Source organism: Sinohyriopsis cumingii, unplaced genomic scaffold (genome assembly GCF_028554795.1).
Source record: "Sinohyriopsis cumingii isolate HCF-2022 unplaced genomic scaffold, ASM2855479v2 utg001554l, whole genome shotgun sequence".
In the NCBI taxonomy this organism is placed as follows: domain Eukaryota; kingdom Metazoa; phylum Mollusca; class Bivalvia; order Unionida; family Unionidae; genus Sinohyriopsis; species Sinohyriopsis cumingii.
In genome coordinates this window covers 564,506-808,559 of record NW_028316017.1, presented here as the reverse complement: position 1 = coordinate 808,559, position 244,054 = coordinate 564,506, and the positions used below count along the sequence as shown (strand labels likewise).

The 244,054-nt window shown below is 36.0% G+C and overlaps 4 protein-coding genes across 6 annotated transcripts; 1 reads left to right on the top strand and 3 right to left on the bottom strand.

Moving 5' to 3' along the window:
- Positions 1-13,668: 13,668 nt before the first annotated feature.
- LOC149771958 (uncharacterized) lies at positions 13,669-64,669 on the bottom strand. Its single transcript, XM_089948047.1, has 24 exons — positions 64,541-64,669; positions 63,701-63,817; positions 62,769-63,023; positions 62,225-62,353; positions 57,914-58,039; positions 54,319-54,444; positions 52,404-52,535; positions 51,443-51,697; positions 50,696-50,815; positions 50,251-50,376; positions 46,597-46,728; positions 43,884-44,000; positions 41,240-41,497; positions 39,778-39,912; positions 37,565-39,199; positions 36,893-37,171; positions 36,284-36,319; positions 35,220-35,332; positions 33,935-33,999; positions 33,283-33,443; positions 32,237-32,348; positions 19,326-19,342; positions 17,470-17,602; positions 13,669-14,914 (listed from the first exon to the last, which is right to left on the bottom strand). The coding sequence occupies exons 1-24, from the start codon at positions 64,650-64,652 to the stop codon at positions 14,800-14,802; spliced, it is 4,806 nt and encodes a 1,601-aa protein (XP_089804173.1). The 5' UTR covers positions 64,653-64,669; the 3' UTR covers positions 13,669-14,799.
- An 806-nt stretch (positions 64,670-65,475) lies between these two features.
- Positions 65,476-117,894, bottom strand: LOC149771957 (mucin-like protein). Its single transcript, XM_089948054.1, has 22 exons — positions 117,795-117,894; positions 115,247-115,318; positions 113,958-114,068; positions 110,559-110,858; positions 110,107-110,225; positions 109,237-109,554; positions 108,523-108,721; positions 104,799-104,855; positions 104,152-104,276; positions 101,760-102,071; positions 100,712-100,907; positions 99,255-99,520; positions 95,360-95,576; positions 90,071-90,313; positions 89,185-89,340; positions 88,120-88,314; positions 86,403-86,651; positions 85,340-85,544; positions 84,031-84,203; positions 83,392-83,556; positions 82,616-82,735; positions 65,476-65,633 (listed from the first exon to the last, which is right to left on the bottom strand). The coding sequence occupies exons 6-22, from the start codon at positions 109,330-109,332 to the stop codon at positions 65,476-65,478; spliced, it is 3,132 nt and encodes a 1,043-aa protein (XP_089804180.1). The 5' UTR covers positions 109,333-109,554; positions 110,107-110,225; positions 110,559-110,858; positions 113,958-114,068; positions 115,247-115,318; positions 117,795-117,894.
- A 1,241-nt stretch (positions 117,895-119,135) lies between these two features.
- Positions 119,136-123,637, bottom strand: LOC149771956 (uncharacterized). The gene is made up of 4 exons (XM_089948053.1): positions 123,554-123,637; positions 123,114-123,185; positions 121,735-121,845; positions 119,136-119,245 (listed from the first exon to the last, which is right to left on the bottom strand). The coding sequence occupies exons 1-4, from the start codon at positions 123,609-123,611 to the stop codon at positions 119,136-119,138; spliced, it is 351 nt and encodes a 116-aa protein (XP_089804179.1). The 5' UTR covers positions 123,612-123,637.
- A 24,854-nt stretch (positions 123,638-148,491) lies between these two features.
- LOC149771955 (tRNA (uracil-5-)-methyltransferase homolog A-like) lies at positions 148,492-228,761 on the top strand. Of its 3 annotated transcripts, none has more exons than XM_089948040.1 (20): positions 148,492-148,609; positions 158,184-158,581; positions 159,228-159,313; positions 159,791-159,866; positions 167,411-167,462; positions 171,135-171,213; positions 173,089-173,143; positions 173,794-173,888; positions 179,865-179,913; positions 182,409-182,472; positions 185,452-185,558; positions 187,749-187,895; positions 194,003-194,091; positions 197,927-197,978; positions 199,607-199,667; positions 207,282-207,403; positions 210,436-210,511; positions 214,138-214,254; positions 223,371-223,467; positions 228,465-228,761. In XM_089948040.1, the coding sequence occupies exons 2-20, from the start codon at positions 158,210-158,212 to the stop codon at positions 228,622-228,624; spliced, it is 1,956 nt and encodes a 651-aa protein (XP_089804166.1). In that variant the 5' UTR covers positions 148,492-148,609; positions 158,184-158,209; the 3' UTR covers positions 228,625-228,761. The 3 variants fall into 3 exon arrangements, with proteins under 3 accessions (XP_089804166.1, XP_089804164.1, XP_089804167.1); XM_089948038.1 differs by having other exon boundaries at positions 194,003-194,106; XM_089948041.1 differs by lacking the exons at positions 173,089-173,143; positions 173,794-173,888 and having other exon boundaries at positions 194,003-194,106.
- The last annotated feature ends 15,293 nt before the right edge of the window (positions 228,762-244,054 follow it).

Below are 244,054 nucleotides of genomic sequence, written 5' to 3'. Positions count from 1 at the left end.
TAGCATCTCTGGTGACCCTTGGGGATGGTAGTGGCGGTGGTGGTAATGATGATGATGGTGCTGGACTTTTCATCAAGGTCTTAAAATCTTTCAGAGTGGGTAAAGCTGTTTCGTCTAAAGCTTTCTGGTGAAAGAGTTGCAGTCGTTGCAAGAGTTGACCGTACTTTTGCGATTTTTCTGTTTCGGACAAATAATGGCGATCCATCAAGGACTGCAATTCGTGTTGTAACTGGGACATCTCGCTCAAATGGGGATTGGGAGGTAAATGCGGGGTGTGTTGTTCTTGCCACCGATGGTATTCCATCCATCGTTTGTAAGGCACTAAAGCTAGTTTTCGTCCTTCCATGGGGTTGTCAGGGGTCGATTCTGAGATCTTGGGACTTCCGAAGGCCTTTTTATCTTGCTCCCACCAGTCCTCCCAACATGGTTCCCAAGACTCCTTTCAGTATGGGGCCTAACAAGAGAGGTAAAATGCCTCCACGTTGGACCAACATCTTCTTTTTTTGACGAATGGGAATTTTCTTTTGAACCATTTGGCGAAGAACGTGACGATGTTTGCTTAAGCATTGTTTCTGGTGTTTGGACAAAGGGATCGTGCCTTTCAAAACGTTCAAACAACATTCGCACACGGTATCGATGACCTCTTTGGAGGCCGTTTGAATGAGTTTTTTTCGTAGGGGTGGAGAAGCTTTGGACAGGACAGATAACAGGTCCCCATGTTTGGCTAAACGTGGTGGCAGTCCTTTCCTTTTCTTTCCTTGGGGTTTTCTGGAGGGTGACATCTTTGAGTCTTTAGGAGCACCTAAAAACACTGATACCCTACTCGGTCACAGGCCTTTTTTATACTGGAACGCGTCGCCACTGATTGTCTTTACGGCGTATCAATTTGAGGACAGGCATGACACGTCGTGCAGGGGTACGTAACGGACTAAATCGAGCCAGTTCTTGCTTGGACAAATCCAGTAAACTTTGTAACATGCCCGATCTTTCATGGACTTTGATTTTGGGAGAAGGTACTTTGTGAGCAGCAGCCACTGCCGCTAAATGGGAAGGTCCTGCCACTGGGGAAGTTCTTTTGGGGGTCATCAACGGAGAAGTTCTTGGTGTGATCAACGTCTCCAAGTACTCTTCAGTTCCTGGTGACATCAACGGAGAAGTGGACAAACGTGAGGCTGCCGGAGACGCAGTCACTGCCGTGGCAGGTCGTGGCTTGCGAGTGTAAGGTTGCGTCCTGGCCGAAGTGCCTCTCTTGCGACTAGCTTTCTTCTGTGGACTTTTCTTTTTCTGGGGACTTTTTCTCTGTTTCTTTTTCTGGGGGCTTCTTTTCTTTTTCCGGGGTGGTGTCTGGTAAGAGGAGGGTCCTGCCACTGGAGAAGTTATTCTTCTTGGGGACCTGGTCTTTTTCTTTTTCTTCTTGGGGCTTCGTTGGACTTTTGTCTTGGGGATAACTTTGGGGGCATTAGGATCCCATCTTAAGAGTGAGCGAATGATGACCCCTCCTAGAGTACCGCTCCCTCCAGGTTTCAAAATGATTTGTTTTTTGGTTTGAGTGTCGATGCGGGGATCGGCCAGTTGGACCAAAGCGACTTTGTTTCGATCGAAAAAGCGTTTGGTTTGATGAGGAATCTGAATGATTCCTTGGAGTAATTGACGTGCCGTCACCGTGAACCATCGTAAGACTTCTTTGAGACTAGCTTCTAAGACACGAGCTCGTGTTTGTGGATCTTTTTCTCGACTGATGCCATATAAGGCACGAATCAATTTGACGGGAAGATGGGACTGAAGGGACGTCATGTTCACACTGTGTGAGACAGACGAAAAAGGGTCTGAGGTTTTTATAGATTTTTTTTTATGGGGAGTGAAATGAAGTCGAGGACGGAGACGTGTACAGGACAGGCCCTCCGTCTTGGCACCAGTGGTGAAACAAGTGGGTACGAAATCGCAAATCCTCGGGGGTCGTAGGTTTCAAATCGACGAGTAAATAGGCGTGTGGCGTTTGAGTGGCATCGTCGTACGCCTGAGTCAGCCAAGGCGTTCCTAACTGTTTGGCTAAGACTTGCACTTGCGATTTATCTCAAGGGCTTTTAAACAAGACCACGTAATGCGCATTGAGACTGATGGTACGATGGGCTTTACTTTGTTGAAACAAATTTTGGGCGATGTAAACGACACTGGCATTACGGTGATGCCCTTTGCGCGTGAACCACAATTTAATTTCTTCATCGTCTTCTCCTAACATGTCGTCGAAAATGACCAAATGGGTTTGACGGGAGTCAGAGACGATGCCGTCGTCTTCTTTAGGAATGCCTTCCACAAACACGATGGAATCGCCTTGACTTTCTCGCAAGAGGCTGTACGCCGATTGCCACTCTTTGTAACACCACACGATCCGTTGAGGGGGCCGATCGATCAAATGATGTTTATGTTCGATCAAACGTTTGACGAATTCGGTTTTGCCTGAACCGCTAGGTCCAGCAATGAGCATGTTAAAGGGATGGCGAAGATACAAAGCCTCCCAACTGGCACGATCTAAGTGTTCGTCGATGACTTTGACAGTGGAGGAAGAGGGAGCAGAGACAGTAGAGGTAGCCATGGTGTGAAAAATGTCACTTGTGACACGAAAACAAACAAGACAAGAGTTTATATACTTTTTCAGAACACGTTTATTGAATGTTTTTTTTCAAACATGAATACGAAAGACAAAAATACATAAAAGCCAAAGGCTTAAGTACAAGGATAAAAGGCACATGATAACGATGAACGTGGAATAAACACAAGTGTCTGTACAACAACCACATGTTTTGGGTAATGTTCTAACCAGTTCTATAGTAGGGGGTAAGGTCACACAAGTGTCCTCCCGAAAGGGTCTTTCAGGTCTGTCCACGACAGTCCTGTCCTGGGTGACGGGTTCTTCTGGCACCGTCACTAACACGGGTTGAAAAGTAACTTTTTTCCTTGAACAACTCTCATGCATACTGAGCCACTTCTTGGGTCCAAGCCTCAAAACCCCATTCTTTCCAGGCACGGACATCTGTCCAATGGGGATGTAAGTCACAAGCTACACACACATCGTCATACACGTCTTGGGTAGCTAAAAGTTGACGAATCTTTTTTTCCTGTTGAGGTCGAGAAGTATCCAGATGAAAACGCAAGGCTTTGAGTAAAAGGAGTTTTTCGTGACCATTTAAGGCCATGGAGGTGGTAAGTACTGATCGTAAAGAGTCCACAAAGAATCGGCTGGTAAACGAAATCCCAGAAAACAAGTCACTAAGACACACACCACTTGTCGTCCCAAATTGAATGGATACAGTTCTTGTAATAATCGATGGTAATGATCCACGGTTTGAATATGGTCATTGAGTTCCTTAAACGGAATCTGTTGAATGACATGTGACATAAACCGTGGCATGGCAGCCTGTTTTTATATTCTCTTTTTTTCGGATGCAATACACGTACTTTCTAGCCAGAGATCTTCGTTCTCCAGTAGGGAATCTAAATCTTGCATACTGTAACCGAAACGTCAGAGTTCGTTTAGAAGTTTCCTCTTCCGCTAAGTAGATTCCACGTAACAAATGTTGGTAATCCTTTAACTTGTCTTCCTCAATGCGTTGCACTAGGTGAATCTCGAAGTAACCATAATCATGAACATGTCGATCATTAGCGACCTCAAAGTTTTGAACAATGTCTGACCATTGAAAGAATTTCTGACGAATCAGTTCTCTTATACCATTCAGGTACCAGTGGTTAAAGATCTGGTGACGTAACGGATGCAATTGTTCTTTACGTTTCACTTGTATTTTCACCAGCTCTCGGTAAATCCTTTCTCTCAACTCCACAGGCAAGCCCAAAATGTTCTCTTGTAAAGTATCCATAAGTATATACACTGTTTTTGGAATCGTTGGGTGGTGACCAATAGCCTCGTTTAACTTTGTGCCTAATGTAATATCCACTCATAATCAGTCTTCTTGTACTTTGGAACAGAGCATAATTTAAAACCGGACGAATCACTTTGAGTTTGCGTTTCACTTGTATTTTGATCAGTTCTCGGTAAATGCGTTCTCTCAACTCCACAGGCAAAGCACGAATGTTCTCTAGCAAAGTATCCATAAATAGGTCATACTAAATCCTCTTTGGTCTGACACAAGAAATGTACTCTTTGCACAAACATGGTTTCACTTCAGTGTCGAATTTAAATCGTTGAGTCACTAATCTACACATTACAATTCGTTCAGAAGTTTCCTCTTTCACCAAGTTGACATTGTGTTCAAGATGTTGGTAATTCGTTAACTCTTCCTCTGGAATTCGATGCAGTACGTTTACAATGATGTAGGTAGAATCGTCCATACCAAACCAATCCTTTTTAAAACTAGACGATCGTTGATCAATGTCTGTCCGATGGAACACTTTCAATTGAATCAATCCTTGTATAGCCTTCAGGTACCAGTGGTTCAAACACCGGTGACGTAACGGATGCAATTGTTCTTTACGTTTCACTTGTATTTTGACCAGCTCTCGGTAAATGCGTTCTCTCAACTCCACAGGCAAAGCACGAATGTTCTCTTGTAAAGTATCCATGAACAGATTATTATGGTAAGAAGTTACTTCAATGTCTCGGTCCCACTAAGGGTAAGTAATGACAATTCGGTGACCATCGAGCATGTTCTACGTAGGCCGAATCTTGCGGTTCCCAGTGGTGAAGTGACACACCGCAACTGAAGCACTTGACTTTATCTCCTTCGCCCAAGTAGAAAAATCCGGCTCTGGCTAATTCTTCGGGGGTCGGTCCTCCCAGATACTTAGGCCATTTTCCTTTGAACGATTGAAGACGATTTTCAAAGTCGCAGTATTCCGACAAACGCACAGGAAACGAATATTCGTCTTTCACAGGTTCGTTTCGATGAGGGTTGGGTGACATGGGTAGGAGTTTGCTCAGGGCTGGATGACATCCGTAGGGGGGTAGACGTGAAGGTGAACATTCCCCTTTAAAACGAAACCCAGTAAAATGTCCAAGAGGACGAGCAGCATCGCTTTCGCATCCCACAGGTTTGACACGCACAGCATCACTTTCCATGATAGGGGTAAGGGCACTAAAGTTCCCATGATGCTTTACGGCATCGCTCAGGTCACAAGGTACAGCATCGTATCCATCGCAAGGCTCACAATCGCACTCGTCTGCAAACTCCGTTACGCAATTACAATGGTAACCACATGGACAATCGCAGTTTCCTTCCGGACATTTTCCGTCGCAATGTCTGGGTCTTATCCATCCAGTATTAGTCACACTAGAGGAAGATACAACTTTTTTACAATCCCCAAACTGGAACGATGTCTCTTTCAAAGTATTCATCTTGTTCGCTCGGTCTTGGTAGTCGCAATGAACTATCGATCTTGCCTAGGGTTCCTTTTTTATATACAGACCAATACCGACGTGACCGTACGGTAAGGTGAAATGATTAGGAAGTCGAACTCGCTTCTGGTACACAATTTGATAGATTTTTTCCAAGGGTCGACTGACGATGTGGTGAGTGGGTAAACGTACAATTTTGTTCGGTTGATAGGTGGTCACTTTAAAGTTTCCATCCTCTCCCGACTGCAAGGCTTCTTTCAATACCCCAAAGTTGACCACTCGACTGGTACGATAATTCAGAGTCAGTCCTTTCACTTTGCACGTCGTGTGCACTTCTCCTTGTTTGTCACGGTATTCGTAGCCGTAATTTTTGGGACCGTCACTGGCGAAACTTAGAATCTTGTCGTCGGGATGCTCGTCTGTCCAGGCTCCTAAACGGTCTCCTTCGATGTCAGGGTGATGTTGAATCGGGTGATGGATGTAAATGCAACTGTCCGTGTCAAAGTACAGGACGCGTTCCCCTAACAGTTCTAAAGCTTCGTACAATTTTAAGCGAGCATGGGCTGTCACGTAAGCCGCAATGATGACATTTCCAAAAGGGTCGTCTTGTACAAAGTCCAGATCTTCTTCGTAATTGACCAAGATCAAATTCTCTCGAACGACGTCCACGTGTTTCATGTATTTGGTTTTGTCGTGAATCATCTGGAAGTAGCGGGAAGGTTCTGTCAAATATTCCGTCTTGGGTAAACACGGTCGTTGTGCCATTTTACCCCACAAGCAATTTAACATCACTTTGGCAAACGATCGCCTGCCTTCGTTTTTCTCGATGTGGTCTAAAGTGATGCCTTCTTGTTCGTAGTATTTCTCTTTGAATTGTATTTGGTCTTCGGGAGTGTGACACCAGGAAGGATAGCCGCTGGCTTCTTGCTTCAGTTTCAAAAAGGCATCCACGTAATCGGCGAAAATGCCTTTCTGAGTAGGGTCACCCTTGTGGTATTGTTGTGTCTTGGGAAAGTGGCAAATTTCGTACACTTCTAACAGTTGGTATCCCATGTCCAAAGCTTTGAACAATTCTACGCTGACCCAGGTTCCCGTCAAGGCCCGTTCTTCCTGGCTGTGCTGACAAGGCTGATCTTGGTTGCACGTTTCGGCACAAGTACGGCACAAGGGAAACATCAGTTTGCCTTGACAATGGTGAGGTAAGACGGGATGGTATAGGTTCGTGGGAGGCAAAACTTTGCACTTGATCAAGCCTTCGTATTGTCGAATGTTTTTCAGGTCAATGTGTTCCGTCAGCAATTGCGGGTGCCCTACAGGAAAGCGACAATATTTGCACACGTAGGGATACAGCGAACACACGTCCAAGTATTTGATTTCTTCTCCTTTCTCTTCGTCGGCTTGGTACAGCAAACAGGCGGCATTGGTCCTTCCTCCGTACAAACTATCCCTAGGGTTCAGCGGGTCCATGAACTGGTAACTTTCCACGAGGCGTTTAAACTCGGGATCGGTTTTCATACGGTGATCGTACTCGTGTTCCCACATTTCCACCACTTGGTATCCTTGCTGTTCTAACTTTAGGCGCCGCTGACAAGTGTCCTGGTACAAGTCTTCCATGGTTCGTTGCAAAAACTGATTTTTAGTGCCACGGTCAGGGTAACAGACGGGACATCCGTGAAATAAGCAACCGTTAAACTCGTACACGATCTTGGGGTTTTCTAAGTCCCAGCCATCGACCGAATACGTTCCGATGGTCTTTTCGCCCCCTCCGTTGCGGGCATGCTGAATCCACTTGTCTTCCTTATCGCACAAGTAATGTAACCAACGTAGGGCTTTGACCGAGTATTGACGCTTGACAAAGTGGGTCGTTTGAGGACTGATGACAGCCACGGTGTTTTCAGGCATGAATCGTTGTCGATACACTAAGGAACACGCTTTGGCAATGGTGCAAGCTTCTTTCAAAGGATCGACCCCTCCGTGTTCCATGAACAGTTCTCGAAATTTTCCACAGCAACGTCGTAAAATGTCCACGTCGGAACGACAATACTTTAGCATTTCTTCCTGAAAGTCGAAAGGGTCCGAGGCGTGAGCCTGGTACCAAGCGTAGAAAGCTTCTCGTTGTTCGGTACGCATGTTGTCGGGGTCGTAATAGTGAGCCTCAGGCAAATGGGGTAGAACGGCGTGTTGATTGGCTTCCGTATTGAAAAAGTGTGGAAAGTACCCTTTAGCCATTTCTGTCATTCCAAACGTTTTAGGCATTCGACTCAAAGGCATGGCCAAATAGCTCATCGAATCTTTAAACTGCACTTGTCCCACTTGCATGAAAATGATTTTGGCTCCGTTCAAAGTCACTTTAGGACGTTCGGTGCCTTGTTCCGTATAGTACCTCAAAAGAAACTGTCCATCGTATCCGGAGAAATTGTGAGCCATCACCGTGGCATGACGATGACAATCTCCGTAAAGTTCGATGTCCTCTTGGCTCCACGTCTTGTCGATGGGGTCTAAGACCCATTGGGCAAAATCGGCTAACGTGTTCGGTCCCCGAAAGATTTTTTCACGCCCTCCAGGAATCTTGCTACAGTGAGGACAATGACTGAAGATAGGTTCTTGAATGCACTTCTCGCACGCTCGATGAGCCACGCAGAAATTAGGAATGTGAATGCCGGTCTCTTGCATGCATTCGAAATCGAAAAAGATGAAATTGCCTTTCTTCTTGTGACCATCCTCTTTCTCTGGTGGGGGCTGGTATTTTTGCACGTAGCATTGGTGTTCCAAGTCCACGATGTGGTGACAAATGTGACATTTTTTCTTTCCTGAACATACGTGTGCCTTGGTATTATTGGTACGTATGACTTGTTCACACGCGGGGCACAATCTCAGGAGTTGACAAGCGCATTTCTTCTGTGAACCTTGCGTCTTCAAATGTTGTTGGTAACAGGTAGGGCTGACAAACGTGCGCAAACAAGTTGAACAAGGCACTGGTTCTTCGCTCAGACAGGGTGAAGAGGCCAAACATCCTGAGCATTTCGATCCACAATGCTTGTGTTGCTCTCGATTATTATAACCATGGTCACACTTCTCACAGTAATAACCGTATCCCAGGAATCCGGTGATAGTGGTAATGGTATCGAAATGGTCATCGTGATAATAGACATGAATGTATTTTCCGTCCTGAAAGTCTTGCCCTCGAAACAACAAAGGCCCGCGCACTTCTTGAGGGTGCACTTTCAAGGTGTATCGTGGAGCTAGGGCATCTTGCAATTTTTGCATCTCAGGAATGCCACAGGGTGTGTCTTTGGACATGCCAGCTTGTCGTAACAGGAGTTCTGCTTCACTTCGTTGTTTGGCTCGGTCCGATTGTCGAATATTCTCCCAGTCTCTTTTCCATTCTACCGTGTCGTTCTTGTTGGCATAGGTTCGTCCCACCACGATGGCACGGGCTAAACACATCTGGTCATGAGGATTGTGAATTTGGACAAGGCTACGCTTAATGCTGCGAAGCTCGTTCACCAATAACATCTTTTTGCGTCCGGTCCCTTGAGGAGGAGAGACGTGGGTCATGTCCAATGTGGCTTTACCATCGGTGATGTCAAACTGGTCATTAGATTGTTGCACGTGTTGAATCTTGTCCATGACTTTGGAAGCGGTCAATTCTGCAGGGGTGCTAAACTCGATCCAAACAGGGGATTTCAAACCGTCGTGTTGTATGGAAAGTCTCAAGCGATCGTCTTCTTTGGGTTGACATTGTCGCTTGAGTGCAGTGAGCAGAGAATCCCACACTCCGGTGATGAACCCTTCTGCTTTCTCTAACGGTACTTCGGACTTGAAATCTTTAAACTTCACCGTGTATTTGTAAGCCGTGGTTCTAAATTTTCTAGAGGAGCGCTTTTCCGTCTCTCGAATGGAATAGTATTTTTCAGGATTGACTAAGGGTGGTGAACTTAGTTTAGAGGTTTCAAATTCTGGTTCACTCATGTCTTCTTCAAAATCACTGGCATGAATTTGTGCCAAGATTTCAGCCCTGGTACGAGGCGATAGATCACGTTTCTGCCTCTTACTTTCTTTTTCTTCTTCTTTCTTCTCGAATGAATTAGATCGTTTCATCTTGAAAGCAAAAAGTCAAATGACTCAAGTTCAAACACCATGAGCTACTTTATAGTCATAGCAGACCAGCGTATATAAAAGGGTGTGTGTCTTGTCCTTTCACTATTCATTTCACTCTCAAGCCGAGCACAACGATGGAAGAGACTAACCAGATGGAACGTTTCGTCAGAGCTTTGCGAGGGGTCATTAGAAAATTCTCTTCAGACCAGCCTACGGACTACTCTCCTTCCTTTAGAGATAAAAGTCAAGATACTTGCTATATCTGCCAGAAGAAAGGGCATTGGTCTTCAGAGTGTCCAGACCGTCAAAAAAGAACAAAAACAGGGGCTAAAAAAGACAAAAGTCAAGATACCTGTTATTATTGTAAAGAAAAAGGACATTGGTCTCCAGATTGCCCAAAAAAGAAACAAGAGGAGTCAGAAGAAAAGAAGGATTCTTCAGAAGAAGAGAGGGATTCTTCAGAAGAAGAGAGGGATTCTTCAGAGGAAGAAAGCAGACAGGTGAAGAAAAAGAAACAGGAGAAGAAAAGAAGAAGGGAAGAAAGTGAGGAGGAAGAAGAGGAAAAGAGTGTGACAGTGAAGAAATTCAAAAAACAGAGAGACTAAAAAAGGAGAAAGAAGAAGTCAATGAACTTTAAATTAAATTGTTGTGTTGTGAATTGGATTGTAAAAAATGGAGAAAAGAATAAATGAATGATATAAGGTAAGAGTCTTTGAGTTTTGATTTTAAAATAAGAAGCTACACTCACGCACTCATACAAAGACACGTACTATAGGGTAAAATGGGTGGGTTATTTTTTTTTATTTTTTTTTTGAGTTATTGGCAAATTGAAATTGTATTTCTTTTCGAGATATGTGGGTGGCCCTGAAAAGGGCCTTTTTTTTATGATGTAGGGGTGAGTTTAAGCAATCAACTTTAACTGCCTTATGCCTTTGCCACGGCCAAGGCCTACTTCTGGACTGCGTAATGTTGATGATGATGATAATGATTGGGTTGAAATCACTAAGGGTGGTACGGTAGGCTTAGTCACAGGGTTGACGTGTTTAGCTCGGGAAGGTCGTATTCTCTTCGGTCGTGATAAAGAAGTCTGATACATTTGTTTCAGACTTCTTAACTCCGCTAAAATGTCCAACAGTACCGTAACCGTTTGATTTTCACCCTCTTGTTTCTTTGCTGCTACTTCTTCTTGCTGTTGTTTTTTTCTTACCTCTTCTTCTTGTTGCTGTTGCTATAGGAGAAAAGCCTATTCCGCTTCCTTTTGTCGTTGTATAAATTTCTCCAATTCTTCTTTCTATCTCTGTCTAAAATTCTCCACTTGCGGTAATGAAGAAGGTAACGAAGGTTCCGGAACAAATTCTTGCGAGGAGAGAAAATCGACAAAATCCCAATTCACCTCTTCTGAAAGTAAGTCCGGGTTCCCTTGGGCGGTCTCCCCTGCTGGTGCACCCCATTGGATCGTTTTCTGAGTTTCCGTCATGTTGAATCACTGTCGCATAGATTGACTGCACACAAGCACTAGCGAATCTATATAGACTACGTGACGTCACAGACTGCTCTCTTCGGATTGGATGCGGGCTGACTGAATTCTGTAACGCGTGTTAGGATTGGTGAATGAACTCAATCCGTTTCAATCCTTTCTGTCCCTATAAATAAGCGCAGTTCACTGCATTGATTCACCTATTGTTGGAGCCTCAACATGTGGACAGACGTTGAATCTTCAACCCTTGTGTCAACAATGATGTTCAGGACGGACATGCTCATGTATGTCCGATCCAAGTGGACCGTTGTCCACAGGACCAGCAGCAGCCTGTGGATAAGAAGAGTCTATATAGAGAGACAAGGTTGCCTCAAGAGGACTCTGATGTATGGCCCTGCTGTAGGACGAAGTTTGAGGACAAGAAGATGTCGCAAATGCCCTTTATGTTAAGGGCATATTAACATAAACCAAAGGCCCTTTTCAGGGCCAGCCATATTTCTCGAAAAGAGATAGTCTTTGAATTGCCTACCCCTTTTTTTATTTTGTTTTTTATTTTTTTTTAAAAAAAATAGAGACCCTCCCTGTTTCAATTTTACATAGACCCTATACAGTCCCAAGGGTTTTTTTGGCCATGTTAAATATACATAGACCCTATATTGTCCCAGGGTTTTTGGCCATGTTAATTCCCATAGACCCTATATTGTCCCAGGGTTTTTGGCCATGTTAATTCCCATAGACCCTATATGTTCCCACGATTTTTCTCCATGTTAAATTTACATAGACCCTATATGTTCCCAAGGGTGTTTTTAATGATAAATCCCATAGACCCTATAATATCTCCCTTCACTACTCTTCTCACAAGATACCCAGACTGCGCCAGCATTTTTGGTATTACATGCCCCTGATCTTAACTTTCTCAAGTTTGTAGTTGATGGTACCTTATTCAGTCATATGCATTTTAAGTTATGAAGATTTAGTAGTCATTCAGCTTCAAACATCTTAAGCTGCATTGCATATTGTGGTATCCGTCATAAACATTATATCTAATTTGGCTGCCACTTTATTGGCAGCATCTAATCTGGCCCTCACATCAGTGACATGTATACTCTGTACAATCGATATTTGGACAGCGTCGGAATTGCTGTCGGTGAAGTTTTAATGTTGCTCAGGGTGTATACGATACAATGATGTGATGGTTAGTTAGGTATAACTCCTTGTGACATTTATTCCTGCTTGTGAGGACTTAAATGATCAACATTAGTCGCTGATGAAGACAGCATGATACTGCCTCAAATTTCGAACTCTGAAAATTACTTATGATCAGGACTTAATTTGTTATCAGATGTTGACATCTTTACTGCTTATTCCCTACGAAATCGTCATCTCCATTTACCGTGAATTAAATATATGTGGTCTCATCTAATTTCTTGTAATTTTAGTCAAGAGCAGTTACAGTGGATGCAAATCAAACATTATATATTAAAATAATATTGTTGTTTATCACTTTATTACATTTAAAAGAAGATAAAACAGAAGTAAATAATTTGGCGCAGTTGTCCCGACTAATAACATTGCCTTTGGAGACAGGGACTTGATTATTGTAAGAGAAGGTGTAGACCTGTGTAAAGTTTCATAAAAATATCCGTGGATGTTACCTAGTGACTGATAATCTGGCTGAAATATACATCTGTATTTCATGATCGTTGTTGCCAACTTAACCTTTATGGCAGGAGGTATGGGTGAATAAGAGAAACATACTCTCTCTCTCTCCCTCTCTCTCTCTCAATTAATCGGCTGAAGTTTCATTACAATACATTCAGTATTTAAAAATACACCGGACGAGGCTAAAAGCCACAGTTATATTGTCCCTTGACGTGATTCTGATCTTGAAACGGGTAGAGTAGGTACGTGGGTACACCATCTTTTCATTGTTAGTGCTGTATCATTTTGGGTCATGGACTCGCTCAAATGACATTTTTATTCAAAGTGCTGTGTGTATTTCCGAATTTGGAGTTTTGCTGCACTTTCCGTCTTGAATGTTTTTAAATAAAGGTATTTTCCATAGAATCAGAAGTGTGGTTGGAACGAGCTAGATATCATACAGCATATCATTACTGGATAAATCAACTTTTAATTTTGGAGGGGCCAATAATGGCCCTTTGTTGCTTAAACTGCACATATACAAGCCAAAAACCAGTTCATTAAAAAGTGTTGCACACAAATAAGCAATCCATCCCAACCGTTTTAAATGGCAATTATTGTATTGTGTTGAATCTTTAGATAAATCTTCATTAAAAAAAATTGCCAGTTGATTGCTGAGCTGTGTTTTTCAGTGAAAGTATCAAATTACATCTTTTCCAAAAATTTCAATTTAATTAATTACAGCTGCTATTTATGGGCCTTGTGTGTGACAAGATTTTATTGCCTTAGAAAATCATTGTAACCACAACAGACCAAAGCAAACGTGTACTAGAATATTTTAATAAGAATTTTACTGTTGCATTCATGAATGTATAAATTAACCCCAATGCTACAACACTCAGAATAAATGTTGTATCTAACCACCGTAACAGAGAGCTATATCTGTTGACTTTTTCAATCCATATAAATTTCTCTAATAATTTTCCGAGAGCTGAAACATCCACATTATTCCAAATATGCTATAAATGTTGCAGACGGATTGTGCATGTAGTTTCACTGTTTTAACCTTTACATGTGGTTTTGAAGCAATTAGAATCGTAAGTTGTCTTTAAACACTGTTTATTCAAGAAAACATTTCAAGTATGATTTATAACAATATAATCTATATGGCGATTCAGTAGAAAGCTGGAAGCTTGTTGAAAACTATTTCCCCTACTACAGAGAAATTTTAATAATCAATAATTGTCTGTGTACACATAGTAAAAAAATCATATACAAATATAAAAGTATACTTTGTCAGTTCTTGGATATCTATCTACCTATCTCTGTGTGTGTATGTGTGTATTTCAAAGATTATTAATGGTCAATACACTTGTGTGGCTGTGACATTCGTTTTGATTATTTTATGAATGTTTGAAGGGCCATAAATATTTACATAGCCATTTCGTCAGAATACATCGGGTCTTAATTTTAAGTCGGGTCGATAATGTGAGGAGAACACAATCCCTCAGTCTTATAATTTTGAAATTCAAACAAAAAGTGTTCAGATGTTTCCACTTGTCCGCATGCGCAGTACCTATTGTTAAAAGCATGGTTTAGGAATAAATAATTAAGGCACTGCATTTGGTTCCCAATCGCGTATACTGAACTTGAACACCAACAAAATAATACAAATGAATTTTATGTTTGTCCCGATTTAGCTAAGACTTTAAAATTTTGAATAGATAGGTTACAAATCACTTCAATCGGCAACGTGTTCCACAGCTGAATTGTGGAAGGCAAGTTTGATCTTTGATAAAGTGTCATTCGTTTATAAGGAGATATAACATTTATATCGAAGAGTTGATAGTTATCAGTAATATGAATAGATTCTTCCAGCAACTAAATGAAACAACTCCACAACTTTTACAAAACTCTGGATGATACGTACATTGAACATATTAGATACAATGATTGATAGAGTGATAAAGATCTAAACAGAGAATAAGAAATACAAATGCGATATATATATATATATATATATATATATATATATATATATATATATATATATATATATATATATATATATATATATATATGAGAGGCCTTAGGATACATTAGATACAATCAGTTTATCCAGTATATCATTTTTCTTTATATATACTGTTTGGTAATGCAAAACAAAATATAATGCAACTAGAATCCATTACTGGGAACTCTAGTAATACTCGGACCATGAAATCAGAGGTCTTCAGTATGTGGCCCAGCTTCCATGTGGGGATTCGGGATCTCTGCTGAGAGGACGACCTGTGTATCGACATGTCACTTGAGGACGAGGCAGGGAGAATCGGTCCGAACATTCGTATCTAAATCAAATATATATATATATATATATATATATATATATATATATATATATATATATATATATATATATATATATATATATATAAGCACATTATTTATAACTCTCAATGTTTTGACGTTTTAGCTTCCGATATATTGCGGAGGCATCATATGGCAATCACTGTTTGTGTGTGTGTGTGTGCGGAATAGCTTAAGACCCATTTCATCGAATTCAGTGACAAAGATTATTGATGATAAAACAACAAGGAGAAGAATACAATTTGGATCTTTTCTTTAAGCAACTTCAGGAGTTTTGCCGTTATGATGACAATAAGACATACATGGCCGTATACAATATGGATACTTACCCCAAAGAGATCATTTTGGCTACCGTTGTTGTACACGGTATTACATTTAGACATTCCAAACAAAGGACGGAAAATATATCTACATTAGCTACAATCATTTTTCACGAAAAATGAATTGAACTAATTGATCTTCTTCGTGAGACTCTCGGTGCTTTCTTTGTTAGTGCAGATGTGTTAGAAAAGTCTCGTGCTAGTAATTTTCAGTGTGCATCCCCTCAAAGTATTGTTCTTCTATAATTACATGTTATATAACAATAACAAATTATGCCCAGATTGACAATAATAAATAAATGGAGTCAAAATTAATGCATGCAATTACTTTGCCCCAGTCGTGGTAATTAAGATTATCTTAGCTTCTATTATGAAACTTATATATACATAAGATATACTTTTCTTGGTCAAGAAGAAAGAAAACAACACATAGAACAATCCGGTTATGTTTTGAATTAAATATTTGAACGATAGTTCGAAATCACGTGGTATTTGACACTCACTCGAGTTGAAAACTTGTTCTGGGTCGTAGGAAATGGTAGCTGTATATCATTAAAAGCAACCCTTACAACTTAACACACTGTTTATAGTCTATCTATCAATACTATCCATCAAATGTATCACGTTTTACTGTAAATGCCACATTTCTTCTGTGAAACGTAATTAAAATTAATAAAGGGAAGGTCACTGGTTGCAAGCGTAGTTGTAAGTTAGTGTATCATGTTTCCTACAAGTAAAGTGAACTAAAATTAATTGCACTTTATGTGGACGTACTTTTAAACTTACATCAGATTTTGCATGGTTAGGATTTAACCTTATTCAATCCAAGAATTATTATTATCCATATCTCATACCAACCGTCAGAATGACCCTTATATTAACATTCTTTCACGTATATTAATACGATTTATATATATACTGGATAGTTAAGTTTCCTTCCTCTCAAATATTAGACAATACAAAAGCTCTGTACCACCCAAGCTCAACACCTCAGGCCAAGCCGTGACACTAGTCCAACTCACCAAACCAAACCGTGACCATAGTCCAACACACCAGGCAAGCAGTGCTCTGCATATATTGCAGCTAAGTCCAAGTTTGACTTATATGATACATTATAAACAACAACAATTTATATAATAAATACTAAACTACATAGGACCAAAACGGGGTGTTAGACAAACCATAATTTCGTCATTGTTTAAGAATATATTCTCCAAACTTCTAAGACAGCGTATTAATTTCCAAAAGTATGTTTCCTATGTCTCAAACAATTTTAAACAAGAGATGTACTGTATATACACGCAAACAAGTCCAACTGCAAATAGCATACACGCTGATCTGCCGTCGCATAATGCACAGAGAGATTAGGATCTATATTGTTTGTTCTACTGATTACTCATAGAAAACTGCATTTACCCTACTCTGCCGGCGCATAATGCACAGCAGATCTGGCCCTGTCCAATTTACAGTTGGACTGGACTTATTATCGAGTATGTGAAGTATAAATAAATCTCATAATAAAAAGAGAAGAAAGTGCAAATTAAGAGAAAAAAAACATAAGCAGATTTGCATTTGTTCCATATTATAATGTAAATGAGAAATAATAATCAAAACGGCTTGCAAAGAATGAGACCATTTTCACCTAAACGGCTTGCAAAGAGTGAGATCATTTTTCACCTAAACGGCTTGCAAAGAGTGAGATAATTTATCATCGATACGGTTGTAAAAGAGTGAGATAATTTATGTACACATGTTCCAATTTAACATAAATTACACAATATGGCAGATGCAAATACCTATACGACATGTTGACACCTTTAATTGTCAAATACGAAGTCATTTCTTGAGCTAGTTAGTATCCCAAGAAACTTTATTTGAGAATGTCAATCAACGTTGATTGCAAGTTTATTTTACTACTCAAATATTTATTTTCTAAATTCATTAGTGTACAAATATTTGTTGTAAATTAGTACATTTGTTATTTCAATGTAGTTCAAGTCTTAAACTAGTTTTATTATAAATGCAAAGTTGGATTACAAGGAATAAGTGAACGTTAATTAAAAGTCTGCTGAATCGTCCGTTGGGTCTTGTTCCATCCAGCATGCAAATTCTTAATCTAAACACACTAATTTTACTATTTTCTTCAATAGTCTTTTGTCTTTCTTGCTTTATTATAAACGGATGCATGTAAATAAAATTATAGTGTTGTTTCAAACCTGTTTTCCAAAGCAAAAGAGTCCTTTTCCTTGTTTGGAATTCTTAGAAAACGTACTACCATGACGACGATAACTACAGCAATCAGACCCAGTGGGATACCAATGCCGAGACTGATCAACAAGATTGAAGTATCTGCAACATAAATGAGAATGTTTAAAATTGAGAAGTAAACTTAACTTAAACACTGATTTTTGTTTAGTTATTATCACCTAATTTATGAAAACTTGAAATCGTAAATGCATCAATCTCTGCCTCCATTTATAACTAATTTGTGCATTATCATATACAAAAATGTTGCTGTGACGCAGGCCATCATGGCAACTCTTCAAACTAAAGTTTCTTATGTTTCTTACTTCAGCTTGACTTTTTCCCTCTTACTTTTTGTTAAACAACGTGCCTTTATGATGATTTGATTTTAAACCGTTCGAAGGATGAATATTTTTAAAACCACTTATTAAAACTCGTTGGAATGCATAGTCTCTTCTAAAAAAATGGCTTCGGGATGTAAAGGTAGTCTAAGTGTATTTATTCACCTGCCTCTATATCTATCTCCTTTAAGTTACTTTTTTAATTTTTTTTTGCTTTTGAGATGCGCACTACAAACACCAGGTTTCTTGGAATGGTCTTACAAACTGAAGCCTAGACTTTTGGATCAGGTAATGACAGCAACAAGAATACTTGTTGAAATATACACATATATCCAGTGTAATTAGTTATAAAGCCTTGCTCGATTGCAGTACAGCGCATTTTTATGAGCCAAATGAAATAGAACATTGAAAGGTGAAAGGATTCTTCCATTCGCACAAGTTTAGTCCACTCTATGGGTAGTTAACGAAACCTCCTACGGTGTAGAAAAGTTATTTTGCACAAAAGAGTTTTGTCGCTAATTTGGGATATCAATCATGCTAGATATCCCATCATTATTGGAAATATATGCTGGGACTTTGGTCTTTTATTGAAAATATACACTGGGACTTTGATCTTTTGTTGAAGATGGTTCATGAACTGTATATGGCAAGTTTGTAAACCGTATCAAAGAAGCAATTCGTTTATAAAGTAGTCTGTTCCTGAGAAATATATATTTAATTGGGGGGGGGGGGTTAAGGCCATTTTTCAATACAGGATACGCTATACGTGTTCACCATTATTGGCCACAATTGTGTTTTGACAGACTTATAGTGGGCAACAGGATTGTGTCTGTATTTCAGAAAATAATCATCATCAAGACATAATATGTACATGACAAACTGGGAATACTCTTCTAAAACTAGATTTGTCTCTCATATCGGAATACAACCATTATTTTTGTTTTAAAAATGTTCCATAGATTCACGAGTCATAAAGATTAGTCTATTCTGAGTTGACGCTCATCCTGCGTCCAGACCTAAACTTAAACACGTAGCCATAAATGTAAACGTCTAAAGAAAATGATTTGTAAAAGTGCATTGCTCAAACTGAGAAACTATTACAACTTTGTTTCCTCGTTTTTTAACGGTAGGCACTATGACTGACGAACATGCATTACTTCATAACAAGATAGATTTTGTTATGGGCACAAAAATTAGCTTGATACCGTAAGTAAAAGAGCAACGTCCATGAACATGCACCATGACGTATATATTCATCGATTCATATATCTATTTATCAATCGGAAATCTCTCTGCAAACGTAATAAAATCATTCCAGCATGGAGGATCTCTGTTATTGGAGAAAGACAATGTTCTAGTCGAAATTTATTTCCTTAAATCAAATAAAGCCAGATAACAACTCTCTCAGTTTAATTAATTACATTAAGATTGAACTTATTAAATCATTAATTATGAAAAATGTTAATAAACGTTATTGAATAGGTTACCTGACACTCCATTAAATCTGAAATAAAATCAGAAGAACATAAATTATTTTATGATCATTAAATCAAACTAAGAAAAGGTTTGTTTATTGTGCCGCTGCACAACATGTTTATTGGATGACTTTCATCTATTACCGTAATTTCTTTAAGTATGCATACGATGGGATTACTCATCAAGTATTAAAGTTGCAACCTATTAAGATGGTTTTAATTATCTTTCTCGTCTTATCCTAATCTTGGCATATTAAAAATGTTTGTGTAAGACAATGCTTATATCTGGAAAGTCTATGTGTTATTTATCTGAGGAAATATAGAGAAAAAAAATTGATGTAATTTCATTGTCCATTAAAAACGTATTCAAATTTAGTCACTCATATAAAACTTAATAGTTTAAACGTAGTCGAAGGACGTCTTCTGATATATTGACATTATCGATATTTAACTCTGTCATCATGCTTGCCGGTGAATATCCTGTCTAAATTAATATACGAAAACAGACCTGAAAGCCGATGCCTGGCACATCTGGCGTTTGTACATGAGAAGAAGTGCCGTCAGAGTAAAGCACAAAAAGGAGAAAAGGTATGAGGGTGATCAACCAGTTGTAAGTAAACAGTGGCATGATTTGTCTGAATTCCTGTGATAATGTACTCATTTAATTACCAGCATTAAGTACATGTCTCGTCTTGGACGTTGTATAAAGAACATCAAGATTGGATTTAGAAGCAATGTCTGAGGAGTTCAAAATAATTGATAAATGTCATAAATATATGGATGAGCCATCAAATTTGTCGCTGCAGCAAACGTTTCGATTCCATTGTATCAATGGACGTTGCTGGATCAGTTATGTTTGGCTTTCGATGTTCCCGTATCACTACAGGATGGGAATAAAAATCACTAGACCTGAAATGCTTACGGTTATGTTGAAATATGAAAAATTGCTAGACAACTATGAAAACAATTAGCAAAGCACGGGATGCAGTAATTTGACTTTATATACAACATAGATAATGTCAGAATGCTACATTGTATTGAATTTAACAGTTTTTTTTCGAGGTGATACAAATATTTCATGAGTTTAACCGTGAAAGTAGAAATGTTGATATAAAGAGATAAAGTGTATTTCTTTGCAGATTTAGATGGAACAAATGTTGCAAAATAATATATACAAGAAAATAAATACTGATTTGTTAATTTCAGACCTCGGAAAGTGCAAGTTATAATACTATAGATAAACAATGGATATATGAGATTAAAGGAGAAATCTCTAAGATAGTTTGACCATTGAAATCATTTGCTTAGCATGAGTGTGTCAGAACCAGCAATAAGATTGTCAATGGTACTTTTATATTTACTAGTAATTTTTCCTTCTTGTTGCTTGTCGTCATCAATTCTATTATTTTCTATATACATAATGTTATTGTCAGATTTACTAAGTTCAAGCAGCTTTATACCCATAGTTGTTAATTATATAATCTCTAATGCACCTATGCCAACCATAATTCATTTATTAACATCATCAAGATCAAGAGGAAAATTACTATCAAAGGTATGCAAAATTTCATCTCTGTCATCTTCATAGAAATGATATAAAATAGTATTGTAAGATTAAATTTTCGCCTCCATTGCATTTTTGGGTCCTGACTAATATTCACGGCCTCTTTCCTTTATGACTTGGCAAGCAAGCTACGTACAATGTGCAGCCCGTGGAGCATTATCTTTAATGATCTACGAAAGTGAAAATTGTTTTATTCGACTTGTATTGTCTGTACATTCGCTACGCGGTTCTTTATCTCCTTGGAGTTGTCAGTGATTTTCCATTTCACTATCTCGAACTCGACTATGCTAATTATTTACTCTCGAAAATCACTGAATACAGTTTACTGATCGTGTTGAGAATTAATTTGTGCGGGTGCAAGCACTTCAGAACAAAACGCGTATTCGTGAGTGTAATCGTCTCGAAATTAATTTGCTAGCACCATCAGATACACCGGTTACTATCGACATAGTACTGATAATATTTCCAGTTAGCTCAACTACGATGGATGTTGTCGCCGTGAGTCCTGTCACACAAAGATGAACAGCTGCTGCAGCGGCAAGACCACAAAAAGAATCTACAACCAAACGCGCGTTTATGTTTTACGATTAACACGGTTATCTTGGTGATTTAATCTCTCTGCTGTTGTTCCATTTCTATTATTTGTTCACGTCGGTAACAATGAGGGTCCATCATACTTCTACTATTAGTAATGTAATCGTGTCGTACAATTCCACCACCGGCAGACCCAGTCCTGACACATCACGCACAGTTGGAATACGCACGTGTACTTCTACCTAATTACCCCATTTTGCTGGTTAAATTGTCATACAATCATAGAAAATCTCTTCCTTAGAAATATCTACATTTCCGGCATTACGCTTTCTGGGGATTTAGCACCTCTTTCGTTCCAAAACACACAGATTAAGCCTATATCTTCTACATCTAACGATCTGACGATCGACTTTACCCGATAACTGTTATCAGTCGACCAGGGTTTTCCTTTGCTAATGGCCGAGGCAATGATGGTTTAACACATTTAACGGGGAATGCGACTGGGGTGGATACATCAGTGAATACTACTTCGCCATTATAGAACCAATTTCGGAGTGTTTTCGCACCTGGAGGTGCTGTCAACGACTGGATATTTTCACGTATTAATGCGATTATTCCATGCTGGGCTCTGGTTGGTAGTGGTAGATCAAGGTGGTCCAAACAGTCAATTTCTATTTGACCCTTAAGAATATTATAATTTAGTGAGGGTCTGGTAACAACGATTTGATGAAGATATTCATTGACAAGTGGAACAAAATCACTATCGATATTGGCATCCTTTGTTACGACATCCAACCACCCGTCAGTAAATTGCGCAACCTCATCTACGCGGTCAGATTACATTACTTATTTATACTGATAAAATCTAATCTTAAATACAGCCAGTAAAGAGAGTTAAATATCCATCCAGATAAACTTTGAATGCTTCAAGTTGAATTTCATCTCCGAGACCCGGTTGGTCGATAAGCGAAATTTGAGACAAAAAGCCAAAATGTTGCTGATTATTTATCAACATTACCTTTCTACCCACTAACCTTTAGTTCTCAATTATGATAAACCGGTATGATCTACACTCGCGCACCTTTATGAAAGCCATTTCCATCAAGAGAACCTAAAAAAAGTAGACCATTTGCTAAGTATTTTTAAGTTAGTTTCTCCCTCTTCTTCTAAGATTAATATTCCTTTAATCTGGATCCATCAAGTTGTTACGCCTGATGTTAAGAATTCAACTGCGATCTGTTTATCCACGTATTGTTTCATCCTACCATCAGCTGGCTGTATCAACATATTCTTTAATAAATATAATCAACACACCAGTGTCTCTAATTCCACCGTGTTCAGTAACCTCAACCAGGTTATGTGCGACAGCCGTTGAACTTGACAAAAATATCTCGAATGTTAACGTTAGACGTTTTAAGTGTACCATTTTGATTATCAAAAATCACACCTAGATCAACGCCATCAAAATGACTAGTAAGCTCAGTGAAATCCGCTTTGGTGGCAAACTAGCTTAGATCCGCATCAGTACCATCTCGTCGGCCTTAGTGGCGTCCGTAAATGTTAATGGACATTTTGTCTAATAATACACGCACTTAAATGTGAAATTTGGGTTGGTGAACGCTCAAGTACATGCAACGTATCAATAACAAGATAACCGCATATGGGACCATCCAAGCGAGTCTGTACTGGTATAGTTGAATAAAACAATGGCTGTTTAGCGTACCAGGTTAGATAATCAACAACTTCAACTGGTGGTGCAAGTCCATACGAGTCAAAATAGAAACGTTGTTCAGGTGTCACCACTAATGCAAGCCAATGATTATCACGTCCTGTTATCACATCCAGAATGACAATACCGGTTTCACGTGACCGTGGCACCATCAATGCAAGTTCATTTCACATAAAGACACCACGAAAATGCTTCATTGATTTTGCTATTGCGAGTAAATCAAGAATGGTCAATGAACGCATCACCTTCAGCGTGTTGTAGAAATAATTGAAGACCTTCGACTAATGGTATTCTACAAAAGGTTCCTTCTAATCAAAAGTCTTTTCCTTTTGATAAACCTGCCATGTCTACGATGCGCTATGCGAACACTCACCGCCTTTTTCAGCGGCATCCTGAACGCAGTTCCTACAGCCCCTAACTCCGGAGCTTTTGCTAACAATGCTGGAATCACTGCAAGGAATGGAACTATTCCACCGGTCTTTTGCATTTGTATCACCTCAGATTTGGATAACTATAAAGTCACCGACGTATTATTATGTTTGTCCGCATTAAGCTGATCAAGTTGTGTTTGGGTCAACCACAAGGGGCATTTCCAGCTAATTTTGTAGAGAATATTTAAGCGTGAGCCCACAATTTATTGCGCTTTTTTATTTTTCCACAGCCGATTTACACTAAGGCCGACCTTCACTTCGTGATAGGGCATTATTATTTAAATACGTAACGAGTTCAATTATGAATTTTATGAATTTTCCACATGTGCATCAATGATCCTAATTCGGCCACAAGCACTCTCCAACAAAAGAGTCTTGTCAGAAATTATTACAGCAAAACAGCCAAAACCACCACCAGCACCATCGACACTTGCAAGAAAATACATGTCAACAACGGATTGCCTGAACAACTCAAGGTGTTCCAATGAAAAGTAATAAATCAGATAGTGTCATTAATTCATGTTGGGAAATAAGGGAACCAGTGTCAATGTTTTAATGACAGTCCATATACGAGTACATATTGTGATATACACATGCAATATGATTGGTTTTGAAGTCAAATTGAATCTTCTTCAGAAGGCTCCTGATGATCATTTAACCGCAACGTAACATCAGTCACTTCTAAGTGGTCAAATATCATCTTACTCTGTGCTTAGCCATTGTCTCAATTTCTAATTTGAAACACTACGAACCCGTGTCTTGGTGCAGTACGACCATGGTGATATTTTATTGCCATGTAAAGTGCCCCTTAACAGTAGTTGGTGTGTGCACATCTGTGGTATGTGCCAGAAACTGCCGCGTTGACGTGGGTCCCGACTGCATACATGATAACAAACGTGATACTTTAGTCAGTGAAGGAGATAACATAGGCATCCACAATGTCAATGTTTCTAATACAACTTTACCATCAGTGGTAAGTGCACCACGCCATACCAGCATCGTTGGAGATATTTTTACAGGTTAAATGTGACTGTGTTTAGCTCCAAAGATTACCATGCGAACATCTTTTCAAGACCCGAATATATGACTGATGGAAATTGCACACGAAATCGTAATGGGCCTCCACGAAGGTGTCCTTGGCTCTGACCAATCCACGGTTGGAAGTTTCGTTAGGGCCAACAACTACAGCTTGAAAATCTGCAGGGTTAGTGTGTAGTTTTGGTCGCCTAACTGAGTACGGTTGACAATGCTCATTATCAGATGTATCCTTGATAAACATCATAGTTTAGTCAGCTGTTCTAGTGTAATCACCATTATATTTAGCAAGTCCGATAATTGTCGTGGCCACGTCAACGTTGTCCAAAGGTTATTTGATTTCCTTTCCATCGATGGACTAACGTGCACTTTTGAACAACGCTATAATTCCGTTGTAAAGAAATTATACATAAGTTCAACTGTGATATTCGCAGGAAATTTTGTACATGTTTTCCATTAACTTCCAAGAATGCTTCACATGAAGGGAAAAATACAGACGTGTCCTACACTTGCAATTTTATTTTTATTTATTGGAGTACCTGGCTGTGTATGACCAATACCGAAAATCTATGTTGCTTTGATCCACCAACACATGCGCACCCATGTCAAATGCAGGATCATATATATCCTTGAAGTGAGCCATGGTGAAACTTTAGTTTCCACTTATATATTATTGAATTTGTCCGATATCTTTTTGGAAAACTCCTCTTTCCAAATCAACCTCCCATTGCTAGATTTACAATCACTGAATCTGACAATCACTGCTGATCGATTTCTTTAAACATTTTACCAACAGCAGGCGGCATTGTTTCTGTCGATGGTAGTGTAAACATTTTCAGTGGTGCTTGAATCACTAATCGGTGTAGTGGATCTCGAATCGATTGATCCGCCTGCAATCCCAGTTGTTTCATTCGAGTCACATCAGTACTTGTATACTGTCAATAACTCGCATTGAAACTTCTTTAGCGCTTGGTGAAGCGAGAGCCTCGAGCACAGTTTGTTCATCTGTGAACAATTCACGAACAACGTCACCGAGGCCAGTTTCACAATGTGTTGCGTAAACAACGCGCACGGGTCTTACATGTCCACGTAAGACTGTCATTATTATATTAAATGTCAGGTCTATCTCTAATGTACAGTTGGGAAGATACACAGGTTCCGTAGGCGTAATTATATCAAATAACCCGGTTTCACGGTTGACGAATACCTAGGCAGCAAATAACACTGAACTGCCACACTTGTAGTTTCAGACCTGCTTTTATAACTATCACTGACAGCTTCACTATTGGCTTCGGGTGCATTGCTGCCCGTGCGAACTGATCCCACAAGTATTCCCAATCGATCGGCAAGGTTGTTAGGGCCACATAACCCACCAAGGTCTTTTCCTTACTCTATTATCAACGGTTGTTTTTCTTGTTGTAACATAAAATACCTCTGATCTGTTTCTTCCGGTGTAAGTGCAGATGTTTGTAGCTGATGGTGTCTTTGTCATATCTTTTCTTCTTCTTTTCTGAGAAATCTAACTTCAAGAAGTGCGGGTGTGGATGGAGGTACAGGTGCTGCACGCCTTTGATTCATTTGTTGTTGCTGATACCACCTACTTTGTTGCTCTTAATCCGGTGAGAGAGTAGATTGTCTCTCTTCGAGTTGTTTTCTTTTATCAAGTTTAGTTAGACCGTTTTCCCCTTTGGGTCTTGCTCTAGTGTTGGTGCAGCAGGTCTTTGTTTTGGTTATTGTCTAAATTATTCTGTTTTGTAGGTGGTAATACACGTTTTGGTTGTGCAGCTGTGGATGTTTGGGGTACACTTGCTGCGTGTTGCTGTTGATAAAAACTTCATTTGGTTTTCCTGATACGCACGTTGTTTATATTGCATACGTGACAGATCTTCCTCTGAAATATATTTGGGGTCAGGGTCACTATAAAGTTGTTGTGGTCGCAATTGCATCACTGGTTTAGGTGTGTACAGTAAATTTTCACCTTCTTTAGTTCTTATGCCCATAAGTGCATTATATGTTTGTACAAAATACTTCCACTGATAAAAGGTACGTTGTTTCTTTCTCCCTGAATAATATTTTAGACCATTAAACGTCCATCTGTGTATTATGTTTATAATGTGTCTTTGATAGCATTTTTACAATGTACTTGTTCCAGGTGTCAGGTCTGCAAAGAGCGATTGCCTCGCGAGCTCTTTCATCAAAGTATTGAACCAGTGTTTCCGTATGCGACTTGTATTCGGATGGCACGTCTGGTATCCTGACACTTGTCTCTCTAACGTCTTCATCAAGGTCTTCTTTGACTTTCCCAATCTCCTGTGGCAAGTATCCAATAGTCGTTGCAGTTGGCTGAGCTGCTTTTTGATATCCATGGTGAGCTTAGCTATCTTACGGACAGGACCGGGTTATTCTTCTGTTCCAGACAGAGCTGCCACCTGCCTCAATGTTGCTCTTTTGTCCTTTTCAATATCCTCGACACGTTCGGCAATTTAATCGGACGGTTTAATCAGTGGTACAAGTGTTTTGTTCAAAGCCCTCTGCGAGATCTTCACGTGCAGTCTGTCGCGACTGTAACATATCTTTGACCTTTTCGCAGCCTTCTATAACGTTGTGAATCAATTCCTGGTGTTCACGAGCAACTTCACGGCGTCGCTTCTAATACTCTTCTATGATATCACTGGCAGACATTTTATATGATTGTTATGATTGTTAAATTGACGCGTGATACATCAATGCGCCGATGTCGATCCAATCCATGCCTTAAATGTCATTGCGGGACCAGATGCTTCAGAACGAATCGCATTCAGAGGCACTACCCCTTGCGGACAAAATCCACTCATTAAAAGTAAATTATACTGATATAAGGAACACACAATGGACACAAAAAGCCGGACATTACCAAACAAATTCTATAGTCAGAATAGGTGTTGGAGATGTGAAGCCGCCGTGGAAAAGATGGCAAGTACTGCAAAATGTCACTCATTGAATTGCTCTAACATGTTTGGCCAAACAATCATTGTGGCAAATTTACCTGCCAGTACCAAGGATGATTTCACGTGCTTGATGTGATGTCCAAACACCTAATTAGGTTCATCATGCTGATCTCTTATTTCTTCCACATGATTGTGTCAAGAGTCGCACATTCAAGTACTCGTAAATATTGTCGGTGTTTTTAGCAGATATAAAGGAGCTGATTTGTTGACGTCCAAAGACTATGCAAGTATCGCAGATGCACTTGAATGTGTTTATAAGCGTTCACCTCTAACATGGTCATGATTATTTCAAGTGGACCCTGGTAAAGAAATTCTCAGATCTATTGATGCATTGTTGTTCAAACACCGTGTCCAAGGTCATGTTGGACATGTCAACATTCATCGTGACCAAATTATTGTGCAACGATTTAATCGCACACTTGCAGAACGGTTATCCGATAATGACTACGCACAAAAATTATTGACGAGGTCTCGGAGTGCTGACATTCGCGGGGTTATCGCACCCCACTCCAACAGTCTTCTCACGAATGGGTAGCACGTCTTCCATTAGTCATAGCTAGCAGCACTAAACAATGAAGTCACACCCACGATCGGATCAAAACCAGCTATTTCGATTCGACAAAATACTCACATTTACTCAGAAAATGAGCTCACTGCTGGCACCATTATAGTCACTTAGATACAAGTTTGTTTGTTATCTATACGCACCAGGAGACTTTAAAGGTTGGCAACGTCGTGCTATTGACCCAGTATGTTCAGTCGATTTACTTACGATTTCGGAACTGATTGATATTACAAGACAACCAACAGATTACCGTATTGGGACTGTCACTGGGTCGAACAAAGCCGAGTGGACTTCGTTCACCGAGTCAAACATTTGTGAGAGAGGAGTTACAAGTTGTTCCTGCAAATACGGAACTGCACGAAGATTTGTTGTAAGACGTTAACATGTCAATGCGCTATTGCATTACATTGACCTGTGTCAGGTGTAAGCTGATTCAGAACAACATGATGGCCAAACGCGTAGGTGGTGATTCCGTCGGGGAGTATTCCTGGCACCGTATATATTTGCCGTGTGTGCAATTCACGTCGATGTTGAAGACATTCCAAGTACATTCGTGTTTGAGAACTTTCTGCACAACCACGCGTGGGACACATTTGGACTTTTTAATGCTCTTCGAGACATCAACTGCTATCGAGTACAATTTAAGCAACAAGTCACACATACTCTTCGACTAATTACCCAAGCATTAGTCTTTGAACTTAACAAGAATCTTTTTATTGATGTTACTAAACAACTTGTTTTTTCCGATAATCGCTGGTATCAGATTCATTTACCAAACAAGGTTATGTCATGTCCGCGTACACATCGTTTGTGGCAATATACAATCGGTGTTACATGTATTAGTTTTTTTATTACTGTGAAAGGCAAAAGCCCATAATCAAAGATCTTTCTGAATTTAAAGGCCAAATCAGCGACCAGCCTTTGATGTTTGTCTTGTCTACAATGACTGACAAGGTCGACTCGGATTCATCTGAGTAGATTCTCTTTGATTTTTCCGAACACTGCATTGTTCATGAGCTTGAAAACGTCCTTCTCAATTTCATTTGTGGCCTTTGTTCTCAGATCCGTATTCACCTGGAGATACGGTGCAATCCAAGCGTAATTGTGTTTGGTTCTAAGACTTGGTACTAGTTCGGTACATTCAGTACATTTATGTCAGGATTCATCGACGATAGCGCACTTATAAGGGAACAGTCACATAGCAGGCACCGACAACGCTTATGGTGCCAGCGGATAATCTATATGTACATCATGTAAATGTTCAGGTTATCTTGATTAGCTTCGAAGAAGTATCTATGGTCACAGCTGATTTTATAATCGAGCATGTGTTTTTGAACGCCAGTGTGTATGTGATCAATCCAGAGAAACCCACCAACTGGCGCGTAATCTAAAAAATCTTCAATAAATAAATCCATGAAAACATGGAAAATGTGTCTAAGTTCATTTCGGCCTAAATAACCTCAAATGATCCAACGCTGAGTAATGCAGCAACTCGCATACTACCGTTCGGAGTCTTAAACTCTATGATACTAATCTTGCTGGTGCATTTGTATATCACATATATAGTTTTAGTTTATCTGGACTTAAAAAGGGGTTCATAAAATCCTGTGCATTGGTGAATGGATGACATTGATTCTTCCAGTCGCAAACGTTGTATCCCATAATAAGCCTCCATTGATATTTTGTACAAAAAAAAGTGGAGTCTGCCAACAGTAACACAAATTTGAAAATGAACCCTTGTCAAATAATTTGGTTACCTATTTCAGGGTCCTCATTGGAAACTTCTTTTGCGGAGCTAAAAAAACTATTTATCGGAAAGGAGTCCGCGTAAATAACCCTAAATGACCCATCACTGAGTACAATGCCAGCATGAATTTTGTCAGAATGACGTATTTACTTAATAATGTCAAACGTATCACAAATCTGTCCAATACTTTCAGGTTGTTTATGTTCAACAGCAGCCCTTATTAAATTCCTCTTATGCTTGCACTTCTCCGCTTCTACATCAGGGTATATTATTTTGTAGAACTGGTCATTAGTGCGTTCGAATGCTATTCCTATACAATACCCCAAATATATCTGTTTAATTGATTTGGTCTTGCATATCTTCACCATCATTACAGCAAAACATTAGCTAAAATTATCACACGATTCAGACGCTGCTTCAGACGTTTCAGACATAGCAGGCTATTTAATCAGAGACTCTACTCTTTCTTGCACAATATTATATAAATTCTTTTTTATCTTCATAAGCCACATGTGCAGTCTTGGGCGCACCCGTTCGCATCCAGGAACACGATTCATCAGTCATTCTTACGGTCAGTTGTGAAGGTTGTTGCTTTGGTTTCTTACGTCAAATCAATAATGGTGTCGCTTAATCACTGCAATTACACAACTGACTTCGATCTAAGCCCCTAGTTAGAAACGACAAAATCAGAGCTCCAGAAGTAATTCAGCCTATCAATGCGGTGAAACTGTTCTCAATGACAGCTAAGGTGCACCGGAGCTTTATATACCCAGTTATCTGAAGTATAGTCATCTCATACCATATGCACCGATTTGATTTCATAATCCCGCGAATCATCCCAGTCAACTATTGTCATAATTAAGCAAGTTAATGAACTCGAGTGAGCACTTGTACTCTGTTATAAATGATACTAATTAATTTGCATATTTACTGTCCTTTGACCCGTTCATTTTTAAGTGGTATGTGTTACACACACACACACACACACACACACTATATATATATATATATATATATATATATATATATATATATATATATATATATATATATATATATATATATTTGCAACTTTAAAAGCGGCCAAACACTTTTTGAGATCCTTCAAATAAAAGAGATACAATAAAATACTTTATTTTAAGATTGGTTTTGTGATTTTCTGTATGGAGGGGCTATTTGTTATATTTTGTCATCAGTTGTTAACATTTCTTTTTCAAAGACGTAGAAATATATATCCAAAGGTCGACTGACTGTTACTCCAATATTCTAACTAACGGGGCTTTTTACACATCCATCTCAGCGAAACAATGTAATTATCTTATATCAAAACCATGATTTGCAGCATTAATTTTTTTAGTAAGATCAAAGGAAAAAGAAATTTTGTTTTCTTAAGTCCGTCCAGCACAAACACGTATTTCAAACGTGTGTAGAACTATCAATCTTTAGAAAGTGTAACGGTTCAGATCTACTGCAAAATATTTCACAAAATAAGTATTTAGTTCTTTATCTGCAAGTACATTGTAGGCTTAATCGTAGGCATTTTTTTTTACCTCCCCTCATCCATTGCTTATTGAATAGATCAGTGTCCAAAAACATATCTATTCAATAAAAAATGTCATGTTGCAACAATAATTAATATGTCACTCATCAGTGGTATTTATAAACATTATCCTCAGTTATCAGGGCGCCAAAACCTAAAAGGCATTTAAGGTAAATTCTAGCAGACGACACTGTATTTTACCTGTACTTTTGTTCCAGTGATTCTAGATTTGGTTGACGAAATACATCCAAGGCGGATTGGTCAGGTGATTTTTACTTTTGACTTTTAATTTTTCTGAGTAGTGACAAGAGAATTTAAAATATTTTTTTTTAAAAAGTATTGGTCGATCGACACCCATTGCTGACTATTAGTTGTGCAGATGTAACACTACGGGTTTTTTTCCAAACTTTTTGGTAATTTCCCCATGAAGAGCGAGTAAGAATCTGATACATACATACACACACACACACACACACATATATATATATATATATATATATATATATATATATATATATATATATATATATATATATATATATATATATATATATATATATAGTGTGTGTGTGTGTGTGTGTGTTCAACTGACAAAGTGTTTCTTTCACGTCCAGACCTATAAACGAATATTCCAGAACGCATGTTCTTTTTTCTCGAAGTGTAAACTCTAAATTTCATTAAACAAAATGCTGTCTAAAGGGAAAGAAATTAACATTCCCTCACACCATAGTTGGTAAAAAGAATGCATATAAATGACATATGTCTAAAAAAAATGATTACGTTTCACTTACTTGCATCTTGGCTTCCCATCCTCTACAACGCACACAAACGAGTCTTGGCAACCACCATTGATTGCAACGTATGCTATGCACATTTGCTGTTCCACGTTCACACCAATGGGAACTAAAGACACAAACAGCAAAAATAAATAAAATTAAGATCTGCAAGTATAATATGTTTTATTTGTTTATGTTTAATATTATTTTCGAACGGAATGGTCATGGTACCGTCGACTAATGCCTCGCATGAGTAATATAATGATGATGTAGAAGGTATTTAACTTACTATATATAGCTCCAGATTTTACAGCGTCGTATAATTTATACAGTGAAAGGAAAATTATCATTAAGGGGAAAATGAAATAAATTTAATAAACTATTGGATCGTTAGTGTGACTGCTGGTTTATATTTAGTATGTCTGCATAACTACAGATGCTAATGTATGTGTTTTTGTTTGTTGGTCTTCAACGCCATTTTTCAGCACGTGACAGGATATCCATGGCGGCCAGTATATTTGATGGAAGAAGAACCCTTCGAATCCCCAGGATGAACTACAGACCCATGGGAAGATACTGGCAAGCTATCTCACATGCCCACGTTGGCTCAGCCTGAGGTTCGAAATAACTCGGACAGACGTGATACATGTGAGTGATCTGCACAAGCGAGCGCCATAGATCACTCGACCACTAGGGGCCCCTGGTGTGTTTGTAAATCTTACACAAAACATCCTTAGGTACGAATTCATTATTACTAGTACTTAAAATATTTAAAACAAAAAATTATGTTGTTTTCTCAATCAATTTGAAGAGATGAAATTATACAGGTTATGAGTTGTATTTTAAACTGGCTTGTCTGGATATTACTAATGTAAGTCTCTCAGAAAGAGAAGAATCTTTGCTCTATGTTTGTACTGAAGATAGTTTTACATAAGGTTGAGATATTGCACATAATTGTCATCATTTATCAAAACCAAAATAAAAAAATTACCGCAACAATATAAAAATCTACTGCATTAATCATAAGACGATATAAGTCTTCTGTAATGACACAAACTTACTTTTTACATCCCCGACTGACACTTCCTTGGCTGTAGAGTTAATTCCACCGATGAGAACGGTCTGACCAGAAGCAAGGTCTGAGTTTGCTTTTGTCAAATCAGTTATGACTTCTTCAAGACGATTGAGTATAATGCTGTAATCCACTATTAGACTCCCCTTTCTAACAAAAGTAACGTTTAATATTTGTAGTTTCTGCAAAATCTCTCACAATCTATCTACCTATCATTCAACTTAGAAATGAGTCTTGCTGTTGAATATTAATCTACGCTACAGCATGGTAAAAATTTAAGTCACTTGAATTTCAATATACAATCTGCACACTTTACCTACAGAAAATACAATCGTCATCCAGTGCCAATTTCATAACGCATTTCATAATTATCCTTATTATAATTGCTTTTACACTTGTACAGTATTCCTAAAATGTGTTTTTCTTATTGCAGACAAAAACAAAACAAAATCATTTCAATATGAATACAATACTACTTTTAGCAATATCGTAGTAATTAAAAACACGAAAAAATGTAATGAAGCAGTTTACTAATATTCAAATTTGACCACGCCGTTTACTAAAGGTAAAGGACTAGCATGGACGTAATCCCGATAATTATGTATTATTATAATTAAATCATATAATTACTTTATACTTACTTTATAGATCTAATTATAATCGAAACATAAGTTGAGCGCAAATAAGACCTATAAAACTCCTCCAGCTGAAATTAAATCAATAATATGAAAATATAGTCATCAATTCGAAAATAAATCAGTGTTAATATTCATTTAATAAAACAAAATTTAAATAAACATCGCTTTTAATTGAGACGTCAGTTTTAAACCGCTCTTTAACAGTGGCAAGCGAATGGACTAAAACATGCGTTTCATTCACAGTTCATTCATTGAGGGTTCATTCCCTAAATTCACTCTTGTTACTGAAATGTCAATTTGCAGGAGCGTCTTTCTCCTCTTGTTAACATGTGAAGGACTAAACTATAGCACTTAAAATACAACCCTTTCATATACCGTTTGTCGATATAGATTTATGTAATAATAATAATAATAATAATAATAATGTACTGAGAAACAGCTGAGAGCAATGCGAAACTGCAAGCTACGGTTCATTTTTACATTATAACTGTTAGAGGCCATTTTGGAATATACTTCATAAATATTTTCCCAGAAACGACCCACAACGAAAGTTAGGGGGCTACTTAACTAAATATCGGTTTCGCTTTGTTCCAAGTATATTTTTATGTGATTTTTATCTACGATAAGACACAAAGAAGCACTGAAAGACAATCATAACTTGCCTTATGAAAGGTTTCTTAAAGTTCAGTTTAGGAACTAATCAGGTTTAACGTATAGAATTATTTATATTATTTATTGTCCCAGACTTGTATGCTTCTGACATCTTACTTATTTTAAAAATCCTTAATAAAGTCATCAAATCAGAATTGATTTTTAGTCTCTAGCAATGTCGTTGAAATTTGTGAATTTATTAAAGTATTAATACTATGTTTGGCCATCGTAAGTTCAGATCAAAAGAATTTAATGCAGTGGCGTAGCAACCACCCAAGCAACCCCTGCAACGGTGGGGGGGGGGTCAAGCCCAATGGGAACCCAAAAATTCCCATCATTCAACGTTTTGTTTTTAGTGTGGAGGGCAGAATTAAGTTTTGCTGGGGTGGGGGTGAGTGGGCAAATTGCTTGCTATGCCATTGATTCAATGTAAATGAAGCGCACAGCTTTGTATATATGATATACGGTTATTATAACATATATTTAAGGTGATAAATCATGTTAATACTAGACTACAATATATTTGAAAATTATTTTAAAATCCTGAATTTAACATCCAGCCTTTAAGCTTGATCTTAAAATCAGAATTAATATTCATCACGCATAAGTGCATAAATGCGGTTGCTCAAATTCTTACGGCTAGTTTCAGGTTTGATTCATAGGACTGATACGTTTCCTTGACATTCAGGTTCGTTGAGTTCGTTATCTGTATGTCGAAAGTAACAGAGCACCTTACTAACATCTGTCCTTCTGGAAGAACAATGAAAATATTGATAACTTATATATGAGATGTAAATACTTACATCACACTTAATTTTGATTACATGAAAAAATAAGTTTACTTGTCAAAATTATTGTCATAGTAAATTTTAATTTCACATCGTGGTGATAAGCTTACCGTCATTATCACACTAGTCAAGAGAACAAGTAGCAGAGAAAGAATATCATTCATTAGCAATGTATACAAGTATATTCACCTGAATATATTCCAGTTCATAATGTTCTTAACAGGTTGGTTGCTTGTAGGGAATAGTTTGTATATCTTACATATGTATTATGATTAGTCCAGTAGGTGAAACATAATGAGTTAACTGTATCAAACGAGGTACAATGAGAAACATGCATTGGCCGATCTCTTGGTGTACTGGTGTAATTGGTTTCCTTTTCTTTCCACTCAACATAGATATGTGGTCAATTAGATTCACGCGTCAATCACCATGTCAGCTAGTATTCTATGTTAAAAAGCCAACCCGATCGTGACAAGATGTTTTCTAGATGAAAGCAAAGTTCTGACTGAAGGAAACATGCAATCATATCTTGTTAACATTGCGGCCAAAGCCCTGAAGTGGTTTTTTTCCTCCGATAATTTGAACTATTTCCTAATGCTTTCCTTTCGTTTCTTATTTAATAGTTTTCCTGTACAAGGTAATTTACGTGATAATTGCTTCTGTTTGCTACAGCGATGGCACTTTTTATCATCTAAAAGTACAAAATACAATTTTACAAGAATAAGTTCATAAACCAGTCTTGCTTATACCTTGTACTGTCTTAAATATTTTTGTTCACATTTCACACTTTAATATACATGAAATGTAACAAGGTTTAGGATGCAACTGTCAGAAATAAATTGTGTGTGTGTGTGTTCGTTTGTTTGTGTGTGTAATATATTTATAATGTACACACAAGGAGCACTTGACTCACCGGATACACTTGGAACTGTGGTTATTTCTTCTTGAGCTGCAGAAGAAACAAGCCATATCGAATAAGAAAACTAACTTCAACAATTCTATTCATAGAAATTTATCATAGAAAAATGGTTTCGAAAATAGTATGTTCATACAGCTGTTCATATATTTTGCTTATTATTTTATGCAATTTGGACAAATGAATATAACTATTTTCCCTTCTTGTTCTCAAAATTCTACCTTAAAATAAATAGACTACTCGAATGTAACATAACGTTTAGAACACGTGACGAGATTATTGTTGTTTCAATTTGATTTTTGGTTTCTTTAAAAGAATTTTCATAAATAAAAGAACTTTCATAAATGTATTTCCCTCTGTCTTTATATTCTGGAATATTGCTAAAATGATCTTTAAATGTTTTTTTCTTTCTTTAAGCTTAAGGGTCATAAATAATTAGTTGATACAAGCAATATCTATTTATATAGAAGCTAATTTATTCAAATTTAGGAATCTTAGACGCTACTTTCTGAGTAAACTAGCGGATGAAAATATACACCATATCCCACAATAATACATGAAAAACAAGTTCAACCAACCACGTCTTCAAAATTATTTTTATATTACCGGGGATGCAGTCTTGACCTGCATTTAGTCCAAATCCAATCAGACAGGAACAATTGTAGCCACCCTCAGTATTATGGCATCCAGTGTTGTTTTTGCTTAAGCAGACACCTTGTATGGTAGCACATTCGTCTATGTCTCTGCTGCAATCATCTGACCAGCCACTTTTACATTTACACGTGCCATTCAATGGGTCACAAGTTTGTAGTGCATTTAGTGCATTTGTTCCATTGCACTGGCAAATGCTTTTACAAGAAGTGCCGTAAGTATTGTTCATGCAAGCTAGAAAAAGAGAAAGAGAGAGGTAACAAAATAGGACGATACGCACATAGTTCATTAAAATGTGATATTTAGACATCTAAAAATCAATATTGTATATGATGTTTGTCATTGAAAAATTTTGTCCTTCCCCGTAAAACACAATTTGGCGGAACGAAAATTAATTGCGCCACTCAAGCAATCGCCGTAGAAGCAAAATTACATGTTTCATTCTTAATTAATGCTATTTCAATAAATGAAATTTCTATTTCATGCAAAATTTCATTTGCATCTTAATACAATATTATCTTGTGATGCTGAATCTATAAATATAACAGTGACTTACGAACACACGCGTTCCCGTTTCGTCATAACGACATAACGGAAGAGCTCTGCGTATTTATTATTTATACTAACATTTAGATATTTCTGTGGTTGTTGAAAGTGTTGGACTTTCTGGCAATTCGTTCATCGTAGTGTGAGTAGTTGATGTCGATAATGTCTTCGTAGTTACTAAGTTTGCATATGTGAATTTAGTTGTTTGTTCAGCGGTTTTTCCTGCTTCTGAAGTTCCAGAAGATGTAGTGCTTGCTTGAGTAGTCGTCGTAGACTTTACTGATGTTGGGATCATTCCAGGAGTGATGGTCGTTGTTGTTGTTGTTGTCAGGCGTTCAAAAGGTGTCGAACTTGTTGATGCAGTTGTCAGTTCAGGCGTTGTAGTTGTTGTAGACGTAGTTGTGGTGTGTACAAACGTTGTGGATGGTGTTGATATCATTATCATATTAGAGGTTGCTCTGTTTGTCACTTTAGGCGTTGTGGGTTCATACTTGGTGGAATTTGTTGAAATAGTTATATCAGGAGTAGTGGTTGTTGTCGTTGCAGTTGGTGAGGGTAAAAACGTTGCAGACTTTATTGATGTAGTTGTCATTTCTGGGGTTGTTGTATTTATTGGGCGTACAAAAGGTGTAGACCTTGTTGTTGGAGTTATAACTTCAAGTGATGTAGCCGTTGTAGGTGCAAACGGTGTAGACGTTGTTGATGCAGTTGTCATTTTAGGGGTTGTAGTTGTTGTAGACGTAGTTGTGTGTACTAACGTTGAGGAGGGTGTTGATGTTATGGTCATAGTAGTGGTAGTGTTTGCTGTCGCTTTATTCGTTGTGGGTGCATACATAGTGGAATTTGTTGATATAGTTGTCGTTACAGTATTTGTGTTTGTTGTCGCCGTCATCGATGAGGGTAAAAACGTTGCAGACGTTGCTGATGTAGTTGATGTTTGAGGGGACGTGATTGTTGTTGTTGTTGCTTTAGTTGTTGGGGATACCAACGGTGTAGACCTTGTTGACACAGTCGTCACTTCAGGAGTTGTAGTTGTTGTCGTGGCAGCTATTGCGGATACAAACCTCGTGGACGTTTTGTGTGTTATTGTCATATTAGAGGTTGTATCAGTCGTCACTTTAGTTGTTGTGGGTACAGACTTGGTAGAAATTGTTGATATTGTTGTCACTTCAGGAGTCGTGGTTGTTGTCGTCGTAGTTGTTGTAGGTTCCAACGGTGTAGACGTTGCTGATACAGCTGTCATTTCACGTGTTGTGTTTGTTGTTGCAGTAGTTTTAGTGGGTATAAACGTTGTGGATATTGATACAGTTGTCACCTTAGGAGTTGTGGTTGTTGTCTCTGTAGTAGTTGTTGGTGCAAACATTGTGTAAGTTATTGATGTAGCTGTCATTGATGTGGCCGCATTTGTTGCCGTAGTAATTGTGGGTGCAAACGCTGATGTTATTTGAGGGATTGGGGTTGGCTTCGCTGTAACCATTGTAGAGACAGATGATGTTGTCGGTGTAGACGTTGTTATTGGTGAAAGTGACGTGGCTATTGTTAATAAAGCTGTTTGCTTGGGGCTTATACTTGAATAGGTTAACATTGTTGTTGGTGCTGAGCTTGAAGATGCAGTTGCTGAGTTGGTCTGTGTAAGCGTCGTTAATCCACCAACATCAGACGAAGATGATGAAGATGACGATGTTAAAGGGATTTCGGTTGAATTTGCCATAAAATCTGAAACAAAGCATTGTGTGGACTTATGAAGTATCTTTCAAACAGAGTGTAAAATCTTAATATTTTAAAACAGGTTATCTCACGGGTTTGATATCAATTAGCATATTAGTTATAATTTTTCTTGTTATCTCACGGGTTTCATATCACTGAACGTATTAGTCATATTTTGTCACGTTATCTCACGGATTTGAAACAGTGGGCATATTAGTTCTATTTTCTCACGTTATCCCACGAATTTCATATCAATTAGCATAATAGTTATAATTTGTCATATTATCTCACGGATTTGATATCATTGAGTATATTAGTTATATTTTGTCACGTTATCACATGGGTTTGATATCAAAGAGCATAACAGTTCTATTTTGTCACGCTATCTCACTGGTTTGATATCAGTGAGCATACTAGTCATACTTTGTCAAGTAATCTCATGGATTTGATATCAATGAGAGTATAAGTCATATTTTGTCACATATATTTACTATTTTTATCATCTACCAATTCTATTTTTAGAAGAGTTCTTTAACTCTGCAATATGATGAATGATTAGATTGTTTGAATGTGATGAATTTAAATACCTTTCTCGCATGATTGACCCGTCCATCCATTAAGGCATCTACACGTACCATTTTCCTTGTTGCATTGTTCGGTATTCCAGGTGATGCACGTGCAATCAGAACTACAGTCGATACCGTAATGCTTACTGTCACATTCTGAAAGTTATATATATATATATATATATATATATATATATATATATATATATAAAATCGTTTATCGTGTAATATCATCTGTATGGGCTTGTTCGCTCATGTAAGTTGTCATCAATTTTAAAATTATTTAATCTACCCAACCACTTAACTAATATGCAAAGAAGAACAAAAGACTCTTATCAACAACAGGCTTGTTTACACATATACTTATATACTTAAATATAGTCATACCTACACTGATGTTAAACATATAAAAACAGAAGTATTGATGGAAGGATACACTGGAAAACAAGTTAACAGAGACGACGAAAAGATTGTAGCATCTGGAGAATAACTTCTATCAAACTTTCTTTCCTAACGGTTTCAATTAGAAATCTTGTTTTAATGTCAACTCGATTGCCCCATTTTATGTAATGTTTTGCTTTTCATTTGACCCATTTTATGGAATGCTTGCTTTTAATTTGGTGATAATTTCCTAGCAAAATGTGTGATGTCTTCTCCAACAGTTTCTTAGGTTGTCTGAAATATGTTGAGGATGTTGTTGGAAACAGGAAAGGTACCATGGCGGCTGGTGCACCAGATGTGTTATTTTAGAAATAATATAATTTATAATTTTCTATAATTCTGAAGATTGAATTTTATTCCATCTCTCTTCCATGGAATAAATATTTTGAACAAAAACATTTAGTTGTTGTTAATTGTCTAATATCGGAGAGAGAGATAGAGAGAGAGAGAGAGAGAGAGAGAGAGAGAGTGTGTGTGTGTGTGTGGGTGGGCGATATATAGCATAACAGAGAGAAATCATATTTTTGTATATGTTTTGTATGTGATAAACCTGACACACCCACAAGAAACAATCCATGTTAACTAAATCTTACTTAAATCAATATTATACATATCGTGTTTGCTCAAAACCACATTGATAGTTGTTTATTTCATTATCACATGGACTGAATTTCCCAAGATAAAACTTCCTTAATAAGACCCTAAATATTGGACAGCACAAATACGACATTATTTTTCAGAAAATCAGGATGATGCAACAGTCACAGTAATATTTCAATACAAACACTGTTTGTTTCACCAAGGAGACCAGAGGAAGTCATAAATATTCTTCGTCAAAAATTATAACTACCCACAAAACAAATTTCTTGAAAGTGGAACAGAACAATAAGAACAACGAGTCAACAAATATAACAAACACAATTTTCAGCTAATCAAGATATTGCAGGATCTTTGAACAAATCGGTCAAATGTAAGCGATTAAAATCTGGTGCGCAATTACTTAAAATATGAGTGTTGTCTTTAGTTTCACTAAACAACTTACCTTGACAATATCCAGAAGACGTCATCATGAATCCAGCATTGCATGTGCAGACATATGATCCAATGTTGTTATGACACATGGAATTAGGTGGACAGAGCGAATTATTCAAGCACTCATTAATGTCAATATCACAGGCAGATCCTGACCAACCCAAATGGCAGAGACATTTACCTGTGTCTTTACTACAGGGATCCGAGTTTGATACATTGCAAGCACAAATGTTATTGCACCCCTCACCGTAAGTTCCATCGGGGCAATCTGAAATATACATCGATATTACATGTTAGAAATGGCACTCTAAAATACAAGATAACTAAATTTAGCCTTTAGCTGTAAACAAATTATCTGCTCGCAATGTTTGTGATCATGTTTCTCCAAAGTTCGTCTAAGTACAAAATCATTCCTCTTACTTAATAGCCCACCAGTACATCAGACATCTTGAGCCTCGCTGAATGAGGCTTCAAGCGGGAAAATTAAAATAGGATGGCATTCCTACCATAAGGTTCCTATGTCAATCTATTCGAATAAAACTATTAATTTTGAAATTTTTATAAGCTATTTATGTAAAAAAAAATTATGGCGCAATAATTCACTTTTTTAATTATTTTTTCAACTCATGACAGAGTCTGATTCACAATTTATTTTGATATTTATCAACAGTTTCCTTAGACATGTGATACAAAATATGCAGACATGGTGCTAAATCATTCATATTAATGCAGCGTGTTGAAAGTTTGTCGCTTTACATGTCAAAAAGACCCAAAAAGTACACGTGACAGTGATAGTATGAGCATATTCCAACTCTACATTGCGTGCTGGGAGGCATATATAGTAATGAGAATTGTCTTTAAGATCGTTCAAAGCTAAATAGCTATGTTTTTGATTGTTTTATATCACACTTACTGAAACAGACATGATGCTATATATTGATTACACGAAACCTACCTGTACACATCCATTTTATTAATTTTTACGCTTTGGGAAAATATTTTATACATCGCTGCTTCTTTTTGCATGTGCAAATACCGTATTTAGGTGTGTTTCATGTACACAAATCAAGTAAAAACAACAATCTATTTGCACAGAAAAGAGCAAAATGATAATTTGATGGAATTATTAAATAAAATAAAATGATAACATTTGATTAAAACATAAGGGAAGTATAAACTGTATCACTAGTAATTCAAAACAATAGAAATTCACAGCAGAAATATTTCGAAACGAAATATTCATGGTCTGTTGGTACAAATCAAAGGAGAGTATACAGTCAAACAATCCAACCCATCTACAAAAGAAATTAAAAAAATAAGTCATATTTACATCCTCGACTATGAAAATGGACTTTCCAGTTCGAATATGACAATCACATCATAAGTAATTTGGTTGACCGGCTGATCAGGCCAGTTTGTGCTCTGAACTGTCTATGGCGCACTTCACGGGAGGTGTCGCATGGGTTTGCTTGATCGATAGATGACGTGCTGTATTTATAAGATTTATGAAGCCCGCGCTTCTTACATTGAGTCTGCAATTCTCGACCGTTCTAAGTCTAACGCCCTAGCATGGATGAGACTGTGCCAGGTGGAGCGATCCAGGATAGATCTTGCCAAGACTCATGGTAATTGCTGAAGTGTTTCAATGATGACTGAAGAGAATGTTTGACGCGTTGCTTATTACCACCTTGAACCCTTGATGATTGGCGATTTAACTGTTTACAGGCGAGTTATGTTACGCATATTGAATGGAAGGAGATAGCCTGAAGGTTGTAGAAGGATTGTCTGCTGCCTTGCTTTTTGTACAAGTGTATAATGGATAAACTTGAGTAATACATTTACAATATTTGGTCACATAGTGTTATTCGTGCGGGTCGGAAATACATTCTCAATAAGTGGTTTGATTGGGCTGAAGTCGCTTTAAGTACCTTTGCCTTGTATGCTTTGTTTTATTTCTACTTCTCAAAGTTAATATGAACAACGCTTTTGTTTTTACTTCATAAAAGATACAAATACATTACCACAAGTATAAATAAAAACTGATAGAGTTAAGACCGCTTTAAAGTATTTTGCCTACAAGGCTTTTGGTCATTTCTATTTCTCAGCGGCACTTTCATTATGCATACAGCAGCTTAGTCCTTTTTTGGAACTGAAGTTTATAATTTTATGTCTTATTTGCAGACAATTGAAAATATATCGAAAATATATCAATATAAACGTATTCTGCAATTTAAAAAGAACCATCAATCTATGGTGCATCTTTTGAATTTTCATTTATCAAATTGAACAAAAAAATAATTTAAACTTTGATACTTCTAAAGTCTGTTACTATAAAATTTACAATCATTACAAAAGGTGTACAATAATTCTATAAAGATACGTAATTTAATATTAATTCTGAAATGGGAAAAAACGAAAGAAAAATTACGTCTGGATTCCTATTTGGATACTATCACACATGCCTAAAAAGTTGCAATTATCATTTTCATTGATAAATGCATAACAGTTAATCCATTCTACACAGTTAAAGGGAAATAAAACTATCTGCCTCTATTTCTTTTAATGTGTTCTACCAATAAGTAAGAACTTGTGTTTGCCTACACAATGACCGTTTGTGGGTATAGTTAAAGCAACAGAGAATACCGTCGTCTTACCAACACAAGTGGTATCGTCACTTGCCACAACCTTTCCAGTCGAGCATCTGCAGATGTAACTTCCAAGAGTGTTGACACATATGTCATCGCAAGGATCGTTTCCACACTCGTTGATATCTTTGAAATGAAATGTACATCTTGAAACTTCAAACAGTGATTGACTTGCTATAGATAACGTCTATTTGGCATATGTACACGAGGGGATTTGACAATTTCATTTCTGACTGAAGACTTACAAGTCATCAATCAAATAAAAAAATAATCGGACCTTTTGGAGCAAGTTTTTGTTCTGATTTTAAAATGATACATCAACTTACTTAATCAGATGACCGATATGCGCTTGATGAACTCGTACGTGATTCACAAAATGATTTCCTTAATTTTGGAAATGCTTAAAAATGCAGTAATAATCAATATCTTCTGTTAATATCATGAGAGAAACAGTAATGCTTGTAAAACAACAGGTCAATCGGTACATATGGCACGGACAAAAGAGTAAAATAAAAATAACAAATACATCAAGTAATTCTTACTAATCTACTTGCTCTGAAGTAGATATATTAGATTTATGTAACTCAAATTCTCATAACTACAATGTTGTTTCCGTCTCCAATGATGAAGCAAAACGCTTACCAAATTCGACCTATTGACAACAGTAAAATACTGCAATGCTTACCATTTGAAAAGAGGCAATTGTCACCAGAATATTCTGTTCAAAATAATATTAATTTTGGACACACGGGATACCACCTCCGTGTTTTCATGACTGGCGATATGTCGGCCTATTATGCGTACTGTTTTGAAAATGTTTATCCATCGTGCTATAGAAATGAAATACATTACTTCTGACTGTTTCTGTCAGCATTCAGTCGAGTAATTAGGACAGGTTTATAGCTAGTTTTACAAAATTAAGTGTAACAATGCCAATAAATGGCAAGAGATATTAAGTAAACTAACCCGATCATGTAAAAAGATTTCATATAGTTCAACAGTTTATAAAAAGAAGCTTTAATGTGGAAGAGAAACAACAATAAATAGGATAAATGTGTTTACAACGTCATGTTTATGGGAAAGAACTTAGAACTTTCAAGCAAAAGATTTGGACTCGTAACTGTATTCAAAAATTTGATGGAAAGGTTACGGAGTTTTAATAGAACTGCTTTCCACATTACCATTAGATCATTTCAGCCGGTGGGCATCATAATATTGTTAACATTTCAAAGTTTCAATTGCGAATATCATCGCATATATTGGATATTGTAAGAGTCTAGGACCGTATGAATCAACAACGGGAAGATTTTCATTTTACCTTTAACTTATAAAAAAAATTAAAGATTATTTGTATAGATAAGTGCTTTTGGAAAAGGCAACACATATTTCAATTTACTGAACAATGAAATAAAAAGTATAAGAATTATACATAATTTAGTTATTTATATAATTAAGGCTTTTGAACTAAAAGAAAGTATTCCGTATCTAAACATCTGATGTTTGACGATGATAATGATGATGAATGATGATAACGATAATATAATGCATGTTATTATTATTATTATTATTATTGATATTTACCTAAATAGGCGTGATACATATTGCGAAAAGCAATTAACCATGTTTGTGTAGTGCACCATCTGCTACTCGTGTAGCATTTGAATTCTTACCGCATCCAATTGGATTAATGGAAGTAACCAAAGTATTTTCTTGTCTTTCAATTATTACAACATTTATACAAGTTATAAATGCTCTGCAATACCCTTGCTTTTTATACAAGGAAGCTTCGATTTTCTTGTTAGTCATTTACCATTATCACGTTCGTGTCATTCATCACAATTGAATATCTACAGTATTGTGCAAGAAACTTTGGAATATTTCACTCGTTTTTGGAGTATCAATAATATGCAAACAAGGCTGGCAAGCAATCTGTATCAAACCCCAACGGCACATTAGCTCAACGGAAACAAAATCTTCGTTATCCTGAAACTTTTGCTCCATCTTGCCTTATAGATTTTCCTGCAGGCACAATAGTAAGACGCAATGTTTAAAATTTGTTTGACAAACGGTATGAAATTATATCAGTGTGTATAAAGCAAGTGAAATCGAAGACATTGAGAATGCTTTCCAGGAAGACCAATGGATAGATATACAAGCTCCTCTCTATTTTTTATTCAAGTACACATTCAAGTACACATTGTCCTCAAGACGTTTATGATTACAATGAAATACAAAATGAAAACTCTTCAACTATAAAATTGTTTTTAAAATCAGTCACATAAAAAGGGTAAACTCTAGAGAAAGAATGGATTTCTTCGTGACTTAATTTCTGAGAGAGTAAGTTTTAAAAAAGGTTTAAGAGCGAAGATTCATACATATATATATATATATATATATATATATATATATATATATATATATATATATATATATATATGAAGAAAAAATATTCTATCAAATTTGAGAGATAATTTTGAAAACGCAGCAACGGTAAACAAGTCTTACAGCATTATTGCCAAACTGGAAAGTGATACTGTAACAATTGCAAACAGACCAAGTACTTAAAGTGACATCGTTGAAATTATATTTAGAGAAACTAAGCAAAAGAGGTAATTCCAGTTTAATATGATATTAAAGTCAAGCACGTAGAAAAATTTAGTAATGTTGATTGGCTTATTCTTCCTTGCTACTCTTAAATTAATCATTAGAAATTTAAACTTACCTTCACAAGTATCATTGACGGTAAAAGCATATCCCTTGTCGCAGTAACACTCTGAGACTCCTGACATTTCGAAACATAGAGATCTTTTGTTGTGACATAAAGCTTCGCTATCAGCATTGCAGACCGAAGCAGCTGGAAATTTGATTTTTATACTGATATGCAGGAAAATGAATGCATGCTAGTTGGAGAAAATTAAAAACTATTTTAAAAAAGTCAGTCTGGTTAAAAATAAAAGTTTGTTTTTGATAAACCTAACCAAAACTTGCCATCATGCTGTATGCTACGCAAGCTAATTGACAAACCTACTGTTATCATACTCTTTCTGAGAACAAACCACTCTTTCTTTTTGCTGAAAATTACTAAGATCATAGCATATCTGTTTAGTATATCTAAGTTGCCAAAGATTTTCGATCTATTATCAGCGTTTTTACCCTGTGTTCAAAACATTAAAAGGCATCTTTGCATTGTCATCAAATATTGAATTTCTATCTGAATTCACTATTTGGTATAAAAATCTGTATGCATATGTATCATCAAGAGAACAACTTTAAGTGAAGCCTTTGTATTTGTCATAAATTTCACTCACCAGTTTCAAGGTATGTCTACTTAACAAATCCATTTAACGGGACAAAAGTACTTCTTGACCATCAGCTAACTGAGTGCGTAATTTTCATACTTCATATTAGACACTTGTTAACTAAATATCCAGTGTATATGAGTAACATTTTATAGAAATACTTATTTTTATTCCTAAATGTTTCAAATGCAATTCATTTATACCTTTAGAAACTTGTTTTGTGCCAACTTTTCATGAAACATCAAAATAACAGTACGGGGAAAGCAATTTTCCACATCTGCCCTCATTGACAAGTCAAGCGACTACATCTAGAACCTAACAAAATTTCTCGTGATAAAATTATATTCAGATTGATGATAGAATAACCACAATGCACTTTGATCTGGTTAATAGAGAACTTTTAATGTTTTACAGATTCGTTATTATATACATGTTTGGAAGTTAAAATGCATTGTCTGATAATCAGGTGCAATGTGCATGATTTTAAATACATTTTCTTCAGATGCTCTTGTTAACTTTCAAATTAAGACCTATATCAAAAATAAGTATATGACACGAACATTTCAGCTGAAATAACAGTTTTAACATATCACATTTTAAAGAAAACAATATAAAATAAATAAAATAAGTCAGTAAATCTTACAAAATGATCTCACAGAAATTTCACCAATGTTACATCGTTATCCAGCCATTCCAAAGAAACATTTCAATTCTGAGGATAGCAATCAGAAACTGGAATGCATCACGTGATGCATTGATGTCCATTCCACTACAACACATGAATACATCACGTAATGAATTGCAACTTATGCCGAGCTGCGTTCTTGGAAAGAATGTCCCGACCTGTTAATAGACCCTTTGGACAATCTTGAATCTAAGCATCCTTGGCATTATCTCCTGCGTTAGGAACATATCGAGAACGAAGTTAAAGGTAGACACCTTTTGCCTGACAGCAAAGACGGTTAACATTCCACGTTGGTCACATATATTTAAGTGTATTAAACATGAAATGATAACCTGCTTAACTCACTAAGTCAATTTTTGATACTTGTTTCAATAAATGTCATTGTTGACAAAGTTACTCTTTATATGCCAAGTTTTGCCACCTCAGCAGGCTTGTCACTGTTTCTGATAACATGCATTTTTATTCATTTATTTATTTAACCGAGTGAGATTTCATTTAAAATAAGGATATAGAGTTGCGGTATAGTTGACATCGTTTATTAATATGCATTTGTACAACTTTGTCAATCAATCAATCAATTAATCAATCAAATCAACAAAGACGATGGTCACCCTATTATTCGTATGTTTTCTTGAGACAATGTTTCCTTTCAAACAATTTTATTTCGTTATCCCCATGTTGATTTCACACTAGTATATATATATATATATATATATATATATATATATATATATATATATATATATATGTGTGTGTGTGTGTGTGTGTGTGTGTGTGTGTGTGTGTTTATCTTTAAACAATTAATTTTTTATAAAAAAGCATGTTTCTCACAAAAAGCTACACTGATTTTTCCTTAAGTGTTTTCTCATGTTCTCGCTACAAATACGTCGAACGGCCAATTAAAGTTACATTCAGGAAAAAAATTTAATTTTGTAAAAGACGGCCGACTTGCTCGTTTGTTTTGATGCAGTTCACACTCACTCGAGTGGCATCAGAGATGGGATCACGAGTACAATATATATATATCCTCATCGCCTGTGTATTAATTTAATTTTTCATCAGAGTGTAAGGATCATGTATGTCCAATAATCAGGATGTTCGGCTATAATAATCCACCGTCATTTTTAGTAAATATACATTACGCTTACGCCTTAAGCCATGTTTTCATCAGCAAGAAATATCCGCATTAACTCAGATTATCATCAACTGAGAAACTCTTCTATTCAATATTTTTATCGTCACTTGTCTTCGTATATATTTCGCATTTGGATGCTGCTGACACAAGATATAAATATTCTTAAATATTAGTAACGTTAGGAATGATACACGATCGCAATGTTTTCATCTTTTGATGGAAATCACAAAAGAACCATGCAGAACTACAATAGGGGCGTTCATCAGTTAATATGTACTTTTGAGAGAGTGGCGTATGTAAGGTGAAGTAGTTCGCATTTAAAACATGCACAATGGAGAGAATGTTGGCATACCTCTATGCTACATTAATGTAATGTGGATGATATTTCTTTGGATATTGTACTTTTGGAAATTTTACATGATTTAGGCACACTGCTAACTAAAATGACTGCTCCCTTGTGTTAAAAAATCAGCCTGAATTAGTCTAAAGTACACTATACATAGCAGCTATTAAAATAGGGAAAATGAATTTTGCCAGACTAGACAATACCAGCTTCTGGAAAGTGCAGTGAATGAATTACCAAATATATCAAATGTAAAAAAAGTTATCGGCTCTTTTTTATACAATTTACCTCTGAAGTTCAGGAAGTGAAAATGACCAAGTAGAGGTAGCACTTTTTTCAAAGGTGCACATCTGAAGTAAGGCAAGCTGTATACTCTATAACCCATAGTACACCCATCAATCATACACCAAAATAAATGGAAGCAAAGGTTCTTTGAATTATACCTAAGATATACAAGGTCTTTTTTAAATAGCCAGTATAACCAGTGAGGAAAGACGGGGAAATTCTTTTTCTTTAAAATCTCTATGCAAAATACGAAACTGTGGAGCGCCACCATAGTTGTTTTGCTCTTAGTGTGAATACGTTGCTTATAAATCGAGTCCAACTGCAAACTGCCATATCATGAAGTAGAGGCATAACTACGTCTATCCACTTTCCTAGGAATAATCAGTAAATCAAACAAACTAGACTTTAATTTAAAAGCACAGTATGACATGGCAGATCAGGTTCAATGTTATTTTCAGTCAGAATTGACCTATAAAGGGGTATTAATGTTATTCCAATTCTTTTCTTTAGTTTAATGGCAAAAATATAACAAACTTTCAGTAAATAATTTCGTAACATTTCTGTGACATCAACGTTGAATAGTTGTAACATTACTTTTGTATAAATCTACATCTAAAAATAATACTTACGTATGCATGTGCGCTTATCTGCGACACTTAACTTGAATCCCTCGTTGCATGTACATCTGTAGCCCCCTGGAGTATTTTGACAAGAATGTGTACAGTTGTTCTTCGGTCCGGAGCATTCATCGATATCTATGATGAAGATATATATATATATATATATATATATATATATATATATATATATATATATATATATATATATATATATATATATATTGCTTCTCACATGGTTGCTAACAACTCTTGGTAACAATTACTTTTCTTGTGCCTGTTTCTTAAAACAACCTTTGAAGGAAAATGATAGCTGTTATTTCTGAATTTTTCTGAAAGTATAATCTTGTTTCAGAGTACATCTTAAATGTAACGAATGCTTGTCTAATATTGGAGTGATAAAATTAAAATCTGGGTCTTAATAGATTTACAATCAAAACTTTCAAGAATTATTTACCTATACATTGGTATCCATCTTTAATGAAACCTGACTGGCAATCGCATGTATAAGATCCATCTGTATTGATACAGACTTGTGCACACTCATTGAATAGAGGGTCTTCGCATTCGTTGACATCTGGGAAAATGTAAGTAAAATATATCATACACGTGGTTGACATCTAGGGAAAATGTACATAAAATGTAAATAAAAAATAGCACATATGTGGTTGATATCTCTGGAAAATAAACATAAAATGTATATAAAATATAGCATATATGTGGTTGACATTTGGGAAAATGTAAATAAAAGATAGCATGGCTGTAACAGCAACTGGAGGAATCATTATACAAAAAATGTGCATCTAATAAGAAGAATAATAAAACAGGTAGAAAATACCTATAATATGGAACGTCTTTTATTGACCCAAATTGGAGACAGTAGCTCAGATCAAGGTGAACAATATACTTTTGCTGAGTGGGCCCAAAACTCGTTTGTATACGTTGCATTAAAAATACCCTGTAGATCGTTTACTTTTTATTGCAATCAAAGTAAATATAACATTCGACGAAGATATGTAGACACCACTGCAAGAGCATATATCTTACGGATGTAACGTTATGTACGCCTCATTCAAACCATAATATATTCCTTTGCACATTATCACAACTGTTTGGAGAAAATTCTATTTTTGTCAAATGCAAACGTTGAGAGAGAGAGAGAGAGAGAGAGAGAGAGAGAGAGAGAGAGAGGAGAACGAATTACCTTGGCAAGAACTGGTTGAATTTTTATATCCGGGTTTACAGGAACAAATATATGCGCCATTTGTGTTTATGCATACTGAATTTTGCACCAAGCACGGGCTTGGTATGACGCTGCATTCATTTTTATCAAAACTGCAAGTTTCACCTCCCCAACCCTCTGCACATATGCACCCTTTGACTGGGTTACAGCTCTCTGCACCAACACCACAGTTGCAAGGAATGGAGCAATTAAGGCCATAGTGATAACCGCCACACTCTGAAGAAAAATGAATAGTGAGATAGGAAACATGCGGTGGAATAATTTTACACGAGATATCTATTGATTTAAATTGTAAATCTAAAAACAAATGAATTTAAAAAGCAAATTCCGGTATCTTTGGTCATGTTCTTCATCAATTCATTGAGGTTTTGGGTCAAAGATGGATCATCGTGCCAGAATATTTTTCCTCTGATCTTTCTTGAGCGATGATTCACATAATATAAGCATGGGTAAAACTTTAATGATCCATTTTAACGAGAGTACAGGCAAATCATAATTATTGTGGGTACAGATGATATCCACTACGCTGGCTTAATACAATCACACCGTTTATTTGTATTCAAGTCACATGACAGATCGCATCCAATTCATCCAGTTCATACCTATTCTAAAGATCAAAACATATACATAGTAAGTTAATTTTTAGCTTTTATGAAAGGAAACAAGCGCCTATTTAATTTACACTTCGCTAAAGAATTTTAAGATAGCGTTCGAGATAGAGGAAGGTAGGTACATAGGCACAGAAGATAGGTGGGAGGGTTGGTGGATGGAATTAGTATGTTAATTGAGAGATAATTAGTTATGCAGGCGTGGAATTCTAGTCCATGTGCACATACATAGCTAGTACTTATGTACTTAAATCGGATGGCTTAAGAAAAATTTTATGCAGATAAAAACAATAATGATAGAGGGAAAAACTTACCAATACATGTTCGTCCATCATTGTCGAGTCTAAATCCCAAGCTACAAGAGCAGAGATATCCACCATTTGTATTCAGGCAGTTATTTTTCTGGGTACACTTATTTAAAGCAGCATTCGAACATTCATCTATATCTGTAAGAAAATGATATGGAAATATACTGGCTGATATATACGAATTTCATTTTTTGCTTGTTTGTCCGTTTCATAAGGAAATGAGAAGAAAATATTTACCACGATATTAGTTTTCTTAGCCATATAATCAAACATTTGCAATTATGTCTGCCAATTCAAAAGGAATTTTAATTGCATTATCCAAATTGTTCTATTTTGTGCACATAAAAAGGTCAGACATTGACAATTATACACGCAGTGTGAATACACTGCATTCGAAAACTTATATAGCTAATTATAATTTGGTTTTTACATTAATGTATATTCAATAGTAACTATTTTCACTAAGTGAACATGTGCAACACAACGAAACCAACGCCTTACTTCGTCTTAAGCACCATTATAATTCTTAAAGTGTTTCCAAGAAACACAGTTACGAAAGGTCTTCAAATTCATGTCAATCCCCATATTACTGGCAATATCTCAAAACGATTCAATAAAAGATGAAGTAGAATAACCAACTATGCGTCCATAAAACTCACAGCCCTCCTTACAGTAGATTTAATCCATCAATATCTAGTGAAATCAGCAGCCATCGAAAAACTAAAACGAGTTAACTTCAGTTTCTACACATGAAAAATTATAAACGTTTTACTCTAAATTAAACAAAGTATCAACAAGGACTTTCTGTAAAGCAAAACCAAGTCAGAAAAAGAAAACTCAAATGTCATAACCTGAAACTAAACCACTGTCCTGAAGAACGTTTAACTGATGAAAATTCTCCTAAAATAAGAGAAAAAGCCTCTTAAAAGGGAATATTGTTAACAATCCACAGAAAATATTCCTTCACAGTGGTTAATATGTCAACGGTACAACTTACAGAGACAGAAAGAGATTTTTTAAAAGAGTTTCTACCCCGTCCAAAGGCATACGACAGAGTTAAGCTGCAAAAGGACACTGGAGAGTTAAGCTGCCGACTGAGACTCTGGGACCATTTTGCCCTGCAGCCAAAAACTGAATCAGAGGAAAATAACAGCCGTGACTGACCCATGTTCTGAATAAAAAGTAGTTGGACCCCACTAAAAAGCTCAATTACGAATCTAGAAGCCTTTGAAAGATGAAAATAACACGCCCCAATACATCAGTTATACAAGCAGATCTTCCAACGTGAACAAAAATGAAAAAACTGCCTGACATTCATTGAAAAACAGAACAGACATTATAATCAAACCTGAAGATAAGGGCTCCGCTGTGGTTGTTATGAATAGGGAAGACTAGATAAATGAAGCAAATAGACAATTCACTGACTCCAAAATCTATTATAACTAGACCAAGATCCAACAATGGATTATGCAAAAACTACTGCAAATAGTATTGACGAGGCTCGCCAAATCGGACTCATAAAACAGCAAACGAAAGACTACTTAAGCTCAGAAAACCAGAGAGCATGAAGACTTTATCCTCTACATAAAGTCAACAAACAAGGAATCCCGGGCAGACCTATAATCTCCGGTAAAGGGAATTCCACATAAAGGATATCAGAATATTTGAATCATTTCATAAAACCACATGTCCACAAATGACCACTCCTATCTTCAAGACAGGACAGATTACCTCGCAAAATACAAAGCAAGCGAACCATTACTGCCAGATACAATGCTTGTTTCCTTAAACGTCACATCTCTATATACCATGCAAAGCAAGCTAACCATACGCGTAATAATAAAACTTATACAATATGAAGATTCCCAAAGTTACTCTGTCTCATAATAAGTCAATTTACATAGCTAGAAATAAAAATTACCTCTGCAAGTTTGTTGGTCTGCCATTAACTCAAATCCTTGATTACAAGAGCATAAAGTTGTATTTTCTATTAGTAAGCAAATATGGGAGCAATTCAGGTTGGAATATGTAGAACATGGATCCTCAACTGAAATATACAGAAAACTTGAAAATTATTGGTCGAATATAGACCAGAAATGTAAATAAAATTAACAACAAGGTTTGACTTTCTAATTCTGTAAACATATAATGATACCAGTTTTTAAATGAATGGGAAACACTTACAAGCAGAGAGTTGCAACGGTTATTGGAGATAAACAAGTGTGTCATTACTTACCATGTAAGAACACGGTGAAAGTACTGTTGCACCTAAACTGTCGGTTGATTCACATTCCGTTTCTAGTGAATAATGTTCAAATTGTACACATATTTAAAAAACAATTACTAACATTTGAATTTGGTAACAAGATTCCTGCTCCTACTAAAACATGGACTCTTCCAAGTGTGATTAAGTATATCCGTAATGAAACAGTGTTCGATATGATTTATGTGAGCAGTACAGGCATTATAAATAAAGAATGCACGCAGACATAGTCTAGTGATGTGTCACTTAGTTGAGACAAAGGATAATGTAGCAGAGACATATAGCTTATAGAGTGTGATAAGCACAGCGATGACATAAACAAAATAACTACCAAAGAACAAATGAGGACATGTTTTTTCTCGTTGCATAGCCCATGTGAATTCGCTCTATTTGCGGCCATCGGCTGCTGTAGTCTTCACTGCATCTTAAAGAGTCTCCTGGTGTACATTTGAAATCCACACAACCATTGAATGGATCATTCTAAAGATTAGAAGCACGCTTACGAGTATTGTATTGATGGCGAATGGGTCTGGCGAGGTTGAGTAAACCCACTCAATTTGTCTGATGGTGAAGGTGTGTAAACCTACAATGAGCCAGCTAGATGGTTAAGGGGAAATTGGCGATAACTTGGAAAACCTAATGTCTGATCCTTTCTGACATGTAAGGTCTAGAGGAAAAGGAGGAGACTGTGAGTCCCAGTTATCTCAGTGTTGGCTGTCGGTTTGTCTTTTAATAGATATTGAGCTGTAGGGTTTTATTAAGTTGGGACAAGATTATCCAATGGTTTACTGTTGCGTATTTATTTCTAAATTAGTACTGAAGTGGTTGCTTCAGGCATGTTATTAATAATAACTCATTAATTCGCAAGGCAAGTACAATTTAACATATAAACTAAACTTTGTCTCCGAGTATACGTTAGGTCAGCATATTCAAGAAAAGAAACATTCTAGTCAATAACAAGAAGAGTTTTTTTGTTGTTATGCTTATATGCAGAAACAGTTAAATTAAATGTATTCCTTGCAACTTTTCAAAGAGCACAAAAGTCATGGAAATTAAATATGTTTATGAGAATCTTCAAATTGTGTTTCTTTGTCATTTTAAATAGGCGGTCGTAGAACTTGATGATTTTGAATTACTTTAGAATGTACTTCAAACAAAAGGTGGTCCATAATATGAAAAGATATTTTCGTACCTTTCAAATGTGATGAAAAGTACCAAAAGCCAAAAACTTACAAGGGCTGTTTGAAAAGTTTTGAATATTTGGTTATAACTTTTCTGTTTCAATGAACCTGTCAATAAATTTAATCGCAGGTGAAAATAACGTTCCATAAAATTATATGGGGCTGCATGTACAGTATGCGGGACACCTGCAGAACTCTACGTGTGACGTAACACAGAGGAACAACAGAGACTTAAACAATACCGGAGATGAAGAACAATGATGTTACTCTGTTCAGTGGAAAGACTGTAAAATCCGAGCGCTCTTACGACACTCGCTGAATAATATCAAGGCAGACTTGAATACATTTTATGGATGTAATTCTCTGTCATGTACAATTTCTAAGTTGTTTCGTCGCTTTCAAGCTGGACCCGAATCCAAGGAAAAAGACCCACGATTTGGAAAACCGCTATATGCGATTGGCGAGGACGAATCGGCTGCTATGGAAAGGTCAACTGATCAAGATAATCGATACACAGTGGAAGATATTTTCATTATCATAGATATTAATATGTTAGCTGGGTTTTTATCATATGTATTAATATGTCAGCTGGTTTTAATATGTTGAAAAATCCTTTGAAGCTCAGATGTGTTTGTGTAAGATGAGACCCTCATTTGTTGACACTGATGAAAATCAGACTCGGGTAGAAATTACCAGAAAGCCACTCACCGAGAATGAAAAGAATGACCAATGACGTTTGAATGAGATTGTCGCTGGTGATTAAACAAGGATTTACCTTCTTAATAGAAATAATAAAGTTTCAATAGGAGAAAACAAGCAGAGACCAACACACACTGGCTGTCAATAGAGTTTTATACGTATTATTTTCGATCCAAATGGCTCGGTCGTCCACGTGCCTCATCCTAACTCTGCTAGTGTTAATGGACATTTTGTGCCTCCAAACTGTTGCCAAACGCCGTGTTATACTACCTGTCCGTGCACTGCTACCAGAGGTATCCATCTACTCCACGATAACGCACATACGCAAATATCGGCCGTCATGACAAAATTTCTGAAGGAGCACAACATCCAATCTTTGCCAAAACCTCCACACAGGCATGATTTAGCCAGAAGAGAGTTTTGCTTGAATCCTACTGTCAAAGGGGCAGACGATTTGAAAGCTTCTATGCAGTTGGAGTGCAGTTTTCAAGTGTACGAAGAACATACAAAAAGTCATTTATGTTAAAAACGGTAAAATTAAAATAAAAAACGTAAAAAAACGCATTTTTTTCTCAATAAATAAGAAAAAACGTTCCAGTAGTTTTTAGGCAACACAAAAATCAATATTTTACTTATTTACACGTTACATACCAGTTTTAAAGTTTCAGTGATACAAATATGAAAAAATGTCAAAAGTTTTAAATCGTAGTCCAGATAACATTGAAATTTTTTCACTCAATGTTGTTATCACCATCTAACTGATCTGACCACTCTATGGTTTCCTCCACATAATAACCTGTATGGCCGATAATAAAAAAAATGGAAGCACCAAATATAAAAACCGCAAAAAAATAAAAAACGTAAAAAAACGCGTTTTTCGAGGTAAAATAAAAAACGAAAAACAAAACGTTTTTCTCATCTATGCAAAAAGTGAATACAAAATTGGCACGTACAAAATTGAATAATCGGATCGAGAAAGTGTGTAGAGGCGCAAGGAGGGTACTTTAAAGGAATGCCTTGACGTACTTTTCATTAATCAAGAAATTCGTTGTACAGTTGTAAACAGAATGTTGTTTTGCATGTAAAGTCAACAAAACTTAAATTTATTTTGTTCTCTTTTGTTATTGTGACAAATAGTGTCAAGGTCACCAAAATCCTTTATGCTTGCTTAGGCAATGATGAAAACCTCCACATACGTGTTGGAAGATACCATACAAGAGTTTCATTCTTTACACAAATAAGTGTGAGATAAACAATTAAGTTTGACCTGTCACAACGACTTGTACGTCTCTTTCTCCCCTAGAATCGAGTATCAACACAGAGAAAAATACTCTTGAAAGCATGTCACATAAATGCCACATAATATAGCTTGCCTTGATCGCATGTTTTCCTGTCCGCAGCAAGAAAATAGCCATAATAACAATCACAAGAAAACTTTCCTGCTGTGTTCCTACATATATGCTGACATCCCGATTGACCATTAGAACATTCGTCAATATCTGAAAAATATTTGAAAATAATTAAACAAATGCTAATTATCTTTAAAATGTTATAAACTTGATAATATATTTAAACTCAAATGAAAACGCATTGTAAAACTAATTAAAACTATAATTAACGACACTCAGCAAAGAGAAATAGTTACACTGTCTGTATGAGTAAAGTATTTTGTAATTTGGATCAGTTACCCAAAATACAAACACATTGTATCAAGGTAAATGTTTCAATCGACACAACAGCACGAACGAATGGATACATGAATGTAAAACATTAAGTTTTCGTGGCAGTCGCATGATGATATAACCCATCGTTTTGCCTTTAATGTAAGCAGTAATTAATTTACTGATTTCAATCTTCAGACTCGTGAATCATCAATGGCATAATTGATCATAAGACTGTATTTTACTTTCGTCAAGCAAAGGACGACATAGTTGCCAATAAAGTTATTACCTTTCATGCATATTTTTTACAAAATTAACTTCGTAGATAATACAATAATATACTATTTTAAAAGCTATCATTTAAAAATATATAATAACGTTTGCTGAGTTGTATTTACCTTATGTCTGTCTAGCATAGACTTAAACAAAGACACCGAGTATTTCATCGTTTGACCCGATCTTTTCTGTCTGAAGTGGATAAAATACCTTGGTCCATGATTAATGCGTTTTAAGATTTTATGACTATATTTTGTCAGACAATATCCTAAAACTTCTGTTGCTAAATTTAGTAGCGATGACGTAACAGTATTTTCATCTATTAATTTAATTATGACGTCTCTCGGATACATGGTCACACTGGTATTAATGGTTTTGAAAGAGCAGATAAAGCTGCCCAAACTGCCGTGCAATCACATGTTTTCAGACGGAATATTCCATATGCTAACTTTAAATATGATATAAATCAACATGTTCGTCATACGTAACAAAATATGTGGAATGAAAATTCCACACATAAGCTTTAGAACGTCAAAAATAATGGGATCCCTCGTATAGAAACAATATATAGCAGAGATGAGGTGGTAAAGTGCCAGTCGCGTACCAGACACATACCTGATTCATTCTTAAGTCCTAAAGCGTGAACTTTAACCAGAGGGCCTACCCTGCTAGTGTCCACTAACATAGGAATATATTCTTGTCAAGTGTGTCAACATCCACCTTTCAGACAGACGTATTTGCTTGCGAACTCAGCGAAGAAAATGTATGATGATGTTCAGCCAGAGAAAGTCATGAACTTTTCGGGGGTTTTGCGGTTTATATAGCATATCTTTGATATTTATATGTTACATACCTTTTACAGAATTTTAACATCTTTACCATTTATATCTTATTCTGCTGCAATTCATGTGTACATTTACTTAGTTTATTTTCCTAAAGTCTGTGTGCAGTTTCTTCACTTTTACATTTTTAGAACTTTTTTTAAAATTTGCACCATATAGCCACTATTGTGCTGATCAGCCATTAAGCGCTAATAAATACATATCTCTCAAATACATCATGATTTATTCCAAACCATTTGTATAATGTTACCAGATATATTATTCCAAGGGTTTATTTTCCAGATCAGTTGCGTATTTAACAGTTTCTTTATGTTTTCAGGAATCAACAGAAGATCATTCTTTATTAAAAGGTAAACAAATATGATTGTTTCTTAAGTTTGTTTCATACGTTTGACCGGTGATAGTCAGTGATGGCGCGCCTAACCTTTGCCAAGGTTTGCACGAAACTGAAGTCCTTTTTAATATCAGAAAAAAAAGAGAGACACTGAGGGGTTTAATCCTAAAGTAAAATTGTATCCATAGTCGTTCTTGTGAGTTTAACGCCATTTTTCAGCACACGATAGGCTATGCATGGCGGCCAGTATAGAGAAGGAAGTACCCGGGCAAACCCCGGGAAGAACCACCGACTCACTGAAAACTACTGGCAAGTTTTCTAACGTACCCACAATGAACACACGCGGATAGAGGCGAGATCGGTAAAAGTAACTGATTTACACCACTTGGCCACCCGGTACCCTTGTTTGTATACAAATTGGTTAAAGAAATAATGAGACCTCTTTCGGCCTTTCTATACATGATTTATTTTTGTTGGAGTATAATATGTTTATTAAATATTTTTTTTATTTAAAAACGAACCCATATATATTAATTTCTATCAGTACTAATTGAAAATAACAAAGACATATTCCGTCTTATTAAACAGCATTCAGACCAATGCAAGTCTTTAATTGTTGGTTTTAATGCTGGAAGGAAACAACGATTCTGATACTGGTTCTTCAAAAGTAAAGTCTGTTGTTTTATCGTCGGCAATGGCCCGTACAAAGCAAACAACAAGAAAGTCCACCGAGAGTTTGTAAGTGCACTTCTTACAGCTCTCACACTTTTATTTTCCCTTTCTTTTTCATTATTCTTTTTTTATATATTTAATTAGCTAATTTTCCTTTTGTGCCTATAAGGGGATGCCTTTCTCTTCTTTTGGATTCTCGTTTTGACTTTATGTTTTTGATTTCTTACCTAGTCTTTGATTAGGGGAGAGTTAGATGTTCTTTGTAGCTGGATATTGATTTTGTTAACACAACACTTATATATATACATTGGTGTGAGACCTACTTACTGATAGTTTAGATAGAACAGAGTGACAATAATTTACCAATCACTACTGCAATGGCAACAAACGCCATAGAGCGTGAACAGTTGGAAGTGCGCCAAATAGGCACCAAATTGAGAACCTACTTCAATAATATGCCAGAGGGAGCCGAAGGGTGCCAAAGGCTGGTAGCATTTCACATGGAAGGCTGCCAAACACTTGATTTTGGAGATATTGAAAATTGCCCAAGACAGGCAGAAGTATTAACAGCACTGAAAGTGCAAGGTTATGAAATCCATGAAATAGAGGGGCTACAAAATGGGGGTAGGAATAAGCACATTTTATACCATAAGAATAACACCCCTCTAATCAAAACAAATGAAATAGAAGTAAAAGGGTTGAAAGTCAAGGTATCTGAAACAGAACCAATCATACGAGTGGTTGAGGCCAAAACGATTGATGTTTTCGTATCTGGACTCCCTCTTGAAATTAGTACTAGAGAAATAATTGACAAATTACAGGAGAAATTTAGAATACCTGTAAAAAAAACAACAAAAAAACCCCAAGCAAAATGACAACGGTATACGGTTTTCAAACAGTTAAAACCGGTGTAAGGATCGTATCAGTGTCAAGACAAGAAGCCAAAAGAGTCCACACATTCTTTTATGTCTTGGCTAACACTAGGCCACAGACGTACGCGGAAAAATTGGCCTATAACACTCAAAACTCAAAGGCTCGATCATTAGAAACAGCTTTGCAAGAAGATAGTATTAAGCTCATTCAACAAATAAGACAGGAAGGTGAAAATAACGCACCCGCAACCTACCTGATTTTAGTCAATCAGAAATAGGGGAGGAATTACCAAAGACCCCAGAATGGGCGCAGTTCTTAACCCCAAATAAAGTAGGGAGAATGACTACCCCACTAAGGGGACCAACTATAACCCAAAATAGATTTGAAGTGTTAAGGGAGGAAGATGGAGAGTTGGAAACTGAGCAGGGGGAAACTTCAAAATTAACTACTTGAATTAACATAAAGCTAAATTTTGATACAATTATCACATGGATCGTAAGACAGCTGGGGACGATCTTGCAATAACTGGCTATCCCTACACGAAAACTATATATAGCACACATACAATATAGCATATACACAAATAGCACACATGGGATATATGTGACCTCTAGCCAAGGTCTACTAAGAGTCAAGGGAAGGGATTTCGAGTTAGGTGACTGAAACCTACTCGGAAGAACAACCCTTTTGATAACACTAGAGATTTAAAAAATACCCCATCAGAAATTTAATCTAAATAAATTATTGACCTAAATTCTATTTATAAATAAAACAAACAACAAATCTGTGGGGGAAACACTTACACATAAAACACCTTTAATTTTTTTTTGGCTAAGTGGGGGGGGGGTCTGAAAAAGAAGAAAACAACGAGCAACCAGAATACATGGTTAATTTGTTAGATTTTATGATACAAACCTGACCGTACTTAACTGATAAGGTTTCCGGAAAACCGCTACAATCAGCCGTTGTTAATTACGAACGCAAATTCCTACCTATATTGTTTTTAATTATTGTTTCTCAAATTACCTATACAATTGGTTTTGTTTTCCGCATGGATCGTGAAGCCAGTATTGCAGCTACAGTAAAATGCGCCTGGAGTGTTTACGCAGATTTGTTGACACAAATTTAAAATTGGATCCAGGCATTCGTTAACGTCTGAAAAAATAAAGTAGGTAGTAGGCATGATGAATAGACGGCATCGTGTATGTGTGTATATCTTCGTTTTTCTTCATTACTCTGTAACTTTGTGTTTCCTTATTACTGTTTATCCAATTGCAAATAATATTAGGGCTTTACAGTGAGCAAACTATAAATGAACTGATCACACTTCATTTTCATTCGTATTCACTGTAGTTTGAAGATTCTAATAACAATTTGGAACACTTTTATCGAAGCAAATGGAGTTTTTTTATTTATCGAATCTGAGTTTATATTCATGTGATTGTATGCAAAAATTGATTCACCTTATAAAAATTGCGTCTTCCGAGTGGTTTATTCATATATTGTTACTGATAGGTGACTATGAAACTAATGCTAATTTTTCATTGAATAACAACATAACACTACTAACCTATGCAAGTTCCATTTTCATCTTCGATGTAACCATCCACACAATTGCATGCGTACGATCCATTGGTATTAACACAGACCTTGAAAACGTTTGCACACACGTTAGGCTCGTTGCATTCGTTAACATCCGCTTCACATGTTGATCCTGTCCAACCCGCCTTACAGACACAACCTTTAACCGGGTCGCATCTTTCGACTCCCTGTCCACATTGACACGTTTGGCTACAGCTTTCTCCAAACGTCAAAATGTCACATGCTGTAAAATTAAATTTAAGTGACTAAGTTGTAATACTTCTATTTATTGTATTACTACATTCGCTTATATTATTTGGTTCATGTGGGAATGCAATAGAAATGTTGCACTTCTGAAAATAAATAAGATTAATAAGTATAACTTGGTAACGTTCTGAATAAACAATGAAGACACAAAATTATGAACTCAGTAAAGATATTTGCATTAGAAAAATGACTATATTTCGTATTGATTAAGAAATTTCCAACATGTTGGATCTATAAATTATAAGGAAGACTTTTATTGGTGATAAGGGTCTATGTTCTCTCCGTGTTTCAATAACTTATATATGATGTGAAGAAAACGTGGAACATACCAACGATAATTTTAAAAATGCACATTATGACGTTTTAATCATAAGTAAATAATTTAAATCTTATATATCATTCTCTATGGTGCTGTTTAATTCTTCAATTTACGGATAAACAACAGGAATGGGAATGCCGTTTTCGTCCGTGATCCTGATAAATGAAACGTTAGTTATTTTCAATATTAAAATAGTGTTGTAAGTATATGCATTCATTATCAATTAGATTACAACTGAATATGGATATAACACGTCATATAGCTTTATGTTTCTATTAAGCAACACGATCTGTAGTATAAAAGATAACTTTACTCTTCCTTTTTCTTGGACTTACGCTTGCACGTTTTCTTGTCTGAATCCAGTTTATATCCGGCATAACAGGAACACTGATAACTACCGTTTGTATTATGGCATACTTGTTGACAGGCATTTTGAGTGCATTCGTCATCATCTGAAACAAATATTTAACTGATTGTTCTAATTAAAGACTATACACCTATTGATTTATATGTGGCACAACATATTTTATTTGTATTATATGCAATCTAGCGCTATTAATTATGTTATAACTTTTTTCGATTGTATTGGCCAGGTAAAATAAATATCAGCTAAACTTTTTAAAGATTCCATAGAAATGGCCATATAAAATACATATCAGCTATAACTTGCAAAGATTTTCTAGAAATGGCCTGGTAAAATACAAATCAGCTATACGTTTTAAAGATTATATAGAAATGGAAAGGTAGAATACATATCAGCTATACCTATTAAAGATCTATAGAAATGGCCAGGTAGAATACATATCAGCTATACGTTTTAAAGATTATATAGATATGGCCATATAAGATTAGCAATGTAATACGTTGAATCTATTCTATATCAGAATGATGTGTCAATTATTTAAACTCTCTCTCTCTCTCTCTCTCTCTCTCTCTCTCAGCGGGCTTCGAAATGTTCAACACTTTATGACTTTTAGGATCTCTTCGTCTTTGCGTGTATCAATACTATTCGTCGCATTATCCTTGTATTACAGTTATATGTGTCTACCTCAAACTTATATGTATTTCTATCTAATTATTGCCTTGATCGTACTCAACAATCTGAAAATGGCAAAGATTTCACTGAAAAATTAAAGGGAAAAGATTTAAACATTGAGATGTTTGGGTAATATTACCTGTACAATGGACACCATCTTCAGCTAGATGATATCCTATTTTACAGAAGCACGTTGCATTTCCGTCGTTATTAGTCGCACATCCAGTGGCAAGGGTACAATTCAGCTGCATACATGCACTTGATACTGTCACTGTAGATTTAAAATCAGGTTTAGACCGGTTAAAAGCAAAAAGAAAGGCAACACTTTAACAAACGAAATGGGGCAATAATTTCTCGAACATAGTTTGAAAGAATTCGATAACAGTACAATATATAACCCCAAAAATATAAAGATGTGACGTCAATAATGATTTGTATTCACTTCATAAACGGTAAAACAATCTTTCACAATGTTTCAAATGTGTAATCTTTTTTCTGTACGTATCACATGGTTGTATTTATTATCTAATGTATTTATATTTGAGAACACATAGACACAACGGTTCTTTACTGGTATACGGGTCAATATTCAAAACAAAACAATACAAATTTCTCACACAAATAATTTTGTTCCAAAAATGGTGCAAGAATGATAAGAGGTTTCAATATCTAGACAGCTCCATGTTCTCGACCCGGAAAATGGTCGCTTGATTGTAAATAAAAATAAATTTATAATAAAGGTTATGGATTTCGGAAACTAAGTATACCTTTACTATGACAGTGAGAGAAATATTATATCAGTTTTATTAGTAATTTAAACATTTATCTAACAGTATCAAACATACTTCTACAGTTATGATTTGTTGATATCAAGCTAAACATTGCTGCCTCATTCTATTCATATTCAGCCTTTGCGCTGTTGATTTCGTTTTATTTAAACAAATGCAATACATTTTGCTCACTGGTTTCTAAAGATCCTCTCCAAGATGACGTTTATAGGTGATTGCATGACTATAGTTCCCTTTTGTTCCATTGTTTATGATGAAAAGTTACAGACATATTTCATAAACAAGGCTATTTAAAAAATTTCTTGAAAATGTTCTTGCCTGACAAACATTGTTGTGACGTGGAATTGTACGTAAAACCCCCATAGCAACTGCAGTTATAGCCTCCAAATGTGTTTGTGCAAATCTGGTCGCAATTACTTGATGCTTCGCTGCATTCATCGATATCTGAAATGATCGAAGTGTTAAAGAAACCAAATGTATAGCAATTCGCTTTGCTAACATCGTTTAAGCATCTAAGGCAAATAGCAGCAGAGGGGGCGAACAGATCGACTTTGGGAGCGTCCAAAAACCGAAATAAGGCTTCTTTCGAGCTGAATATTTGCTTGAGAATTCCGGTTAATTAGAAAACTCGCGAGATTACAAAAAAAAAAAAATGAATCAACTTGAGGTCATGCGCCCCTCTGCTGCTATAATTAAATCATTTTGTTATAATAAAATGGTACATCCGGAATCTCATACTGCAAGGATAGCTCGAGAACAATTAGAAGCAATCAAAAAATTTCTTCCTGTTAAAGATTCGTTTAGAAAAAACTTGCAAGAACGTCAAAAAGCACGAGTTGAGTACGAAGAAGACATTGAAAAACTATTTAAACCCGTCACTGCGGTTACTGGAAAGGTTTTAACCGCAATCAAGGGAAAAACTAAGGAGGAGGTAGATAAGGAAGGTGGAAAGGAAGAGGAAGGTCTTCTTCAAGTAACTGAAAAAATAGCAAAAAGAACTAAACAAACAAAAAAACTTTTACGAGATCTTCCACCTGGCATAGCCATGGAAATAGCTGCAGCTCAACTTGCACACGAAGAAATACCTGAATATGCTGGTAAAATTCGTACTGAAGTCGAACTTGCATATGAACCAGTAAGAGAGAATATTAATCTCATTGAAAAATTTAATAAAGATTTTATCGAAGATATTATAAATTCTAAGGAAGATGATTTACCGGCAAAAGTACTCCTTGGTATGCAAAATAAATCTAAAATATTATAACCCGGCCATGAAAAAGTGAACGATAATAATTTTAAGAAATGGGTATATCGTATACATTACAACATAAAACGAGTACAACGCAATGATCTCAGATTCGATATACTTGATGAAAAAGTAGAAAGAGTTAATAAAGAACAACGTTCTCGACTGCGGCAACGAAAACAACCTTCTCCATCGCAGGAGTCTTCATATCAGCTTCCTCCACCCTTGGAACAAGCAGAAAGACAACAAAAAACTCGTAAAATAATTTCTGCGCCGGTGATGACATTTACACCGGTAGATTCACCACGTGGATTTCAAAGTGATTCATCTGGCACACCCCAGGTCATCACTGAATCATTTATTCCGGTAATGCAACCACCAGTATTTAAAACATCTCAAGATGGACCTAAAACAGGATCTGGTTTATGTCCTGATAATATCTTCAATGATGTGTCACGGTTAGAAGTTCTCATAGGGGGAAAACGTGCCGGAAATAACTCAACAGAAATTGTTAATGAAATATCTGATATTATTCGAAGATTATTTCAAGGTGGTATTATGGATCGCAGCATTTATCGTTTCCTTATTGATGAAATTGCTGATGATTATCACAGCCACTAAATAATTAATTAAACAGTATTTAAAAATGATTATGCATACTGCTCAACGTGGACCGATCATGGTCAGGGTAGTAAACTCATGACTGCCAAATTACAAAGTAATTTACGGAGATGGACTTGGTGATGTTGTTCAGGGTTTATTTAGAAGGATGGCTCCAAAAGCAATACCGATTGCAAAACAATTAGGGATGAAGGCTATTAAGGCTGTTCGTGATAAAATTCCTGGCGCTATTGGTAATCTTGCCAGTAAAGCGTTCTCGACAGTCAAAGGCGGACTAGCTCGATTAGTACGAAGAAAACAACAACCACCAGTGAAACTGGCAAGTACTGAGGTTATGCCAGCAAATGTCAGTAAAATAATAAATCAGGCTGCAAATCAAAAACTAGCGGAATTATCTGAAGAAGCAGAAAGAAATATAACAGCAAATTTAATAGCAGGAAGCGGTCTTCGTCGACGATGATAATTTTAGATCACCATTTGGAAAAATGATAATTACAATAAAATGTTTAAACGTATATCCGACCCAGCATTTGACATGGATACACCGGTCCTCAAAGATGAATCAGTACGTGATTATCAATTTTATTCCTATGACGCAAGACAACCAAATCAGCGGGGGAGAATCGAATTACAAGTTCATGATACAAGTAGATATTTTTTACCCGCTGAGGCGTTTATTGAAGTAGAAGGTAGACTTGTAACGAATGTTGTAGTTAATACGCCATATGGTGCCAATTTGCGTGTTGGTTTTGTCAACAACGGGATTATGGCACTGTTTGATAGCGCCACATACATGATTGATGGAAAAAATATTGAATCAATTCAGAAGGATGTCGATGTTGCTACAACAATAATTGGTCTAGCGAGATATTCTGATGATTACACAAGATCAGCCGGTCCAACAATGATGTTTGCTAAGGATATTACTAACAACGCTGATCATGTCAGGTATGCTAAAATACGAATAACACGAAATACTGCAGTTGATCCACAACCAGTTGCTGATGGTCCTGAATACGCAACCAGACCAATTGCTGATTTTGATATTGTACGAGGTGATAGCGCGACTTACAACCCAGGATTTGCAACACGACAAGCAGCGTTGTCAGGAGATAATAGAAATTTCTCATGTGCGATTCCATTGTCTCACATCTTTGGATTTTGCAGAAATGTTAGAAAGGTCATCTTTAGAGCTAAACATACAGTTGTGCTCGTAAGAAAAGGTGATGATAATGATGCAATCTGGCGAGGTGCTGGTGTTGCTGATGGTAAAGTAAATATATCAAAACTTTCATTGTGGATGCCAGTAATGATTCCATCTATTGTTGAAGAACAAAAATTACTTTCTTTTATGGATCAAGGCGGTAAATCATTGCTATCATGGTTAACAGTAACCACAGATGCTGTTCAAGTAATGTTAATGGTTTATTCACATGGAATATAGCATCACAGCAAGGTGTTTCTGCGCCGCGACATATTTTTATTGCGCTGCAAAATAATGCTCGGAATAATAGTCAGGAACATTCACATATGATATTTGATAACCTTGAAGTTAATGAAGTTTCCCTGCGGATAAATGGACATCAAGAACCAGCTGAGGATATATTGTTAAATTTTGATCAAAATCACGTAGCGCGTGCAAAGCATCGTTTGATGTCATTTAATGGGACGTGATCAAAACGTGGATACTGGGCTGCAAATATCACAGTTAGATTTTACAAAATTGTATCAGATTTATTACTTTTCGTTGGAACATCTTGATTTATCCAAACAATCTGTTGTTGATATACACTTTCGAGCTCGTGTTAATACCCTGCCAGAAATCGGGGCTGGTCCACCAGTTGTCTATGGTCCATACAGAGCAATCGCTGTTATACTCAGTGACAAAGCGATGTTACTTGAAGGTGGTAGTGGTCGAATGAGGGTCGTTGATGCACCAGTGGAAAATCTTTAATCATGTTATTTAAAAACACGAGTATAATCATAAAATGCCATATCATCACGTTAGTGTCAGTCTGACTCCTGGTCAGATTAAAAACCTTCAATCAAATTCAGCAAAAAACTGCGGAATGAAAATATCACTAAAGCGAGATCAGATCACGGGTGGTCAAAATAAACTATCATTATCAGAACGCCAGCTTAAACATTTCAACGACGCTAAACAATCAAAAACAGGCGTCAAACTCAATCTCTCTGCGGGTGCGGTTAAAGACTCAATTAAAACAGGCGGTATTTTTTCACTTCTCGCGGCTATTCCAGCGTTAACAGCTGCTGCCGCTCCAGCCGTAGCAAAAGCAGCCCCATTAAGTGATATTTTTGGAATAGCTCCTGGAATGGCTCTAAAGAAAGCAACAGGAAAGCGGCTTAAGATTGCCAGGATCTCGTTGGGGGAGAGGTCTAAGGCTTCCACGTTAGGTGCTCCAGCATCAAATTTTGATTTACTTGATGCTGCTAAACGATTAAAAATAAAAAAATTCAGAGGTGTTTTTATGCGAGATCAATTACCAAAACAACCAAACAAACTCGAAACAGGTATTATTAATCTCGACTCGAATTCAGGACCTGGTACTCATTGTGTATCATCCGCGGTTGATCCACGTGGAATCGTTTATTTTGATTCATACGGGTTAGCTCCACCTGTTGAATTTATCAAGTATGTTGCACCACTTCACGCAAGAACCTCTGGTTCCAGAATTTGGTATTCAACGCTACCCACACAAACAATGACAGATCCGCCAATATGCGGCCGTGAAGTAATTAATGTACTTGACGCTATATCAAAATCATCCAAACCGCCACATAAAGTCGTGCATGATTATACAAGCAACCGCTTCGTTACGCGTAAAGCGTTTTAAACAGATCTTTACATCTTTAGATCTTATATAATTGTTGATATTTATGGAAGATCTTCTTCACGCGTTAAGAAAAAGTCCGATGACGTTGATCTGTCGACGTACGCGACTAAGGATGACCTCGCTGATATTATGAACCTGGCTGGAGTTGACCCAGATGAGGTTGTTATTTTTCAGGATCGGCATGGTAAACTAAAAACGAGCAATATCAAATGGAATGATATAGTTCGACGAGTACTCGGTGCAGTTACGGATAATATACCCGTCTTTACTGACAGCGGCAAAATCAGGGATTCAAGAATATCGTTTAAAACCATCAGAAATCAAATTACGGCAAGTGTTGCTAATCGCGTGAAAAATACCGGTGACACAATGACAGGTGAACTCAGCATGAACGGAAATAAGATAGTAGGTTTAAGAGATCCAACATCCGACGAAGACGCAGCAACAAAAAAATACGTTGACGTCAACTACAACACCGTAGATGGTAAATTATCTACGTTGCGGGCCGAGTATGAGGTTCACACAAACGCGTTTACAAATCTCCGTAGAAATTTTAGAAAAATTAATGAAACCGCAGAGGAATTCTTCGGCACTCCGTTGGTCGTTGACATAAAACTCGTTGATATCAAGACGAACATCGACACGATCAAACAAACACAGCAAGACATCGTAGCGGGAATTCCTGAGATCGTTAATAAAACCAGTCTGATTAAAATCCCAGCCGGAATAACTCCCGGGCATATTACCAGCATCGTATACACGGTATCATCGGGATTTGCAACATGGTCGCAGCAAAATAAGACCATTAGATATACCGCAACAGTCACTGGCGTGTACAGGCTGTCTCTGTTTAGTGCTGCAAAATTTGAAATATTTACAAAGTATCCATGGCGTCATTCAACTGATAAGTTTTCCGGGTTTGTATCTATTACATTAAATAACGGAAACGAGGAAATATTTATTCTGGAAGCAGCTGATAAGAAATTAACCGCAACATCTTTCTGGTGGTGTTTGGAATTTGTAGCTGAAACACCTCAATTGGTTACTGCATAAAATATAATGAGTACCTCAATCGATGTTCAAAAATTTAGGTACAATCAAGCGCGTGAATGGCAGACAGCGTTGAAAGATCGAGTTGAACAATATACAATACAAATAAAAAGTATCAACGACGATTAGTTATCATCGACGTTGTTGTTTATTCGGTATCCGCTGTTGTTACTGGAGCTGGAATAATATTATCCGCGGTAACAATGATGGCACCAGTAGCTGTGACTATTTGTATTTCAGCAGCAACAACGATTGCAGGTGTGCTTAATATCATTGCAAAAAAAATATGTACTTGCACGAATGAAAAATTATCCGATTACAAGATAAAATTACACATAGCAACTGTCGCATACACGATGGTCTCGCTAAGCTCGATTAATCCTGAATTTAATATCAATTTTCCAACTGCAATTCGCGCAAATGAAATTGCACTAGCGCAATTACGAGTATACCATAGTTGGCCAAATATCAGATCGAGATCATTTAATGGTACACCAACAAATAATTCGCTTGTATTTGCTAATAAGAATAAACCCGATGGAACACCTGACTGGGTTGTTGTTGGAATACCAACTGGCAGTTATGAGATCGAACAAATCAATGATGAATTTGCTCGTAGAATAAAATCAATAACAGGAAAAGAAGCAAAAATATCAATTAATGTTCATGAGCCGACGCTATCTTCTGCAATCGATAAGATCCGTACTAGGTTGGCCTGATGTTCCCCCAGCGCATGAAGGACCAACAGAACCAAGGTTAAATGAATTTCTCACTGACAATGCCAGGTTTATAACAACTCCAGAATACCGAAATTTGTATCCATGGACTGGTAGGGATACTCATATTATTCATCGTGATGGTAAAAGATATCCTATGGTACCGTTTTCTATCATTGATGTTGATGTAAAAACTTTAACTAATATTGTTTATGAAAGAGAACTTAGATCAAAGGCTAACGAAATTAAAACCGAATACACAACTACATTAACGACATTAGCATATTTATTTAAAAACTATATCCTGGAGTATCCCAATATCAATCGAAAACATCAGATCATTGCAACGATACAACATTTAAATCAAATTGTATTAGATCTTAAATATTTTAATCAGGCAATTATTGAAGTAATAAATGCTAATAATTATGCAGATACAGGAAAAAAGTATCAAACAAGCATACATTGATCATTATAAAATGACTGAAGCAGATTTATTAAATTTTACACTACCAGGATTTGAAACCAGCGAATTGATAAGATCACTCAACGATATTATCAACAAAAACTTTCCTGACATACTTGCCGAGTGGAGAAAAATAGCCCCACCAGCAACTGTTCTTAGATATAATAATAATCCACTCGGAGGCGGCAGACACGTATCTCCGGGAATCGTTAATATAACATCGACAATCGCAGTTAATCTAGTTTGTGACGTAATCGAGGGCAGTTATCAAATAGATCTTGGAAAATCAAATCAGGCTCAACAAGGATACATCCAATACAAGTTCCTCCTGGCGATTTGATCGTGCAAGTACCAACCAATCCTGTTTATCTACGCACACATAATCAGTATTTGTCATGAATAAATTTCAAACTCACAGACCACATAGGACGATTAATTGACCTGCGTGGGGAGGAATTGATTGTCAATCTACATGTAAAGTCTTAGATTTCTGATCTGATCATAGAAAGACTTTTATCATAATAATAGATCTTTGATCAGAAATATTTTATTTTATTTTATTTTATCAGAAAAATTTATTTTATCAGAAATATTTCAACATTTTTAGTCAAATTTATTATTTTTTCAGCTATTTTAGTCGATTTGTGAAGGAAAATCTGTCAAATTACAGTTTTTCATCAGGTCAAACCTTGAGCGGTTTTCTAATTGATTTATCGATAAATCGTTAAAATCCTCATTTTTTCGAAAATTACCAGAAAAATTAACAAAAATCGCATGAAAAATCTCATTTTTTGAGCTAATTTTACTGATTTTTAACGATTTATCGATAAATCAATTAGAGAACCGCTCCAAGTTTGACCTGACGAAAAACTGTAATTTGACAAATTTTCCTTGACAAATCGACTAAAAATGTTAAAATATTTTATTTTTTCTGAAAATTTGATCATTTTACATAGTTCTGAGTACCAAGTAGCCCATCAAAATTACGAAATTGATCATTTTACATAGTTCTGAATACCAACTAGCCCATCAAAATTACGAAATTGATCATTTTACATAGTTCTGAGTACCAACTAGCCCATCAAAATTACGAAATTGATTGGTTTGCATGATTCTGAGTACCAACTAGCCCATCAATTTCAGAATAAATAAAATATTTCAGAAAAAAATAAAATATTTCAGAATAAATATAATCTCAGAATAAATATAATCTCAGAGTAATATTTCTGATGAAAGATCTACACGTGGTCAGGCCAGTCATTTTCATTTTCACCAGAATTATTACTCGCTAACATAATTTTTCTTAATAGTCTTATGCGAGTACTAATTGTTTTCTTTTCCTCGTACTCGTGGGATAACAGCGATCTAATTTTTTCTACTGCGGCAGAGAGAGGAACGAATTCATTCACCTGATTATCTTCTACAGTTGCTAGCGACTGAAACATCGCCGCCTGAATCCGTTTCATGAACTTGTATTCAGATGATAGTGTGTGTATTCCTTGGTTTTTACGTTCTTGTAAAATTTCAAAATCAGAAACTATTTTTTCAGCATTTAGTTCATCGGATATATTAATTTCGTCTTTTTCCAATTTTTTAATAGCAACAATTACATCATTAATATTTTCGTATTTCATTATTTAGTATATATATATTTAAAATAAAAAAAAAATATTTCTCCTGTGAACATCTATTCGAGTCTTTTAGCAAGTTCAGAGAGGGGAAAGGACAGTACAACCCAAGAACTCGTAGCTTACCACCGCATTCTACCAAGTTCAACGGGCACACGAAATACTACCCTCTACGACAGCCCCTAACCCGTCAAACAACGGTCTAGAGGCCCAAAAGGGAGGACGGCACAAACATATATTATGAATGAATTCGAATGTTTTAGCAAGTTCAGTAAGTATGCAATGAATGAATTAAGGACGGCACAGACATATATTATGAATGAACGTATATTCGAGTCTTTTAGCAGGTTCATTAAGTATGAAATGAAATATATGTAATGAAATGAAATATATGTAATGTAATGTAATGAAATGAAATGAAATGAGATGAGATGAAATGAAACGAAATGAAATGATATGAGGCCATTTTCTACGCTCAACAGAACCACCCACCCCCAATAATCAGCCCATGGGTGATACAAAACATGTATCAACCACCGGTGATATGTGGTTTGGAGGGTTCTGTTGAGCGTAGGGGGGCTGGCGGCGCCCCAATCAAATTATAAAATTCGCTAATATGCGTAACCACCGACGGTTGTCAGTCATGGGATTCGATCCTGTGGCCTCGAGCATCACGGCCAGATGCATTACCAATTGAGCTATCGAATTCATCTGACCATATATGTTTCAAAGGTTATTATATAGCTACAGCATTTCGGAATAGATTGTAAATTTCTGTATTTCTGAATAGATTGTAAATTTCTGTATTTCTGAATAGATTGTAAATTTCTGCATTATAAACAGTGGTTATAAATAGATTGTAAAATTCTGCATTATAAACAGTGGTCATAAATAGATTGTAAATTTCTGTATTATAAACAGTGGTTATGTGAATACGTGTGCTTTAAAAACAGCGGTTTCTGCCAAGATCTTGTACTAACAATTACCACGGCACCAACACCTACAGATCGGTTTAAATACTTGTGCAATTCTGAACAGATTGTAAATATCTGCATTAAAAACAGCGTGTTGTGCCTTGATTTTCTCATAACAGGTTTAAAAATAACTCGTAATGAAAAATATGTTTATTTTTAGTTAGAAACCATAAGTATCTTTCTTTGGTATTAATTAACCAATTACGACCATAAAAATCGGAAATTTACGAAGAAAACTATATATTACAGAAGTAATCTCCCTTTCGCATAATTAAAAATTCAGTAGTATACGATTATACAATACTGGGTCCCCTCAAAAATTATATATAATTCGAGGTAATGATGATAGTTTATCTCATTAACAATATTGGAAGGTGATTTTCTGCTTATATTTTTTTCAGACAGTGGATTTGTATATATTTTCCGCGACAAAACGTACAGAAGGCCTGCAGATATCAAAGTATTTCGAAGCCGCGTTCATTTATTGAAATACAATTTCTTTACTGTTTCTGTATTTGTAGACTTTACTGGCCTCCTTACATTTGTTTCACATCTTCCAGTGTTACCATGTGTTAAGTTCTCGCTCTGTGTAACAGCTCGAAGATTGGATAAACTATTATTTTGAGGGTTTGCGTCAATGTGATCGATCACAAGACCGTCTTTGATCAATCCGTTGAAACACTCGAAAATAAATGTATGACAGCAATAATGTTTCTTCCCAGCAGTAAATATGAGATAACCATGATTATTAATACAACCAACTGGTTTTTTCAACCTGCAATTTCTGATCATGTCATCAATATTTGATTCGTAGTTTGTTATTGTAGGATGTGGGACAAATTCATTTTGCTCCATATATACAATAATATTATTTGTTTAAATCATAATTTGTTTGAAAACTTAGATAATCCTCCACGGATTTTATAGCGTTACTATTGACGTTATTTTTTTTGGTCATAATATCTTTTAAGCTCTCTGTATCGTTTACCATCACAACACGCACACAACTGTGTTTTTCCTCGCACTCCAGCACCACATCGCAGACATGGTATTGGTCCTAAGCTTCCACGGTTAACGCACTGCATGTGTTGTCCGCAGAATTCCTTTTTACAGGATTTATTACAACAAGTCAATGAACCTACCATGAGCCATTTGCATTGAGACATTGTATACATAATATTTTAATTTAAATATTTGTTTGAAATATAATATGAACGAATTCGATAGATTATCCCGAATAAAGCCCTTAAGCGGAGATAGATTTAATCTCGACAGAATATCTCCAAATCTACCGATGCAAGATCTAGTGGATCCGAAAAACAAGGGTTTGATTAATAAAATTCACGACGCCAAGAAAGAATTTCACACAGATGGTGCATCTCATGTCTGGTCAACGTTCAAGATTATACGCAACAAAAATATCATTAACGCTATGATGAACGACAAACGAGCAGCAATTATCATTAACTATCTTGATAATCGCAAATATCTTTTCAGAATAAAATTTGTCGTGTTGACAGAAACAGATGATTCGATTATCCCTGATAAATATGATCCTGTCCACGGTGATAAAAAAAAAAACTGTCATACTAAGTAAGGATTCCAAACCAGGTCTATTGACAGGTATTGACAAACCGTATTATGAACTAGCATATCCTGTGACAGCGGTTATTTATGGAATGTATGTGATAAATGAAAAACCCAGCGTTGATAAACTAGCGCCGATGAAATTTTCAAAAATAAATTGTGTGGCTGAACGAGTAACAGAACATTTTACCGTTTCGATTCGTGGAAACGGTCTAACGGATAAAAGACGTAAAATAATAAACACGTGGGGAGAAATGGTTAAAGATACCGGTGCGTCTATCAAAGATGTCGCTGAGTTAGGAAAAAAAAAAAAAATTTCCAATAACCGTAGCGACTATAACAGGAGAGATTTTGTATGAATCAAAATATAAATCAAAAGGAGCTTCGATCGAAATTATTGATCATAACGCACACGCATGGACTAACGCAGTAACAATATTTCCACGAGATCGAACTGTTAAATGTTATCCCGGAGACATGTTTGATTTTATTAACGAAATAAGTAAAAACGATCCTGTGTCAGTATGGTTATTTCAATCTTGCGTGGAAGAAAAAAATCAATTTGATCAGTTTGTGAGACCAAATGGAGTTATTTATCGAACAAATCTTCTTCACGAGAAAATGAGAAATCTTGCACTGCAATATACTGATGACACTGACGAATTATTGAGCAACTGTTTTACTGTTCCGTCAGTTGCGGCTCATTTTGCTACAAAGAAAAATTCGTGGAAACCAAATAGATTTGATTTTCTTGATGACATAGTATCCAGTTGTGTAGAATATGGACACGGCGGACTATGGAATACTAAATACAATCACAGAGATGTTATTTCAGTTGATGTGGTTGCATGTTATCCCGGAAGTTTTCTTGGATACGGAGATTGTTCTGTGTATTTTGAGCGATTCGGTCATCCGACGCACGAAATGACGCGAGTATCGATAAATGGACCATTACCGGATTTTGACCTAACTGGATTCGCTCGTATCGAGTCATTCGAAATGTCTAAAGGACTTCATCCAATTTGTTATGTTTGGTTTGGAAAACATTTTTCAGAAAAAATGTGGACACTAATAGTACTATTATGGTATATGTTTGATTGTGCGATATTAATATCGCTGACGATCAGCGAAGCAATTATATCATATCGAAAACAAACCGAGGTTTGGTTACCACATTCAGATGAAACCGATTCAAAGGATCTTGGTAGAAAAATAATTGGCAAGTTTACACAAGGAGGAGCATATGATCACAGACGACATTGTACAAGATTGATTATGGATGATGCTGAGTTAGATTTTATAATCGCTGATACAACGAACAAGAACACGTTTATAAGTCTAGAAACACTTTTCTTGTCAAATGGAAATAAATTAGATACAATTGTGAGCTACATGGACGGTGAGTCACCTCAGTATACTCATTTAAGATCATCGATGCTCGCGTATGTTTCAATAAATCTATTATCGATGATAAATAAGGTTTCTACACTCGCTGTCAGAGTTGCTACTGATTCGTTTTATATAAGTAAAAAACATTCAATACTGTTAGAAAGATTAAACATAGGCACTTATGCATCGTGGGGTTCGTGGAAAATAAAAAAGGAATATATGCTCGATTATTCCGAATCCGCTGATGTTGCGGTCAAAGATATTTACTGTAAAAAATATCAATCGTCGACAACTTCGTTGTTACCATCGGTATACGATCCAATAACTAGACACAAAACGGTTTATCTAAACGGACCTGGAAGTTCTGGTAAAACCACTCGAGCTATCGAACAATTTTAGAATTCAGATATGATTGTGCTAACACCTACACACAGACTCGCGCGAGAAATGAAACAACGAGGAGTACAATCATGTACTTATCACAGCTTTTTCCGACGGAAGGGTGATACATGGACATATTTAAGGATGGGCGAGAAATACATTCCAAGGATTATAATATGGGATGAAATATGCCCTGTACCGCTAGAAACACTAAAAACATTTCTTGATTGGTTATTAACAAGAAATACTGCCGTGATAATGTGCGGCGATCACGGTCAACCACCACCTGTAGCTGGACCATCTCCACATGGATGGCTGAAAAATTTTGTCGATTATTACGAAGAAGTATCTAATGATCATAGAGCACTTGATGCAGCGTTGAAGGAATTAAAAAAATTATTCAGACTACAACCGAATAAAATTCAGTGTGAAGTAATGCGCGAGATAATTTCAGAAACACCCATGAAAGACTTTCTGCGCGCGTGGAGACCAAACGATTTGATAGTTGCAAGTAGAAAGATAGTTCGTGATACACTTCAGCAGGAGTTGTTTCAGTTACAACGAGAAAAGTTTCCAACGTTGCCAGTTCCGTTATGTTATCGACCAGCAGATACGCGACGGCAAAATATTGACGTTGATATACCAGGACAAGGGAAACAGAATCTTGTGTTGAATGATATTATCACAGTTGATGTTGATGTTGTTGAAGATGCTCTATGTGCTGATAAATCCCCTTGGACGCTTGGATACGCAATAACACTTCATTCATCTCAGGGATTAACTATTACTGATACAGTTGTTTGGATCGTTGATGATCGTATCGAATGGTCGAACTTGGTTTATCTTGCAGTGTCTCGAGTTAGAAAAATATCTCAATTAAGACGAATCGTCATGGACTCTTCAGTGATTAGTGATGACCTCGATCGTCCAGGCCTTGACAAATGTCAAAGCGATATAATAAGAAAAAAATTATCTGGTTATAAACAGTATGACAAAAAAACAAACGCGATTTTGATCTTGATGTTGATTTTATTAATGCGCTGAAACAACAACAGAATAATCACTGTGCAAGTTGTAATTGTATAATGTTATGGCGGTATCTGAAAAATAATCCAAGACAATTTACCGTAGATAGAAAAAATAACAATCTTGGTCATACACGAGAAAATATCGTGTTGACCTGTCTTGAATGTAACCGCCGTCAGGGTGCCGGCACCAGTGCTATTTAAGTGATTTGGGTGGTAATTGTGTGTTATCGGGAATTATCTGTAATTGTTCACGTACAAATCCACGTTGAGGAGCAGTTGAATCCAGTCTGTAGATTGCGGGTCTACCTGAGGATCTTGTCACGGTGGATATCTTGTGCGTCGTAACACTCCAAATAGGATCAGTCGCTCTTTTTTTACTGCCTTCAAGTTCACCGGGCTCGTATAAATACCTGACAGTGATATTACCTAATAATGGTTGTGCTGAAAGATCACGTTGTTGTGTAGGTATGTGCGCGCTTGCAGTTGCATTAATAGGTGTCATGTTGGTCTATCGAGTAATCTCATTATTTAACGCTGCTATCACATTTGGTAATCTTGCCACCCATTCACGAGATCTTTTATCCTGAATCAGTTCCTTCGCGTATTGATATCCAAATAACCGCTCAGCGAGTGTTCGATTAAATCGTTCAACAATTGCCTGATCACGATGAATTGCAGTATGTCCTCGTCGTATTTTAGTATTATGTTGTTTCATTAACGATGATACTGGACCAAGAAATTCCTTGCCAGGATCAACCTGTAGCAGCTGTGGCCATCGTAGACCACCTCGTTGATAAATTCGTTTAAAAGCAGAAGCATCTTCAGCAGCTGTTTTAGTCGTTAAGGGTTCTGCATCTTTATATCTACTTGCAACATCAACAACAGTTAGCGCGTATTTGTATGTTTTTTTACGCACAGTATCATGTGGTAAAAACAGAATATCAGCTTGATGAACCTCATTAGGAACACTGACACTGTAATGTGCAAATCGAATTTGCTTAGGACGCGGTAGATAAATTTGCCATATTGCCTGTTTGGATAACCACGCTTTAGCAGTAGAATGTTTAACCGCTGCTGCATCAGCGAGTTTACTAATTGCTGCTTTACCCTTCCAGTATCCAATTGGTGAATAATAAATCGATTCCATATTATTAATTACCAGCCCCTAGTGCTAATTTACCTTTCATCGCGGATCTTACTAACCAATTAGCTAATTTTTCTTTGATATTTTTATTTTTTATAGCATTTAACGCATGAATTAATTTCACATCTGCAATATGCCTATGTTGTAGATCATTGCTTTTATATGCAACATCATGCTCATGACATGCTTTATCAATAGCGTTTATTGGTTCCTCGCCTGGCTTTGGTTGATCCTGATTATCAAGTCTAATATCAAGTCGAGTACCAGGACCGCAATAGTTATATCCTGGTAGGTGTTTTTCTCCTGGGTATTTAGCCCACGGAGTCCCGGGTAATTTTGTTAATTTTGCTGCAATATCACCTCCGCGTTGCTTTATTTTTAACGCTGAATTATCACCGGGAATAAATTTAAATTTTCTTGTACCACACCGCGCACACTTACCCGTAACCGCTGATCTGTTATTTTTTGTGGTAATAGTTGTTAGCGTATCCGTCGGGGTACGCATCCTGCACTTCACACAATATAAATCCATGGATATTTTATACAGCATGGATATAATTGATTTCTCAGCGACAAGAAAACGAGAACCTGTCAAGCACCATCCTGCGTTACAAATTCAATTAGAATGATAATAATAGGACCATCTGAAGTGGAAAGACACAGTTGTTACTCAATCTTATAATGAGATGGTTAAAGTGGGATAAATTGTATTTGGTAGCCCTGTCAGTTGATGATCAACGATGTTATAATGTGCTTAAGGATTTTAATGAAAACGCGGATAATGATGTTATCGAGTTTATAACCGATATTGATGAAGCACCATCAGTTGATTCCACAGACGGATTTATTAATAATTTAGTTGTATACGATGATGTGATGCTGGACAAACAATCAAATCCAGCTAGGATTTTTTTCTCGAGATAGACATAAAAACACCGATGTTATTTATGTTACTCAACGATACACACAAATACCAAAAGTGATCAGAGATAACTGTAATATTTTAGTTGTGTTTAATGGAGTTGATACACACACGTTGCGAAATATTCATCAAACCTGGTGCTGCGGCGACATGGATATAATTAAATTCAGAAATTTCTTTTCACGAGCGCAAACTACTCCGCACGGGTTTATAACAATAAATTTGCACGATCCTAGAACAAGATATCGTACTGGACTTGATAAAATATTTGGATAAATTAATAGCAGCAGAGGGGCGCATGACCTCAAGTTGGTTCATTTTTTTTTTTTTTTTTTTTTTGTAATCTTGCGAGTTTTCTAATTAACCGAAGTTCTCAAGCAAATGTTCAGCTCGAAATATTTTTAGTTAGAAGCCTTATTTCCGTTTTTGGACGCTCCCAAAGTCGGTCTGTTCGCCCCCTCTGCTGCTCAAATAATTGTGGATCATTAGGTCTCTGCCTTTTGTTGTAATTGAAAGTGATAGTAAAGAGATATTAACATACCATTGTTTCATTTCAATTTTTTTCAATTTAGCATAAAGTCACTGAAACGACTATTTATTATATTTCATTCTTGGTTTCAGTCTAATTCATTGAAAACGGAATGAAAATTGCATGTCACTAATTTAATTCATTCATATCTGGCTATGAAACTGATATTGGGAAAAGTGAAAAATAGTGCAGGAATGATATGCGTAAAATGGATATATATCCAATTTACATAATATCGACTGTCATGTAGATTATGTTAAGTAAATACGTTATTTGTTTTGTTCTCAACTCGTGTGTAATCGTTCTTTGTCACTTTGTACCCTTGAGAAAGAACTCGGTATATTGCTAAAGCTCCTGGGTTAGGTTTGACAACAGTTTTGCAATGTTCTTTGTCAGAATTTCTTTCAGTAGATGGAAAGATGGTGGTTAAGTATATAGGCATGGACCATGGACCAACAGCACAGTAGCACACTAATGGTCACACACTAATATATATATATATATATATATATATATATATATATATATATATATATATATATATATATATATATATATATCTTTCTCTCTCTCTTTAAAATTGATTGTGTCAGTATTTCGGTGTATGACTTGCACACATCAATTTCTTTCCAGCTGGCGGATACAGTTTGACGCAAAAATGCATGGCAGGAAAATGTTTTAAAGTTATGAATTGACTGGCATGTTTGTCTGCCATTTTTAGAGTTTTAGATGTTCTTTAAGATATAATAAAATCATTAAAAGTCTTCATTTTATATAGAAATGTTATGCTTACGTTTATTAGGTAGAAGCCTAACAATTTTGCTGTCTTTAGGGGGAAATGCTATAAAATGAAATGATTATATCACATTAGGAGCGCTTCTTATGTTTACCTTGGCATGTTTTTCCATCTGAGTGTAGTCGGAATCCAGAAGAACAAGAGCAGACGTAGGTTCCTTCAGTATTATGACAACTTTGATTGCAATCGTGTTTTATTAAACATTCATTTATGTCTGAAATGAAGAAAATATTTAGGAAAGCGAGCTGGTAAAATATTAAAAACACGAGCTCCAAAAATATTATCCATATGTTTTAGTTTGTTCCCCCTTTCCCCGATCACATCATTGCCTGTACTGAATGCATACCTTGCAACTACAGCCTATGACTAAACAGAATAGAAATCCAAGTCAGTATTTGTATCATGTCAAATTGAATGCTGATGTAAACATGCAACACTAATTAGTCAGAAAAGTAATATATACGTTAATTAGATTACTAAACATGAAAATATATATTTTGCGTGTTCAGACACAATCCATACATTTAAATCCTTTGTCGTAAATTACCCAAACGAAGATTAAAAGAAAATCCGTAATAATTCATATGCGCAAGTAGTACTGATATTCTACAATAACATTGACCATGTTCTTCAAACCGCACTCTGATTTATAAATTCTGAATGTAGTCACTTTAATACCATTACTTAGCAATATCACACATATTACTGTTGTATGGTACTATTTAAACCAATGTTACCTATTCATGCGCCATCCCAAAGGAAATCTTTCAAATATGAATATGGATTAATGGTGTCAAAGATATTTTTCATAAAAAATATTTTTTATATAAAAATTCATATTTGTTATTCTAGATACAGAATGACTGGTACCTTGGCATTTTTCGCTTTCACTTAAATTATAGCCAGATGGACAATCTGAACAATTGTAACCTATTCCAGTCAGCTTGTGAATATCGGGAGGAAAGTCCGTACAGTTCCTCAACGAGGAACAAGGGAAACTCGCACAACTGTCATAATCGTCCTCACAATTTGGCCCTGAAATTTTGCATGATAAAGAACGCATATTTTAAATCTTTTTACGTGGTTTCAAAAATAGTCTTGACAGAAGCGTTATAAACAAAATTAATCACTTGCACATGTTTTGCTGTATTTTGGCTTACTTGTTTGATTGTTGCATACGCAGCTGAATTTATATTAACATTATTTCAAAGACTTAGTGCATCTTATTTACATACTAGCTCCAAAATAAAGACATTTTAGGAAAACGAATTGTTCTTCCACAACCAGTGTTTTGTAATTTTATCTGTGCTGATCTATGAGCGAAAATCACATCTTTCAGAAAGACTTGCAAATTGCAATAAGTTCCTTTAATATAATGTTATCTTTTTAAAGCTGTGATGTTAAAGTTGAAGATTTAGAGTGATGCAGTCCTTCAGTGAGATAATATATTATTTTATTATTTGTTATTTGATATATGGTTGAATTCTGATATAAATGTCTGTACTCTACCTGACCATGGACTGTCACACACACATTCTGAATACTTGAATTTCGCTGTAGCTCGGCTGTTATCACTGTAGATGCTAAAGTTACAAGTGCCATGACCATCACAGCCCGTGCAGAACACAATTACTGGTTCACTTGGTAGAGATTGGACACCTGCATCGTCTTCCGCAAAGACGCTGAAATATTAATAAAATATACTGAACGAAACTTGAGTGTGTCCGAAGGCGTATCGTAGCTAGCTCTTTCAAAACGTATATATAAACAAGGTATTTAAGCCTAGCTGGTTACAAACCATATCACTGAAAGTGTCTTTAGTCACCGCAATTATCTTCCTCTGTCTTGCGCATGCACCATTACGAAGAATAACGAAGAAAAACGAGTATGCGTCGTAAGGTTCATTACTAATTATTTTCCGGCTATGGGACTTATTCGCCGCAAATTTCTCCAACATTTCTAATCTTACTTTTGAATTCAACGACAGCACCAATAACTATTTCAAATCAGGAACATTTCTCCACACGGGCACCAAACGCGCACGAGACATAAATACGATGTCACATATTCATTAAGTTAAGCGACATCAATCATTATCCACACATACTCGTTCGCTCCTAGGTGTTACCTATTTCGTATTACTTCATGTATGTAAAACTCTTTTCTATTGGTTGCAAACCCGTGTATGAAAAGGCATAAAGTGTTTAACTCATGCACTATGTTACTGTCACTGGGTTATGGTGCCTAGCAATAAAATATAAAGCAATCAATTATATTTATCAATCGGCAGAATATAGTTAGGAGAGAATTATGGCGTCAGAGCACGCCAAATTAATGTCGCTGTCTGAATCTCTGTTTAGCTGTTTATATTTTATTGTTTTTATTGTCGCGTGCAAAACTGATATCAAATTAGTAGCTATTTAGTTACAGAGTGATAAATAATTGAAAATAGGGCCACTACAAGTTTAAATTACATTCAATTTCATGAGTATCCTTTTGAAACTAGCATAGAGTTTTAAGATATTTTTCTGCTGATAATCTCTCTTTCTAAGGTCCCTCTCTTACTTAGATATCATATGGCAGTAAAAACTTACACCTCACTGTACAAATAAAACAAATCATTTCATCATTGTCTGTAAATCGAAATGAAGCTTCTTAAACTAATAAACTGTCACGGATTTAACTTGGATTAGGATCAATTATTTCTAGGTATTTATATACTGTAAGACGTCTGAACCAAAGCTGATTTCATACATCTATTTTTACTACGATCTTACGCATCTTGTACACTATAAGACTCTATCCGAAGTGCTTCTACCTTATTAGCTTGGGCGATGCATCTGTAGCTGTAAAGGATACATTTGCTGAATGATCTTCATTCACTGTGAGCTTTGCTCCAACGTCATTGCTCAAAAATCTATACTGAAATGTTCCATCGTCAGTGGCATTTAGAGAATATGTCACTGTCTTGTTTAATACCACCTGCAAAATGTCTGGTCCTTCGATGCTTGGAATCTTATTATCTTTAATAAGAAGAAAGATATCCATAATGTAATAATCACTTCTTCACTGGCATTGGACCTATCGCAAGCCGCTATTTGTACGTGTTTGTTCATTTGAATAGGTTATCTACGTGGTTTGTATACATTAAGGTTCTTCATTTTCATAATGTCAGTTCTGTTTGAGAAAGAAATTAATTTTAGACGCTCGATAAAAACTGAAAGAACCAAATGCTTTCACATAATGGAATTATGGCTGAAGCTCATATATGAAAATCATACATGGTGAGTAGGGTAAATCAAAAGATAATAGACTGCGTAAATCTTAAAATCCTGATAAACTTGGCTTGTATTTTAAACTTTATAGAACTATGTCAGCTCCACAGCATATTCATTTATTCAGTATTGAATGAATGAACATATATATATATATATATATATATATATATATATATATATATATATATATATATGCGTATTGTCCGCAATGCATTCGTATGGTTTGATATCTTTTGGATTATTTATACAAATTTTGTGTGAATATTGACGAATAGATAACGCTGTGGGGCCCCGAGTGGCCGAGTGGTCTAAAGCGCTCACCGTTCTGGATCACTGCCATCTCACCTCTGTCTGCGTGGGTTCGAGTCCAAGGCTCAGCTAGCGTGGGTATGTGGGAAAGCCTGCCAGTAGCTTCTCGTGGGTCGGTGGTTCTTCCCTGGGTTTTCCAGGGTTCTTCCTCCACCAGTTATACTGGCCGCCATGTATAGCCTATCTTGTGCTGAAAAATGGCGTTAAACCCTAGAACAACAACAACAACAAAGATAACGCTGTCTAATATGTACAATCATGTAAGACAGACCACTTTAAACTATCACACCATACCTATTTTAATTTGGTCCTGTTTTGCTTTATTTTCAATTTGAAGAGTTTCCTGTGCAATTTCTTCATTGTCTGTGAACACGAGATCAAATATACATTCCTGGTTTTCTTCTCCACAAATCTCTTTGGCATTAGCAACATTTACTGGGTCAGCTTCGTCAAGGAATTTGGGTGTAAATGTAGGATCAGTAAAATCTGCATGTCCTTTTCCGGTAGGATAACGAAATACTGATTCCATTTCTGATGTTCTCCCTGTAAAGTAAATATTAGTATATGTTTGCGTGATATAAGCAGCACAATGTGAAAACCTTAGCCTAACTAAATAATATCCAAACATACATCGCTGAGAAAATTAATGTTCCATTCAAGTGTCAATGGTGTCCAGTTCAGAGTCATCGACATCTGCACAAACGCCATACCATACAGCATTGGCTAGTGAAAAATAAACTTGCAAGGTCAAAGAAAATATATCGCGTGGTAAAAACAGGAACAAAAATGTATACTTGAATATGTATGTTAGTGACTAATCCCCAACAAAAGCTTCAGTAACACAGCTAACATAAACGTATAACCGATAATAGGGACGAAGTGACAATATTGAAATGCAACTTATTCTTGAACTTTTTGATAGCAGAAACGTTGAATCTGAACCCTTAGTTTTACTCTGGACCTCTGTTGTATCTTCACAATTTTGTTTGCACCTGAGCTAGGATTGGCTAGTTATTTGTGTTGGAAATATCATCTCCTTGGTAACGTTCAAGAGAGATGAGTTAAGAAGTGAAATAGGTAGATACATTTCGCCGAACATTCCGGCCGAAAAGATGAAATAATATGAAATGAAAAGAGGTTAATGCTTTCGATGGTATGACTTTGAGCTGATTGGCTGACTGATTAACTGATTTAAATGAAGAAATGAAACCTTATTTGGAAATAACCAACACAAAGAGACGACAGACATTATTACGTTCTTTGGTGTTTAGGGATATCTTTCCGTATATAATGCTTACAATGTAATAAACAGTCGATTTGTAAAGTTTGTTACAGATTATATCTCTGATTATCACTGAAACTAAGTTATTAGCAGACTCATATATTTTACTATTGACGCAACATATGCAAACGAAGATAGCTAAGATAAACAGTGTGATATGTAACTGCATATTGGCCGCATTGTTATCACTGTTAGATTTATATATTCGTTCCAGGAAGAAAAAATACTTCTCAATTATTTTAGCTAGTACCTATGTACAATATAATGGACGAGTATTTCCTGTAGTCCCTTATATATTGTATACGGTATAATGTAACCTACTTTTGCTATTCAAATATTGAGGTCACTAATTCAACTTATTGTGTCTTTGTTCCCCGTTTATAAAGCAAGGTAATTAGGACTAAATTTCAAACTCTTAAAATACAACCTCCAAACGGTAATGTTCCATTTCAGTCGCCAATTTTCTTGAGGTTCTGTAGTAGTAGTAATAGTAGTAGTGGTAGTAGCAGAAACAGTAGTAGCAGAAGAAAAATAATACAGCTTAAATGTCAAAGGTACTTTCAAATTCTTATTTCAAGCAAACCAGTTTTTATTTGTTTTTGTTAATTTGTCAATATCAACGTAACTTAATTCTAAGAATATCGAATGTTTCCATCAAATGAATGTAGAATAACGAGAACGAAAAGAGTCCAACAATAACAGACTATAAGATATTAGAAAATGACTTACAACTTTGTCCAAACTGGAATATTTCTCTTTCTTGTATGGTGTTCTCAAGTAATGTTCCATTGGCGCATCTAAATTCATTAGTGTCATTACCATCGAAATTTCCCAAAAGACCTTTGGTTTTTCCACTGAAGGTTATTGGAATGACAACAGCAATACTTAGCATCCGCATGCCGAGTGTAACAGTCATTGATATGCCTGAAAAGGCAATCGGTAATTACATGAAACATCAATCTAATATATGTGCTATATGTATGCGAGTTGCTTCCAAGTTCTTCAGACCGGTATTTTAAATACTTCCCAGCATTTCACGCCGTATTTAGATTATGACAACCTTTTTCCCTTTATTATTAACTATTAAATCAACATGCTAAAACGTGACAATGCTGCTCTTCTCATTTTCCTTCCGCTTATTATTGCCAGAGCTAATAAGCAAATCAACAGACTATTCTTGATTCAAATGTATATTCTCTCCCATTTTCTTCGTTTTCTATTCATCGTCGGGTCTTTGTCATCTTTTCCTACCGACGCTTAATGATAACATATTGTTGGTTGAGTAAGTAAACATTCATCTCTGGTAATATTTGTGTATTTCACCTTCATACAGAAAGTCAAGCCTCTATGACTTGATGTCTGAAATTTATTCCGTCCTACTATGCATTAAGTAATAGAATCATCACAATTCCCACTACATTAGAAATTCCACATCTACAAACATTTAGTCACAATAAGTTGGGAATTCATAATTTATCTTAGTTTTATAAGATTATAAATTATAAAATATAAAAAATATAACTATGCCTACCTGCATTCATATCTGCGTATTTTATCGACGTATAGACATTACTCATTACATATCCCTGAGTGCCAGCATTCATATCTGCGTATTTTATCGACGTATAGACATTACTCGTTACATATCCCTGAGTGCCAGCATTCATATCTGCGTATTTTATCGACGTATAGACATTACTCGTTACATATCCCTGAATGTACTAGTATTGTTAGTAACGTGCAGCACATTACTTCAAGTGATAATCATTCGTGGAAAAATAGCTTTCATAATACCTGAAGAAAACACCGCCTGAAATGCCTTGGTTAGGTCAGTGCGCAGTAGAGATACGTTTTCGTTGTTGATAGTAAATGGAAAACTTTCATCAGCAAAAGGAATAGTGTAGTCATCGAAGTTGACACCAGAACCCATGTTTGCAAAGACAAGAAGTCCTAAAATATACACATTATTCCATGCAAATATAGATTACGGCAACTACACACAAATTTTTCTATCTATTTCTATTACATCATAATTTATTAAGTTCCAGTTAACTTACTACATGGAATTATGTTCGTACAGTACGCATTTCCCCTTTACTGAAGGGTACTAAAGCTGACTTGTCATTACTACTATACCTGCGGGCACTATTGCCACGCGCCTCTTTCATATGACGTCACATTGGGTCAAGCAAAATACTTAATCGATGAATGTCTGCTTCAGTGGTATCTGTTCTTATATAAATATCTTTTCTCTTGTACAAATCTCTTTTACAAATCTAAAAATTCACGTTTTAGAAGGATAGATTCATCGAGAGAAGGCAATAACAGTCCCCGAGAAAGGGCATTTCGACAACTAGAATGGTGTTATTACCCTCAACAAATATTAATGTGCCCTGTCAATTTGTAAAGAATGGATAACAAAGTAATGTTTTATTACTCAATATTTTATGCTCTTTGATTTCATGTTGTATTTAGTTAGATATGCACAAACGTCATACTCGATATCATTTGTGAATAAAATATATAGCTACTAACACTTTTCAGACATTTGCATTTCAATGTATTGTCAAACTTTCATAAGACCTCTTACAAGATAAGAAGATATATTCTAACCAAAATGCATAAATTTCATCACGTTATTGATAAAAATAACTTTCCATGTTTCATACTTTAACCTCACCATTTTTTGTCCTGTTGAGCTCCACATTAATACTGACATTCCTATCGTCTTTAGCAGCAAATGCAGAAAATATTGTTGCATCACTAAGGTTACCATCCTTTTTCTCCACTCTGGCTGTTCTTGCTTGCAAAACAAAGGTAGTATTTCCAGACTCCATGTTGATAAGTGTATATTCTCCGAGTCCATTAAATGTATACTTTCGTCCATCTAAAGTTTCGATGTGAGGATCGCCCCAAAAGATGGCTGAAATGGATTTAGATCGGTTCCGGATAGTTCATTTATGCACACGTGATGTTGTGTATCCAAACTTTGTTTTCGGACACAATCCATCCGCATGATTTGAACTTTAAATTATGTTTTGACAGATAAACAATGATGATTGAAGGAATTTTTTAGAAATAAACGGCTTTCAAAATTGTAGATAAATCAAATACTTTGTAAAATATATCTAAATAGTCAGAAAAAGGTTCATGTTGTCATTAACAACGACCTCTGTGCAAATATTTACTGTTGAAACTAGTTATTCTCTTGAAATAATATTAAGATGACCAGTAAAGATTTAATCTCCCTTTTTATATTTCCACATAAAATTTAAATTAAAAAGTTAAAGTTTTGTTAAGGCTGACTCGAGGAAATATTTTCTCAATGTCATAATCTCTCTCTCTCTTTCTTTCTCTCACTCCCTCTCTCTCTCTCTCTCTCTCTCTCTCTCTCTCTCTCTCTATATATATATATATATATATATATATATATATATATATATACAGTGTGTGTGATTTCACTTTGAAATTCTAAGTTTTATTTGTCGTCACTCAGAATTAATTAATTAATTATATTATATGAACTGTTAGACAGTTTTCATCGTGAATGATGAATCTTCCAGCGAGCTGACCATAATCATTTCAGCTCATTTCGGTATTATGATATACGAGAAGTAGTTGCCAAAGTTCTTAAGATTAGGGCAGTTTACAACAAAGTTCTTTTTTAGTGAGTAGTATATTACGGTATTCCTTTAACGCACTCCCCACCACCTATGTATACAGTCTTAGTCTGATTATCCAATTATCAAATGTAATGTCTTTTTGTCTCCACGTTTCGGTATGTTTTTCGTGCACTGAAAAAAGACTGTACTTCTAGCTACATGGCGGCTTTCAAATCGTCTTCTCCTCAGTGAAACTTTGATAACAGAATTTAGTCAAACATTGCTTGATGCTAACACAGGTTTGTATGGAGGATGTAGCAAATTTGGATGCTGTGTTATTTCATGAAGTCGCTCACGATAGATGATTTATGCGCCGGATATTTGTCATGGAGTAGATGGATACCTCGGGTACCGGTACAAAAACGGCTGCTTTGGGAGTGTTCCACAATTTTTGAAAACACTTTTGTGGCATCCAAATGCCCAGTGGCACTGGAAGGCTCACGCACAGGTACCTGGATGACCAGGATTTTTGTAATAAACTCTCATAACAATCCGACTACGTCAACTAATTTGGGTCTCTGCTCCTGTTCTCCGATCCAAAACGTTATTATTTTCTCTTGAGTCTGGTTTAAAAAAGCAAATCACTTGTGGCAATCACATTCAAGTGTCTCTATTTACTTTTTTCATATTTGGTGAGGAGTTTTTCAATCCCTGTCTGTTTTATCAACTGTCAACAAATGCGGAACCCATCTTGTATGAACAATCAAACCACCTAAATATTGTATGATATGACAGAGAATTACATCCATAAACTTTATCAAAGTCGGCCTGGATATTAGAGAATACCTTAAGAGATGCCTGGATTTATCGTATGCTGCTTGCTCATCAGCATCTTTCCTTCTCCAACACTTTTACATCGCTATCATTTACCTCCCTTACGTCACACACATATATTTTGGTGGTGTTCCATAATTTATCACAACACTTTGGAGTCTCCCTTTCTCCCATCGAGCCCGACCTCAAAAAACTGGATATTTTAAAAAATTTAATGGAATTAAATAGTTTATTTTAGTGCATATTGATTGCATGTTTCAAAGAATAGCGTTTTGACCTTTCAACTATTCCCCTAACGAACCCATACAATCATATAAACATACATCTTTGATACCACTATTTATTTCATGTAGTTTTAAGTAATAACATTTTTATCAATTGATATATCATAATCCAGACATATGTTAGTTGCAGATATTATATTTTTCAAATTAGAGGATTGCTATAAATAGAAATTGTCTTTTCTTCAAATGGTTGGTATAAACCACCCACTAAATAATAATCAAATGCCAAGTCCCGGAACTTTAACTGCTTGATGTGCACGTGCGCGTTGGAAAACTTTCTTTTGCTCATTTGCCATTCAGGTTTGTTATAATGACGATGTCATTTTGTATGTGTGAAAACTAGTCTTGTTTTCGTGTCTGTATTGCAGAACATGTAATGCGAGTTTATTTCGAACTCTGTGACAGCGATTATACACACCTTTGGCTCGACATGGTATTTCGATGCAAAAGCAAGTGTGATCGGCCTCAACTAGAAAAGTTGTGCGAATCAAATGCTTTGGTGAGAATTGTAGTATATATATGCCAGAGTTTAGAAGAGAACGTAGTGTGTATCCTTCTGAAAGTGTGGTACCGGAGTATTGACCGATTAGAAGATCTATGCGAGCGAATTGTGGTGGTAATCACGCGGCATGAGATATGAAGAGTGTAGAATCGAGAGTAAGGAAACAATTTAATAAAGTTATATGTGAACCACAAAAAAAAACCGAAAATCAGTTTGGAGAATTGTGATTATATATATAAAGCTTACTGTAGGTACAGCAAAATAAAATTCATTCAAAGAATTTAGGTGACATTGATAGAGGCTTAAAACTAAGCATTATGAATATTATCACCATTAATAGACAGTTTCTAGTTTATGAATAGCAATCTGAAAATGCTGGTAACTAAGTTGCCAGGATATTAATACAACATACACGGTATGAGCTCGTATGACCTTCTAAACGTCATAGGGTACCAACATCGATATGCTAACAGACATCAACATGCACCTATTATATGAGAATGAATCCGTGGCGGGAATTCGATGTCTGAACAAGCGTCACGCCAAAGCAAAGAACCCAATGAATACGACAGCGAAAAGAGAAACCTTTTAAACAACCCACCTTTATCCCAAAAACTTCTATGGTGGGTCATGATACTGAGCATATTAACTGGTGGCTTTAAGTGGGTCAGCCATCCCACACTCTAATCAATTGCTGTGGACGCCACCCATTGCTTACATCCTTGAAATCGACATTCAACCAGTTCTAAGCATACACAAAAAGAGCACGATGTACTCTATTTCCAAAACCTCCAGTTTTCCAACAGACTAAGAATGCACGTCATCAAGGTCCTCCACCAGGTAGGTTTTGATCAAAGCGCGTTGAATGCACATTACATACAGCTGAATACAGAATTACAAACCTAGGAGAAGTCGGAGTTCGAGAAAGACTCCTTTATGCTGATGAACAACTCTGTCTTTGGGAAAACCACAGTAGACCAAAGCAACAGATTCCGGTCGCTTTTGTGAATCCTGACGATGATGAAGACAACTGAGTAGTCTGATTGCTGGTCGAGCGATACAATTGTGGACAATCTTTTGCGGCAAACTTACTGTTGTTCATTTCACGAAGCCAGTCGGAAGTTCAACCACCCCATGCATACGGGACAGGCAATTCGGGATCTAAACAAACACCTTATGCACGTCTACAGCTAGAATCAGATTAAGGCGTCCTGAGGATGATAAGGTGCACCTGCTGCACAAGAAACTGATCGAAAGCTGCCGAGCATTGAAACTGCTGATTTCTACCTTCCTGAGCGCCGATCAAGAGCATCCACTCCACAGCACTGCATAAAAAGAGGTCGCAGACAAGTTGAAGGATGAATGATCAGTAAATCAGTTCACCGAATCTCCTAGCCTCCTTTCCAATATGTACTCCAAATACGTAAGGCCAAAGGCATCCTAATGACAGTCGTAAGGAAACGCATTAGTCCTCACCTCTACTTCGGTTGCTTCCGAAAGAAAAAATAGTTTTGATATTGTATGACTGCCATCCACTGTGACTACGACACAATCTGGGTTTACCGCATGAACAAGATAAATCTTTGTTAGCTGGCGACCAAAACGTGGATCACCCTGAAGGCAACAAGATGCGGGCATACGGATACTACCACACTGCACAAGATCAAAACGCCTTGGCGGAGGTATACCTCAACAACCGCATCGACCTGAGCCATGAATAAGAATACCTTTACGAACATGGAAAGCTACCACTGTTTACACCTCAAGACCAATGTGTTATTACTGGTGGACATATTTCAACAGATACTTGCTCCAGGGCAGCCTAATCGACTTTTAAAGGCCAGATGCCAGAGAAGTGGCCGACTTTTTTATGCTCGCGCTCTGTTGCAGCAGCGGAACGTGCACCGATAATGGACTTTTAACCCTGCATGCTGTGCAAGTTCTTGGAGCGTGTGTTTCCCATTGGCGAGTTGCACATCATAAACGGCTGCTTGTCTCAGTCTTTTGCTTACAACCCAAACACTATGCAAATATTTTAAAAGTATGCACGTTATTGACTTTTCAGCCACAAAGGATTCAAACATGATGCATCATTCCGGGCGCTGCTCATTGGACCCTTCGGCTGTGGAACGATATAGCAGCTGCTGAACCTCCTTACGTGGTGGATGAAGTGGGACTGGTCTTACGTGGTTGTACCAAGCTCGGACGACTAGAAATGTCATGACATCATGCACCAAATTAACAACGCCGTAATTTTCCGAGGAGGTCAAAATATTCACAATACATGGTGTGCCTTCGACATGGTCTGGAACGAGTTTCGTCGCTTCATGTACAAGGCAACGTCTATATCACACAGCTTTGTCACCATAGTACTTACCATCACATGTCCAGTAGAATTTAGGGCTGACGTTGATATGATGTACTTTAATAAAATTAGAGTCTTGCAATTATTTTTTTTTAAAAATACAAAATTTCAAATATTAAGCAGTTTACTCAAATGTCAAGCACGCAGAACTTGATAAAAGTACAGAAGGATTGTGTTGCCCATCGCGGCAAGCTACAAGATATACTAAACTCCTTTCAGCTCGCCTATGATGATGTCATATAGGAGGCTGAAAATGGATATTAACTTACAGCATAGATAAAAACTACATGTTCTTAGCTAACATTTTTAAATTATGGAGAAGTACATTCAGTTGCAAGAAATAATCCATTTAGTTAGGATGATGTAATTTAAATGCATTTACCAAATCTTAATGGAAAAGTTGTATAACAGGTTCCTATTGGACGCACCGCATGGTAAAGATCACACAGATCTTCTCTATCGCAGCAGTATTCCCTCATCTGTAAATCTTCTTGCACGTGCCAGTTGTAGAAAAGCCAGGGATGATAGCGGACAAAACCTCCAGCATATGGTCCAGATTGCATGAAGTGATGATCAGATGAGTTGCTATAGCAACACGTCTAAAATGAGTAAATATTAACATGATAAATGATAAGAATATTTAGGTATGTATCTGTGTGTGTGTGTGTGTGTGTGTGTGTGTGTGTGTGTGTCAAGGAATTGTATCTACAAAGTCGTAATTGTTATATTTATTGCAAATAGAGTATGGAGCCTGTCGCTAAGTACATCATTGCCCATGGTGTATGCTTAATTCTGTCTAACGGGTTTTACTCACTTCGACGATCAACTTACTGTGGCATGTTCAGAACAATGGCAGTATAAACTTACTTACCTCATGTATTCCGTTTTGTCGTACCCGCCATGTACCAATATACAGTGTTATAATTTTTCAGGTTAATCACTTTGCATAGATTCCTTGTCAGGATGCTTTTTTCTTTACAATATCAATCTTTCAACTGCAGAGGTACGTATAAATTGTATGTATTCTTCGTATCCTTGTATCATACTCGTTTGATAAACAAGGTAGATTTTTAGGTTAGATAATTCGGAATTTTTCGTAAATGTCATTAGGTTTGACAAATCTAGATAAAATGAATGAAAGTAGCATATCCAGTTTATTCATTTCTACTTGTTATTTCCATGGGAATATGATGAATGTTCTATAGCTTAAATATTTTGTACGAGATTTATTCGGACCGGAACATGTAGAACCTATTCAAGTTAACGAGCAGGCTACTTTTACATCGAAAACTTGCTTCACATGCCTTTCTTATTGTAGTATTTCATATATTTTTTCAACAAGCTGGGTCATATTTCTGTGAAGGATTTGGCATTGTACTACACAGAAGTTTTATTGTTTAAACATCAATCATCATTTTGATCACTTCAACCATAGTCCTCTCTTTTATGATTCTATTTCCAGATGTGTGGACAACAGCAATGCAAGTCATAGAGAGCAGGTTTTTGCCCAATTTACAGGGGTAATGACTACACTGGTCAACAGTGAAATCATTACTGACTTGAAAAGGCCCTAATCTGTAGTATTTTGGTGTGCCGAACACGAATATAACCGTGAAAAATTTGTATTGGCTCTCGTTTTGAAGATATTCATATACCTCATTTTCTATGTTTCACTGTGTAAATTTCTCCAGTAGGACTGCAGCAACATCCGGAATAATGATGTAACATTGCATAATACCATCATGCTCACATCATCCACAGTTGATTGCATCATTTTCTGATGCAATGCAATACTAATGCCATGCGGCTGCTGAAGTAAGTTGACGTCAGCAGTGTACTATACATGTGTAGGCCTATTATACTAATGCCAGGCGGCTGCTGAAGCTGACGTAAGCAGTGTACTATATAAAGCCCAATCAGATAGGTTCAGCATTTAAAATATTTTAGACGTTGTGCGAGACAGTTCAAGCTACTGTTACATAAAACTTATTATTTTATCCATTTACGTACAATAAAGAACAGTAATGCCTCGAAAGTGTGTTAATACCGCGGACAATTTTTGCTATATTTGTGGGGAAGTGACATTTGCCAACCAGAAGAAAAGTATCAATTCTCAAGTGAAGAAGGCATATCATCTTTACTTCGGATGCAAGGTTGGTGACCAAGACAAGCCTTGGGCTCCGCATATATGCTGTGCTACATGTACAACACAGCTTTCACAGTGGTTGAATTGCAAAAGGTCATCAATGCCGTTTGCAGTCCCAATGGTGTGGAGAGAGCCAAGCAACCACCTAAATGACTGTTACTTCTGCTTGGTTCCTCCTCTTTCCGGCGGAATAACGAAGCGAAAGAAGTCGAGAATAGTCTACCCAAACATTCCGTCTGCATTGAGACCAGTTCCACATGGTGAGGGACTTCCTATTCCAGAACCTCCAGCAGAATATTCTCTTGATTCATCTGACGAAGACAAAGGTGAGTCGACCTGTTCTTCTCCTGGTCCATCAGCATGCAGTGATCCAGATTTTCACTGTGGTGCATCATCAACCCCACACAGAATAACACAGGAAGAACTAAATGACCTGATTCGTGATTTGGACTTATCAAAGAACAAGGCAGAATTGCTAGGATCAAGACTCCAACAATGGAATCTTCTAGAAGAAGATGTCACAATTACTGCATATCGAAAGCGCCACCAGCAATTGGAGCCTTTCTTCAGAAAGGAAAGTAATCTGATATTCTGTTCCGATATTGAGGGCCTCATGAATGCTTTAAAAATCACTCATGACCCACAAGAATGGAGACTATTTGTGGACTCTTCGAAACTGAGTCTCAAGGCTGTGCTTTTGCACAATGGAAACATTCTTCCATCTATTCCAGTAGCGTATGCTGTCCACATGAAAGAGACATACGATAACTTAAGGCAGATACTGAATTCCATTGAGTATAACAAGTACAGCTGGCACCTCTGTGGTGATTTGAAGGTAGTTGCCCTTTTAATGGGACTGCAGCAAGGATATACAAAATACATGTGTTTCTTATGCGAGTGGGATAGCCGAGCAAGGGAAATGCACTACATGAGGAAGGAATGGACTCACAGGCAGAATGTAGCCATTGGAGAGAAGAATATCCAACACCCAGCTCTGGTTGAGGCTCAGAAAATCTTGCTACCACCCCTTCACATCAAACTAGGTTTGATGAAGAACTTCGTGAAAGCCATTGACCGGACTTTGCCAGCATTCCGATACCTGCATGAAAAATTCCCTCGACTCAGCGAAGCAAAGATTAAAGAGGGAGTTTTTGTGGGTCCTCAGATTCGAGAGCTTTTCAAAGATGACCGGTTCAACAACTTGCTGGAAGGTGACGCGAAACAAGCATGGAATGCTTTTCGCCTAGTTTCTACAAACTTCCTCGGAAATGTTAGGGCAGAAAACTATAAGGAACTAGTAGAAGACATGTTGATGAAGTATAAGAAACTTGGCTGCAATATGTCTCTAAAGATTCACTTCCTTCATTCCCATTTGGATTTCTTTCCTAGCAACTGTGGTATTGTTAGTGATGAACACGGCGAACGTTTTCATCAAGATATCGCAACAATGGAACAAAGATACCAGGGAAAATGGTCCACTACAATGCTGGCTGACTACTGCTGGACACTCCTCAGAGATGCTCCCGAACAGCTGTACAAGAGACAGGCGAAGAAATCTAAGATGTAGTCAATGACTTGATTTTTTATAGGTAGGCTATTACAGTTGACCTTTTACTATTGGAATGCATTTCGTTATGTAAACATTAATTTCTTGCAGATTACAAAAAAACTAGAGCCAATTTTGCAATTTGACTGTCATATTCGTGTTCAGCACATAAAAATTGATAAGAATTGACTAATTTTATTTCAGTAACATGACTTTTGTAAAAATTTGTTGTCCAGTGCTATCACAGGCAATAGGTATATACGGAAGGGCGTCTAGTATTACATTAAAAAAATAAATCTGCCATCCCTTCTTATTCTCGTTAATGTTATTACTTATGGAGGAAGTTTTGCAGATGTTTTAGCTCATACCATGTGTCTTGTTTTTGACACTCCTACCGATGACAGGGAACCGCAGAGAAGAACTTTATGTGCTAATTACAAATTATATTGTAATCAAGGTACGTTACTGTTGACAATATCTTTTTAAGCTCTCATAGTTTTGTTTTAGTTCTATTTCACACTTATTTAATCCCTGTCTTTTCCGCCGCAATCAATTTTTTACACAAAGCAAAGACTCAACAAATACCTTTCCCACACCACTAGGATTAAACCACCAGCTAAAACGAAGGTAGCTACACTCCGCTTCCCCCTGTCTCAAAGTTAGTCCTACGTATCTAGGATCGCTCCTGAGCCAGTCTAATGTACAAGGACATTCGGGTAACTGAGTCATGGCGTCGCTGTATATTTGTTTGCCCGGGTTGTTTCGTGCATACCATCTTATGCATTTGTGTCTGTAAATGTTTTCTTGGCATGGTGCCTCCGTTAGCTGGTAGAAAATAATCCCGGTTTTGCCTGCAAACAGGAATGCGAGGAATACATTCTTGTATATTCATCGTTTCTTTCTAGTTACTGCCCCTTGTCCTGTATCAAACAGTTTCATCTAGTACATTCTTATCTCGTTGTAAAGACAAATGTATTACGACAGAATCAACTCATCGTGCTTTTTTAGTATTGTTTATTGGTTACATTCCTTTAATGTGACAACAAGGTTTGTTTCTCAAAAGGTCTTGAATGAGCCAATCCTCAGTACTGTTTCAAACCGCAAATAGTCAAGAAGATACTAACGGTCAAGTTTAATGCTAATCATAAAATGACTGACCGTTGCAATACATTAAATTCATAAAACGACTGACCGTTTCAATTCATAAAAAGACTAACCGTTGCAATACATTAAATTCATAAAATGACTGACAGTTGCAAAATGACTGACAGTTGCAATACAATAAATTCATAAAACGACTGACAGTTGCAATACTTTAAATTCATAAAATGACTAACCGTTGCAATACAATAAATTCATAAAATGACTGACCGTTGCAATACGTTAAATTCATAAGAAGACTGAACGTTGCAATACATTAAATTGCTTACGAAATGCACACATGGTAATGCTTAATCTCAAAGACCTCAGGCCTAAACATGTCATGGATTTAACATATACAAAATAAAGCATTCCTATTGTTCATGCACAAGTGGGGCTAAATATTTTCGATCTTCCCACAAATATATACAAATTATGTGCAGAATCATCAAGATACATACAGACATTTAAAAGCTAAATAGGTTTATATTACTAATCTCAGATAATCCGCAATCTACACTCTGTATCTCAGGGCATAAGGTATAAGTTATATAAGAAAGTAGATCATTTTCTTCAAAACTCAAAGATATATAATTTAATTTTGAATCTAGTCGTCAGCTAGAAGTATTTGAAAGTGTGAAGGAAGATGAATACGACTGATCGCGCAAATCTTATAAAAAGAAAATATTTCCATGATTATGTATTTACATACTTACCTACATCGATACATATACACCCATACTCATGCTGACATAGAGAACGAAAACAAATAGACATGTTGACAAGCACACTTCAAAACAAGCATTCACTACGTTTGGAGGAAAACTATTTTATTTAAAGCAAATTCACTTTTGGAAATATTTTCAAGCAAAAGCAGTATATTTCTCGGTTGCTTAACTTACCATTTGATTTTACTTTTGTTGAAATATCCCAAGCCAAGGGAGTAGATGAGTACATATGTGGTACATATTCTCCAGTTTGTGTTACATACCCGATGAAAACATTGTTCGCACGAAGGTGCATTTCATCTTGGAAGTATATGTAAAAGCAATATGTTTCTAAGCCATCTGATACCAAGACAAGTTGAAATGACATAGTCTGAAAAGAAAGGAAAACAAACATCAGAGAAACTGAAGTAAGGAAAACTAAATAATACGCAAGAGAATACGAAATGCTGATATGAAATAAGATAACACAATATTTGATTTTCATGGTTATTGGTAATAGTGATAGAATCAAATGACAGTATTTCGAAAACCATCAGACTCATCTGAGTTTATTTGCCAATGAATCTTTCTATGCTTCTCTATTTGCCCCTATATTTATCCATTTATATATTACGATGACAATTTTCTTCTAAGGTCACTCTCATTTCTTCTAATCAATATTGTATTGTCATTTTCGTTTAGAAGTTCTGTAATACTTTGCATGTCATTAATAGCACAAATATACTTTTATTCAAGCCGAATATACTTTTTTTAAACTAAAATAATTGTTGAGTAAAAGTTTAAATAAGTTTTGTAAAATATCAGAATTGTTCTCTTGACATAAAGGATAATTTATTTCTCAAAATGTGGCATAACGCTAATACATTATAGAAGTGAATGAAAAATGAAATTTAAGTGACCAAACTTTGCCTGGAATCTCAGACTTTCGATATATGTCAACAATGCTTAGAAATTGACTGAGGTTATCAGCTGCTATATTTTTTAACTTTGACTTGCGCATTGATTTCAAAATTAATTTTTTCTCTGTTTATTTTGCAGGTTATGTGCATATTCAGGGAATTATATATGGAAACAATGGTGTGCTTAGTATTTTATTCTCCTCGCCTTTTGTTAAGGATAATTTCAATCATTAGTTTGACAGTGTGAATCTCACATATTAAATATGCGAATGAATATCGGAAAACAACGATTTACACATTGCAAACAACAATATATCCCATACTTCATTGTAACGCTCTTCTGCATCGTATGGTCTCGCTTTCAGCCAAGTAACCACAAGTAAGAATTGGGCCTCAAAATATCTAGTGCTAGTCTTCAGTTCTCTAACTATCGATTCCGCGTTGATGACGTTCGGTCGTGTTCTGAAATCACTGTCTTTAGTAACATCATATACTTGATAATATATCTGTCCATCGAAACCAATCTGGATGTCTGTCAAATACGCCATCAGTATGTCTGTTTTGGTCTGCTTAGACTTCGGCAGGGATGGCGCTGTAAACGGTTTATCGAACGTGACGATGCCATTACTGCAGACCTAGAAAACAAAATTAAGTACGTTTTTTAAAACTTCTATACACATGCATAACAATATTTATACGTAAATCTAGGTTGACTTCATGTGAGCATGTTGTTGTCTAGCTTCGTTCGGATCAGAATGACACTTAAAAAAGGTCGTTAAAGAAAACAGTTATCATTTTTCTTAAAATATTTAAAGACGAAATTCAAATAAGTTTTATATGATCGAAGAAACAATCGTGGTATTGTTTGTTGACCAGATACGTTAGAACTTCTGTTATGCTTTTCAGTTTTAGAATGAAAAATGCATGTAATTAGGAAAATCAAATTAAATGTAAGATCAGTTTCAATATGTTTTATTACATTTAGCCATGAGACAATTCGTGAAATTTTAACCAAAGGATTTATATATATATATGTATCGCACCCACTTGACAAAGTGTAATTAATTGCGCAGCTAGCAACATTAATTAGAAATCAATCACTGTTTGAAAAGTAACTGTGGTATTCGTATTTCCCGTGTAGGGTGGGATTAATTATTGTGTACGAAATATCCGCATATTATTTGTCCATCGGTTGATTAGGTTAAACATACTTGTGATAAACTGTTTCTTTAAGACCAATAACATTAACAGTTTGCGGTGTACAATACACAGACACGCACGCTCTTCTGCAACAGGTCTCACACATTCAATACATTCAGTACTCCATTGTAAAATATTGACACGACAGATTCCGATAAATGTTGAATTTGAAGATTGACGTAAGTTATGAAACTAATCGACAATACTAATCTCACATCGTGTGCTTCACAAGACATCTATATCTGCATACCATGTTACTCGTACTCTTACATTTGGATATATGAGTAAATATGAGATCGTTGTCTCTGCTTACCTGTTAGATTTGCAAAGACATATATGTTTTTCAAACACAAATAAATTGTCATATGTTAATGAGCTCTCTCTCTCTCTCTCTCTCTCTCAACCAAAATGTAATTTGTGTAAACACTGATTGGGCATACTTATATATTTATTGTCCTTTCATTTTCTGTGTTTCGTGACCATTTTCTTTATTTCACGCCTATCTAAAGCTAAGGTCAGTTAAACTTTTAATGGCTTTTATCAACATTCAACTGAAACAAAAATTCTTATGGACGATGCAAAGTATACATTATTACCAGAAACTAGTGTGATTTCTTATCAAGTTGCACAAAAAGTGACATTTATACAGGTCTTCGTGTAACATGTATGGGGAAGTTGATTAAGTTTAAAAAATGTATACACACTGTGGTATAGCCTCTGTTTTGTTCGATTTAAATGTAAAAATGTTCTGAGCACACAATTGTATGACAGTATTGATTAAATGATTTGAACAATATGTTTTATTTTGACGTTCTATCAGTAATATTAATTCAAATTTAAATTCATTTTTGAAATATAACATTGCCTTCCAGACTTACTGAAAAATATTTTCATGTTCCGTTTCAGCAAACCAAATATGTGCGCTGTCTACCTACATTTATCATATTTAATATATATTTTAACATAAAAAAGCTTTATTTTAAAAAGAATATAACTTTGGGGGGTCTTCAAAATTTTTATTGAACATAGTGACTATCCATTTGCTCTTCATTGTCAAAAAACGACGTGATCACTATTTAAATTGCACCAGTAAGAAATGAAACAGACACACATAACTCCACAATGGCTGCAAAAGATCAGCCACGACGAAAAAGTGTAGCATTAACAAAAGATAACCATCGCCAAGCAAACAGAAGCACTTTTAGTTACTTTTTCAAAATTTTAAGTAGTTGGAATATTAATAAAAAATCTCATGACATTGAATACTGCAAACCTAAGCGGCAGTTATCTTGTGAGATATTTCATAACATTGTGGAGTAATCATATGTATGTAGATTCAAAGCGAGATGTGCAAAAAGGTGATTAGTAAGCGAACGTTTTACAATACAGAATACAATTATTCTTGACAGGTAAGACAGGAATTATCACTATTCATCTCTTCGATGGGGAAAGAAATAAATCTTGTTTTAAACCTTTTCTATGGTTCATTTTCTAATTTGTACTGTATATACTCACATAAATTCTACTCCGAAGATTAGTAAACAAGGGAATTCTAAAAGAGTTCTGAATTTCTATACAATCATCATCAACGTTACTCAGAGACTGGTCCCCAATGTTCTGTCCGAATTCAAATCTTTGATCTGAATTGAAATGAAAATTAAAAGTAAAAATGTTTCACTAATAAAGATAATATATGCGAAGAACACTCTTAATATTTAATAAAGGACATATATTTCACTGAAACAGTCACACAAATACAATTCATATGTCTTGATCTTTGCTCTTTGTATGTCTGTACATTTACATGCATGCATGCACACATACATTCCAGAGCGATATCATGCAATGCACATACGTATGTGTGTGTGTGTGTTCTTGTCAGACGCATATATTTATCACCATGGACACATACTACATGAAATAAAGCACATCTAGGTTACATGAATTAAATTTCACTGCATATTACTACAGATTTTATTTCTCAAATGGCATGGTAATTGTGTGGTTACTGATTATACAGTATGTTTTAAAATACTTGTATTGGTTGAAATAGTAAATAACATTCTCTCTCTGTCTCTCTCTCTCTCTCTCTCTCTCTCTCTCTCTCTCTCTCTCACACACACACACACACAGAGCATAAAGATGCAGAAAACACGTTTTACCGTCAATTTTGTTAATTGCTTCATGAGTTAAGGGATAGAAAAGGATCCCTTTTACACCTGTAATGAAACAAGTATAAACTGGTCATATAACCAAGCAGAATACGATTTCATACATATACTTTTTACATTGTAATGAAAAGGTAAACTAGTCCTATAACCATGCAGAATACGATTTCACACATATAATTTTTACATTGTAATGAAAATGCAAACTGGTCCTATAACCATGCAGAATACGATTTCATACATATACTTTGTACACTTGTAATGAACAAGTAAACTTGTCCTATAACCACGCAGATTACAATTTCTTACATATACTTTATGACAACCTAGAGAAATAAACACAGAATATATCCATTTAAAAAATAATATATTTCAAGTTTCAAAAACTTCATTCAATTATTGCATTTCCCTGAATGAAGTAATACTGACTGTAAAGCAAACATAACATTATATAAATATATTCAGATTTGTAAACGTTTCCACACAAATAAATGTTGTTTGTGGACATTATAGCTTATCCTTTATACGTTTTTTGTAATTGTTACATATGCCTATGGTTCTACGTAAGTTAAAACATTATGGCATAAATCAGCCTATAGTTGTGTGTACACTGGTTGTTACATTACTGCATAAATAAGCCTATATGTATGTGTACATTGCTATATTACGGCATAAATAAGCTTATATGTGTGTGTACATTGTTACATTACGGTATAAAAAAGCTAATATGTATGTGTACATTACTACATTACGGTATAAATAAGCTTATAATGTATGTGTACATTGCTACATTACGGCATAAATAAGCTTATAGTATGAGTACATTACTACATTACTGCATAAATAAGCTTATAGTATGTGTAATTGCTACATTACGACATAAATAAGCTTAAATTGGAGACATATTTTGTCCAATACATTGAAGTTAACAGATGGATGGCAACTGCAAAATCTTTAAACTATTTTTCTTCGTAGTTTTGTGTTCATACTGATTTGCACCTATCTGTTTATTCACATAACTGGTTCACAAATATGTTAACCTAGTCATGGATGTATCTGCCAATGTTTAATGCTTGTTCGCAACAGTACCAACGATAAAATACAACGTAACTTTCAGCTTCCACAAAGTATTGACGATGGAATACAATGTACCTTTCAGCTTATACAAAAGTATTTACAATGTAATACAATGTACTTTTCAGCTTACACAAAAGTATTGACGATGAAATATAATGTACCTTTCAGTTTACACTAATTATTAACCATGATATACAAAATACCTTTCAGCTTACAGAAAGTACTGACGATGCAATACAATGTACCTTTCAGCTTACACAAAGTATTGACGATAAAATACAATGTACCTTTCAGCTTACACAAAGTATTGACGATGAAGTACAATGTAACTTTCAGCTTACACAAAGTATTGACGGTGAAATACAATGTACCTTTCAGCTTATGCAATTTGGTCAATTTATACCTACATTTATATGTGAATAAACTTTTATGTTTATGTTCCTCCCCACTGCCAATGTACTTTTCACTGCTTTTTCCTCGCCCATTGAAAGGCTATAAACAGCTGATCATCAACAATTCGACAATGCAGTACTTATCTTTTCATCAGGAAGACATTTGGCCTATATCCTGAACAGCATACATTTTTTTTATCTCGATATATAGTTACATCTTGACAAATTATTTCATTAACATGGGATACTGAGGGAGATTAATCGACGTCGGACTCGTAAGTTATTTCATATCTGTTATCTGCATTATTAGAAGAACTACGTTGCAGAGTCAGATGGGTAATGTAACCTATTTTCATCATTCGGTGATCTCGACATGATATTGCTCTCTTCAAATTTATGCGCTATACATTTTATCAAATTTGGTCTTTCTAATCGTATTTCGATGGTTATGGCGACAGTAGGTCACTTTTTGACCTACTATGACTGATCAAGCTACCTTTTTCATGAACGCTAGTCGTTCAGTTTCATATAGTCAATATTGAACGTCTTCCCGTCATAAAATTAGGAGAACAGTACGTACAAAATAGGATGTTGTCTAGCCCAATTTTCACGAAAGAATTAATTATTGAATTATTATTTGTGGTTTATATTAACAATCATTAAACTCGTTATGTATAATCTTTTAACCAATAGGCATAAAGAAATCTTCGGATGTGTATATGCCACAAATAGTTGCTGCCTGTTTGAGTGCTTATTTTCGATGGTGTGCATTTAAATCATAGTTTCTCAGCGTAACACATTGATACGGGGAAGTCGTCAGTGACTGTTCATTTACATTTGGTTTGTGAGTAACCTTGTCAATAAAATGTACTACAGCCCATATCTTCGAATCCATCAATCCAACATTGATATCGAAATACCGAAAACTCGCTTACAAGTGGAGTCCAACTGCAAACAACATATACCTTGATCTGCACTGTGCAACGGCATATCAAAAAAAAAAATCTATATTTTTGTTCAACTGATTACTCCTAACAAACTCCGAAGATTCAGCTCTGCAGAGGCATAATGCGCCGGCATATCTGGACCTGTGCATCTGGAAATTTGGCTGAAGTTACATGCAAGTATATACGGTATATCAAACTTCATACATCATTGGTATAATTGACTGGTAGATATGAATTAATTTTTGGTTCACCGCTCCAACTGTCTAAGCTTTTGATATTATCTTTGTTTTGTTGTTTACATGATTGATATTTTTTAAACTACAGCAACAACAACAACAAATTACCGCATTTCACAGAGAACTAACAAATATCGCAACTGCACCAAACCAAGTGTGTATATTACTAAATTACTGGCATTATCTCTACAATGGGAACCAAGATGATAATGAACCTTTATTTCACCTGACAATTTTCAATATGTCACCAATTCCATTAACTAAAGGAAGCGTTGTATAAACTTCAGTTTACTGTAAATTTACATATTACTCTGGGGCTTTAAATGTAAACTTCAGTGTTTTAAAATTCGATATTTTCTCACATTGTTTTCTTTCGTGAACTGTGTTAGACCATACATCAAGATTGTTCAAGTTATCCAAGTGAATTAATCACTGCCAGCCAGTGGGATAATAATCAGGGGTGTTCGGACATTTTGCTCTAAATTGGGCGTTTATTTTGGGAAAATATGTGTTGCATGAATATATTAACTTCTAAAGGCGCATCAGTGCAGTAATGGCTATATAGCCTCGATTTAAAGTTAACTTCTAACAAGGTCAAATTAAAGAATTGCATAAAATCGTTTAGGAAGATAAATCCTTCCAAATAAAGGTAAACAAGAAGTATTACGACACAAAATATTAAAGGAAAACATGAAAAAGCCTGTTACATATATATATATATATATATATATATATATATATATATATATATATAATAAAAGATAATTGTAAACAACGTAAAATATAGAACCATCATATGTTATATAAATCGCATTGACTAAAAGAGGTCACGAAATTCCTTTACTGGGTTCACATGAAGAAAATAAATTATCTCTCAGGATGGAACTCGATAAACGAGACACAAAACATTTAATTTCAAAAGTTTATTGTGCGCATGGTCATTCATTTCAAAAATATTTTATCATTGAAAATTAATATAAAACATTATGTTCTTTGCCACAACGTATTAGTTGTTATAGTAGTAGCAGCAGCTTTAATATTAGTATATCGCGAGTAGCATATTTACCTTTTGTTTCCACGTGCTGGTCAATCCGTAATGTTTGCGTAGTGAAAGACAAGGGATGTTGAAAATATTCACCAGTTGAAAACATGTAGCCGATAAAGACATCTATGCTTCTATTAAACTTCATTTCTCCAGGAAAGTATTTATACATGGTGTAGGTGTTTCGGCCATCTGAGACAAGCACTAACTGGTAACTGACTGTCTGAAGAGCAGTAAGTTTATTTCAATAACAATTGCGTTCCATTTTACGGAAAATATCCTTTTTGCATTTATCCTATTTCTTTTATTTCATACCTTTTTCTGTATTAAGTGTAAATAATTAAATTAATATTAGTTTGTACATTTTGTTAATTAGTTACGATCCTAGTTTCGCAAATCAACCTAATAAAGGTGCTCTCAGCTGTGAGTGAATTAATGCAAGTCGTGTGTTTCGATTCACATTTCACGTCTACTTCGAAGGAAATAAGATTTTTTGAGAATCAATAGATGCTTATAACAGGATGTATAAACAAAATGAATGCATAAGCGGCATAATTTTTGTAAATATTTTAAATATTTTTAAAGAAATGATACATAAGGTGGTATAATTCATTTTCTATAGTGGTAGCATCCCCCATAAATCCTAAATATGTATGTTGAAGTAATTGCAATCGCAAATCCTTATCTACTAAAATTTACCGCATTTATGTTCAGTTTGGACTTGATTAGTCATCTTACTTGGTTTGGATTTTGCTGGCCCCATGGATAGTACAGGATTTTATGCCATGTGACGACCAACAGAAACGTAGCGGTGAATGATGTCGCACCGGTCATCCTTTTCACCAAAGCTTCTGCTGTTCTCACATTATGTTCATTGGAAATTGCTTCATTTATTCCAGCGTCGTAAATATGGTAATACAAGACACTACACGGACCTCCTGGATCTGAATCAGAATGGTATGCAGCCAGAAGAGACAATCCGTGTGCATTCGTCAGAAGCGACGGGATGTAATTCGTGTACGAATAGTTGAATGATACTATTCCGTGATCGCATACCTAAGAGATAATTGGGGTTATCAACAAAAAATACTATGAAATAAATAACTAAAACAGTTTGGACATGAAAATGGCTGTGATATTTACTTACAAATTAAATAAATAAACCAAATGAGAAAATAAACCCGATTATTATCATGAATAAGTTATCATCTTTAAATTCATGTCCTCTTTCATCTTGTACATGTTCTAATATCCAACTTCCTTATTTTAAAGGTGGAATTATATTAGGTATTTATCTTATATTCTGGTCCTGTAGACTACATTTGTACAGTTACTTATGGTATTTGCGTTTATTTAGTCCTTATATTACGGTATTAAATATTCAAGCTAGTTCAATTACATTTATATATTCCGCTTGTATCTACTATTAATTTCCAAAAGACCCATACAGCATACTAATATGTCCATATCGGCTTTAAGCATAGACGTTAAATTTATTAAAATGTGTCTTCTAATTAACTCTTCCGTTTAAGATTGCATTATAAAACCAAATCAAGAATAATTTGAACAAAATAATATTCAGTTCAAAAACATATAAATTTTACTTACGTGCAACCGATCGTGGTAATTTCCGAAAATTGGTATAGGCGTGATTCGATTAAAATCACAGTAGTCAAGTCTTTTTAATTGTGTATCTCCGTGTTCGGGACCATAATAAAAGTTGAAGTCTACAAATAAAAGTGAATACTTAGGTAAGAAAGAGCGAGTTCAACATTGCTCGAATAAAAGAGATGAGGTACTAAAGAGAGAGAAACTGATTTCAAAAACTAGCTCAAAATAAGGCAACTAAGTTATAGTTTCAAAACATTTGAGTTTCAAATAGATACGACTGTATTTTCCTCGTATTCTAAAAGTTCATTGACATATTATTTTGCAATTTACTTAGTTGTATGCAGTATAATCTGAAAAAATTATTATCTGTATTACTTCTAATTTGCAAGAGAATCATTATGATCATATGACGTAGACACATTATTTTGATTAGTAGTTTATTAATTTACCTGAAGCATTGTCAAATGTGATATAGTTACAGGTGGAAGGAGTTGATAGTACTGTATTTCCAGCTGATGTTGTAGCGTTAGACTGAACGCCCGTGACACCCGTGACGCTGCTTGTTGTGGTGCTCTGTGGAGTAGATGTGTCTTCAACCACAGTATTTGGCACAAAAGTATCAGAAGTTGTGCCTTTCTTGGAGGATGACTGTATTATAGTTGTATTATGTGGTAAGGTTGTGTAAATGGTGGTAATATCTTGCGTCCAATTTGACGTGCTGTGATTGGTTAAACTGGTATCAGCTGGACCTGAAAAGACACAATCGTACAGAAAATGCAAATAATTGGTTATAATCCTCTGCACTGAGGTCACATTAATGACATATTTTACTCTTGCTAACAATAGCTAAAGTAGAATATAGTTATTTCTGAATCAAATGGTATTTTTGTAAAGTTAACTTTTGACATTGCACTCATATCCATCTTTCATGTTCAAAGTTCAATAGATACTACTACTAGACATTTTAAGTGCTAAATATCTTCATCGACCAATGAAAAGGATTTCTTCGTGAGAATAGTTGACTACGACTCCAAGTCTTATGCTGTGTAAATAGAAATATGCGAAACCAATAAGTTTAGTAAAATCAACAAATAATTTATTTCTCAAAGTTACAAAATGAAAATTTGACTCTTACAGTACTGTGAATTAAATCCAAAACAATCCTAAATGTCCTATCACAAGTCCAAAATTACAGAATCTTCTGAATGAATTCCAATAGTCTTGAATGTCATAATGTACACAATAATACAATCCAGAATGTCTTGAATAAGTTCTCAATAATACCGAAGTAGCATCTCAGTGCTAAAAGCCAATGAACACTTTGTAAGTACAACAAATAGTTTAAATAAATAATGTTTCTTGAATTATAGCTGAATACAACTTCAAACTCTGATCATACAAAACCGATATGAAACAGGAATGAAGACTGAATAATTGTTTACCATGCTCTCTCAAACTCTGTCCATTTTTATTTGTGTTTCCCTTTCTCTCTCTCTCTCTCTCTCTCTCTCTCTCTCTCTCTCTCTCTCTCTCTCTCTCATCTCATCTCATTTACATGATTTTGCTTCCGCATTTGAAGCTTTGTTAAATCTACTTCAATCTGGTCTGGTGTTTTAACTGTAATTGATTTAATTTCCTATCAATCCAGAGACAGACGTAAAAATCAAACAAATCAGTTGATGAACATTTAAGAGACGCTTACAGTATTGTGAATTAAATACCTAAGAATCCTAAATGTTCTATCACAAGTCCAAACTTATAGAATATTCTGAATGAATTCGAATAATTTATATGGCATAATGCAAAACAGTGATACAAATCCAGAATGTCTTTGAATGAGTTGTCAATAATCCCAAAGTAGTATTTGAATCAAAAACGTCGATAAGCACATTGTAATTCCAATGAATAATTTGAACAAAAAATTCTTCTATAATTACTTCGGAACAAAGCTGCAAACTGTGACCATATATTCCCAAAGACATATATTAAATAGGAATGAAAAATTGTTTACAGTTCCACATTATATACAAATGACTACTTGATCAAAGACGCAAAAGAGCGTGCTGGAAAAAGTAAGCATCATAATGGAAAATGTCTGATCCTAGTCTCATTGCAAAAAAGACTGACATTGAACTCTTACTACGTAAACATATTGTTTATTACTTAAAATTATTACAAAAGGCAGGTAGGCAAAACTTTATCCATAAATCTCGATCACAATCATGACAAACATCATGTAGGCAAAAGCTAAATCGACAACCCTCAAACACGATCATGTATGATCTATTTTATCCAGAATGCACTAATAAGCATGTGCAGAAATGCTCAAAACAGATAACACGAACCATTTCGGCTATCATTTTGTATCACCACGCTTTCAAAAATGTTGAGGAACAATGCTATTGAGTTATATTCTATTTATATAAATCAAATGTCATTGAAATTATTCTACATCATTAAAATTAGAACCTTGAATTCATGATAGTTCTATCAACGTATAGATTGTGTACACTTCGATATTTAAACACCACCCCACCACCATGTTGGTGCGATAGAGTTATTTTTGGGAAACAATAGATATCACACTCATAAGCATATTCAGTTCAGCGCATATTAAAGTTCACGAAAGGTTATTACATGTATAGGTGTAGCCAGCATTAGCTATGGAGTGTTTCCACAACCTGAAGACTTAAACCCTGGACCATATCCTTGAAATGTTTGCAGCAACATCCTATATATAGTTGCAGTTAATGAAATGGCGAATTCACGGGTATAACAAACATTCTCTTTCCTTCTTGTTCTTTCCATTTTCCCATACTCAACTGTTTTAGTATTTTCATATTTTATTTTCCTGTGTCTGGTATTGTTATCAATGGTGTCATTACAAGCTTAGTGCAGCCTAATATACTTAGATGGCTTGAATAATACTTGTAAGGGAGAGAACCATTAAAAAGTTGTGAAAATATGTTTTCTAATCCAATTACTATTCTATATTTTAATGCAATAACATTGTTGAAATGAAACAAAGGACAAAGTTTAATGAATCTGAAAATTTCATATGTATTGCTTTGATCTAGATAGATTAATGAGGTATTTCAATTCACTGTTGAACCTCTACGGTAGTGTGGTGGAAATATTCATCTCGATTAACCTTTATACGCTAGAATTAACTTATCGCATTTCCCTACTTTTTAACCATTTAACAGAGATTCAAGGCATACATATATTTTATTCCGATCTCACTTTGAAATAATTTAATTTGCTATGGATTCATCTCTGGTGATTGTTTCTTATCATCATTGCATTTATACCAATATTATACCTATAACTTATTGAGCGAACCGTCTGTGCGGTCGAGCTTTGTTTTCTATTTGACACTGGAATTGCATGCAATTTTAGATTTATTTTTTCAAAAATAATAATAGTATTAATATAAAAATCTAGCAACCTTGCACAAGTAAACGAATGTATTGGAGTAATTGTGTCATAAAGATTTCTTCAATAAAGAATGTACTCCAGTATTAACAGATTTTCTTTTGTTTGTTTTGAGCACTATGATTTGCTACCATTGTTAATGTCTTATTTTTGGTTTTCTCAGTTTGTGGTGTCCATCTTTCGAATATTTTTCTAATTCGCAATTCAGGCCGGGAGTATTTCCAATATAAGACATAAACGTTGCGTTATTTTCTACTGCTCCGATCATTAGACATACCTTTCTAACATTATATTTTACAACATCATCGGTTGGAATGATATCTTATGAATTGCATGTCTGTAACAGGTCTGCAGCCTTTTGGTTCAAAGATTGCAAAGACTTTGATTAAGCAATGTATGTATTCAAGACTTACCCCAAGTCGTAAATGGCTGTGTTTCACTTGTTCCTCCGTCATTTAATTGATGCGTGGTAATATCACCGGTGGAACTTGTCTTACCAGTTAATAGGGGCGTGGTAACATCATCTGTGGAATGATAAGTTAATAGATGCGTGTAAAATCACCTATGGAACTTGTTGTCTTATGAGATCTGATGGCATCTTCGTGATACAGAAGAAGCAGCTTAATTAATTGCGAAAGCCCCTTCGATTTTACTTGTCTTCTTTGCGATGAGATTATCAGAGGTTAAAAAGGTATTTAGGTTTTAATCACAACCCTTTCTATGCACACCGTCCTATGTATAATGACAATATTGTTACAAATTGGTATCAGTAAATCTTGAAATTGTGGAACGTAGCTTTAAGTAAAACATCACTCGGGTCCTTGTGTGTAACGCAGTTTTGGATACATTGTATCAACTTCATTTTCAACAGTGGATGAAATCTTATGTGTATCCCCTATTTCTGTGTTTATTCCTTGCTACTGTATTACACAGAAGGAGTACTTTGCCCAAACAAATTGTTTTCTACTCATGCAATTAACTCTGTGGATGAAATACTGAGTTCGAATATGATAGCCCAGCGTGTCCTCCACTTCGTTATGTTGTGCTATTCCGTTTGCTGATGCATAGGGAATAGATTGGCAGGCAAATTACTCCTTAACTTAAATATTACTTGTTTCTCCCGAGGATCTTGCTGGTCTGGACTTTTTCCGACATTTGAACATTTAGTTCGCTTAAACTGTACATTGAAACTTTTTGTGAACATAAATATTGTACTGATTTCAAAAAGAGACATTTTGCCATCAAATAAATAGTTGTTAATTCCGCATAAGTATTAATTATCAGATGTAATGTTGCAAAGATTACCTCCCGATCAGAGATTTACTACACTATACATTGTTTACTATATTAAGTACTTTGTTGTGTCATCCGGTTCAATCTAACAAAAGTCTCGATTTCTATTTTTGTTTCTGTCCTCACAAAATGTAAATAACTGTAGAAGTATGTGAGAATTTTAAAAGTGGAATGTTATAATCATCTACGACAGATTTGCCTTTAGGTATTCTGCAACAGCGCCACCTAATTGAATCAACTTTACTGCTAAAGCTTCTGGCTTTAGTGAAATTAAGACTTTAAGTATATCATGTCTGAACGTGACGTCAACATTTGATTCAATTGTTTAACGAAAATAGGTTAGTAATTGACGAAGTCCATGAAGTATGTACTCAGTCACAAACACTAGATTTATAATTGATGACTTTACCTTCAGTGGAAGGAGGTTCCTGGAAAGTTGTTACTACCGTTGAATGATGTTGTTTTGTTGTACTTTCACCATCTGCAACAACAACACGTGTAATATTAATGAACAGCATTATATATACAATTCAAAATAATTCTTAGTCTGAACTCTACTTCTTGATATATATCATGTAAATGTACCAACTTTCTGATGTTTGGTTTAAATAATAATAATAATAATAATAATATCCTTCAAATCTGGCAATTTATAACCAATCTCTCTCTCTCTCTCTCTCTCTCTCTCTCTCTCTCTCTCAGTGCCTTTACATGATTTCGTTCCGCAGCTGAAGTTTTGTTAATTGAACTTCCATCTGGTGTTTTAACTGTAATTCTTTTAATTTCCTATCAAACCAGAGACAGGCGTACGAATCAAACAAATAAGTTCAGTGAAAATTTAATATACGGTTACAGAATTGTAAATTAAATCATAAAGTATCCTAAATGGTCTATCACAAGTCCAAACGTACAGAATATTCTGAATGAATTCCAATACGTTTGAATGCCATAATGCACTACAGTGATACAAATCCAGAATGTCTTTGAATGAGTTGTCAATAATCCCAAAGTAGTATTTGAGTCCAAAACGTCGATAAGCACATTGTAATTCCAATGAATAAATTAAACAAAACATTCGTCTATAATTACATCGGAACACAGCTGCAAAACTCTGACCATATATTCCCAAAGACATATATTAAACAGGAATGAATAATTGTTTACCAGTTCCACATTATATACAAATAACTACTTGATCTAAGACGCAATAGAGTGTGTTGGAAAGAGGAAGCATCATAAAGGAAAATGTCTGATCCTAGTCTCATTGCAAATAAGACTGACCTTGAACTCTTGCTGCCTAAACATCTTGTTTATTATTTAAAATTATTACAAAAAGCAGGTAGGCAAAACTTTATCCACAAATCTCAATCACAATCATGACAAACAACAGGTAGGCAAAAGATATATCAACGATCCTCAATCACTATCATGTATGATCTATTTTATCCAGAATGCACTAATAAGCATGTACAGAAATGCTCAAAACAGATAATACGAACCATTTCGGCTAACATTTGTATCACCACGCTTTCAAAAATGTAGAGGAACAATGCTATTGGGTTATATTCTATTTATATAAATCAAATGTCACTGAAATTGTTCTACATCATTAAAATTAGAACCTTGAATTGATGATAGTTCTATCAACGTATAGATTGTGTACACTTCGATAATATTTAACCCACCCACCCCATGTTGGTGCGATAGAGTTATTTTTGGGAAACAATAGATATCACACTCCATAAGCATATTCAGTTCAGCGCATATTAAAGGTCACGAAAGGTTATTACATATATAGGTGTAGCCAGCATTATCTATGGAGTGTTTCCACAACCTGAAGACTTAAACCCTGGACCATATCCTTGAAATGGTTGACAGCAACATCCTATAGCTCTATAGATAGTTATAGTTAATGAAATTGCGAATTCACGGGTATAACAAACATTCTCTCTTCTTCTTATTCTTTCCAATTTTCCATAATCAACTGTTTTAGTATTTTCATATTTTATTTTCCTATGTCTGGTATTTTTATCAGTGGTGTCATTACAAGCTTAGTGCAGCCTAATATCTTCAATAATACTTGTAAGGGAGAGAACCATTGAAAAGTTGTGAAAATATGTTTTTTAATCTAATTGCTATTCTATATTTTAAAGCGATAAAACAGTTGAAATGAAACAAAGGACAAAGTTTAATGAGTCTGAAAATTCCATATGTATTGCTTTGATCTAAATATATTAATGTGGTGTTTCAATTCATTGTTGAACCCATACGGTAGTTGGGTGGGAATATTCATCTCGATTAACCTTTATACGCTAGAATTAACTGTTCGTATTTCCTTAGTTTTTAACCATTTGAAATAATTTAATTTGCTCTGGATTCATCTCTGGTCATTGTTTCTTATCATCATTGCATTTATACCAATATTATACCAATAACTTATTGAGCGAACCGTCTGTGCGGACGAGCTATGTTTTCTATTTGACACTGAAATTACATGCAATTTTAGAGTTATTTTTTCAATAATAATAATAATAATAATAATATAAAAATCTGGCAACCTTGCACAAGTAAACGAATGTATTGGAGTAATTGTGTAACAAAGATTTCTTCACTAAAGAATGTACTCCAGTATTAACAGATTTTCTTTTGTTTGTTTTGAGCACTATGATTTGCTACCATTGTTAATGCTTTAGTTTTGGTTTCCTCAGTTTGTGGTGTCCATCTTTCAAATACTTTTCTAATTCGCAATTCAGGCCGGGAGTTTTCCCAATATAAGACATAAACGTTGGTTATTTTCTACTGCTGCGATCATTAGACATACCTTTCTAACATTATAATTTACAACATCATCGGTTGGAATGATTTCTTATGGATTGCATGTCTGTAACAGGTCGGTAGCCTTTTGGTTCAAAGATTGCAAAGACTTTGATTAAGGAATGTATGTATTCAAGACTTACCCCAAGTCGTAAATGGCTGTGTTTCACTTGTTCCTCCGTCATTTAATTGATGCGTGGTAATATCACCGGTGGAACTTGTCTTACCAGTTAATAGGGGCGTGGTAACATCATCTGTGGAATTATCAGTTAATAGATGAGTGTAAAACTGCCTATATAACTTGTTGTCTTATGAGATCTGATGGCATCTTCGTGATACAGAAGAAGCAGCTTAATTAGTTGTGAAAGCCCCTTCGATTTTACTTGTCTTCTTTGCGATGAGATTATCAGAGGTTAAAAAGATATTTAGGTTTTAATCGCAACCCTTTCTATGCACACCGTCCTATGTATAATGACAGTATTGTTACAAATTGGTATCAGTAAATCTTAAAGTTGTGGATCGTTGCTTGAAGTAAAACATCACTCGGGTCCTTGTGTATAACGCAATTTTGGATACATTGTATCAACTTCATTTTCAACAGTGGATGAAATCTTATGTGTTTCCCCTATTTATGTGCTTTCTTCCGTGCTACTGTATTAAACAGAAGGAGTATTTTGCCCAAAACAAATTGTTTTCTACTCATGCAATTAACTCTGTGGATGAAATACTGAGTTCAAATATGATAGCCCAGCGTGTCCTCCAACTCGTTATGTTGTGCTATTCCGCTCTTTTGTGCATAGGGAATAGATTGGCAGGCAAATTACTTCTTAACTTAAATATTACTTGTTTCTCCCGAGGATCTTGCTGGTCTGGACTTTTTCCGACATTTGAACCTTTAGTTCGCTTAACTTAAACAGCAAGATTATAGTGTGGCATTGTGATGCTGACTTTTCTCATATATGAGATATTTATATGCATTTTTTTTCTTCTCATTTTACTGTACATTGAAACTTTTTGTGAACATAAATATTGTACTGATTTCAAAAAGAGACATTTTGCCATCAAATAAATAGTTGTTAATTCCGCATAAGTATTAATTATCAGATGTAATGTTGCAAAGATTACCTCCCGATCAGAGATTTACTACACTATACATTGTTTACTATATTAAGTACTTTGTTGTGTCATCCGGTTCAATCTAACAAAAGTCTCGATTTCTATTTTTGTTTCTGTCCTCACAAAATGTAAATAACTGTAGAAGTATGTGAGAATTTTAAAAGTGGAATGTTATAATCATCTACGACAGATTTGCCTTTAGGTATTCTGCAACAGCGCCACCTAATTGAATCAACTTTACTGCTAAAGCTTCTGGCTTTAGTGAAATTAAGACTTTAAGTATATCATGTCTGAACGTGACGTCAACATTTGATTCAATTGTTTAACGAAAATAGGTTAGTAATTGACGAAGTCCATGAAGTATGTACTCAGTCACAAACACTAGATTTATAATTGATGACTTTACCTTCAGTGGAAGGAGGTTCCTGGAAAGTTGTTACTACCGTTGAATGATGTTGTTTTGTTGTACTTTCACCATCTGCAACAACAACACGTGTAATATTAATGAACAGCATTATATATACAATTCAAAATAATTCTTAGTCTGAACTCTACTTCTTGATATATATCATGTAAATGTACCAACTTTCTGATGTTTGGTTTAAATAATAATAATAATAATAATAATATCCTTCAAATCTGGCAATTTATAACCAATCTCTCTCTCTCTCTCTCTCTCTCTCTCTCTCTCTCTCTCTCTCTCTCTCAGTGCCTTTACATGATTTCGTTCCGCAGCTGAAGTTTTGTTAATTGAACTTCCATCTGGTGTTTTAACTGTAATTCTTTTAATTTCCTATCAAACCAGAGACAGGCGTACGAATCAAACAAATAAGTTCAGTGAAAATTTAATATACGGTTACAGAATTGTAAATTAAATCATAAAGTATCCTAAATGGTCTATCACAAGTCCAAACGTACAGAATATTCTGAATGAATTCCAATACGTTTGAATGCCATAATGCACTACAGTGATACAAATCCAGAATGTCTTTGAATGAGTTGTCAATAATCCCAAAGTAGTATTTGAGTCCAAAACGTCGATAAGCACATTGTAATTCCAATGAATAAATTAAACAAAACATTCGTCTATAATTACATCGGAACACAGCTGCAAAACTCTGACCATATATTCCCAAAGACATATATTAAACAGGAATGAATAATTGTTTACCAGTTCCACATTATATACAAATAACTACTTGATCTAAGACGCAATAGAGTGTGTTGGAAAGAGGAAGCATCATAAAGGAAAATGTCTGATCCTAGTCTCATTGCAAATAAGACTGACCTTGAACTCTTGCTGCCTAAACATCTTGTTTATTATTTAAAATTATTACAAAAAGCAGGTAGGCAAAACTTTATCCACAAATCTCAATCACAATCATGACAAACAACAGGTAGGCAAAAGATATATCAACGATCCTCAATCACTATCATGTATGATCTATTTTATCCAGAATGCACTAATAAGCATGTACAGAAATGCTCAAAACAGATAATACGAACCATTTCGGCTAACATTTGTATCACCACGCTTTCAAAAATGTAGAGGAACAATGCTATTGGGTTATATTCTATTTATATAAATCAAATGTCACTGAAATTGTTCTACATCATTAAAATTAGAACCTTGAATTGATGATAGTTCTATCAACGTATAGATTGTGTACACTTCGATAATATTTAACCCACCCACCCCATGTTGGTGCGATAGAGTTATTTTTGGGAAACAATAGATATCACACTCCATAAGCATATTCAGTTCAGCGCATATTAAAGGTCACGAAAGGTTATTACATATATAGGTGTAGCCAGCATTATCTATGGAGTGTTTCCACAACCTGAAGACTTAAACCCTGGACCATATCCTTGAAATGGTTGACAGCAACATCCTATAGCTCTATAGATAGTTATAGTTAATGAAATTGCGAATTCACGGGTATAACAAACATTCTCTCTTCTTCTTATTCTTTCCAATTTTCCATAATCAACTGTTTTAGTATTTTCATATTTTATTTTCCTATGTCTGGTATTTTTATCAGTGGTGTCATTACAAGCTTAGTGCAGCCTAATATCTTCAATAATACTTGTAAGGGAGAGAACCATTGAAAAGTTGTGAAAATATGTTTTTTAATCTAATTGCTATTCTATATTTTAAAGCGATAAAACAGTTGAAATGAAACAAAGGACAAAGTTTAATGAGTCTGAAAATTCCATATGTATTGCTTTGATCTAAATATATTAATGTGGTGTTTCAATTCATTGTTGAACCCATACGGTAGTTGGGTGGGAATATTCATCTCGATTAACCTTTATACGCTAGAATTAACTGTTCGTATTTCCTTAGTTTTTAACCATTTGAAATAATTTAATTTGCTCTGGATTCATCTCTGGTCATTGTTTCTTATCATCATTGCATTTATACCAATATTATACCAATAACTTATTGAGCGAACCGTCTGTGCGGACGAGCTATGTTTTCTATTTGACACTGAAATTACATGCAATTTTAGAGTTATTTTTTCAATAATAATAATAATAATAATAATAATATAAAAATCTGGCAACCTTGCACAAGTAAACGAATGTATTGGAGTAATTGTGTAACAAAGATTTCTTCACTAAAGAATGTACTCCAGTATTAACAGATTTTCTTTTGTTTGTTTTGAGCACTATGATTTGCTACCATTGTTAATGCTTTAGTTTTGGTTTCCTCAGTTTGTGGTGTCCATCTTTCAAATACTTTTCTAATTCGCAATTCAGGCCGGGAGTTTTCCCAATATAAGACATAAACGTTGGTTATTTTCTACTGCTGCGATCATTAGACATACCTTTCTAACATTATAATTTACAACATCATCGGTTGGAATGATTTCTTATGGATTGCATGTCTGTAACAGGTCGGTAGCCTTTTGGTTCAAAGATTGCAAAGACTTTGATTAAGGAATGTATGTATTCAAGACTTACCCCAAGTCGTAAATGGCTGTGTTTCACTTGTTCCTCCGTCATTTAATTGATGCGTGGTAATATCACCGGTGGAACTTGTCTTACCAGTTAATAGGGGCGTGGTAACATCATCTGTGGAATTATCAGTTAATAGATGAGTGTAAAACTGCCTATATAACTTGTTGTCTTATGAGATCTGATGGCATCTTCGTGATACAGAAGAAGCAGCTTAATTAGTTGTGAAAGCCCCTTCGATTTTACTTGTCTTCTTTGCGATGAGATTATCAGAGGTTAAAAAGATATTTAGGTTTTAATCGCAACCCTTTCTATGCACACCGTCCTATGTATAATGACAGTATTGTTACAAATTGGTATCAGTAAATCTTAAAGTTGTGGATCGTTGCTTGAAGTAAAACATCACTCGGGTCCTTGTGTATAACGCAATTTTGGATACATTGTATCAACTTCATTTTCAACAGTGGATGAAATCTTATGTGTTTCCCCTATTTATGTGCTTTCTTCCGTGCTACTGTATTAAACAGAAGGAGTATTTTGCCCAAAACAAATTGTTTTCTACTCATGCAATTAACTCTGTGGATGAAATACTGAGTTCAAATATGATAGCCCAGCGTGTCCTCCAACTCGTTATGTTGTGCTATTCCGCTCTTTTGTGCATAGGGAATAGATTGGCAGGCAAATTACTTCTTAACTTAAATATTACTTGTTTCTCCCGAGGATCTTGCTGGTCTGGACTTTTTCCGACATTTGAACCTTTAGTTCGCTTAACTTAAACAGCAAGATTATAGTGTGGCATTGTGATGCTGACTTTTCTCATATATGAGATATTTATATGCATTTTTTTTCTTCTCATTTTACTGTACATTGAAACTTTTTGTGAACATAAATATTGTACTGATTTCAAAAAGAGACATTTTGCCATCAAATAAATAGTTGTTAATTCCGCATAAGTATTAATTATCAGATGTAATGTTGCAAAGATTACCTCCCGATCAGAGATTTACTACACTATACATTGTTTACTATATTAAGTACTTTGTTGTGTCATCCGGTTCAATCTAACAAAAGTCTCGATTTCTATTTTTGTTTCTGTCCTCATAAAATGTAAATAACTGTAGAAGTATGTGAGAATTTTAAAAGTGGAATGTTATAATCATCTACGACAGATTTGCCTTTAGGTATTCTGCAACAGCGCCACCTAATTGAATCAACTTTACTGCTAAAGCTTCTGGCTTTAGTGAAATTAAGACTTTAAGTATATCATCTCTGAACGTGACGTCAACATTTGATTCAATTGTTTAACGAAAATCGGTTAGTAATTGACGAATTCCATGAAGTATGTACTCAGTCACAAACACTAGATTTATAATTGATGACTTTACCTTCAGTGGAAGGAGGTTCCTGGAAAGTTGTTACTACCGTGGACTGATATTGTTTTGTTGTACTTTCACCATCTGCAACAACAACACGTGTAATAATAATGGACAGTATTGTATATACATTTCAAAATAATTCTTAGCTGATCTCTACTTCTTGATATATATCATGTAAGTATACCAACTTTCTGATGTCTGGCTGAATTAATAATAATAATGGTATCCTTCTCCTCTGGTAATTTATAAACGAATTTCTCTCTGAAATAAAATAAGACATAAGTACATACGATAATACTTTGCCCTGGAAAATTAGACACAAAATCTCATTATCTTAATATCATCAGATTAGTTACGATCGCGCTGGCAAATTAGCTGTGGCAGATCTATCTTTTCTGCACGTTGAGATGAAACATACTGAAAACGTATACGTATTATAGATGTGTTACCTGTTGAGACAAATAGCGATGATGTAGCTAACAAAATCCACGTAATCTTCCAAATCATTTCCCTCACTGGTTTTGCTGAAAGTAAAAAATGGATTGATGTTATCTTGCCTGTGCATAACTTAAGCTGGTTATATTTTAATGACTCCATCAAGATAGGAATTTCACAAAAACTGAAATACACTACACTTAGCTGTTACTTGACTCTCCAAAATGAACAGACCGCCTCAGGTAGGTGGTACAGATTGCCATACAGTTTTATATTTAATGCTACTGCAAGGTAACTTTTTGTTACGTCACATGATTCTCAGATTTAGACTTCCTAGTCTGTATTTTAAAAGGATACAGTAGATTCGTGACTTCTTGTTTTACAGCTGTTTTAGTTGCTTACCCGTCTTTTATTAATTGTTTGAAAGAATGTATTGAAATCAGATCTGCGGAAAAACATAATCCCAAAATCACTTCCTTTTTTCTGGTATATATATTTCAACTTATCTATGTCTTTCAGCTGTAATGTAAGCTTAATTATCCCACTTTAGCTACAGTTTTTAGATTATATGTATACAACAAAGGACATACACATAATGTATTGATCATCTAAAAATAATTGTGGGTGGAGGAGTAGTGATTTTCTTTCGAACTGACAGCTTTTGACAGACGGTTTTTTAAAATTTAATTACCAGGCGCCGACCCAGAACATTAAATTGCTGGTCTCTACTGTAATTGCGGTATACCTTGGTACGTGACATGGTATATTCAGAAATACCGAAATAAGATCTTTTTCGTGCTAACTAGCTCTCTCTATGTCTTTCTGTCTTTCTCTGTCTCTCTCTATCACACACACACACACACACACGCACACACATATATATATATATATATATATATATATATATATATATATATATATATATATATATATATATACATCTGTATGTAAAATTTCCAAATTTGACTCTAATTTATTCATTCATTCTGTCTCACTCCATTAACCATTATCAGATCTCAAAAATATACCTCCAGGCAAACTTACAAAAATGTCACAAGTGTGGTTCAGGTATTAGCTTATTTAAAAATATTTTCCACATGAATTGTGCAAATTGTCATTAAGTAAATTTATAAGATTATGTTTGTTATAAAACATTAACTTCAAGGCCCCAGTAGACTTCCTAGTATATGTCTACATATCAAAAATACCTATATTTTAGTTCTTATACCTATTTAGCTCTGTCAGTGTGAGACTCTTTGCTCATTCAGATCACTCATGACCAAAAGTACTTCCTTGTACGTGCCTGTGTAAATTAAAATATTATAGACAGATAGTAAAATTGCACATGACCAAATAAAACACAACAGGTTGTGTTAATGAGACACCAAGTTATATCTGTGTTCTTTACTGCGAACAGCATTCTTTAACTTAAGAAAACAATGGCGGTGAAAAATGCACGTGCTCTGCTATGAAGGGAGATTAACGCCATAATTCTATACGTGTATTTTGTAATCTTCTTTGATGCATTATTGTAAATGGCTGCTTGCTTACTTTAATAATTATATCCAGATATATTGTATTCTTCATTGATGCAAATTGTATAAGGCAGCTTGCAAGTGCTACTTTCCTTCAGCATTAGTGTCAATGGCTGCTTGCAAGTGCTCCATTCATAATTCTAGTCATGAATTTTCTATTCTTCATTGATGCAAGTTGTAAATGGCTGCTTGAAAGTGCTTATTAATTCAATCAAATCAAATTCTTACATTTAATCACTGCCAAGTGAAGTCATAATTAAAAATATAATATGCAAAGTAAATACGACGAGCTGCATCGATGTTGTATTGCTTCTACTACGGTAACAAATATTTAAAGAATCAATAATAATTGTCAGCATGTCGTAGCGTGTCAAGAAAATAGCATATTTTAAACTGATACAAAACAAGCCGTCATGATAATATAAATATATCGGAAACAGCCTGTTCAGAAACGAAATTTGACAACTTGCGAATAATATATCTGAATTGGTAAAAACCCTTGATATAAATGAATATTTTACAAAATATCAGTCGATACTTTACGAAATAAAACGTCAAAAACATAAATGTCTTACCATTGAAATTCATGATGTTCTTTTGAGTATTTTCTGTAATGGGCATATGTACTGACTGATGTTAGTTTTCAACGCATTTTATGATGTTGTGTGTGTGTGTGTGTGTGTTGTTATTGTCATAAAACATTATCTGTTTGAATTAGAGAACACTTGAATGTGAAGTTTTAAGTGTCCTTATACCAGATAGTGATATCTTCAAAGTACTGACTAAACCAGTAAGAGGTTCATTGTTATGCTACAACATAATCAAGGGTGTTGTATAACAACGAGCCGTTTAAAGTATTCATCCCAGCTAATTTAATGCGTCAATATGCGATTTTGTCCTGAAAACAGAGCAAAGGGACTGGACTAGTATCTTTGAAATAAAGTAACCATTAATCTGTAACGATCACAGTATGTTAAATGCGGAGTAAGAGATATCAGGACGTTGATTCACGGTTCTCTAGATAGATAGATAGATAGATAGATAGTTAAGTAGTGAAGGGGGGTGTTTACGGACAATGGGAAAATATATTACGGACACACACACACACACACCCAGGCACGATTACGGACAAGGTTTTAAAAATCACCCTGGGCACGATTACGGATAAGACAATGGAAATTTAACATGGACTCTATATTTTATGTATATTTGGCCTGTTTACGGACAAGAGAAAGATGGGTCTGTATAGCGCCTGACGTCACGGTACGGGAGATTGGTAACAATGTAGGAACAGGTGAGGTAACGTCACAGTACTGAAGATTGGTAACAATGTGAGGTGACGTCAATAGGGAGCAAAGAGTGGGTGTGCATGTTTACACCGAGTTGACCTCAATCGGGAATAAAGAGTGGGACTTATTTATATAACACATACAACATACAGTCACAAACACTTATACAACACACTAAAAAGAAAATATAGACAAAAAAGCAAATCTTTTCGGACATATGAGTGGCCTTGAAAAGGGCCTTTGGTATTTTGTTAGCACCATTCCGTTAACAGAGAGGGTATCTCACGAATCTTGGTCTCTTCCTCAAACTTCGTCTGACTTCTGGTCCGTATATAAGGACTCGCTTCAAACAGCCTTGTCTCTCCACATAAATTCTTCTTTTCCAAACGCTCGTATCGGTGATCCTGATAATTGTCCATGATGATTTCACATACATGGGTAAGTCCATACGGAATGCATGACGATACGAGAGTAGCCGATTCTACGTTTGTCCACATCGTGTGACGAGAACAGGTGAAGGGAATGCAGTAAATTGCGGTTATTTATAGAGGAGGGGCGGATCGAAACGGATTGAGTTCATTCACCAATCCAAACACGCGTTACAAAATTCAGTCACAACACGGAGTCAGTCTTCCAATCCGAAGAGAGCGGACTGTGACGTCACATTCCCTATATAGTTGTGCTAGCGTCTGCGCGCAGTCAATTCATGCGACACAGTTTTCAAACCGTCGGCAATTACACTCTTGGGATTACAAACTGAGTATTATTTAGACGTTTCTCAGATTACCTGATATCACCTCACGGATAGTGAATCTTTATTCTGTGTTTCCTTGTAAATTTCTTACAAGAACCTCAGGTATACCTTAATTTTCATTTATTTTTTCTACTATATTTTATATTGTATTCCTAGTGTACGGTTTTCTGCTTTTTACATTTGTGTAAAAATTTTCGTTTTGATTTTGGAAATTGTAGGGTTTTAATCCCTTCTAAAACATTGGGTAGTTTTTCCCTAAGCCCAACATGGCGGAGTCAGTACACGCAAAACAAACGAAGATAAAGGACTATTTTCCGACAAACCTTAGAAACACCGAAAACGGAAGGTTGCTACTGGCATACAGAACGCCAGGATGTCAGGTTTTGGACTGTACTAATTGTAGTGAACAAGAAAGGCCAAGGCCAGCCGAATTATTACAGTGCCTGGTGGCAAAGGGAACAAAAACGAGAGAAATAAAGGGACTGCAAAACGGAGGTAGAGGTATCTTCTTGTTCGCCAAGGGAGATGTATCGCTGTACAAGAATGACCAAACAATGGAATTTAGGGAAAAAGCCGTAAAGATATTCGCCTCTCCGCCCCTGATCAAAAATATCGGAGAGAAAGTAGTGGAAGTGCACTTCTCAGGTCTGCCACTGGAAATACCAACTATAGAGCTCCACACTAAAATACAGAAGAAAAATGGAGTTAAGTCGATAAGATCCTATATCGTTAACTACTGGGGATTACCATCAGTATACACGTAAGTCAGAGTAATAAGCCTTTCTCTAGAAGACGCAAAGAAGATGCCATCCTTCTTTTACCTCGTGGGTTTTTTAATCAAAACCTGGTACAGGGGATGCCAATACCATAGGCAATGTTATAAATGCGGAAACACCGACCACCTGGCCAGGGAATTGCCAACAAACACCACAACAAGCCACACAGGAGGCGCCCTCCAATACAACTCCAAAATATTATGCGGCAGCTGTGACAAATACAGCGCCGAAGATAAAACCAATGGAGACGGAGATCATGCTGGAAACTTTTTCCGAACCGGAACAGGAAATACAAACCATAAATGACAAAACTAAATGGGAATCAGCTAACCAAACCAGCTCAGCTGAGAAAAAGAGGGCAAAGGCAAGAGCAAGAAAAATCCAGAAGCAAGGAGGAGAAGCAAAACTGGTAGAGAAAAAAAACGCCCCATTCTTTGCATTAGAAGAGCCAAACTTTCCAGACAGCTCAAATAGCCTAGAGCAGAGATAGGAAAAATCCCAACCTAGACTGGAAATATCAAGGATATAGGAGACAATAGAAGAACAAGTAGAAGTGGAAACTAAAACAGCACCCAAAACAGCCGAAACACCAAAGGTAACTCAAAAAAGAAAAAGAGCGGCAAGTACACTCAGAACGCCGTCCGAAGCACAAAGCACCGATCTCATTACAGAACGTAAATCTCCACGAGAAAGAGAACCTAGGAAAGAAACAAGAGAAAAACAGTAAAGAAGGACAGTAAGTCTCAACAGAGAAGATAAAAGAAGAGTCTTAACCATAGAGGAATACAGGGCGAGAAAAACTAAAAATCAAGATTTAAATGACTATCTAAATATTTTATAGAACGTACACACATTTTGTTTTGAACAATAACGTAAGAATTAAATATATTACTGAAGTACCTTCTCATAGTCAAGATGGAGCTAAATCTGAAAATCCTGACTATGAATGTAAATAATATAACTGAAAATATTACAGCACAAGCCAAAATATATGATGTAATTTTAATACAAGAAACGCACGGAATGCCGATACATGTCATGAAAAAATGGGAGGAGGACTTAGACGCCTTAGTTTTCATTAGTAACCACACGACAGAGAGAAAAGCTGGGGTGGCGACAATTATCATGCACGCCGCCAAGGGACTTAACCCTGAAAATATAGGAATACCGAATGACTTACAAGGATGCTTAGTCTATCTAAAACTAAACAACTGGAATATATTCAACATATACATACCACCTGGTATCACAAGAAAAAAGACGACCTTTATACAAAATTTGAACAGATACATTCAAAAATTTGCCACGGATCCCTGCATTTTAGGCGAAGACTTTAACTGGGTAATTACCGATCTAGATAAAAGTGAAGGATTAACAGAAAATGACAGGAGCATTTTTAAATGGATAAGGACCTTTACAAAAACAAATAATAGTGTAGATACTTTTAGATTTATGAATAAAAATAAGAGATTAAACATATACATACGACAACAATAAGGAATGTAGAATTGTTATATTTTATATATCGGAAAGTGAAACCGATGCACTAATAAACTGTGAAATTCTACAAGAAAAGATTTCAGACCACAAATCAGTACTCCTAGAGACTAAAATTTCGAACACACTTAAATGGGGACACGGAGTGTAGAAGATGAACAGTGCTCTCGTGCTCGATGATGAGTACGTGAGCAATGTTTGCACGCACCTTAGCAGGAAGAAACAAGAACACGCAGAAGATATAATGATAGACTGGGACAAATTAAAAGTGAAATAAAACGGATAACTAATTACTATAGTAAGACACACCAAAAATACCAAAAAAAGTTAAAAGAAAAGCACGCAGAAATTATGACCCTGATAAGACCACTAACAGAGCTAGAAAAAAAATTAAACAACGGGACGATTTGGATAAAGAAAGTATACAAGGGATAAAATTAAGTTCGGTAAAATACGAAAACCTATACAAAGAAGGGAGGGAAATATACAGAAGACTGGAAATTAAAAGGGGAGAAAACAGAAAGATTGATCTAATACAAATTAATGATAACGTTTATAAAAATAAAAGTGACATATTAGAAGGTGTAAGACAATATTTTGCTGAGATATATAAATCTCAAAATATAGATGAAGAGGTAATAAACAAGTATATAAAGGAAACAATGTATAACCAAATATCATTATATGACAAGAATATGTGAAAATTGTATAACTAACAAAGAAATTTAAGAGGCAATTAATAGCTTACAAAAATGGAAATCACCAGGATCGGACGGTATAACCGCGGAATTTTGCAAAAAATTCAGTATGAACATTTAGGTTTTTTAGAATTACTATATACTTTTTAAAGGGGAAATGCCTAAAATTTTAAGGGAGGGAATTGTTACTCTAATATATAAAGGGAAGGGAGATATAAAATAAATCTGAAAGAACTGGAGACCAATAACTTTCCTAAATAATGATTACAAAATCCAAAGTAAAATTATAATTAACACAATAAAAAAATTGTATAAACAAAATTATTGATATAAATCAAAGCGGTGGAGGGAGGGGGAAAATATCATGAATAATAATATTTATAAGTGTTTGCTACATACTAATGGGGAAATGCGAGTCATGTTTCTATTTGATCAAGAAAAGGCTTTTGATAGAATAGAGCATGACTTCATTTTTAAAACATTAGGACAATGTGGTTTCGGACCCAACATTATAAACTAGGTAAGAGCCATGTACAAAAATATAAGTTCAAAAATAATTTAAAAAATGGAGATTTCTCCAAAGAGATAAATATACGAAGATCAGTTAGACAGGGCTGTCTAGGCTTCTATATGTAATGGCTATAGAATTCCTGAACATAAACATCAACCAAAATAACATTATTCAGGGAATAAAAATACCAAATATTAAAAGAGATTTCAAAACTACATTACATGTGGATGACTCTACTAACTTTAACAGAGATGGATTATCCTTCAAACATTTACAATACGAATTCATAAAATTTGGAAATTACGAAAAGACAGAGATTTTATTAATAGCCAACAGGCGGGTGAACCACCAAGGTTTACCCCAACCTGTTTAATAAACAAGTAAAAGCTTTAGGAATCACATATGGAACGAATTCTACTCACAAGAACTACAATGAACTATTAATCAAGATTGAAACACAAAAAGAAACTTGGCTAAAACCTACGTGTATAGCCAATTGAACTATAAAATGAGCTCGATACAACTAACAGAAGCAATGATTAATAAGATTGAAAAGAAAATACTGAGATTTATTTGGGATAACAAAATCGACCATTAAAAGAAACAACATATATGCAGACCTAGAGACAAAGGAGGATTATCCGTTCCAATTTAATTATAACACAAAAATCTATGATTTTGAATACATTTAAATATATATATTTAAAAAAAACTCCCTAATTACCATGGGAAGCTATTTACATATACTTATATGGATACCTATGTCGTTTTAATAATACAATATATCAAAATAACTTATTAACTAAACTATTAAAACCACCTGGGACTTGTAAAAGAATAAGCGATCTATTATATAAATCTAGAGATAATAAAGATATATGGAATAAAAACAAGAAGACATACAATATGCTAAATGAGAGAGCAAGCCAAGATAAACACACAATAGAATTAAAGTATCCGAACTTAAACTGGCCGATAATATGGAAAAATAATGCGAACATAAAATCACCAGCTGTCCAAGGTAGACTATTTTTATATCTACATGGAAGCTGAATGGCCGATGAGGAGGCTTTTAACAGACATATAATCAACACAATACCAAGATGTAGGTTATGTAAAAACCATATTGATTCAAAAGAACATTTAATGTTAAGATGCACAAAGAAATATATGGAGAGACAAATTATAAAAAACAGAATAATAAATAGATATGGAATTTTTAATGCCATGCAACTACTGTTTATAAACAATATCGAGGAAAAGAGTTTATACAATGACATAATATGGTATATCAACTCCATTATGAAAACAAGAAGGGAAGATTTTGAATAATAAATGCTAAATTCTAAAATATAATTCTAAATTAAATACACGGAAACTCCTAAAAGAATAACTTTTTTTATATAGATGCCGTAAGGTGACAGAAATTAGTCTGGGATAAAGAGGTCCTTGTAAGACTACACTATCTCTGGCAACAACTACACATACAATGCACACATAAACACAACATCTACACATACAGTGCACACATAAACACAACAACTACGCATACAGTGCACACATAAACACAACAACTACACATACAGTGCACACATAAACACAACAACTACACATACAGTGCACACATAAACACAACAACTACACATACAGTGCACACATAAATACAACAACTACACATACAGTGCACACATAAACACAACAACTACACATGCAGTGCACACATAAACACAACAACTACACATGCAGTGCACACATAAACCCACAAATGCTACATACACCGCTTCTTACACACTTTACTCCACACAAAAAATTAAAAAAATAAAGCAATAAGTACGACTCTTCCATAACCCACTATTTTCCCACACTAGAATGCTTCCATACACTATTAAATAAACAAAAAATAAGAACAACTTGAAAAGATTTGACTTAGTAAGCCAGTCCGAACACAAACACAAGAATAAAAGCATCTAAGCAATATAGCACTTTACATATAGCACACACTGGTGATGGATCACTCATGTAAACAACTCCGAAACCAGCCAGGACAATGGAGTTTTTTGAAACACTAGAATAAGCAGTGTTGCAAACCCTATCAAAATTTTATCCAAACGAAATTTTTAAAATAAAATATACAAGCAACACACCTATTTAAAATAAAAATAAAAAACAGACATAAAATCCTTTACTTTTTAGGAATTAGGGGGTACGCAAAATGATGTAATTCTGAGGCGGACCACACCAATAAAGAAACAAAGAAGACAATGAATTGGGGTGCACCGGCCGTGGAGACAAGAAGCGATGGTATAGCAGCGGCTACCAGAGTCAACACAGGCCTACTTACAGAAGAGGTCGATTTTAATTGGGATTTAGTCGATTTTCTTTCTTCTCAAGAATTTGTTCCGGTGCCAGTACCTTCCCCACCTTCTCCTTCTTTACCACACGTCGATGATTTTAAACAGAGACAGAAAGAAGAATTAGAGAAATTTTTACAACAGCAGAAGGAAGCAGAACATGCTTTTCTCCTTCAGCAGCAACTGTGAGAAGTAGAAGAAGAGGCAAGAAGGAAACACCAGGAAGAAGCAGCAGCAGCAGCAGATAAGAAACAAGATCTAAGAGAGAAGGAAGACAGTGAAAGTCAAACGGTAACGGTACTGTTAGACATTTTAGCAGAGTTAAGGACTCTGAAACAAATGTATCAGACTTCTTTATTACAACCCAAGAGAAAAAGACCTTCCCGAGCCAAACAACCCAGCCTGTTACTAAACTTGCGATACCACCCCTAGTGATTTCTACCAAATCATCATTGACAGGAGCCACTCCAGAAGTAGGCCTTGACCGTGGCAAAGGCTTAAGGCAGTTAAAACAGATTACGTCCCGTTCCTGAGGTTTTTTTAAAAAAAAAAAAAACAATACCCAACGGTCCTTTTCAGGGCCACCAACTTCTCTCGAAAAGAGATAGTATTTCAATTGCCAAAATCAATTAAAACTCAAAATCCCTTTTTTACCCCATGATGTACGTGTGTGAATGAGTGAGTGCGTGAGTGTAGGCCCTTATTCTAAAAACCAAACCAAGAGACACGTACGTTTTCTGTCTGGTCTATTCTGGTACAAATTTTACAATCCTATGCACAACACAACACAACACTTTAAAAAGTTCATTGACTTCTTCTGTGCCTGTGTTCACTCTCTCTGTTTTTTAAAATTTCTTCACTTTCACATGTTTTTCCTCCTCTTCTGCCTCACTTTCTCCTCCTCTTATTTTCTTCTCATTTTTCTCTTTCTGTATGTGTATGGGTTCTTCCTTCGAGGAGGGTACCTCTTCTTCTTCCTGTTTAGAATCACTCTCTTCTTCTTCATGCTCCTGTTGTTTCTTAGGGCATTCTGAAGACCAATGTCCTTTTTCTTGACAATGATAACAGGCATCTTGACTTTTGTCTCTTCTAGCACCTGTCTTGCTTTTTTGAAGGTCTGGACACTCTGAAGACCAATATCCTTTCTTCTTACAGATATAGCAAGTATCTTGACTTTTATCTTGAAAGGAGAGGGAATAGTCCGTCGGCTTATCTGAAGAAAACATTCTTATGAAGCTCTAATCAGACGTTCGACCTGTGTGGGCTCTTCCATCGTTGTGGTCACTTTGAGAGAGAAATGAATACTGGAAGGGAAGGGAAGACACACACCCTTTATATATATACGCTGCTCTGTCATGGATATAAAGGGAGCCATGGCGTTTAAAATGTAGGCATTTGACTTTTTGCAATCATGATGAAACGATCGCATCATATCGTGGAGAAGGGAAAAGAAAGTAAGAGGCAGAAACGTGATTTATTGCCTCGCACAGTAGCTGAAGTCTTGGCTCAAATTCGTGCCAGTGATTTTGAAGCTGACATGAGTGAGCTCGAATCCAGATACAGAGATTCTACACCCAACCAAAGTCCACCACCATTAACTCCTCAAAAATACTACCACATTCGAGAGACGGAAAAACGCTCCTCTAGAAAATTTAGAATTTCGGCTTACACGTACGCGGTGAAATTTAAAGATTTCAGGTCCAACGTACCGTTGGAGAAGGCAGAGGGATTCATCACCGAAGTGTGGAATTCTTTGTTAACCACACTGAAACTGCAATGTCAAGCCAAAGAAGACAATCGCTTGAGACTTTCCATTCATCACGATAGTTTGAAGTCCCCGGTTTGGATCGAGTTTAGCTGCCCAACAGAACTGACACCTTCCAAAGTCATCGACACGATTCAACACGTGCAAAACAATCCAACGACAAGTTTCACATCACCAATGGAAAATCCACACTGTTCATGACCCATGTGTCTCTTCTCCAAGGGACAGGACGCAAAAAGGTGTTTATGATGGACGAACTTCGCAGCACCAAAATGAGCCTCGTCCGAATTAACAACCCTCAAGACCAGGACAACACGGCGGAATGAAAAAGAGTTTGGCAAACAATTCAAAAATCGAACCGAGCCAAACAACGAAGTGAAGGAGAACTCCTGTTACAGCAAGCGGGCCTATCCAAAGACACACCCTGTGGCATTCCTGAAATGCGAAAATTGCATGACGTCTTCGCTCCACGCTACACCTTGAAAGTGCATCCCCAAGAAGTGCGCGGATCTCTGTTGTTTCGAGGCAAAGATTTCAAAGATGGAAAATACATTCATGTCTATCATCACGATGAACATTTCGATACCATCACCAGCATCGCTCCATTCCTGGGATACAGATATTATTGCGAGAAATTTGACTATGGCTATAACAATAGTGAGCAACACAAGCATTTTTTTTCGAAATGCTCAGGATTTTTGGCCTCTCAACCCTGTCTGGAAGAAGGACAAGAACGAGTGCATTGCCCTGCTTGTCAGCGCACATTTGTCAGCCCTATCTGTTACCAACAACATCTAAAGACGCAAGGCTCACAGCAGAAATATGTTTGTCAACTCTTAAGATTGTGCCCTACTTGTGGACAAGGCATACGTACCAATAATACCAAGGCGCACGTATGTCCAGGAAAGAAACGATGTCACATTTGCCACCAAATCGTGGACTTGGAAAACCAATGCTACATTCAAAAGTACCATTCCAGACAAGAGGAGGAGGACGATAACCAGTAGAAAGGCAATTTTATCTTTCTCGATTTCGAATGCATGCAAGAGACCGGCATTCACATTCCTAATTTCTGCGTAGCTCATCGTGCGTGCGAGAAGTGCATCCAATAGCCTAGCTTTAGTCATTGCTCTCACTGCAACAAGATTCCTGGAGGACGTGAAAAAATCTTTCGGGGACCGTACACGCTGCCGATTTCGCCCAATGGATCGTAGACCCCATCGACGATACATGGAGCTAAGAGGACATCGAACGTTACGGTGATTGTCATCGCCATGCCACGGCGATGGCTTACAATTTCTCGGGTAATGATGGGCAATTTCTTTTGAGATAATATACGGAACAAAGTGCCGAGCGTCCTGAAGTGACTTTGAACGGAGCCAAAATCATTTCCATGCAAGTGGGACAGGTACATTTTAAAGATTCGATGAGTAAGTTGACCATGCCAGTGAGTCGAATGCCTAAAACGTTTGGAATGACAGAAATGGCCAAAGTCTATTTTCCTCACTACAACATGCGCACCGAACAACGAGAAGCTTTCTATACATGATACCAGGTTCACATCTCAGCCACCTTCGACTTTCAGGAAGAAATGTTAAAGTATTGTCGTTCCGACGTAGACATTTTACGGCATTGCTGTGGAAAATTTCGAGAACTGTTCATGTAACACGGGGGAATGATCCTTTGAAAAAAGCCTGCACCATTGCCAAAGCTTGTTCATTAATGTACCGCCAACGATTCATGCCCGAAAACATCCTGGCTGTCATCGGCCCTCACACGACCAACTTTGTCAAACGTCAGTATTCGGTCAAAGCTCTACGCTGGCTACATTACTTGTGCGATAAGGAACACAAATGGATTCAGAACGCCTGCAAGAAGGAGGCGAAAAGACCATCGGAACGTATTCGGTGGATGGTTAAGACTTAGAAAACCCCAAGATCGTGTACGAGTTTAGCGGCTGCTTATTTCATGGATATCCAATCTGTTACCCTCAACGTAGCACTAAAAATCAGTTTTTACAACGGACCATGGAAGACTTGTACCAGGCCACTTGTCAGAGGCGCTTGAAGTCAGAACAGCAAGGATGCCAAATGGTGGAAATGTGGGAACACGAGTACGATCCCCGTTTGAAAATTGATACCGAGTTTAAACGCATCATGGAAAGTTACAAGCTGGTGGACCCCCTGAACCCAAGGGACAGTTTGTATGGAGGACGGGCGAATGCCACCTGTTTGCTGTACTACGCTTACGAATAGAAAGGAGAAGAAATCCAATACTTTCACGTGTGTTGACTGTATCCTTACGTGTGCAAATATTGTCACTTTTCTGCAGGGCACCCGCAATTGCTAACGAAACACATTGACCTGAACAATATTTAACAATACGAAGGATTGATCAAGTGCAAAGTCTTGCCTCCCACGGACTTGTACCATCCCGTATTACCTTACCATTGCCAAGGAAAATTGATGTTTCCCTTGTGCCTTACTTGTGCAGAAACGTGTAATCAAGATCGCCCTTGTCAGCACACCCAGGAAGAACGCGCCTTGGCGAGAACGTGGGTCAGCGTAGAATTGTTCAAAGCTTTGGACCTGAGACACCAGCAGTTAGAAGTGCATGAAATTTACCACTTTCCCAAGACACAAAAGTACTACAAGGGCGACGAGACTCAGAAAGGCATTTTCGCAGACTACTTGGATGCCTTTTTAAAACTGAGACAAGAAGTCAGCTTCTATCCTTCACGGTGCCACACTCCCGAAGACCAAATGAAATTCAAAGAGAAATACTGGGAGCAGGAAGGAATCACTTTAAACCACATCAAGAAAAACGAAGGCGATCGTCTGCCAAAGTGATGTCAAATTGCTTATGAGGTAATATGGCACAACGACCGTGTTTACCCAAGACAGAGTATTTGACGGAACCTTCCCGGTACTTTCAGATGATTCACGACAAAACCAAATACATGAAACACGTGGACGTCGTTCGTGAGGATTTGATCTTAGTTAATTACGAAGAAGATCTGGACTTTGTAGAAGCCGACGAATTAGGAAATGTCATCATTGCGGCTTACATGACAGCCCATGCTTCCTTAAAATTTTACGAAGCTTTAGAACTGTTAGGTGATCGCGTCCTGTTTTTTGACACGGACAGTTGCATGTACATCGATCGCCCGGGTAAACGTCACTATGGCATCGAAGAAGACCGTTTAGGAGCCCGGACAGACCAACACCCCGACGAGAAGATTTTAAGTTTCGCTAGTGGCGATCCTAAAAATTACGGCTACGAATACCGGAACCCACAAGTAGAAGTGCACACGGAGTGTAAAATGAAAGGATTGACTCTCGATTATAGCACCAGTCGAATGGTGAACTTTGGAGTATTGAAGGAAGCATTGCAGTCTAGAAAGGATGGAAACTTTAGAGTGACTATCAAGGAACCACATAAGATTGTACGTTTACCCACTCACCAAATCGTCGGTCGGCATTTGGAAAAAGTGTATCAAATCATGTACCACAAGCGAGTGCGGCTTCCCAGTCGCTTCACTTTACAGTATGGTCACGTCGATATTGGTCAGTATATAAAAAGGGGCAACGTCCAAGATCTATAGTTCATTGTCACTACCAAGACCAAGCGAGAAAGATGAATCCTTTTAAACATACATCATTCAAGTTCGGTGATTCTCAAGTGGAGTGCGATGTTGTGCCTTGCGATGACAGCGATGCAGAAAAGCATCATGGAAACTTTGTTATCACTACTACTACTACTATTACTACTACTACTACTGCTACTACTACCACTACACCCACCATGGAAAGTGATGTTATGCGTGTCAAATCTGGCGGATGCGAAAGCGATGCCACTCGTTATCGTGGACTCTTTACTGGTTTTCATTGTCAATGTCAACTTTTACGTGAGGTCATGCGTCTACCACCCTACGGATGTCATCCAAAACTGAGCAAACCCCTGTCGATTTCACCCTGTCCTCATCGAAACGAACCTGTGAAAGACGAACATTCTTTCCCTGTGCGTTTGCCAGAACACTGCAGCGTTGAAAATCGTCTTCAAACTTTCCAAGGAAAATGGCTTGAATATCTGGGAGGACCTACCCCCGAAGAATTAGCCAGAGCCGGATTTTTCTACTTGGGCGAAGGGGATAAAGTCAAGTGCTTCAGTTGTGGTGTGTCACTTCACCAATGGGAACAACAAGATTCAACTTACCTGGAACATGCTCGATGGTCTCCGAATTGTCACTACCTACCTTTAGTGGGACCGAGTTATTGAAGTGACATACCATGTGGTTTAAGAAACCAGATTGGATAGGAGTCAAACGTTGTACACCACTAGACAAGTATTTAAACCATATTTAAAAAATTGTATTTAATCATTACCAATCGAACTGCAAGAGAAGATCTACAAGGAAGTTTGGCAGGGACTTGCCAGAACAAACTCTCAATGGTGACTGTAGAACCTTTGTGTCGAGAAATTCATAAGAGGAAAGTGGAAAAAGTCAACAAACGCGTCAGATTTTTCTGGATGAAGTGTGAGTTCATCCTATTATACCGCTTTAGACCGTTTACATCAGAAGATATTATTCACATTCTTGACCGTTACCCTGAATGGCAGTGGTCAGAAATTGCTCACTATGTTCATTACTTTCGCTCTAGGAGAAGATTTTAAATAAAATAGTACTGACTGACATGATCATTGGTACTTTACAAGAGAACATTCATGGTTTGCATGTGGAGTTGAGAGAACGCATTTACCGAGAGCTGGTCAAAAAACAAGTGAAACACAAAGAACAATTGCATCCGTTACGTCATGAGGTGTTTAAACCACTGGTACCTGAATGATATAAAAGGACTGATTCAGAGGAAAGTGTTCAAGTGGTAAGACATTGACCCATTGGCACAAAGGATTGGATTGTTGTGTCTCGTTCTTTTTACTACAACGTAAACTCACTGCAACGAATTCCAGAGGAAGAATTAGAGAGGTAACAAAATCTTTTACACAGCGTAAACTTAGTGGAAGAGGAAACTTCTGAACGGTGTCTTATGATGTGCAAGTTAGTGACTAAACCTTTTAGATTCGCCACTAGAGTAAAATCATCTCTGTGCAGGAAGTACACTTATTGCCTCCGGCAAAAAGAGGTATAAAAACAGGCTACCAATGCCACGACCTTTATCACTCGTAATTCAACAGATTTCGTGGAAGGAAATCAATGACACTATTCAAACAGTGGAAGATTACCAACACTTATTACGAGAACTGTGTCCATTCAATTTGGATCGTCGTGTGGTGTGTGTCTTAGTGAGTTGTTTTCTGGGATTTCGATTATCAGCCGATTCCTTGTGGACTCTATACGAACAGTACGTACCACCAAATAAAACATGAAAGTGGCCCCGAGAGATTCATTTTGTTAAAGGCCTTGTGTTTTCATCTGGATATCTGTGCATGACGATATGTTTGTTGCTTGTGACTTACACCTTCATTGGATAGATGTTCGTGACTGGAAAAAATGGGGTTTTGAGGCATGGGCCCAAGAAGTGGCCCATTATGCTCAAGAGTTGTGATCCTCCATTCAAACGTCCAAGGAAAAATGTCACTTTTAAAGATGGGTTAGTGCTAGACAATCACTCCCTTCAGGACAGGACAGGACTGTTATGGACATTCCCGAAAGACCATTCCGGGAGGACACTTTTGTGACTGTACCCCATGTAGAGCCTGTAAGAACATTACACACTGTCCCTAGGATATCTTGGTTACCAAAAACATGTTGCACAGTAACTTGTTTATATTCCACTTTGATCGTTTTGATGTGTATTTTATCTTTGAACTTAACCATTTGGCTTTTATGCATTTTTGCCTTTCGTGTTGTTCCATTTTAACTTGCAATAAATTTGTCCTGATAAAAGTATAAAAATTCTTGTCTTGTCTGTCTTCGTGCCCAAGTGACATTCCTTGCACTATGGCTACCTCTTCTATCTCTGCTCCCTCTTCCTCCACTTTCAACGACATCGACAAAAACTTAGGTCGTACCAATTGGAAGGCCTTGTATCTTCGAGCTCCCTTTAACATGTTAATTGCCAGGCCTAGCGGTTCAGGCAAAACCAAATTTTCCAAATGTTTGATCGAACATAAACATCATTTGATCGATCGTCCACCTCAACGAAGCGAGTGGTATTGCAAAGAGTGGCAATCGGCGTACAGCCTCTTACGATAAAGTCAAGGCGATTCCATTGCGTTTGTGGAAAGCATTCCTAGCGAAGACGACGGAATCGTGTCTGACCCCAGTCAAACCCATCTGGTCATTTTCGACGACATGTTAGGAGAAGACGAAGAAGAAATTAAGTTGTGGTTTACGCGCAAAGGGCATCATCGTAATGCCAGTGTCATTTACATTAGTCAAAATTTGTTTCAACAAAGTAAAGCCAATCGCACCATCAGTCTCAATGCTCATTACGTGGTCTTGTTTAAAAGCCCTAGAGATAAATCGCAAGCGCAAATCTTAGGCAAACAGTTAGGAACACCTTGATGACCTCATGCATACGACGACACTCAAACCCCACACGCTTATTTACTCGTAGATTTGAAACCCACTACCCACGATTAGACGATAATAAATATAATAAAGATGTTCAAACGCATTCGACATGGACGCACCAGTTCGCAATGATGAACTGGTGCGTGATCATCAATATTATTCTTATGATGCACTACAACCAAATCAGCGTGTACGAACTGAGCTGCAAGTTCAGGATACAAGTAGATATTTCTTACCCGCTGAGGTATTTATCGAAGTAGGATGTAGACTTTTGCAAGAAGATGGTACAGCATACGGAATTGTAGATCGACCTGGTTTTGTTAACAATGGTATTATGATGTTATTTAAAAGCGCCACATATATGATTGACGGAAGAAATATTGAATAGATTCAGAACGACGTCAACATTGACACGACGATACTAGGTCTAGCAAAATACAGTGATCATTACTCGAGATCAGCTGGTCCGTCAATGATGTTTGCAAAGGATACAACTAATTTTCCTGATGGCAATAACGTAACAGTAGGTAATGTAAGAAATGCTGCAGGAGATGGAAATACCGAAGCAGTACTATCAATGATTGGAAATTTCAACTTGTCATTCACATCACAATGTTAAATAATGAAGAAGAATTTTCATGTGTTATTCCACTATCACATATATTTGGATTTTGCAGACAGGTCAGAAAGGTTATTTTCGGAGCCAAACATACTCATATACTTGTTAGAAAAGAAAACGACAATGATGTAATCTGGTGACCCAACTAAGCAGCAGCAGGTCAAGTAAGATTAACAAAACTTTGTTATGGATACCAGTAATGACTCCATGGATCCACGAAGAACAACGGTTACTTTTTTACGAGTCAGGGTGGTAAATCAACGTTATAATGGTTGACAATGACCACAGACAGTATTCAAAGTAATGTTACTGGTTCATTTACATGGAAATAATCATCATAGCAGGGTGTTTCTGCATCACGACATATATTCATCACATTTCAGGAAAATGCACGAGAAAACTCACAAACACGAAATTCAATGATATTTGACACATCTGGAGTTTCTGAGGTTTCACTGCGAATAAATGGGCATCAGAAACCATCCAAGGAAGTATTGCTGAGTTTTGATCGCAATCATGTGGCACGTGTTTATTATCGGTTGATGACATTTATGGGGCCTGATTAGAATGTTGATTCTGGTTTGCAAATACATCAGCGGGATTTCACAACGATGTATCCAATTTATTACTTTTCGTTGGAACATCTAGATTTATTCAGGATATCTGCCGTTGATATACACTTCCGAGTACGTGTAGGACAATGACTACCACAAATAACTGGTCCACCGGTTATTCCTGGTGATAACAGGGCAATCGCTGTTATACTCAGCGACAAACCAATGTTGCTTGAAGGTGTTGGTGGACGAATGAGAGTCATTGATGCCCCAGTAGAAAACACGTAATTGAATCGCTCATGATACTATAATGTCATCTCATCATGTTAGTGTTACTCTGACCCCTGGTCATATTAAAAAGCTACAACAAGTACAAAAAAAGAATTCAGGAATAAAACTATTTCTGCAATCAGCACAGATCGCCGGTGGCTCAAACAAATTATCATTCACAGAACGTCAACTCAAGCACTTCAATGACGCCAAACGATAAAAGACCGGCATTAGACTCGATCTTTCTGAGTGCCATTAAAGACGCAGTCAAGACGGGTGTTATATTTCCACTTATATCAGCTATACCAGCGTTGATAGCCGTTGCAGCCCCAACTGTAGCAAAAGCAGTGATTGCACTAAAGAAAGCAAAAGGTCACGGAATCAAGACTTCCAAAAAACGAAAAGGTCTAAGACTGCCAGGAATCCTTCATTCATGGTACGGTCGAAGTCTAACACTCCCCGAGATACATCGTTAGACGTAAATGCGTCTCCTTGCTATGTCCCATTTTTATTTACTTGATGCTGCTAACAAATTAAACGTAAACAACTTCAGAGGTGTTTTAGGCGTGATCAATTACCAAAACAACTAAACTGTGTTGAAACAGGTATCATTAATCTCGATGGAAGTTCAGGTCAAGGTACTCATTGGGTTGCATACGCGATTGATCCACGTGGAGTTGTTTATTTCGATTCGTATGGGCTGTCTCCACCAAAAGAATATTTTTGCGATAAGAGGCATAGTCAGTGACGTAACAATCTGGTATTCAACACAGACAATAATCGATCCGCCAATATGTGGCCGTGAAGTAATTGCTGTACTCGACGCTGTGTCAAGGTCGCTGACACCACCCCATAAAGTCGTGCACGAATGTACAACGTCGTCCAGCGTTTTAAACGGGTCTTAGTGAATAGTCAATGGTAGATGTTTACGGAAGATCTACTCTGGGTAAGACTCAAGGCAAGCTCCAGTGTGACTTATCTAAAGATGCAACCCTTGACCAGGTCACGAATGAACTCGTTGGTCTTTTGAGACTCGCAAATGTGGACCAAACTGAAGTCGTTGTTTTTCAGGACCAGCAAGGACGTTTAAAAACGAGTATATCCCGCTGACATATATTATTCTGCGAGTTCCAGATGCGACCGAAGATAACTTAGTGGTGTTTACTAAAAACGGTAAAATTAAAGACTCGGAGGAATCAATTTTAACACTCATGGAAGAGATTACTGGACACATCAGAAGAATTGGAGATATTATGTATGGTGATCTCAACATGAGCAGAAATACAATTATTAATGTGAGAGAATCAACATAAGACGATGATGTGGCAACAACAAGATGCGTAGACAGCAACAACGACACAATCAGAACTAAGATTAATGATCGTTTACTATCCGCCGGTGATACAATGATTGTTTCTGTCAATATGGTCAATCATAAAATTACTGGTCTTAGAGAACCAAAATCAAACGACGACGCTGAAACGAAGAAATATGTCGACTATAACAACATCCCGAGGATGACCTCTTTAATGACAATCAATGATGGGTTGACCACGTTTAGATCTGAATAATCTAATCATGTAACCTCGTGTACAAATTTTCGTAGAAACATAAATAGAACCATTCATGAATTTTGGGGAAATCCATCAGTCATCGACATTAAGCTCTCTGACTTTAAAAATACTACTGATGGTGTAACGTACGCAGTAGCGTCTGGATCAGCATTATGGACACCACTCGATAAATCCGTTAAACATCGAGCTAAGGTTGTTGGCATATACAGGTTCTCAGTATTCGGTGTTACAACAGTTACAATATCTACCACAAATATTCCACGGCGTTATCCACTAACTGGATCCTCTATATCTATGTTAGCAGTATTGGAGCAAAACGACAAGGAAACATTTGTGGTGGAACCCGAAGAAAACGACATCCCCGTGTTCTATTACTGGTTTCTTAAATTAGTCGCTAAACTACAACTTGCTTAGAGTTTTCCTTTTACATAGAATAATGAACTCCCGAATCGACTTTCAACATTTCATATACGAACACACTTGTTCGTTTTATACCCAAATTAAAAATATAATTGACGAGTAGACAGTAAAACAACAACTAAAAAAAATTACCGCTGGCGTGTTGTTGTCCCTGATATAATTGTATACTCTGCATCTGCGGTCATCGCTGGAACCGTAACAGTCATCGGCGCATTGTCATCCACGTACGTGATAGCACCAGTGATAGGAATTGGTGTTTCCGTTGCAACAGGAATTATTGGTATTCTTAATATCATCGCAAATAATATCAACGTGCGCGGTTCATAAATTACACGAATATACAATAAGGTTGCACGCGGCACACGCGCATACTCCAAATTATCTGCGTTGATATCATCATGTCTCAACGATGGAATAATATCAGATCAAGAGTTCACGGAAATTATTAAGATTTACTATGAGGCCCTGGCTGTGTCAGAATCTACAATAAACGATATGAAACCCTACTCCTCCCCACCCCGATTTTGAATCAGGGTTTAAATAATAATATTATCGTCAACAATAACAATGTCATCGCAAGAATTACTACAACAGATCGTCGCTAATACAACACCAGCAAGCTCAACCAATCCTGAGTTCAGCGTTAGCTTCCCAACTGCGATTCCAGCAAAGGAAATAGCACTAGCACAATTGCGAGTATATCATAGTTGGCCAAATATTAGATCAAAACCATTCGGTGGATTGCAAGTAAATAATTCACTGATATCTGAGTGCAAAACCTAGCCTGATTTATCACCAGACTGGTATGTTGAGAGTATACCTACGGGCAGTTATCAGATTGGACAGATCAACAATGAATTCCAACGCAGAAACAAATCTATCACAGTAAAAGAATCCAAATTGCTATCACTGTTCATAACCCAACATTATCAGCCGCGATTGAAATAAACTCGCTAGATTATGCCGGCGATATATATCAATCATCGATCCGAAGTGTGTTAGGATGGCCAGAAGTACAACCACCAGCACCTGTAGCACAACCGCAGCCTCATCGTGGCCATTACACATCAAACGTGAGTGATTATTTTGAAAATGTTCCACATACTGACACGTTAATGACAATAAAAGATGCGAGCAGATTTGCTCTTGGATCGTTAGATGTGGTAACAGAGGAAGGAGGAGTTATCGCTGACTTAATCGCGCAGAGAATATAATCTCAACAGATTATTCTATAATATTACTCGCGAGCATAAACGAATGAGAGACAAACTACGCCAGTCATTCATTGACCATACGAATAATCATCCCGCCGACACCGAGGAAATTATTGGGCAAATCAAACATCTTAACAGAGTCACTGTGGATTCAGAAGTTTTTTATCAAGTTATTATAAAAGCAGTGATCAAATCCAATAACGAAAATAAACTGTTCTTCCTCTAAAAATATAAAGTTACCGAGGCAGATCTACCAACATTTAAATTTCCTTGATTTAACTCCGACGAGCTAAAAATAATTCAGTCAATGATATCATAGATGAAAAATACCCAAAAAGTATTGCCTCAAAGAAAAAAAATAACCACAACGGTAAACATCTTAAGGCACAACAATGATCAATACGTCTGAGGTCGTCATATATTACTAGGTGTTGTCAATCTCACATCAATGGTCGCAGTCAATCTTATGTATGATGCAGCTGATGGCAGCTATCAAGTAGATCTTGAAAAATCCAATCAGGCCCAGCAGGAAAATATTCTGCTTCAGATTTTTTTAAAATACTTATAGTCAGAAATGAATTATTTCCCTTGTTTCACACTTTCACTTTGTTTAGCTGTTACCAGTGATGTTGTCACCGCTCTCACGCTTATTCGCTGTTTACACTTTTCTTTTTACTAAATTATTATCCCTGACAAAGTAATGGGGAGGCAAGAAACCAGATTTTTTAAAAACAAGGACAATGTTTCGTTAAAAAAAAAATAATGATAACATTTTATTTTATTCATTAGTAAATAAAAACTGTTTATAAGACATTCTCTACCTGTACCTGTCATAATTATATCCCTTGACTGAGTTAGTCACAATAACGAAGTTATTAACGTTGAATTTCTGTCTTACAATAGAGTTATACTTCAAAAGTGAGATAATTTCTTTGAAAATACCGATTCAGTTATATCATTTTCGACATGATGGGAAAAATTGACCAAAAAATATCATTTATAAGCGATTACTATTGTGAAATACAAGTAAGATAATTCTTTAATCGCTCTATCTTTTACCTGACAGAGTTATCTCCCTTCGTCGCAAAACGACTACAAGAAAACTAGTATTTTTTCTCAATATTCATGAGTGGTAGCGCACTTAAATATTTTTCGCTATTCGTATTCCTTTGAAAACGTCGATTTGGTTTTATTATTTGTGACAAAGTGTATTAAACGCTTACAAATATCCCAATATTTGCCAGCTGCATATTTTGATGAAAATTATTTTTCTTCTTCTTTCTTTACATTCACAGATTTAACTGCTTTTGCGCAATTATTACTACCGCCAGTAGTTCCAAATTTGCAATTCTGACTTCGTGTAACAGGTTGCGAATTACAGAAAGAGTTATTTTTCGGATTTGAATCAATATGATCGATCACAAGACCTTTGTCGATTAATCCGTGGAAACATTTATATATAAATTTATGACAGAAATACACTTATTCCTGCACGGAATGAAATAACCAGTATTAATGACAGCACCGACAGTTTTTTTTAATCGACAATGCCTGATTATACCATCACGAGATGCCGCATAATTCTCGATAATTGGATGTGCTACAAATTCATTTTTCTCCATTTATATAGTAGTATTATTTTTCTAAATAATTATTTTAATGTAAGCGTGAAAATTTGGCTAGGTAGTCTTCAGCGTATTTTTATCTCAGCGACACTGTTGCCGGCGTTGTTTTTTTAAAATCATAATATCGTTTCAGCTATCTGTGTTTTTTGCCACCACACGTTACACACAGCTGCGTTTCTTCTATAACCACAACGACACACTTTAAACACGGTTTTGGTCCTAGACCATCTCTGCGTACGTTTTATAGGTGGTATCCACAGAATTCATTTACACATGCTTTGTTGCAGGGAGTTGTTGAGCCAATCATCAACCACGTACAGTTATTCTTTGCTTGAATCTTTATATATTATAAACTAAACTTCAATTTAAATATAGGTTTGCCTTAATTATAACAATGGAATTATCTGCGTTTAAGCCATTCGATCTTGACCGAATAACCCCTGACTTTCCGGAGGATATCAATATTATAACTAAACATAAGCCATTCAGCTTTCTGATGCGAGCTTTGGTTTATCCGACGAATCAGACTCTGATCAATAGTATTCATGGCGCCAAGAGAGATTTTCGCGATGACCGCACGGCTCATGTGTGGTCAACATTCAGAATCATGCGCGACATCGAAGGTGTTATTGATGCTACAATGAATAATCAATGGGCAAAGACAATCATTGATTATCTCGACAAACAAAGATAATTTTTAGATGGATATTTATTGCTGTGCTAGACGACACATGAATTATCTGTCACAAACGTGACCCTGTTTGATTACATCACACTGGAGATATTGAAAAAATAAAAATAATGATAATAATAAACCAAACACAACAGAGAACACAAAAAGCTAGTTCATATCTATTTAATTTATAAAATCAGAATAAAAATTCAGTATTTTCCAGTACTCTCAGTTTGAAGCGTATCTATACCGTCTTTTGCATGTCTTTGCATATCATTGCCCGTGTCTTCGCGTTTATGCGCAGTTTAATTGATCTCGTTGACCCGGAAATAATAATTCTGACCCGTGTCCATCCAGCCGGGTGCATGTGTTTCTGTATTTGATCGCACTGACATCACAAAGATTGGGTACGTCATGTTAATTATTAAGTCTGTATTCGAGCATGTTAACATCACAAAGATCGCATATAAGAAGCACGTTTGTCGCACGGAAAGTTGATAATTCAGAATATTAGTACCGCTCCCTAGTCCTACAATGTAAACACCGACCCTGATATTTATGTTTTGCCGGGTCGATCCACAAAACGTAAGTATCGGGGTCGATATCTTACATCGTAGGACTATACTACTCTGCATGAAAATGTTTGTAAATAAACCTCATCCACTTTATAATGATGTGCAGTAATTATCTGCACTGGTTGCCACGATCAGTTCACCACAACTTGTGGCACAAGAACAAAACATTGAAATTAAGACTATCGGTCAGCGGATAAATGGCTGTATGTGTGTGTGTTGCTTGGGGAGGGGATATCCATAGTTATATTGTTACAGGTTTGAGCACCACCCAACCCTCTATCCATTGACCGTAAATCTACAATGTAAGACGTCGACCCTGGTAATTATGACTTTGGACGCCCCAAAACCATTGATATCTGGGTCGACGTCTTACATTGTATGATTACCATTGTTAATTTTATTTGTAATGAGTCCATTGACCATAATTTGTGTTACTCCAGTTCATTCTGCACAACATTGCGAATGATATTGGTGTCTGTTTGTCATTGAATTTTCGTATTGTCTCTGAACGTTGCTAATATTACTGAATTTGTTTTGTGCACGCAGGATTTAAACAAAATTCATATTGATATACAGCTCAACGCTATTTATTTGATAAATGCTGAAAAAGTCTGGTCTATGTACATGTAATCATCAGTGTCCATCTTGACTTATGGAAGAGTCCATATTTGATACTGAAAAGAAATCAAAGGGAGGCAACAAATTTTAGGCCAAATAAGAAAGCTGATCACTCCTTAAAAAAACAAATGGACACATCCCCAGGTCGTGGTGGCATTGAAAAATTTGATGTAAACAGAACATCCTGTTTTAACATGTATTTAATGAGAATAGTGTCAGTGTTGAAATACTTCATATATATATAGTGTGTGTGTGTGTGTGTGTTTTGTTATCATTCTCTTATTTGAATTATGCCCTTTATTTTGCAGTGTGCATATTTGCATTTAACATTGGTTTTAAGCAATATTTTATCTTAAAGCAGAAAATTTTCAGAGTTCTATCTATACTATAAACACAGTTGGTGCATGTTTAGAAACTATCATATTCATATGCAATGTATTTTGTCAATATGGCTTAAAAAGAAAACAGAAGCTATACATTGTAATGAATTTTAACTGAGTAACTAGTTTACAGTAGTGTAATTGCAAGATAGTATAAATGCTTAATCAACTACTATTAATCAAGAATTTTTCTTTTTACTTTCTAAAAGTTGACTATCAAATGGCTGTTGAAAAGATCTCTAAGCTTTTTTGAAACAACCCCTGTACCATGTGCATGAGAGCAAATGCACACATCTTTCAGATCATACTGTTCATCCTAATTTCTTTGTTGCCTAGAAAACTGTAATGTAACTGTTCACAGACAACACACTGAAGAATTAAAGTCAGTATATGAGTGAACTAAGCCCTTTCTTCAACCGAATCAACACAGCCAACATGCAAGTGAATCTATTGTTATAAAAATAAGTTTTCTTAATGTAACCACTCACATTATAGCTTTGTTACAACAGTCCATTAATAGGATTACAAATACAGTGGTCCCCCTCTTATATGGCCACCCCTTCTGCACCAGGAAAGTGGCCTTATAAGACAGGTGGCCTTTCCAGAGGGGGACTAAATTCTTTATGAGAAGTATATGTAATGTATGTAGTAAGAGTGCTACATACTTCAAATAATTTAATATCTTCATTTAAAAGTAACATTAATTGTTAAAAGGTACTTCTTGTTATAATAATAGACTTATTTCAACTGAACATTAATAGTTATTATTTTTGGCATAAGCATGATATGCGAGCGGGTATTATTGTCATGCACATTGCAAAACCATTCAAAAACATCATTTAAATCTTGGTACATACATAATTATCTTTCCATTTGCTCCATTTTCCCACTGCTGCTGAATAATCTCCTTATTGGTTATAATGTTTATTCAAGTCTTTTCAACATAAAATTGTTTTATTCGAGTCTTTTCTACATAAAATTGTTCAGCAAGTCCCCCTTCCAACCTCACCTGATGTCGTTGAGTAAAATAACCGACTTTCTTCTTAAATAATATGTCTCTGTTTATGTGATGACATGTTAATGTTTGGTAATGATTTATTTGGATGTTGCTAACTGTATGCGACTTAATTATGCAGACGAAACTTTTATCAAGTTGACGAAATGCCTTCTTCGTAAAGGAAGTGATAAATGTGTTGTCACATGATTTTTTTGTCTTTTTCTGGTACCCCAATTTGTTCATGGTTAATTTCTCTTTGTGTGTGTTAATGCACAAAATCTATTTTTAGGCTATACTGACACTGTTATGATCTTGACAATTACGTCCGGTTGTAGGCCTAATCTTCAAAGAGAAGAACTTGACAGATGTGCAAAGCCCCCAAACTCTATCATAACATTGTTGAGCCCATTTTCTATAAACGTCATCTTTTATAGACAATAATATAATATTAATCTTAGTGTTACATGTACTTTAGTCAACACGTCATTCAATAATGGAAACATGACATTGGGAGACTTATATCGACAATAGAGATAATTTGATTGCTTACCTTACATCATGATATGAATTAATTATTGTTTCTGGATACATATGAAAAAAAAGTGGCTGCTCGTGAAGGGAACATTTTCCATTTTTGTACTAATATACTGGCCACTGGTCATGTTAGAGGGGTGGCCATTCTTGAGGGGTACTTTTGAATATTAACTCGTCAGTGCCAAGGGATTCTGACCATAAGAAGCAGATGGCCGTTGGTCAGGGGACTGTTCAAGAGGGGAACTACTGTATTAGGTTTTGTTATTTGTCTGCATACTGAGTGTAACGTTAGGCATTGGTAAAAAAAATATTTGCTTTGCTGGTTTTTTCTTCGTATTTTCACAAAAATGAGTGAACTCAGAATACAACCTTGACATTATAGCATCACAAGAATTCCACAACATAGCATTGTCCTGTATGTTTCTGACCTGCATAAAACTAAATCTTCAACAGCGTAATACTTAGACTCTGCTTTCTGTGAATTGTATATTTTTCTAAATATATTTGCCCAATGGCTAATGAAAAGAGACAATCTAATAAAGCGATACTTCCCAGACTCAGCGATGTCCGCCATTATTTCCCCATGACATGTTCATTTACGGTTCCAAACTGATTCTAGGAAGAAACTAACGTACATGTGGCAGTTAAAATATTCATATTACTGATTCTATTCTTAAAACACAGATTGCTGTTTACATAAATTTAAGTTTCAAAACTCAGGTTTGTATGTTTTTATCATCAATGAAACTTATGGAAATCAGGCAGTAACAGTTGCTAACTTACTCGGGAAAGGGTTAATGGTCGATCGGATATCAAAACACATGCCTTTGAATGTGCAGTTGATATTAATACCAACTATTTGATGGCTTGAAGCCTACATTTCGAATTGAACTATAACACGACATTGTTGTTGTTGTTGTAGGTTTTAATGCCATTTTTCAGCACACGATAGGCTATACATGGCGGCCAGTATTAATAGTGGAGGAAGAACCCGAGAAAACCCCGGAAAGAACCACCGACCCACGAGAAGCTACTGGCAAGCTTTCTCACATACCCACATTGTCTGAATCCGAGACTCGAACCTACGCAGACAGAGGTGAGATGGCAGTGATCCATAACGGAGAGCGTGTTAGGCCACTCGGGGCCCTATAACACAACATAGGAACTGACCTGACCAAGGCGAGGGGGGGGGGCATTTTAAAAAAGGTCATTCAGCATTCCTCTATAATAAAAAAACCACAGGGCAAAGTCGTTTTCACTTTCCTAACAGAAGAAGGCGAAGTTTGCATTTTTTAGGCAACTTAGTCATCCACGTTGCCTGATAGCATCATCTCTGGTGAATTGAACTATTATAAATGAATTATACAGACTCACCTGACTATAATAATTCTGTTGTTGTTTTGTTCTTTTACAAATATTTCTAATTTGGCACAAATTTATTTGTGCTTTAAAAGATTTAAGTTCATTTCCACTCAGCAAAAGGTCAGGTCACAGACACCATTTTTAAAGGTAGGTTACCTTAATGTTGCAGTATTACATTTATCTCTTTGGTGGCTAAGAGGGTAATAATGTGAAGACAATTTAAGAACGGCTGGTAAATTGGCGAATTTCAACACTAATTACACTGGTCAACAGTGAAATCATTACTGACTTGAAAAGGCCCTAATCTGTAGTATTTTGGTGTGCCGAACACGAATATAACCGTGAAAAATTTGTATTGGCTCTCGTTTTGAAGATATTCATATACCTCATTTTCTATGTTTCACTGTGTAAATTTCTCCAGTAGGACTGCAGCAACATCCGGAATAATGATGTAACATTGCATAATACCATCATGCTCACATCATCCACAGTTGATTGCATCATTTTCTGATGCAATGCAATACTAATGCCATGCGGCTGCTGAAGTAAGTTGACGTCAGCAGTGTACTATACATGTGTAGGCCTATTATACTAATGCCAGGCGGCTGCTGAAGCTGACGTAAGCAGTGTACTATATAAAGCCCAATCAGATAGGTTCAGCATTTAAAATATTTTAGACGTTGTGCGAGACAGTTCAAGCTACTGTTACATAAAACTTATTATTTTATCCATTTACGTACAATAAAGAACAGTAATGCCTCGAAAGTGTGTTAATACCGCGGACAATTTTTGCTATATTTGTGGGGAAGTGACATTTGCCAACCAGAAGAAAAGTATCAATTCTCAAGTGAAGAAGGCATATCATCTTTACTTCGGATGCAAGGTTGGTGACCAAGACAAGCCTTGGGCTCCGCATATATGCTGTGCTACATGTACAACACAGCTTTCACAGTGGTTGAATTGCAAAAGGTCATCAATGCCGTTTGCAGTCCCAATGGTGTGGAGAGAGCCAAGCAACCACCTAAATGACTGTTACTTCTGCTTGGTTCCTCCTCTTTCCGGCGGAATAACGAAGCGAAAGAAGTCGAGAATAGTCTACCCAAACATTCCGTCTGCATTGAGACCAGTTCCACATGGTGAGGGACTTCCTATTCCAGAACCTCCAGCAGAATATTCTCTTGATTCATCTGACGAAGACAAAGGTGAGTCGACCTGTTCTTCTCCTGGTCCATCAGCATGCAGTGATCCAGATTTTCACTGTGGTGCATCATCAACCCCACACAGAATAACACAGGAAGAACTAAATGACCTGATTCGTGATTTGGACTTATCAAAGAACAAGGCAGAATTGCTAGGATCAAGACTCCAACAATGGAATCTTCTAGAAGAAGATGTCACAATTACTGCATATCGAAAGCGCCACCAGCAATTGGAGCCTTTCTTCAGAAAGGAAAGTAATCTGATATTCTGTTCCGATATTGAGGGCCTCATGAATGCTTTAAAAATCACTCATGACCCACAAGAATGGAGACTATTTGTGGACTCTTAGAAACTGAGTCTCAAGGCTGTGCTTTTGCACAATGGAAACATTCTTCCATCTATTCCAGTAGCGTATGCTGTCCACATGAAAGAGACATACGATAACTTAAGGCAGCTACTGAATTCCATTGAGTATAACAAGTACAGCTGGCACCTCTGTGGTGATTTGAAGGTAGTTGCCCTTTTAATGGGACTGCAGCAAGGATATACAAAATACATGTGTTTCTTATGCGAGTGGGATAGCCGAGCAAGGGAAATGCACTACATGAGGAAGGAATGGACTCACAGGCAGAATGTAGCCATTGGAGAGAAGAATATCCAACACCCAGCTCTGGTTGAGGCTCAGAAAATCTTGCTACCACCCCTTCACATCAAACTAGGTTTGATGAAGAACTTCGTGAAAGCCATTGACCAGACTTTGCCAGCATTCCGATACCTGCATGAAAAATTCCCTCGACTCAGCGAAGCAAAGATTAAAGAGGGAGTTTTTGTGGGTCCTCAGATTCGAGAGCTTTTCAAAGATGACCGGTTCAACAACTTGCTGGAAGGTGACGCGAAACAAGCATGGAATGCTTTTCGCCTAGTTTCTACAAACTTCCTCGGAAATGTTAGGGCAGAAAACTATAAGGAACTAGTAGAAGACATGTTGATGAAGTATAAGAAACTTGGCTGCAATATGTCTCTAAAGATTCACTTCCTTCATTCCCATTTGGATTTCTTTCCTAGCAACTGTGGTATTGTTAGTGATGAACACGGCAAACGTTTTCATCAAGATATCGCAACAATGGAACAAAGATACCAGGGAAAATGGTCCACTACAATGCTGGCTGACTACTGCTGGACACTCCTCAGAGATGCTCCCGAACAGCTGTACAAGAGACAGGCGAAGAAATCTAAGATGTAGTCAATGACTTGATTTTTTATAGGTAGGCTATTACAGTTGACCTTTTACTATTGGAATGCATTTCGTTATGTAAACATTAATTTCTTGCAGATTACAAAAAAACTAGAGCCAATTTTGCAATTTGACTGTCATATTCGTGTTCAGCACATAAAAATTGATAAGAATTGACTAATTTTATTTCAGTAACATGACTTTTGTAAACATTTGTTGTCCAGTGTTATACAAAACATGAGAATATATTACAGGACAAGACAGTTCTGTGAAGTATTCCTCCAGGAGACACTGTGGGTACCTAAATATGCTATTTTGTCTTAGATCTTGCACTTCTGAGCAATAAACCAATTGAGTTCACTGAGTAACAAAAATTACATATCCCCCACTTAACAAAATTTAGTTGATGGCAACCACAAAGTTCATCAGTGTGGAACATTTTGCGTGCACAATATTTGTCCTCAGCCATAGCTAGCATCAGTCACTTGTGACATCAGGTGTACAGAGATTTACTGGTTCACCTTTTCTGTTTGTCTCTGATCTGCTAAGGCTTATATCTCTATTGAGAGATAAAGAAACTACCATTTTATACTTTCTTCTTGTTCTTAGGTCCTGTTATTTTGTCTTAGTTGTTGTATTGAACTTTTGTTTCATTGCTTGTGTTGAACCTTCTTAACAAATTTCCTGTGATAGAAAATGGTGGAATGGATTTTTTTCTTTCATTTCTGAATTACTTTTGTTTCAAAAAGATCCGTGGATTTTCTTTCCTTCACATTATCAACTAATTCAGATGATCTAGAGTTTGGTTTCTCTTCAGGCTGGTTGAAAGCATGATATTTTACATCGTGTGTGGAATCAGCGAGGTATCAACATTGAGAGAAATGGGAGCCTCTGAGGATATTTCATCCTTTTGAACACTAGACTGTAGATAGTTCTTTCTCAATGCAGAAATTGTTTAGCTGTGAAATGGTTAGTTCTACTTATTTACTGCTAAATGGTTAGTTCTACTGATTTACTGCTAAATGTTTAGTTCTACTGATTTACTGAAAGCAGAGCATGGTTGTGCTTTAATGTTTTGCTCCTAGATGTACAACCTCAGTCTTGTTTTACTTATGCCTGGATTTTTTTGTATCTGTGATTAGCTTTCATTGTAGTTGCAACAAGTATAGGGGCCAAAGATGCCAACAGGTAACAATTGGGTGAGATGGCTTGTATGTGGAGGAAGCATGAAAAGAATTACATTCCTCATTCTCATGCATTCATTTAGTCTCAGGAACAAATGAGATTTATGCCCATCATATAGTATCAAAGTTGTGGGCCTGTATTTTTTTTCATTAATGAAGGCATGTCTAGAAATATGATCAATTTTGTAACTCACAAAAATAATTGAGTTTGACTACCCTATTTTTGACATGTTGCTAGCAGACCCAGCAGGAGCTTCCAAAATAGCTGATCACTGCATCTATTGTGGGGGAAAAATAAGGTATGTGATTTCCTATGGCATTAGATCCCACAATAGTGTGGTACAACTCTGGTCTTAAACTAAGGAAAAGAAAAGAAACAAAACCAACAAGTTTAGTAAAATTCACAAATTTATTCCTCTTTGTTACAAAATGAAGATTTAGGAGGAACTTACAGTACTGTGAATTAATCCCAAATAATCCGAAACGTTTAATCATTGTACAAGTCTAGAGGTATAGAGTGTTCCAAATGAATTCCAATAGTCTTGAATTTGTTGATATACTAATGATCTGAATAGGTTGATGTACAAGAAGTCTTAATATACCACAATGATAAAATTTTCAATGTATGAGTCTAAATAATCCCCAAAACTCAGTGAGCACTTTGTAATTCCAATGAATAATTTAAAAAAATAATTCTTCTCAAACTATATCTGACACAAGAGTAAGTGATTCCATGGATTTAGCATCAGATAGGACTGAATTATTTTGTTTACCACAATGTTATATAAAAACCAAAGACAGAATAAAATGACTAGAGTGTAGGTCACAAGCTTGTTTCAAGAACATTCTTAGTTTGTGCTCAAACTCAGATATCTGTGAACAACTTATTTATAACTTGCAAACATGACAAAAATCAAGTATATACAAAACTTTATCCTCATTCATGGGCAAAGGTCAAGCACACAATATAACTGAAATATAACAAATGGTTATATCAGCAGATTGGGCAGATGACATGACCTGTGAGTTGCTGTCATTGACAAATATTGTCATTTATATTCTTCAGTGCACTTTTTGCTCTAAATGCTTGTCACCATTTTTCAGAACATGATTATAAATGGCAGCCAGTATATTTGATGGAGTTAGAACCCAGGAACACCCTGGGAAGAACCACTGATCCATAGGAAGCTACTGGCTAACTTTCATTCCCTTGTTGGACAAGCTGAGACTCAAACCCATGTGGAAACAGGTGAGATGTGAGTGATCTGTCATGGTGAGCACCTTGAACCACTTGGACACACATGGCCCTGCGCTTGCAGAAAAGGAAGAAGCCTATTGATCTTGTCACTGACTGAAAGAAGAGCACAGTTTGTGCATAATAGATTTTTTTCTAGACCACATACTTTGACCAGAGTTTGTGGAGGACTTGTATCAAAGAGGCTTATTAGATTTTCAGACCCAAAGGTCAGGGTCGCTATGGCTCAAAGAAGAATTGGTTTCGCAGAACATGATTAGTTTTAAGATAATAGAGAAACCCTAATAGATTTTGGGGTCTAAGGGTTTGTAGTCAAGCTTATGCTAAGTCTATTAAGCAAATAATGATTTGTGCACATTTAGCTTTATCTGGTTCTCTAGTTTTTCCACTTCAATAGCCATCTTGTTCGGCTGCATCTGCTGTAAACAGTTTGGTGTTGTTTCTGGAGATGACCAGGTTTAAAGAATAATGCATGATTTATAGCCAGTCATCAAGAATTATGATTTCACAGTTTTTTTTGAGACGTTGTGGCCAATAATCTTTCAGTGTTCTTGTTGCATTGATCCCAATGACTGATTATAGTTCTTTGGACGTGGTATGATATCTCATTTTGTTAGATGCTGTTTTGTTTTCTTATTATAGCTCACAAGAAACAGAAAGAGTACAGTATGGAGTCTACACACATGACTGAACAAAATGAAAATAATCTTCATGAACCTTCCTGCATGAATGCCTCTAGTTTCAAGGTGATACCTGAAGGAGAGGAGGAAGTGGGAGAATCAGAAAACCAGAGTGTTGTAACAAGGGAGACAACCCAGATTGTGGGTGAGAAGGAAGCTATAGAGGAACGTGAAGATCAGACTACAGAAGAAACAGTTGGTAATGAAAAAGCAGATATAAATAATAAGGAGCAGCCAGGTAATACAGTTGCAGATGGAACTGATGTGGCCGACCCCTTTGAATATACAAAGAGAGCAGGCTTCACATCGGAGATTTTCAAAATCGAACTCCTGAATATGCCAAAAAGGTTTGGATTTGGGGTAATCACAATATTTATATAGTTTACTAGAGAGCTCTCTTGTAGCACTTCCATCATGGCCTGTACCTTGAAGTATATCAAATATATTGGCAATTTTCCACAGCTGTGCATTTTGCGAACCCTTGATAACTAGCCTAGACTCCTGTGCTTTTTGAAGATGAATCTTACAGATAATACTTTTTTTCTAATAGGCGTATGTAAACAAAGAATCGGTGCTTCATCAGCAAGAAATGTAATATATTGAACACAAGATCTCAGACTATCAAAATGCAATGAATGTATATGAAAATAGAAATTATATCAGAAGTAATAATTATAGTCAGTATGATTTGCTTAAAGAAACTTGTATTGTTTCTGCCTACTATTAGTAGATCCTCCACCAAACCCCATTTCTCACCACTTTCTCCTTTTGGTCCCCAAGTTTTGATTACTTAGGAGTCCAGGACTAAGTTGGAAAGTATCAGCTGAAGTATTTTGGTTTATATTTTTTACTTTGAAAAAAAATGATCATTTTAACAATTATTTTGTGCAAAATCTTAAACACGTGATCAGTAAAATTGCATATTAATTTGTTATGAAATTTATGAATCCTATTGAATACTTAAGATAATCTCCTGCATGTTGGACCATATACATGTGTATTTCAGGAACTGAAGAAAAAACTGTTTAATCTTGGACTGAAGCCTGTCAAATTAAAGGCCCAAGGGAAGAATTTTACCTTTGTAACATTCAGGTAATGAAATCTATTGATGATCTGTCCTATAGTCTGAAGATATAACTTTCAGTGTAGAAAAAAAATTGAATAGGAAATCAGAATTGTAAAGAAAATCTTTTGGAAGTCAGACTTCATTTAAATATGTCTTTTTTATGATAATATTGCAATTGTAAATTTGCTTGAATGCATGCAATATAGATGACTATATCTTGATGAACTATAACTAAAGTTAAGTCAATCCATAACCATGTACTGTATAGTATTAAAAAATTACATGCATCATCAACCATGGTTAGTATAGTGTTGAAAACATACAAAAACCAGGAGAGGTTATGCAATGGTCTGTGGTCCATCATCCACCAGTTTTATTTAGAACCAAGTAGACATCATTAGAAGTCTTGTGGTGACAACCTCATGTCTATATGATTGACAACTAATAGATGAACTTTGAAATGCTTGAATAAACAAACAGTTGAATCCTCAAGCTCTTTGCAGGTGTGAAGGGGACAGGGAATCAGCCTTGCAGATGTTGAATGGATTCAAATGGAAAGGATCCATTTTGAAAGCAAAGGTCAGTTTTAACATTAAAACAAAGACTATTCTATTCTGTTGTCAAGAGTGATTAAAATATTTTAATAAAGATGTTCGACTTTTGTTAAGCAGTTTATAAAGAATAAATAAAATTGTAGTGAAGGATCACTGTATATTTTAGAGATTATCATGGGGCATAGGAAAAGCTTTTAAAATGAAATGCCAGCATAACATGGCTTGAATGACTGAAAAATAGGAAAGAAAAATCAGTTCTTCTTAAAATACTCTACTCTTTTATAATATCTTGGCAAATCCAGCCCTCATTGATTAAAAACATTTAGCAAAAAAGCTACTGTTCATGTAGGTGGCAGATGGGCAGAGTCACTCTCTTTCTTACAGGGATTGTCACCAAATCCCAAGAACATCTAAGTTACTACTTCCGCTTGTGCTAAGAAGCATGCTGTCACCATACGAGACTTTGCAAACACCAGAATCAACTTTTTTTAAGTATACCATTACAAGTTGGAGGAGTCTTTTAACTTTTAACTCCATCTATGTTTCTAACTTTTCTCTCTTCCTATACTGACAGAGATGTAACTTTACAACTTTCTAACACTTTGTTGTCTTCTCACTTTTAATAGCACTTGCATGGGTAGTTTATGCAACTTCTTTGTAAGTTTGGGCTATAATTATTTTTTTACATGTATGAAAGTCTCTGTGCCAATAGAGAACTCTTTATATGTGTATAATTCCTTATGACTGGTTACATACAGGTGAGTTTTCTATACCAAGGCATTCTTAGCATCTGGGTGTCAAGCTTTCAGTGATTTTACTTGTACTTGGGCCCTCCTATATATAGTATTATTCAGGGTATGTAGTGGACCTTGAAAACCTTGGAAAGCCTTGAAAAATGAATTTGTCCCTCAAGGCCTTGAAAACACTTTGAAAATTCAAAATAAAGTCTGGGTATCTTCAAAAGCCTTGATTTTCTTGAAACCGAAATGAATTAATAAATTGTTTTTATTTTAAAGATTGAATTAAAATGGAAAAGAAACAATTTTTTTTATAAACCCCAAAACAAAACAATATTTTTCTAAATTTGTTCTGGAATGGAAATTTCCACATCTGGTCACTGTGCAATTGTACATTTTGAACTTCCAATTGTACAAAGCCCAGATGTAGCTGTGGTTTAAATTCAAATCATTTGTACACTTTGAAATGTCTGGCTGCCGATTCCAACTTTGGTGGCTAAACAAAGAATAATATAAAGTTTGGATTATGAGAGCTTTGCAAAATGCAAATTCTGCCAGAAGGATATCGATTTGCGTGCAGTGGGAGAGAATGCTTTTCGGGCACATGCAGCTGGAAAAAGAAACACCTATTACAGCTAATATGGCAAAACAGGAAGCATTCAGCATGAAATCATTTTTGATGAAAGAGATATCTGTGAACAGAGAGATTCAAGTTTTAAAATAGAAACTGTGCAAAATCTTAATTATGAAGTTAGTTCTATCTGGTTCTATTTTTGGATTGAGTGGAAAAGGACACAAAATAATTGCTTTTGAAAAAAAGATTGATGACAAGCTACAAAAACTGAAAAATACACTCTGAAACATTTTGGACTTTGTAAATAGTGTAGCATAGACAAAGTGAAATTAACTCTGTTCAGTGACTTACATTATTCTAATGTCCAGATGTAGGATGTGTTGTGATGGGAATGATATCAATGATCATACCCTTGACTTCATGTTGTTTTTTTATAATAAATTTGCAAGAAATTTTCCTCGGAAGAAGTAATAGTAAGTATTAAGTTGTGTTTACATACAGTTTCATTGATGTATCCTTTAAAATTATTGTAAGAATGAACCTTAAAAAACATGATTTTAAACCTTGAAAAAAAACTTGAATATTTGAAAGAAATATGCTACTAACCCTGCAAATTATATTATACCTGGACACTTCACTGCTTTATTAGCTCATCTGCTATCACTCATTTCCAGTAAAACATCATATAGTAAAGTTCTGCACTCATCCTGTTTTCAAAGACAGATGCACTTAACTTACCTGGACAGGCCATTATTAAACCCTTCCTGCAGGTAGCGTTGTGAATTTATATGATATATGGACATTTCATTGCCCTCGTTAGGTTATCTGCTAGCACTAAGTCATGCTCATATATGTGAAACTTTATTGATTTTACCTGTATAAAATGTCATTGGGCCCTTTCCTACCAGTAAAAATTGTCTCATACTGGATACTGTCACACCAAGTTTATAAGTATCTAAATAACATTTCCTTTTTTGTGCAGGTTTTTGTGTGTAAATATAGGAACTTGTTTATTTTACTGTATAGCTTCAGCACTGGTTGGACAAATACAGTTATGTTTTCTATACAGTCATGTCCTGCTCATGCTTGTTACTGTAGATGACACTTGAGTGATGTTTGTATAGGTAATTCATTGGCTGTCCTACAGGTAAGCTGTACCTAGAAGTGATTTTTTGTCTTCCTGTTCATACATGCAAGTACTATAAGCAATGCTACAGTGATTCTACCTGTACAGGGAGTCAAACTGACACATCTGTGTGTTATTTTGGCTAGAATTGATTATTTAGCATCCACTTTCTAAATATTCAAAGCTGTGCTCTAATCTACTTGTACAGGTCACATGCATCCCTTTATTGGTGGGTATCTTTGTGGTTAACTCTGCACAGATACTAACTTGCTCATAAATTTTGACACTTAGTAAACTATGTAACTATATAGAGGGTCTTCTCTATTTTGTCTTGCAGATTTAGACTATAGGCAAGACCAGTCAGACAACCACTCAATATGTGTAGTTTCCCGGGTTGTCACCCCTTGACTAAATGTCAGACTTGCATATTATGGACAGAAGTAAGTCATAACTTGGGGGATGAAGACATCTGATTCCTCGCAAGGGCAGCAAGATGGAGAGAAGCAACAAGCATCAGTTAGTCTTTCATGTCAGAATCATGGACTGTATCTGTGGATCAAACATCACATGGCTAACCCCAACTGCAAGAACTGGACAGCGTTTCCTAAAGACCCTGCAACTTCGGGACTCAACTCTATTTCTGTTGTTGTACATAAGTATGGTATATTCATAATGTGGTCATGATGGAGAAACAGCATCCTATAACCATAATATCAGGTATGAACTTACAGCATGTGGAAAAAAAGATGCAATACTCTCTACCCCCGACCTCACAGACCAATTATGGCAACCTTCATCATCTTTAATCATCAGGTTGATGGAATTCGCAACATGCCGCCATCCCTCTCAGTCTCATGTATGGCAGAGATTTCCAAAGCAACCAGCAAGGTTGCATGGATGTTCCCAAAGTGCATGCCACTGGGAAGCAATCTTGCAACTAAGTGGAAGAGTCAGAGGGAGTTCAATAGTTTTTGCCAGCATACCACAAGACCATACCTATCTCAGTGAAACACATACCAGGTCCCCCACCCCTTCACACCCTTATCACAGATCCTGGTGAGGAGAAGGCTCCAGCCTTTTATGGCTGAATGGGGAAGATTTACTATGTTATCTTGGGTACCAACTGTAGTTCCTGGGGACTCGATATCACAGACTAAACATTTGGCTACATCTACAATGCAGCAACTTATAAATTGATCCTCAGCCTAAGTGCATTCAGTCAGTGCTGTTAAGCTGTTGGGTTTGTGATGGATTACAACAATGGGTCCTAACACTGCCCATTGTGAAGACTGCGTAATCAATGTGTACTTGAAAATGATATGATTTCTTATCACACTCAGATGGCTTTTAGAAATTCTGTGATTTGCCTACAACAGTCTACATACAATAGTCTAGTCACATTTTGGAGCAGGACATGAGTTTACATGTTACTTTCCTTTCATTCTGAATCTCTTGTCAACAAATACATCTTAGACCTAGTATGTTTCCAAGATTCAGTCAACTAGGTCTGAACTCTATGTGTTTCCCAGAAAGAGATTTGAATTCATGCAATCCATGTACTGGAGTATTCATTCACTGGCTGAAATTTTACTGCAGCAGATGTCTTAGTCATTGGTTGCTTTTTGGACAGTCATAATAATGCTTACATGGTCCATGTGGAGACTGAACCTTGACAGTTTTACCAGCTCTCGCAATCGGCAACCATTCGAGGTTGCATCATAAAGTCTTTTTGGACTCACATTGGCAATACCTTTGCAAACACATATTCCAGCAATCACAATTGCTATGGATCTGAACACAGAGGGTTGGGAGGAAAAAGTCTCCTACCTTTTTGTATTGTTATGGGGGTGTGACCCTCTCAGGGGCATTATTTATATGTCCACAGCATCAAAATGGATGCCTTTTTTTAAAACCTGACATTGATGGCTGGCGAACCTAGATGGGAATAGAGTTCTCATTCTGTCCAATAACTTCACTGTGGTGGCTGATCTCAAACAGCAAAATGAACAGTTACCCTGACCTTTGTATTATTGTTTGGAATTTTCTAAATTGGTGTACTCATTGTCAATCCAGATATCAGTTCAACATATCCACATATCCTAGGCTGGCTAATGTATTGGCAGACTCATTTTTGCATGCAGGAACTTGTTCAAACAGAATGGCTTTTTTATCCCTCAGTTTCATACAATATTTGATGGGATCAACTTATTCTGGTCATTAGTGATAAGGTAGAATACCAACAGTCGCAAACTATGTCACACCTATCCTGGGCCCAAAAGCCTAGCTAATTGCTGCTTTCCTATACATTGGAATGGCTGAATATATATATATATATATATATATATATGTATATATATATATATATATATATATATATATATATATATATATATATATATATATATATATATATATATATATATATATATATAACATGTCATATACCTTGGATTCTGAACTCAATACAGGAACCAAAAGTATCTGTCTTTATTCTGATTACTAAAAGAGGGAATACAGGACCAACTGGGTCAATATAGGAAGGCAGTGTAATTTAATCTTGGTGGTTCACTCTTGAGTACTTTATTCCAGTGGAGACATCCATGCCACTTTTGCTAATTTTCCAGGCTTTTCGGTGAGAAGGAGTTAGTACTGATCACACAAACTTACCATTCCACCATCACTAGCACACTGAGCTATCATAGCCGAGAGGATATCACACAAATCAGAGACCTGTTTGATCTTCTGTTCATTTGGATTTCACCTGGCTAAAGGCACTGGACCCTTGACCAGTTGGACTTTTCATGGGTATTAACCTGGCTGAAACAAGACACTAATTGGACTGCTCTCAAAAGCTTAGTTAATTCGCCTATCATACAAGTCCTGCCTCCGCACTACTTTGGCTGTCAGCAGGAAAAATCAGCAATATATTTCTTGGGGACCCATCCACTTACAGTTCGAACATGATGGACCCATAACTCTTATGAAGTCCCCACATGCAAGTGCATGATTAACTTGCTGTTCATTTGCATTAGTTATGGCAGGCAGAATCAGCAAAATATATGCCTTATCAAGTGGGCCCACAAGATGAGTAGTTTATCAAGTGGGCCCACAAGATGAGTAGTTTATCAAGTGGGCCCACAAGATGAGTAGTTTATCAAGTGGGCCCACAAGATGAGTAGTTTATCAAGTGGGCCCACAAGATGAGTAGTTTATCAAGTGGGCCCACAAGATGAGTAGTTTATCAAATGGGCCCACAAGATGAGTAGTTTATCAAGTGGGCCCACAAGATGAGTAGTTTATCAAGTGGGCCCACAAGATGAGTAGTTTATCAAGTGGGCCCACAAGATGAGTAGTTTATCAAGTGGGCCCATAAGATGAGTAGTTTCACTCATGACAGTACTTCCTTTCATTGCCGTGAATAGGCTCCTGTCGATGAGTAACCAGATTTTTTAAAATGAAATCACTGTCTACTGTGGACACTTAAGCTTTAGATCCAGTACAAGCTTACAAGATCCAGTATAAGCTTTAATGTTTTATCTTAAAATGATGGAGCCATTGCATTGAGGGAGATCACACTTATTTTTACCTCTCAAACAGGAACAGGAAGATGTATCATCACAGACCTTTCATCCTGGATTAAGTGGGTTATTCGAACAGCGTATGAAGAAATATTCCAAGTGCAAATGGGTTTGTTATGCTTTTCAGGTCACAAAGTTAGAGCTGTTGCCACAAGCGAGGCTATTTGGCCAGAACTGTTCTCTAACCAATATTACCTAGGTCATGAGATGGAGTTAAGAGTTGACATTCTTCAGTTTTTATCTAAGAGACCTTTCATCCCAAATGGCTGAACTCAGTCTGGTAGGACCTATAGCTCAACTCAGTCTGGTAGGACCAATAGCTCAGCTCATTCTGGTACGACCTATAGCTCCACTCAGTCTGGTAGGACCAATAGCTCAGCTCAGTCTGGTAGGACCTATAGCTCCACTCAGTCTGGTAGGACCTATAGCTCCACTCAGTCTGGTAGGACCTATAGCTGTGGTGCAAGAGGTCACTTTCCAGGTTTGACAGCTTCATAAGATACAGCTTCAGGACTTCTGCTGGAGTGGTGGGAGGGAAAATTTTCCCTCTTTGAAGCTACTCCTTGACAGATGGCATCTTCTCCAGTGAGGTTATCTAGAAGCTTTATTACATACATTAGGGGACCAGAGATAGTATCTCTGGGCTAAAGGGATGTATCTCCCTTCACCTTTTATTTAGCCTCTAAGGTATTAGGATTGGGTAGTGTATTTGAAGAGTAACCAGTTTTTTCTAGTAAAATATGTTTCTTTGAGAATACTTGCCCAATTACTATACACATAAACCTTCCCAGCCTCTCTGCCGTTACATCCATATTGAGAAGGTGCCTGCTGCTCCATTAACTTCATATTCTTGGGATTTGACAAGGTAGTAGTAGTTCTCCTAAGGTATTATAATTGGATAAGTATTCTCAAGGAAATATATTTTACTAGGAAAAAAATTGAATTGTTTCCAAGGAAGTTCTGTGCTGTTCTCTCTTTTGTATTCATGTATTTCTGATGAACCTGCAGTGTCCATAATCAGCAAGTGTTTGGTTTGTAGTTTGTTGAACATGTATGAATCACAAGACAAATTTGAAGAAGTTGATGAAATTGAAGAGTTCTTGCACTCTTATTTTTCTTGGATACTTCAGTTTGATCAGTGTGAAAAATAAAAGTTTCTCGATTACACTTGTTTGAAAACTTCAAGATCTCAACATTTTTGCAAACCTCATGGAACCTATGCTGAGATTTCCTCATTTTTCATGAGTACACATAAGCAAAGATGCATCATCAGCAACACAATGTAACAGTCTCCACACCACAAAGAAAGCTTGTGTTTTACCTGTCGATAAGTGACTGGCTGATTTAAACGTTTATGTTGGGTCACAATTGCAAGTAAAATGTACTAATTCTCATGGTAATTGGTTAAGCAAGTTTTTGAATTTTCATGATTAACGAGGGAATCTCTACACAGGCAGCTATGGGTGATAAGTGAGTGGTGGATTTTTGCCCATGGTGTGTGCCAGTGAGATTTTAGCTGTCAAAGAACAACTATTTTTCTTGTCTGTTCTACAGAAGGCCAGCCCAGCAGCAGACCCTTTGCTCCAGAAAAGAAAGCAAAAAGAGGGTATGTAAATTTAGAGCAATACATTGATGATTATATGATTTACTATATAAAGCCATTAATACTGTTGGTAATGTGGATTAATTTAAGTTAATGGACTAATTAATACTGTCTTTAACAATGTCTTATTGATAGAAGTTAGAATGTAAATGACATGTATATAGATGTTGTCATTAGCATTGTGCTGCGGTCATTGGCAGTTTTTCAAAAGACCTTTTGACTTTATTGTTTCTCTCAACACATAAATAGACAAGGAGGAAAAACTCCTCCTCATTACTTCCCCTTACCACTGTTCAACTGAATGTTTGCCAATTTGTGCTTTCCCTCTGTAAGATCAATCTCTTACTATGCTTGCTCTCAGTATCCAAGCATATGCTTATTAATTTGTCTCATCCATCAAGAAAGTTGGCATAGTATTGTACATTAATGTATTTACATGTTGCAATAATCATTTCTTATTTATCACTGCTCTGGTGGCCTCATGGTTAGAGCATCCGTCTCGGATGCGGGATGTCGTGGGTTCCATCCCCGGCCGAGTCATACCAAAGACTTACAAAAATGGTACTAACAGCTGCCTTGCTTGGCGCACAGCATTAAGAGGTTAGTGTTAGGACTGGTTGGCCTGGATAATGTGACTGGGTGGGACATCATGCTACATGTCTGTGGCATGATGTCCCAGTGCTAGACATCACTATAAACTGCCACATTGCAGACATTGTAGGGATATGACTGAGAAAAAGTGTTAAAGCTACGTTAAAAATCCAAATCACATCACACATCACATCACATTTCTTATTTTGATCAGTGTTTCTGTGAATTTTTTGCAGTTGTGGACTTTGTTATTCTGACCTTGTGCTTCAGTACAGTATTATTGGTGATTGTTGTTTATTTTTACATGCTAACTGCATTGTTTGTGTTATTGTTGTGTCAACACTTGTTTATTTTCTGATATTTTTGTTGTTCTTATCATTTTAGTTGAACGATGCAAACAAAATGTATGAAGTGCACGAAGTTTAAAGCCAGTGGGGACACAAATGAAACGCGCCTCACTTCCACAAAGTGTTCGTCATCTTCTCCCATCAGTGTATGTATAATGTGGTCAGAAGGAGTTTGGTCCATGGGTTTTGCAGAAGAGTTTCAAGAGCAAAAAGAGAGGAATGCAGTCTTGGTTGATGGAACGTAATGTCTTGACACTTCACACAAAGACATCATCAACCAATTAGTATACTCCATCTGCACAGTGGAGTATACAAACTTTACTTTTAAAGCATCCATGGAGGAAATTTACTCGGTTTCGCCAATTTCTGACTGCCCACTGGTTCCATCTGCAGTCCCAGCCTGTAAGGTGTAGACTTTGAAGATAAAGACAACACCCATCTTTGTGGCTGCTTCCACAATCAGCATAGATAAACGATTTATCTGAAAGTCAACTACAGCGTTGTTCTTGTCCTGCTGTTATCTCATGCACTTAGAGGGCATATGGTACTAAGCTATTGACCCTGGATACAGTCATATCAGCTGTTAACATAACCCCTCTGTTTTATAAGGTGGATCTGAATGTTCTCCATGCCACCTGCAAGGTAGTGCAAAATATGTTGGCAGTTTCTTGTGTTCTAGAACAGGTATTGTCATCAATTTTTTTTTTCCCTACTGAAAATTTGGGGATGCGTGGCCTGTATTGCCAAGATGTTCAGTAGGCTGCATTCCATTCATTGACTATTGCCAAGATGTTCAGTAGGCTGCATTCCATTCATTGACTATTGCCAAGATATTCAGTAGGATACATTCCATTCATTGACTACTGCCAAGATGCTAAGTAGGCTGCATTCTATTCAGTGGCTATTGCCAAGATGCTCAGTAGGCTGCATTCCATTCAGTGGCTATTGCCAAGATGCTCAGTAGGCTGCATTCCATTCAGAGGCTATTGCCAAGATGCTCAATAAAGTTGCAATCCATTCAGTGGCTATTGCCCTGATGGCTTTGCTTTTTCGTTTATTTTTTTGCTGATCTAGTGGGAAGGAATATAAATCTTCAAAGTGGAGAGAATCTCACAAGCTGAAGGCCCAAGCATTTTCAAGACTTACAAGGGAAAGTGACAGATTTTCAGTCGGATGCAACATCAAGAGCATTGTTCTGTTGAGTACACTGATTCCACAGCTGGGTATTGTTTTCCTCAGACATTTTGAAGAGAAAAACATGGCTCTGATCACTATCAGATGCTGCTGCTCCAACCATTCTTGCATTATGGTAGATAGGACATTTGTCATGATAAGGATCTATCAGACCTGCTTGCCAATTTGGACTTGAGTAGGTCAAAATCTCTTGTCCTGTTTCATTAATGGAATTATTCATGGGTTTTTGACATGTTTCAACTCTTGTCTGTTTGACCATTAGGCAGAATCTTACTGAAGCAGAATTTATATCATTACTATTACTTAAGCATGCAGATAGACCAAGTGAAGCTCTTGAATTATCTCTCCATTGGACCCGAATTCTCTCCACTTCACATTAGATGGTGCTGTGGTTCCAATGATGTAACTGTGGTTCTTTGGTAAGAATAGGTTTATGTCACCAGGCAGTCATCAACTTCCTCTCTTTAATTCATACATAATTCAGATATTCATACAAGCGGTGATTCCAGCCTGCTGTCAAGTACTACTTGAAGCACACAAAGAAGAGTCATGAGTCCCAGTAATACCTCTTCTTTTTGTGGCTGGGAAAGAGGATATAACCCCTCAAGTCCAAGCATTGCATCTGAAGTGGGTAGTATGCTTTGCATAATCTTTGATCGCAAAAAATCAATCATGTCTCATGAAGATTTCAGCTCTGGAGATGAGAGCTATGTCTGCTGGCCTCATTTTCGAATGTAATGCATTGATCAGAGAAAACATAAGCTCTTGTCTGGCATGCACAATCAACCTTCTCAATCTTTTATGTTCACGATCTAGCTTTGCAGAAACATGAATTGAATCTGGTGGGTCCAGTGACTGCATCGCTTATGACTACCAGGCCAATGTTTGACAGCACAACCTCTTCACAGGTATGGGTTTGGCACTTTTGCTGGATTTGCCCAGAACTTGTTTCTCGGTAATGTAAAGTTGTTCTTTTATTTTTATCTGGGTATTTTTAAGGACTGCGTGACTGTCAGGAGTGTGGTCCTCGTGTAAGGAGAGTGGCTTTTCCGTCATACATGAAATCCAACATCTCGAAGAATGCATGTGGTAGTGTTATCATGCTCATACATTCGCTCCTCCTAATAACTAATGTCCTTATGTTTAATTACATTTCTCTGATAATACTTTACCAGTCACATTAAGCTCTCCCACAAATACTAGCATCCTCATTGATGTACTTAACTGGTAAACATGTGGATGACGGATAGGTACTTAGCAGTGCCAAGTACTCCATTAGCACATTCATTTCTGTTGTTGACAATGACGTGACAAAATCACCCATGTTAAGTCAGGCAAAATAACATGCAAAATCACCCATGTCAGATTGGCTAAAATGTTATAAAAATGTGAGAAAATGGTGACAGACAGAAAGAATTGTGCCTACTTAGAAAGAAATTGTTCACATTTATATGTCTGGTTCTTGTGCAGTGCATTTCTCTTTCCCACTGCCAGATGATTGTGTAGGACTTTACTAATATCTCTTTGAAAATTTACTTGACAGCTGGAGGTGATGGCAGTCATCAAGAGAAGAGGCAGAAAACAGACAGTATGGTGGAGGAAGATCTGTCCCCAGAGGACAGGTGATTCAGATGAAAACATTTTCGATTTCCTTTGTGCTTCATATTTTGCAGAAGACCTGGGATTCCTATCAGTGAAATAAACATCAAGCAAATAATAGGAATATTATTTATAAGTGTTTGAAAAAAATAATTTTCCTACCTGTGAAATTTCTATTTTAAGTTGTTATTCATATTTCTTAAAATAATTTTTTTTATTAGAGGTTCAGATATAACAGAGATTCCATATTGAACATGATTAAAATTCATTTCAAATCACCTTAAAAAATAAATTTTAAAAGAAAACCTTACCCAGACTTGTTTTCTTCTCAATTCTGTTAAATTGACAACAGACGTTTTGAACAGTTTTACAATAAAATTGGAATAGGAAAATGAACATTGGTGTGGGATAGGAAAAGGAACACTGGTGTGGGATAGGAAATTGAACACTGGTGTGGGATAGGACATTGAACATTGGTGTGGGATAGGAAAATGAACACTGATGTGGGGATAGGAAAATGAACACTGATGTGGGATAGGAGAATGAACAGTGGTGTGCGATAGGAAAATGAACACTGATGTGGAATAGGAGAATGAACACTGGTGTGGGATAGGAAAATGAACATTGGTGTGGGATAGGAAAATGATAACTGGTGTTGGATGGGAAATTGAAAACTGGTGTGGGATAGGAAAATGAACACTAGTGTGTGATAGAAAATTGAACACGGGTGTGGGATAGGTAACTGAACACTGGTGTGATAGGAAAATTTATCAAAAGCAGGAACAAGATCCTTGGTATGGAAACTTGGTATATGAATTTGACCTTTCATTGGTTTTTGCCTCAGTAAAATGAAACTGGAAATTGTTTATGGCTTCAGTCTTATTTTGGTTTCATATTGGCCATGCTCAATATCTTGTGTGACCACTCTGGTGGTTTAAGCGTTTAGAGCATCCACCTTAGATGTAGGAGGTCACTGGTTTTAACCCAGGCCGAGTCATACCAAAGACTTATAAAAATTGTATCAGCAGCTGCCTTTTTTTGACATTCAGCATTAAGAGGTTAGGACTGGTCAGATTGGTGTCAGGATAATGTGACTGGGTGGGACATGATGCTACATGTCATTGGCTTGGTGCCACAGTGCTAGACATTACTATAAACTGCCACACTGCAGACATTGTAGCAATATGACTAAAATTGCTATGTTAAAAATCTAAATCACACACATACACACACACACACACACACACACACACACAGATTCCCATTAGCATGATGAGTCATTCTGACTTTTGATGTTGACAATGCAGTTAATCAAAAACATCTTTTGAAAATAACTGTAGTTTTTATGGATTTTTGCCTGAAGTCATTAAATTCCTATAGTGTAGCATATTTTCCAGGCTGTATTAGCAATGATGTTGGATATCAGTTTAAATTTAAAGATTGATGATCAATTCATCATACCCATACAGCCATTGATTATTTGAGATCTTTTATATGTTTTGCTTTGAAAATGTTATTTTTTCATCTTGAAATGTTTATTACTGGTAACTGTTTGCCATTGAGGTTGCATGTTTGAAATGGCATGTCATTGATCAGATAAATATGTTGAGTATGCATGTAGTGATAACATAAATATTAATGGTGTTAAATCGAAACATTTATAATCAGAAAACTTGAAATGATTATTGAATGGAAGATTTCATAGTGACACCCTTTTCTGGTACACTGGATAATCTAATATGTAAGTATTTTTCAAGGCAAGGGTTGGCAGCCACTTATTGTAGTTCCAATAGTGTTTTATCAGTATCCACTTCAAAATGACTGCAGTAGTTTTCCTTTTTAATTGCTGAATTAATTGAACTTTGTCCATTAACATGGATTCTTTTTTAAAATTTCAGGTTAAAACATTCCGTTTGTCCCCTCTTTGACATTTCATATGAAGAGCAGCTGAAAGTAAATATCTCATTTCATCTATAAAATTCATGGGTTTTGTATGGTACTCTTGTTCCTTCTGAGCTCACTTCTGCAAAGTATGGAATAATTTTTGTACTATCCATAGCATTAGTGTTAGCATCTGTGTCTATTATAAATGCATGCATATGTGTACAGGCTTGTATTAATGAGCTAGGTGATTGCTAATTATACTCTAGTTTAGTATGGTCCTCATTATATAAGGAATATTGTGCCATTACACCAAAACTTAAGTAGTATTGACAACAAAACTCCTGTCATTTTGAAATTGCAACTAGATTTTCTGTTCATTATACTAAATTGTAAGTGTAACACATTTTCATGAATGAAAAGATTTTATGAAGTCGGGACAATTTAGGTTTTTGTCAGTTTTGAATACAGTGAATATTTTTTGTCCAAGATTCAGAATATATACTGATAACACTTTGACAAAGCTCATGAAAAGTTTTTAGGTACTAAGTATGTAACATATAGAAGTAGACAATGTGCCAGTACATATAACTTAAGCAGAGTATACTTAAGAATGTCAATCATTCTTTGCTGAGCATAGGAAATAGTTTTTTCTTCTTTCAAAAATATTCTTCATGGCATAAAAACAGCAACTTCAGATAAACTGTTGTTTCTTTTAACAGCAAAAAGTAGAGGACATTAAGGGTATTTTGAAGAAATTTGGTCGACTTATCGAAAAGGAATGTCCAGATCTGAAAGGATGGTTGAATGAGCAGAGGTATTTAATATTTCAGATTTAAAAAATTCCTTTACTTCCAAGTTAAGGACCATGTGATTCTGTCTATCCATATAAGTGTTGGGTTATATTTTACATTGATGTGCATTTATTCACTTTTTAAGAAAATAAATTTGAATTCTTGGGAAAGATTGGAATGTGGTTAACATTCTAAAAAATATTAATTTTATACATCACTAGGGAATGGGTGCAGGAGGGTTGCTATGAGGAAAGATAAAGTAGAGATAAGGCTTTGATTCATTTCTAGCATGATTTATTTCTGAGATTGACACTTTTTGAGTTGTTCAGTTAGATGCAACAAATAGAATCTATTATACATTTGTGTGGCATATCTTTATCATATGTATTGAAGTGGGATATCTTTATTATATGTATTGAGGTGGAATATCTTTTTTATCATATGAATTTAATTGGGATATCTTTATCATATGTATTGAAGTGGGATATCTTTATCATATGAATTTAATTGGGATATCTTTATCATATGTATTGAAGTGGGATATCTTTAACATATGTATTGAAGTGGGATATCTTTATCATATGTACTGACTTGGGACATCTCAGTCATATGTATTGACTTGGGACATCTCAGTCATATGTATTGACTTGGGACATCTCAGTCATATGGATTGAAGTGGGATATCTTTATCATATGTATTGAGGTGGGATATCTTTATCATATGTATTGAATTGGGATATCTTTATCATATGTATTGAGGTGGGATATCTTTATCATATGTATTGAATCGGGATATCTTTATCATATGAATTGAATTGGGATATCTTTACCATATATATTGAGGTGGGATATCTTTTTTATCATATGAATTTAATTGGGATAACTTTATCATATGTATTGAATTGTGATATCTTTATCATATGTACTGACTTGGGACATCTCAGTCATATGTATTGAAGTGGGATATCTTTATCATATGTATTGAAGTGGGATATCTGTATCAAGTATTGACTTGGGACATCTCAGTCAAATGTATTGAAGTGGGTTATCTGTATCAAGTATTGACTTGGGACATCTCAGTCATATGTATTGTAGTGGGATATTTTTATCATGTATATGACATGGGATATCTGTATCAAGTATTGACTTGGGACATCTCAGTCAAATGTATTGAAGTGGGTTATCTGTATCAAGTATTGACTTGGGACATCTCAGTCAAATGTATTGAAGTGGGATATCTGTATCAAGTATTGACTTGGGACATCTCAGTCATATGTATTGAAGTGGGATATCATTATAATATGTATTGAAGTGGGATATCTGTATCAAGTATTGACTTGACATCTCAGTCATATGTATTTTAGTGGGATATCTTTATCGTATATATGACATGGGATATCTGTATCAACTATTGACTTCGGACATCCCAGTCATATGTATTGTAGTGGGATATCTTTATTGTGTATATGACATGGGATATCTGTATCAGCTATTGACTTGGGACATCCCAGTCATATGTATTGTAGTGGGATATCTTTATCATGTATATGACATGGGATATCTGTATCAACTATTGACTTGGGACATCTCAGTCATATGTATTGTAGTGAGATATTTCTGTCATAAGTATTGAAGTGGCATATCCTTATCATATATATTTCTTCTGCTTAAATCAGCAAAGCAAATGATCACATGAATCATGACCACTCTATCAGGTTAAAAAGGTGATTATTGAAATCTTCTTATCGTCAAAATTCACTGACAAATGCAGCAAAGCAAAGAGGCTGTATTGACTTAATTGGGTCTGGAGGTCTTCTTGGCTGCAGCCATGGAAACCACCAAATTCAGATTTAAGCAAATCACCGAGATTAAAACTCGAGAAGGTTGATGCTGCATGGCTACTAACAGCTTCTGTGTTGTCTTGGATCAAGTTGTGGCATTTGAATGTAAGGCTCACAGAGATTGCTCTTATTTCAAGAGCTGGAATTCTCATGAGGTGACTCTGATCTTTTGAGACATGTAACTCACTTAGGCTGGCTTGGGATGTGATAACCTGCTTTCTTGCCTTCTTGGGATGTAATGACCTGCTTTCTCACGTTACATGAAGAAAAAGACCTCTACTTTTGTCTCATTTTACTTAAGGGCACAGACAGGATCCTGCATTTCTGCTGTTCATGGCTTATCTACAGGTGAGAGGATGCATATGATAACCCTCAGACTGCCCCTAATGGTAATAGTTCTTGGCTACTATGCCTGGTTGAGTCATGAGGATTGCCAAGCCATTTTATCTGAACTAAAATCATCTACAGATTTTTTAAACAGGGTGAAAGATTTTGGTCTGTTTAAATCAAAATTGGCTTGTAGGCCTGATAGGTCTTTATCATGCCTGAATATGTCAGATATTATGGAGTGGTGGTCTTTGATAGTAACTGGTGCCCACTTTATCACTTTGTAGAACCAGAGGAAAAAAAGTCCGCTAGTAGAGGGATTAGGGTACTCAAAGGGACTATGTTTTTGACTCTGTGCTAGTCCCTGAAAACATACCATGTTTCTTCATAAGCAAATAGTTGAGGGCCTTCTTGCCTGTAAGATTCTCTCCACAATCAAAGGTTTAAATTACAAGGCTGTCCTGACAAGAGCCATGAAAGAGATGACAGTCCAGACAGGGATGTTACACATGCAGTTGTGGTTGTTTGGAGATATTCTGTTTGAGTGTATTATTCCTGGGTAGGTCTATAGCTAGATCGAGTAGATTGTTGACACAGGACTATCAGAATTATCTTGTAATTTTGACCACCTATTTTCTGTATTATTTTTGGTACTAAAACGGTGTGTGATGGGGTAGGCAAATCCCTATTACCCCTCCCAACTGATTGACAGTGCATCTGCTGCCTGAGTTTTAGGTTCCAGAACCCACGATACAAAGGTGTCCATCTGTGGTTCCACCTTGTTGCAAAAGGTCAATCATCAAACACCCTCAATCCATGTGATGAAGGGACCATTCCAGATGGATAACCTGACTCTTCCATGGGAGAACATCAGCCAGGACACTGAGTTTACTGGGAATGAGTCTGATTGGTATGTTGATCTGAGGTTGGTGGCACTGATGAAGAAATTGTCAAACCAGCAATTACAGGTCTGGCAATCAGGACTGACTTCTCACAGACTTTATCTTTCTAGAACTGAAAGGCTTTTATGATAACTGCCATATAGAGGTTGGTGTGAAGAGGCAGTTTCCCCCAACCTCCATTTGCTGTTGACCATATTGGAAGTTCCGACAACAAGTGGGCTCCCCAACCGTCTGTACTGGCATGTGTGCAAACTGTCACTTCCGGTTGTGACTTATCCAGAGGAATTCTTGTCATGAGCCAACCATGGTTGTGCTACTGACAAAGGATTGATCATGATATTCATGTTTTGATTGAGTGGACTGGAAAAGGGCGCCTTGGTGCCTTTGAGCCAGCAAAGTCATTTGTAATGTGTTCATGTAAAGGTAGCTCAGTGGAATCAGTTCTGCTGAATCTGTGCATTGAATAACCCAAGGAGTTGCAAGAACTCTCCATGAAAATCCTGTCCTGTTGGAAACGTCTTTACAAGTTCATTTAGCAACATGATACAAAACATGATATGTGTTATTGTGGGATATTTCAAGTATTTATAATGAACATCACAAATCATTTGAGTTAGTATGGGATATTTCATGTATTTATATAGGATATCACAAATCATATATATTAGTGTTGGATATCTCTGTCATGTATTTTTGTGTGATATCTCTTCATATGTGTTGATGTGCAATATCTGTAATGTGTAATTGTGTTAAAAATCACATGTAATGGTGTGGGATATCTGTACCATGTATTGGTGTGGAATGTCTACATCATGTATTGAAGTGGGATATCTCTATCCCACATCTTGAATTTTTTAACATTCTGGAGTCAAAAGGCATGTGTCATAAACAAAAGGTGACCCATTCACTGAGAAGGTTTGGTTATTTAGAATGTATGTGTAAAATTTGGTTTGTCTCAGTTTAAGATTAAAATACAATTTACAACAGAAAATAATAGTAGCATTGTTAACATGATGCCGCCACACAAGAAAGTTGGAATAGTGACGAGTAAATCAACATCATTTTTTACATCATGTCATTGGAGGCAGGATGATGGTTCTTGCATCATTATCAGTCCCACCATCAATGAACAGACTATGAGGCCAATACCATTATGGTACAGTGGGGCCCCGAGTGGCTGAGTGGTCTAAAGCACTCTCTGTTACGGATCACTACCATGTCACCTCTATCTGTGTGGGTTCGAGTCTCGGATTCAGACAATGTGGGTATGTGAGAAAGTTTGCCAGTAGCTTCTCATGGGTCAGTGGTTCTTTCTGGTGTTTTCCCAGGTTCTTCCTCCACCATTAATACTGGCCGCCATGTATAGCCTATCGTGTGCTGAAAAATGGCGTTAAACCCTACAACAACATCGACAAAAACAACCATTATGGTACAGTAACCACTTTGGACCCATCCTGGATGACTCATCACTGCCTATACTGCCCAGTACTCATTTACTATATGATTCAAGCATTCCGAGTTGTAATGAGCAATACTTCTCTTTGTGGATTTTGTTGCAAGACTGGCCTTGTGGAGTTTGTCAAACAAGTTGATTTTTACCATAATATGCTTTTCCCAGCAAGATAAGACAGATAGACTCAATCATGCAGCAGCATTTTTCTGTGCTCCATTAATCCTGGGGCAGAGAGAAAGCTTGCCAGACACATGCTTTCTTAGTTGGACATGACTATGGGATTTCTCTTCCTGCACCAGTGTTCATGATTGGTTCACACTCCTCATTTAAAAACAGCTAGAACAAAATGGTTGCTTATATTTAGAGATGTTGCCTATAACCGACATTTTTAAAAAAAATATAGTCTAAAACTTTTTCTCTGTTGTTTATTGTGAATTCACTTTCTTTATGGTGTCAGCTAAATGGAGTAAATCCCATTTCTCTCAGAAAAAAATTCATAAATTCAAAATGTGTACAGCAATGTACTGAAAGTGAATGAATTCACAAAAATGGAGAATTGCTTTTGCAAACTTGTAATTTTTTTTAACTGCCCAAGGTGCAGCAACATTTATGATGTCATAGGCATGATTATGTTGATCAGTGTCAATAAGTTCATTCCTTCTGGATAGATGTATCTCATTTCTCACATGGGTAGACTTTTACCTAGCTGTAAGAATATTTATAAAACAGTTTCTTTTTCTATAAAGCCACTTTTCTTTTCCATGAATATAAAAAGAAATAATGTCAGTGGTGTGAGCATTTGTAGAGTTAGTTTCTTTGAAATAAGTGGTTCTTTCTCTTATTTGGACCGATCCTGTGGCCTGGTGGTTAGAGCGTCCGTCTCAGATGTGGGAGGTGGTGGGTTTGATCCCTGGCCAAGTTATACCAATGACTTACAAAAATGGTACTAACAGCTCCCTCGCTTGGCACTCAGCATTAAGAGGTTAGTGTTAGGACTGGTCGGCCTGGTGTCAGGATAATGTGACTGGGTGGGACATCATGCTACATGACTGCGGCATAATGCCCCAGTGCTAGACATCACTATAAACTGTCCCACTGCAGACAACATAGTGATATGACTGAAAAATTGTTAAAGCTACGTTAAAAATCCAAGTCACACACACTTTCTCTTATTTGAAAATATACATGCAGCAATCAAAATAAAGACCCATTTATGCTTAAAGGCAGGTTGTGTGTGTGTGTGTGATCTAAAAGATGTATTATTTTTGTTGTCAAGTCAGGTGACCTGTGGCCATCAGTGGCCTCACCTAAGAGAGGGCTTCTTGTGAAAAGGACAGCTGTTTATTTAGACCAGTAATTTGAGGGATTATCTTTGTTCAATCTTAAGGGTGTTTCACTTTATATAAATGTAAACACAACTGTATTTCAAAGTATTACTGAATGCTGTGTTAATAACATATATCTTTTCTCCAACAGGAATAAATTTGATTGGATGTGTTGTGATCTTCTTGATATCAAACCATCAGTAAGTATTTCTTATAGTTCCTGTCCAGTGGTATACCACAGTGGTCTTATAGGGCCTGTCTTGGTGGTATACCACAGTGGTCTTATAGAGCACATTGGTCTTGAGGGGCTGTCTGGTGCTATACCACATTGGTCTTATAGGGCCTGTCTGGTGGTATATTACATTGGTCTTATAGGGCCTGTCTGGTGGTATGCCACAGTAGCATTATAGAGCACATTGGTCTTATAGGGCCTGTCTGGTGGTATACCACATTGGTCTTATAGGGCCTGTCTGGTGGTATGTCACAGTGGTCTTATAGGACCTGTCTGTTGGTAAACCACAGTGGTCTTATAGAGCACATTGGTCTTGAGGGGCCTGTCTGATGGTATACCACATTGGTCTTATTGTGCCTGTCTGGTGGTATGCCACATTGGTCTTATAGGGCCTGTCTGATGGTATACCACAGTGGTCTTATAGGGCCTGTCTGGTGGTATGTCACAGTGGTCTTATAGGACCTGTCTGTTGGTAAACCACAGTGGTCTTATAGAGCACATTGGTCTTGAGGGGCCTGTCTGATGGTATACCACATTGGTCTTATTGTGCCTGTCTGGTGGTATGCCACATTGGTCTTATAGGGCCTGTCTGATGGTATACCACAGTGGTCTTATAGGGCCTGTCTGATGGTATACCACAGTGGTCTTATAGGGCCTGTCTGGTGGTATACCACATTGGTCTTATAGGGCCTGTCTGGTGGAATACCACATTGGTCTTAATCTGGCAACATTGGGTTATTTTGTAAGTCTTATCTGGTGGTATACTACATCATATATATACACACCCAGATTTGTCTATCTGTTTTTCTGTGTCCTACTTGTCAAACAAGAGTTTGCGAGTTCAGAACTTGCGGCAGCATCCCAATTTTTGTATATGTTTTTGTATTTTTATGATCAAACTTACTTTTAAACTCTTTCATCCCAATTTTTTAAAAAATATTTTGTTTTATTCCTTACCTAGGATGGGCAATTAAAGTATTTCATACACATATAGTCTGTAACAAATACATAGTATTTCATCTTATATATAAACACCCACATTTGTCTGTTTTGTCCTGGCTGGCAGACAAGAGGTTGCGACTTTGAAACTCACAGCAGCATGCCAAATGTTTTTTAACTTCCTTGCATATTTCTGTTCAAACTTTCTTTCGTTTATCCAAATTATTTTAATGTTTTTTTACTCCCATCCTAAAACAGGTAATTAACTTATTTGGTCTTATAAAGCCTGACTGGTTATGTACCACACTGGTCTTATAGGTCTCAACAGAGAAAATCCCTGCCAATCGTTGGTGTCAATCATCAGATGTTGGATGTAGTGATCAAACCTTTGCTAGATTCAATAAGAGTAATGTCATGCTTTGTTAGAGGTATTGATGGTCTGCTTTGTTGTGGTTTTTTCAAAATGATTGACAAAGGCACATATTGAGGTATTTTCAACATGATGACAGAGGCCCAGATTGAGGTATTTTCAGCATGATTGACAGAGGCACAGATTGAGGTATTTTCAAAATGATTGACAAAGGCACATATTGAGTGGGCATTGTGCTGAATTGTTTCTAAACCATGATCTGCATTGATTAACAAATAAGCATTACTTAACATTAAAAAATGTATATTGAGTTTATATAATCAAGTAGCAATTTTCAATACATGTAAGCATGAAATTCCAAGTAAAGTAAATCATAGATACTCAAGCCTCACTTTAATTGTCATTTCAATGAAGCTCTTCAATGATTGATATAAAGTTTTTATGATTTGTTCACTGTGAGGGACAGTGGTGGTCATTAATAAATCGTAATGAATTAAAGCCATGATATTCTGTATGCGTATAGCTCATTCCAAAGAGATATGTTATCTCCTTTTATTGGGAGCTCTTCAAAATCAAAGTGCAGGCATAGTACAAAAGACCCAACTTAAAGTACTACTGACTATAGCGGGATAAAATGATTTATAAACATTTAATCCCATGCTATTTCTAATGCTGTCAGGTCAGCAATACTGGTAATGTAATTCTGAAAATTGCGTACAGTTTATCCCAGTTATTGAACTGAGTTATAGATGCTTTTCTATCAAACTTCAGCAATACATTCTAATAAACTATCTGTATATTGAAAAAAATGTACTATAATTAATTTATTTTAATTGTATGGACTTTTGTGGAATTGTCAGAATGAACATATTGGGAAAGGAGATGTCTTTTCACAGTGTGAAAACTTCTATTTGCTGGATTTTAAAATCATGCTTTGAAGCAACTTTGAAATCCCTGAACATGGGTGCCTCGTGAAAGTTTTGATTCAGAGCAGTTGCCAAAATGTGCACTAGCTACTGGTATTATGTTGAACTGTTGCATTTCATTGGAATAATAGAGGCAAGAGGCAAATTGTTGGTGATTTGTGGCGATAGTATACAGTCAGCAAAAGAATGGCATTTTATTTTAGTACAAGTATAGTTATGATTTTTCAGCCTGTTGTCAGTGGATACAGGAACAAGTGTGAGTTCACCATTGGCCAAGATATCAACGGAAAAGGTAAATAATATAGTATAATCTTAAACATTATGTCCCTACCAAACTAAATGACTTTTTTGTGTATCCCTTATATTTTCTTTACTGTTGAATTATGTTTTTTGCCGTGTAAAGTTTTTGCTGTATTGGTGGTTGACCAAAAAAGCTTATGGGATAGCCTGTTATCTGTCAGCCATCGTCGGACATCTATTGCCTGTCCACATTTGTTATCACTACTCCTAAACTGCATTGAGGATTGCCATGAAACTTTACTCACACATGATCTATTTCTTCCTAAATGAAAAGGGTGCCACTCAAACATGTGATATGGCTGCCATAGTGGCCATCTTGAAAATCTTGTTATAGCACCTCCTGAATGGATAGTCATATCGATACGAGGTTTTCACTAAAAAATGATGTCTGGTTGGTCCAAAATGAATATGGTGCTTGTCTGATGTTCAGTATAGCAGCCGTCTTAAAAATCTTATTGTCACTACTCATCCTGAATGGAAAATCGTGATGACATGGTTTTTCACTTGAAGACTCCTTAGGATGACAAGTTGGCCTTAAATGAATATGTAGTCACTCATACATCCAACTTTAGTGCCGCCACAGAAGCTGTCTCGAATATTTTGTTAATACTAATCCTCCTGGATGGAAAATCATGTCAGCATGATAAAGATTTTTGTTTTAATGATGTCTGCTTGGTCCAGAATGAAATCAATGCTGATGTTACAACCAGTATTGGCACCACAACAGCCATCTTGAAAATCTTATTATCCCTACTCATCCTGAAGAGAAAATTCATTGACTTCTTATGATGTCTTTGATAGTCCCAAATGAAAATGGTACAGATCTAACATTGAAAATCTTGTCATTACTACTGCTGGTTGAATATTAATATTGACAAAGAGTTTTCAGCCAAAGACTTTTTGTGCTGTCTAGTTGGTTCTAAATGAAAATGGTACTGATCTGATATCCAGTATGGTTGCCATACCTGCTATTTTGAAAATTTTGCCATTGCTACTCCACAAAAACATCATATCACAAGTCATATCAACATGGGATTTTCTCAAGAAAGTGTCTTATGATATCTAGTTTGTCCTAAATGAAAATGGAGCTACAGCCATTATGGGCACTTAAGCAGTCATCTTGAAAATATAGTTATCACAACTAGTTCCAGATGGAACGCCTTATTGACATGGGGTTTTCACCAGAAAACCTCTTATATCTAGTTGGGCTGACATGAAAATGGCGTTGATTGGACAGTCAATATGGTGAGCGGCTTGAAAATCTTGTTATTGATACTCCTCCTGAATGGGGTTGTCACCAAAAGGCTTTAAATGATGTGTGGTTGGTAAATGTTACATCCAAAATGGCTTCCACAGTGGCTAAAATTTGAAATCTTGTTATTGAACAAAAATATCAGACGATGGTTCAGCACAGAAGAAGAAATGGTCCTGTCTTAAAACCTGGGAATCCTTCTTGTTCAGTAGAGCTTCAGTCCCTTTAAGGGACTTTAGATGTGTTTTAGCATGAAATGACATTTTCATTGGTCCTTAATATCAAGGAAAAGCCTCAGATGGAAGAGGTTCTGTTGTCTTGATCTTTCTTCATCAGATCTTTGAATTAATTACTGGTAGCAGGCATGAAAACATTAGGAGTGAAATCACAGTATTTGGCTGATAAATAATAATAGTGACTTTTGAAAACTTGTAAATAAATAACTATTTGGTACCCTTAATAGACCGTGTGTGTGTGTGTGTGTGTCAAGTTCAGTTTTCAGCAGTTTCAGTCAGTTTTTGAGAGTGTGCCAATGTATGACTAATTTTATTGGCAATCAGTATGTGTGTGTGTGTCCAGTTAAAATCATATTAACAGCCAGTATCTTTTAAGTGAATAAATTTATGTAGATCAAGGTTTCTTCTAACCAGTGTCAGGTTTGACTTTCCCTATTCAACTTGCACTGAGCTTGGCATGGGGCACTTGTAAATTCCAGTAATTACCTAAGATTTGTCAGTGTTTGAAATCAGTTCCAGTAAGTATCTACACTTTGTCTGTGCTTTAAATCAGTTCCAGTAATTACCTACAGGGGCCCCAAGTGGCAGAGTGGTCTAAAGCGCTCACCGTTACGGATCACTGCCATCACACCTCTGTCTGTGTGGGTTCAAGTCCAAGGCTCAGCTAGCGTGGGTACGTGGGAAAGCCTGCCAGTAGCTTCTCGTGGGTTGGTGGTTCTTTCCTGGGTATTCCAGTGTTCTTCCTCCACCAGTTATACTGGCCACCATGTATAGCCTATCTTGTGCTGAAAAATGGCGTTAAACCCTAGAACAACAACAACAATTACCTACATTTTGTCAATGTTTGAAATCAGTTCCTGATTGCTGGTCAGATGCCAATAATTTTATGGTTAGTTTGACAAAAAATTTAATTATCTATTCCGTATGGTCAGCTCTTAATTTTACAGATGCATGAAAAGCAGCTCTGGATGACCAGCAAATGTTCTGGAGATGTTTAAAAGTTGCTGGTCCTTCAGGCAAAACAGAAATGTTTCTGGCATGTGGTACAGTGTGTATCTCACTTGAAATTGTTTAAGACAGAAACATACAAACAATCATAGCATAATAAAAGAACAAGCTGGTAGTGAAACTGAACTCATTGAAACCTATCAACCATCCTATTCCTACAAAGCTTTCTTGTAGGCAAGCTTTACAATGAAGACTGCACCAAGAATATTTGGTGTTTTGAAGAGTGAAAGAAACAAAAGTACCACACTATATAGTGGGTCCATCTTTCAAGAAGAACTGGTGCTGTCACCAGTATTTGAAGCTAAATTCTATCTACTTTAAGAAAAAAGTTAATTATTGCTTTCATGGTGTATAAACAATCTTCATCGACAAGATGTGATGTTATATGAACGTATCATTAAATAATATGTGTCCTATTGTACTGTTGGATTTTTTTAGGGTTGTACCAATCATGTTGACTTCTTTTCTATTGTAGACAATACAGTCGGGTTTCGTTATGGTCAGTATTCATCTGGCAGTGTGGGAGTTGGAGAGCCAGATCAGATCCCAATCATCTCGAACAAGATGAAAACAGTCGTCAAGGTTAAAGTTCACTTTACTGTGTTTTTTTTTCTATCACAGAAAGCCTCAAGCTTATCAAGTTTTCACTCTCCAGTTGTTAAGGTGTTATTTCTTACAGAGGGTGATCCACAAGCTTAGTTCATAATGGTGTTTAAAATTGGCATTCTAGAAGTTTTAAAAGTATCATGCAAGAATGAGTAACTTGAAATTATATTTACATTTTAACACTGGAAAGTATGTATGATTTGCTTTTAACTTGTAATTAACATCTAGACATAACAGGAATATAGTTTGGGGGTAAACAGAAGTTAAATACCAAACAAGTTTGTTAGAGAGTCCACCTCGGAAGCAGGAGGTTGTGGGTTCAAACCCCAGCCAAATCATACAGCTACCTCACTTGGCACTCAGCATTAAGAGGTTAGTGTTAGGACTGGTCAGCCTGGTGTCAGGATAATGTGACTGGGTGTGACATCATGCTACATGTATGCTGTATGATGCCCCAGTGCTAGACATCACTATAAACTGCCACAATGCAGACATTGTAGCAATATGACTGAAAAATTGTTAAAGCTACATAAGAAATCCTAATCACACACACACACACACCAAACAAATTTTAAGTCTATACTGTGATATGACAATCAGCATTTAAATGTTAGAAGTTTTTTCTTTAACCTGGGTAAGCATCTGGAGATAAAGCAGATACTTATAAATATATATATATATATATATACACACACACACACACACAGAAGGAGACCCCCCTAGTTCCCACTAGTTGGCCACCCATATCTTGGATATTTACCATCTTAAACTTGTACACGCAAGCATGGACTTAGAAATGTTAAAGCCAACTTAGTGTGCTGGACTGATCCACAAGTTACACATTTACTATTTACACTCCCAGCAGCTGACTGGCTTGTCCAGCCATCAGGACAATCAGTTAACGGTTTGTGCAGTCATGAGTCTGACTTCTTGGACTGGTGAACAACACGTCACTTAACAGTTCCTACAGCAGTGGTGTACAGTAGCCAGCCACTCGACCAGCTGGATAGACATATTGATGACAACAGCACATGGTGAACTGACATCCCAGTTATAGCTATCAGGCCATTGAGACTAGCATCCCCAAGCCAGAACATATTCCAGGCTGGACATGACTAGCCTTGCCCTCTACAGAGGATATCTATTTATGCATAGTGGCCATTCATCATCGTTATTGCCATATGGAATGTTATAATCCTAAATACAGAGCATACTGGAAAAGGACAACCCTCCAGTTGACAATGGGAGCAATGTAGACTTGCCTGAACATTCCGATCCATTTATGGAAAGGACAGAATTCAGTTTTGATGTGCAATTAAAGAGAAGTACAGAATTTTAAATCTGTCAGTATCAGAATACGCTCCTCCACTTGTAGTCAATACATGGTTATAGCCATGGTGGACATTGATTGATGTCCTTCAGAATTTTAAGCACAGTTGTCAAAAATTACAGAAATAACAGCATCTCTCAGATACAGTTGTTGACCCCAGTAATTCAAGGACCTTGTTCTTGGTGAGTCATTTGCCTGCAACTGTCTTACTACGCATGAATTATAATAATGATAATATGATAATATGAATGAGTGTGTATAGTTTGTCTCAATACTTAATATTGAATGATGACAATTCTCCTATTAAACTACCGCTTTGGTGGCCTAGTGTTTAGAGTGTCTGTCTCAGATGCAGGAGGTCGTGGGTTTGATCACTGGCCAAGTCATACCAAAGACTTACAAAAATTGTACTAACAGCTGCCTCGCTTGCACTCAGCATTAAGAGGTTAGTGTTAGGACTGGTCTGCCTGGTGTCAGGATAATGTGACTGGGTGGGACTTCATGCTACACGTCGGCAGCATGATGCCCCAGTGCTAGACATCACTTTAAACTGCCACACTGCATACATCATAGCGATATGACTGATAAATTGTTAAAACTAAGTTAAAAATCCAAAACACACAAACACACACTTACTACCAAATCACATACCAATGTTTACCATTTAGATGTGTCCAGCCAAGACAATGTTTTTGCAAGTGTCAGCATGTCTGTTCCACTTTTCTTATAAAGTGGACAACATGTATTTAACACCAGATCTGAATTTGTCTTAAACATCATGCCAACTTCCTCCCTGCCCAGCCTGCTAATTATGTCTAAATTTTTATTTCTTCCAGAGGTTTCAGGAGTACATACGGTCCACTGGTTATTCTTCATATAGTCCCCAGAATCATACAGGCCACTGGAAACAGCTGACTGTCCGGACCAGTCGTCTGGACCATCTGATGATAATGGTGGATTTCCATCCTCAGCAACTGCCACAGGTTAGGAACCTCACTTGAAAAACAAAGTTTTTTTTCCTCAGTATTATTTGATAGCAAGACATCATTATCTTTTTTCTTGCACATTGGTGATTGCAGATAGATGTCAGTGTCAAGATATTTGTATTGATGTTTTGAGTCATATTCTGGTATGATTTACATGATCTGCGTAGATACAATGATCTGTGGAACCTTTGTTGTACTTGCAGAGGAGAGAAAAGGTTATAAGCTGTTTGAGTTCAGTATTGGTTCACAATGCCAGACATGATATTGTCAAAACTTGAGAGAGAAGAATGAAATCAGTTAGGTTTCTAAATTAGATCTGATATTTGGAGTTGATCTGTATCAATGAAATTAAGATTTAAAAAGAAAGTTGTAAAAGTTCCATTATTCTAATTTTATTTGTTCACCTGGCCATAAGGCCAAGGGAGCTTATAGTATGGTACTGTATCCGTTATGCATCATCAGTTGTGCATTTTACATTGTGTGTCCAACAGTTAATAATTGCATGCTACCACTCAGGAATTCATATTTCTGATTGTATGTAAATCAAACTTGGAATATGGTTTATATAATAACATTCTTGGAAGAGTTCACTAATGAGTAAGATTGATGAATATTTATAAGGTGATCTTCCATCTAATTTATTAACTTTGTTGCAACTCTTAAGGCTGTATTCAGATACGATTTTGATAAAACTCTACAATATATACATAATATCGTTAAGATATTGGATGAATTCATTAATAACAGAGATCCACACATACATATGAGGGGCTTTTGTGTCTGAACTCTAGAGGTTGTATTTTTGGTCTTTTTTATTTTTAAAAAATTAGAATAAACACTTTATATCATTGAGAGCTTTAACAAATTCAGTAATGAGCAGGAACCATGCATACTTATTAGGTGTTCTTGTATCTAATTGGCTGAACTTGCTGCTCTTCTGGACATAATATTTCTGATCCTGTTTTGATCCGACTTGAAATGTATGCTTATATCATTAAGGTCTCTGATGAATTTGTTAATGAGTTAAATGCATGCATACAAGTTAGGTGATCTTGTATCTAAATGGCTGAGCTTGCTACACCCCTGGAAGTCACATTTTTGATACAGTTTTAATCAATCTTGAGAAATAGGCTGGCTAATAGCATCAAGATCTTGGATAGATTCAGTAATGACCCATACATATTAATGATGTAATCTTGCATCTGATCTTGAGCTTGTGACTATTCTAGAGGTCATTGATCTGATCCTATTTTAATCCGACTTGGTGTATATTTATCTTGGATAATTTTGGTTATGAGCAAGATCCATGCATATTAATGAGGTGATCTTGCATCTGACTGGCTTGACTTGTTACCTCTTCAGAAGTCATATTCTAATCCCATTTGTATTCCATGGACTAAGGGATGTATTCAAGATCATAGACAATGTCAAAGTGAACAGGTAATCATGCATCTGTCTGATTGACCTTGTTAGCACTCCTGGAGCCATTTCTTTGATCTGATTTTGATCAAATTTCAGATATAGGCCAGATTAATGAGATACCAGATTGGATGACATTGTTGCATCTCTAGATCTAGTGATTATCTCTCATTCATTTTCTATAAAATTCGGTAAATGGGTTTATACATACATACACATTGGTATAATCATTACACTTTTTTTCACCCAATTGTATCTTAGGTCCACATGTATAAGTATTACGCTTTCTTGGTATATTAAAACAATAAAAATGAAACAATAAAAAGTGTTCATCATTTTTAGATTCATTTCTTTAATTACACTTATCTAAATTATGAGAATATTATTCAAAAAAAACAAAGACGACTGCATAAGAATAGCAAAAGAGTACATTTGTCCATCCTAGACCTATTGGTTTTTCCTATTTTCTACTTATAGCAATGTGTATGCACATTTCCAATGAAACAGATGGGTTTCTTCAATATGAAACTAAGACTAAATGATTGATTTTATTAAAAATTTATTTAGGCAGTGGACCAGTCTAAACTTTTAAAAACCATGGCACCAGATGTGAAGCAAAGTAGGATGTGAAGCAAAGTAGGCTGTGACTAATGGATGTTATGTGACTGATTTTATCTTTAAGCAGAGAGACCCTTTTAAGCTTCAAAGCATTTCAGATCAGAGGAAGGACAAATGAGTAGTGCTTTATAAATTTGAAAATAAGAATATGAGATTGACTTTATACAGAACTCAGACTGAGTACATCACCGTGCTTGTTGCGGAATTTGTACACTTGACTTTATGATTATTCAGCAAAAGATATACATGTAGACTTTGCAATTCTTCTGCAAAAGTTAGACATGTAGTCTAGTTAATGTGAGTGTTTTATATATGTAATTTGTCAGTATGTTTTGTGTTTGTATTCTGGTACTAATTAATCCACATGGATTTTGCCCATTTTACAGTGTATCCCCCAGGGGAGTAAAACTGAGGGTAAATAAAAACCCTTGGTGTCTGAACTAGGGGGTCAAATAAAAAATGTGGGGGTCAAAAGTGTACTGACAAATTTTCATCTGAGCACAACATACTCTCTCTCTCTCTCTCTCTCTCTCTCTAAACATACAAATAAACTAACAAACAAATGCATTGTCCATTCAAAGAATAATTTTATTAGTTTATTTTTCTTTTAAAGTCATACTCTCCTTATAATCTTTTTGAAGCAATATTATAGACCAACTCATTATATACAAGCCAATACAAAAAGCCTAATAAATCTTTTTAACCAAATGGCAGTTAATTTACTCCTGTAATAAAATGTGTACTATCATCGATTTCATTGTACTTCGTCCTAGAACAAATTTAACCAAAAATCAAGGAGGATTCATCTTGTTTCTAATAAGTTACACTTGAACTTTATGATCTTTTATTGCAGCAAAGTTAAAAACCAAAAAATCTGCAATGACCCCCTGACTGTGTAATCCAATAAACGCATTTGTCTCGGCAAGTTTACTGATTTCTTTGTTGTGAAAGAATGTATTGGGTTATAATGTTTTCTCCAGATATCTTGTGGCAAATGAGGGCAGATTTTTTAAAATTCTTAAACCCTGCCACGAAAGGATTATTCACGATCATGCGAACATGAGTGACACTGGGAATCCTAATAGATGTGCCGTATTCCAGTTAAGGGAATTATTTTCTCCATTTTTCATTAAAGTTAGATCCACAGTTACTCTTTTGTGTTCTGCTTCTTTTACTTTCTTCGCTAATGATTCTTAGTGCTCAAGGTTTTAATCTTGTTTTTAATGAAACAAGCATTGAGGTTAAACATCAAGATAACATCTTGCTGAGCTCGATGGAAATCGCGTTAGGCCTCGCGAGATTAGGGGAAGCTACTCCATTATACATTGCCTATGCTAGTCTGGTTCCTTATTTCTTATGTTCCTTGCATTGCACTCTGCTATACAAATAGAGGAGCGCAACAGAGGGAGTAAACAAAGTGGGGAACCAGTTAATGCCTATGCTCGAAGTATACACGATGCCACCTCTCATCCAATGCATTGAATATTAAATAAATTCTGATTGCATTATGCAAATCCTTTGTGTAAAAAAACCCCATGGCAACAAAATGAGTGTGTCAATTTTCTCTAGCATGCATCCCTGATGCACAAATGTGCGTAAAGGGAAACACTGCATTTTAACCAATTTGTCCGTATGTTTTGTGTTTGTATTCTGGTACTAATTAATCCACATGGATTTTGCCTATTTTAACCAATTTGTCAGCATGTTTATGTTTGTATTCTGGTACTAATTAATCCACATGGATTTTGTCCATTTTAACCAATTTGTCAGCATGTTTTGTGTTTGTATTCTGGTATTAATTAATCCACATGGATTTTGCCCATTTTAACCAATTTGTCAACATGTTTTGTGTTTGTATTCTGGTATTAATTAATCCACATGGATTTTGTCCATTTTAACTAATTTGTCAGCATGTTTTGTGTTTGTATTCTGGTATTACTTAATCCACATGGATTTTGTCCATTTTAACCAATTTGTCAGCATGTTTTGTGTTTGTATTCTGGTATTAATTAATCCACATGGATTTTGTCCATTTTAACTAATTTGTCAACATGTTTTGTGTTTGTATTCTGGTATTAATTAATCCACATGGATTTTGTCCATTTTAACTAATTTGTCAGCATGTTTTGTGTTTGTATTCTGGTATTAATTAATCCATGGATTTTGCCCATTTTAACCAATTTGTCAGCATGTTTTGTGTTTGTATTCTGGTATTAATTAATCCACATGGATTTTGCCCATTTTAACCAATTTGTCAGCATGTTTTGTGTTTGTATTCTGGTATTAATTAATCCACATGGATTTTGCCCATTTTAACCAATTTGTCAGTTTGTTTTGTGTTTGTATTCTGGTACTAATTAATCCACATGGATTTTGCTGATTTTAACCAATTTGTCAGTATGTTTTGTGTTTGTATTCTGGTACTAATTAATCCACATGGATTTTGCCCATTTTAACCAATTTGTCAGCATGTTTTATGTTTGTATTCTCTTATTAATTAATCCACATGGATTTTGCTGATTTTAACCAACTTGTCAGTATGTTTTGTGTTTGTATTCTGGTACTAATTAATCCACATGAATTTTGCCCATTTGTGACCAGAATTTGGACAGGCTGCAGATCCATTTTAGTAACATAAATAATTGAACACTTTTCTTACAGTGTTGTTTAATTATGGTATGTAATATATAGATCACACACTTTATGCTAAGATTATGCATTGTTGCCACTTATATTACCATTAATTATGCTTATACCTCTATTACCATTAATTATGCTTATACCTCTCTCTGGGTTGGCATGTATGGGTTATATCATTATGACTTTGGATGACCTTGAGCATGAGCAAGAGAATGTACATATTAAATATGATTTCATCATTTGTATCAGAATTTAGTATAATATTTAATATCAACATGATTTATTGTCTAGGAGATAGTTGTTACTTAAGACGTGTTCCTGGTGTACTACATGTGCCTGTTTAGTGAAATGGTCAACTGTTATGTAAGCCAGGCTGGACTTTTTGTTATGTAAGCCACTTGGACTTTTTGTTCACTGTATTATATCAACGTAAACAATTTTAAAACCATGGACTTTGACCTCTAGGTTCCAACAGCTGTGATTATGATTAGATTCAAGCATGCCACTATTGAGTCTTCAATCCAGGTGTCGACCTGTATACTTTGTTGCCTTTCCTCTGAGAAAAATACTTTATCAGTTTATCCAATTATGACAGGGAAAGATTGCACAATGCATAGTTCCTTGTGAAAACAAGATGTTTGAGTATCATAGGAAGACTTTTCTTTAGCTCTCTGTCAAGAATGTTGCGAGAAAATAGTGTTCTCTTTAGACCATGTAAGTTACCGTATATACGTGCTTATAAGTTGAGTCCAACAATGAATTGGAAGTGCCACATCTGCTGTTGCATAATAGACAGGCAGATCTGGGTCTGTGCAGATTGTTAGGAGTAATCAGTGGAACAAACATCTTAGGCCCTGATATGCAAGCACATTATAATATGACAGATCAGAGTCTATGTTGTTTGCATTTGGACTCTACTTATAAGCAAGTTGTATGGTACCATATAATATATTACAGTGGAAACATTCAATTGTACTGTGGAAACATTCATTTGTACTGTGGAGACATTCAATTGTAGTGTGGAAACATTTGATTGTAATGTGGAAACATTCAATTGTACTGTGGAGACATTCGATTGTACTGTGGAGATATTCATTTGTATTGTGGAAATATTAGATTGTGCCGTGGAGACATTCAGTTGTATTGTGGAAACATTAGATTGTACTGTGGAGACATTCAATTGTACTGTAGAGACTTTTGATAGCTTCTTGCCTACATTCATTTATTTGTTTTGTTTGTACTCTTATCTGGAATAAGGGCAAATTTCTTGAATAAGAATTAAATATAAAAACTAATCAGAATCTATTGTTTACAGGAAATTTATGTATATTGTGCTGTCATTGAATGTTTTAAAAAAAAACATATCTTAGATTTTGTTTCAAATGAAAACTCATAAGTGTTCTTATATCATTCAATTTTTTATGAAGGATAAAGTAGAATCTGAGAAAAATCGTCTGCGTGAATACTTCACAGCTGGAGATGGTCAGGACTTGGGCATCACAAGCTGCTTCTTCAGGTCACATTCAGAGAAGTATAAACATGATTAAACAAGAATTGGTATTTAGAGATGACATCAACATCAGAGATAGACAGTTTGGCTGAAACAGATGTGTCATACTCTTGTTCAAAAAGATTATCACCACTATTTTTCAACATTCTACCTTTTACCAGCATACTATAGAAAGTGTTCTAGCCTTTACTATCATACTATAAAAAGCATTCTTGTCTTTACCAGCGTACTATAGAAAGCGTTCTAGCCCTTACCACCATACTATAGAAAGCATTCTAACCTTTACCACCATACTATAGAAAGCAGTCTAACCTTTACCACCATACTATACAAAGCATTATAACCTTTGCCACCATACTATAGAAAGTGTTCTAGCCTTTACCAGCATACTATAGAAAGCATTATAACCTTTACCACCATACTATAGAAAGCAGTCTAACCTTTACCTGCATACTATAGAAAGCAGTCTAACCTTTGCCACCATACTATAGAAAGTGTTCTAGCCTTTACCAGCATACTATAGAAAGCATTATAACCTTTACCACCATACTATAGAAAGCATTATAACCTCTACCACCATACTATAGAAAGCACTCTAACCTTTGCCACCATACTATAAAAAGTGTTCTAGCCTTTACCAGCATACTATAGAAAGCATTATAACCTTTACCACCATACTATAGAAAGCAGTCTAACCTTTACCAGCTTACTATAGAAAGCATTCTAGCCTTGACCAGCATACTATAGAAAGCATCTAGCCTTTACCATCATACTATAGAAAGCATTCTAGCCTTTACCAGCATACTATAGAAAGCGTTCTAGCCTTGACCAGCATACTATAGAAAGCATTCTAGCCTTTACCAACATACTATAGAAAGCATTCTAACCTTTACCACCATGCTATAGAAAGCGTTCTAACCTTACCACCATACTATGGGGCCCCGAGTGGCCGAGTGGTCTAAAGCGCTCTCCGTTATGGATCACTGCCATCTCACCTCTATCTGCGTAGGTTTGAGTCTCGGATTCAGCCAGTGTGGGTATGTGAGAAAGCTTGCCAGTAGCTTCTTGTGGGTCGGTGGTTCTTTCTGGGGATTTCCCGGGTTCTTCCTCCACCATTATTACTGGCCGCCATGTATAGCCTATCGTGTGCTGAAAAATGGCGTTAAACCCTACAACAACCACAACCACCATACTATAGAAAGTGTTCTAGCCTTTACCAGCATACTGTAGACAGTGTTCTGTCCTTTACCAGCATACTATAGAAAGCATTCTAGCCTTTACCAGCATACTGTAGAAAGCTTTCTCAGATCAGTCAACTTCATTTTGCTTTGAATACATTAATGTATCAGTGACATGCCTAATGTATCAGTGACATGCCTAAATGTATCAGTGACATGCCTAAATGTATCAGTGACATGCCTGAATGTATCAGTGACATGCCTAATGTATCAGTGACATGCCTAATGTATCAGTGACATGCCTAAATGTATCAGTGACATGCCTACAATGTTTATGAAAAAATTGGAGGCTGGTATCTGTATTTTTAAAAAAGTCTTGAACAGTCAATCTCTCACATTGGGTATTTCATACAGCATCCTGTGAAATGATAAACATGTGCAACATATTGATGCAATTCATGATAAACAATACACAGCCTATAGTATGATACATTATAGATGCACATATAAACTTGATGGTGTTTCCATCTTCAGAAGGTATGTTAATGGTTGATGTGCCCATTTATGTGTGCTGACATATTGGTTGTATTTTTAGTATGCAGATTAGAGAGAGACATAGACATGGCATCTATTTATATGTCATTCTCATCCATGACAAGATAACAAGAATAGTTTCAGACAGACTACCTGTTAGTTGTCAGTGATTTCAATTCAACCTCTTGGGTCCTTTCATACTGCCCCATTTGATCAGATGCATGACTCATCATGGCCACCATGCCCTTTGTTTTTCACTGCATGAATGCTTTTAAAACATTTTATTACAAATTTCAAGTCTTCACTTAAACTTGGAAGCTTTACAGTATTGTCTTCAAAACAGAAGAAATAGTGGAATTTCCTCATCTGGCACAAGTTTGGGTGTGGGAGTGGGGATGAATTCCAACAAAATCTATCACATTGTATTTCCTGCAGATGCAAGACAAGTGTCACAGCCACAGTCACTTGTTTTTGTTAGTGTTAGAGAAGAAGGGAAACTTTAGAAAACCTTTTTTAAAAAAACATTAAAAATTTATGCAAAGTGACAAATTCTTGCTGTTTGAAATCTGCCCCCTCACCAAGTTTTGCTAATTTTATTTATCCCATTGGCATGTTCAGTCACACCACTCTGGTGGCCTAGTGGTTTGAGCATCCACCTCAGATGCGGGAGGTCGTGGGTTCGATCCCTAGGCAGAGTCATACCAAAGACTTACAAAAACGGTGCAGACAACTGCCTCACTTGGCGCTCAACATTAAGAGGTTAGTGTTAGGATTGGTCGGTCTGGTGTCAGGATAATGACTGGGTGGGACATCATGCTACATGTCTGCGGCATGATGCCTCAGTGCTAGACATCACTATAAACGGTCACACTGCAGACATTGTAGCAACTTGACTGAAAAATTATTAAAGCTATGTTAAAAGTCCAAATCACACATGTTCAGTCACTAATTAAATATCTCAACATAGAGAGATTTATATATATAATATATATATATTCCAAATTTGCTTCCCATGTATGATTTAAGTTTTATGGATCATTTAAATACCTGTAGCCTGACATTTCTCTGTTGCTTTGCCAGTGCTTCTTGTAAGTCACAAAAGGAATAAGCTACATTAAATTCTGATTGGTGGTTGTTTACCCTGAACTGGAACAAACAATCACCACCAATAAGAATTCAATGTAACATATTTCACTGTGTGTTGCACTGGAAGTGTAGCCATCAAATTAGACCCAGGTAGACAAGATACGAATCAACAGAGAAACTTAATGAAAAAGTGGTTTTTAAATGATGAGTTGTTGTTATTGTTGTTGTTGTAGGGTTTAACACCATTTTTCAGCACACGATAGGCTGTACATGGCAGCCAGTATTAATGGTGGAGGAAGAACCCGGGAAAACCCCGGAAAGATCCACCAACCCACAAGAAGCTACTGGCAAGCTTTCTCACGTATCCACATTTGCTGAAAAATGATGAGTAAAGTACTACATTATAAATGGGGAAGACATTTGGAATGTCTCCTTTATGCTGAACATGCATTTGGGATAAGATAATTAGCTTGGAATCGGCAAGATGGTGGTTGGGGACATTATGAACCACATCAAATTGAAGGGATAAGTTATTTTTCTAAGTGACAAAAATGAATGCCTGTGCCTGCAACATCTGTCTCAGATGAATTCACAGTTTAAAGAGAAAGAAAGGGGTCAAGGACTGATAATTATTTATGACTGCTGCATATTAAAGCAACTTGTATAGGGTAAGTATTTGTTTTGTACCAATTCTTCACCGCTTGTCTTGATATTTGTATCGGTATGCTGAAAGTATTAATGCATCGATATATCATTGAATCATTCCGTCTGTGAATTCTCATTAATTTGTGAGGTACCAAAATCAGAAATGTTATGTTTGTTATACTTAGAGACGTAATGCAGAAATAATAGGAAAGTATCCAGAAATAAAACCTATGCATAGAGATCATATAACTGTGCTATAATATTGTGGATGGACATTGGAGTATACCCATTCACATGTAGCATCACACCTTATTCACATACTTGTCCCTATTTCAAACATATTTAAGTAGGTATCGTCAATTATGTGGCTCATAACAGACTGTCATTCTAATTTTCAGGTGTTGTGGGTCATCTACAGATGTATCACATGAGCATTTATTTGGAGACAAGGTTTGGAGCTTTCCATTTTGTGTATATCTTTGCAAACGCTGAAGTACTTTAAATGTGTAGCTTAAAAGCTTAAAACATTTTGAATTTAGCTTTCCTGTGGGAGAGTTATTATTCTACCCCAGTCATCAGTCAGCATCCACACATATTAAAGCATATACGTATGTATACCCCATTGCACCTCATCCAGTTTTTATTCCAAGAAGGTCACTCTCATCAATATTTCATGCTTCATTGACTTTGGTTAAATTTTGTGTTGTATCTCGAGCGCTGTTCATGCTAGAATCAACTGGACACTTGTATGCATCTTCTATTAGTAATGCAATCTTACAACAAAAGAAATTTACTGCAACCTAATTTTATTTTCTACTGGCATAGTGTTAGTTTTTCCGTTTAGCTCACAACCACAGAGGTCTGTCAAAAGGTGGAGCATTATTAAATTATGATGTCCACTGGTCAGTCTGTTCCCTCTCTTGTTTCTACATAATAACTCAAGTTCTTCACCATATACCATTACCAAACTTTGCAGCTACTTTCCAAGAGAAAAACCTTCTAATTTGGGGGTCGAAGTTCAAGGTCTAGGAATTTGATCAATTAAAACTGTTTCTACACAATAACTTATGTAACATATACCATAATCAAGCTTTGTAAATAGCTTGTATTGGAGACAAAATAACACCTTTTGAATTTTAGGTCAAAAAGTCAAAGATCAAGATCACAGTGACTCTAGAAAGAAAATAAGTTCTTTATCACCTATTTTGACTGGACTTTATGGAGAGCTTGCATTTGAGACAAGGAAGACACCTATTCCTATTTTAACTGGACTTTACGTAGGGCTTGCATTTGAGACAAGGAAGACACCTATTCATATTTTGACTGGACTTTATGGAGGGCTTGCATTTGAGACAAGGAAGACACCTATTCATTTAAGGGTTAATATCTCAAGTTCTTTATCACCTAACCACGCTTGGTCAGTGGTTAAAGGCCAAGGACATAGGGACTGAAAAAAGGAAAATTGATTTCCTCAAATCTGTTTAAGTTCTGTACCACATGCTTGGACTTAACTTTTGAAAGTGACTTCCATTTGAAACAATGTAGACACCTGTTGATCTGGGAGTTTACAGTAAAAGGTCAAGGTCAGGACTTTAAGAAAGATGTTTTCTACAAAATAACTCATGTGCTTTGCTACAAACCATGTCTGTACTTTGTGGATATCTTGCATTTGAGATGAGAAAGAATCTCTCGATTTTGGAGTCAGTAGATCAAGTCAGAGTCACTAAGACTGAAAGATAGAAAAATATTTTTTACAAATGATCTTACATTGGGGTGTAATATGTTTTTGATACTCTTCTTTGCATCTTGTATACATAGTGTTATATATGAAACTTGGTGAAGACATGCAGCTTGATGAGTACTTCACTCACAGCACAAAAATAGGTCAACGTGACCGATGGTTTATGTTTACAAATTTGATGACAGGTGTGTACATTTTCAGGTATTACTCATGTCAAACCATAATAATTCTAACGATATAAATCTACACACAACATCCATTACTTTTCCTTTTAATTGATTCACAGAAGCACCTTAGGTTGCTATTTGAATAATGGCACTTTTCCCATCAATTTCAGCATATAACAGAGAAGTTGCTGGATCTACAATTCAGAATATCTCCAGATGCTTTCTTTCAAGGTATGTGACTTTGTATTCCACAAGGAAGGAATGCTTCCATGGTAGATGACTTGCATATTGAGCCAAGCACAGCATATCACTTTGATCAGATTTGCAGAGTGTATAATTTTGTTTGTATGCTTTGTTCTTGTAATTGTTATGTACTTCCCAGGGCTATAGATACATTCAGAGCAGCTATCATTACTTTCCTTGATTTTTTTGGACTGGGGAAACAGCCAGAAGGATGGAGACTTCATTGAGTATATCGAACAACACTTTGACTTTATAATCATGAATAGTGGAAGTAGGCGGAGGCATTCCAAAACCTGGCAATATCTGGTATATCTCCTTGATGGTAGTCTTAAACCTAAATTCCATACCTAAATTCCATACCCAAAACCTAAATTCCATACCCAAAACCTAAATTCCACCATGATCAGATCAAAGTAGTGCTGTGCGTCAGGATATCTTGACAATCACCATATTCCCCTTCATGCCTGGCTCTTATCAGAACAGCCTTTTGAGATAATGAAATTAGACCTTTGATTGTGAAGAGGATCTTTGGAGCAAATAGGCCCTCCACTCTGAAGGCTTATGAGGGAAATTTGTGTGTTGAATCAGTAACATCATCCCTTTGAGTGTCTCAATCCCTCAACTAACCAACATTTTTCTCTTTGGCTGCAAGGAGAAAAGTGGGCTCCATTTACCATTATAGGCTACCGCTCCATGATATCTGAAGCCTTCAGACATCACGGCAGAAGAGATATTGGTCACAATAAAAGTCAGTTAGACCTGCTAGCCAGTTTGATTGGAATAGACCCAGATCTATCACACTGTTTCCAAAATGGATTCTGTCATGGGTATTAACATGGCTCAAATCAGATAAATTCAAGCCACAAGCATGGACCTTGCTGAAGCTTGTATCATACAAAACCCATTTCCTGATAGATATAGCTTTGGTGAGTGCCCTTTCAGTACCCAAACTATTGTTAGTTCAGTTCAAATGGTTCAGTGATCTTCATGACACAATGTTGTCAAAAGCCAGTTACCATCAGTGATCAGTCATTAAGAGAAGAAAGCACATTTTATAGTAAATTATGTTTCTCTGAGAATATTTACCCAATCACATCACTTGAAGACGATGCCAACTACCCCCTATGTGATCATCCTCATTTGTAGTTCTCTCTGCTTAAAACTCCAGTAGTGGCAAAGGGGGATAACAGGGAAGAGTTATATAGTTGATATAGGCAGAAAAGACAAAGTTTTGACTTTTACTTGGGCTGGATTCAGGAGGTAGCAGGCTCATATTACTTGTGTTTCTCAGAAAAATATAATTTAGTAGAAAAATTAGCTTTCTTGGTAAATAGTAATCCCTGTTCTCTGTGCATGTTCCTTTTAATAAGTGGAATAAGATATTTTGTACTTTAGAGTTCCAGAAAATTCCTTGACTGTTGTTGGGCATTTGTTGGGAGCATTTTGGGTAATTTCCACATGCATGTAAAAACAAAATCCTCCTCCTCTTCATGTTTTCTCTGAAAGATAACTCCATAAATATATTCTCACATTATGTCTTTCATGTAAGTTTTTAAGTCATCATATGGCAGTACCAATGTGCTTAAAGTAATTCAATCCTTTTTGTCTCTGCAGTATACACAGGCCACATTTGATTGTAATGCTAATGTTATATATATAGTTATATGTAAGGTAGTTGGTCAGAAATGCAAACATTAGCTTCAGATCACTTGATATGGACAGGACTTCTGTCAAAGTAATGCTAATGTCACATGACATTGCAAAAAACCATTTAAATTTTAGGGATGGAAGGATCTGTTTAAACTAACCATACTACTACATGTATTTGTTGTGCAGTAGTGCAAACTTAAAGCTTTCAACATTTGTATCAGTCAGCACAGGGGTTATTTCATTTGGTCTTTCTTTTATCTTTTTGAGAATTGCTCAGCTGTTTTGGGGATTGCTCTTTACCCATAAATTGAATGATTTACTCCCAAACTTGGCTGAGGCAGTTTTAACCCAGTTGCTATGTTCATCTGAAGTACATTATGAAGTTAATACTAATGTAAGGATTTTAGTTAGGTGTATATTTCAAGCCTAATTACAAGATATCTTTTAATAAGAAACTTCCAGTGTCCAGTTGGGGGCATTTTATTTTCAGTAAAATTTCCACCACATATGAATAATTCAGAAAGTCATATTGTTTCATGCATTTATGTGAGCTTATTAGCAAGAAATTAAGTATCTGGATTTGAAGGGAATGTAGGAGAGAAAATGCTAGCAGGACACATGGTACTAATGATATGGAAAAATGGGAACCAGCCTGGAAATGGGTGAACATAAAATCGAGTATATATGGGTTTGGCTGACCAGGATGGGTTAATAATGTAAGTTATGTTGTAGGAAAAGAATCTTTTGAGAGCTTATCCTAGTTGTAAGTGGGGAAAAAATAGAGACATTGTTTTGTTGATGGAATTTCAGTCTTTTAACAGTCTTGAGTTTGTAACATTCATTACTAAAGTTAGCACCTGACTCTTTGGTGCGGAATTGAAAGCACATGTTTCACACACATGCAGGTCCAGAAAATGCCACAGCTCATATCCTTTCCTCTACACAGAAGCTGACATCCAGGTTTCATCTATACTGATAAATATAGGTTTGATTATGAGCATACAGAAATTTTACGCTATTGAATTTTTGATATCATGGTGTTTGCATAGATTTACTATGGGAACTGAATTAGTACCGGGAGTCCAGCTGGTAGCCTTCTTTGTGCATATTTTCAATGGAATTACTATTTCAGATACAGTAAGACCAGTTGCCGAGTACACAAGTACTCTATTTACACTATTGCACTGAAGCCCATAGTTTTACACCCTCCACCTATACCTATATTGTATAGTCAAGTGAATTCATGTGCAATATTTTTATTGTACTGATTTATCTTAGTATTGCAAAATGTTATATACCATGATAGCTCTTGGTGGACCCCTGCTATTCTGTCATTGTAGGATTTTATCAGTCACATATTAAGGAGCATGTAACTATATCAATGTTTTGCCGTCTTTCATAGGGTTTTGTTGGGCGTATCACAATATCTTAGTACACACATTATTTCATCAGTATTGACAAAGATACTGATTTTCTTAAAATTTGCTTACTTTATATACTCGCTTATAAGTTGACTATTTTTACTAAAAAGTCTATTAATGCAGTGTAGGGGTCATATTATAAATGAGATATAACATAAAAGTTTAAAATCTGACATTACAGTAATGACTGTATATCTTGGGACATTATAAATATTGGGACACCCATAAATATTCTCCACAGTAATTTTTTATGACTTATAAATGTTGGGACATGAAAATATAGCAATTTTCATGTTTTATGTATTATAAGTCATGGGACACCAACATTATTTTTTACTAATCAATCCATTTAATACAAATGCAGTACAGATACAGAAATAAAATGCTTTTTAAAATAATTGTAATACTATCAAAACCAGTTCTAGTTTGTTTTGATGTTAGTGACTTTGACCATATACACAGGTATGGTAATCATGCTAATGTTATGGAGTACAATGTAATTAAATATCGAAGTATTTTGACACAAGACAGAATTCCCTCTAACCCAAACCAGTTTCAGGCTTATGGTAGCTGGCTTGGATTGCTGTCAGAAAACAAAAGAAATATCTGCCAATTATAAACGAAGAAGACAGAAAAATAACCAGCTTGCCAATTTATGTATTTTTAGGTTCAAACTTTCTTTTAATCTTGCTCATCCCAATACTTTTTTTTAAATTATTTTTTATAATTCCCATCCTAGGGTGGGTAAGTAACCTAATGTTTTGATAGATTTGCTAATTTAATCCTTTAGCATGAAAAGTAACATTGGTTTGTTTTCCCCTGGTGGACAATTTGATGCACTGTTGTTGTTTGTTTTCCTCTGTAAAGTCTATCAATAATATGCCATGAATTTGATACTTGTTCAGTGTCATGTTGAGTACCTTTGATCATACCACGCAACTTACATCTGTTCTTTTGTGGCAATCCTTTGATGTGAATTCAAAGACTATGATCAAAGCAAAGTGTCTCTTACAGACCCCAAGCTCAACCTCTACGTAAATAATGTTCAGAGTTTATGAATAGTCAGTGTTATGTCAATTACAGTGTACTTTGTCAGTTAGATATCATACATCATGAATTACTAACTTAGTACTTTCACCAGTGTGATGCATATAATGGAGCATAAAGTTTATAGACTTTGCAGAGAAAAACAACACTAGTGCAGAACCTGAATTTGATGTGTCAGAGGAACAGATACATGACTGGTGCAAGAAAAAGTCATTTCTAGTTGATAGTGTCAGACATTTTAAGAAGATTCAAGTAATGGAAAGCCCTTGCAAATTGGGAGTATGGTTTGAGCAAGTTGGTTATAGAACAGTGTGTTTGGGTGAATTTGATGCAGTCTGAGAAACAAGCTGTGACGACATCAAACCTACCAAGCTATGATCCCTGGTAGCATCACGTCGGTGTTACAACCAATGGATGTTTGCCTAAACAAGCCATTCAAGGCAATTATGCATTAACAGTGCCACAAGCAGACTGTAGGTGGGCACAAAGAATTTACAAAGGCAGGAAATGTGATGTGTCCAGGGATTGAGTTCATATCTCAGTGGGTATTGTAATGAGTGAGAGGAAATTCCAAATGAGATGATGGTCAAATCATTTAAGAATTGTGGGTATTTCCAATGCTTGGATGGAATAGACAAGAACAACTCTGAAGTACCAACAGATGACAGTATAGACACAAAATCAGGAATGGACAATGAATGAAATGAGGAGTCCGAGTCGGATGATGTTTACAATGGCTGGAGGATAGTGGAGGAATTAGAATTGTATTTGGCAACTCACAATGAAGATGAATTCTTGTGCTTTGAACCAGATGATATCAGACAGTGACATTTACAGGATACTATGAATCACAAAAATGTGGACTTTGTTTACTATAATACTTTTTAAATTAATGTACAGTAGTCCACCTCTTGAACGGCCCCCCTGACCAGCGGCCACCCACTCCTTATGGCCAGAATCCATTGGCACCGACGAGTTTGTGTTCAAAAGTACCCCTTGCAAAAGGCCACCCGGCTAACGCGACCAGCGGCCAGCATATTAGTGCAATAATATAAAATTTACCCCTCACAAGTGGCCACATTTTATTTGAATATGTATCCAGAACCAGTATTTTATTCATAACTTGTGTTAAGTAATCTGATTTCTGTTTCCCCAATGTCAGGATTTCGTTACTGAAAGAAGTGTTGAGTAAAGTACATTTACCACTAAGGTTAATATTATATCATTTACGCCTCACGAGAAGCCAAATTTATTCCATAAGAACCAAGAAAGACTCAACTTTTAATTCATACAAAAGGGTATGTACATGTAATCCAATTAGCCTTACTGCTGTGTTATCATAAGATGTCCGGTTTAGTCACTGATAATTGTTAAAATTACAATTATTGAACAGTAGTAACAGCTGAGAAGTGGCAGTATCGATGTACAATACCCAAGTCAGCAGGAAAATGGCTTGGTAGCCTTTATGGCTTCCCTTCGTAAGATGTTATGCCTGTTCACTTTGATAATCAGTGGCTATTACTACTGACAATAATTGTCAAAATTACGAACCCTAACGGCCGCGAGGTCAAATCTGCGTGATGTTAATGGTACATATCGAAGCCGTCTTGGCTTCTCTCACTTAGTGTAAGAAATGTATAAAAACAATAGGGTACCAGACTGCGACTAACGAATCACGTGACAAGATCACTTCTTTAAAAACACATGGCAATTTGTTTAGATGCATACAAAATTGTTTTATCAGTAGTGTAGTTGGCAACATGAATAACTTTCTGCATAAAGATCAACATGTCATCGAGGAAAATAAAAATTCTCAATTGAGAGGAAAACGTGAAAGTAATTCAACTGACGGGGGGGTGTCGTTGAGGATCCTTGCAGAAAACTAATGTCGGGAAGACTCAGATAAACAATATCGTGAAAGAATAATGAAACAATTCTGCAGAAGTGGGAAGTTGAAATGGACAGAGAAAGGAAGATTGTTTGAGCTAGGAGACGTTTGTATCCTGATTTGAATGACAAGAAAAGCAACAATTTTGTCAGTTGAATTGGGATATGACGACTTTACCACAAGTAACGGATGGTTGCACAGATTTCAAGTGCGACACAATATCAAGTGTTCTGTCCTTAGTGGAGAATCAGCTGATGTTAATAATGAAGTTGTCGAAGATTGGAACAAAAGACTAAACGATATATGCAGGGGATATGACAGCAAGGATATTTTTAATGTGACGAGACTGGTTTGTTTTTTAGACTGTTACCAACAAAGTTACAGATGATGTGAACTGTAAAATGATTATAAAGACAGTTCTAAAACTATATCAGTGGTTATTCATAACATTCTTTTTAAAATGATGAGTTTGTTTTACATTTATTTCGCATCATGCATGTGACCTTTTAATTAAAATATTAAATATTTAAAATTAAATGTACTTGTGACTTTCTTCATATGTATTTACTATTCGCATTTGTCATCCCCCTCTAGAAAGGCCACCCTCATTATAAGGCCACTTCCCTGCTGCATTAGGGGTGGCCTTATAAGAGTGGGACTACTGTATTATGAGATAATGTGTATTGCATCATTCTGGATTATGATTTTTATACCAGTAAATAACATATAAGTCATTGCATGTATTTATTTTATAAATGGATTAAAAATATAAAGCAGTATGGATTTCATTAAATGAAGATGGACAAAGTATACGTTGTCAACACAGTAATACAAATGCATTTATTATACATTGGTTTTGACCGCTCGGGTGGCCTAGTGGTTAGAGTGTCCGCCTCGGAAGTGGGAGGTCGTGTGATCGAACCCTGGCCGAGTCATACCAAAGACCTACAGAAATGGTACTAACAGCTACCTCGCTTGGCGCTCAGCGTTAAGAGGTTAGTGTGAGGAAAGGTTGGCCTGGTGTCAGGATAATGTGACTGGGTGGGACATCATGCTATGTGTCTGCAGCATGATGCCCCAGTGCTAGACATCACTATAAACTGTCACACTGCAGACATCATAGCGATTTGACTGAAAAAATTAGTAAAACCTACGTTAATAATCCTAATCACACATAATCACACACATACATTGGTTTTGTCTTTATTAGTCCTCTCTGTCTTTCCATCTATCTAGTTTGATTTGTTTATTTTTCACTAAGTGCAGCTCCAACTCACTGACCCCATGTCACCCCTTGCAGATGGATATGACTTGCAAAAATCACAACTTACAGGAGGGTCACGGAGAAATTCCCTTTCTGCATCCCAAAAGTAGAGGGGTCAATTTATAGTTGAATCGACTTATAAGCGAGTATATATGGTACATTTTATGAAAACGGTGAAATGACAATGAGAATTCATTTCTTGGCTTTCGCACAATATCTTATTCAGCTAAAGTCTCATATGAATTGTCTGGATTTCTGGATTTATATGTAAATGACTGCAAATTATGGTGATTTTGATATTTATTGTCTATATTTTACGGTTAACTTTTCAGTCAACTCACATGGAGCTGAAGTTCTGTACACTCAGGTTGCTGAATGGTGTGGATGTTCCCCAAATATAACAGTCCTGGATATCTGCTGTGGAACTGGTACCATTGGCCTGACAATAGCTAAGGTACCATTTATTTCTTCTGAATGACAACCTGCCATTTTAATATGATAAGAAAATTTCTCAAAAATTTAGATGGAAATTGTCTGGAAAATTACAGTATTTTAGAAAACTTTTAAGTTAGAAATGATCACCTTTGCTCTGTTAATTTGGATAGAGATGAGACATGGGAAAATGGCCTCTGGAGCTGTAGCATAGAGATACACATATGTTGGGGTGGCCGAGTGGTCTAAAGTGCTCACCATTCCGGATCACTGCCATCTCACCTGTCTGCATGTGTTCGAGTCTCGAGCTCGGCTAACGTGTGCAAGTGAGAAAGCTTGCCAGTAGCTTCTCATGGGTCATTGGTTCTTCCCAGGGTTTTCCATGGTTCTTCCTCCACCAATTATACTGGCTGCCATTAGTAGCCTATCTTGTGCTGAAAAATGGCATTTAACCCTACTACAATAACAACAACACATATACTGTGTCACGAGGATGCTGACATAGAGGATAAATGGGATGTTCTTGATGTGATCATGTAAGTATTTTCAGAGAAATACAGTGGTGTCTAGTGATGGGAATCGGTCAGAAATTCATAATGGATAATCGGTGCCACTTAACCAACTGATAATCGATTATAATCAGTTACTAAAAGCAAATTTTAATTTTTGTTTGTTATTCAGTTATATATCAATAGTTCAAGATGTTAGTAAATGTACAGGAGTAATCTCTTTTAATGACATGTATACTTTAACCTGGTAATAATATTACATTTTTGTCTATTGTGTTGTGTGTTATTTTTGTTCTACATCTTTGTTAAATGAACGCAACTTTTTATGGCTGATAAGTCATATGCAACTGAAATACTGCTACAATCCCCTAAAATCCTTTCATTCATATGTGATGTGTCTATAATTTTAAGTGTAGAAGGACATGGTTTTCTTGTTTGTCACTGTTTACAAATACTACAAATAATGTTGCATTTAAAACCAAAACAAATCATCAAAATGTGTTTAAATTTATTAACTCAGCCATTTAATAACTTGATCATGTAATAATGGCTATATGTTCCTAATTATGAAATTTTGCACCTATGGAATATATGGTTTTATATTTGTAGTTGTGAAGGGGAATTAATAAATTTCAGATCAACTTTAGTGGCTGGGAGTTTTACTAACCTTTGTGCTTTGCATACAACTAAAAAGTAGTCTCCCTTTGCACACAACTAAAAAGTAATCTCCCTTTACACATAATCGATTATGGAGTTTCACAATCGATTATCTTATTGGTTCGCTCAACCAACTGATGATCGATTATAATCGATAATCAGAACAACACTAGTGGTGTCTATCTGATATCCAATATAGCTGTCAATGCAGCCATCTTTAAAATCTTGGTATCACAACCCCACCTTCTATTAATGCTAACCCTAACCCTCTCTACTGTGACAGTTATAAAATAAACAATATAATTTAGAGAGTATGGCTTTTCAGCCCTTCAGTATACATGTAGCAAAGTTACCCATTACAGTGCACTATAAATAGAACACATGTTACCTATTTGACTCCATGCACATATGCCTGCCTGTTAACTGTTAAGCAGTGTAGTATATGTTACATTTAACATCAATTTTAACCATTTTACATTCTTGGTACACATCTATTATGTATAGAAAGATTTAAGAGTAAAATCCAATTGTTATTGCTGTATAATTATTTTTAAAGGAAGAATTTTTTATGTGCTTTAAAATCTTGATAGAACTCCTTCACCATCAAGTCAGTGAAGCTGTGTGACCAACCGTAGCTGCCATTTCTCATACTCGAAATTTATAAGTTCATTGTCTACACCTACATAACTAAATCATCACAATTTGATAAATTATAAAAACCAAATGCTGCCTACATCAATATCAGAGCCTTTACTTATGTTATTGAAGCTTTCATAGTAGTGATTCTAATCATGAAAACTCAAGAAAGTACTGAACAAAATCTGTGGCCTCCGTTTTGGGGAGTTGAGAATATGACCCAGTTTCTTTAAATAGCTGATTTTGACCATATCTTGAACATCGAATGCGTGATCTGACATAATGGTCATTCACACCAATAAATTTAATATCTCGAAGGTGGCACTACGAAAACCTGCTCAAAATGGCTGATGTTTAGAGCAGGCGTCAAAAGGTGCTTCCATGAAAATGGTGTATAGGCATCTAAAGGCACTTCCACGCGAATCAAGTAGAGGTGTCAAAAGGCGCTTCCATGATAATGGAGAAGAGGTGTCCAAAGGCATGAGATAAAGGGTAAATCTAATGTTTTATTAGGACTGGAAAAATATAGCTTGAAAGAAAATAAGTAAAGATTTAGAGCTGCACATATGTCTTTTTCCCCATTCTTCAATTAGATTATTTTTTACAAAAATGAATCCTTCATTAAGTTAGAGCATATGTTTTTAGGATGTCTTTTTTCATCACTGCATAATAACTGGTTTTATATGAGCAAACTTTGCCAAGCATTGTGGTTTGTTTGTACTTTGGAAAAGAAGTATTATGTAGTAGTGTTCAGTGGCACTGTAGCACAGTAGTGGCTGTATGGTGCCATCTCGAGGTAGAGTGGGCCTCCTTTTGGGGGAATTAAGAAGTCAAATGTCAGGGCCACTGACAAAGAAGCAAAATTATTTCTGCATAATAACAATAGTGTTTGTTCCTGAGTAACCGTACCTTGATCAGACCTTGTGGATGACATGCAATTAGGGCAAGAAACCTATTGATTTAGGGGAATCAGAAAATATAGGTTTCTGCAGTGTAAGTTATGTTCAAGGCCGTATACCTGGAGCAAAATTTAAGGTCAGTGAGACCTGTTGATCATCTCTTGAGTCAACTCTACCCTACTAGTGCCTACACAATAAACTTCCTATGATAATGTTTATAAAGAAAGAGAAGTCTTACAGATATTCCATATCAGCACCATTAAATGCTGCAATGGATTCTAGTCGTTAAAATCTTAATCCATAGATTCATTGCTTGGTGTCTAACCCATGATCCCTTTCTTCATATTCTTCAGAATGTGGAGAGAGTAATTGGTGTTGAAATATGCTCAGAGGCAGTTGAGGATGCCAAATACAATGCTGGATTGAATGGTATGTATCCATATCTATTGCATAAATATTTGATTTAGCTCAACTGAAACTTTACACACACATTCATCCCATGGTCTGGTTGGACCTAAGTGAAAAGGGTCCCGCTTGGACATTCGTTATGGCTGCCACGGTGGCCATCTTGAAAATCTTTTTATCACTACTAAACATGAATGGATGGTCATGTCAACAATGGGATTTCACTGACAGACTGTTATGTATATTTAATTTGCATTGTTTATTTATTTTTTTAAAATTCATTGCAGTAAAACCTGTTATAAGAGACTGCCCCTTCTGCATACCAAAAGTGGTCTCTCAAGACAGGTGGTCTCTCATAAGAGGTGTGTGAAAATGGACTGGTTTTCAGAGTTAGCATTGTTGAAAAATAAATAATACCCATACTCACTGTACATGTATCATATCCTTTATTCATAACTCTTGTTAAATATTGCATGCATTCCTCTCAAAATATCTTTATATAATAAAGATATACATCTATCAAACAACGAGAATAAAATTTATATTTCAACATCACATTAATATGTACAAAAAATGAACAGTTAGATATGATGTATATATCTTATTCTATACACTTATTCACTTGTTTTTTTAAAAGAAATCCATTATACTTCTTTGTTGACATGTTTTACTCAGCTGTTTGGTCTGAGCATGTATCTCAATTATTGCCATTTCCTGAATCAACTTTCCACTTACTGGTTTGTTTTTACTCCTTGCAACACAAAACCACTCCCATATTCGCTTGCTCAGATCTCCGTAAACTTTCAGTCGTGCCATGGCATATTTCCTCTGCGCTTGTACACCTTTCTGCCATTCGTTTCTAATGGACTCCTTGTCTTTGATTACATTTTGAACTTTCGTTTTACCGACGCTTAAGCTGACTGCTATTTTGCGAGCGGTCTCCCCTTTTTCATTTCTTTCAATGACATTAATCCTTTCTTCCAGTGTTAAAATTTTTCTTTTTTTCAGCGGAGGTTCTGTCATTGTTATTAGTGTTGACGTTATAAAGAATATCGGTTTTGATCAGGTTTTGGGGAAATGTAGAATAAATATATATTATGTACCAATGAATGAAACCAAAAGACATAATTAACTCATCAAGAAACAATACATTTATTCTGAGACGAGGTTTAAATCAACAGCGTTATAGCTCGATAAACAAAGGTTGCGACCATCTGCACGCAGGTAAACAGATGGTGGCTTGGTGAAACACTAACAAAAGATATAAAAAATAATTTTAAAAAAATCCGGAAATGATTCTCACTTACTAGTATTAAAGACAATGAGCTCATTCACCCTCCAGGCATTATGGATTAACTGGAAAGACAAACGATGTACTCAAACCCACACTGAAGCCCTTTCAAACGATTTCTCACTGGGACATAAGGACTACCGGCATTTTGTAAGTTTTCTTAAAGATAAAGAAAAAATACAAACCTCTAAATTGACTGCATATATCCATCATTACTCCCTTTGATGTTACTCTTACTGGCTACTCACATGACTTCGGCACTACAGTGGCGGTTAGTGACATGTACTTTAGTCTGGTTTACTGCAGTCTACAAATGACACCATACGCTGGAGTTGTAAATTTCACAAAACTGGTACTGTAGCAAGACAAATTCTTTTTAAATACTTTATTAGAGCAATCTTTACTATTTATGCAGTCTTTGTTACAAAGGATTAAATGATGGTTAGAGGTGTTTATCTCGATATATGGTTGTTCAACCATAGTGTTATTTAATGTGCACTTTGTTTACATACTACATTTATCCCGAGGTCTAGTGTTTACAAAGGATTAAGTTAAGGTCAGTGGTGTCAATCTGTTTTGTTTTTTTGGTGAGGCGGTCGTTCATAGCAGTGTCAAAATGCATATTTTGCCAAGAAATCGCGGTTGCTGTTCGCGTTGAGCAGGTGGTCGTTCATAACAGAGCGTTTATATAGTAAAATCGATCCGTACATTATGATTGTGGTCGGAAATGACAGGTGGTCACTCATAGCAGAGGTCGCTCATGACAGGTTTTACTGTATATGCTACAGATAATTGTAAAATTCTTGGAAATAGAGACTTGGATTTATAGTGAAATTCAAATAAGGATATATTCTTGGAGTGTATTATTGTGATTCAACAAATGACTTGGCACATCACAACAACACAGCCATCACAGGCATTTCAACACTGTCAGCATTGGATTTGTTTTGGATTACCACTAATGTTTGTTCAGAACTTTGATCATTAGGACTTGTATTAGAAATTCTAGGATTATTTAGAATTTAATTCGAAGTTCTTTTTTTCCATTTTTCACTTTGTTTTCTGGGGAAATAAATATTTGTGAATTTTACAAAACATGTTGGTTTTTGCTCTTTTCTGTTACTCAGTTTACGACCATGGAGTTGTAATAAAGATTTATTATGATATCTAGTTGGTCCTAAATGAAAATGGTACCAATCTGATGTCAAATATGGCCTTCATGACAATCGTCTTGAAAATCTTGTTATCACTAATCCTCTTAAATGGATGGTCATATCAGTTTGGGTTTTTCCCTAAAAGACTTTTAGTATAAATAAAAATGGTGCTGATCTGAAATCCAATTTGACTGCCATGGTAGCCATCTTGAAAATCTTGTTATCACAACTCCATGTCAACAGAAAGTAATTTTGAGATGGTGTTTTCACCAAATGACTTCATATGATGTCCAGTTGTTCATTGTTCCTGAATGAAAATTGTGCTCATCTGACATCCAATATGGCCAGCCACACATTGTCCATTTTGAAAATCTTGTTATTATTTCTCCTTCTGAATGGATGGTCATATCAACACAAGGTTTTCACCAAAATATTATTTATGATGTCAGGTTGGTCATGGATTAAAATGGTGCCCATCTGAAATCCAAAATGTCCATCACTGCAGCCTTCTTGAAAAGATTATCACTACTCATGTATTGAAAATGGTGCCTGTCTGATGTCTAATATAGCTGCTACAGTGGCCATTTTGAAAATCTTATCACTACTTCTTCTGAGTGAATGAGCGATTTTGCTTAAAGATTTCTTTTAATGTTTTGTTGATTCTAAATTAAAATGGTGCTAATTTGATGTCTTGTATGTGCCCATCTTGAAAATCTTTTTGCTACTTAAATGGATGTTATTTTCATCCTAAGAGTTTATAAACTGCCACACTGCACACATCGTAGCAATATGACTGAAAAATTGTTAAAGCTACATTAAAAATCCAAATCTCATCTCATCTGAAGAGTTCATATGGTGTCAGGCTGGTCCTTAGTGAAAAAGACTATCCCACAGTATGGCATTTCATAATTATATTAATACAGTCATAAACAGTTGCAACATTATGGGACATCAGGATTTCAGTACCAAGACCTTTATTAATCTACCAATATGTAAACAAGATCAATCATATGGTTATGCTTGCATCATTGGTAACCACCATCATCATCATCATCATCATCTTCACTTGACTGAGTTTGTTGGGACATCGCTGCTTTGAATATTAAAATAAATTGATAATGGTAAAAGTTCTAGCAATAAATTGTGTCGTAAACTGATATTTTCAGCAACTCACACCATTTAGTTTTTTCTTCTCCATATAACAGGAATATCTAACTTGACATACCACTGTGCTAAAGCTGAAGATGCAATACCACAGATCATGAAGACAATCAAGTCATCAGAAGTCATTGCAGTTGTAGATCCCCCAAGAGCTGGCCTACGTAAGTTGACTCTTAGAGAATTCCTATAATTTTGGCACTGTAAATGGTGAATTTTTATGTGATCAAATTGTTTTGTTATTTTAATTGTACTGTCATAGACTGAAAGAGCTATGTAATGGGCTTCCTCCCGGCATCCATTGTCCATAATCTGTCAATCATTAGCCCAAGTTTGTCATCACAAATCCCCTTAAAGTACTGGTAGGATTGCCACTAAACTTTACAAACTTGTTCATCCCAGTGTTTAGTTTGTCCTGAATAAAAAAAGGCATCCTTGAACATTCAGCATGGCATCCATTTTGAAAATGTTGTTGTTGCTGCTACTTTAAATGGATTGACCTTGGGTTTTCACTAAAAGACTATTAGTTATCAGGGTGTACCTAAATCAGACTCACAGTAAAGCCACTATAGTGTCCATCTTGAAAATCTTATTTATTGTTATGAATGGATAGTCATATCGACATTTGGATTTCACTGAAGTACTTCTTAATGATTTCAGGATGATCATAAATTAATATGGTGCCAGTCTGACATCCAGTATGGTTACCATGGCACCCTGTAGAAAATCTTGTAATTACTACTCTTGAATGCATGGTTTTATCAACACTGTCAACTTTTCTTAATATCTGGTTCTTCCGAAATAAAGATGGTGCCTGTTGGACATGCTGTTGAACACCCAGTCTTGAAAATCTTTTCATCATTACTTTTCCTGAATGGTCTGTTATATTAATAGAGGTTTTTGTACTAAAAGACTTCATATGATATTCAGTTAGTCCTAAATGATTTACTGCATTTATCTGACATCCAGTATGGCAGCCAGAATATCAAAATATATTTTGAATAATACCACCATGATAACTTGATACTTTTTATCCAAAAGCATGACTAACTATGGATTTAAGCAAGCTTGGCATGACTACTGAAGGATTTAAGCAAGCTTGGCATGATTACTGAAGGATTCGACCAAGCTTAGCATGACTACCTAAGGATTTAAGCAAGCTTTGCATGACTACCTAAGGATTTATGCAAGTTTGGCATGACTACCTATGGATTTAAGCAGGTTTGGCATGACTACCTAAGGATTCAACCAAGCTTTGCATGACTACTTAAGGATTTATGCAAGTTTGGCATGACTTCCTAAGGATTTAAGCATGCTTGGCATGACTTCCTAAGGATTTATTCAAGTTTGGCATGACTACCTAAGGATGTAAGCAGGCATGGCATGACTACTTTTGGATTTAAGCAGGCATGGCATGACTACCTAAGGATGTAAGCAGGCATGGCATGACTACCTATGGATTTAAGCAGGCATGGCATGTTGTTGTTGTTGTTGTTGTGGGGTTTAACGCCATTTTTCAGCACACGATAGGCTATATATGGCGGCCAGTATTAATGGTGGAGGAAGAACCCGGGAAAACCCCGGAAAGAACCACCGACCCACGAGAAGCTACTGGCATGCTTTCTCACATATCTACATTGGCTGAATCTGAGACTCGAACCGGCGCAGACAGAGGTGAGATGGCAGTGATCCGTAACGGCGAACGCTTTAGACCACTCGGCCACTCGGGGCCCCAGGCATGGCATGACTACCTAAGGATGTAAGCAGGCATGACATGACTACCTAAGGATGTAAGCAGGCTTGGCATGACTACCTATGGATTTAAGCAGGCATGGCATGACTACCTAAGGATGTAAGCTGGCTTGGCATGACTACCTATGGATTTAAGCAGGCATGGCATGACTACCTAAGGATGTAAGCTGGCTTGGCATGACTACCTATGGATTTAAGCAGGCATGACATGACTACCTAAGGATGTAAGCAGGCTTGGCATGACTACCTAAGGATTTAGGCAGGCATGGCATGACTTCCTAAGGATGTAAGCAGGCATGGCATGACTACCTGAGGATGTAATCAGGCATGGCACATAGCTGCCAACCCTCACGAATTTGGAGTGAATTTCATGACTTTTTCAGTGATTCACAGATTCACGCTGCAAGCCAAATATTCACGAAATCTCCAATTCTCAATTATTTTAAATCTTGAATAAAATAACCAATTTCCCATTAAGCGCTAGTCGTGATATTGGCAGTTGCCAAAACGGTCCGGTACTGCTGATCATATTAGTAGAACTACATCCGATTGATACAGTTGGCCTGGTAGCAATCATTTTAGCCTATTTTAATCTATATGTATAAGATTAGTTTTACAAATGCTTTCGAGAGAAACTGGGGCCTAACTGGAATTTTGCTCCGTACATGATTCACCAACACTGATTTGAGTTACCGTTCGGCATCACAAGTAAGATCTTGAAAATGTCTTCACCACCAGGGAAAAAGAAATGTATTGCTCAAAAAGTGAAGTTTAATTTGGAATATATCAAACATTGGCCGTGCATTCTGCCATTAAACATTGATATACATCATGCTTTTTGCACACAGTGTGCCACAAATTTTAGTATTAGGCATGGTGGCAGAGACGATCGGTTGCAAAAAGCATGTAGAAGTTGGGAAAATTAAGAATTCGCAGATTTCAGCTCTGAAATATTTCAAGTCATCAAAAGAAGACCTGCAAGCTACCAGCGCTGAAGCATTATTTGTGAGTTTTCTTGTTGAACACAATCTACCTTTATCAGCTGGAGACCATGTTAAACATTTGTTCCGACAGATGTTCCCAGACTCGATGATCGCTTCCAAATTTTCCTATGAAAGAACCAAAAGTGCTGCAGCTCCTGTGCATTGCTCACAGCAGCAGTGACAGTGAAAGAGTATTTTCTCTAGTGAGAAAAATAAGACAGACTTTAGGGAATCATTAGCTGCAGAAAATTTGTCAGCAATTTTAGTCACCAAGATCAACCAGCGGGCATGAAGTCTGAACCGTTTAACACAGGGTGGTTCAGTAAATTCCAATTACTTAATTTTTTTTCCACAAATTTGTCATTAATGTTTTAGTCATTTCTCTGTTAAGAAGAAAGGAATTAATTACCAAGATTACTTGTATATAGAGGAATACTGATATTTCATGATGATCATAATAATCAATATTTCACCATTTATTTTCATCCCTTTGATCTTGTTTTTAATGTAGTATTACCTGATCCTGCCAAGCGAACAGGATACTCAGTTCTTTTGTGTTTTATACCTTATTTTGGTGTGTATAATGCATACCCCAATTTTGGACTCAGAATGGGGGGAATGCAGTTTGGCCATACAACATGCATGTGATATGATAGATTTTAAAATCTTGATAATTTCACTCAGTTTTACATAGTGTAACAACAGTTGACTATTTTGGACAGTGAATGGAAAAAGTGGCAACATTAAAGTATAGCATATCTTTCCAAGTACACCACTCCCTCGATAACTTGCGCCCTGATAACTTGCGAACGCGCTTATAACACAGTGTTAGGCGTGGATCCCATTTATTATAACCGAACAAATTTATCCCTATTTGTTGAACTTGAAGTAAAACGCAATCAAAATTGGTAACGGAAACTTTGATGTATCGCTCGTTTTATCGTTGAAAACGGTAGATAGGACATGGAAATTTTAATCAACACTATGAAATATCAAATTTAAAAATAGCTTATAAAATTTTTTACATTTTCTTTCCAAACAACATTCCTAGTACACTGCAATTAACAATACGTAAGGAAATTTTGATCAATGAAAATGTCACTTATGCCGAGTGGAGGCAGTACTTTAATAAATAAATACAAATTAAATAATTTTTTTATCAATTGAAATTTGTGTTCTAGTTCCATCTTTTACTTCCTTTTAAGTGTAATCATCACAAATGCAATGTGTCCTCTTGTAATTAAACGTAAAATGCGGAATTCTACCGTAATAGCTATGTCCGCGAGCGTTTCTCTGAGAACCTAATTAAGTGCCAACCGTGTTTTGATAACTGACTTGTGGAAGTATTTGTTGTATTGTTGCACTGACTTAAAAGCTGGTCCCCTTTGTATTATCACGTTAATTATGTCTTTTAAATAAATAAAAAAAGAGGTGGAATAAAAGAAAAGTTAAAGGGCACAAAAATCGGACCTACTTAAAATCTAGCAGCCTCAGTCGTATCTTGGGTGAACTCACTTCATTTGATCAATCGAACACTGTAATAAACGTTATTGTGTATGTAACAGAAACTACCTTAAATTAACCTACTCTTTCATAACTGTGATCAAAGATAACAAGGCAGCCAAGCGAAATGAATAATTTGTAGAATATAGAGATTGATTTCACAGATACAGACCATTTGTGAGCAAGCAAGTTTCAGAGAATTCTTGAACTGGCATTTAGAGATATCCTCAGGGATGATAAGAAATTTCATTATTACTTCCAATGAAATCACGACATTAACATTGTACTAACTGAACAAAAAAAAATTGAGTTTCGACGTAGACGTATCACAAAATAAATGTTGCGTGTTTTTGAGAAAAAAAAGGAATCCTGTTAGGTGGTGTATCAACAGTTAGACTAGTTCCCAAATTATGGACTACTGATTTGGCAAGATACTATTAAACACCACTACGGGAACCAGACTCATCAAGAAAAAAAAAGCAGTGACGTAATACACAGATTTTTCGCACACACATGATGGTTGTTCAAACCAGTTGGAACGATCTTTCATATGTTGGATATTTTGAAAAAACAATGTTATTTAAACAGAATAACATAAACAACTTCATTAGAAAAAGCGTATTATTAAAAATTATTATCGACGTGATTGTAAAATGAGGATTCATTAAACAGCCCAGTTCCCTAATGCCGCTCCCCCCCCCACAGACGGTTTTCTCGATGTCAAAGCAATTTTTTTTTCAATTTTTGGAGGTCCCTCGGTAACTCGCACCTCGCTTATAATGTCTATGTTTGTGGATCCCATTGTGCGCAAGTTGTCAAGGGAGAGGTGTATATGGATAGCCATTCAAAAACACCACCTCAAATTTTACCTCAAAATGCACCATGCTGAGTCAATTAAATATTGTTCACTGTATTGTAACAATGAAGTATTAAAGACTGTGGTTTAAAATGAGAAAGAAAACAAAGATTCAAGTTCATTTTCTGAAGAAAAGTACATAAATAAATTGCAAATTTGCCTGTACATAGGCAAAGCAAAGTGACTTCCAGTATTTTTAGCATATCAAAGCTTTAGCTGGCACCAATTACCTTGAAAGACCATGCTGAGTCAATGAAGCACTGTCAACTTCTAAAAATGCCATGCTGTCAGTTAAATATTACTCGCTATATTGTAACAAACTTGTTTTTTTTTAAAAAGAAAAGTAAATAAATGGCAAATTTACCTAAATAGATGCATTGTAATTATGATTATCATGTTTAAGCTTAGCCAGCTTTGATTTCCTTGAAAAGACCAAAGTGAGTCAATGAAAATTTTAATCACTACATAGTTCCAAAGATATATCAGATGCTATGATTTAAGATGATATGAAAATAAGGAAGAAAAAAAAACATTTTCTGACTTTATACATTAATTGATTATTTTGTTTCACCATGTGTCATTGTTAATGTAGCACACTAACCATAGTCACCAAAAATATGTCCCCTAAACGTGCCTCAGATGAGAACATTAACATTGCTAAAATTCAAAATATTATACTTCAATTAAACCAAGAACAAATGAAGAAAAAAATGTATTTGGTCCACAGGTATAGAATACTCAACATTTACGGTACAGGTAGAATAGTCAAACTAATCATCATATTCGTTCCGCAGCTATGTGGTACTTTGCACGGCTTTAGAACAACAAATTACCAGTCATTATATACATGTTTTTCAAGACGAGGTATAGAAAAAATCTCTGCACAGTGACATGATATGAAATAAATTTATTAACATAAGCAATCAAAGAACAAAACATTCAAGGTTTGTAAGCATTATTTATTTCTTTACTAAGGCTAGTACCTGTAAACAATTTAGTTACAATGCCAGAAGCAGTGGTTTTAATATTTCACAATTAGTTAATATGACGTGTAGGTTGCTATAGTATCTTTATCCTTCCATCAGATTGATCCAGAAGAAAAACTTTTCTTTTAGTTCTTGTATAAAACATGCAGTTCTCACTGAAAATAAGAAAATTAAGTGCAAAAGTACACATGATACACAGCTAAATATGGTAACCATGAGGCAAATTTATTATAAATATGGAAATGTTACAATGCCAGAAGCAGTGGTTTTAATATTTCACAATTAGTTAATATGATGTGTAGGTTGCTATAGTACCTTTATCCTTCCATTAGATTGATCCAGAAGAAACAAAATTCTTTTAGTTCTTGTATAAAACATGCAGTTCTCACTGAAAATAAGAAAATTAAGTGCAAAAGTACACAGCTAAATATGGTAACCATGAGGCAAATTTGTTATAAATATAGAAATGTTACCTTAATTGAATTATTGGTGTTGGTTCCCATAGGTCCAATTAATACATGTGAGAAAATTTTTCATATGAAGTACAACAGTAGAACTATGAGAAAAAGCTTTCATTATTGGTATAAACAAATGAAGATTGGCTTTATTTCCATGATGGATAGTTGTGAATAAAATTTCTCAGAATCATTCACAGATTTTTGGGTGTTTATAATTATCTTTTCGTCCATCCATTCATCCATCCATCCTTTCATCTGGCACACAATCTTGTTAGTGCAGTTAATCCCCCTATTTTTTATGGATTGCCTTGAAATTTGGTAAATGTTATGTTTATCACCTGAAAATGTTTTTTGACTAATCACTTTGTACCTGCAGTTTTTGTTAGAGTGATTATCTGTTTTGTCTTGTAGCAGTGTTTAACACAGTCTCACTTTGTAGCAGTGTGTAACACAATCTCACTTTGTAGCAGTGTATAACACAGTCTCATTTGGTAAATATTATGGTCATAACTTGAAGGTGTACATGTCAATAAACCACTTTGCTCCCCAGTTTTTGTCACGTTATTGCCCTTTTTTGTTGTTTTAATGGAGTGTATGACACAGTGTTATTTATGCAACTGTCTTAGAAGTTTTTAATGCATCTCTGTGACACTTGGTAAGTATTTTTTTCATCACCTGAAGATACTCGTGTTGACATTGACTTTGCTTTGTCAATTTTTGTTTGCGTTATTGACCTTTTTGTCATGTAGCTTAATGCAGTATACAATACAATTTCATTAGCACATCTGGTCATGCGGTTTTTGATGTATTGTCATGAAGCTTGTAAATGTTATGATCATCACTTGAAGATGATTAAAGTTTTGAATTGCTGTGATTATCATCTAAAGTTATGCATTTCAGAGTTCATTTCTTTTTTTATATACTTTGAATCTAATGTAATATATGACAGAACTTTGTGAATACAATTGATATCCATGTTTTTGATGAGATATTGCAGTTTATGTCTAGCATTCAATATGGCCACAACAGTAGCTAATTTTAAAATCTTATCGCTCAAATATGTCAGAAAGGGTTTCAATACTCGGCAATGAAAATGATAAAAGAAGAAACGGTTTGAATTCATTGAAATTCTTTTTGCCTAATTTAGCATCAGTCCCTTATGGGACTTCTGGTACCATTAACCCAGTTTGTGGATATATCTGCAGAATAACTTGAATGATGCCACAAATGGATGTCATTTTTTTCAAAAACAAATAACCTATCAATTTAAAGTGTTTGCTCAGTTTTTATAAGAGCTTCTGCCCATTTTGATTCATAGCTGATGCAGGATATGACAGAATCTTCTGAGCCCAATAATCTTCACAGACATTATTGAATCACCATAAAACGTTTGAAGTATTTTGACCATCATCTGAAGACTAATGTAATGTATGACATAAGTTTGTAAACACAGCTAATTTGAATAATGGATTGCCATGAATCTTTATACATGTTCATCATTTGAAGAGGCAAATGTTGAGAAATTACTTTGCTATCATTATTTATGTTCCAGTTATTGCCTTTTAGTCCTACAGCTGTATGTTATGTCAGACAGAATCTTGGGGACACAAGCTGTCTTGCATTTTTTATGTATCAGTGGTCATCATCTGAAGATGCCTCTATTGACAATTCACTTTGCCCCCACATTCGTTGTCAGTTATTGTCCTTTTTAATTGTAGTTTAATGCAGTTTATCTCAGTGTTGTTTGCCCTGCAGATTTTCATGGATTGCCTTGAAACTAGGTACATATTATGGTTATCACCTGATGATGTGCATATTACCAAACCACTTAACTCCTTCCAGTTTTTTTAAACAGTTAATACCATTATTGTCTTATAGGTTAATTTAGTGCATGACACAATCTCATTAATGCATAGAATCTCATAGTTTTTGATGGATTGCCATTGAAACTTGGAAAAATGTTACAGTTGTCACCTGAAGATGTGCTCAAATTTGTTCTGTCAATTTTTGTAAGAGTTATTGACCTTGTTGATTTAAGCAGAATACTTGACTAAATCGTCTTGCAGATTTCAAAGGATCGCCATGAGACTTTGAAATTGTTATGATCATTTTCAAAAGTTGTACAGTCATTGCAGACTGTAATTCTTGTTTCATAAAGTTATTTCCTTTCTTTAACTTGGAAACTAATGTAGTGTATGGCAGCCTTCTAAAAGAAACTAGTCTTGCAGTTTTAGGTGGATTACCATGAAATTTTGTACATGTTATGGTCATCATTTAAAGATGTGCACATCGACTAATAACATTGCTCTCACTAGTCAGTTTTCAGTGAATTACCATGACATTTTGTACATATCATGGTTATCATTTGAAGATTTACATAACGACAAATGGCTTTGCTCACATAATTTTTGTTTCAGTTGATGATGCTAATGTTCAAATGTTCTTTGCTGCCTTGATTTTTTTAAAAAGTTATTGCCCTTTTTAAGTTAAAGCTGGATGCGGCATATAACAGGAAATATGCAGTGATTTTACTCAAACTGTCTTCAGAAGAGTTGTGTACTTTTTCTTTTACTGTAGATTTTGTCTCCATCTTGTGGTAATAGTGGGTTGTGGGGCAGGCCAGGATATATTTACATGTGCAAATTAAATACCCTTCCTTTTGTTCACGGATAGTTTCATTAATAACAGCAATATCTGTCACAAAAATGAGATAAAATTATCACAAAATTTCTCTTGTTTCAGATCCAAATGTCATCCGTGCAATACGACGTTCTGCCTTTGTGAACAGGCTGGTGTATGTGGCTTGCAATGCAAATGCTGCACTTAACAACTTCCTCGAGTATGTTACCCCACGTTCTTTTACTCACTGTCTTTTATTATGTACAACAGGAAAATAATGTTTTACTGGTTTGTTGGTTGTAAAGGTACTTTTATTATGTACAACTGGAAAATAATGTTTACTGGTTTGTTAGTTGTAAAGGTACTTTTATTATGTACAACTGGAAAATAATGTTTTACTGGTTTATTGGTTGTAAAGGTACTTTTATTATGTACAACAGGAAATTAATGTTTTACTGGTTTGTTGAGCACTTTCAGTACAGAAGTGGCTATATTCTGATTACAACACAAAGACTTTCTCATTCACATTCTTTACCTCAAACAATAAATTTCAGCAACACCAACATTAAAATTACACAATCAGTACAAAACCTAGGTGTTACTCTGGAAAGTGCTCTCACATTGCACCAACATGTCATGAACATATGCAAGGCTGCATATCTTGAGCTGAGACGCATCAGCTCCATTCGCAAATATCTTTCAGTTGATGCCACTAAAACACTTGTGTATTCATTAGTACTTTCAAGACTGGACTATTGTAACTCAATTATGTCTGGTTCGTCTCAATATCTGCTGCAGAAACTTCAAAAAGTTCAAAACACAGCTGCTCGGATCATACTTCGAGTACCACAATCAGAGCACACCTCCCCGCTGCTCTGTACCCTACACTGGCTATCCATTCGATTCAGAATCAAATACAAAATTTGTTCTCTGTGCTACGTTTCACTGATGGACTCATGTCCAACATACCTATCTGACCTCACCCATATGTACACACCAGCAAGATACTTAAGCTCCTCTTCTGACAATCATATACTCATTATTCCCACTATGAAAACAAAGTCATATGGACAGCGTTCTTTTGCATACCAGGGCCCAGCAACATGGAATGAATTGCCCACTGAACTTAGACACAAAGACACAGTGATCACATTCAAGAGTGCTCTCAAAACTCACTTATTTCGACTGCAAGAACAAACTTAAAAACTTAATAATGTTTCATACCTTAAATATTCTCAGCATATTTATTTTCTATGTTTTCTAATTTCATGGTGTTTGTGTTTGTAATCATATCATTATATGTGTTTTTTATCTTATAGGTGTTGTCTAATGTTGTAAAGTGCTTAGAGCTTCTAAAGATTAGGTGCTATTGAAAGTCCTCATTATTATTATTATTATTATTATTATTATTATTATTATTATTATTATTATAATTATTATTATATCATGCAGAGGAAATGGGAGATTTTTTTGCTCAGGACACACTGAAGCTGCTGACCTGGGCTGGTTTCAGCCCTTTGACCCATGGATTATAGATCCTTTGATCTAACAACTGAGCTACTGCAGCTCCCTCAGATAAATTTACACATATCAAAATCAATCAACCTTTTTGTTCAGCAATAAATTAATTTTTTTTTAAATTATAGAATCAAAAAGCAGAGGAGAGCTATTACACAATTCTCAGTGTCTGCACCAATGTTTACACATATAAAAGCAATTACATATATATAGCCATACTGTTTCTTTCTTCCTAGGTCTTAGGCAGCAGTTGCTGGTGGGCTGAATAGGACCCCCCCTCAGGGGAGGCAACTAAGGATTATACCTTTATATGTTTGCATTATTTTTACATTCTTGGTTAAGTTTAATGCTTCAGTGACTTAAGTGACTTTGATTAAATTTGTTACTATCCATTGTTCTTGTGTTTTATGCTATGGATAATGTGGGTTTGCTCTGGCATTAGCATACCTTCTGGTGTTGATATTTTATGTAAAGTGTTGTACAACTATAAATTACTTCCATTGATGTTTTGCCTATAATAAAACCAAAGCTTTTTTATAACAAAAATATAAGCAATCAGTGTGGCTGTAATGCTATTCAATAGTAAACCAAATTATTTGAAATAAGCTGACTGGGATAAAAGGATAAGGCCATTAAATAAAGATCAGGAGCAAATCAATGCTGTTGGAGTCCTCAGTCTTATGTTTTACCAGAGTATTTTGATTTAAGATATGTAAACCAACGCTGTTGGAATCCTCAGTCTTATGTTTTATCAGAGTAGTTTGATTTAAGATATGTAAACCAATGCTGTTGGAGTCCTCAGTCTTATGTTTGACCAGATTAGTTTGATTTAAGATATGTAAACCAATGCTGTTGGAGTCCTCAGTCTTATGTTTGACCACAGTATTTTGATTTAAGATATGTAAACCAATGCTGTTGGAATCCTCAGTCTTATGTTTTATCAGAGTAGTTTGATTTAAGATATGTAAACCAATGCTGTTGGAGTCCTCAGTCTTATGTTTGACCAGAGTAGTTTGATTTAAGATATGTAAACCAATGCTGTTGGAGTCCTCAGTCTTATGTTTGACCAGAGTAGTTTGATTTAAGATATGTAAACCAATGCTGTTGGAGTCCTCAGTCTTATGTTTGACCAGAGTAGTTTGATTTAAGATATGTAAACTAATGCTGTTGGAGTCCTCAGTCTTATGTTTGACCAGAGTAGTTTGATTTAAGATATGTAAACAAATGCTGTTGGAGTCCTCGGTCTTATGTTTTACCAGAGTAGTTTGATTTAAGATAATTGAAATAGACAGACCTTGTGAGTCATGGTAAAGACTATCACATTTGGTAAGCATGGGTCATGGTTTTGATACCCATCCAGGCAAGCCATGTCTGTCCTTTGAAAAGGCACTTGGCTCCCATTTCCATAGCATGATGTAGTCAGGAATGTTTTACAAGTGCCATGAAATCAGTAAAAACGGATGAGACAAACTTGTGTTAAAGTCATTGCTATAAAGCCACCACCTATTTGAAGGTTCCTAAAACAAGATTTTAGAAGATATTAACTTGTTTAAAGCAGCCACCTATCTTAAAAAGCTAGTTTTCCTTCTCTGAAAGTGACTGTACCTATGTGATATAATATATACACTCATTTAAAAGTCAAGTCCAACTGCAAAACAACTTGCACCCTGATCTGCCATCGCATAATGTGCCAGCATATCATCGTCTATGATCACATGACCATTGACCATGATGAGAATCCCTATTCTTCAATAACAGATGTTTTATCAGCATTGTAGTATCTTGATGAACCTAAATAGTGATGGTAAAGCTGATCTGACTGCTAACACAGCTGCCATTACAGCCATTTTGAACATTTTATTATAGCTTATAACCCAGATTCAGATTGATTTTTCACCGAAAACTTTTTGTTACATGTAATGGGGTCTGTCTGAATATGATATCAGTCATACAAAATGGCTGCAACTGAAACCATCTTCAAAATTCTATTGTCACAAGTTCTTGTAAACAGATGATAGTCTTGACATAAGGTTTTCACAAAATAATTTCTCATGTAGCTTGTCTAGAATGAAAATAGTTTTAATCGGACATCACAAAATGGCTAGTACAATGGAACTATTCAAAATCTTGCTTCTCCAAAACAAATGTTTCTTGCTTCTCTAAAATAGATATATCAGCATAAACTTTGCTAAAACACCCATTGCAATAAGGAGCTGGACCTCGATGAAAATTATGCTAATATAATCTCAGTTTTGGACACCAAATGGATTGCCATGAAATTCTTCATATGGCTACACCTCCTGAATGAAGGGAACCATGGTAGCTTGGGTTGGTAGAGCATCAGAGTTGTAATACAAGGGTCACAAGTTTAAGACCCACCCAGGTCAGTTCAGCTTGGTAACCTTTGTATTTCCTCAGCAAAGGCTCTTAACTCCCTTTTCCTCTGCATGACATTCAGTGTAGATATTTAAAAACTTGTACTCTCACAAGTGAAAGAGATTTCATGCAAATTTTAAATACCAGTTGCACACATATCCAGTTTTTCACTTGTTTTGAACTGTGGACAGATCTTGTCCCAGTTCTCTTTGAAGAAGTATATTGTTTTTCTTGTTTTCTGGTGCACTGTTTTCATCATGCTCATCATTGTCATTGGAATCATCATCACTACTGTGTGCATAGACATCTCAATTCCTGATTTTCCTATTAGTTATCTTCAGGTCTGTTCCATTTAAACATACTTCTACTGTGGTTACTCACAGAGTTCATATGAAATTAATACAGAATTCTAAATTGTATATGTGGCTGTCTATTCCACTTTGAAAGCATCTTCTCAGTGTCCCAAGTATGTCTTAGTGGTCACAGCACTAAGAATTTTCAGTCATTTCTTTGTAATTTTATTTTTTTAAAGTGAAATTTGTATAAGTTTAGGCTCTTTCTACTGTCTGTCATGTGGTAGGCAAGACTTCAAATGTATGCTTTTATTATCAAATCTCACATGATTTTACTAATGCATATGATTATAACATATTAGTGATGTATTCTTGCATGTAATTGGCTGGCTTGTTACAGTATTGAAAACTATATTCTTGCTCAAATTGTGATAACGTTTGGTTAATGGGCTTAAATCATTAAGATCTAGGATGAATACAATTATGAGCAAAATCCATGCATATTAATGAGGGGATTTCCAACTGATTGGTTTATCTCATTGGCAGGTTAGTGATAACTACCAGATATTCTATAAAAATAGCTAGTAATTTATTCAGTTTTTGTACCAAAATGATTCATCTACTGCTAAACTGAACGAGTTTATGAACAGTTAAAGTTTTTCTAGATGGTCATGTTATGAACATTGATTAATGACAAATGTATCATTTTTTAAATCTTCACACATGAAATAAAATTTGGAAAAGAATCTCCAGGCTTTAATTAAACAAAGATAGTGACACAAAGACTCATTAACTATTATTTTTATTTTTATTTAAACCATATACAGTATTAAACCAGTACTTAATAGGGCAAGAATGGGGGGAGGGATTGTATAGAGGCTTTTCTCTATTGATGGTTTGGAACTTTGAGTTCTGAATTCCACTTTGAATTTTTGATACATCCCAAACATACCTGCATCTCAACGAACTGTGCATCTTTTATTCATTTGTTATTAATCTTACAGCATTCTTTTCTTCTTTCTCATTACAGTCTGATGCGACCAGTTTCCAAGAGATTGAAAGGGAATCCTTTTGTCCCAGTTAAAGCACTGCCTGTAGACCTGTTTCCACATACAAAGCATTGTGAACTTCTTCTTCTTTTTGAGCGAGAAGCTTCAGACAACCAAGCTGGTTCAGATGACATGAATTAAATCAAATTTTTATTTTGTTATGTACATGTTATTCACCTTCCTGTTCATAATATCAGTTTAAACAAAATCAGTTTTGTATTTTATGAAGTGCTCTTTTAAATAAAGGATGAATCACTGATTCAAAATTTGTTAACCTTCCTAATCCTTTGTGAATAAAACATACCTATGACAGAACCAAGACATCAAATCAGCAGATTAAAAGCTTTTGATTAGTAGGTTGGCTTCAAAACCAGTAGCTTTTTATAAGGATCAATTTAACTTGGTTTTAGAAGATTGGAAATAAAACTAGAGTGCATATTTTTTCATTATATGTATTCATTTAATATTATAATTTAAATAGTTTTGAAAATGATTAAGATTCTGATGGAAAAATATTTTAACAATAATCAATAAGTATAAATCAGTATATTGTCAAGTAAATGAAAGAGGAATGGTTGTACAGCTCATAGTTCACTGCAGACATTTTTTTATGTAATCCACAAGCATTTTTAGTTTTCTTCACAAAAGCACTGTCTTGTAACCACAGATGATATTCTTTTGTTGGTGCCCCAAGTGGCTGAGTGGTCTAAAGCTCTCACCATTTCAGATCGCTGCCATTTTACCTCCGTCAGTGTAGCCTATCTTGTGCTGAAAAATGGCATTAAACCCCATAACAATGATAAAAACAACTATTCTTTGTGATTATTAAGCTTTAAACTTTTAACTCTATAGTTTTATGGTCCATATTTATGCATTAACCACTTTGTATTTTGCAAATCATAGAAAAAGTCCTCTCATATCATCATTATAATGTGGCAATAACAGGACAACCACATTCAGTCTTTAAACAAGTTCTGACTTCAGTTTTTCTCCTGCTAGGTTTCTAAAGTTGCTGTTTTCCAGTATTCCTCTCTTTACCAACTTTTGATCCAGTCTCAAATAATGTCTTCAAAGTTGATGTGTTTGTTACACAAAATTGTTAATCCTATGTGATGGTGCCTGCCATCCTGTGTGATGGTACCTGCACATGCCTAATGATATCAGTTTTCCTCCATACACTATCTTCAGTTCCACTTTTGTAGGAACTTCCTACTCACATGTGCACTCTTAAACCCTGATATTCAAGCATTGTTGAACTTGTTATAATATTTCTTAGCTGGTGGGTTCTTGGCATTGGGAGAAAGTGCACGTTTCAGAATTTTCATGTGAACAAAGAAATATAAGAGCTGCCCTAAAATATTCATCTTGAAGCATCATGAATACTACAATAGCAATTAACAAGGCCAAATAAATCAAACTACTTACTCAAGGGTTTCTGCCAAAATCTTTTTTTTGTGGTCAGTTTCTGTATTTTATCTTCTTTCTGCCAAGGATTGGACTATTTTTATTTAAAGACTTAAAATCCATCATGGATTACCATTGATTCCTTTATTACTTATAACATCTCAAAAGACATCTTGCATTTGACCTTAACCTCTCTAAATTACAACAGTAAGGTAAGGGCTATTCCAGTAAAACATATATCCCGCCCCCCCCCCCCCACCGAGGACGGCACTTCAAAAAAACTTCTGTAGGAGGTTGTGTTTCAAACTATTTTGATTCTGACAGTGGAAGGTTGGTTAGAAAAATCACTTCAGTTGTGGGTTGTGTTAACAAAATGAGAAATTGCTAGTGGGGTTGTCAGAAGAAAAAACAAAAAAACGAATATATATTTAAAATCACATCTAACCCCCCTCCTAGTGGTCTAATTTGAATAAAATATTGGGTCAGAAAATGATGCCAGTACACATGAATGTACGTAATTTGTACAAATGTTGCAGACATAGTATGCAATTTTTATTAAACTTTTAACTTTAAAAGTGCATTTTGCAACATAATTCGTGCTGCCAGTAGCAGTTTCACAGCGCTTGATGCAACTTCCAGATAGCTGGATACTTTGGTTTGACATGAATGGCTGTTAAACTAAATTTGATTGGTTCATTGGCCCTGGAACAAGCATTTTATGGTAGTTTTAAACTTATTTTCATCATGGAAGTTTTACAAATTCATGCTTCAAATAAGGGCCACACAGAAAACCAAAATGGCTGAATCACAACTGGGTTTGTCTTCAGACGTTTTCAGTCGGCAAATACTGGCTGGTGATAGCTATGATGACATTGAATTTCATGTATATTGGTATGTTGGACATTGGGAAGATGTCACGGGAAATACCAGTGTATGACTTTGAGCCCAAAATTGATGTTGAGTGCGAGTCCGATGTACATGTTGGATGGACAATATTTTGGTTATATTTATTCAAGATACCCATGTCTGAACAAGCAGACTATGGGAATGTTGGACTTAAAACCCTAATACAGCATTATGGAAGAGAAAAAGTCTGGCATAAGAGGCAACAAAGCACTGATTCAAGGAAGTGAATCTTTGGCAGAGTTCATGTTAGGGAAAACTCAGAGGTCTCAGAAATGCTTAATCATGCATATTTGGATGTCAATTTTTTAGGCAAGAGTCCTCTGTACGCATGTAATAGGTGGGCGGCAAAATTCAAAGACTTGCCAGTCCTGCTTCAGGCACCAGCTTAGTGGGAAAATGTTGATCAGTTAGCTGTGCCGATATTTACAATGACAGAATTTAGTGGCTGAAATCTCCTCCCCCCCCCTCCATGTACATGTCACCATTATAAGAGTACATCAAAAGAACATGCTGCAATAGCTGGGCGGCAAGATCAAAGGCTTTGACTGGCAGCTGGATGGGAAAATCTACTGATATTTACAGTGCTTAAATTCAGAGGCAGAAAGACCAAGAGATGTACATGAGGTCATTTATAACAGTACATCAAATAAACAACTTGAGCTTTTATTATTGTGTTCATTTCCGAGTGTAGCAGAATAAGCAGTGCACATGAACTCGGAATCATGACATGTTGAGACTTAGACTTGAATGAGTATTTTGAGGTTCAGTGGCAAACTGACGAAGATTGTAATGAGATTCAGGAGAGTGCTAAAGTTGCTAGAACTGATAGTTTGGATGGGACAGTAGCCAAGTGTAAGAAAGTGTGTGATGCCTAGCTTAGTGCTTTGAATAAGACCTTCCTTGGATTGAAAAAATTCAGACTCACTCTGAAAAACAAACAAGAGCTATGTTAGTGTTATAAAGAATGTAGAAATTAAACTCAGTGGCAACCAATAGTTCTTATAATTTGCATAGTTTTCTGGGAGGGGACTGCAACTTTTGATGGTGGGACTCCTATTTCTACCAAAATGGGAGACCTGGACTCCTAATTTTAAAATCTTAGCAAGACCTCAGGAAAACTTTTCTTTTTGGAACAGAGATATCCAAGAGAGAATACCCATAGGGCCATACCTGTGAGATGTTGAAAATTGCACAACTATAAAGTACGGTAACTTGTTCAAGCTAGTTATGTATATGTGTTTCAGACAGCAGGCAATGAAAGGAGTTCTCGGCACAGAATAAATATTCATACACAGAGGAGGAGGATCATATTAAATTCAGAAACAATTAACAGATTAATGCTCATAGGGAACATCAGAGAATCCCCATACAACATAATTAAATATGTGAAGATTTCTAGTTTGCAGAACCACCATGGCAACAAAAGAATAACAAGACAACAAAATTAAGTACATGCTCTCTATGTGCAAAAATTAAATGACATTAAACATAAGAGACTGATTTGTGTAAACTCAAAGCAAGATGGATAAAAATTTTCCTGTCTGTGTTTGGTTCTTCCTATTTATATTTTGATCATGGTGATATTTTATGCAGACCTTTTTGCACTTAGTTCCAAGCCATCATTTGGTATTTGTATTACAAATTGGATTACTATTATTCACAACACAACATTTTGAAGCAGTGTCATTAACTAATGATGAAATTGATGAAAAAATACTTGATGTCATTCTGATATATGGATTCTTTCCTATACTATTAATCTGTTCATCTTGATTCCTTTTTACCACCTCCTTTAGTTTTACTGGTACCAGTACTTTTAATAAAATTGTAACTTCTATTTTCTTGCAATCTAAATATTTGTAATCAAGTATTATTGTCAAAAGGTAAAATTGCTTAGTTTTTTTGTAAAATCTAAAACTATTAATTAGCAAGGGACTAAAATAAAAAGTGGGTCAACTTTATGTGTGTAGAAATTATTGCCATATTACAGTGTTGTTAGAAACAATAGAATAGTTGTACAAGATGTATTTTGGAAAGTTGTAGAACCAGCACTCATATTGTCACCACATATTCCATTTAAATAATAATATCATTATTTCTGCATATTCCTATCAGTATTTTCCCAGTAGTATTAATTTTCTGATCTAATGTTGTTTGTTTCTTGTGCAGTTTTTACACATCAAGAATTCTCACAGTATCAATAAAAAAACAATGTAATTAGTACCACATTGAGTTTTTTTTATAGAAGAAATTCATTTTTTTAACCCAAAAATTACAAGCTAAAAAATCACTGAATTCTGGCATAAAAGTCTCACATTAAATAACATTTGAAGTAGCCATGATAGTAATTTAGGATGCAACTCTACTAATTTAACTTTTGGTATATTCAAATCTTGAATTGATGGAGGAACATGGCTCCAAAATAAACACATAAGTTTTAGAACCTGTTCATTGACTATGAATCAAGTATATAATCCGAGTCCAACTGAAATGTTAGAAAAATTTAAATTCTTTTGACAACATAGTAATTAGCTGTCAAGTATGGATCGGAGTAAGCCTATGGTCTTTCTGCCATTCCAACCAAGACCCTACCACAACCACGTGACCATGCCCAATGACATCACGGTAATAATCGCTATACAACTTTTGATGACATCTCTTTGAGTATTTTTATTTCAATAGAGCCTTAACAGAGTTGAACGGTAACAAAGAGTGACAGATATTTTAGTGTTAGCGAGATATTTAACAAAGGCCATTCCTCCCGCCACCACTCCCTCATTGGAAATCACACACACACAAAACTTAGAGTAAATCCTAAAATCCTGACAGCATCCCTGCAGGGGAGATAACTTCACTATTTTATTGGATTTTATTCGTCTCTGGTTATCTCATGGTATTTCTGTTACTTGAACATTATCTTACAGTGTGTCCAGTCAGTATGGTCAAAAAAGGGTTGCAGCCATTGAGAGTTGTTGAAGGAACGAGAACTGTACTATAAATCAGTGAAGATAAAACAGAGTATATATGGGTTTGACTGTCCCTGATTGGTTGATAATGAAAGTAAGATTTTAGTAAAAAGAATCTTTTGAGAGCTTGTCCCACTTGTAACTGAAAAAAGTGAGGGACATTGTTTTATTAACATAATTTCCGTCCCTTTACAGACCCGAGTTTGGGAGACTCATTACTGAAATCAGCAGCTGACTCTTTGGTGCAGTATTGAAAGCACACATTTAAAATTTGTGTAGGTCCAGAAAATGGTGCAGCTGTTATGGTATTCTTTTCACAAAAGCTGTCATCATAGATGTGTCTATACTGATACAAATTTTATCATGAGCACTCAAAATTTTAAGTTATTGACTTTTAATATCATGGTGTTTGCACAGGTTTACAGTGGGAACTGAATTAGTACAGAGAGTCTTGAATTCTTGAGTTTTGTGCAGAAACATGGAATCCAAGCAGAATACATCCAGAAATGTAGAGGTTTTCAATCTTGGATTTAGTCTCCCCGTTGCATTTCACATTGATATGCGTATTCACAAACATTTAGTATAGTAGGAGGAAAAGTAAATGAGAAATTTAGATACATATTATAAACAAGGCAAACAGTATGTGGGGGGAGAAGATCATAAGAACAGGCTGGAATGGAGAAGTACAATAAAAACAATAATGAGTAGAAGTGTGCCTCTTTTTTATGTGTGCAACATTATTTTCTTAGCTTCATTAAGAAATTTCATCAAAAGGAAGACAATAAGGGGTGTACAGTTAACTAAACCAATGTGAATTTAACTACTTAAAAGATGTATCAACTCGATTTTAACCATCTGGTTATTTCTGTTCTGGTCTGTTTCTGTCCATTCTGATGATTATGTCCACTGAATCAGTATGGTTGGAAAAAAAATTGGCAGTTTATGATTACTGGTATACACTGGACTTCTGCCTGAGAGATGTAAATAATTTTATTTCTTAGTTTGTTGATTCTGGTTGCTGCTCAGTTCAAATGCTTCAATGAAAAACATTGATACATTCTCATACTTTGTTACAAATATTTATTACAGATGCATATCACCAGATATCGGTGAATATAGCTTGAGTAAGTTATAACAGTTCTAGTTGGAACAATGAACATTGTTAGAGAAAATTTAAATGAGCTAAAATGTAAACTTTTCGGCAGCATGTGATGCAGGATTGCTTAAGACTTCTCCATCTCAAATGCTCACCATGAAAAATCCATTTGTACCAACTGATGATGACTTTTCGGTAGCTGTCCAAAAGGCATAATTGATGATATTCAAAGGTCTACCAAAATTACTAGTCAAAATTTATAAATTCATACAGCTGTGGCAAAAATGGTGGACTAGTACCTTTGCTGCTGTTGCCACAGTGGATTAGTTGGTTGATTTAGTTTGGTCTGCTTTGGGTTTTTTTTAAACAATATATTAGGTGGAAGAAGAACCCCGAAAGACCACTAACCCAAATTGGTTGATCTGTGACAAAAACTCCCTCTGAGATGTGAAAGTGATGTAAAAGCAAGCACCTTAGTACACTTGGGCACATGGAGCCTCTGTTGATTTGATGTTTATCTCCAACAAATGAAGTCATTTAGACATGAAATCTCAGGTTTCAGTAGATCATTATGGCCTTTACCCCATTTTCAGATGAAGACTGTATATGGCAGTCAGTTTTACTGCTGAAGAAAATCCAAGTTCTTTTGAGACACCAAACACCACTTATGTAGAACCACTGACCTTCCACAAGTAACTGACAACATTCTCATTTACACATTTGAGGCAAGTAATGATATGACAAACATCTTGTACCACTCAGCCATGGAAGCCCATCAAATCTGTATCACAAGACAATCATCTTATACCACTCAGCCATGGAAGCCCATCAAATCTGTATCACAAGACAATCATCTTATACCACTCTGCCATGAAAGTCCCTCAAACCTGAAACAGAAGACAAGCATCTTGTACCACTCGGCCATGGAAGCACCTCAAATCTGTATCACAAGACAAGACATCACTCTGCCATGAAAGCCCTTCAGGCCATAGGTATGAGTCTCATTTGAAAGACTAGAAGTGGGAGTTAGAACCTGTGACAACTGGATTGAAAGTGCAGAATGTTAATGCTAGACCATCAGTGATGATGATGATGCTGTTGACAATACAGTTAACTGCAATGATGTTGATTTTACAAGTACTCTGGGAAAAATGATTCCTTTAGTTTCATCCATTTTTTAAAATCTAATTAATGATATAAAAATGTTTGACTTGCTATATTTCTTTTGTTTTTTTAAAAACTTTATATTAGTCTTGCAACAAGCATAAGAATAAGACATTGGTAACTGAAATATTTGTTCTTAAAAGAAATGATATAGTGTAAAAGTAGGCAGAAATAATGCAACATCACATCCACAGGTATTAATGTGTTTTTTTCTGACAAATCATGTATTATAAGTTTACCAAAACATTTATTGAAAAACTAATAACAAGGAATCACAGCATCTGACCACACATTTAAAGCAATACAAGATGTGACTATTATTCTAATCAAAAGCAGCATGCCTGAGAATAAAGAAAAATAGCAAAACATAGTGATCACTTTAGTAAACACAGTTTAGTAAGGATACAAATTCATGAGGTCTGTATTAGAATCGAAATCGCTATTATAAAATCTATATTCATGGACATTAAATTAGTAGGTATTAAGGGTCTGATCAATGATATCTAAATTAAATTAGTAGGTATTAAGAGACTGATCAATGACATCTTCAAATAATAAGCCACCATGAAAATGTGGGATTTCACAGTATCAGAGACATACGTGGCTGACAGACAAATAAACAAAAGGACAAAAGATTGATTATAATGAATGAATACAAATAAAAATATGCAGTAGATTATATGATCTATAAGAATTTAGTAGATTACCTCCAGCCAGCTGTCATTTAAATCGCTTCTGTCCCCAACCCAATATTAAAATTGTTTCTACATCTCAATAACCCATAGCCAGAAATTATGTTAAAAAAATATGCTTCTGTGGGGGGGGAGTGTTTTTTGTATTAAAACATATCTGACAGTGGATTGTAACTTTTTTCAAATTGCTTCTGTTGTGGGTTGGTTAAATTTGAAAGTGCCTTCCCACCGGAGGGTATCTGTTTTACTGGAACATCCCTAATCAATTAGCAGTTTGTTGTGTACACATTATCTGTTCTTTAACAATTATAATCAGACTACTCAGCGATACATCATTGCACTGGAAGTAACACAGGTGGAAATTATCCTGTCCCCAAGTACACTAATTCTGACTGTCTTAAGTATTATGTTGATTAAACACGTAAAAGTACTTCTTTAATTGTATTTTTGTTTTTTTTAATTTTCAGAAGCTGTAATGGTATGTATGGTTGATGGCCTTTAAGACAGTATTTTGTTAACCACTAGTAGAATCATATGTATAATAAAATCTCACTTATTATGTCATGATATATGAGCTCATTCTTATACAATCATTCATGTTTAGATTAAGTTGTTTCATTGCATCTTGTTTTGATAACCAATACTGTAATTTCATTTAATTGTTCATCTGTATGTCATGCATTGTGTGTCATCCATTCATCAACAATGCTTCTTAACACTCACTAATCTATATGGCTAGTCCAGTTTCAATCAGGCTTGAAATGTGAACTTACATCATCACACTCTTGGTTGAGTTCATTAATAAGTGGGAGGTGATCTTCTCTCTGATTGGCTGAGCTTGTTACAACTCTTGACAACTCTAATTCAGTTTAGTTCTGGGCTTAAAACAACAAGATCTTGGATGAGGATTTTGAACAAGATCCATGCATACTGATGAGTATTTATACTAAAGATTAGCTGAGCTTGTCAACACTTCAGAAACTATTTCTGATCATATTTGTTTATCAAATTAGGTAAATAGCTTTTTTTAATTGGTAAATAGGCTTTTTTAATTAGTAAATATGCTTTTTTAATTGGTAAATAGGCTTTTGTAATTGGTAAATAGGCTTTTTAATTGGTAAATAGGTATATTTAATCAAGATATATTGTGTTATATTATGAGAAAGTTGTATACATAATAATGAGGTGATTTTGTATGTGATTGGCCCAGCTTTTTACCACTCAAGAGACTGCTTTTCTAATCTGATTTTAATCAAACCTGGTACATAATTGATTTTTAATTTGTGCAGTATTTCTAGTATGGTCTGGCATTTCTAGAGTACTGAATACAATTAACAGATCTGGAATTTGAATTTCTCACAATTTCTGCATGTATTGGTTTGATTATATGTGGTTGAAGCCCAGACAAAAATATATTTACATTTCTCGTTGGTCCATTTCTCTCATTACATTCACTACTATCTCTACATCCAAGGCACAGAGACTATGTATAAATTCAAGCATGTTAAGACTCTACGATCATAAACTCTGTAACAATAAAGAGCGAAAACCAACAAATTTTGTCAGTTTCAACAAATAATTTAAAAAATTATTTTTATGGAATACAAAGTGAACATTTAAAAAGAACATAACAGTATTGTGAATTAAATTCCAAATAGTCCTCAAAGTTCTATCAGAAGTAAAATAGTATAGAGTATTCCAAATGAATTCCAGTGGATAAAATTCGTGATGCTGTATAGAATGAACCATCGAATGGAAAACACTGTTCCAGACACACAGGCAATACACATCACTGGCTACAAAAATCCAAACTCTCTAAAGAGCATCTGAAAAGCTGTCAACAACCAAAAATGTGTTGTGTCAGACTTGCGTTCATCATGACTTTGTCAAATAGAAAACAACAAGCCCAGTTGAATCAAATATTGTAAACAAAATAATCCAAGTGGGTCATTCATCATTCCAGATGCTATTCCACAAGAAGATTCCCATGTATTATATCACTGTACCAGTAAGAGCACCAGTTGCCATATTTCCAGGACAGAAAATATAAATTTCCAAGAATATCATAAATTAGAAATCTGACAGTCATCACACACTTCATTAGAGCTGTGTACTTTATTGTGCATTTGCCTCACACAGGACTTTTTCCATGTTAGAACTGATGAAAGTTACAGGTTATCTATATAAAAGATATTAATTATTGTTATTTTCATATGACATCCATCAGTTAAATGTGATAATAACAGTAATAATATCAAATGATTTTATGTTTCTATTTTCTCATGCATACATCTTGTGTTCTTAGAGTAAACTGGGCACCCCATAGCCCTCATTAACATATTCATATTAATGTGCATTAACAAAATAGAAGCATTTGGCTTGAGATGCTCATGATGCAATACTTGCAATGTGTAAAACACATTTCATAATGGAGGGATTTGGTTTTTGTTTAATTTGTTAATCATTTGAGTAGGTATTTTTCACTAGAGATTAAGGTGGGCTTTGAAAAGGGCTGTGTAAGCCTTTTATCTTCCACAAAACTAAAACGTATACTCCTTACACATTTTGCATGAAAGTATTTAAGTATGTTTGTGGGTATTGTGTGTGTAAGCACTTCTACCTTTTACATTTGTACAGACAGCCACAAAATTCTTTTCTTGATAAATTTCAAACAGTCCATTAGAATGTGTAACGATAATTTAGTCAAGACATATTTTCTATCTCCCAATTAGAATACATCTGATAGGTGACTTAATACTTATAACTATAAACATTTCAATCACATGCCAGTGCAGAAACTGTGCAAGTATAGTGTTGGGGTGCATCTGCAGTGTACACTTCTTATACTGGATGATAGCATGACTGTTGCTTTCCTGGTAGTACAACCGTCACCTTGTTCTTCATCATTGCCAGCTTATGATTATTTTAAAAGGGAGAGTTGGAGACCCTCCTACAGTACCAAAAAGAAGACTGGACATTTCCTTAACAGCAAGAGGGAATGAGAAAGCAACAAAAGAAGAGGAAAACTTGGAACAATTAACAGTAAGGAGTGAAAACAAAACTGTTAATGTGTAACAAGTATTATGTATGCTTAATTAATATGGTGTGCTTATCTTTTGTCCATGATTGTAAGTTGTACACAACATGAATATGTAGCAACAGTTCAAGGTCTTGTTTAGAGTTAGACTAGGTTTTTCCATTGGAAATCTTCACATTTTAGTTTGTTGTAAGTCAAGTGAAAATGTGTATCAATATGGATTTGGTAAATAATTCATTTCTGTTTTAGATCAGTGTGTCAGATATAATTCCAGTTTAATTATTTATTTAAAAGTTTCACTGGAATTACTAAAGTGTTCATTGACTTTTGGATTAATATATTACTTTGATTTTTTGTGAACTTATTCAAAGACATTCTTTATTGCATCGTTGTGTTATATCAGGACATCAAGACTATTGGAATTCATTTGAAACATTCTATATTTTGAATTTATGATAGGACATTTAAGATTATTTGGAGTTTAAGTCACGGAAAGTGTAATTGTATTGTAGGGAAATCAATTATTTGTTGACTTCTCTTACATTCTTGGCTTCTATTTCTTTCTGTTACATAGTTTAAGATCTAGAGCTATAACAAATTCGGGGCTTCTCTGTGATCTGAAAGTTGTTTTTAAAACATGTAAATGATATGAAAAATTGCTTTTAAAATTTATTGAATTTTCTTTGGCCCTGGTAAAAATTTTAAATTCACACATTTGATAACTCTTTCATGAAATCTCCAAGAATTCACAATGTCATCTAATATCCAAAACTTTATTTCAAATCCTACTGAGGATGGGTTAGGTTAAGCTATGAAAAAGGATGACTTGCATGAGCTTGCCTTACATTTTGATCCTTCTGAAGTGAAATCATCTTTAAGAAAGCAAGAGATAAACAATATTTTGATTCAGTATTTGGTGGGAAAGAAATATTTTGATAATAGTGCTTTGGGTTTAATTGGTAAGTCTATATATAGTTTTGATAAGAAACTAAAGGAATTATGGTTAAAAGTCTAGATGAAATTGAAATTAAGAAAGCTTCAGCTTCAGAACGAAATGATGGAAATGAAAATTGAGAGGAAAAGAAGAGGTAAATACAAAAGGAAATTCACAGAGAGAAAAACGATGAAAGAGAAAGAGGAGAGGGAAATGCAGCTGCAGAGAGAAGAAAGGGAAATACAATATAGATTGAAAGAAATAGAACTTGCAGTTGGAGCACTCTCCCTCCCCTTCTTTCAACCACAAGTTGAGGTTTTGAATATTAGGCTAGAACTGCCTTTTCAGAAAAAGAGAGATAAATATTTTCTTTCCTTTGAGAACATTTCTGAAAACTTGAGATGGCCAAGAGAGCATTGGACTTTATTATTACAAAGTGTACTTATTGGTAAAGCTTGCACAGTCCACTCTTCACTGTGACTACAACATAATGCTGATTATGATGTGGTTAATGAATGTATCTTGTAGGGTTATGAGTTGGTACCTGAGGCAGATCAACAAAGCCTTGGAATGGTAAAAACAAACCCATGCTGAATTTGCAAGGGAATAATAACTATATAGTTGGTGGTGCTCAGCCAAGAAGGATGATGATAATCTCCAATAGCTCATATTAATTTAAGCGTTCAAGAATTGCATCCATAATGATGTCATGGCTTCATAAAAAAAACATGGAAGCACTGGAAAATATTGTTCACACAGCTGTTGATTATTCCTTGATTCACAAAGTTTCAGTTGTCAGTAAGTCTTCCTCTCATCAGTTGTTTATTTAAAATCATATCAGTCTCATATTAGTACTTCCAAATCTCAATCTGGAACAACTTTTAGAAAGTTAAACATCTGATAAGACTGATCAGAAATCCTTATCTCTTTCTATGTGATTAATTGTAAAAATAAAGATCACGTCATTTCTAATTGCTACAGGTTGAAAAATAAGCATCAGAATAAAAACAGCTCTTCCAATAATCCTATTTATAAGCAATACATTTGTTGGGTCAAAGAAACCTCATTTGCAGACTTAGGAACCATTCTCATAACAAGATTATATATCACTTATTGGTGAGTCTGGCAGGCCTATCTGTATTAAAATATTAAGAGACAACAGAGATTCTCAGAATATTTTGTTATCAGGTACTTTGCCTTTGTCTGAGAAGGTTTCTAGTGAAAGCATTCTTAAGCAGGTATTAGAGTGTGGTTTCGTTATGTTCCTCTATTGTTGCGATTTGGCATGAGATTTGGTTTCGCAACCCATGAATGTTCGTGTAGTGACTTCTTTACCTATATAGGGCATTCATTTATTACTAGGAAATGACCTAGCTGGAGATGAGGTCGTGGTTAATCCATTAATAACTGACAAGTCATGTTTGGTTGCAAAAAGTCGATCCTATTGAAAATGAAATCCCTGATTTTTATCATGCTGGCACAGTTACCAAAATTAGGCAGAAAGAGTTCTTGACACTGATGTTGATCAGGAAATTATTCCTTTAGCTGACACATATGAGGTCACCTTTGCCCCTTGTATTGATCAAAATGATCCTCTTTTTGCTACTCATTCTCTCTATTCTAATGAGGATGACAAAAGACAATCTTGTTGAACAGAAACAAGATCCATTGATCTCTGTTTGTTTCAGAGAGCTATTAATGAAACTGAAGCCACACAATTACTAGTTTGTTAAATGGCGACAAAATGGGGTCCTTGTGATAAAATGGACTCCATCTAAGGTATCCACTGTTGACGAGTGGTCATTAAGCTATCATGCTGTTGTTCCCTAGTCATACTAACAAGAAATTCTTTGGCTATCCCAAGAAGCAAATTTGGCCGGTGATTAAAACTTATCACAAGATCTTGAATAATTTTCATTGGCCGAAATTAAAAGTAAAGTGATGTTTGTAAATACTGTAGATCGTTTCACTTGTCAAATGGTAGTACAACCCCATCAGAAGATACATAAGATTCATCTGCCTCCTATTCATGCATTTGACGAACCATTCAGCACAATAATGGCAGACTGTCGGCCCTTAACTAAAACCAAGTCAGGCAACTTGTTGACCATAAGGTGTGCATCCACAAAATTTCCATAGGCAAATCTTTTTAGAAACATTAAAACTAAAACCATTGTGAAAGTTTTGATAATGATGGCGTTTATTTACACTTGCTGTCCTTTCCCCAATCTGTCCAGTCTGATCAATGGTCAACTTTTATGTCTGGAATTCTCCAACAAGTTATGCATGAATTAGGCATCCAACAATTTAATTATTCTGCCTAACAGCCTGAAAGTCAAGGGGCTTAAGAAAGATTTCATAAAACGTTTTGAAGCATATGCTTCAGTCATATTGTTTTGATACAGGAAAAGATTAGAATGAGGATGTTCAGTTGCTGTTGTTTGTTGTTAGGTTTTTAATCCTTTTTTAACTGATTTTTGGACATACTGTCCGTGGACCATTGAATATGTCAAAAGAGAAACTTCTTTCAAATTAACATTCCAATATTAATCTTCTTGACAACGTCTCTAATTTGATTCCAAATATAACTTTTCAAAGGCTCGTAAAGCAGCAAGAACTAATCTTCACTCTAATCGGTCAAAAATTAAATTAAGATATGATAGAAATACACAGGAAAGAAGATATGGGCCTGGAGATGAATTTCTGGCTCTCTTTCCTTGCCTCAAACTCCTTTTTGGGCTAAATTTTATTTTCCTTATACAACTGCAAAGAAAATAAATTACTTACATTATATCATTAACACCACTGGGAGGCGGAAACAAAAACAATATTGTCATATAATTATGTTAAAGGTGTATGTTGATGGAGATAGTACAGTTATTATTCAGTTTAGTTGTAACTATCCCAAACAGTAATAAATAAATAATTCCTCTCAAATATAACGCATCACAATTATATAGTCGGATTATAGATTCCCAAAGACTGATATTAAAACAGGAATGAAGGCTTAGTTTACAACCTCTATTTACATACAATCACATGACCTATGGTGCAATAGAATGTTTGTGGGTCATTTCTAATGGAAAATTCAAAAATATTGTCAACAAGTTTGCTTCCAGAACATTCTTAGGTCATAATCGAGGCTGGATTTTTAACTCAAATTCAAGTAAACGGCTTTAAAACATGATAATAGGTAGGCTAAAACTCTCAGTCACGGACAAAGATCATCATACAATATAAATTAAAGTTCCAACACAAGGAAATAAAATCCATCATGATGTTGACATTGTAGATTCTACCTCTGTGAAACAGCAGCCTTACAGGATGAATCCTCTCACGAATGAATATTTGAAAACAGGAAATCAATATTTA

Excerpts from the sequence above, each read along its gene's own strand:
- LOC149771958 (XM_089948047.1), bottom strand. The coding sequence starts at position 64,652 with ATGCAGCTGAATTGTACCCTTGCCACTGGATGTGCGACTAATAACGAC. Across the intron at positions 44,001-46,596 it reads CGTCAATGATACTTGTGAAG|ATATCAACGAGTGTGGAAAC; the intron begins GTAAGTTTAAAT and ends TTCATTTCAAAG. Across the intron at positions 33,444-33,934 it reads ATTATAATTAGATCTATAAA|AAAGGGGAGTCTAATAGTGG; the intron begins GTAAGTATAAAG and ends TACTTTTGTTAG.
- LOC149771957 (XM_089948054.1), bottom strand. The coding sequence starts at position 109,332 with ATGACCGGTGCGACATCATTCACCGCTACGTTTCTGTTGGTCGTCACA. Across the intron at positions 104,856-108,522 it reads CCAGCACGTGGAAACAAAAG|GTGTAAAAGGGATCCTTTTC; the intron begins GTAAATATGCTA and ends GTTTCATTACAG. Across the intron at positions 83,557-84,030 it reads GTGTGACAGTCCATGGTCAG|GGCCAAATTGTGAGGACGAT; the intron begins GTAGAGTACAGA and ends GCAAAATTTCAG.
- LOC149771956 (XM_089948053.1), bottom strand. The coding sequence starts at position 123,611 with ATGATTTGGAAGATTACGTGGATTTTGTTAGCTACATCATCGCTATTT. Across the intron at positions 123,186-123,553 it reads ATCGCTATTTGTCTCAACAG|ATGGTGAAAGTACAACAAAA; the intron begins GTAACACATCTA and ends TTGTTGTTGCAG. Across the intron at positions 121,846-123,113 it reads GGAACCTCCTTCCACTGAAG|ATGATGTTACCACGCCCCTA; the intron begins GTAAAGTCATCA and ends ATAATTCCACAG.
- LOC149771955 (XM_089948038.1), top strand. The coding sequence starts at position 158,210 with ATGGAGTCTACACACATGACTGAACAAAATGAAAATAATCTTCATGAA. Across the intron at positions 173,144-173,793 it reads CATATGAAGAGCAGCTGAAA|CAAAAAGTAGAGGACATTAA; the intron begins GTAAATATCTCA and ends TTCTTTTAACAG. Across the intron at positions 179,914-182,408 it reads TTCTTGATATCAAACCATCA|CCTGTTGTCAGTGGATACAG; the intron begins GTAAGTATTTCT and ends ATGATTTTTCAG.